This window comes from Dipodomys merriami, unplaced genomic scaffold (genome assembly GCF_024711535.1).
Source record: "Dipodomys merriami isolate MVZ:Mamm:240054 unplaced genomic scaffold, mDipMer1.0.p SCAF_7, whole genome shotgun sequence".
Classification (NCBI taxonomy): Eukaryota; Metazoa; Chordata; class Mammalia; order Rodentia; family Heteromyidae; genus Dipodomys; species Dipodomys merriami.
In genome coordinates, this window is record NW_027206290.1 from 60,632,465 (window position 1) to 60,920,822 (window position 288,358).

Consider the following 288,358-nt stretch of genomic DNA (forward strand, 5'->3'; position numbering starts at 1 on the left):
GAGCTCTACAGGAAGATTTCTTCCTACCTTTTCCCTCTGGATCATAGTTCTTCCCTATCCATTTCAAGATCTGAGTGTTCCTTACTATTCCACTACTGTCACACTGATTCTAGTCCTTCATTGAGACAATAAGTATAGCATACCTATAATGAGCTACATAATATACTGGTACTATATAAATGGTTCCATAATTAAGACAACACCCTGACCATCCTTTGCTCGTGTGAAATTGAAAATCTAAAACAAAGGTATAAGATAAATAAAGGCTTAAAAATAATTTTTAATTGTAAAGAATAGGACGAATAAAAATTGAAGACTACTTTGAGGAAAAATGGAACCAAGGTCCCTGAGTTCTTATTATTCCTCTCTTCATGGCTTCCTGTGGTTTTGTATAAAGTAAACCTTCTCCATTTTGAGACAGAAAAGGTATTCCCATAATGAACCTCATTATGGACACTTCTCCCTGGTCATGGCCACTAGTGTGCATTTGGTGCTGTGTTACTATATTACTTCTGCACTCACCTTGGGCAGAAAGATACAGTCCAGGGCTTATAATGGGCAGGTGAAAGCTTGCCTCCACATTAGTACTAATTGTCGCAGTGGTTCTTGCTCCCTGCCATCTCTAGTTGAGGGCTCTAGCCATGTTTAGAAATAAGCCAGCCTTTCAAAAATTCTTTCAAAACTTCCTCTTATCTCAAAAAAAAAATTAGCTCAAATATACTGAATCTTCTCCTTCTCAGGACTTCTCTGCTGATACACACTTCTTTTTTTTTTATTTTTGGTTGGTGGTGGGACTTGAACTCTGTGCCTGGGAGCTGTCCCTGAGTTCTTCAGCTCAAGGCAAGCACTCTACCACTTGAGCCACAGCGCCACACTCCTCTGCTGATCCATTATGTAAACTCCTACTCATTGTTACCAGCAAATTATCCCTGATTAGTAACAGTTTTAATAGTCATTGATTAAAATCAACCAGGTTCAAAAATCTACCATCTATATCAGGAGTGCAGTTCTCCTCTGACTAATAAAGCTTCTCTACCTACAATAGTTGGCCTTTCCAAGCACATATGGTATCAGTTGGGCAAAAAAAAAAAAAAAAAGCGGGGAAAAAAGAAATAGAGAAGTCAGATCTACATGATCAATATAAGTCAAGGAATCCTATAGCTACCACCCCTAAAGCTCATCCCTGCATGTTATATCCAAGTAAACGAGTGTCCATCAGCCAAACATATCAAAATTCAAGTTGAATCTTTTTTTAACTAGAAACCTCTTGAGAAGGGATTGTATTTCCCAATTTAATGAGAACTTAGAATCCTGTTTCTAATACCTCACATTTTCAGAAGCTGCCTCAATGTCTAATCTCTCCTCTACAATTTTCCTAACTTTCCATTAAACTAGATTCATAGCACTTCTAGGCCTGAATGCCTACATGTTCTACTCTCTGGATTTGTTTTATCTAGATACTGAGACCATAGCTTTTCCTTCCCTAAGTGTGGTACAATTCTCCCAATAGAAACAAAGAGAGGGGATTTTTTCACCTTCTCTGTGCTTACTTTCTAACTACCATACCTTTAATGCAGAAATTCATTCTTTACTCTAAAAAATGGAGAAAATTATTATTACAACTAATAATAGAATTTACTCATTAGGAGAATGTAATATAGCAAAATGTCCTTGGGGAATACACAAACTTTTTATTTAGCTAACTACATCTAAAGTCAATCGATAGGTATGGATTACATATACATACATAGATGTATATATATGCTCCACATAGAATGCGTAACATTTTCCCTGGACTCTGTAATTCATCCTGACAAGAACATAAATCTTTCAATCACTTCTTTACACCCCTCACAAGACCCATAGATACTCATCACTTAACTTACTTAATACTTAAGCACACATTGTCAACATTTGAAAATATCATTTTATCACATTGCCTTTTATGAATCTCCAAAGTTAAGTTAGGAGCAAAGAGAACCCCTCTTGGTCCTAATTAATGTCATAATTTGAAGTATAGTAAAAGAATAGAGTGTGTAATCAAGTGTCTCTGACATGCATCTGACTTTTCTTCTCTGTAGAAAGCCTCATAATTCCTCATACTGGGAATCAGCTCTGAGCCATTACTTGTGAATGCTAATTGTACACAGCATTAATGGAGAATGTAGATGACAACCTGCAACTTTGTTTCATAATCCCTGGTTCACCAGCTGGGACTTTGATGGGCCATTTTACAGCATGGCCTCTGTTACTCCCGTGAAACCTTATAATCCTATAAAATGTTATGCCTTGGGATTGATTGTAAGTGATGTGGAGCCTACCCGTGGCATCTGTGCCTTAATCACCCCCTTTTCATCGCTTCACTGCCCATTTAGGACTCTTTTGCAAGCTTCCCTCCACATGAACAGGGGTGTGGAATTTAATCAGCCACACCTGGTGAAGACAGCCTCATTTCCAATTCCAGTTCAACAACTTACCAAAGGTGGTATTGGGAAACTCTCTCAACTTCCCTGTCCTATTATTTAGTCAACAAGGAAATGAATATTTCCGTGGTCTCACTTCCTCTATTTGCGGATGAAACCCACTGGAAGGCCTACTCCAGATGCTCAAACCAACTTCCTTCACACACTAATGACAATTGGAGTCAGAAGTCCATAAAGATCACTTCATCTACTGAGTTCTACCAAGAGAACCTTGGTGCCAGGAACATAATCTTAGTTCCAAACCTTAGAGAAATTGTTAAGAAGTTCCTAGGCCAAAACTTGGAATCAGTGACCTAGACTTGGCCCTGCCCAATAAACTCCTTTATGTGTCTCTATTTCCATGCTGATTTTGATATCAGTGAGCAAGTTGGTTTAACCCAACTTCCTAGTGAATGAAGAAGCAAGCAGCATGAAGTACAAACTATACAATTGTTGCATCAATAAAGAACAAGATCTATTTTTTGTTAGCACCAGCTTCTACAGAAAATATAACATGAGCTCACTCAAGTCACTGTAGTCAGAGATTTACTCTGCTCACCTCTGCTACTGTCCAGCAGGACTGGACTTCATGGCTTTGGTAGGAGTTTTCTCAAGGTCAGGCAGCCCAACATATGCAGTAGGTCTAATGACACACGATTGATGGAGATAGTTCTCCACTGTTACCAGAGTATTCCTGACTCAAAGTAGTCCATCTCATTTTTATGTAATGCTTTTCATTGGGGCAAATGTATAAATATAAGTCAGTTGACTAGGATGAGAAGGAAAAGAATGTCTCAGTTTCCCTTACTCATGTAGCTAGATACGCTAATGCTATTTTGGCCTTAGAATATATTAACTATGCATGGCATGGTATGGCATGGTGCACTTAGTGAAAATTTTGGTATACATCTCAGCCACCCTACTCTTAAAAGTGTCAGTGCCCACCTTTAATCACATCTGCCTTGCTAGGAAAGACAGGTAGGAAGCTATCAGTAGTTTGTTTGATTTTCCCAGAGATCCAAGGAAGGTGGTATTTGGGAATCACTGAATAATTGCACTGTCTTGGGGACAGATGTGTGAGTTTGAATCCTGACTCTACAACTTACTAGCTGGGTGACTTTGCTTTGCTCAAGCTACTGAGTTCCCTATAGCCTCTGTTTTCTCATTTGCAAAATATAGTATTTACAAGAAACAATAGTATTTATCTCACAGAGTTTTTGTGAAGATTCAGTGGGGAATTATTGCAAAGCACTGAGATGAAGCTATGAAAGTCTGTTAAAAGAGAAAAATAACACATCAAATTCCTTCCTTCCTTGGGGGCATTGGTTCTTGCTGCTCTGTGAGAACATGATACTGACTCACATGGACAGAAGGTAACCCACTTACTGAGGTTAAACTTTATCTGAGGATTCCTTTTTTTCTCTCTGAACTTTTTAGATGTGTCTTTACTACAACCGTTTACTTTCCTAGTCTCCTCTAGTACAGTAAAGCCTCATGAGACCTAGATCTGCCCAACTGTAGACCAGCCCCGGAGTTGTGATTAAGAGTGTGAGAGAATGAAAGAGGAAGAGAGTGAAGAAATGTGAAGGGGGGGGGGATGTACGTAATTCCTTTGAAACACACAGAAGGGTCATTAAGGAAGAAGTTCCTACTTTTAGACAAAGAAACTTCCATATACCACCAAAGTTCACAGTGTAGATTGGAGCCTTGGGGGTTATGGAGTTGAGACATTGTGTCTGGGAAGAGATGCATGTGTCAAGTATCCTCAATTAAACATTGTGCAATCAGAGCTGTGCTCGTAAACAAGAGGTGGCCTCTCCCCACGTATCTAAACCTACTGAGATTCCACTCCAGATAATTGCCTTGTTTGAATTCTCTTATTTTATGACAGCAAATAGCTCATACCTGTTTTATCTAGTGAAAAGCTCAGTTATCTACTTTTATTTTTATAAATGGACAATCCTCCTCCCAAACCAGGGTTCCCATCTCTCATTCATTGTGGGAGTATGAGAGGACATTCTTCAAAAGTTTTTAAGTGGAAAGAATACTTGAGGACTCTATCATAGTTGAGGAAGAGATTCATATCCTGTATTGATGGCATGTAAGAGATGAGCAATATGATTCCAGTCTAGTTTCTTTGTATCTCATTGGGATTCAAATTTCCATTTATGTTAATCATTCTTAAATCATCACCTAGCTGTGCCCCCATTTCTTAAAAGATGATCTGTTCTAACTTGGAACTCAAAGTAATCCTGAGTGTGATTTGAATTACAAAATCAACCTCCTTTCTCAGAAAGTACATTGTGGATTCCTGTTCATGCACATTCCTCTTCATGCACATTTCAGATCAGTGAAGAGCTGATGATAAACAGTCCTTCAAACATATAAAATCAATGAGGTTACACCCATATTAATAATGTTGGTTCCACAATAATGTTTTAGAAGCAAGAGTGCAATTCACCCTAATAAAGGGCCAGATGGCTTATATAGACCAATCCTTCTCTAGAGTTTGTGGTTGATTTGAATTAATTAATTAATTTAATTTAATAGGGGATTTCTAGGCCTTAGTACAGTCTCTTCTGGACCTACCCTCCTGACTTCCTCCACCTATAGTGCCCAACATGTCGATCTTTCTTTATCTTTAGAAATAATAATATGGAGACTGTCAGTCATTCAGACAGCAAAGTTTGGCTTCCAGAAACACACCGATTGGTTCTTTTGAGGAATTTATAAGTCCAGTACAGTGGATATTTTCTGTTCACTAGCCTCTTGTATGGAAGACTGTCTCACACACTAGTGTTACCAGTCTCTCTTTTGCTATTATCCACTGTGGATCCAAGGCTCTCTTTCCAAGAAGTCAACAAGGGATGCTACTCAGTCTAAAAGTTACCTGTGGTCACAGGGAACAGACTTTGGTCATACAGCCCTTTCTGCTCTGCATGCATTTCCAGCATGTGTGTGCTTTACCCATCAGACGCAACTGTCCTTGTTTGGACTCTTTGCCATACACAGCTGCCAAGTGACCCCCATTTTATTTCAGATATCTAGACCCATGCTTCTCATATATTAATATGTTCACAAACCACCTGTCCCCAGGAATGCTCTAAAATGCAGATTCTAATGCAGTAAGTTTGAGACGGTGAGGACACCATAAATTTGTAACAGGCTCCAGGGGTTACAATACTGATGATAATCAGAACCATACCTTGATGGCAGTAACCAGCACTACTATATTCTTCTCTAAAAATCCCACCCAAATCCATTCATTGAAAATGTGCCAATGGCTCATGGCTGTAATCCTAGCTACTTAGGAGGCTGAGACCTGAGGATCACAGTTAGAAGCCAGCCTGGGCAGAAAAGTCCCCATGAGACTGTTATCTGCAATTAACCACTCAAAATGTGGAAGTGGCTCTGTGGCTCAAGTGGTAGAGCCCCTAGACCCCAAGTTCAAGCCCCACAACTGACAAAAGAAAAGGAAAGAAGAAAAGAAAAGAAAAAGTCTCATTGGACATTTGACATTACAATTAGAGTGGAGCTTAGTGTTTTTCCCAGTACATTTGCCACTTTACCAGACAAATAAAGAGAGTTGGTATCCTGGTGTGGAAGTCTGATGCTGGACATAATTTGAATTGGTTCAGGGAATGTCTTCCTCAAATCATCTGAAATCATGACCATTCTGTATGTTGACACCAAATTTTTATGGAGTAGCAACTCTAGATGAAGCCAGGCTCAGACACATCTGTGTTGCTACAGCAAATGCAAAATGTGATGGAAGAGCTCCTGGGTATTAGGACCCAAGAGCTTTCTTCCTCCTCAAGATAAATTATTTGGAACTATGCTGTTGGTTTTCTATGTGTCAGGACCACAGAGCTGGAAAGTACACACAGTCACTTCTACTTGAGGCTTAGCAGACGATAAATTCTGGTTTAAGACCAGTTCCCTGTAGAGATCTCACCTGCAGGAAAGCCTTCAGGTGGTAGAAGTGGTTAAAACCAACTCCTTGCTTTATTATCCAGAGCAACTGATGGGGAGAATGCGCGTGAGGCTCCCCCCTCCTCCAACTACTCTTCTCCCTTGTTGTTCTTAAGGATCACTTTATTTATAGCTGGGAAAAAAAATAATTACCTACAGCTGTGTTCCTCAATTGCAGTGCACTTAAGGCAGTACTTCCTCTCACACCAGGTTGTTCCTTGCTGAGTTTTGCCCTGAAAGAAATCACCAGCCCCTTCTCTTCAGCCTAAGACCTCCTGGCATTTTCCAGTCCTAGCAGGACTCAAGTTATAAACCAATGGCCTTAGACATAGGCCCTCTATGACTTGTCTGAGAGCACTGCATTGATTTCTTGTTTCCATTGCAATATGAGCTGAATAGATTTAATAGACAAATAGCCCCCTTCTAAGTCCTTCCAGACAGTTATGAGAGATCCTTGGGAAGGATTAGTTTAGCAGAATTCTCAGCAGCTTAGAGCACCAAACAGACTCAAATTATAACTAGTCTGTAGGTTTCTCTACCTCTCTTACTTTCCTTATCTATACAGTGTGGATGAGAATAGTTACAAACCCAAGCTTTTTTAATGTATGCAAAGAATTCATTTACATGTTTTTGCAGAGGAGGTAGTAATTATTATTAGGTGGGTGGTGATGAGGGAAGGAAACCAGATCCACAGAATTACAAGGTTTATAGTCCCTTGAGGTCACTTAGGCCAAGGATTACAAATGTCAGGGAGCCTGCAAGTGAATCATTGGGGAACCCAGATTGCTGCCCTCCACCCTCCCCCTCTCTAAGATAACTGGATTCTGCAGGTCAAGGGTAGCAGAGCCATTGATTGGCATCTGTAACCAGTTCCCCAGGGGATGGTCTTTGGGCCCAGTTGCTCAATAACTCCTTTCCTGACATAAGAATTGCTCTTCTCTCCACTTTTTTTTTTCTGTGAAATGTGAGGAAACTCTATTGAGCAACTCCTAGAATGAGCAAGGGAAGAAATGAATCCTTTCTCATGAACTATAATGAATCAGGGGCTTAAAAAAATCATGTCACTTTATCCTTACAATAACTTCTGCTATTCTAGGTGTTCCTGATTTTTGTTTGTTTTTGTTTGTTTTAAGATGTTGAGTCTGAGGCTAAAGATAACTTAGGTGCCTCAGGTGTTACATTACAGCAAGAAACTGAAGAGGGAGGATTTGAACCCTAGTCTGTAAGGCTGAGCTAAGTGATGTTCAAATATATCTAGGAATTCCTACCTCACATCATATTTCATCATGGGTAGATTACACATTTGTTCTTAGATAGAACTGTCCCCAGCCTCTAAGAATTCCCTGGCACTAGTCTCCTAGAGCTTCTTTAGCACTGGAAAGAACTTACTATATTTTTGGTGAAAGAGCTATTTACTTTATCACAAAGTGGCACAATGGCTAAATGTACTGCCATCAGGATAGGGCTCCTGAATCCCAATCCTCAGTTTTCTATTGATTACTTGTATCACTCTGAGCAAATTTCTAGCTTCTCTCTGTGTTTCTGTTTTCTTAAAACTGTAAGTACCTTCATCAGCATGCTTTGAGAAGAGAAAAAATGTTGGTGAGCGTACAGAGTGACACAGCAATTTTAGCTTTGAAAATATGAATCCATTGAGCCTTTTAAAATCCATTGCAACTGTAGGTCTTGACAATTAGGCCAAATTTTGCCCTCTTTTGATATCAATGCAGTAGTCAGGAATATCTTCTTTAAAGTCCCTGCAGATGATTAGAAGTGAGGTATAAAAAGAATATCAAAGGCAGATGCTTGCATAACAAGCAGGGGTTAAACCAATCAAGATGCTACAGAGTAACTTTTTTTTTTTTTGCCACGGAAACTCTGCTTCTCTTATTTTAATGTGGAGACATGTTGTTATTGAATGTGCTAAGTCTGCCCATGCATGTCCCAGCCAGTATTCTAAAACTCTTGGACTGCCAAAGATGGGGAGATAAAAAAATTACCAAATCATCAAAGAATGGAGAGTTAGTATAACTGGCTAAAACCACTGTGCAACAAAATAATGTAAATGGCAAGATTAAGATCACAAGTATTAAGTATATCTTCTGTCATAGCTTGGTTGAGAAAAACAAAAATGAATGTCTCAATTATCTTTTACTTACTATATTCTTGTTATTGGCAATGTGATGTTTTTTTGCCTTTCCCATCAAAAAACAGAGTCTATTTCCTTCACCCATGAGTAAGGGTTTGGTTATATGACTTCTTCTGGCCAATGGGATGCACCAGAAATAATGCAATGCCAGAACCAGAACTGAGCTCCAGAGACCCTACACTCTTTGTGAAACTTTGCCATGACTTTGGGAGTGAGCCCAGGGCACTGTTGCAGGATGAAACACATGGCCCAGTCTCCTCCAGAACTCCAGACAAGTGAGTTAAGGCATCCAAGAACAGCCAACCCCTTTCCAGTTTACCAGGCAATTACACATTTGTGAATCAACCCAGACATATCACCCAAGTCTAACTCATAACCACAGAAACACAGAGCTGGACCATAGACTCATGAGAAATAATGAAGATTGGTTGTTTTGTTACTATGAATTTTGAAGTGGTTTGTTTCATAGCAGTAACTGACTGATATGCCTTCTGTAGATTTGAAAGACATAGAACAGCGACAAATCAATGATACAAATCTCAGATACTTGGGAAGCAGCAACAGAAGAATCCTGGTTTAAGATTAGCTCAGGCAAAAAGTTAGTGACACATTATCTCAAAAACAAAACCAAGCTGGGCACCAGTGGCTCATGCCTGTAGTCCTAGCTACTCAGGAGGAGGTTGAGATCTGAGGATCACAGTTCAAAGCCAGCCTGGGCAGGAAAGTCCGTGAAACTCTTATCTCCAATAAACAGAAAACCGGAAGTGACACTACAGCTCAAGTGGTAGAGAGCTAGCCTTGAGCTGAAGTGCTGAGGGACAGTGCCCAGGCCCAGAGTTCAAGCCCCACAACTGACAAAAACAAAAACAAAAACAAAAAACCTGGGAGTGGTAGCACATGCCGGCCTACTAGCACAGCTACTAATGAAATATCAAGACGAGCATCACAGTTCAAGGCCAGCCCAGGCAAAAGCATGAGACCCTGAAAAAATAAATCAGAAAGGACCAAGTATGTGATACATGTGGTAGACTGCTTCTCCAAATAGTTCGAGGCCCTGAGTTTAGTTTCTAATACTAAGCCACTCCCCCCAAAGAAGCAATGAGACTGCTTTAACTATTAAAAAGTTTGTTATGAGAAACTGTTCAAATTCACTCATTTTTAAGTCAAAAATGGAAATTTCGCATAGACTAATGTAATATTATTGTATTGCTGAGTATTTCTCCAAAGCTAGACTTCTGCATTTTCTACAATTATCTCCTATAATGTTTCTCTCTCTTGGGAAACAGTTACTTGGATCCACATTTTGCATATGAGCCATACATATGAATCCAGAGCTGTTAAAGTAAGAAATGAAGGCAAAGGCAGTACATAGTTCATGGTTATATGGCCAATGGCCTGAGGGCTAAAACTCTGAGCTGTGACTGGCTTGATACTGATGACAGGAAGATGACAATGACTAGCACTGACTCATACAAGCCTTACCTGGCTAATAGTCATATGTAACCCATGAGGGAGATAAGGGTTATGTTTGGAGAGCCCAAGGCAGACCTCAGCTCAGAAAGTTAACCAAACTAAATAGAGAATGGACTGGATGTGAGCCAGACAAGACTAGATAAACTACCATCAAGTATACATTGACATTTGTTGGAAGCTGGGGAAGAAATGCATGCCATAGACAGAAACCAATTAAAGCCTTTGCATCTTTTATTCTGACTTTACATCTCTTAACCTATTACCCTGATTCATTTATTTTATTTATCCTAAAATATCCTGGTTTTACAAAGCATCTTTCTTTCCAAGAGGATGTATATAGCCTGCTCTTGACAATGTATCCATTATGACACATCACCATTTTGGGAAACTAGCTTAACCTTTTCCTGGAGACATGGCCTATGACTTGCTGTCATCACTGGAGAAGCCCCACAATTCCCTGCAAAAGCTGGCCACTGAGGATTGGGATTTCCACCATCATCAGTATCACACCTATGGAGGAAAACCATCATCTCCAGAATGCTTTATATTAATTCTGTTAAATCATGCGAGCTTAAATTAGGAGACACAAATTTAGGACCAACCTAGAACAGACAGCTTGAGGAAATGATAGATACCACATGGTATAAATGAAAGGACTAGTAGAAAAGCTGAGTGTGGTGATATATTTGTGAATAGCAGCTGTCAAGAGGCAGAGATGGGAGAAGCATGATTTGAAGCCAGCCTGGGAAAAATGTTAGTGAGACCCTATCTCAGAAACCAGTCTGGGGGTGTTGGTGACTCATATCTGTAAGCCCAACTATGCAGAAGGCAGAGATAGAATCATAGTCAAAGGCTAGCCCCAGGCAAAAAGTGAGAGACCATACCTGAAAAATAACTAAAGCAAAAATGGGTAGAGATATGAGTCAAATGATAGACCCCCTTGATTAGCAAGAGTGAGACCCTGAATTCAAATCCAAGTACTGCCAATGCAAGAAAGGGTGAAAGAGATTCCTGGCCCCTCTCTATCTGGAGGTCCTGATGCTATGTACAAGACAATTGTTGCCATTGACAGTAAATTTATTTTTGTTTTATAAAAGTATATAAGACTTCAAGATCTTCAGGGGGAATCTCCCTTTAATATACTACAAGAAATGGTTGGTGGGGTGGGATGGGCTTAATTGAAACCCTGGATGTATATGAATGTATCCTTTCCCTAGAGCAGTTATTCCAAGTAGCTCTAACATAATATCATCAGCTCATGAGAAATGTAAAAATCAAAGTCATTGAAAGTAATGTAGACATGTGGATTTAAGAAGCTGCTTGGGAAGTTCTTATTTAAGGCAGATGGAGAGAAAGCACCCTTCAGAATCAGAAAAGGAAAGGAAGATTTAAACAGGACCCGAGAAGCCCTCTGGGAGCTTTGCACACAGGGCTGTCATCTGACATACCCAGGCAACCTCTTATTCCTCCTTCCCAACTAAGTCACCGGACTCTTGAGTGTGATCCCACCTCCTTTCCAGCCCTCAAGACATTGACACTGTGTCCCCATATTTGCAGAGCAGTGTCAGCATTAAATCTATTTAGAGGCATGTCTCCAAAGTTGTCACCATTCTCATCTAATTAGTCAAAGTCATCCATCTGCCTAGTATTCTAGTATTCACTCGACTTTTCATATTGATTTTTATGCAGATATGGTGATGGGAGCAGGGTGGGGTAATGTCAATCAGAATGCAATGTACTTCATTCAAGCCAGGGTCGGATAAATCCTAACACACAGTCTGCATAATCTCCAGAATGATTATGTTGAATGCAGTTTTTATACTTGGGTTCCTCTTGATGCTTAACAATAACTGCAATTGAAGTCATGGGAGATGTCTGGTACGCACACACACACACACACACACACACACACACACACACACACACACACACACACACACACACACACACAGATATTGAGCTAGCCTCCCACTATAATCTAAACTGTGTAAGGATTTGCCCAGAAAGACAATTATTTAAAGCATAGTTCAATTAATTTCTCTTTCTCTCTTCTTTTATTCCTCCTCATTTTTTGCTTAGCCATGCAATCTTATTCCATTTTCATCTCCTATTTTATATTGTTTCCTGTCTTCTTTTTAAAGTCACCGAGTTATCATTGAAGAGCAAATTCCACTGTAGCAGTGACCTCAAGAACGATAAGGCAAAAGATTAAAACCTAGTGGTAGCTTGAAATACTAAAGATGATTTGAAAGAAGGGGGCGAATTGTCTAATAAGAATTCAGTAATAACAGGAGAGACATTATTCTTATTGCTTCCTTCTAGGCAGAACTATCTGGTCTTTCATGAAGTTCATTGCCACTCCAAGAGGGGAATAAAATAAAAATGGAATAGAGGCCAATCCTAACTTTGGTATGGATAGCCCTAGAAATGCTTGTGTGGGATAGAAATTAGACTTGGGTTCAGGTAATTTCCTCTGTATCAGATAGCTACTGGTGCACACAGTGTATACTTGCATGGAATGGTGTAAAACAACAATTGTCTGTTGTTGTTTTGGACCCATTCCATGGTTCTGCTGAAGTGGGGTAGGATCACTCAAGTGACTGACCAGCGGATCTCTAGTCCATGGACCTTCTTTTATGTGTACCAGAGATGCTAGCTTTGAGAGAACCTTGTCAAATAATGCGATAGAGTCGTTGCTGTCCTACCCAGGTCCGCTAGGATCCTTTCTTCTTTCTCTTATCCTATGCTATCATTGAATTGTGCTTTGTAGTTATGGGGTACTCATGTTCAATTCCAGAACTTCCTTGGCAGTATGGACTGCCAGAAGGTGTTGAGCATGGTACCACCCTGTATGACCTCTAGCAAGAGGAAGAAAATCCCAGCTCCCTTCCTTCAGTGGAGATAGATTCCGATGGATGATTAATGCTCTGAAAACCCAAGCAGGGTGTGCATGAGCCTGGAATTTGCCCCTAAGTGGACTTTTGTTCTTCCTCTACCCCACTCTTCATTCCCCACACTCCTCAGGGAGCACATATTTAGTAAAATTTTGGATCACGGACCTGCATCTCAGTTTCTGCTTCTGGAGATTACAACCTAAGAAAGATAGCTAATCCAGGTGTTTTTAAGCAGCAGAGAGCCACTCTGTTCATCTGTAATACATGTTCACATGAAACTGAGCGTGATGGTACCTTCCTGTAATACCAAGACTTGGGTGCCTAGGGATTGTGAGTTTGATGCCAGCCTGGACAACATGGTAGGCCAGATAGAATGACCCTTGTCTAACATGGAAAAAAAAGTTCACATTAAAAAAAAAGATTCCTAGCCAAGAAAGGTTCTTTAAAAAATCATTTATCTTAACCAAGTTTTGTAGATGAAAACACAAACCTACAAAGAGGAGAGGCACCTGGTTAGAAATCACACAGCCCAGGAACTATGAACAACTTCTGGACACCTACTTGACTCTCTTTCAGATCTGCCACTAAAAGGGGAACACATGCCTGCTCTCCTGAGAGTTCACAGCTGGAAAGAAAAGAAAATGCTCCTAAAATCTTAGAAACTTAGCTTTGGTGCTGCTTCTGACTCTTGCTGATCTCTTCTCTCATTTCTCTCTCTCTCTCTCTCTCTCTCTCTCTCTCTCTCTCTCTCTCTCTCTCTCTCTCTCTCTCTCTCTGTCTCTCTCTCTCTTTATCTCTGTCTCTGTATCTGTCTCTCTGTCTCTCTCTCTTTCTGTCTCTCTGTCTCTCTCTCTCTACTCTCTCCCTCTCTCTGCTTCTCTGTCTCTCTCTCTTCATCAGTCTCTCACTTCCTCTTTATTTTATCCTCCTTTACTATTTCTTCTTTTGCCTTCTCTCCCCATATTTCCCCTTCTCAATTCCCTTCCTCCCCTTCCCCTGCCTTCCCTCCCTGTTCTCCTTTGACCTCCTTACCTTTCACCAAAACTTCTCTACTACCTTACTTCTCTTTTCCTCCCTCCTCCACCCCCTTCCCCTAGTTTTTTTTATCTCTGTCATCTTCACGATTATACTAATCTTCCCTACAGTCTATTTCCCCTCAGTCTTTCTCCTTATACTCATCTCTGTTTATTTTCACAAGTGAAGACATGTGTGCTGATGATTTGGCGTGTGTGCTGATGATTTGGCAACACACACAAATTCGGACTGACAGTCATGAGCTAGCTGTTCCAAGGCATTTCCATCAGCAAGAATGCCATCCTGAGATTCATGTCCTTAGAAACGGGAAATGCAGGAGCAGTGGCCCTTTTCCACCAGAAGAATTTTATTGGCATTGCAGTTCACAGATCTGCTGGGCTTGATTTATCAAAGGGGAGATCAATGTGAAAATACTGTCAAGATTCTGGAACTAGGAAGATATTTAGATCAGTCCACTCACGTACATCATATTTATGAAAGGAAAAGGAAGTGGTGAGATTATAAATTAGAATGGCCTAGAAGTAAAACTCTATCCTTTCCAAATTCAATCTGTTATAAACCTCCCTTCCAAAAGGCTGAACTCAACTGTAAATACTTTGCATTTGTCCAGTATAATTTCCGACTTTCAAACAGCCTTTTGCAAAAAACAGGAGCTTGCGGGGGGGGGGGGGGCGGCTTACAAGGCTTCTCTAGCTCTGCCCACTCTTATTTTTTTTTTACCCTATCCTTGGGACCCATTTTTAACCAGCTGAGAGCTAGAGTAAGTTGGAGAAAGTTATACATCTCTCTATTTCCATAGATAAACTGAGGCCACATATATGTGTTGTATTTAGAAGTTTTAAAAATTAGCATACACAAAAAATTAGCATATGCAGGTTGTGGGGGGTGTGCTTACTGTGACATTTGCATATATTACAGTGTACTCCATCCACCTCATCCCCTCTAACACTCTCTCTTATGGGGACCTTCTTTTGGTTTCATTGTTCTTTTTTTTAACATGTGTATACAGCACTTCCACCAAGTTTTCCTTCTCTCCTTCTCACTGATACATGGCCCAACAGAGCTTGTTTTATTCTCCTCATCCTATTTTTTTCAGTGCATATTAATTATGACAAAGGTCTTTACCATGGCACTTTACACGTACACACACACACACAAGTCATATCCAAGGAATGCAAGAAATAAACTCAGGGTCAGCACTGGCCTTAGGGTTGAGAATCTCAAGAGAGAGTTCCAGCTGTTTTCAAAGCTTCCCTTGTGATCTCAGCTTGGTTACTTTACCTTTTAAGACTTGGAATTGCTGATGATTAAAAAAAAATTCATGATTAAGCCAGGTACCAGTGGCTCATACCTATAATCCTAGCCACTCATGAGCTTGAGATCTGAAGATCTCAATAGAACTGTAGCTCAAATGATAGAGGGAGGAAAAACAAACAGGTCAGGGATAGCACTCAAGCCCTCTGTTTCTAAGTTCAAGCCCAGGACTGGAATCAAAAATAATAATTAAAAAAATCCATGAGTGTCCAAACTTGATATCTACCACTCTCTTTGCCTGGGATTCTGCTGAATCTACCACAAAGAGGTGAGGCCTACTTTCTGACCTGTACTGTGGGATTAGCCTTATTACTTGTTTTGGTTATCACTTCTGCTCTGGTGCGGAAGTGATAGTGTACTTTACCTGAGACTTGGTCTCAGGGGCCTTATACATACAAAACCTGCCCCTTTTTGGAACTTTGCCCTGTTACCCTATAGCCTTTCAAAGGTGGGATACCACCTACATTGGAGATGAGCCAAGTGTCTGAGCCATTCTACACCAGCTGGCTCTCTACGGTATAGCAATGACCCACTAATGAAAAGATTCGGCCCAGAGAGACTATCAAATCTGTTCCATTATATGACACCCATCTTAAGTTTGTCACTCAACAGTATCACAAACTAAATAAATCATTGTTGCGTCAAGCCACTGCCTTGGAGTGGTTTGTTACATAGACAAATTAAACTGACATTCATGGTTTCTTTATACAACAAAGAAATATTTTTAAAGAACCATTCCATACCAAGTCCAGAGAAAGATTAAAACCTGGAGCTGGGCTGTCTCCTGGAAGAGCCCTTAGCTACATGAGATGCTATTGAGATGCAAACTAAATTACTGAAATTAAATAAAGAGCTCGGTTCTAAAATCATACAAGTCACAGTCAAGTGCCCACACATGGCCAAGGGCCACTGCACAGGAAGGACAGGTAGAGAGCATTTCTATTATCAAAGAAAGATGCTGATCTGGAGCCATTAGGCGATCTAATGCCAGAGCTGAGATGATAGAGACCTTGAACTCAGCACCAATGATGCTATGGTGCTGATGCTTCATCCTTTAAAAGTTTCAAGTCTGCTGGACACTAGTAGCTCACATCTGCAATCCTAGCTACTTAAGAGGCTGAGCTGTAAAGATCTCAGTTCAAAGTCAGGGTGGGTAGGAAAGGGCATGAGATTCTTAGGTCTAATTTACCAGCAAAAAGCTGGAAATAGAGGGGTGGCTCAAGTGGTAAAACAATAGCCTTGAGCCAAATCACTCAGAGACAACTTCCCAGGTGCTGAGTTTAAGACCCAGGACAAGCCCAAAGAAAGGCTTCAAATCTATATTTTTAAGTCTTTTGCTTTACCTAAATTAACTAAATCACCAAGGAATCTCTGGATCAACTGTAAACACATTCAGTATTTCACTGTGAGAGTGAGGCTCTTAACTAGGTAAGAAAAGTCCCTAGGCTGATGCCAAGCTTTGTCTCCTTCGGGGCATTGCCCTACTTTTTATTTTAAGCATTTTTCCATGTTGATAAGGTTGATATCTAACTTTATCTGCAGTCAACTCTTAAAAAGAAGTGATAGATTTTTTAAAAAATGTGTGTCTGTACATAGGAGGTTTCCTCCCAATTCTCCTTCCTATACCATTTTCCCCACCCCCTCTCTCTCCAATGCCCAGAGCTTCCTCTAACTTCAAAGAACTAGAAATGACTCAGAGGAAAAGGGGTTATCTGACCTAATTAAGTGCATAGATTAAGATTTTTCTCTCTTAGCTGATGAAAAATTCCCTTTTCTTTATGAGACTCGTTCTGATCTCTTGTATAGGAAACCCAGACAATTGTCTTCTACTATTACAGTGGGGAAAAAAACAATCATTGTATCTACCTAGAGTCTAGGGCAGGTGAGCAGAGGGAGCCCATGGGATAACAGAGGCAGGAGAGAACACAAAGAATGGTGACTGGGGAGTTGCAGTGCCCAACACATAAGTCTAAGGACTCATGTTCCTATGCCTCAGGGTTTGCCTTTGAAAAATGGAATGGCAAAGGTTTGTTACCGATTAGGAACAATCATCAAATGCGGTAGCATACTAAAGAAGCCCTGAAAGTTGCATCTGTTATGGAACAAGAGTCCACAGTGGATATCTGAGCACAGCACCAAGGTTGTGAAGGACTGATTTTTGGCATCCATCCTTGGCTCCAGTGTGCTTTGTGGCTAACAGGACACACCTAAAGCCTCTACTAACCTTGGGTTAGTAGAGCCACTTTACCCGCAGGAACAGCAAGTCGAAGGTGTTCTCCTGCACATCCAGTTAGTCATAGAGCAGGAGCCAGAAAGCCCAGCTGCCTTGCCTCAGGCAGACAAGTCTTGAGCTGCAAAACACACTGCAGAGCCCCAGGAAGGATCAGGCTGAGGTTGGACTTTGTCATTGCTCACTTGCTTGGCCTCTCTCCTCTTTTTCCATAAAGCTCTCCCAGGTGTTCCCCATCTAGCAAATCTATCAGAACTGTCACTGGGAGAATGTTAGTGCTCTCCTGGCTTCCCCCCTCTTGGTTTTGATGCTGTGTTAGGCTGCAAGTTGTTAAAGGCTCTTTTTTTTTCTTTCTTTGTCTTCTTTCCAACTCATATTAGGCACAATGGAGCTTGACAAATACTTGTGCATTGATTGAGGAAGTTCTTAGATGTGTGTTATGTAGTTCCCTTCACTTTCCTGATGTCCCTAGGTTACTATAATTCTTTAGGTAGCTTGAGATACTCACCCGATGATACATTGATCACAAAAATGGCTCCATATTTTTTTTTAACTTGGAATGTGTCCTTTCAGACTCTCTCATAAAGAGGCAGGATCTATTCTGCTGCACCTTGTCCCTGGACTCAACTTGTGATGTTTTTATTAATAGAAGCATCAAGAGTGATGCTGCAATAATTCCAGGCACAAGAGCTCAGAATACATATGTACTTCTAATCTTTGTCTTCCAAAGTTGCCCAGCCACCATTTGACCAGGTGTGAGCTACTTTACTGGGGGATGAGACAGCACCTTGTCCAGTCACCCAGCTTAGATCATCTTAGGCCTCTTGGAAAGTCTTCCAGACAACCACCAGTGCCAGTGTATACCTAGTTTGATATAGGAGAAATAAATGTTTATTGTTTCGAGCCGCTATATTTTGGGCTGTTAGGTACAATAGGTAGCAAACACTCATCCTGAATGGTGGATTGGGAAATTGGTGGCCTTAAACTACATCTTAGTTCAGTGATATCAAGTTCAGTGATATCATTGTCATAGGTCCAGACAGAGAAAAACCATATTTTTTTAACACACGAAGCATCTATATCTTACATCTGTGTCTCCATTTAGATACACAGATATACTTCTATAGACATTTCTACCTATTAAATGTCTCTTATGTACGTTAGAACTACTTACAGGCTTGAAATGACTCTTCAATGGAACACTACATACATTAAAAAATTAAGGAACATCATTCTTCTTCATATTTTGAGCTTATTCTTTTAAATTCTAGGTGGTCTGTCTAGAGAGGGACACAAAGAGACTTCCAGATGCTGCAGACATTCTGATTCTTGATCTGTATGCTGGTTGCCTTGTGTTTAGCTTTTGTAAAAAAAAAAAAAAAAATTAAGTTGCGGCTGGGAAGGTGGCTCAGTGTTAGAACACTTGTCTTGCATGCATGAGGCCCTGGGTTCGATTCCCCAGCACCACATAAGCAGAAAAAAAAGCCAGAAGTGGCGCTGTGGCTCAGGTGGTAGAGTGCTAGCCTTGAGCTGAAGAGCTAAGGGACAGTACCCAGGCCCAGAGTTCAGGCCCCAAGCCCGGAACACCCCCCCCCAAATCTTAAGCTATACACATGAAATATTTATTGGTCTATTAGTGTTATATTTTAATTAAAAAGTAATAAAATGGAAAAAAGGTGAAGTAGGGCTTTTATATAGTATAGACCTATTACAATGATATATGGTGAACTGAGGAGCTTGATGAATTCAAATCCCTGCTCCAAAATCCTGAGATAAAAGGGAGAGTTTGCCATTTGCCAGTTAGTCTGAAGCTCCTCTAATCCCCATCATCCTATACTTGTCTCATTGTGCTCATTACCTGTTTTCCATAGGCACTGGAGATTGGCAATTCTTTAAGAATGCCTTATGAAGATATAGTAGCTTCCATTCTGATTAGTGGCAGATGTTCATTCTTCTAAATTTCAGGTTCTTTTATTTATTTATTTATTTATTCATTCATTCATTCATTCCTTCATTTGCTGGTCATGGAGCTTGAACTCTGGGCCTGGGCAATGTCCCTGTTCTCTTCAGCTCAAGGCTAGCACTCTACCACTTGAGCCACAGCACTACTTCCAGCTTTTTCTGTTTATGTGGTATTGAGGAATCTAACTCAGGGCTTCATGCATGCTAGACAAGAACTCTACCACTAAGCCACGTTCCTAGCCCTCTTTCATTTTTTTTCAAGCTATTCTGCCCTTAACAACAGGCTCCCTCTTCCAGAGGGGAACAGCTGCCTACTAAGAGGCATTACTTTCTAGCCTCTTTTGCATATATGGGTGTGACCAAAGACCAGCTTTTATCAGTGGTATGAGAGGAAAGGTACCAGGCAGTGAGGATCCTTTTGTCTTCTAGGTCTTGGGCTAAGAAATAAGCAATTGGGGTTGACACCAAGGCCTAAAATGTATTATTGGCTGGGTAGAGCCTGAAGTCACAAATCTACATGTGATAGAAAAAAAATGATCTGTTCATGGAAACATCCACATTTGACTCTAGTGAAAAGCAATCATATTCTACTTGGAAAAGGCACTGAAATATATTTGGGTTTCCTCCTAGAGTTACACTGATTAATATGCTATTTTACCCTACGGTTATTCATGCATTCATGCATTCAATAAATATTTATGAAACTTTCTCATATACAAGGCACCATGCCAGCTTTCTGCCTTCAAAGAGCTTATACACTAACTTAAACATAAGGAGAGGTCACTAATGTTTGTTTGCCTTACTGTACAGCAGACCTTGTATAAGTTACTTTACATGCAGTGGGAACAGTCAAACATTACACAGATTCTACAATATAGATTTTAAACTCCATAATCATAAATGAACACCTGAAGTTCACAAAATCTAGGAAACAAATTTTGTATTATTTTTTAGTTAAACACCTGTGTTTTCACCAGGACATTGTATTACTTCCTTGAAAGGAGGTAAGGTGAACCCACAAGGGCTGCTAGATAAGGTATTGGATATTAAATGATATAAGAGAAAGACATATCAATGTTGATAACGTTTAGATGTGACTATTTTATACCATTTTAATGCTTTGGCTAGACAATATTGTCCATAGAATCATTTGTTTCTGTTTGTTCTGATTAGGCTCCATACTTGACTTAAGAGTGATAATTCTCAAAACAGAAAGGACTAGAAAGATCTGTATTTTCCAACCAAGTTCAACATGGCAGAAAGAATCGAGTGTTAAGAAACTAGCATATCCTTGCTTTATTGGATGACTGCTATATGTTACTTTTCAAAAACTCATTTTCTCCTTTTATAAAATGGTCAGGGTAGATCATCTTTTTCTGCCTAATCTCCCAACTTATGAGGACTGGATGATAGTTTATTTAAAATGCATAAATCAGTCTCATTAATTATTCCCATGTATTCATTCAGTGCACAAATAATAATGCAATGTATCCTCTTTACCTGCTGATATGCCCAAATTTTCTCCATATCTTAATTAATTTCAGGCACACTCTTCTCTAGAAGATTCACAGCATCCTAACTCTGCTGTGAAACCCAAGGCTTTGCATTGCTTTAAAAGTAAATACGGGGGGGGGGTAAATCACATGCAGCTAATAGCACACAAAATCTTCAGATCTGACATCTTTCTCTGCGATTGGATGGGAATCTTAGGGAAATGGACGACCCATAGACTTCAAGGCGTCTTGTCTTAGTTAAAAGAGATACAAATTGCTTCCCCAGTGCATCTTCTCAGGGGAGCTTCCAGGATAAAATGCTGAGATTGCAAGTATCTATCTTCAAGCAGAAACCTGATGGAGATGCCATTATTTTTCATGTCATTTTAATGGGCTTGCTTTACAAAGAGAGGCATGTTTGTGCTAGGTTCCTTGGTATTTTACAGTGGGCTCTGTAATAACCGTGTATGATTACAGAATAAGTGGAATGCTACTTAAGTATTTATTGAGTCCCCTTCCATGTAGTTGCTTATTTTTCTCTCTGTTGCCTTTTTAGTGGCTCAGAAATATGTTTTTCATTCACTCAAAAGTCAACCCATTTTTAAAGAGCACCTGCCAAGCGGGGGCCTCCGAGGGGTACACTGGAGAAATTGGTAGTTCATGTATGGACATAGTCACTGCCCCTGCCTTGTAAGAGGCTTATGTCTGAGGTTATCTTTTGCCCAAGATGCTTTATCTCTTAAGTTAGCAATGTCTCTCCTAGACAGCGAACTTGAAGACTATCTAAGTATCCATTACAATATCCCTGTTATGGCTACAGAAGATGGCTTATGGCATGAAGTGGATGCTCAGCACAATTATTGAATGAATACTGAATGCTTCAGAATAGTTTGTTTACACGTTATAAAGGAACAGTCTACTTTTTGCTTCACACCAACAGGCTCAGTTTTGTTGTCCAGGGCTTGAAGATGAAGAGTAAAAGGACTGAAGTATTCTCCCAGAAACTCTTATTTCAGGGAGATATTTATTCATTCATTCATTCATTCATTCAATCAGTAAGTATATTATTGTTGCCTGCTATGTGCCAAGATTACTTTGGGTCTAATACAGACAACTAATACAGACTAACAGAGCTCATCTACAGTTTAACAATTATTATTTTGTTAATAATAATTAATGATTTAATGTCAAATTCATGAGCAGTGCAGTATTTGATAGTGATAAGAAATACTAGAAAAATAATTAAACAGAGCATATTACCATTGAAACACAACAAACCAAGGAGGATACTTGTTCATTCACTCATTACATATTTATTGTTGCCTGCTATATGTCAAGATTATTTTGGGTCTACTACAGACAAATAGTACAGACTCATCTACATTTTAATAAGGAGTATAGACTATAACAGATTTATTTATAGACAGTGCAGTACTTGACAGTGGTAAGAAATACTAGAAAAATAATTAAACAAACAGAGCCAATTGCCACTGAAACACAATGAACCACCATAACAATTCATGGAATTAAAAATTACCTTATAATACTCACAAATTTCCATAACTAAAGAATTGGGACAGAGCACAATGGTGATGGCATGGTCTCTGTCACAATACGTAGGGCTTTAGTTGGTTCGTTTTCCTCAAATTCATCCCAAGCAGTCCAGCCAGGTAGCTTCTCTCAATGTCCCAATCTTAGAGGTGCCATGACTTAATACTATTCCAGTGACAACTTTTAATACCTGAATTTGAACATGGGAGAGAATACATCAAACCACAGCATGTGGCAAGGAAGAGTTGCATTAAAGGCATGAGTGGTATGGCTAGCCTTATGTAAATCTGAAGATTATATGGCAGCAACTATGGTTGCTTGTTCTTATAGAATGTAGGTCCATCAGCATGTATCCAAGGGCCATGTTGGAACAAATATTCTTATAACTACTACTATAACAGCCTTGGTTATTGTTCAAGTTATCTGCTGGTATATAGTTATCTGCTTGAAATAGATGTCATTATTTTCTCTAAGTTTCAAGTTGGATGGGCAACTGAGTGATCTGAGATTAGTTTAGCTCATTTGGGCAGAGTTTGCACTCTTCAGTTTAGTTGGTCAGCTAGGATGGTCTTTTGGGGATTCTTTCAGATGTCTCCAGGAGGCCATGTTGGTCTAATTCTCACTACAGTAGGAATTGAAGGGTAGAAGTCGAAATGAGGTAGAAGTGAGTCTTTTCAAGTTCCTGCAGTGTTCCATTTGCTGCCATCTCAGTTGCCAATCACCTGGCCAAGTGCAAAGTCAGTGTTTGCATTTAATTCTATCCAATTATACTGCAACTAATCTGTCTTATAAAGGCAGTAGGGTTGGTTTCATTCAATGGGAGACTGGCTTGAGCTGCAAGAGTAACTTGAGACAATCTAGGAAAGAATAAATACCCTCACAGTGGACTCCCTCTCCACATTTCCTCCTTTAAACAGCTTCCCTTTTAATCAATGTTGACTCCATATTGAAAGAATGCCATATTAAAGTAAAACACTACAAGTTTTCCTTAATGCTTATATGACATGCTTCAGAGCTGATTCTCCTGGGATCTGAGGCCAAAACACAGCCAAGAAATTTCCCCCATTGCACTGCAAGCTTTGGAGCAATGCAGCCTGGATTTGGTGCCAGTTCTGACCTCAGAGACTTTATGTCTAAAAGTTTAATCCTCTCATTTTAAAAAAAAGCCATGAAGAAGGGAAAGCTCTGTCTCCATTTGAGAGAGAGATTGAGGTAATGGGTAAGCATTTATCACAATCCTGAACACTGAGTAAATACTCAGTAAATTGCAGCATTCTCTGCTAGTGTATCTGAGGACAAAGTAACTGTTCCTAAACAGTGCTCGGAATGAACAAGAAGGGCAAAGAGACTCCATTAGCAGTGACAGGTATTAGTGGAGCTTATACAGTAACTGTAGAAAGAGCTAGCTGTATATTTAAGCAATGGCTTGTATTGAAAACACTGTCCTCAGGAGAAAGAAGAATCACATGTGTTTGGCTGATGATAGCTCATGGGAGAAAGCATTGGCTGATGGGAAAAGGGTGCAGCCCCTTCCCCTTTTTAGTGCTATGTTGTCTGAAAAAGACTGTATGGAAACAAACCTCAGCAATTCAGTCTGTTGGCTCTGGGCACGTTTTCCTTAGTGGGAATAACTTCAAAGGACTAAACAGAGAAAATAAATACATTTCTGAAGTTGGATAGTATTTGTCACAACCCAAAACAAACAACATGGCAGTCTTGAATGCAGGGCTACCACATAGAAGCATGTGATACATTATGCCTGAATAAGCCTAACCACTAAAGTCATGAACACAGCTTAACTCTGTGCCCCTGCTTAGACCAAACTTTATACATTATTGATCTAATATGGACATTCTCACCATTGATATTGACCCTTTCTCTTTAAAATCTTGGCAACTTCATTTGGTCTATGCATAATGCAAAGTGGATATGATGTTTTAAATGGTCAAACAATTCAATTTTTCTTCCTGAAAATTAGAGTCAAAGTGAAATTGATATGATTTTCCAATTTCTCTCACAGTATGACCATCCTTGTTTGATTTCTCATCTCAGTGGAGTGAAAACTATTCCATTTCTCTTCAGAAATGTATGGCATGATTTGGTTTTTGCTGCTACTGATAGTAATGTTATACACTAACGTTTTCACTGTCAAAATGTATATCGAGTAATTGTCAGAATTAATAGTGCCTAATTTACACTTCACACACTTGGGAAAGGTATATTTATTTAAAAGTTCTTTATAGGGCTGGGAATGTGGCTTAGTGGTAAAGTGCTTGCCTAGCATGCATGAAGCTCTGGGCTTGATTCCTCAGTACCACATAAACAGAAAAAGCCATAAGTGGCACTGTGGCTTAGGTAGTAGAGTACTAGTCTTGAGCAAAAGAAGCTCAGGGACAGTGTTCAGGCCCTGAGTTCAAGCCCCCCGGACTAGCCAAACACACACACACACACACACACATACACACACACACACACACACACACACACACACACACACACACACACACACACACAAATGAAAAAAGTTATTTATAATCTATAAACTTTTAAGTATTACTGAAGTGATAGTTCTTACAACAGGATAAAGAATGAACGTATAAGCTCAATGCCTTCTCAAGAGTTTTGTTGGAATCTTAAAAGGATTTGGTGCAATTTTAAGCATAGCATAATCAACATAACAATACTATTTTAAAAATAAACCATGAGCCACAAAGCCAACAAAATCTTGACCAGTGAGAATTAAAAGAAAATAAGTTTAGGGAACATTTTAGAAGATATGGGTTAAAAAAACAACAACTGAATAACTGTCTACTGAAATATGTAGTTCTCCCCATAAATATAACTGAAAATTTTAAGTGACTTTTTCAGGCTGTTGTATATACCATAAACATAGGATTGAAGTCACAGATCTAAACTTGTGTTTTAAGATTTTTCACTCCCAAATTTATATGGAACTTTAACTTTCTACAAACTGCTTTCTAATAATCTTCCACAGAGGCCCCAGCAACTGGGTTTCACAGGGGAGAGTATTGTTTGGTTGAAGTGTAGTATCATTTAGGTCTCTATGTTTCAAAGAGAAAATTCCACCCACTCAGGCTTGAATAATATCATAACTTTCTAGTTTAAATGTCTGTTATGTCCAGGGGAGAATGTTGGCTTGATCCAGGTATCTATAGTATTCTGCAGGCTGTAGAACTTTCTTCTTGTAATTCTTTTCCCTTTGTCTCTCACTGTGTGTTGTCCTGATCCTCAGGCTTGGACCTCCTTCCCTTGTGGTAGCAATAAAGATTGTCAATGTCTCTGAAGGATTCCATCTACTTCTCTTTTCATATACGTAAGTGAGACCAAGGGACACAGAAAGTAAGTCTTGGCCTTCATGTGTCACTCTGACTGGTAGACTGATAAGAAAAAAAAAAAAGCTCTAATTCTTTACACCCCTTCTTGAAACCATGCCCTTTACTACATGAACTTGTAATTCTTCTCATCATGACCTGGAGTCTGTTTTCCTCATCTGTTGCATCTGAGCTGGCCTCATGACTTACTCTAGCCAAAAAATATTGGCTTCTGATGAATAAAATCTTTCACTCTTTGGAACTGACAAAGTCCTAGTTATCAACTTAAACGCATGAGAACTTCACATTTTCACTCTCTCATGGAGTTCTGTTTTCACCAATAGAACAAACCTTGGCTATCCTGAGAGGGAATGAGAAATCACCTAGAGCAGAGGTAAACTAGATCAGTGGGGCTCAGGCAAGCCCAGACTGCAGCCAGCCAACCTCAAATACAGGAAAGTTTCCAGGCTGGAGCAGCACAAGCACTTCCTAAATTTCATCTGACCACAAGCACACAGACAAGCTCAGTTGAAATCAGAGGGGCCACACAGCTGAGGTTTAGGGTCATAGGCTATAACAAGTGCTTCTTGCTTAAAGTATCTGAATACCAGAGTGGTGTGTTGCATTGCAAGAGCTGACAGATAGGTCTTCTAAGGCTGCCTGGATTGTATCCTTCCAAGTCATAGGCTCTCTGTTAAACCAATCACTACTGTTGGTCCTAGTCCAGTGAACACACATATTGAGAAGTAAAAAAGAAGTATAGAGAGAAATCTGAATGTAAAGGATTATCTGGAAGGTGCTGAGAGAAATGTGAGAAGGAAAGATGGACACAATCATTGTAGACACACCACCACTTCATAAGAGTTCCCAGGTGGATGATGATGTAACAAGATGAGGGTGACAGAATGCTGGGTTAAATGACTCCAGCTCCAAGGGCAGGTCCGGAATACATTCAGAACAAACATCCTGCCTCCATAAAACTGCAAATTACCAACTGCTCCGAAGTTTCAGAGGACTGTTGTCAAGCCTACCAATGCCACTGTTGGAAGTACTAATGGTTTCTCATACTGCATATAAAAATATTACTAGACCAAATCCCTTTTAAGCTTATATTCTTCAATGAGGAGAACTACCTGTACTAAGTAGGGCACACTTCCCATTAGTATCTACTACAGGCATTCAAGGCCCATAACTCACACATCTTTTTTTTTCCAGCTACTTTTTGTAACAAGGGTTCTTCATGCACTACATATCAATGTAATAAAACTACTAGGTGACTCTATTTGGAAACACTGTCAAGTGCAGCTGTAATACATTTTCTTCAACATTTACATTCTCAACTTTTTCCTTAAATTCAACTAAAAAAGAATGGAAAACATCTCTTAAAAAGAAAATAGCGACTTCTGGGCACCGGTGACTCACACCTGTAATCCTAGCTCCTTAGGAAGCTGAGATCTGAGGATCGTGGTTCAAAGCCAGCCGAGGCAGGAAAGTCTGTGAGACTCTTATCTCCAATAAACCACCAGAAAACCAAAGTGATGCTGTAGTTCAAAGTCACAGAGGGCTAACCTTGTGCTGAAGAGCTCAGGGACATCACCCAAGCCCAGAGTTCAAACCCCATGACCAACAAAAAAAGAAAAAGAAAAAAGAAAAGAAAAGAATATGCCTTCGTATCATGCTAGCTTGACAGATACAAATGTTATTTAAAAAAAATCATCTGTTGCAAAACCAGTAATAGAAGTTGGACTTCAAAAGGCAGACATCTACCATTAAGTGAAGGGAAATGGTATTGCCATCCAATTGGAGGTAGAATTAATCACAGGGTGTGAGACAGCAAACATTTCATAACCTGGTATTTTCTTTCTGTTCTTGCTAGAAAAGTGCTAAGAAATGTGTGTGCTGGGAGAAGTGATCTGCAGTTCTAAGAAAACAATTTAATGGCATTTAAAAAATAGTACTTCTATGTAGTCAGTTTTTATTACTAGACAGCATATCAAAGCTTACAGGTAGCCTCTGGCAACCAATGAAAGAAGGTAACTCCAAGGGAGCTTGGCATGAAAATTGGGCTGATAGATTGGACAAGAATTAACATTTAAAATTCTGTGTGCATTCAAGGACTCATTCATTAAAAATTAAGGAAAATTGGATTAGATTAAACACCATGGAAAAAGAACCTGTGAATAAAGGCTTTGTTCTTGAACATTTTCCTATATGCTGAGTAGAATGTTGAGGTACACTAACAGCTTATAATGGTGCCAGTTCATCACAACTACCTGTATCCACATCCTGAGAAACACACTGTCAGGTGATGCTGTATTTAACTATGTGTTTCACTTTGGCCAAAGGTACAACAGCATATTTGACACAAATAGAGGCTTGGAAAGTGTTTACTTATTTTCTTTCTGTCTTGAGTACTTGTCACTATGCTTACAAGTACAGGCCAGCCTATAGAAATCACATGAAAAAGATTTGAGTCATCACAGACTAATAGGGTTTGCATCCATAAGAATATTGTGTCTGTAGAAATTGCGGCCCAATTCCTCTGTGACTTCAAAATCTATATGAGTTATTTCTGACTTCATAAGAAATCATCCAAACATGAAGGGGGTAAAAATGCATATTTATTGTCTCATGCATTTTATGTAAGTTAGAAATCTGAGTGAGGCTTAGCAGGAGTATCTGTGTTTGAGATCTCTTGTGAGGTTGAAAACCAGATGCTAGCAGAAGGCTTAACTGGAGTAGGAAGATCTGCTTCCAAGATGTCTTACTCTCCAGGTTGATACAACAGAGTGTGGGTCCTTGCAAGCTGTTGGCAGAAGCTTCAGTTATTTGCCACATGGATCGCTTCATAGAGTGACTTGAGATTTTTATCATGGGTGTTCAAAACACATATAGAAGCTATGTTGTCTTTTAGAAATTAGGTGTAAATTCGCACACCATTTGTGTGTATGTGAGAGAGAGAGAGAGAGAGAAAGAGAGAGAGAGAGAGAGGGACAGGTCAGCACATTCAATATGAAGAAAATCACCCTGAAATTTGAATACCTAGGCTCTGCACTCTTTGGAGGCCAGCTTAGGAAGCTGGCTAACAGGACATATTTTAGACTTTCAAGTTCATTATGTTTCCTTCTAGATGGATTTCTTATATTACCTGACTATCCTCAGCCTCATCAGATTTCAGCTCCTAAGGAGTGTAACTTCAATAACCATTCCTTCTGAAGTCCACTGGCAAATATCAAGACAGCTCATCCTCTCTTATATCCCTGTAGGCAGTGACTAGAGGTTGGTCATGTCTTGTCTCATGTTTAGATCTTCTAAACTTCCACTTCCAATGGCGCTTCTGCTTCTCTTGTGTCATTAGTTCCTGGGTACCTCTTCTTCTTCATGTTACTGTGTACCAGCCATTGTCATCTCAATCTCCATGCCTAGATGTTCCCAGATGCCCCGTGGGGTCATAATCTCAGAGCAAAATCCCCTTTTTGAGCTCTGATACCCACTTCTCTGGCTTTCCCTTTGCGTATGTGTATGCTTGTGTGCATGTCATTGTGTGCAGAAGTTGTCTGCACCCTCAGGGAAATAAATCTCTCCATTGTAGTCTACATCTCTCTACTCCTTCCCATGGTGCAGGGACGCTCTGCCTCCAGTGGGAGTTCTCATACTCAATCTTTCTGCTCTTCTCTCTTTGTCTCATTAGTGAATATGGCCAGTAATGATCATTCCTTTCCTTTTTCCTGTTTGATACATGGCACTTCTACCAATCTTCCTTCAACTACTCTACCCTCAAGTGGATTGGATGTATCTATATGTTAGAACTGTTATGGTGGTTCATAAAACTTCCTTGCTTCCTAGTGCAAGTAGATATTTAATAGAGTCATTCTAAAATACTAAGAGTCTTTGTTAGAATCTTTTATAAAATTAATTGTTTAGTGCTAGGTGCTTGTGCCTGCTAGCTACTCAGGAGACTGAGATCTCAGGATCAAAGTCAACCTAGGCAGGAAAATCCATGTGATTCTTATCTCCAGTTAACCAAAGACAAGCTACAAGTAGACCTGTGGATGAATTGGTAGAATACTAGAATTGAGTACAAAAAGCTCAGGGATAGTGTCCAGATCTGAGTTCGAGCCTCAGGACTGGTAAAAATAAGTGTTTAAACTAATTGAGTTTTAAGTTGATATTTTTTAACATAGCAATCGTTGATAGATTTTTCTAAAATTGCATTTATATGCTGGTATTTTAATTTTTTTATTATACCAGCATATAAATTCAATTTTATTTCCTTGTCTTCCTTAATTTTAGATTTTATTTTATAAGACTTTCATTTGAAGGTTCATTTTAAAAGGAAGACTCACCTCTAACACACACCTCTTCCTTTATGTGTACTACTCCCTGTCTGTGGCTTTGCACTTGCCTGCCTAGATCTCCACACCACTTCTCAGAACTGGCCTTGGGCAGATACAGACTGGTGAGAAACTGAGTCAGTTCTTAATATCAAAGCCGAACCGGTACCATCCATCTTCCTGTACTTGAATGAAACAATCATCAGAGACAGCCCTGGGATGTTTCTTTTCAGTCTGTTTTTATAAGCTTGGTAAACCACTCTTTAAGCAGTTGGTCCTACACAGGAAATATCTCACAGAGCACTAAGACTTTTCCAGAATCCACTGCCTAGGTCAAGAGCCGAGACAGGTGAACAGGAAGATTGGAGTTTCCCTTCTACACAGTGTGTGTGAGTGTGTGTGTGTGTGTGTGTGTGTGTGTGTGTGTGTGTGTGTGTGTGTGTGTGTGTGTGTGTGTGTGTGTGTGTGTGTGTGTGTGTACATTTTATCTCCTTGGATTGCATTTTTGGGAAACATTCTTATTTGATTCCATGTTTATCTGTTCAAATTTTCACCTTTAATACCTAACCTTTGTTACTATCTGTTTGATTTAGGGAGGGAATGATGTTTTCACTCAGTGTACTCTCCTGACCTGGGAATTCTGGTTTATGTTTCTGGAAGATCTCCTTGGCTGCTGTGTGAAAGGTAGATCTGAGAAGGCTTCAAAGGTTGTTTCTGGGCTCAGCTGCAAGCAAAAGAGTTACAGAGAAATAGACCATTGAGAGATACATCTCCCATGTTAAAATTGCAGGATTTGTTAATGAAGTAGCCATGGGTAATAATGAAAGACGAATGCAGGATGACTCTTTTTCCCCTCTCTGTTATTCCACTTCTTTCTACATCTTGTTGTTGCTCTTGCTTAATTATTGTTAAGTAGTTATACAAGGATGACTCTGTCTTTAGCAATCAAACTGGAACTTGGGTCTGTTCCTCCAATCAGGAAGATAAACAGGTAGTTTTTCTGTTGGTTTTGTTTGCTATTGGGGGTCACAGGGCAGTAAATAGTAATCAAGATATTCATTATGGAAATAAATATTTGAGGTATTCATTTAGAAATGTGAAACTTGGGCCTGGGTTGTGGGGCCTATATTAAGGAGTCAATAAACATCAGTGTTATTAACAATAACTACTTTAGTCTGTTCAGATTCTGTGGATTAGTACTGAAAAACAAGAGCAACAACAGATTATCTTCACTGATGTCTAGGGATTCTGCTGGGAGTGATGTGGATGTTTGGGACTGGAACAACTGAGCCTAGAAAATCCACTTCCAATCTGGCTTTTTACTCCTGTGTCTTTTCACAGACTCAGCTGGGAATGTTGATCATAACACTCACACATAGCCTCCATCACTGCTGTCTCAGAGTAATCCATCTCTTACATGTTCATACAAAGCTCTGAGAGTGTCCAAGGTCATGGCCTTTGATGACCTAGACTGAGGAGTCATACCAGGCTAGATCATCACATTACTTTCACTGGACCCTATGAACCAGCCAAATTCAAAGGGGGCATACTTCATATTGCACAGAGTAGTGAAGAATTTATGATCTGGCTTCAACCCTCACATCTTACTCATCATCAATCTTCCTTGGGGACACGGGATTTTTGTCTGGTTTGTCATTACCATATCATGGTGTATTAGTTGTGGGTTTATAGAGAAATAGAATGCAGGTCTATATAAAAGGAGATTTATGACAGAGAACTGGCTCACATGATTTGGGAGTTCAAAAAGTCTTACACTATACCATCAACAAATTGAAAACCCAGAAAGTGACTAGTGTATTTCAGCTTGAGCCTGAAGGCCTGAGAATTGGGTAAGGGGAAAGGGCAGTTTGAAGGACAGTAAAAGTTGCATGTTCCAGCTGAGAGAGAATTTTTCTGCCCTCTACCCTTTCATTTTGAAGAGGCCTCAAAGAATTGGACATTATCTAATTCACATTATCCTGTTTCCTTTCAACTGCATTGGACATTATCCAATATCCACTTCATTGGCGAATGTTTCTTCCTCAATATCCTTATTCAGTGATAATCTTTCAGAAGCACCTTCACAGATACTCACATAAATATTTTACCAAATATCAGGGTATGCCTTTCCCCAGTTAAGTGCACACAGGGAATTATCCATGACACTTCACTACTAAAAGCCAGATAGATAAATAGATAGATAGATAGATAGATAGATAGATAGATAGATAGATAGATAGATAACATTTACTGAATGACTGATAGATAATATTTATTGAATGACTGACTGAATAAATGAAAGAATGCATAAGAGATACAAAGCCATGGAAATTCACTTGACAGAATGGGTTAGAGGAACTTTACAGTGGTTAATAATAAGCTTCCAAAAGTACTCCCTTCATTTATGAGTCTGACAGAGAAGAGCATCAAAGTTCTTTCCTATGGAACACTTGAACCCCTCCTAGAACCCATGCTTCTTCAACCTCTGTGTCTTGAAGTATATAAGGTTCTGGTTTCTCTTGTGAGCTCCCTTTCTTACAAACACAAGCTATGCCACTAGTGTGTGTTCTTCTTGCACTGAGAGTACTTCGGTCAATTTGAAAGAATAGGCTGAGGAAACCATACCAATCTAAGAAGGCCCCTGCACTGCTCCATAGAATGATACATGAAATGTAGAATCGGAAAGGATGTAGCCTATGGGCCAAAGCCCAGAGATGTGAGCCCTCCTTCTTTTCAACCACATGGCCTGGTGTGGAACACAGAGGGACTGAGAGTTCCAAATGGGAATCTGGCCTTTTAAATTCTTACAAAGATATATTTATCAAGGAAAGATTTTAACACCTAGTTTCTTTAGCAGCTTATTACCTTGTTGAGGATGCTGGAGCATAGTTCACTGAATAGTGTGTAAGCTTAATTTATAACTTCTGGTATTTGGAGGGCATATGTGGACTGGACCTGTGCCCTGTCACTGCTGGAATTCAGTGTGCAGACAGAGAGTAAGCAGTGGAAGAGACGAAAGTGTGACATCCACAAATCTGAACGTCTGAGACTCAACTCCAATCCACATAAAACCTCGCTGCACTTGCAATTAAAATTTGCTAAAATTAGATTATGTTGCCACCAGGGGAACTGTGTGAATGCCCTAATGAAATCATGATGTATACTTCCAGCCTTCTCCCAGATATGATTAACAAAGATCAAGAATTTAGAATGCTTTCCTACTTAATTAGGAATTTTATGAACTAAGAGCTCTCATTTCTAGAGCTAAGCATAAATATCAATCCCTGAGTTTTAAAGGATGGATAATTTAAGTTTTAAAAATTCAGGAGCCCGGTGTTTATGAAAACTTGCTCTATGTTACATGATTCCAGAACTGGGTTAATCACAAAGCTCCCTCTGTCCACAGGAGGGTCTAAAACAAACCAGGTTTATGTTCGAATGTGTTTTCAGCTGTAAGTTATTGGGATAGGTCCTGCTAGAATTGCAAATTAAATTTAAGGGGAAAATTATCTCTGCCCAGAAACTACATGGTATATAAAAGCTCTTTGATCATTTTAGATCATTTTTATTATGGGAATGTCAAAGCATACAGAAACAAAGATTGTACACTAAAATCCATGCACTTTTCATCCAGTTCAATGATACCTAACATTTCCTTCCATTTGTTTTGTTTGATAGTTATACTAAATTAGACTCAAATAGAATCTTCTTTCCTTTTTAGTTTGTCATTAGTGCATATTAAGTCTACAAAATGATGGGTTTGATTTTGATGTTTGCATACCTGTATATAATGTACTTTGATATTAGTCACCCCACAATTACTTTCTCTTGTATCCTCTCTCTTCCTGCTGGTTCCCTTTACCTATCCAGTTCTCCTACTACTTTTTTTTTTTTTTTTGCCTGTTCTGAAGCTTAAACTCAGGACTGGGGTGCTGCTGTCCCTGAGCTTCTTGTGCTCAAGGCTAGCACTCTACCACTTGAGACACAATGCCAATTCCAGCTTTTTTGAGTAGTTTATTGGAGATAAGAATCTCACAGACTTTCCTGTCCAAGATAGCTTCAAACTGGAATCCTCAGATCTCAGCCTCCAGAGTAGCTAGGATTACAAGGATGAACCACTGGCACCCAGCTCTCTTCCTACTTATTTTATTTTTGTCCGTGTGGAGCCTGAACTCTGGGCCTGGGCACTGTCCCTCATCTCTTCAGCTCAAGGCTAGCACTCTACTGCTTGAGCTATAGCTCCACTTCTGGCTTTTTCTGCTTATGCATTGCTGAGGAATCGAACCCAGGGCCTCCTGCATACAAGGCAAGCGCTCTACCAGTGAGCCCCCTTCTCAGCCCTCCCTTCCTACTTTTACGTCATAAAAATAGTCTAGATAGAATCTTCTTTTATTTACTTGTTTATTTACTTATTTCTATTATATTTAAGTAGTTGTACAAAGAGTTTGTGCTCAACCTATCAGTTTATGAGTACAATGAATCTCATCATCATTCTCCTCCGTCTCTCTCAACCCCTCCCATCCTCTCAATTAACCTGCTTCCATCCTCACGTATGAACATTAAACATTGGGATTACATTCACCCACTCCACTCTCTATTTGTCTGCCCCCACGACCTTTTACCTTACTGTCCCCACAACAACTGTTCTAGCTTCCTGGCATTAATTTTAATTGAAAATTAGTTCTTGACTGAAGATGCTGAGATGGTTTGTTCTTCATTTGGATTTGCTTTCTTATTTATTTCTGCCTCTTTATCTTGCTATAAGTGTGAGATTCATGATTCCTCTTCGTGGCATTCAGATTGAGGGAAACCTGCTCCTCAAATGGACTGCAGATAAACAAAACCATAACTTCCTTTATGGTTCCCACAGCGTGCCTGTTTGGCTCCTCTTCTCTACCCACTGTTGCACAAATGTTCCCATTGTCAATCAGAAAAGAAGATTGGAGGAGGGGATGGAAAAGGTGACATCAACTTAACCTAGCCTTTTGGTGGTTAGCACACAATAACAGAACAGCAGGAAGCAGTTAAAAACTTTTCTCTGACGTGAGACACTAAATGATTCTGAGAGTTGCTCCTAATCGGTTGTGTTATTGACAAGACACTGGCTCTGATAATGACCTATGAAAGATTGCATTCTGGGCAAATAGCAATTTGTTTTTCTAACCAGGGTATCCTAGCAGGAGCCTAGAGCACTGAATGAGCCCCTGTGAATGACAGGTACATGGCCAAGCTCAATAACTAGCCCTTTATGTTTATTTAGGCACTAAAAAGCCATGATCTGGCTAAATAAACATGGCCTCTCCCCTTCTACACCCCTAACGCTTCAATCTGCAGCAATGATAATGTAGCCACAGGCTCTTCACCAATCTAGTCCTTCTCTATTCTCCATCCTTCTCTGAATTTTCTTCTTGCCAAGATATGGGTGCCTCTCACCAAGACAAACTCTCCCTCAATTTCAATCTTTACTGCTGAATGGGAGTAAGAGTAAAAGCAGGAAATGGACCAGCTGCCCAAGTTTAGGGTCTATCTATAGCTAGAGATCAGAAAGCAGCTGAGATTAAGTCATGAAGGTAAGAAATATAGAAAAGGAAGGAGGGATGAGACAAGTCAGGAGGATCTCTGGCTCCCCATGTGAGACTGACTTCACCCAGCCTGATGAAAAGCAAAATCGGAGCGGGAAGAAACCTTACTGTAGTTCAGGTTTGTCTGAGGCTAAGGAGAGCCTGGGTTCTTCCCGATGAAGAACAAATCCCGCACATTCTTCTAGTTGCAACATTGCCTCAGGAAAGCCCTTTGGAGAGGAATTAGAAACATGCTTGCTTCTTGCTTCAACCTTTGAATCTGAATGGCTCCAGCATGTGACCTGAACTCCAGATTCTGTTGATAGGCCTAGAAGCTGAGAACCTTCCACGGAAAAGATGCAAGATGCAAGAATTCTAGCAAATGGTGAGGCAAGACCATTAAAGCTCCTTACCAAATCAGGCTGGAGGCCAGGCCAGGTCTAATAACCATAGCAGCTGGTCACTGTGACATAGTCCTCCCTCTACTCACAGGAAGCTGACTCCTTTCCTTCATCCTTTCGGCTTTGCATCTTAGAAGAAATGGTGTTGCAGTCTCTCTGTCTCTCTTCACACATGTGTGCATGTATGTGTGCATCCACACATATACACACACACATACACACACACACCATCCTCCTTCCATAGTCTGCCTTTAATGCCTGCATTCAAGGTAGGTCACACTTACGTTCTTTCTTTCTTGAATCAAAAGCCATAGTGATTTCCATATACAGATAATTTGGTTTTATTGATACAATTACTCTCTACCTTTGTAATTATGGGGAACATCTTAGATCATTTCCTAAATGTCTTTCTAACTCTGTCTCCATAATGAGACATTAAAGAATGGAAAGAAAATCCACCACAAATGTCTGTGACTTTTCTGCCATGAAAAGTAAATCTGTATATTAGAATTCATTAGAAATGACACAACTACCCCGTTTGGGTTATGCCTTCTTGGGGCCTTTATGGGAAGATGTGGACCTTCTGAATACAGCAGTCAAGGCCTTCACATTCTGCATCTGGAAAGAAGTTTGGCCTGGAGGCCTAAGGCCTATTCAACTGTAGCCCAGATTTCTGTTTGTTGCGGTTAGCTGAGAAATTGTCATGTGGCTCTCATTCTGACTGAATGTTACCACAACCTAAACTATATCCATCATGGATGAGTAGCAGCACTAATTGGTAGACATAGAATATTTAAACAATATCACAATGGTTCTATTTGCACACTCATTTATTTAAAACAAATAAATGTTCAGAGTCTAAAAAATTAAATGGCTTGAGCTGATGCTTGATTTCTGAGAAAATTGTATAACAAACACATCTCAAATGTATGGGAAATAGAATGATTTAGTAATTGTTTTAGCAATTAAGTTTCTGATTAGTTATTAATGGTAACTAAGTAAGATTCCTTAGTAAATGTCATGACTTGAATTCTTGTGTCCTCTTCCAGATTCATATGTGAATCCTAACTTCCAATATGATATGATGGTGTTTGTTCCAGTGAGGGACTTTGGGAGATCCTCATCAATGGGATTAACACCCTAATCAAAGAGCTTGAGAGCCTGCCACTGGTGGCTCAATGCCTATAATCCTAGCTATTCAGGAGACTGAATCTGAGGATCACAATTCAAAGCCAGCCCAGACAGGAAAATTCACGACACTCTTATTGCCAATGAACTACCAGAAAACTAGAAGTGGAGTTGTGGTTCAAAGTAGTAGAGTCCTAGCTTGAGCCAAAGAACTCAGGGACAGAGTTCAGGCCCTGAGTTCAAGCCCCCCAACCAACAGAAAAAAACAAACATGAGAGCTGGCCACCAGTAGCCTGCACTTCTAGCTACTCAGGAGACTGACATCTGAGATTACGGTTCAAAGCCAACCAAGGCAGAAAAGTCCATGAGACTTGTATCTCCAATTAACTACCAGAAAACTGGAAGTGGAGCTGTGGCTTATGGTAGAGTGCTAGCCTGAGCATAAAATCTCAGGGGCAGTGCCAGGTCCAGGTCACAGTTCAAGACCATCAGAAAGGAAAGAAAGGAAAGAAGGAAAGGAAGGAAGGAGGGAGGGAGGGAAGGAAGGAGGGAGGGAGGGAAGGAAGGAGGGAGGGAGGGAAGGAAGGAAGGAAGGAAGGAAGGAAGGAAGGAAGGAAGGAAGGAAGGAAGGAAGTAAGGAAGGAAGGGAGGAAGGAAGGAAGGGAGGAAGGAAGGAAGGAAGGAAAGGAGGGAGAGAGGGAGGGAAAGAAATAAAGAAAGAAAGACAGACAGAAAGAAAGAAGGAAAGAAAGAAAGAAAGAAAGAAAGAAAGAAAGAAAGAAAGAAAGAAAGAAAGAAAGAAAGAAAGAAAGAGAAAGGAAGGAAGGAAGGAAGGAAGGAAGGAAGAAAACCTGAAAGGCACTTATTCTTCCACACTGTGAAGATGTATCCAAAAAGTACCATTTCCAAATCAGAATGAGGCTTTATCAGACAATCTGCCAATGCTTTGGTTTTAAATTTCTCAGCCTCTACAACCATCACAAGGAAATTTCTGTTGTTCTCATAGAACTGTGGTATTTTGTCATTGCAGTTCTAACTGACTAAGATGGTAAGGAATGCAGAGTCTGGGACAGTCCAACAATTCACACTTTCTTTACAGTGGAGAAAAGACAGCAAAGAAGCTGCCAGGGCTTCCAGCCAGGAGCATGGTGATGGGTGGGTTCTTCAGAGAGGAAAGGAATGGAAACAAGACCAAGAGCTTTCCTGTATTTTTCTCAAGACTACAGAGTAAACGGATGATTCAGAAGTATGCCCAGCGCAACAGAGAGCACTAGAACAAAGTATTAAGAAGGTGACATAAGAAACATGCTCTGTTTGCATAGCTTTGGAGAACATGCTCACAAAATACAGAGCAGATAAGCAAGTCCTTAGGGGAATGGGTGAGTGATGTGCCCAGGCCACTGCCAAGTGGACTCACCCTTTAGATCACCTTGCTGAACTTCTCAGGTCAAACACTTTGTGTCAGTTCTATGTCAAAGGGTCCTGAGGAGATCAATAAATGAGGGAAAGTTGGTTGTGGTGGTGGGTACCTGTAATCCCTACTTCTTGGGAGATGGAGGTAGGAGGATCTTAAATTCGAGGCCAGCTTAGTCAACTTACACCTGTATAAAAGAATGAGAGAGAGGGAGGGAGGGAGGAAGGAAGGGGAAAATGGGAAGGGAAGGAAAAGAAAGGAAAGGAAAGAAAACAAGAGAAAAGAAAAGGAAGAAAAGGAAAGGGAAGAAGAAGTTAAAAACAAAAGAGGTTTTGGTTAAAAAGGGATAGGTTAAAAACAAAAAGGTTTTGGTATTTCTTGCTAATCTGGGAGTTCAGACTTTCTCTCTCCCCCAGACAGCACTCTTTCCTACTTCTCTCAGGCCTCAGGGATTTTCTAGCCTGATATACCATAGTATAACCCCTTTCCTTCTGACCCTGTAGAAACCAGCACCCGTCTGTCCCCATCTTCCTGCACCTAGATAAAACTCAGGGACCAGGGGTGATGCCATAAATAATGGAGAAGGAACACAGAGAAGAACTCTTCTTTTTCACCCCACAACCTTTCTTTGCTTTACTAGTCTTGTGTAAAACAGGACAGCAAGTCTAACAAGGCCATTTATAAGAATGGAAGTGAGGCTGTAAATGACAAGCTGCAAATACTACCTCTAATGAGGCATGCACTAACTCCAGGTGATGGTTCCAGTTTGAAGAGCTGGAGCTGGGAATGAGGTGTCGTCTGATGAGAAGCATTGTAGAGACAATGGGGATCTAGGAAGGAATTCTTAGCAGAGTCAGCTAGAGAGAGTTGACACATGGAGATTTGGGGAGTTTAAGCTCCCGATATGACAGATCCCTCCTCTACTTTTGGACAATACTTTCAGCAAAATCTTAATGTTCACTAATGCTTTTGATACAAGTAGATTCTCTGTGGGGCATTTCAAATGGCATTAAGTTTGGAGTCCAAGTTCAAAAGGAGCACAGTGTCTATTAGTAGGCTCCTCTATGACCTAAGTTTAATGCAACAGTAGACTGACTCCATGCATGGCCCTGTAAGTTACTCTTCTCTATGCACTCTGAAAGCAATAGCATAGGGTGGAAATGATGGTTTGAAAGTTGTGACCTTAAGCCTCAAAGAGACCTGATAAATTTCTTCCAGTTGCCTGTGAACCTTTCTTTACCATAGACTGTTCTCAGGCCACCTTGCTGGAGGATTAGAAATAAAGCAATGTTGGCCCAGCAGAAGGGAGTTAACCCTCACATGTGAGTAAGTGCAGTCACGATCTACAAAGCTTGCCTGAACATACTGCAACTTGCAGGTGAGGTTCTATGTGTGCATCTATCCAGGTAGCAGAAGACTGATACAAAGAAATTTTAAGGATGGCACTCAGGGTGTCAGGTCAGAGGCGAAGGGGAAAGAGACAGGGTTGAGGGGCTACAAAACAAGTTGGACAGGGATGGCAGCAAGAACAGTGGACAGGAATGTCAGTCTGCATTTGGACACTGGGAAAGGGTGTATAACAGAAAGTACTTATCTGAAGGAAATGGAGGGCTGGGAATGTGGCTTAGTGGTAGAGTGCTTGCCCAGCATGCAGGAAGCTCTACGTTTGAGTCCTCAGTACCAACCACATACACAAAAAACGCCAGAAGTGGTGCTGTGGCTCAAGTGGTAGAGTGTTAGCCTTAATCAAAAGAAGCTCAGGGACAGTGCCCAGGCTATGAGTTTAAGCCCCACCCCCTACCTGCCCCGACTGGCAAAATAAATAAACAAATAAAGAAGTAAATAAAGAAGTGGAATGAGCATCAAGATAGGACTTTGAACTAGACCAAACATGAGGAGGCACTAAGGCTCGCTTATGATAGCTAGACCTTATGTAGGTGGATGTCAACTAGACAAGAGTTGGGACCAGGATGCTGCTGAGCAGCCTGGGTCTCTTGGGGTGAAGGGAGACTACCAAGCAGGAGTTAGAACAACAAATGGCGGTTAAGATCAAGAAGTTAGGGAGACAGAGGCTGGGTTTTCTGATGCTTCTGTTTTATAGTTGGTCTTCTGTATCTATATCTTCCACATTCCTGGATACAACCGATCTTAAATAAAAAAAAACATTTGAAAAAAGTTTTATCATCTGTGCTGAAAAGAGGTCCATACCCCTTTTCCTGTTCTTATTCCCTAGGTGACATAATATAGCACATATTTACATGGCATTTAAATTATATGAGCTATTATAGGTAATATACAGATTTTTAAAATAGAGGAGGGTGTGCAAAGATTATGAACAAATGCCACCATTTTATATATCCATATATCTTGGTATCAGACAGGTAACCTCGTATGAGTCTGGCTTTCTGGAACTAGTACCCCCATGAATATTGAGGGACAGCTGTATTTCTTACTCACTCGGATGGTGGTTGTGTTTGAGGGAGGGGGTCAGCTCCAGAGTTCAGGAGTCTAGCTTTAGAAGCACTGGACTGATTTCTGAGAGTGTGTTGAAGTTCTAAGTCCACATGAGCATAAAGTTTGTGGAATTAGTTCACCCTGAGGTGGGAGGGGGGGTTCTCAATCTCTCTGGAGTACTGGAATCCCAGTGACACCTCCAATTCCACATAAATCAATATGACTAGCCAACCTCCCTATTTCCTAAAAGACATTCTCTGGGGAGAAATCCTTACAGGTTTTCCTTTTTTTTTTTTTTTTTTTTCCAAAACAATGGATAATCTGGTCCTGAATGGAAGAATCATGAATGTCAGCCACCTTTGGAAATGAGTTCCCAGTACTGGCTCAGACACTGAGATTATGAGGGGCATGTCTGGGGGAGGCAGGGTGAAGTGCCAACAACTCTACATGCTCCCAAGCCAAGAGGCTCTGGCTGGCACACCTGTGTTTACTTGACTAAAAGCAATTAGCTATTCAAATAATCCTGTAACATTCACATCCCTCGTAATAAAGGTCAAACCTGCTTTCAACACACAACAAATGTTTTCAATGCTAAAATTGATTGTAATCTCAAGATATTTGGAGGAGGAGTGATATTTGGCATTGCCTAAGACTATAGGCCACAATAAAAAAGGTTACTTTAACACTAGTCATAGTGTTTAAAAGGATGTACTAGTAGTTTCAGATGGACTTAAAAAAACTAATATTAAATGGTTGTGCAATGAGCTTACAATCCCGTATGTCAGGTTTTGATTACAGTGCATCTTGATCAATGCCATGCTTTCCATCCCTTTCTCCCCAAGGAGGAACTTTTTTTTTGAGGGGAAGGGGCTGTCATGGAGCTTGAACTCAGGGTCTGGGAACCATCCCCGAGGTCTTTCACTCAAGGCTAGCACTCTAGCACTCTACAACTTTTTTTTTTTTTTTTTTTTTTTTTGTCTGCCGCGGGGCTTGAATTCTGGGCCTGGGTGCTGTCCCTCAGCTCTTCAGCTCAAGGCGAGCGCTCTACCACTTGAGCTACAGCACCACTTCCGGTTTTCTGGTGGTTTATTGGAGATAGGAGTCTTACGTTCTCTCCTGCCCGGGCTGGCTTTGAACCGCGATCCTCAGATCTCAGCCTCCTGAGTAGCTAGGATTACAGGCGTGAGCCACCAGCGCCCGGCTAGCACTCTACAACTTTGAGCCACAGTGCCACTTCTGGCTTTTTCTGTGTATGTGGTACTGAGGAATCAAACCCAGGGCTTCATACATGCTAGGCAAGCACTCTACCACTAAGCCACATTCCCAGCCCAGAACAATTTTTTTTAACCTCAAAAATCCATTCTTCTTGAAATGTGTCTTAAACCCTTGCTCTGCACATGCTCCTTCATTTTATACACATTATCCTCCGAGGAATACTAGACAATTCCCTAGCAAAAAAGTCACCCACCATGATGGACTTCATCGATTATCACACATCCTTTTTGTATTTTATTAGCACAACAAAATTGAAGTACTTATTAGAAATATAATCCAAGATTGAGAATTTTTCCACAATATGGTCTTGGTTCACTTTAGGTAGCTACTGAGGGTAGAGATTTAAAAGAACATCAACCAAATTATTGTTTGATTGTTTGCATTGACAACTAGCTCATCATATAAGTTAAAAGCACATGACTAACTTGCATAAATGGAGAAAGTCCATGAGTTTGGTTTGCGTCCTTTTATAGATTTTTTTTTTAACCTCATGCTTATTTGGCACTTAATGTTTACCCAATGCTATTACCATTGCTTGGGGCATATATTTTTATTTTTATAATAGCCCCATGAGGTGTAAAAGTCCCTAAAGATTGCACCAAGAAATGCTTAGGGATAATAAACATTTTTTCAAAGTGTCAGAATATCGAATCAATATGCAAAAAAAAAAAAAAAACGTACCAAGAATAGTGAGAAAGAAATCAGAAAAATAAATAATCCCATTCATAATATCCTCAAAAACAAAAGAAAATGAAACGTAACACCTAAGAAACTCAACTAAGGAGGTTAAAAAAACCCTCTGCAACAAAAATAATGAAATAGTGAAGAAAGGCATCAAAGAAACTAGACGATAGAAAACTCATGTTCATGGATTAGCAGAATTTGTATTGTGGAAATGGCTATACAATCTACAGCTTCAATTCCTATCAAAATTCTAATGTCATTCTTCACAGAAATGGAACGATGAATTCTAAAGTTCATAGAAAAGCATTAAGATTCTGAATAGCCAAAGGCAATCCTATGCAAAAACAGCAATGCTGGAAGTGTCATAATACTGTCCTACAGAATCATCATGCATTTGTTTTTGTTTGTTTTCTTTTCAGACTATACCATAGAACCATAGTTTCAAAAACAACATGGTACTGGCACAGAAACAGACATGTAGACTTGTGGTATATTAGACCCAGAATAAAGTGCACACAGCCTCAGCTGGCAAAGGTGCAAAAAACCTAACATTGAAAAAAAAACAAAAAACCTTTGTCACAAACAGTGCAGAGGGGGTGGGGGGGGGAATAGAAGACTGAAACTTGACCCCTATCTCCCAGTCTGTACAAAAGTCAATTAAAAAGGATCAAACCCTAATGTAAGACCTGAACTCTGAAACTACTATAGAAAAGCATGAGGAAAACACTTGAAAACACAGGCATATGGCAACTTTTTGAATAGGACTGCACTAGCTCAGAAAATAAGAACAAAAATTGACAAATGGGATCACCTCAAATTAAAAAGCTTCTGAACAGCAAGGTGGTAAATGAATGAAGCCCATAAAAATCATTTTTTAAAGAAGCAAAGGGACAAGAAACAAGAATGGGAGGGGTGAATAGGATCAAAGTATATTAGAGGCATATATGGAAATACCACAACAAAACTCCTTCATAGAATTAATACATGTTAATTAAAAAAGGAAGACCAGTGGTTAATTCCTATAATCCTAGATATTCAGGAGGCAGTGATTAGGAAAATTGTTTCAAGACCAATCCAGGCAAAATGTTTCTAAGGCTTCATCTTAACCAATGAAGAAAAAGCTGGGCATGGTAGTATTTGCCTGCCATTCCAGCTACTGAGGAAACATAACTAGGATTGCAGTCCAGGCTGGTTCAAACATAAAACATGAGACTCTATGCAAAATATAGCCAAAAGGAAAAGGGCTCAAAGTGTGGCTTAAGTGGTAAAGTGCTTGCCTAGCAAGGCCCTGAGTTCAAATCCCAGCACCACCAAAAACAAAACAAAAATCACAATTAATAAAAGGCAAGATGTTTCAAGCCAACCCCAGCAAGTTCCTTTCTAAGTGGATTTTTTTTTTTTTTTTTTTTTTTTTTTTTGGTTGCTTGCGGGGCTTGAACTCTGGGGCTGGGCATTGTCCTTCCGCTCTTCAGCTCAAGGTTAGCACTCTACCACTTGAGCCACAGCACCACTTCTGGTTTTCTGGTGGTTTATTGGAGATAAGAGTCTTATAGACTTTCCTGCCTGGGATGGCTTTGAACCACGATACTCAGATCTCAGCCTCCTGAGTAGCTAGGATTACAGGTGTGAGCCACTGGCACCCAGAATATCTTTTAAGAAGTCCCCCTACTCCTTGGCCGATCTCTCCTTTACCCTTCTAGAATCTTCATTCTTTTCCCCATTCTTGGCCCACTTTGATCCTCATTTCTAGAACAGAGTGCACACATCAAAACCTCTTCAATGTCATTAACCTGATTTATGGCTAAAAGCTGGATAACAGTCTCATACATCAAGTACTGTCTTCCTGCTCCTCCGTTCATTATCCTCTTCCAGAGTTGGAACACAGCAGGTGCCTTCATTCTTCAACAGGGGACCTTGTACTCACGCCCCATCAAGCTGCCTTGCTAAACCTCTTCTAGAATGTGTACCCTGCCCCTACCCCCAATTTGCATCAGCCTTCTTCTCATGGATGATTCTGACACATCCCTTCAAGCTTAGTGGGAGAATTCCTTTTTCCACATCCACGCTGGCCTACATGTCCCTTTCCAGTGATCTGCTAGAAACGATAGCATTCTTCTGCTACCCCTTACCTACTGATTTGTTCTCACCATCCCTTGTTCTCTCAACCTCATTTAGCTCAGCAACACTCTGTCATCTGCAGACAGGAGTCAAGGGAGCCTTCTAGATATACAATTTCTCAGGCCCCACCTAAATTTAACCAGATTGGAATTTCTGGGGTTGGGACACAGTCATCTGTGATTCTTTTACATGAGACACGCGTGAGTCTGGACGAAGTTCCCAAGCTTACACTCCACACTGCGTTTGACTGGTCTCTGATTCCCCAGCATTTCTGCCTTCCTGGGATGAAATAAAAGATCAATAAAATATCAATGAATGAATGAATTGTGGGTTAATTCTTTGAATGACTCATTAAACCTAGTCTCAAGGGTAACTAAATTACTCACGAAACACTATAAATATTCCTTAGTCCATTAATGCCAGGAAATATCCTTAGAATGGGAATTTTTCTTTAAGAGTGAGTATCTCTGCTAATTTCTAATTTTGAACTGGTTAAGTCTCAGTATATTGTTCCAACACAATAGAAAAACCTGAAGTAATTTAAAGTTTAGAGGTCATTCAGATAAGCATGAGATGCCTAGTGGTCTCAGAAGTACATTTTTAAGGATTCTACAGAATAGGAGGACTCTCTGCTTCAAGCTTTGAAAACCTGATTATATGACCTCCTTTAAATAGTTACTATCTGTTCTTATTCTACTTTCTGAATACAGTAGTTTAGGAAGTAAACTGCAAATTGTGTAGACCCAGTAAGGACTGCCACATAACAAAATGTAGCAGACTTTTCTTTCATGTTATATACTGCTCACATATTTATCACAGTACTTCGTTATAATTAACGTATATCACTATTTTTTTAAACTTTTCTTCCCAGGTATAATTTCACTCCTATAAAACAGCTGATGAAATAAGTCATCTATTAAATATAAAATCATCTTACTTACCTTGGTGATTTCTTGACTGAGAAACTTTACATCACAGTCAATGTTCATTAGGGAAATAAATGAGCAAATTCTGCTTGTGAGAAATTTCTCTAGTATTCCTTTTGTTACCATAGCATTCTGAAAAGCAGAGAGTAAATGAAGTATAGAGAAAGAGTAGTAGGTAGCTGAAGAAAATGCTGAACTGTATTAATTAGTAATCTAAACTGTGCTTATCTTTTACGGAACTCTCTCAAAGGCATTCCAAACAAATGTGCTCTAACAAAATCAGTTTCTAAAAACACTTGCTTAATTTGGCCCCTAACTTTTATACCGCTTAGTTGCTCAGAAGTGCTTCCCACTTCTTGTTTTCCCTCAAATTTCAAGTTTGAGGTCTTCCTAGGCAAGTCAAGAATCAAAGGGGAAGAATGTGCAATTTCAGTGACTGGTTGATCTGGAATCCCAATGTCAGAGGAAAGTCATTCCCAATTATCTTGGAATAATGGAAACAAACAAGTGGATTATGTTTAAACAACAGAGAAGAGATAACAGCTAAGATTTTCTTGGATTTTGTGATTTAGGTTGCAACTGTGATGGAGCCTAGGAGAATATGGGTGTGTTATTTGTATTTAAGTTCTTGATGTAATAGAATGGGAAATGAATTGACTTTTCTATTTATTTTTTCAAATTCGGAGACCTCTGCCATTCTAATGATGTAGGAAGCTGAAGCCCTCCTGGTCACATTAGAAACCAGATGTTATGAAGAGTAACACCGCCTTAGTACAGGGAGATCCAGCAACAGCAGCTTCAGGATGCCAGCCAACCACACATTCCATAAGAGAAATATAAAGGCACCCATTCACTCCTTCCCAATTAACTTAAACAGTCAAGCTTTGAACAATGCAACTTATTAGCATATTCACTGTTCTCTTATGCTTTTGCCTCAAATTTTTCCTTCCTCAGGGATCACATATCTGAACCTTTAATAAAACAATTGCCCTTGTGAAAAGCACTCTATAAAACTCAGCACCAAAAGTGCCAGGGTGATTTTTCTTGTTTTGTTTTTCAACTATTTGAAGAGTAACAAAAATGCTAAGGAAACAAATCTATGAACCAGCGTTATTTTATTTGCATTTAACATGATTATACACATTCATGTGTCTAACAAGATCTGCACTGTTACATTAAAAATACAGTACAATAACATTCAACATGAGGTACTTCATATTTATATAGTTTCCTTCATAAATAATGCTTTAAGCTGCTAAAGTCAAGCACGCTGAGGCACAAGTGGCTACAGTGTCTTGAACTAGCTGAGCTTAGTTAAACACCTTAAAAAAACACAAAAAAAGGACAGTTCAGTGCAATAATTATGTAGAAATTAGATCATTTACTTAAATACTATTTTAAGATATGCTTAAAGAATGTTACATAGAACTGCTAGCCTAGTTACCCTTAATTTCCAAGCTGAACAACAAGGGTCACCAGGTACATTGGGAAAGCATCTACAGCGAATGCCTTAATAAAGCTGTGTTTATACACTAGAGTTGTTGTCGGCCTTGTAGTGTTCTGTTTTTGTTTTTTAAACTACATAGTTTAAAATTACCCAAGAAAGCAAAGCAAGCACACCAGCTTTCATTCCATTTTGCTGAAAATGCAGGAAGGAGGACAGGATTTAAAAGGAGAAATACCTTATTCTACATACAGTTTTTCAATTTTTTTTCCCACAGTTCTTAGCACAGGCCAATCAAATGTTGGTTATGTTGTTTCTTTCTTTTAAAGTAATAGTAAATAATAAGATTAAACTTCACCCAGTGTACATGACCTCATGGCTGTCACCCAGCAGTTTCATAGCATGTGGAGGGGCAGTTCAGCTCAGGAACAGGGGCACTGAGGGTAAACAGGGGACCAATGATGCCATACTAAGGCTATCCACCCCCCTCAATTATCCCACGGGAAGAAATTAGGATGAAATGTTTCTTCTTCTCTGGCTTAAAAAGAAGTGCCTTCTAATCAGGTCTACCAATATCATGGTAGCTAAGACACATTCAAAGTCTTAGGTAAAGCACAAAATTCTCTGTAGGAATATTTTTAATTGAAAATGTACCCTTATTTTGTCGATGCTTTGCCAAAACTATGATCTGTCATTTCCTAAATAAGAAATACTTGCTAGACAATTGTGGAAAGTTGCCTTGGGAGTTCTTATCTATACTCACCAGAAACAACTTCTAATCACCTATGCAAACAGACGTAGGTAATGGCAAAGAGTGATTAGAACATTTCCCATAATCCAGTGTTCTCCTCCATCAGGGAAGCCTGCTAAAGGCCACAAGCCCTTGTCTAACAGGGAAAGTAGTGGCCCAAATACACAGAGAGTAAGTATGGGCAGTCACTCATGGGGCCTTGCTGGGGCCAGCAGGGGGACCATTCCTGTCCCATTCCTTGCTAGCCAGGCAGGGAGGAGGCAATTCCTGAGTCGGCAAATGCACTCGCATGCCTTCATGCATGCAGGCACACACACCCCAGGACTAACCCCTAGCTCCAAGCAAGCCAGTTCTGGGCTTACAGAGCAGGAGAAGGAGGCGGCCAGGGACCACACTCTGGGTGGCAGGAAAGCCATCTCAGGAGCACACTGAGCAGAAAAACTGCCCAGAAACACATGGATACTGCACTGGAAGTGACCACACTGGAAACACTGCCAGGGTCACAGGCACTAAAATCAACACAAGCCATTACAGAAGGAGAATTTTTTTTTTTAATGAGCTTTTCCCTTCATTGTTTACATTACCCATGGACAAATTAAGAATGCTGGATGTGATGCTGATGTGGTGAATATTAGGTATAATCAAGTGTGTCACTCCAAATCATTTTTCAAAAAACCCTGCAGGCATCTATTGGCACTTTAAGATGGCCAGAGGCCAGATTCTAGCAATCCAGGAACAGCACAGAATCATAATCAACCAATCAGATAGTATATGGTCAAACATCAAATAAAGGATATTTCACATGTATAAAATAAAAAAGACAGCTTACCACATTAACATGTAATGCTATAAAACTAAAACTAATTGTTACTCCATTCCTCTAAAGAATGTTTGGTCCTTTTTTGTTAAGGGTAAAGGGAACAGGAACTCTGTACAATAACGACTTAAAAAAAAAAGTGGGAGTCCAAAGGCAAGAAAAGTTTGTCTTTTTCAAACTGTATATCCTGATGTATCTATCATCAAGTAAACCATCTGCAGTACAAACCTTTTTCAGGGCTCTTTTGTAAATCTGATTTCAGTGTAAATTACTAAGCTTGCAACTTCTTTCTGCTGACAATATTTTTCCCTTACAATTTTTGTTACTTCTAAAAGAAGTCTTTATATTATAGTACATTAACTTCTAGACTTTAAGAATATAAATCTGCTTTGGAGCAGAAGTCATGATCTGAACAAATACCCAATTGCTTATTTTCCTGTTTTACATTAACATTTTGAATTGTGTAATATGTAACAACCGCACGAATTGAGATTTAAAAAAAAATCAGAGCCCAGAGCAACCAATTTTAAAGGAATAGACAAGTAATACCACCATCTTCTTTTTAAATTATGACTGATTACAAAGCAAAACTCCCCAAAATTGTACACTGAGGTTTATTTCTCTTTTTGAAAATGAAGAGGGTCTATTTAAAAGTAATATTACTTTTAGACAGTAATAATATTGTTTTAGACTATATCTACTCATCAAATAAAACCCTTAAAAATTTGAGGTGATTCAAAATTTTCTTCAGAGGGACAAAACTGGATGGCCAGCGAGACACATGGAAGAACACAGCCTTCCAGGTACACACACGCAACTCTAAAAGTCACAAAGCCTTAGTAAGAATGTGGCTCCTCTAAGCACACCGTTAAAAGCAGAATGCTGCAATTTAGCCTGTACATAATTAAAAGGTTGAAAGAAATTAGGAACTGCCTACTGCTTCATCATGACAAATGACCTGCGCTGATCACACATCTGCAGTTGAGCTAAAGCATCAAGCAAGTAGGGCACAGATGCGCACCTCAAGCTCCCACTGCTCGAGCTCGGGTAGTGAAGTTCAAGCATAGAAGATAAGTTCAGGGATCTGTCCTCCCTGTACCCCAGTGCCATTGGTGCTATCTGAGGAGCACTGAAACTGAACAGTCACTTTGCCACACTGAACTTCCGTCATGCCTTCTTGTCCGAAGTAGCTGAGTTCGTTGCCATCCAGTATCACACTGGCTGTGTAGAAGGTGTCGGGCTCGATCTGCACTGGGTACTCAAACCACACAGGGAAGGTATTGCTGGATCCATCTGAGAAGTACTTGCTCAAGTTCTGCCCCAGAACAACGCCCTGCCTCTTGAGTTCTATCTTGGCACTATACTCTGCAGAGCCACAGCTGGAACCATACAGCCCGAAGCCTGCAATGAACACTCTTTTGTCCACTGCAAACTGGATGCTGTCACAGCGGCCCCGGTAGCGCCACTGGTTGCTCCGATAGGCACATGACTGGAAGCGGTGACAGCGCTGGGGGACAAGGCCCTTGCGGGCCTTACTCACAAACTGCAGCTCGGGCTTTTTCGCCGCAGTGTACCAGAGGAAAATGTCATTGGTCTCATTGAGAGTTAATACTCCGGACTGTGCAGCACCATTTGCAAAGTCATCGAGGGCCATGGTGGGTATGCGGATCAAGTAAAGTGCCTTCCCTAGGACCTTGCGTTTGTTTTCAATGCTTAGCGCCAGATCTTGTCGCTGGCATTCAACTTCAGCCCAGTTGAGAGCGGCTTCAAAAACCACAATTTCTTTGGCATTCAGAGTTTCCCTGCGAAGGATACTTTCTAATGTCTGGAAGTCAATGTCGCAGAATCCCTCAGATTTGAGCGCTAACTCAGCCTGTGCATCGATCACCTCCCAGCAGCGCTGTGTCAGGTCTGGCTCCTCAAACAGGCAGCTCTGGGAGAGGAGCACACAGGCGTTCTTGGCACTCAGGCTGGTCTCTAGGAAATTGACGCAGGCTCTGGCCAGGTGAGGGACGATGTATTTTTTGGCAGCATACAGTGTGGCAAGCACTGTGTCAGCAGCCAGGTCGATCTCATCACAATAGATGTATCTGAAAGGAAGCACACAACAGGTCATGGAATGCACACCAAGGGGGGAGGTTTGCAGTGATGGAGCCACTAGTTTCAAGATCATAATCTCGTATGAAAGAAAGATGTGTGTCTTAACAAAGCATCTGAAATATACATGCAGTTTACAGCATACAGTAATGTGTATATAATTAAAGACACTAACTCTGTTTCCATTGTAACCTCTGTCTAACAAGCTGTATTCAGTATCTTTATGTGAAAAAAGATTGCATATCAGATATATGCAGTATTAGAAAACAACAGCAAAAATCTATTATACATGTTCTATTACATTTCATCAAGGAGTCTCGCCTCATGCTTGAATGATAATATCTATAAATATAACTTACTATCACCTTTTCTATACATTCAAATAAAAACCAATGCCACTAATACTATGTCTACAATGAGTTGAGTGTGTCTTGATGTTTTGGGATTTTTCTTGAATATAAAATACAGCTTAATTATTAATTACTTTTCAAGTAGTTCCAAGCTCAATAAATTGTCAATCTATGGCCCTTAGTGCTGTCTCCTAGTTCACTTTACACTGAATCCAACAGACTTTAAACCTGTTTTTCAAATTCTAAATGGCTATCTTTCTCCACCTATGTTTCTCTACCTTCAGATTAAAAAATGAATTATTTCTAGATGTACTAGTATAAACATGACACATAAAAGTTTAAGTGGATATTGCATCTATGAAGTGAGTCCGTCTCAGGCAGTTAGGTGGAGTGGCAGTTTTCCAAAATGATCATAAAGGTAGACATTATCTGTTCTTACATTGCTGTGGATGAGGTGAGAAAGAGTCAGTGAAAACCACATATGTGAACAATATTGGTAACATTTAACATTAATTTTTTCTAGCTAAAGCATTCAGTACTTAAGTTTTCCTTCAGTTATTTCATTTTTTTAGTAAAGCACATATAACTTAAGAAAAGAGCAATAGCTTTTGCAGTATAGTAAAAAAAAAAAACAAAAACCTTTATGGATATGAAGAGGAAACATGTCTAAGGTCACAAACGCAATGCCCTTTTGCTCCCAGGAACCTTTCTCCATTCTACTAGGCTAAGCTAGCTACTACTAGCAAGGCCACTTAACAATACATCTGCACTCAGTTACACAGCACATGTGGAGCAACGAGGAACATGGTCAGGGCTTGGTAGCTCTCAAACTATCAAGGGAGTAGATATTGCCATTTATCATCAAGGCCTTTTCCAGGAATACTGGCTACGCACTCACAATGTGGGAGGGAGGAAGCCTCCTCACACTGTGTCAACTATGGTAACTTACTGCAGTTCTATTCTTACCACTTCATGTGAATGGCTTGTATCATTTTAAAAAGCTGTATTGCCATATGGTCCAGGCAACATATCCATGAGAAAAAAAGATACTTGATAAATGATAAATCAAATGACTGGGTGAGAAGTCACTCTTTGTGGCTTTCGTTTACATTTCCTGATTACGCATATGTCTACAAGGACACATGCAGCACTTTACCTGACTGCAGTGGAGTTAAAATGCTGAACTAGTGCTGCATTCTACTCAACCACAGATCACACTGGCACATACACAATGCTGACTTTGAGGGGGGAGAGGCAGGAATACTGAGAGGTAAATGGGTTTCTGTACAGACATCTTCGTAAAAAGCAGTGGAGTAGTTTTTGTTTATAGGCTTTATATATCCACTTGCCTTTAATTTCCCTGCCTTTCACTGAGAAAGTTCTAATCAGCAGCAATTAGATTTCAAAACTCCAATAGGAATAAAGAATTAAATATGCTTAAGTTCTAGAACTCTTATTTTTCAGGAGGCAGTAAATAATACATAGAAGCATTTTAGCCATTTGTGAAAGTATTGCTCAACTTGATCCACTAAGAAATTGTTTTTAACAGACATTTTATTTATTCCAGTGAACTACAATCTCTAGAGCAGCAGATAACCTTAAACTCAATACTTCAGGGTATCAGAAATACAGATAGAGAAAAATCAGAGAAGTATAATTTTGAATAATGACTAGAGTTTAATCACATGGAGCTATCTCCTGTAGCATCAGCACATGGTAATGAAGATGATTTCATGTAATGTTTAACATATATTACCACACAGAAAAGAGCCACTAGTTGTAAAACTTTATATCCATATATGTATTTTATATTTCTATATTCTCAACTAAAGGATTTTCTGCATCAATGTGAAAAGTAATAAGCTATTCATAGCTTTCAAAAATTACTCCTGCAACATCAAGAGTAAATGCATCTTATCCTTGAAGAGGATCCAATTTTGCATGTTATGTATGTGTGCCCCAGTATAAGACTATTTCCAACAAATAGTAAGTTAAGTTCTGCCTTTGCTGTCAGGAGGTCATTAACTCAGAAAACTTAGCATTCTCCAACCTGGTGATACTTAAATAGGGTATATAATTTCTGTAATTGTGAAGTAAAAATGGAATTCTTTGAAGACTTCTTTATATGCCCTGTTTTCAGAGAGAACATGTTCTATTAATGTCTACTCCTGCAAGTTATTTTTTTTCTAATTGTAAGGCATTAAACGTCAAATTGTTATGCATGCCATTTGCCCTCATATCTTATGCCAAACTGTGATTATAAATGCTTGCATCATTCTACATGCTTTCCACTGAAAGGAACAGCAGTTTTCTCCAAAAAAAACGTTTTCAAGGTAAGCAGCACCCTCTCTCTTCAGATTTCCTTTAGAGTTAGGCAGAACTTACATTTAACTTTGAAGCCAGCCAAGTACAAATACAGCATAAACAAACTCTTTCCAAACATACAAATAATGCTTACTTCAGCATAGCGAGAAAAGCAGCAGGTTCGACATCTGGTATACGAATTTCATCTTTGTCCTCAGCAAGTTCTCCGTAAAACATTGCATGGAATACAGAGCTCCCAACAGCTAAGACATACTGTGGAGACAGGAAAATCTTATTTCATGCACTAAATTGAAAATGTTTTCAACAAATCAATCCAGAAAAACAACTCTAAGCAATCAGCTTTAGTGGACATAGTATCTAAACCTCTTAAAAAAAAAAAAAAAAAAGTAAAGATAACTGGCTACCTTGCCAGGGAAGCATGAACTGTTCATATAAAAAACAAAAACAACAGAAAAAATAAGGTCACTATACTAATTATCTCAAAAACCTGGAGAAATTAATGTCCAGGTCCTGCACTGCAAAATAAATAAAAGCTTACCTCACCAATTTCTATGAGAAGGGTAAACGTAAGACTTTTCTAACCTGTCACAACAACTTCCCATACTTGGAGAGTTAAGAGGGCATGTTTTTGTGTGATACATAAAGCAGTGCAGAGGAAGGAAACAAAGAAAAATTAAGCGTGGCCAAAGCCCTTTGGAGAGGGTACGCTTGCTCTGTAATCGGGTAAAACATGCTCTGCCTGCTATCGGCAAGCTGCCAACACCAACTTCCAGCCTGACTAAGAGGGTCTCTTCTTTGTGAATCTCAGTACTAAACCAGTAATGCAGCTGTTGCTTACTTTGTGTCCTGGTAACCGCTGAGTCCCACCTGGTGGCCCAACCACAAAATGTACATCTGCCATCAAATCATTATTGAACATCACCGCATTTCTATAAACAGAGGTAATTCATTAATTCAAAGCAGCCAACAATCTTAACATCCCCATCCCTTCCTCAAAATACAAAACCTGCAAGAGAGTCACAGGCTAAGCCATAGTTTAATAATTTCATTTCACGGCAAAACAACACATAAAGGTTCTAACTAAAAAACTGTGTTTGTAATCATGGCAAACACATGGGAAGGAAGTAAAGTTAAAAGAAAAAAGTTATGCAAACTTTTACATGGCTAAAAACAAATAAGAGTTTCTATCTTCCATGACCCACAGACACAACCCTGTCTTTATCTGTTAAAGCTTGCAAAAACATTTTTATCTAAGAGGAAAACAGCTGTACTGATTTGGAAAAGATACCAAGCAGTTTTCCATTACCAGTAAAGCATCTGGGAAAAGAGGAAACACTGATCTGTGTTAAAATACTTTGCAGGTTGTACAAAAGCACAAACTTCAACACAGAAAACTTTTTCAAGTCCATGTGCTGGCCCGTCACTTACCTTTCTCTAATGGTAGGATAAAGACCCTGCCAATTTGGGGCGGGGATGAGGTTGTTGTTACTGAGATTCTGCTGGTGGTACTGCTGGACAGTGGTGCTGCTGGAATTGGCTGGTTTTTTGCGAGGGAATATATCAGCAGCCATCTTCTTCTTCTTTTTAGTCTTCAAGGTAATTATTTCATAACAAACTGGGGGCAACTTGCTGTTGCTGCTGCCAGCGCTGCTGCTGCTGCTGCTGCTGCTGCTGCTGCTGCTGTTTGCTTTCTTTGAGCTTTTCTTGGACCTGTTCTTTACCGTCTCTGGAAGCATCAAGAAGAAGGTGAGACATTTCATGTTCTTTTCCTTGTCATCTACCATGAGTACAGTATGTCTCTCTTTACAGCTAGATATCCCAAATTGATTCGAACATCAAGAAAAAGAGGCTAGCCGGAGTTAAGATGTAAATAGGAACCAACAAGCTGGTATTTTGCTTCTTTTCTCAGCCAGGCAAGGTGACCTTTTCACTATGTTGAATAGAAACTGGCTTTAAGTTTTATCCAGTACTGGATCTGTTAAATACATCCCCATCATGATTCCTGTTTCTCTTACTTGCTCATAAAAATAACCGTTTCCTAGATCACCTGAAAATGCTACACTGAGCAAAGATGACAGGCAGAGAGCTGTAGTACTTGTTTTCTGAATTAGGTTAGCAAGATGTACTGGAGCCGAGCGAGCAAGCGAGTGTGTTCAGCCGGCTGAAGTTGTGTGGTGAATGGATCGGAGGAGAGGAGAGTAGGTATTACAGCCCTGCAGATGGAGTCAGACAGCCAGTGCTCCGAGCCAATAGCTGAAGTCACCAATCATGATTGGACCAAGCAAAACAGTGACACCTATTGTAACATGCATAGTTCTGATATTAAAGGAACAGTAGTTGCATTCTCTTGTCTACTGTATATTTAAATAAGATAAACAACACATGAAACATATTTGACAACAGGAAGGGAGGAGTTTATGAACACAGATTTCTCTTTAGCACGTGGATAATTTCATTTCCTCTGTTCAACAAGCAGGATCAATTAATAAAGAATATAAACCAATATATCTACTCTATATTTCTGATTTTTTTAAATCTTTGTCCCAGCAGTGTCTACTTTCAAATATTACAAACAAAATCCTCTCATCCATAAATTTTTAATGTTGGGGATTAACAACAGCCAAATCACACAAGCACATTTATTACAGTTTAAAAGGAAAAGGTTATTTTTTTTCCCGATCTCTTTGAATTCAAGTTAAATTCTAGTGCAAAAGAAGAAAGCTAAAGCTGTGTATTCAATATACCTTCCAATGATTTCTAGCTCCTAAAATGATCTTTGACAGAAGACTCAAGTCACAAAACATTGTTAATTAGGATTAGATTATACCACCATGCTTAGCTGCACTGAAGCATAAGACAAATTCTAGCTGCAAAAAAATAACATTCAAATAAGACAAATTTGATAATCAGTGTTTAAAGGCTATAATTCACTAAAGATATGTCAGATGGGGCTCTGTTCAGGATCTCAAAATCCAACTTAACTGTTAGCACTACATTTAATCCTGTTACAATGTTAACAAATATAACCCAGGACTTCTAACACAGAACCCAACAATAAAGCTATTTGAAATGATAAATGTCTATCTGCTGCTGCCTAGTTAAAATCCAAACAGGTAATCCCTGCTTTAAATCAGAATAAAAATTCTTTTATGGTTTTCATAGATGTAAAATCCTTAATAATTTCTGGGAAAAAATTAGAGCAAAATCTGCTGTCGATTTTACACATGCTTATTAATTTGTAGAAGGACTAATAAAGAGATTTAATCTCATCCCTATCCTTGGACTAACATTCATTTGTTCAAAGCACAGCAACTCCTCATCACTGGCCTCCCCTCCCCTCTGTCCTTCCTGACCATGGCCTGGTTTGTTGTACAATATTCACCTGAATAATCACAGCTGACAAGAGAAGACTCAGCAAATGAGAACTGTAGTTATTATTATAAGTAATATTCCAGTAAAGACACAACAGTCTTCATATTTCTAGGATTCTAAGTCACTAAATTGAGCCAAGGAATACCATCTCTAAAACCATAATTATTATTCAAATCAGTTGCAAAATTATCGCAAAGAATACCATGTAAGAGAAACACAGTCTTTAGCACAATGTTGCATGTTCTCATTTTAGATGGACTCTGAGTGCTGCTATTTATTAAAATTACTAAACATTATTACCAATTGCAGGACTAATAGACACATCCTATATGTTGTGTTTATGTATATATATATATATATATATATATATATATATATATATATATATATAATTCCCCCCCCATGTCAGTTCTGGGGCTTGAACTCAGAACCTGGGCAATGTTCCTGAGCTTTAAGGCTAGCACCACTTGAGTCCCAGCTCCATTTCCAGCTTTTTACTGGTTAACTGGAGGTAAGTGTCATGGATTCTGCCCCAACTGTGTTTGAAATGAGATCACAAGATCTCAGCCTCCTGAGTAGCTAGAATTACAGGTAAGAGCCAGGGGCTCCTAGCTCTCTACACTTTTAAATCACCTTCAAACACTCTAAAATTTATTACCAAATAGAGTTTTCTCACTCATTCCTACATCTCTTGAATTTTATAGCAATTTCAAGACATAATGCATCTGTCCTAATAAGGTAAACAGGTCAAGAAGTTCATCAATCTTTAATGAAAATATCCCAATATATGCCCTGCTAATCATGTGGTAGATTAGGTGCTGGACATACAATGTGGGAGACTAAGAAACAAGCTGAAAAGATTAGCCAATAGTGGGTTTCAATTGCTTTTGTAATTTCCAGAAAGTTAAATCACAGTTATATGTTAATGAAAAAGTTACCAACAGAATTTCCGCTCTTTTTTTTTTTTTTTTCCTTTTTCACCAGTAAGAGGTTTGCCTGCCCTTCTACCTTTAGTAGGATTTTTATATATTCGGCTTGGGGTCTACACGAATGAGGTTTTAAACGAAAGAGACCCTTTAAATCATGTAAAATTGCTCTTGTTTCACAAGATACAAGAAGAGGTAATGAATGTTAAGTCCACAGTTCAACAGTCAGGCAACCCCTGCTCTGCAAGGAAAATCTGTTTGTCCCATTCACTCTGATTTTCCCTCTTAGCAATCACCCCACTTCCTTACTTTATCTTGTGCATATTTTCGTTCTACTGTAAAAGGACAATGTATATGTAAAGGTTACAAAGAGGAAAGACAAGAGCACAATCCAAAACCTAACATCCACACCGCGACAGACGCATATGATAGAAAGAAAAGAATGCTGAAACAATACTTTCTGGAAAGAAATGGGGCAAAAGCTTTCAAAAGATGGGTCAGCTATTAAGAAGCTGCTAAGATACAGAAGAGCCTCTCTGGGTATATCAAAAGTAAGGAAACCATCCAGTCATGGTTAACAGGGTTCTTTGTTCAAAACCAACAATGCTGGCAACTCTTGCTTAACTTGCTCTAACTCTGGACTCCCTGTCTGAACTTGTACATGGCTTACTACGAGTCATGTAAAAAGTAACTACAGTGAGGTTGGGTGAGGTGTAAACAGGGTAAGGCAGATGAAGAAATATCTAGTATTTCCAAAACTGATTCATGAATTCAACAGATGAGAGATGTTTAATCTGATGGTAAGAAGTAATGGCTTAGTGTTCTGGTTTTGCTCATTTTTCTTTTCAATACCAACCAAAGTTCAGCTTGTGATCTGGGAGGTTAAAAGATAGGCAACTAAACAGACTGTCCCAAAAGATAGCCACTGCTGCTGGTCCACATTCTGTATTGTTTTCTAAATTTGGAGATGAAGATGGAGTCAAGCATTGGCAGCATACACGTTGAAAAAAAGCCAAGAGCCAAATGACCTTAAGGTTAGTTACTTTAGTATTTGCAAGCCTCATTTTCCTCATCTGCCAAATGGGGGTAATTATACCAGTTCAGGTTAACTATAAAGGCAAATTATATGCTTATGAAAGCACTTTGATAAAAGTTTGAAAACACTCAAAAAAGGTAAGTTCTTACTATTAGTGGCAATTGTATCCAAGCAGGAAACAATACTGGTAGTGTAAAATGAATCTGCATGTACCTCTGCCCATGTGCATGGCTACAGACATTTTATCTCTGCTTTAGGCTTGCTCTAGCCCCACCTGTGGGCCAAAGAGCAGCCTGGTGATTTGTGAATCATGCTCCCATTTTGCAGCTGCTCTGAAGACTGCATAACTGAATGAAGATTCATGTTGTACATTTTTTTTCTTTTTCAAGGTACTGGGATTTGAACTCAGGGCCTTGTGTTGCAGGGCAGATGCTCCCCTGCTATTCATGTCCCTAGCCTTTCTGCACTGTTTTATTTGGGGAGCAGTCTCTCACTGCCTGCCCAGGAATGCACCAGGACCATGATCTACCCATTTTAGTCCTCCTGTAGTAAGTGGGGTGATAGGCACGCACCACTACACCCAGTTTCTTCCATCAAGACAAAGCCTTGTGATCTGCTGAAGGGCAGGACTTAGAAGCATGATCCTGCTGATCTCAGCAGACCACAAAATTAGGATGACCCATGCACCACCCTGTCCAGCTGGGTTGAGAAAGGATCTTGTGTTTACTTCTGCCCAAGCTAGCCTTGAACTCTAACTTTGCTGTTCTCTATAACTAGAACTTGAACTATAACTATAACGTACAACATTCCCAACTGTATATTTTGATCAAGTCCACATCAATGGCTAAATTTTGCAGTATTATTTCCAAGTTAGCACTCAAGAGCTCCCATTCTAGGCCTGTATCTATTGTGGACTTCAAAGCTCCATGAAGCCACCTATTGGCAGATGCCTCAGACTATCTTTTAGCCTAAAGCCACAAGCAGTTTATCTCATAAATTAACAATATCTATTCAACTGGATTTCTTAATGATGACCCAGAGTTTGAATTTAGCCACAAGTGTGATAAATACCTAATACTAACCATGGGCAAGGTGGTTCCTAAGAGCTGTCTTGAAAACAGCCAAGCTTCACTAAACAACTACCTTAGAGCCACACAAAGCTCCAGTTAGATTTGAATTGTCTTTTAAGTTTTGGGGGGAAAAAATGCTCAAAGTTAGAATAAAATTATTCTCAGAAGGCAACAATGATTATTCTTTTAAAATTCTACATAGCATTAAACGTGTTATTTGATTACAGCTCTTAAAACATACTGTGTTGAGAGGCTCATGGACAGTGCCCATGCTGTGAGAGTCCCAGGACCAGTAAACACACACACACACACACACACACACACACACACACACACACACACACACACACAAACACACACACACACACACACACACACACACACACACACACACACACAGTGTCTCACTCAGTGTGTGGCTTTTTTGGAATACTAAACAACTCATCTAAATCTCAACTTTTAGGTTAATTTTATGTGATTCTGGGAAGGAATATAAAAACTTTATCGTAGATACCACAGATTCTTCTGTGAAGTGTAAGATACATTCGTAAAAACCATTTAATTTGCTACTTTATATAGTTTAAAATGATCTCAGTAAATTTCCTCATGTCTAGTGTTAACTATATTTTCTCATCCAGCTTTAGGTTTTAAGAATTTAAAAAATCGATGTAATATGTGACACAATGTTTTATTTGATGTAGTTTCTTTAATATTATTATGAGTATTCTTCAACTAAAACTATGTGTAAATATATGGTAAGTTCTATTAATTTTAAATTTTACCACAAAAACACATACATTTTTTAGTTTCTCTGAGATGCATCTTAAAATTTATGGTAACTAATGAATATGACTATTAGGCTTTCTCCCAATGATACAGAAAATAACAGCATGTCTTACAACTAATGGCACCTTACAGTTAGTAAAATGAGATACAATTTATATAATTCAACAGAGAAAAAGAATCACTTCTTTAGGCTGGTTAATTATTCTGTTAACCGGGCAAGATGATGCTCAGAATTCTGGCTGAACTACATTAGAATAATTGAGCTTTCATCAAGTAGTCATTTGATAAAGTATATAATCACAATTCTCAATTGAGACTGCTACTATGACAACCGTTAATATGGTAGAAAATCTAGATGGAAATCTCAAAATGAAAACTTCCATTGCCAGAACTGGTACGAATTCCAACATTAATAGAATCCATTTCTTGTATTTTCTCACAGCACATAATTATTCACATACATAAACTGATTAGTAGAAGGCTGAAACTCTGAGTAATATTTGCTAAAGACAGTTAGCATTTACCAAGACAAGATTAACTTACAACAACTTCATGTACATCATAAACCTGGAAGTAAATGAGTTCTTAGAAGATAAGGTATACTTTCAAACAGAATTTATATTAAAATGCTAGCTTAAAAGTGAGAAATGTGCCAGGCACCGGTGGCTCACGCCAGCAATCCTAGCTATTCAGGAGGGTAAGATCTGAGGATCACGGTTCAAAGCCAGCCTGGGCAGGAAGTCCATGAGACTCTTATCTCCAATAAATCACCAGAAAACCACAAGGGGCACTGTGGCTCAAGTGGTAGAGCGCTCGCCTTGATCTGAAGCTGAAGGACAATGCCCAGGCCCAGAGTTTAAGCTCCACAACCAAAAAAGAAAAAAGTGAGAAATGTTATCCTATTATAATGAATCAATCACAGAATATTCTTACTAGGAACTTGAAAACAATTTTTCAAATGAAAAGATCATACTTCATGAGGTCTCTGAAAAACTCTTAATAGGGGGCTTCTCTGATACAAAAGGGGATTTAGACATTAGAAATGGGAACTATGGAACTACACAGCAGTAGCTTTCTCCAGGTCATTTGTTTGCTTTAGATGACAGAGCAAAAACAATGTGTTTTGGTCAAAGAAAGATCCTCCCAAAGATGATGTTTACTTTGGCTTGTGATGCTTTTTTTTTTTTGATGTCAGAAAGATAAGCATCAAGAACATCTCCAAAATCAGATCATTAAATGTGTCATTCACATTTAAACAAAGAACATCTCGCTCTACTTGGGAAAGGCACCCTGTTCCAATGAGCACATGGACTGAGAAGAAAGATTCCAGACAATTCCCAAGCTACCAGATACTCTATATCAGTCCTGATTAATAGTGGGACTCCAAATGTCAAAAACCAAATGTACTCAACATGCACAACTCTTGGAGACAAATCCGTACAATCAATAAAACCAGGCCCTAATACAAGCCACCTACACACATGCTGCTCCGGTGCAGGAGTGGAGAATGTCAAGCCAGAGGACCATATAAGGCCCTTCAAGTCATTTGGTCTGGCCCTGCCAAGGTACTCACAGACAGGACTCGAAATTCAATAAATCTAGGAACATTTTTTCAGGCAAAATTTAATAAATATAGGCCAGCAAATGTGATGCTATAAATATCCAAATGACCCTTGACAGAAAAAAGGTTCCCAGCCCAGCCTCAGAGACTCAAGGGTGCTGAGATGTAAAAGCTCATGCTCTATCCTTTTGAGATATAAAAGCTCATGCTCTATCCTTTGATTGAATGCCTCTCCCACCACAAATACCTGAATAATGTAAATTGTATTTTAAACTGTTCTGAGAAAAGGTCAGGAAAGATGTTCTCTTACTTTAATAAAGCCACTGAAAAGAAGCTACAACCTTGTGTTTCCACCATCACTATGAATGTATACCCACATGATCTCAATTAATTAGTAAGTGATGAAATGCCTCCAACTTTGTAATGTATGTGATTAGGAATGAAATGCAACAAATTTTTGGAGAAATAATACAAAAAATCTAAATAAAACTGAGAAGTCTGCCTTACTGAGAAAGATCTAAGAAATTCTGCTGTGGGAAAACATGAAATTACAAACGGGTACCTCCTTAGCCAGGAGCTAGTGGCTCATGCCTGTAATCCTAGCTACTCAGGAGGCTGAGATCTGAGGGCCAAAGATCAAAGACAGCCCTGGCAGGAAAAGTCCATAAGACTTTTGTCTCTAATTAACCCACCAAAAAGCAGGAGGAAGAGCTGTGGCTCTAAATTGTAGAGTGCTAGCCTTGAACAAAAGAGCTCAGGGGCAGCTCTCAGGCCCTGAGTTCAAGCCCCATGACTGAGAAAAAAGAAAAAGAAAAAAAAAAGAGTACACCTCCACATCCTGTTTCTTTTTAGTAATGTTTTGCTTTGTTTGTGACAGAGTCTCACTATGTGGCTCTGGCTTCTAACTCAAAATCTCCTTTTCTTACAGGTTAACACCCAGTTGCTTCCCTGCTCCTTTAGGTGGATGGATTAGAGATTAAATTTAAGGGCATTGTATTTGCTAGGCAATTGCTCTACCACTTAAGCCATACCTTGCAATCCTTTCTGTTTTAGGCATTTAACAGATATAATTTAGCTTTTTGCGCTGGCAGACCTCACTTGGACTATGATCCTCCAGGCTAAACTGGCTAAGTCTCTTGGAATTAATTACAAATGAACACCTCCTTTTCACACCCTACCCCCAGCTTGCTCTCTTGCTAAGTCTTGCTAAGTTTTTAACTGGTTGACCTCAAACATCCCATCCTGTCTCCAATTCTGATATACCTGGGCTTGTAGGCCTAAGCACCATGCCTGGCTTCACATTCAATTTCTAACTTCTAACCTTTGACGTAAATGTCACCACATGAAATAAAAACCTGTAAATACATTACTAAAATGAGGAATAATATCTCCTAAGAAAAACTTCATGTAGAACCCAAAGCCTGTGACAGAAGGTTATTGTAGAAACCAACTATTGGTAAAAACCCCAAAGTAAAACCTGTTCTAAATCTAATCTAATAATTGGTCTCCACTACTTTTACTAGCTTTAGAGTGTACATTACCTAAGGATGTTATGAAGGACACTGTATAAAGATGATTGTGCTGGAAATGTTGGCACAATCTTAACTATATCAACACCAAGTAACCTTGAGAGACTCACTTCATTTGTGAGGAAATAAGGACCCTCGCAGCCAGCAAGTAGTTCTTTGTTGCTATACTTTCTTATACTATTCTAATAGAAATGGAAGCTAAGGAGTTTCTATGTTTAACTTGATTTGATCTATCAGAACTAAGAAAGGTATTTCAAACAAAATTCATTCATAAGAATACACCCTACAAGTCGTTTTCCTGTTTTATTTGTTCATGATTATGAGCTACTATTGTTATAAGGTAACTCAGTTGAAAGAATCATAGAAGTCACAATTCCAGAGGTCGAATTGGGAGTCTTTACTGGCAAATGCAGGCAGACTCCTGTCACAAAGGCCTGTAGCTCTGTGAATATACTTAACACAGAAAACTGAGCCATGACAGCTGGAGAGGAAAGAATGAGCAGAAAAACAATACCAACAAACCAGATCGACTCCAATGGAGAGCTCAAGTGGGACACCATGTTGACTAGGGGGGGAGCCAGGAGGCAGGAGACACAGGAATATAATGGTCCCTGAGCTGGTCTGTCCTAAAGTGTGTCAGGGTCAGGGGACAGGGTCAAAGGTCAAGAGCCTCCCAAATTCAAGGCACAGGACTGACAGTAACCTATCATCTAAGTCCCCATCTCTACCTCTCAGAATTTAGGCATGCCCATTAACTGGGAGGTAGGATTTCACCTTTCCACCATGAAGACAAGATGGTATGAGTCAAACCCGATTTCCTACCCACCACATGGCCAAGATGGCACTGGCCAGACCTAGCCTCCCCATTTCATTATGTATATAAAGCAGTACATGGACTACTTAAGAGTTACAAAATAAAAAAATCTAATTGCTCATAAAATAATTCTCAAATACGTTTCATTCAGAAAATCAAGGAATGTTCTTGGAATCGTGTTCTTAAATTGGATTTCCCCCAAAGAGTGGCAACGCAACAGTCAGTACCTGAAGTTTAAAAATAACACAAAGAAAAACAACCATTTCCCCAGTTAATGTCTACACAGACTCCGTCAAGATCCATGGTAACAATGACAACTGGAACCAGACCAATACAGAACAATCTCTGAAAACAGATCAAATGTACATCTGAGCCAGGTCTCTCTGCCTAAAGACTTCACTTAGGCAGCTGTACGAAGGCCATGGTCTCAAAAAAGGCAACAAGAAATATTTGTTAAGTGGCATGCAGCCAAATCTTAGCTGCACTCTGTGATGCTCTTCCTCAAGAGGCTATCATATGAATTAAGGGTGAACTTGTATGCATGACAAAGGAGTACAGACTAAGAAGAATTTCCTCCCTTCTCTCAATGAGAAAAGGCCAGGCTTGCAGCAATGCATTTTAGATCTCGATGACCTCCCTGACTTGCTATTAGGTCTTCTAACCTTCATTCCTTACATTACAAATGGCTTGTTTCCTACAAGTCTCAGTGCCTTTTTTTTTTTTTTTCCTACAACCCCATCAAAAGCCTATCGCCTATCCATCCTTCAAGTTCACAGGATACTTCATGCAGGATGATTCCTGGTACTTGACTATGCACAAGTGCTGTACTTTTCACATTCTACCTTGCCTTCTGTTGCCTTATTAAAGTATGCATTCTCTGAGGACTACATATCAAATTTCCTATGAGAACTAATATTGCCCTTACCTACTCACCTGTCTTTAACTGGTGACTTAAAGGCTAAAACCTACACCTCCCATTAGCACTTTTGATTGTATTTGAGGTAAAATGGTTCCTAGACAGGGTCCTTCCATATTTTTGCAAGCTTAAACTAGGTGCAGTAGCAAACAACCTAGACAACTATTAAATGTGACCCGGGGCTCTCTTGAACATGTCTAAACACAAATGGCATATTATCATAATACTTCCTCTTGCATCTAATCCAACTGTTGTAAAGCTCAACTTGAAGCAAGCCCCTACATGTGCACAAAGTAAAGGCTTTGCTACAATAGAAGTCTAAAATTTAATTATATCAAACATTTACAGAAAAGTGAGTGTAGATTACCAGGAAGAAGAACCAGTTACAGGACAAAACTCCTTTATCAGCCAACCTCAATTCATAGTTTAGTATATTTACATGTAGCACCAGTAGAAATTTCTAGTGATTTAATGAACTGGAAAGGATGATAAATTCTCAGTAATTCACATGAAAGGAGGAAAGCAACTATATGGATAATCAAAAAGAAAAAGGATAATTAAAAAGACTTTTTATGTGGCCTTGAAATTCATCTGTACTTAATATTGAATGGATGAATTTCCACTACATTAGACACACCCAATCTTCAAACAAAGTAATAAAACAGGCTTGTGTGCACAGGGAAGTTAAAAATGACTTTCCTCCCCCACAAACAAAGTCTGCTGCCAGGATGGGCGATGTCTCACTTCAGATTAAGGAGCAATGTAAGCAGAAGTAGACACAGACTCTTATATCTGTGTCTTGCTCTACTCAGAAGAACCAGTGTTAAGCAATTAGGTATTTGACCTCTTTCAACGAAGGAAGGAAGGAAGGAAGGAAGGAAGGAAGGAAGGAAGGAAGGAAGGAAGGAAGGAAGGAAGGAAGGAAGGAAGGAAGGAAGGAAGGAAGGAAGGAAGGAAGGAAGGAAGGAAGGAAGGAGGGAAGGAGGGAAGGAAGGAGGGAGGGAGGGAGGGAGGGAGGGAGGGAGGGAGGGAGGGAGGGAGGGAAAACATCAATCTATATACTCCCCTTACAATACCAGAATAAGCATAGAGATGGCAATGTCAATAGTGGAATGCCCATGGCAGTGTAAGTCTCTTGTTGGGTCTCTAAATTTGGTGAGAAGAAACTTTAGCCACTAGTGATGACTTTTCAAAACATTAGTACTGCTGAAAAGCAAGAATGGAAAACGTATTCTTTATGTGTCTGGTTTAAAATTATTAAGTGTTTTAAGAGCTGTGCATTGGCCTAGATAAAGAAGTATTTGAAGTAGACAACAGAATCTTTCCACATCTCATCAACATCTGGCAGCAGTGATGCGTAACTAAAAGCATTTACAGAAGGGACATTTACCTAAAACAGAAGAGACAGGGTTTTTGCCAGGAGCTCCAAAATGAAAAGACAGTCTGTAGCCTAACTTTGTGCCTGTTTTTACTCTTGATGCCAAACCAATGGACCCTCAGCAGCTGCAGGGAAGACATGCCACATTGCCTGAAGAATTGATGTATGTAAGAGAAATGTGCCAACCTATGTCACAAAAATTAATATTAGCAGTAAAGCAGCGAACACTCTGCCGGTTCTATGATGCCATTTGACATCTTGGCATTGCCCTATTTCAGAAATTTCACAGAATATGAAGTGCAAGATCTTATTAATTGATACTATCCTTGGCAAGCTTAAGAAACAAATTCAAATGAGCTTTGGGTAGACAACTGACCCTTGAAAATGCACAGAAAAGAAAAGGCAAACATATCTCTGAACATTTGCTTTCTGAGAAATAGCAGTATTTGCCATCCCCCCCACTCCCCCCTCCCCGTGGAAAGCATGGTTGCCAATGTTTAGGAGAATTGTTTTGCTTTTTTGTTTAAATTATAGAGATATATTAGACAGAATCAGCTTCTCTCACAACCATTATTGTAATGACTTTGTACTCTATATATCCGTATGGTATAGTATCTGCTAGTATATAATATCAAACCTTCCTATAGATAAAATACAGGAAAATGATTTGGTGGATGAAAACAGGTTCAGAGTTTGTGGTACCACAAAGGAAATACCACCAATAGCTTTTTACTTTAAAATAGTCATTTACTAATAAGGAGCCAACTCTTTCTCAGGTTTAGTCTTCAAAAAAATAAAGTCAGACACAATTTTAGTAGGATTCTGGTCTTCAAACTACTTTATACTTTCCTCTCACTAACTATATGCTATTATAAAAAGACTATAAAATGAAGATATTAAGATACAGGTTGCCAGGATTTTGAATATGTTTTCTTATAACCCAATCCAAACATTGTTGATACTGACATCCCTGACTGATTCCTGACTTGCGAGGGTGGGAAATACCTGGTCCATGAGCTGTGTAAGACCTGTGAAATCAACTGCTGTATAACCAGACAGCTATGTATGCATCTAGTCACCTGCCTCTGCCCATTTGCCTTAGTGTGCCTCTATTGATAATGTATGGCCTTCCAATGATGTCACAAGAATCCAAATGGCCCTTGTCGGGGAAAAAGAAAAAAAAAAGTTACACTACTCTCATTCAGAGGATATGCCTGAAGCAGTCTGCTCTCTCAGGATTGACATTTTGTGCAATTTGGAGGAAGACTTTCAAGAATTATTATGGGAAAACTGTTAGGAAGCAATCTAAATTTTCAAGTAAATAGGGGTGATATAATGGAAACACAATAGTAGGTAAGGAATTATCTTTAGAAAACCTAATTCAACTAAACTATACAACATATATTGTATATTTACTGAAATCATCTGCACAGGGCAAGTCTGCTATGAGACAGCACGTGTGTCCTCTCTCCCCCCAGCTGGCCACATGAAGATGACATACAGCCCACTCTCTCACAGATGTGCTCCAGCTTCAAGCACTTACCATATCCCAAAGCCCCAGGAGAAGGTAAACAAAGGCACCCTGTCTATAAGGCAAAAGCTATCTATGCCAGAAATAAGAACAGTACCCAGCAGCTTTTTTGGAGCCTGAACCTATATCCTGAGCAGGAGATATGTAGCTTCTCACCATTTTCAATGCTGATAATAAGATTTTTTTGTGGGGTGTGGGGGGCGGGGATTGTCCCCTATAGAACTTAATGAATTTCTAGCTTTTATAAGAATGTGGGGTCTTTTGAGGAACCTCCATACTACTTTCCAAAGTGGCTGAACAAGTTAACACTCCTACCAACAATGCAGTAAGAGTCCCTTCTGGCCACAACCCCTCCAGCATCTGTTGTTATTAGAGTTTTTGATTATAGCCATTCTAACTGGGGTGAGGTGAAATCTCAATGTTGTTTTGATTTGCATTTCTTTTATGGCTAGAGAGGTTGAGCATTTCTTCATGTGTCTATTGGCCATTCTTATTTCCTCTTCAGAGAAGTTTCTCTGTACGTCTTTAGCCCACTTATTTATTGGGCAGTTGTTTCTTTGAGGATTTGTTTTTGGGGGATTTAATTTTTTGAGTTCCAGGTATATTTTAGACATGAGGCCCTTGTTTGTTGTATGGCTAGTGAAGATCTTCTCCCAATCTGTGGGCTTTCTATTGATCTTGCTACTATGTCCTTTGCCCTGCAGAAGCTCTGCAGCTTCATGCAATCCCATTTGTCCCATCTTTCTTTGATTTGTTGTATTTCTGGGTCTCTACTAAGAAAATTTCTGCCTGTGCTAAGGAGACCTAGGGTTTCTCCTATTCCATCCTGTAATGTTTTCAGAGTGTCTGCTTTGACTCTGAGGTCTTTGATCCATTTGGAGTTGATTCTGGTGCAGGGTGATATATAAGGATCTAGCTTTAGTTTTCTACAGGTGATTAACCAATTTTGCCAGCATTATTTACTGATGATGTTAAGCAAAATGAACCTCAAGATAGGACACAAGTGGTTTTTTTTTTTCCTTGCTATTGTTTCTAACATATTTATAAGGTACCACGTGATTTTTTTTGTTGCTTTGTATGTCCCTCACCCACAGTATAATCCCTGTTTTCACTGTATTTGATGTTGGTATAATTTGGGGAGGGGAGGGAAAAAAAAACAAATTGTTTAAATAGGGATACAGGTTGACCCATTGCAACAATGAGATATATAAGAAGCTATGTTGAAAAACCAACTTTACAATGGGGGGGGGGAGTACAGTTGAGGAAGTGGGAGGGAAGGGGGAAAACAAAGGAGGAGACAACAATGCTGGATAAGAAATGTACTCCATTACTTTGCTCATGTAACTGTAACCCCTCTGTACAGTATTTTCACAATAAAAAACTTACTTTAAAAAAAGAAAATATTAATCATGTAATGTTTGAAATGAGATATTTGGCTTTTTTGGTAAAAACTTTGTTCGCATGTATGTATCTAATGATATGTTACCTAATGAGAACAGTATTTATTCAACAAAATAAATATATTACTCTTCACTCCAAAAAAAAAGAAGGTGGGCCATTCATTCCTCAAAAGCATACTCAACTTTTCCTTACCCAAGGTATAAAAAGGGTAGTGGTCTATATTACAAACCTTTTCTATTCACTGGGAGTTGAGAGCCAAATTAGACCCTCACTACTGAGTAGGTACATTTGCTGGTGTTAGGTAGACAAGACCACTACTTCCAAACAACACAGAAATATAGATGTGTAGAAGAAATAAGGTGACAATTAAAATGAAAGAACAAACAAAAATTTCCACAGAGGCAGAGATTTCAAGTGTAGTTGAACAAAGTGTACAACTATAAAAACAAGGTGTGTTTTCCAACTGGGATATTCATTAGTGGCCGAAACTACAGGAAATGCTGTGATTCATCATCAGAGAGGGAGGTTAATGCTTTCCATTCAGTTTTGGCCAACAGTACTGGCTATTTAGGACTTAGTATAAAAAATAAACTTGCAACAATGTTATTTTCAAAAGAGTAAGTCTTCATAATAACAAAATACAGATCAAAAACAAGTAAATGTATTTAGAACAAGAGTGCTGATGAACTTTTATTTCTACGTATAGTAATCAGAGCTAAAAGGTCTATACTTTCTAATTAAACATGAGGCTTATGTTCATTAACTATCTGGGGAAATTATGTAGAGAACATAGATGTAAGAAACTTAGATGTATCTTGAAGAAAAACAGAATGCAAGAAAATTTTCACATTTTTGTGTTTCAGTACCAGCTACTTGTTTCATTCATTTCTAGAGATCCATGTTTTTTACTTACTGTCTAATCTTTAGTGCTTAATCTTTAAAATGATCATCTGTTGGCTTGTAAATGCAATCAGTAATTTGCACAGCAATTTCACCCGTACAAAGCATACAAATATGCCTTGTTTTATTAAAAAGAAGAAAAGAAAAAGACTGAGTTTTTGAGATACTCTTAGATTTGAGGAACACCAAAAGAGGCTATAAACACTAAGTGAGACTCTAAAATGACTGACTTCTATAACTCTGGGAAACTAAAGGTGAAGAACTGAGATCCTTTGACTTTGTGGATTTCACATCCCATTCAGCTATGAACCTTTTGCAGGGTTTCAAAATCATTTCACAGAACCTTGGAAGTGAAAAGGTTAGCGAGGATATGAAAGATGTCGTGAACACTAAGAAAGCATTAAAAAGAGAAAATAATTATCTATATTCCAAGAAGAAATAACACAGATTGGCTAAAGAAAAAATATATGCTTAACACTGCTTCATAGATATTCACAAGAAAACTCAAGCATGTTCTAAAAATCTCCCAGGGGATGCCACTGTCTTCCTTCATTAAGAACTGATATCCAAAGAGGGAAGGGAAGATTCTAGAATCACATTGTTTGGATAGAAGTTGGTATAGCTAATTTTACATACACACATACACACACACACACACACACACACACACACACACACACCTTGCTTTCTGAGACATTCACTGGGAAGAAAAAAGGAAACTATATTCATTCAAAAAGTATTTATTCAACTCCTTTTACATACATCTGCAACAAAAAGAAATGTAACAATAACAGTAGAAACATGTCATTATGGATCTTATAGTATAGCAAAGGTCAAGGAGAGAAGCAGTTTACTACAACCAAAATCAATATATCTTCTTAGTGATTTAGAAGGTAACACATGCTATGGAGAAAGGAAAGGCAAGAGAGGGCAAGCATAATGTGAAGGCAGACCTCACTGACATGGTGATATTTGAGTGATGACTTAAAGGAGGTGAGGGAGATGGTTATGAACATATCTGAAGGATGGTAGATAAAATATTACTGCAGGTAAAAGGAAACCCCAGAACAAAGACTTAAAATGGGAAGGTGCCTCCTATTTTGTTCAGGGTTATCCAAGACACCTAGAGTGGAGAAAAGCCCGGGGAGAGAGGTGGGAATTCAGGGCCCATAGGATCCAGATTGTGGAGGACTTTGTGAATCATTTGAAAGAATCAGATCTTCACCTGAGCAGCACAACTATTGCATGGTTTTCAGCATAATCTAATATTGTTAAAAACCTCTGTGGGACTGGGAGAAGGGGGTAGTTTAGAGGTAGAGAGTGCTTGGCTAGCATGGTCAAGGTCCTGACTAAAAAAGAAAAAAAGAAAAAGAAGAAACAAACAAAACAATATCAAGATGCTTCTAGGTGGTAGGTTGATAAAGAGAAGCCAGGTGAGGCCACTGCAGGAGTCCAGGCAGTAGTTGTCCAATACTGGCAGTACAGGTGGGTAGAACAGTTAAATTCTGGGCTTATTTTTGAAGGAGGAATTCTAGACACAGGTTTAGAGCTCCATCTGACCTGACATCCTGAATGCAGAGTGGGAAAGAGAGGACAGGACCATTCCAACATTTTCAGTATAAATAACTTGCAAACTGGGGCAGGCTGCATGTGGAGCACATTTGCACAGATGAGAAATTTAGTTTCGGTCCTGTTAAGATGATCTTTGACATATTTAGATGACTTACTCAAAAACAAAAAACAAAGCAAAATACTGGGAACTGTCTGAGATGGAGATTGGTATCTGTGAGTTTTATATAGACACATGATACTTCATTAAATTCTTGTGTCTATCTCTGACAAAAGGATGGCAGGACCTAAGCCTTGGCCTATTCCACATGGACAGATTGGTGAGCATAGAAAACCAACACACAACTGAAAACACAACGGAGGAAAAGACAATATCAAAATACTGATGTAGGGGCTGGGAAGGTGGCTCAGTGGTAGAGTGCTTGCCTTGCATGCATGAGGCCCTGGGTTCAATTCCTCAGCACCACATACACAGAAAAAGCTGGAAGTGGGTGCTATGGCTCAAGTGGTAGAGTGCTAGCCTTGAGCTGAAGAGCTCAGAACAGTGCCCAGGCCCAGAGTTCAAGCTCTACAACCAGCAAAAAAAAAAAAAAAAATACTGATGTAAGTAGAAAGGCAGGTGTGAGGTGACCCTAAAACCCAAAGAAAGAGGGTTACAGATTATACCAGATAATGTCAACTGGGAAGGATGAGAAATGACTGTTGAATTTAGCACTGGTAATATTTTCTTTCAAAAGAGCACTGATGGACTATCTCCTACTCCACCTTACCCATAATTATAACTGAATTATGTCATATTTAGTAAGACATGATTAAGCACTGAATATGATGCTATGTGTCAATCTTCCCATGAACTGAGGTTTTTTTGTTTGTTTGTTTGGTTTTGGTCAGTCGTGGGGCTTGAACTCTGGGCTTGGGCACTATCCCTGAGCTCCTCAGCTCAAGGCCAGTGCTCTACCACTTGAGCCACAGTGCCACTTCCAGTTTTCTAGTGGTTTATTGGAGATAAGAGTCTCACGGACTTTCTTGCTCGGGCTGGCTTTGAACTGCAATACTCAGATCTCAGTCTCAGGCATGAGACACCGGTGCCCGGCTTCTGAGTTTATTTTTATAAAAATTTTTTCACAAGAAAGGGCTTGATTCAACTTGATCTTAGGGACTTAAATTAGTAGTAGATCATTTAAGAACTATCAGTAATAAACTGCAAAGACCAATAAGCATTTGGTTTATATCCTATATAACTCTTAAGAAAATTCAAAATATTCCTGAATAAACTGGTAATAAAAGGACAGATTCCTTTTATCCTGATGAGGCGCCATGATAAACCAAAAAACTACTGCTATTTTCCTATTATGATAAAGAACACAAGTTTGCATAACACTATTACTACTTGATAATGTTCCAGAAGCATTTTATAACATAGAACTCTAAATCTAGTACAAATTGCCACAAAGGTATAATTATTAGAAAGAAGTACATACACATGTCATTATCTGCAAATGATTATGTAACTAGGCAAAGAAAATAAGCTGTAATACTTTTAATAACAGCCAGTTATAAATTTACAAAAACCATCAACAGTGTTAGATGAGCCACAGACAAATTGATGAACATATCACAAAAGCAATGAAAACTTCCAAGAACCTTTATGGGAAATGTTAGGACTTAGATGAAGAAAACAAAATTCTGCTGAGCTAGATCAAACATATAAACAACCTTTCAAGTCCCTGAATAGAAACAATGACTACTTTTACACATGATAGTAGTCCTTATGGGGGAAGAGAGGATAGAATGTGGAGGTTTAACTTTTAGGATTCATTTTTAGAGTCTTCTGGATTAAGAGGGCATATTTAGCATACATGCCCAATTATACACTTTACTTAAACTCTAGTAAAGTGGAATATGAGAGATCTTTCTAAAACACAGAGCTCCAAGGACCAAAAGAACTGTAGTGCAAACTACAGCAAACACATGGAAGTGGAGGGTAGATAAGAATGACAACTGTCTTAGCCAACCTAAGGGAGCCACACTGTATTTGAGGCTACTCACGGAGAATGAAAAGGCACCAGGACAAAACAAGGTTGGTAAAGGCTGAGAGGCTCTAAAATCCCTGGATGGCCTTCCCACTTTCTTCCACACACCAGAACCAGGCAAGACTGGATCTTTGTTTTTAGAATAAATAAAGTAAGGGAAGTCTTAGTGACTATGTAAAGTGGATCCCTTCCCTAAGGGAAGAAAACTGAACCATCTCTTTCCCACCAGTCCAATAAGAAAGGCCCTAAGATGGCCCTACTGAAATATGCAGGAGAAACACTAAACTGTCAAAAGGGGCTGTCACTAGGAATGCACATGGAGGTCCAAGGAAGAAAGAAGGGCTGGAAGGGTGCTCACTTTACATTGTCTGTTAGATTTTTTTAAACTGCATACATAAATTTTCAAATACACCTTTCATCGAAAAAAGAAAAAAAAGGAAAATAACAATACTTCTGAAAGAAAAATGTAAATAGCTCTACCAGATTTGTGTGTACTCAAAATCTAGAATGAAGAAAGACTTCAAAAGCAAGTTCCCAACAATCAAGATATTAAAATATTGTAAGGGAAAGTCTACAAACTACTGAATAAAGAATGGACTATTTAGCCTATAATATGGCAGAACTGGCTAATTTAGGGTAGGTGTGATATAAGAACAATTCATATCTTAACTACATTTATAGAATTTTTTAAAAGTCTAATATATTTCAGGATTTTCTTTTTTTGCTTCATTTAATTCACCTGTGGTCTTTCTAAGTATAAATGTTTAGCTTTGTAAAAATAACATTTGTCCTTTTGGAGAAAAAAAGCACAAGATTAATTAAAAGAACAATAATCAGCTGTGGAAAAGCAAAACAAAATAATAACCAAAAATCCTCTATTTCTATGATAAAGTTATAGTCGTTTTTACATAAAATAGATATTTCAAGTCACTCAGAAAATAATGTAAAAGCGGAGTGCACAAGATAGTAAGACAACACCCAAAAGAAAAAAAGAAAAAGACGAGCAAATTATTAATTTACTAGTTACAAAAACTACTAATTCAAATAAAAAAAATTTAATAGAAAACTAAGAAGGAGTAAGCACTGGAGGGCTAATATGGTGTTGTAGACTAGGGAGAAAGTAAGAGAGACGTTCCAGCAGGAACAACTTGAAAGCCAGCCTCAAGTCATGAATTCACTTCTGCCCCCAAAACTCTGTGCTATAAATCTAGCCTAACAAATCACAGATACTAGACATACAAGACACTATGGTGAAAACAAACTTGGCAGGGGGGAGGAGGAGGGAAGGGATGGTAGGGGGAAAACAAAGGAGAGGATAACAATGCTAGATAGGAAATGTACTCATTACCTTACCCATGTAACTGTAACCCCTCTGTACAGTATCTTTACAATAAAAAAAGAAAAGAAAAAGAAAGCACAGATACTTTCAGGCCAGGACATTTACCAGCTTGAATATTTATTAATTAAGCCCATGTCTTTGCCAGTCCTTGTTAGCCTTCTATCTCACTAGAACTTTATAATGCAAAGACATTACCCATATCTCTAGAAAGATTAAAGCATTAAAGAATTAAGGTCACTTAGACACAAGATTTGGCCAGTATAGGCTTTGAAACAAGAGAATCCAAGATCACTTGCTCAACCAGTAAAAATGATTTATTTTTTTACAAAAAACAGTATTAATAGGAAACTAGCTAAATAAAAGTGTGCATATCTATCATTAAAAATCTACTTTCAAAAGACAAAAAATCATGCTACAAATTTAGTAAAAGGAGTAATTTGAAACTGTATGCAAAATTAATACTGCAACTTTATTTCAAAGTATGTCTTTGAAATAGATTCATGGCTGAAATGGAAAGGCCTTTTGTTCAAACCTCAGTACCACCAAACGAAAACAAAACATAAAACAAAAACCAAACACAATGTTTTTCTATGAAGATTTCTTTTTAACCAAGCAGAAGTGTATTATCCCATTAGCAGTTATTCATTTCTGGATGATACGACTGTGATTTTAATTTATATGTTTTTCAGTATTTCCCAAGCTGTCTAAAACAAGGACAAATGCATTTCACTCTACACTGTTTATAAAGAAAATCTCATACACAACAGTTGCTTATTTTTTTTAAAGTACCCTTCAGGAATTACATATTAATTCATTTTAAAGAATCTGCTGCTACAAAACTGGATTGAAAGAAGCACTACACTGAGAAGACTCCAAGGCAATTTTTCAATGTGTGATGGAAAAGGGGAAGAGGATAAGATTACTATCTCAGTAGCAGAGCACAAATACTTGGAACTATAAGCTATGAGGATACATCTACCAGTGCTCCCTTCCCATAATGAAGTGTGAAAAATTAGCCTTATGGAAATTTGTTTGAAAGCTGGTGAACAGGAATTGGACTTAGCACAAGAGGTAAGGAAGAAAAGAGGTAAGTGAGAGAAAACCAACTCCTAATGCACTCCCAGAATAACTGGAGTTCTGAAAACATCTTGAAATTAACTGAATTTTGATTATTTGCACAGAAAAGCTTGAAGGCATTAACAAAATGCCAGAATCATGTAAGTAAGGTATTTGTGTACCATATTTATTCAGAAGCTTTTGAAAATAAATTTCAAATTTTGATTCTGGATTTGTGTTTTGGGAGAGGGAAGAAGTGAATAAATGCTTAGAAAGTGTTTTTCTTTTGTTATTTCAAAGGATAACATTACAAATGGTTTAACTTTTGTGTAAAGAATCTGCGCAGTACACCTTCTAGGAATAAAGCTTAAAAAGTTGATTTTGGAGGGAGGGGAACAAATTATCAAAAGTTTTTTGCAGTGCTGTGGATATTTGACTTTAATTGCTTAGATATAAAATGTCTTAGAACTTTAGAAAAAAAAAAAAGATGTGTACAATTCTTAGGCTTCGGTGAGTGACAGGAAACATTTTAGAAGAAAACTGTTTCCACTTCATTTTGGAACTTTGTCAAACAAGTCTCCTGAGTACAAAGGGAGTACAAGGGAATAGTCCAGGAAGGAAAACGTCCTTGCAAGCAGTATCATGCCCAAACAACAGCCTCATGAAAGAGTTCTGCAATTATCTTAGAAGAAAACCCTGAATTGGATGAGGTCACCCTTACCTGTGCCTAGGCCAAGAACTGAACAAGGTTGAATGCAAATCTTCAGAAAAGGAAGAGAGTCTCATTTGGAAACCTGACGGTAAGAGGGCCCGCCCACTTCCCCCGGGAGGACACGTTGCTATGGAAACCTCTTAACCCTTCAGATTCAGTACCTGACGTCAGAAGATTATCCCCGTGTCTGGGGTGAAACTAACAAAGTGAAGCTGGGAAGGTTAAGGGAGGAGTTAATGGAGGGTTCAAAGGAGAAATCGTTTGGCTTGCATCAAGGAGTTAAAGAAGGCAGGCTAGTAACAGAAATTCAAAACACCACGTCCTGGGAGCCAGTCAAACTTTTTAGCTAAAGTTTAAACTATCAGAGACCCCAGCCTCCCTCCCTGTGGTGAAACAAACCACCCTTTGTAAGCTCTTGTCTCAGAGAAAAGCACTAGTTTCATCCCATTACTGGCAACAGAAAGCTTTTATTTTGTGAAACTAAAGTCCTGACTTTAGCTTTACATATTAAATCAGCCGTCTCCAAACTGTGCAGCACCATGGAAGTACTTGAGGACCTTAATATATTATATATATATATATATATATAATGTTATATTATATAGAGATATAGATATGGTGTCTTCATGGGTCTGGGCTGTGATTTGGCCAAAGTAAGTGTTAAGACTGAACTTCAGCCGTGAGGCGAGGTGGCGCGGGATATGTTTAAAAGAAGACGCACTATTACCTCTCTGGACCTTTGTAAAACTAAGAATGAGCTTGGTTTGCTCCCAAGCAAAACTAAGACAATAGGCGGCTGGGTACACAGACACAGCCAGCACGTCCTGACAGCACCTTCTCGGAGCTTAATTAGAAAGAAAGATCGCGCCAACCGGAGCCTTTTCTCCCCCCCAGGGAACAAACATCGTTCTCACCCCAAACAACCAAAACTCCCACATCGACTGTAGGAGAACAGGAGCCGCGAACGCCGCGACTCCCAACTTGGGAAGAAACGAGCCAGCAGCGCCAGAAGGAAACCGACCCGCGCAATCGCCCGTCACCCATTCATCGGGGTCCGGAGTCCGGGGTCGGGGGGGGGGTGGTAACCGGGGTCCCCGGGGCTTCCGTCCCGAGAGCCGACACCCGCTCCTTTTCCCGCCCCAACCCCACACGCCGTCCGCGGCGCCCCAACAAAGTTACTTGGGGGAACTTTGCTCAGGTTCCCCACGCGGCGCCCCCACGGGGCTCGGGGCGAGGGGGCGCGGCCGCCGCGGCTGGCGAGGCGCCCGGGCTCCCGGGCCGCGCCCCCCGGTCCCGGGACCACCGCCACCTCCCGGGTCGCGGCTCCCGCGGGCGTTCGTGCGGCCGATCGCGACCGGAGCCCCGGCGGGCTGCCCTCGTCCGCCCCGGAGGTTCCGCAGGCTTGGGGCCGGCCGGGCTCCCCCGCCTCGGCCCCCCGGGGCGCCCCACCTGGAGCCCTTTCACCACTCCCGCCCGCACGGCCAGCGCCGCTCCGGCCCAGGCAGGGTGGTCCCGGGAGCCCCCGCCTTCCTGACCCCGAGGCCGGCCACCTACCCACCCGACGGGTGCCCGGCCCGGTCCCACAGCGCGCGGCCACTCCGGCCAGCGGCCGGGCGCGCGCGCCCTTGCCCAATAGGTCCGGCGCCGCGCACGCGCGGACGAGCCCTCCCTGCTCGCCCGCGACACCCGCACTCACCGCCCGCGCTCCTCGTCGCTTCGGGCGCCGCCGTCGGCTAGCCGCCTCGGCCCGGTGCCCGTTCCTCAGGCCGCGGCCGGGGGGCACTCAAGAAACCAGCGCCCGGCGGGCTTGGCGGGCACCCGCACGCAGGGCACGCTCGCTCCCCGGGACCGAGCGCGCGCACCCGAGCGGTGGGAGAGGCGGGGCGGCGCGCACGGAGGCGGCCTTGGAGACAGAGCATGCGCAGTGTGTGCCCCTTGCCTCTGGGCCAATCCCCCAACCCTCCTTGAGCAGTGGGCGGGATCCCGCGCTGGAGGCAGGGAGCTGGATGGAGCTGGGCCAGCGCCCCGCCTTCGCTGAGAGGCACCTTTGCCCAAGGTCCCACACCTGTAGTTTTCTTCCCTGGTTCCTATGTCCATGAATGTGTTAAACTTTCATGGAGTACATTGACAGGGATACAGAGTATTCTCTGGGAACAGGGGGCCCATTACATTTGGATTTGGGACTTCTCTGGGCACATTTATATCTGCCCTGTGTTCCAATAGGTTCATAGGTTAATACATTACCTAGTGCATAAAGATCATGCAGTACCTAAAACTGTAAACACTAGTAAGGCAAGGAATAATAGGTAATATACTTACTTCTAAGTCCGCCCATTTCAGATCTCTGTCCAGTACTGTGGGGAAGGAGAACATACATGCTTATTGGGGAGATCGTGAAAACTTTACAAAGGCTGAAGTGGCACAGCATCAAAGAAAATGTCAGCCTCTGAAAGGAGCAAGTCTAACCTGATTATTATTCACAACAAAGGGTTAAAACGGTGGCTGCAAAGACAGTTAAAGCTCATCTGGAAGTAAACTTTAACACTTAGCCCAAGATTTGAGCATTAGTTCATGAATAACTTAAGAGCATTGAAAATGTGGTGGTCAGAGATATCAATAGTGGCTTAATTACAGAAAATATAAAGACTTTAGACTTGAACGTGATAGTACATAGTCTAGGTGAGAAGCAATAGAATCTGAAATTCAAGTGTGGTTATCAGGAATGGATAATAGTACAAAGTTTCTGGAGATAATAAAGCACAAGATGACTTCTAGCTCTTTCAGAGAACTTTTTATTGTGAGAGGCACCTACCTCATTAGATTGATTATTATCCTTGTAAATATTTATCAGTACATTAATGAAACTTACAAAGTATATATCCCTGGTTACTATACTTCTTTTAACATAACTTTGGCCCTGGAAGATCATATTTCGGCTTAATTGAACAACTACCAATTTGAAAGATATGTATAGGCAAAGACTCCTGGACTGTATTAAATGAACTCCTTTTGTAGAATGCAAATGCTCCATAATAAACTTTCTGTTAGTGTTATCATCACTCAATGTCTCTGACCTTTAACATGCCCATCTATAACATGGGATCATAATATTTACCTGTATATGGTTCACTTTATGGTCAACTTTGGCTACAAATGGCACCCAGATAACCAAAAATTATTAATTCTACAGGTTTTAATGAAGATGTATTTAAATAGGTAGCATTGTGAGCATATAGCACATTACCTTCCATAGTGTCAGTGGAAGGGAAAGCCTAATATAAAAAAGACGTCCCCTAAGCAAGATAAGAAGGAACTCTGTCAGTCATAGATTGCAGATCTTCCTTAGTTTTCAGGGCCCAGATGATGGATTTGTGAAGGCTTCACAATCATAATGGATAGTGATGTATATTTTTAACATATACATGTATAACATATGTCTGTTAGGTTTTTAAAAAGAGGTCGCTGAGTAAGAACAGCATCACACACGTGGTATTCAGGTAAGGGGTAGGTTTATTCAGTAAACCTGCTGGGACCAGGCAAGCTTGGCACTCCACGCGGCTGGCAAAAGAGGGAGTCTGGCCCTGGGTTAGGCCTTATATAGGGTAGGGGGCGGGGAAAGGTGTGTCCAGGTAAAGGGAAGTGGGATCAGGTGGGAGAAAGGTGTGGCCACATCAGATTAAGATGTGACCTCAGTGGATGCAGATGTGATCTCTTCCAGGTGTCCCAGTTGCCTAGGTAACGCAGGTACTGGGCCAGGTCTGTTCGCTGTCCAGGAATGGACCTTACAATGTCTATGTTAAAATTATATTTGATATAATTGTATCACATAAATATATCATATATGCATGTACATATGTGTATGTATATGTGTTTGCATATTGAAAAAATAGCAGATTCAAATTAGAGTCATTCTTACTGAGGTTCCACATCACCAAAGTAAAACCTGAGTTATTTACTGAACTTCCAAAAAATATGGATAGAAATAATAGCTGAATCTTTTTTTTTTTTTTTTGGTCAGCTGTGGGGCTTGAACTCTGGGCCTGGGCACTGTGCCTGAGCTCTTAAGCTCAAGGCAAACGTTCCCGACTTGAGCCACAGCACCAATTCTGGTTTTCTGGTAGTTTATTGGAGATAATAGTCTCATGGGCTTTCCTGCCTTGGCTCACTCTGAACCCAGATCCTCAGATCACAGCCTCCTGAGTAGCTAGGATTACAGGCATGAGCCACTGGTACCTGGCTAATAGCCAAATTTTAAGCCAACAAGATTTGATTATAAAGAGGTAATGTAAAAGAAGTAATCTTTTGTTTTATTTGTTCCTTGTCCCTCCTTTTCTCTGTCTCTCTCTCTCTCTTTGCCTGTTTAGTTCATTGGATGAGCTGGATGCTGCTTAGTTCATGAGCCAATCTGATTTCTGAAATCCAATTGAAATTTTGTTTTTGACATATATATATATATATATATATATATATATACACCCAATATATGTAGTATATATGTATTTATAATTATGTCATGTTGTTTCTGTTTCTCTAGAAAATTCTGGCTAATATACCTTGGAAGATTATGAAAACAATATAACTTAATTATCATCTAAAAGCAATTATTATTTTTAACTTGGTAGGTTATAAAAAAATCAAAGTGAGTAAAGAATCTCATACATAATGTTGTCTGGATAAATAGCAGCTATCATTATCCATGAATGAACACCAAAGACAAAAGCTAAAGGAGTGGAAAAGGTGGATAATAGCACTTGAAAATAATTTTCTCAGTTGTTTGGGTAAACATAAATATATGTAAAAAAGATTTAAGAGGAAAAAATGTGTTTGTAGCTCTGATACACAAAATAGTTGTATACATCATATTTTAATTCCTTGCAAATAAATGTCCTAATGATCCATTATTACAGAGAGCTGTACTTTTAAAACATCATAGAAAGCAGAGATTTAAAATCACATCTGAAAATTATATTCCAATTTGCATAACAGTTCATTTCACTCTGCTTGCTAATAGAAAGGAGAAATCTAGGGAAAACTTCCTTCTGAACTGATCTCCAATGTCACCAGGTAATTACATGATATAGCACTTAACTAATATCAATGTTTTCATTCAGTCTCTTCTGGAGTGTGTAAAATTGATTGAAACCTTCCATTTAACCTACATATATTTCAATTTGGTTGTTGTATACTAGGCAACATCCTCAATCCTCAGGGAATCTGTCAAAAAGCTAAAAGAAAAAACAGAATAGGAATATAAGCATAATATAAGGCAGAATGTGTTATCAGGATGATAAACGACTTGGCCAGTCGTACCACCCTCTGATAGCTCACACTGGACCTCCCTCTCCTAATCATGATTCTACTTTAATTCCCACCTTTGCATAGTTTGGTTTAGTGAAAGCCCAACCAAATGCTTGTACACACCAAAATCCTTTTAAAATATTTCTAATCGGTCAAGTATTTAATAAACTAACATTCTCAATCCACTGGCTCTTTGGTTCTGAGTTTATATAAGATACTGAAAGACAGAGGGAGCAAGACAGAATCCATACAGATCTAAAACGTGTGCTCTTTTTTTGCTTTCTTTGTTGTACTGACTTTTTTGTTTATAGGGGATTTTACTTAAACAATAAGAATTGAAGGATTGACTCCCAGGTCAAGCACAACACTAGGTGCATGCTCACAAGCTTGTCAGCAGGCAGGTCATTCCCACCTTAGCCTAAATGAAAATCCCCTCACCCCAGCAGAGCATTCCACTCTGGGCCTGGCCAAAGACACTGCTCTTGGCCCCCAAGAGACCATAGCCCATTTTTTAAATTTTCTGCTTCCTTGTTAAAACCCATATAAACCCAGCCCCAAATCTAGTCCCACCTCCAATGGCAGGTCTGCGCCCATTGCTGGCAACGAACAGTACCATCCTGTTGACTGTCAAGTCAGCCTATACCTTTTCTGTTCTCCTTCATTTTCCCAACAATAATAATTTTCTTAACTTCATAGAAACTTACAAGAAAAAAAATGAAACCAATATGCAAATAGCCAAAGCAAAGCTTGGATTTATAACGGAGCAATGAGTTAGAAACAATTACCAACTGAACAAAAATGAGCATTGAATTAGTCCTAGAACCAATGCTGTTATGAGTGGTTTCTTTTTGTTTTGAGTAAGAATGAAATATCCTACTTACCAAGTAAACCAGTGCCAGGACTAACAAAACAAATGATTTCAGGAACATACACAGCATTTTAGAAACCTTAATATGGTCAGGATATTTTATTATGAGAATTTGTAAGTACATTTATTTCCTGAGTTTTTCTACAGCCACTGGGAAATAAATTCAAAACCAATTCTATGCTAGAAAAGAAAGAGTTTTAATAAAACTGAAAGGGATGGCCTCAAGCCATGGTTGATAATTATCATCTGATGAATAATAATGGTGATAATAGGAGATGTGAAATAAGTTAAAATGCATCCTGGGCCAGGCTTAAAAAAAAGAAATTACAAATTCTTGGAATGGTGCCTTACAAATTTAACCAATGTGCTGGCTGTAAATGGCTTAAAATTAAATTTAAAGTACAATTAACTCTACACTATTCATATGCAGGTCTCTCCTTTCCATCGCCTCTATTTTTTATTAATACTACCGAAAAAAGAAATTCATCCCAATCAGTGTCACCACAGAATGTTTACTCAGCAGACAATAACAATATACGTGCTTCTACCAGAAGAATATTTGATTCTAAAAAGATAAACATTTAACAAAATGGCTAGCAAACAGGATTATTCTTTATTGGGTCTATCTCCCTTTTCCTTTAGTATAATATCCAGTTAATGGGGTTAAAAAAATAATATTTCAACAGGACTTCATTTACCCTTTTTTTTATACTTTCCTGTGTCTCAGATCCTATGTAAACTTTCTATCATTGAAAACATTCGAAATATTAAATTGATTGCAAATCATAAAAATAAAATTATTATACATTATTGAATATGACAATAAAATATAAAAAACTCTGTTTTATAGTGTTTTTCACTAAAATTAAACTCCCTCTTTCCTTGAATATAAAATACAATCTATTCAGCAAGTAATTATGTCAATATTAAAGTATTTCTAGATCTTATTTCTAGCGTAGTGGAATAGTGTGAGGCAAATACAGTGGGCAAATACAGTCATGATATTCAATGTGCCTACTTAAAAATGGAACTAGTTAACTTGAGAGGATGGATGAAGATGTGTGAGCCCCAAAGCCTGTGAGATGTGAAAGGACTGGGAGTTTAGAAGGCCTTCTTCCAACATATATTCTAAGAATACTGTTTCCAGGAAAGGTCAATCAGTCCAGGTTTAACAAGAATTCAGATTTCTATCCTGGGTATGGGCTAATTCTATCCTAAACTGCCTGGGAGCCTGGAGGTAAACTAAGGTTTATACAAATTTTAAGCGGTTTACTGTTTAGCTCTAGGTGCCAAGACTAGAAAGTCATCTACCACTTGTATACAAAGTATTGTCGCATGTTGATGCTCATGCCTTACCTTTTGCACATACTTCCCAATACAAAACACAATAAAAACCTTGGTGAATGGAACCTTGGGAGATATGAAGCTGTTGGAAGGCTACAGGTCCCCTGGTACCCCAAACCCCAATTTCAGGTCCAGTCTGCATTGCTGCCTTGTCCTCTGTCATGGCAAGTTGTGGCATCTGCAGCTGGTTGTCACAGAGATGGAAAGGGTGACATTGATCAAGATGTATTATACTCATAAATGGACATATTAAATTGAAATCCCTCTATACAATTACTCAAAGATAACAAAAAATATTTTTAAAAAAGAAATATAAGACACAATTCTAAGCTATATGTATAGTTTAAAATTTGTTAGGAATCACACATTTAAAAGTAAAAAAGTAAGACAGTGACTCATGTCTATAATCCAAGCTACTCAAGAGACTGAGATCTAAGGATGGTAGTTCAAAGTTAGCTCAGGCACGAAAGTCCTTAAGACTCTTTTCTAATTACCTATCAAGAAATCCAGGGGCAACAAGAACAGAACTGAGGACCAATGGAATAGAATTGAAGATCCAGAAATGAGCCTACAGACCTATAGCCACCTAATCTTCCATAAGGGAGCCAAAAAAAAAAATAGAATGGAAGAAAGACAACCTCTTCAGTAAATGGTGATGGCAAAATTGGTTAATCACCTGTAGAAAACTAAAGCTAGACCCTTATATATCACCCTGCACCAAAAATCAACTCCAAATGGATCAAAGACCTTGGAGTCAAAGCAGACACCCTGAAAACATTACAGGAAGGAATAGGAGAAACCCTAGGTCTCCTAGGCACAAGCAGAAATTTTCTTAATAAAGACCTACAAACACAACAAATCAAAGAAAGGTTGGACAAATGGGATTGCATGAAACTGCAGAGCTTCTGCATGGCAAAGGACATAGCTAGCAAGATCAATAGAAAGCCCAGGAATTGGGAGATCTTCACTAGCCATACAACAGACAAGGGCTTCATACATAAAATATACTTAGAACGCAAAAAGTTAAATCCCCAAAAAACAAATCCTCAAAGAAACAACCACCCCATTAGTATGGCCAATAGACATATGAAGAAATGCTCAACTTCTCTGGTCATAAAAGAAAATGCAAATCAAAACAACATTGAGATTCCACCTAACTCTAGTTAGAATGGTTATAATAAAGAAATGTTAGAATGGTTATAATCAAGAAATATAATAACAACAGATGCTGGAGGGGATGTGGACAAAAGGGAACCCTACTGCATTGTTGGTGTGGGAGTGTAAACTTGTTCAATCACTCTGGAAAGCAGTATAGAGGTTCCTCAAAAGACTATACATAGAGCTCCCCTATGACCCAGCAATCCCATTCTTGGGCATTTATCCAAATGACCATAAACAAGGTCACACTACAGCTATCAGCACAACTATGTTCACTGCAGCATTATTCACCATAGCTAAGATATGGAACCAACCCAGATGTCCCTCAGTAAATGAATGGATCAAGAAATATGGTGTGGTATATATATACTAGAATTCTATGCTTCCATCAGAAAGAATGTTACTGCCACATTTTTTAAGTAATGAAAGACTTGGAAAAAATCATATTAAGTGAAGTAAGCCAGAACCAAAGAAATATAGGTCCCATGGTTTCCTTTATTTGCAACAATTAGTATATGTCTAGGATAATCTTATCAGATGAGCAGAAAAGCTCAAAAGCTATGTACATATTACCATATAAGATGATGCTAAACAAAATGAACCCCAAGATATGTACACAAGAGGATTTTCTTTGTAGTTGCTGTTTTTAAAATACTATTTTTTTTGTTTTTGTTTTGTATGTTCTTCCCCCCTATGGTATATCCCCTTTTGTCCTTGTATTTGATTTTGGTACCCTGAATCCTGTATATACATTTATCTAATTTGGGGAGGGGAAGGGGAATAACAAAATGCTGAAACAAGGACACAGGATGACCCATTGCAACAAGGATACCCACAGGACAGTATATTGGAAATGAACTTTACAACTTCTGGGAGGGGGGAGGAGTGAAAGAGGTGGGGGAGGGAAAGGATAGTAGGATAAAAACAAAGGAGGGAGATGTAATTTTTTGAGTTCCAAGTATATTTTTGATATGAGATCCTTGTCTGTTGTATGGCTAGTGAAGATTTTCTCCTAATCCATGGGCTTTCTATTGATCTTGCTAGCTATGTTCTTTGCCATGCAGAAGCTCTGCAGTTTCATGCAATCCCATTTGTCCAACCTTTCTTTGATTTGTTGTGTTTGTAGGTCTTTATTAAGAAAATTTCTGCCTGTGCCAAGGAGACCTAGGGTTTCTCCTATTCCTTCCTATAATGTTTTCAGAGTATCTGCTTTGACTCCAAGGTCTTTGATCCATTTGGAGTTGATTCTGGTGCAGGGTGATATATAAGGGTCTAGCTTTAGTTTTCTACAGGTGATTAACAAATTTTGCAGCACCATTTAGAGGCTGTCTTTCTTCCATTCTATTTTCAGCTCCCTTATCAAAGATTAGGTGGCTATAGGTCTGTGGGTTCATTTCTGGATTTTCAATTCTATTCCATTGGTCCTGGGGTCTCTTCTTGTGCCAGTACCAAGCTGTTTTGATTACTATGGCTTTGTAGTAGAGTTTGAAATTTGGTATTGATATTCCTCCAGCACTGTTCTAGCACTGTTCTTTCTGTTAAGGATCATTTTTGCTATTCAGGGTCTTTTTTGTTCCATATGCATACTTGGATTGCCTCTTCTATTTCCTTGAAGAATGAAGTTGGAATATTGATAGGCATCACATTGAATTTGTAGATAGCCTTAGGAAGTATTGCCATTTTCATGATGTTGATCCTTCTACTCTAAGAGTAAGGAAGGATTTTCCACTTTCTAAGTTCTGCTTTGTTTTCCTTGTTCAGGTTTTTAAAGTTTTCATTGTAGAGGTTCTTCACTTAAGTTAATTCCTAGGTATTTTATTTTTTGTGGGGCTATTACAAAAGGAGTTGCTTTCCTGATTTCAGCCGCAGTCTTCTCATTGTTGGCAGAGCGAAATGGACCCCAAGATAGGGACACAAGTGGTTTTTTTCTTTCTTGCTATTGTTTCTAACATATTTATAAGGTACCATGTGATTTTTTTATGTTGCTTTGTATGTTCCTCCCCCATGGTATAACCCCTGTTTTCACGTATTTGATGTGAGTATAATTTGGAGAGGGGAAGGGAAAAAAACAAAATGTTTAAATAGGGATACAGGTTGACCCATTGTAACAATGAAATGTACAAGACACTGTGTTGAAAAATGAACTTTACAATTTAGGGGGGAGGGGGGAGTATAGTTGTAGAGGTGGGAGGGAAGGGATGGTAGGGGAAAAACAAAGGAGGAGCCAACAATGTTTGATAAGAAATGTACTCATTACATTGTTCATGTAACTGTAACCCCTCTGTACAGTATTTTCACAATAAAAAACTTAAAAAAAACAAAGGTGGGAGTAACAATGTTGGACAGGAAATGTACTCAATACCTTATTTACATAACTGTAACCCCTATGTACAGCATCTTTACAATAAAATAATTTTTTTTTAAAAAGCCAGGGGCTAGAAATGTGGCTTCATGGTAGATTGCTTGCTTAGCGTGCATGAAGACCTGGGTTCAATTCCTCAGTATCACATAAACAGAAAAAAGCCCAAAGTGGCACTGTGGCTTAAGTGGTAAAGTGCTAGCCTTGAGTTGAAGCAGTTCAGGTATATTGTCCAGGCCCTTTGTTCAAGCCCCAGGATTGGCAAAAAAAAAAAAAAAAAGCCAAATGTAGAGCTGTGGCTAAAATGCTTTGCCATGATTTAAAATTAAAACACTCAAGGCTATTGCCTAAGCCTGAGTTCAGGTTGGATGTGCACACATGCAAGCGCACACGCACACACACACACACACACACACACACACACACACACACACACACAATGAGTGTCAGTGGCTCAGGCCTGTAATCCTAGGTACTCAGAAAGCTGAGACTGGACGATAGAAATTCAAAGTTATCCAAACTAGAGATGAGGCTCAAAAAGAGTGTTAGCTAAGAAGGCAAGCCAAACAAACAAGCAAGACCCTTAGTTCAAACCCCACTACCAATATTATTTGCTTTGTTTATAGTTTTGAGACAATGTCTCATTTTATAGACTCAGCAAGTCTGGAACCGAAAATTGTCATTTCAAGATGTCATTAATAATTGTTTTTGGCCACTTCTAGGGCATACCTCAGGGCCTGAGTTTCTGCTCAAGGCTATCACTCTACCACTTGAGCCAAAGTGCCACTTGTAGCTTTTTCTGTTTATGTGGAACTGAGGAATTGAACCCAGGGCTTCATGTATGCTAGGCAAGCACTTTACCACAAAGTCACATTCCCAGCCCCCATTAATACTTTTATATTAATATATTATATATTTATGACATATTTTGCCTGTTTCCATACTTCAAAGCCTACTTTTTTTTCATTAAATGCTCAATTAAGGCAAGCCACATTTCAAATGCTTTCTAGCCACACATGGTTAGGGGCTGGTCACTGATCAAGGAGTCAGTCAGTGGTTTTCATTTTTGGCTGCACACTGGATAAAAAACTGGAAGGCTTTTTCCATGCTTGTTTCACAGCCTTGGGATTTTAGTATATTTGTTCTGAGTACCAGTTGGGCATTTAAACTTTTTTTTCTTGCCAGTCCTGTGCCTGGGCTCTGTCCGTGAGCCTCTCTGTGCTCAAGGCTAGTGTTCTACCACTTGAGGCACAGTGCCACTTCTGGCTTTTTCTGTGTATGTGGTACTGAGGAATCAAACCCAGGGCTTCATTCATGCTAGACAAGCACTCTACTGCTAAACCACATTTCCAGCCCCAACAGTTAACCTTTTTTAAAGCTCTAAAGAGACTCTAAGATATAGCAAATTAAAGACTAGTCTCAGTTTTGTAGGTTTTTTAACATATGATCAAATCTTTGATATTATGCAATGAGTAGTAATTATTCTCCTGTTTGCTTTACTTGAAACCCTCAAGATTTGAAATAATACTGAATTAAACTAGCAGTGTACCAAATATCATACATGGTATATGTCATCATCAGTATGTTTCAATGCAACTAATAATTGCTGTTTCTTTCCTGTTCTTTTTGTCTTGCTTGTTTGTCTGGGAGTATAAGGGGAGACACAGAAACAGAGAGACAAAGGATAAACACATGCAGCAATAGTACTAACTGAACACTATGTTGAAAATGAACAAATACAAGATGTGGTTGGTATGGAAGGGAAAAACTGGGAGAGAGCAAGGGAAGGGGTGACATTGTCCAAAAGGAAATGTACTCTTTGTTTGGCTTAGGTAACTGTAATCCCTCTGGGTTTTTTATTTTTAACATGTTCAAATAAACTTTTTTTTAAAAATAATGATTTTCAATAAAGTTTCAGTGCTTTTGCTGATCTGGCCATGAGTTCAAAAGTGATGTGGCTGGGGTGGGGGGTGGGGGAGTATAGTTGTGGAGATGGGAGGGAAGGGATGGTAGGGGAAAAACAAAGGAGGAGGCAATAATGTTCGATAAGAAATGTACTCATTACCTTGCTCATGTAATTCTAACCTCTGTACAGTATTTTCATAATAAAAAACTTATTTTAAAAAAGTGATGTGGCTGCTCGTAGGTTACAAATAAGTCTCAGTACTTGAAGTGGGCTAATGAACTGTCATACTTCAGTGTAAGTTCTGTTAGGGAGGAAAGTCTCTTCTACCCTTTCCGGTTCACTACTGAAATTGAAGTATAATAGATTTTATGGAGAGCTCAAATAGTACAATTCTTTAGAAAGGCTAAGGCAAAGTCCTATAAAAATAAGCACCAGGAAATGGGTACTTAAAAAATGTGGGTGGGGGCAAGGAGAAAGGGGCAGATGAATGAAGGGGAAAGAGGGAAGACTACAGTCAAGAATTCAATTGTATATACTACAAAATCAAGTAAAGTAAGAGACAGTGAGTTGAAGTTAGATGAAAATGTTAAAGGGATGACACAAGATCAAGATGCATTGTATACATACACTGCTTTGTTAAATGGCAGAAAAAAGAGTCTAGGACATACCCTATACAATTAAGAAAAATGAGGGAGGGTTGGATGAGAATGTTGAAAGGATTGAAGAAAGAGTAAATGAAAGATTATTAGACTTTGCCAGAGAATCACACAGACATCCAGATACAGAGAACAAAGAAAGGTTTATTGCCAGGAAAGGGGACAGGCAAGACTCCTGACAAGGGAGAAATGGGAAGAAGCACTGGCTATTGTCTGCAGTGATCTATATAACCTAGGGGCTTTAGGAGGGGCTAGAAGGGGCTAGGAGGCAGAGACCCAGGTGTGGACCTGTGGGCCAGGGGCTTCATCATGGTGGACTAGGATTTATGGCTGCTGTCCAAATAGTAGATAAGAGGTCCTGCAGGTGCCCAGACCTGAAGGTCACTCTAAGGGGCTCTTGTTGTCTTATATGGTGGTAACTTCCCCAGAGAAGTGCCATCCCAAGGTAGAGGGCGTTGGAGGCTGATTATTTACTGCCTTTACCACATGTGCCTAGTGTTGCCTAGGAAGGGAGCATGCTAAGCTGTGGTGAAGAGAAGGAGTGGACTAAGCTATGGGAAGGGAGCTCATTTCACTAACAAGTGACATTGATCAAGATGCACTGCATTCAAAAACAGCATTGTTGAATGGTAACTCTTGTACAACTACTTAAAGATAATAACAATAAAGAAATAAAGAAATGAAACTGATAGATTCATAGGAAAAGTTTATCTATATGTAAGTGGGAATGCGCAAAAGGAATATTTCCCTTAATATCTGTAAGTGCTGGGTTTACATTGTTGTGCAGTGAGAAAATAGAGAGGCCACATTTCGAGAGGTTGAATCTTGGTGATTGAATGGTAGACTCCTGTCTCAAACACCAGCAGCCAGCAGATCCACTTAACACTGTTAAGAAACGGAGCCACGAGGGCCAAAGAGGAAAGAAAGAACAAAAACAACACCAATAGACCAATTCATCTCCAATGGAGAGCTGAAGGGGGATGCCATGGTGACTGGAGAAGAGCCAAGAGACAGGACATGGACATGGAGACACAGGGCATGACATAATGGCGCCTGAGCTGGTCTGAGCCTAAATGGGGTCAGGTCAGGGGGCAGGGTCACAGGAAACTCCAGTCCCAGGCACTGGACTGACAGGTTTAGTAGGCTGTCAGCCAAGTGCCCGCCCCTGCCTCCAGGAATTCAGGCATATCCATCACCTGGGAGGTGTGGGCTTTACCTTCCTCCACCATCAAGACAAGATGTTTAACCTTACCATCCACCATTTGGCCAGGATGGTGTAGGCCAGACCCTATTTCCCCACTTGAGCATGAACCCCTCTAAACAGAGACTTTTACAGAAAGAACAAATGAATCTTTAGAAGAACTGATAGGATATGTCATTATTTATTTAGGTCAAGTGTCAAGTGATCCATGCGTCAGTAGCTTGTACAAGACGTATGTAACGTTATTCTTGGGCCAATGGGAAATAAGTCATCTTGCTAAGGCAAATTGAGGCACACTAAATATAAGAAGAAAAGTCAAAATAAGAATGGCCACCAGACGAGAAACCATGAATTCTATTTGTCCAAAATAAGTTCTCTCGAAATGTCATCCAAGGCATCTGGAATTTATAGTTTAAAATAAAAGAACAGGGAAGTTCCAGGGAACCAATTGTTTCAATTGCATTGGTCAACATGAAAAGAACAGCACATCCTCAGTCTCTTACGTTATACATTCCAGGTTAGAATTGCATTATGCAGGAAATAGCTTTTTTACTGAGGTTATTTATTAGCCTTATGGCGTCAATGAGTTTACAGAAATCTGCTATGCTAGGTCAAAATGACTGAAATGACCTTGGTTTCATGCCTTGTGTTTCTCACAAGGCTAAATATTATATGACCTCATTGTTGTGACATTTTAAGTCCTTTCTCAATTTTTATTGCTTTCCTGAAATCTATTGGTCTGGTTTGGTTCTGTTTCTGGGGATGTCTCTACTAATCTCTCATGGACTACATCCAGCTTCCACATTTAAAGGATGGGTTGTCTGAAGGCTGATTGTTCTGAGATAGCTTTAGATGTGACAACTCAGCTCTATTCCATGTGGTTCCTGTTGGAAGGTAGCCATTGAACTGAGAACAAACCTGGGCTAGCACTGGTGGATAGAGAAGGATCATGGTAAGCAGAAATACACAGACAGACTCTAAAGCCTCTGACTGAATCAAGTTGCTACTGTTCATTTGTTTAAAGTAGTTCACATGAGTAGGCCCGGAGGTACTAGACACAGGTATTAGGGCTTTCAAACTATCTTGCCTAGTGTCCTATTCCATTAGCCCTACCGTGTCCTATTGTATTCATTTCAATTTGTTCTCACTCTTTAGAATTATCTTAATGATTGTAATGTTGTGTGTTGGCCTTGTTTTTTGTTTGTTTGTTTCTTTCCTTTTTTGGTTGGTCATGGGGCTTGAACTCTGGGCCTGCGTGCTGTCCCTCAGCTCGTCAGTTCAAGGCTAGTGCTGTACCACTTGAGCCACAGCACCACTTCTGGTTTTCTAGTGGTTTATTGGAGATAAGAGTCTCAAGGACTTTCCTGCCTGGATGGCTTTGAACCACAATCCTCAGATCTCATCGCCCTGAGTAGCTAGGATTACAGGTGTGAGCCATTGGTGCCTGGCTCTCCCTTGTTTTTGTTAACTGGATTTCTTCTCCGAATTTTTATTAGACACCTTAAAATACATACATATATATATGTATATACATATATATATATATATATATATATATATATAGGTTTTAGACATTTTGACATGTGTAAAACCTTTTTAAAAACATGATTCCATGAATGAATAGTAACATTGATGTATACTTGGTCAAAATTCTATGCTAATTTCCAGAAGATTAAATAAATAAATGTTAATGTCCTACTTGATCATTGTCCATTCAAATGTGCAATTGATATGCTTATTTTATGTATCCTCCTTATAACTGACAGTTCAATTCCTCCTGCAAAAGCTTTTTTTGGTTGAATTTTTTTAAGGGCATTGAAGCATTATAAACAGTAGATACTTAAACCCAGAAATTACAGAAAATGGCATTGTATTTGACCAATTGGCAAGCTGACTAACCTGTGGTTGAAGAAAGAAAACAATGTATTTTTTTCTCTAAGATTACTTGTTTTGAGTGTATGGAGTTTCAGAATTCTATAGAATTTGTTTTCCTTTCCCTTTAAACAGGCATTGTAAAGTATTTGTTCCTAGATTATAACTTTATATGGGTAAATTACAGTTCTTAGAGCTTTGAATTACCATGCAGCAATTTGTGACCACATGCAGAAATGACAAAAAATAGACTAAGAAACCACCTAGTTAGGTTCTGCTGTTTGCCCTTTGGAAAGGTTATTGCTGTATAAATCCTCACAAGGAAGAAAAGACTAAACTTTCTTGAGTGTAGCTAGGAGGTTCTAAGTCTCCCAAGGTTAGTCACATGGGTTTGAGGAACACAGGAGCCCAATATGTAGGTTTTCCTTAGAACCAAAATCCTGAACAGAATTCAAGTGAAAATGTTTTATTTGGCAGTGGCCCAAGGAAATGCTGGTGGTGAAGTAGGGAAGTGAAACAATGAAGTAGAAGGAGCCAAGTCACCACTTTGAGCAGCTCCTGGAGCTGTGGCTGTGCTGGGAACTGATGTAGAGCACACATAATAGAGATAAACCCGATGAAGGGCCAGGGTTTCTGGGATCATTACGCACCAACTGTCATTCATCAAGAAAACTGACTAACATGTTATTCTGGCCCCATAGGACTGGAATCATTAGCCACCAATTCCCATTCGTCAAAGACTGCAGGTTGCTCTCAAAAACACACCGATTGCTCAGCATCTTCATTTAGTTAGTGCTCATGAGTGGAATGTGGCTTTGTAGCCAGGGAAAAGGGAAAAGACTCTCAATAGCTGGAGATTAGAAATTTAGTCTTCTTGTACTTTACTTACATGGGCAGGACAGCACCCGGTGTACCAGGAACACAGAAACATAGTCACTCTATGAATTCTCTTCCCAGGCAGACTTTCGTTAAGACCACTTAATAAAAATAAATAAATAAATAAATGAAGATTCTATCTAGATTATGTTTTAAACCATAAAAGTAGAAAGGGAGCTGCATGCCGGTGGCTCAAGACTGTAATCCTAGCTTCTCAGGCAGTAGGAATCTTAGGATTGTGGTTCAAAAAGTCCATGAGAATCTTTTTTTTTTTTGGGTCTGGTCCTAGGGCCTGAACTCTGGGCCTGGGTGTTGTCCCTCAGCTCTTCAGCTCAAGGCTAGTGCTCTACCACTTGAGCCACAGTTCCACTTCTGCCTTTTTTCTTTTTGCTTATGTGGTGCTGAGGAATCGAACCAGAGCCTCAGGCATGCAAGGCAAGCGCTCTACCACTGAGCCACCTTCTCAGCCCTCCATGAGAATCTTATCTCCAATAAACTACTCAGAAAAATCCAGAAGTGGCCCTGTGGCTCAAGTGGTAGTATGCTAATCTTGAGCACAAATAGACTCATGGACAGTGTCTAAGCCCTGAGTTCAAGACCCAGGTCCAACAGCAACTCTCTCTCTCTCTCTCTCTCTCTCTCTCTCTCTCTCTCTCTCTGGAAGTAGGTAGAATCTTTGGAAGTTAAGGCTTAGGTGGGGCATACTTGGATTACTGGGGTATGCCCTTGAAAGAGATAGTAGAATCTTAGCCCTCTCCTCTCTCACTTTTTCTTCCTGGCCATGAAGTAAAATAGGTCTCTTGTATATGTCTGCCAGGATAGGGCTGTTTCACCCCAGGCCGAAAGACATGAAGTCAACCAATCATGCTTTGGCACTTCCAGTATGGTAAGCAAAGCTAACCTTCCCTTGTGGTAAGTTTATTGCCTTAGGTATTTGTTAAAGAGTTGGAAAACGAACACACTATTAAACATCTTAGAAGAATAGGAAGGTATGTCTTATCCAAAATAATTAGATATCCTCAAAGTTTGGCTGTGATATTGTGGAGAAACTCTGGCTTACTCAAACAACATCAGCAGAAGAACTGAAAACTGCAGGACATACATCTCATTTTCCTCTCCTAATCTTTACTCCCAATTTTCACTCTTTTCTACTGATTGCTAAAGGTGATTCTAAGCATGTTAGGAGACATAGAAAGGAAACTCATTATGCTTTTTTTTGAAACTTTACTAAATTGACTAAGAGAGTAGCAGGCTGACCTTTCCAAATGTTTCTAGATGCTGAGCACTGGATTGAAATGCTAATAGAAAGAACCAAATATTACTGATTCACAGCACTATAGCAAAAGGGCAGTTTTCTTTTGATGTAGCCAGTCATGAAGGAGAGAATAGATACTGACACTCAGTGATTAATTTCTGGAAATGTGCTTGAACGAATCAAATTATCTATCATTTGATGCCATTAAATTTGAGTTCCTGCATTATATGTGGACCTTTCGCTTTTCGAACATTCTCAGTATGTGAAATTGAACGTGCCATTTACAAGCTATCATGCAATTTTCTGTTTTCTGAAACAAAAGCAACAATCTGGATACATTAAAGACCATTACATAATTGACGAACTTGTTTTTTAAAAAATACTTGATCCAAAACACAATTACTATCATTTGCCAAAGGGAGCTATTACTAAACATAACTAACTCATTTAAAAATTAAGATAAAACCTGTTTGGGCTTTGTTCCAATAAGAATACTTTCATGTTTATATATGCCTATAGTTTTTAATGTTTCTCTTTTAAATGTCCATTGACTTACTTGATTTAAATCAAGTATATAAATAGATAGAAGAGCTATCAATATCCCCACATTTGGATTCAGGGAGCTAAACCTCAAAGATCGGAATCTAGATCAGCAACAAAAACATTAGCTGACAACAATTTTTAAGGAAACACATTTTCTTCACATCATGTTATCTTAACCTGATGCTTAACTTAAGTTTTAAACATTTGACTGAAATATAGGCAAATTATAACCAATGAATTTTCACAACTTAAGATACCCATGAACCTAGCATCCCGTCAAAACGTAGAACTTTCTAACCTCCCCGTATTCTTTTTAGATGTCACTGAAAAGGAGTGTGGCATGGTGGTGCACACTGGTGACTCTAGCTACACAGGAGGCGCGAGCAGAAGGATAATGAGTTTGAGGACAGCATGAACAGAAGTTATTAACTTTGTCCCCCAAACAAATTATTAACAAAAGGGCTGTGTCATGGTTCCAATGGTATTAACACCTCTTTAGCATTTTCTAGGCCTTGAGTTCAAGCCTCAGTAACACACACACACACACACACACACACACACACACACACACACACAGACCACTGCTCTTTCTCCACAGGATGACCAATATCTCCCTTCTGATAGCATATATTCATTTTACCCATTTCTGAATTATGCACAAAAGGCATTATATGGTATGTACTATGTGTTTTCTTTTGCTCTATATTATTCGTGAGCGCCAAGCAAAGTATTGTACATTGTTGATTCTCATTGTTGAATACTATTCCATGTATAAGTATTTTAAATCATCTGTTTGGTGAAATGGAAACCTATTTGTGTTGTTTCCAGTTTTTCCTGTTTCAAATAGTGATGCTATGAATTTCCTTATAAACATTCAACAAAGATACATATTTCTACTTGAGTTTCTACCTAGAAGTAGAAATAGAGTTGCTGGGTCAGACTCTCTGTTGGTCTGTGTGTGTGTGTGTGTGTGTGTGTGTGTGTGTGTCTGTCTGTCTGTCTCTGTCTCTCTCTCTGTGTATATATATATATATATATATATATATATATATATATATGTATATGTATATCCAGCAGCATTGTGGGAGAGGTCCTGTTGGTATTTATTCTTCATTCAGCTTGCTATTATCTGTCCCTTCCTATCATAGCCTTCACATTATGGATATATTTTGTTTGAGTTTAAATTTTAACAGTAGGAACCCAAGTGATACATCACTATCCCTTTAGGTTGAACAATGATATTTTTAGTGCCAAGATTTTCTGTACCTTGCCCCCTCTTACATAAATGCAGGGCTTGAATACTTGCTTCAAAGTTATGTAGTTATTTTGGATTTTCCACAGACCCTGCAGGAACCTTCTTTAGGAAGTTGTCTGTGTTTACTTCATTAGAGTTTGGTCCCTATAGGGAGTTCTGTTCAAGTGGTTGAACAGAATTATAGATGCTAAACCCTCTAATTGAGAACTTTCTCTACATCAAGAGGACTTTTTCTCAGTGCACCAGACTCCTACCAAACTCCAAGGCCACTAAGGACCTGTCAACCATTCAGCTTGACCTGACCACAGCCATTTTGAATCATAACTGTCATTACTTTCCCTGAGTAAGCCTGAAAGGCTTTCCTTGCAAAGTTTCCCAGCAGACTATGCATAAACAAAACAATTAGAGTGGTCTGTGGAGCTTTACAACCGCACACACCCTAGTGTCAGGAAAGTGCCTGATTTAGACATTAGCTCAAGATACACAAGTTACATTCCAGTGTGGATGAAGTCACTTCTGTCTTGACCACTTTCTAGGCACCTGTCTTTCTGACCCAATTGTGAAGATTCATGTGTTCTTGCTGTCAACCCAGGACTATATTCCTGCCAAAGAAGTATTGCCAAAATGATATTCAGTACAGTCCTGGATATTCCTGCCTCCTTTTTCAGTTTCAGAGTTCTCATACACTGAGATCAGATTGTCCTAGAACAAGCAACAAACATAATATTCTATTCTTATTTGGTGAGAGATAAATTTCATGTGTTACTAAAAAATGTTTCCTTGTTACTTAGGCTTCAAAATATTACCTCTGCTCACAGAAGCAGATAAGCTGATTTCAGCTAGTGACTTATCCACTGTTAACCTCTCTCTCTCTCTCTCTCTCTCTCTCTCTCTCTCTCTCTCTCTCTCTCTCTCTCTCTCTCTCTCTCTCTCTGTTTATCAATGTTGGGTAACTTGGAATAGTATTACTATAAAACATTTTTTTCCAGTAGGAAGGATTATTGGAAATTAGAAAGCACCAAAGTAGCCATAATGTAAAGAAGAGCCAACATTTTTAATTGATGTTACAAAGCTACAAGATGGATAATCCCCCCCCCCAAAATTAGGGAAATTACATACTCTCTATTGAATATGAACCACCTTCAATACTTAGGTACATGATATCCTACAGAGTAGCTGCTATATCTAAGGAAGGACTGTAATAAGAAGGGAAATTTGATCCAGGCACTAGTGGCTCATGCTTGTTATCTTAGCTGCTCCAGAGGCTGAGATTTGAGGATTGCACTTCAAGCCAGCCCTTTCAGAAAAGTCCCTGTGAGACTCCTATCTCCAACTAACCACTCAATAACCAGTAGTGGTTATCGTAGCTCAATTGGTAGAGCACAAAGAGGCTCAGGGACAGCACCCAGGCCCCTCCTCCCAAAGAAAAAGGAGACTCTATACACAAACTTCTTTAGTTCTAACTTTGCTTTGAGTAATGGGGTGGATTGTCATGATAATATCTTCCAAAGAACTAGTTTTAAATTCAATGACTTGAAAAAAAAAATCAGAGTTATCTCCAAAGTCTGAAGGTTGGCAATTTTAGTCTGGCAAAATTGGGCAAATCTCTTGGCTGGATTCTTCTAGATGTTTTGTTCTTAGTTGTCTCTAAAGCCTTGGTTAGATGATTGAGGTGGTGGCCTCTGCTTTACAGATATTTTTCTCCAGTCCTGTGGCAGCATTCTAGCCTCAGTAGGTGCTTCACAAAAGTGAGATAGTCCCATTGCACAGGAGCTTTTTATGTCATTAAAAGGGTTACACTCACAAACAGCTCATTGGCCAAAACCAAATGAGATGGCAAGATCCAGAAGCAGAGCAAGAGACACAGCGAAGTCATGGCTGGAGGTATGAAACAGGAGAAATCAAGGAAGATTGCTATTTTTGGACTTCTTTGTACTAGATGATCTTAGTCAAGTCACTGAAGCTTTCTAAGCTTTGATTCTGTTGTTAGTTACTTGAGGATAATTATAATCCAGAAACTTCTTCCATTTTTTTCTAATGCTTTAAAATGTGATAGGTTGCGGGCAAAGAATGTGGCTTAGTGGTAGAGTGAGCATGGGTTTGATTCCTCAGTGCCACATAAACCGAAAAAACTGGAAGTGACACTGTGACTCAAGTGGTAGAGTGCTAGCCTTGAGAAAAAGAAGCTCAGGGACGGTGTTAAGGCCCTGAGTTCAAGCCCCAGGAATGGCAAAAAAAAAAAAAAAAGTGTTAGGTTGCAAAACCATAAGTGATTCAAAAGTGGTTAGCGTTAGGTCCCCTCAGGAAAAGTGGCCCCTTCTCTTTGTTTTCTCTTCATGTGAAACTGCACATAGATCCCTTCTACTGTATTCTTTCTCCATGCATGACTGTATGTGGCCCTCTCTAGAGGTCTCTGCCCAGCACCTTTAACTCAGGGAATTGGCGCACCTGGGGACAGTGGAAGGTTCCCCCAGGCTCTGTAATCACTTCCTCATCATCCTCTGAGGTTACTTCCTCATCTGTTCCAGTCATACCTCCTTGCCCTTTCCTATATAATCTCTCTCTACCATCTGTTCAAGCTGACACACACTACATCCTTCTTTCAAGTGTGGCCTGGCAGTTTGGTTCTCCCAGATACACTCTTTTCTGCCTGAACCACATGGTGGTCTTCTTTCGCCAACACTTACGTCTAGGAGATATGTATGTGGAATGTTATTATATTATTATTGTTGTTTCTATAGTTACATGGTTGGACTTGAGGGAAATTCTTTTAGCTTTTAGTGCTTCTGGCTTCAGAAATAGCTTCATGGTTTTATTGTAGTAGTGTATTCATTTTAAGGAAGCCCTAGTGAATGAATGAGTGAATGAATGATTAACTTTGCCAAAGATATGGCAAGTCAACTGTGATCCCTTGCATTCAATTAAAATGAACTGAGGACTTTCTCTGTGCACAGCTTTCTCTATCTGTTATCAAGTTATAGAAATGCAAATAAGAACAGCCTGGGGCTGTCCTAGCTACTCAGGAGCCTCAGATCTGAGGATCACAGTTCGAAGCCAGCCTGAGCAGGAAAGTCTGTGAGACTTTCATCTCCAATAAACCACCAAAAAGTTGGAAGTAGAACTATGGCTCAAGTGGTAGGGTATAAGTTTTGAGCAAATAACTCCATAAGCTCAAGCTCCAGGGTCAGAACACTAGTGTGCACACACAAACACACACACACACACACACACACACACACACACACACACTAAAATAAGAACAGAGACACTTAATGTACAGAGAACTATATTCTACCAATTGAAGTGGGTAGAGTATATTGGGTTTTCTTAGAGGAGTGAGAAGACTTAAGAAAAGGCTTTTTGGAACTGGGAAGGATAAGCAGGTGTTGGTCATGTGTTGGGAGGAAGGTCATTCCAGATTGAGTCAACAGGCTATGAATGTAGGAAAAAATATAGAGCAGGTGTGTTTGAATACTGTCCAGTAATGGAATATATAATAGAATCATAACTGTGAGGGAAATTAACTTTTCACAGGACACCAAAGGATTTCAATGAATGGCATGCTCAGATTTTAGAGTTAGGAAAAACACAATGGCAATGATGAACTGGGGCTGGTGATGGCTAATGGCAGGCAGGATGACAAAATGGGACTGTAAGAGTTCAGGTTTGAGAAGTCCTGTTCTTTATCTTAGACTGTGGTTGGAGGGAAGAAGGAAAGATAGATAGGATATATACTCACTAGTGTTAATATTACTTTGTGATTAACGATGCATGAAGAGGGGGCTCCAGCCCACATCAGGATCATGAGCAGAATATCCAATTCTTCAACCATATTCATCAACCAACTGATTAAAATTTACTGAGACTATACTTTGAGCAGACCTAGGAGCTAGTCATAGGCATCTGTATGAAGTCATCGTTTATAAGGATGATGAAGACTCAAGCCCCTGACAACTAACATAAAAGCTGCTGTTGTGAGTCACAGAAACAAAAAAAATGCCTCTGTCAAGGAACATACCATGTGATCCTCGGTAATTGAGCATGGGGTAATTGAACCTGACTACTAAGCTTTCATGTTAGGAAGCTGGGAGATAGCATTCTAAGTCTTTGTTTTGCCTCTACTCATTGCTGTAACAGATTGTTTTCTCAATAGGAATCCAGTTAAATGCCTTTTACTTTCTCTTTATAATCTTTGTAAAATAAATAAGACTCAAAATTTGAGTTTTTATAGAATATCTCCATAAGTGGGCATTTGCCAAATGGTTTGTTTGAAGAGATGGATATATTTCCTAATGGTTCTATATGAGAGAGAGAGAAGGGGGTGGGGAAGAGACTAGGCAGTATGTCTAACTCCAGACAAAGGACAATAGGGGGACTTTCTATAAGATTATAGCTATGGCTGGGTGCTGGTAGCTCATGCCCGTAATCCTAGCTACTCCAGAGCCTGAAATCTGAGGATCTCAGTTCAAAGCCAACATGGAAAGAAAAGTCCGTGAGACTCCAATTAACTACCAGAAAACCCAAAGTGGCACTGTGGCTAAGTGGTAGAGTGTTAGCCTTCAGCTAAAGAGCTCAGGGATAATGCCTAGGCCCAGAGTTCAAACCCCACAACCAAAAAACAAAAAAAGATTTAGCTATGTATCTCTCAATTTTGTGAAACAGTATAGAGCCATTCCTTGTAATAATAGTGAATTATGGATACTGGTTCTAAGTAATGTTATCTTGTCCTTACCTCCATCATGCTATCTATTATTAATAGATTATGAAGACTTTCTGAGAACTCTAGAGGTAATATAGGTCATTCTTTGAACTGCAGATATGGTGTGAGTTGTGCATGGGTTTTGTCATGAGTTGTGGATCTCCAGGAAAGTCTTGATCCAGAGAATACTTATCCTTGGTTGTCCTTGATAGTTACTTCCACATAACTGGCTATTGATTGCCCCTGATTGTTTCCCCTAGATAGAACACTTTTGTTAGGTGTAGTTCCTCATATCAATCACATGGTTTCTGCCTTTATAAGCTTTGTCATAACTGCATTCTAGACTGCAAGTTTTTTTGGGGGGGACATAAGTCAGCTTGCACTTACTGGCTTTCTAATAAAGACTTCTGATCTGACATCTTAAAATGTAGGTTCTTCGTATCTAGCTGATTGGATTCCCATATAACGATAATAAGGGCAGTAGGTTTAAAAAAGTCTTTCTTGAAATCTTGCTACCAATCTGAAGATGGGTTTTGTCGTTTTTATTACCTTATACTGGACTCTAAACTAAGAAGCCAACTCTGAGATAGGACTAGTCATGTCCAAATGAGTGAAAAAAATGAAAGAGTATTATTTCCCAGATGAGACCATCAGGGAAATTGAGAATCATGGTAGACAAGAAATAGAAGTCCAAGGAAATGCCCCTGCCTCTCCTTGGTCCTTCTGGGAGCTAGGGAGAACATACTGCACCTTAGATTTTTATCAACCCAGGGACAAGGCAACTGGGAATTTATACTCTGGGGTGAATCTTTCTTTGGGTATGGTATGTCTTGGGATATATACTCCCAGGCACTTCTATGTTACCCTGAATGGAGAAAATGGCTATAGACATGAGGAGCAGATCTTAGAAGCAGTTGACAGATGCAAATGAGGAGTAGATGGTCCTTAAACTGGGTAAGTAGGGACATAAGGGCATGAGAATGGATTACTAGAGTGAGGGTTGGTACAGTAGGGTTGTGGAAATGGAGGTCTTTTTGGCTTTGAAGAACTGTAGTATTAGGGTAAGAGGGAAATGACTGGTGAGTGGAAATGTTGATGGGGAGAGTGGAATTCCTGAAGTTGCAATGATGGAAACTTTTTCTGATAGGTCTAGGGTAGTAATTTTCAGCAGAAGAATAATGCCTAGCTCCCTGGTATGTTTCAAAAATGTTGAAGAGAATATTTGGTTGTTAAAAGAATAGGAGGTGACAGTGTCATTCAATGCTCCAAATCACAGATGTGCAGAACATTTTCACACAGTAGAAGATGTTCCAAGTAGCATGATAATTACATATTCCACCAGGCATCTATTGAGGTGAAAACCCACTTAAACTAGAGCCTAACTCCATTCGCAGAGTTCCATCACAAACTTACTTTTCTGGAGAAGGAACTATAGTGTAAGTTGAAGGGATATTGTTGTACTTGGCTACTTTCAGTGGCCAAGAATTGCTCTTCTGATCAGAAAATCATAGCACTGATGATAACGGCAACTTTTGCTATTTTGATGGCCATCACAACAAACTGAATACATGTGTTTTTGGAATTCATGGTGATTTATTTTATAAAGCAGGTATAGGAATAAAGTTATTTAGTCCTTATTTCAAAAGGAAGAAAGTAGAGACAGAACAGAGGAGGAAGAGGAAGAAGAAGAAGAAGAGGTGGAGAAGGAGGAGGAGGGAGAGGAAGAGGAGGAGGAGGAGGAGAAGAAGAAGAAGAAGAAGAGGAGGAGGAGAAGGAGGAGGAGCAAAAGGAAGGAGGGGGAGTACGTAGATGGCAAAGTGAACTGGTATTTGTGGGGCTAATAAATGAAACATCCAGTTTCTCAGCTACAACAGAGTTTAATGACATCAAGTTCAATAAGTATTCCTATTGTGAACATGGGAAATTCAGTGGAAATCTATTCAGACACTAAATGGTGCATTCACTCCCAACATTTAGGCATGAGATCATTTGTTTGAGCAGGTAGTTAGAAAGAACTTAGTAGAATGATGTTAAAGAAAAACAAAAGTCATTTCCTGAAATAAAATGTCTAAAGGGAACAATGCATTTATTTGTTATCCCTTTGAAGTATAGTTGATACATTAATCAGAGTTCATAACAAGTTTAACTTTTCTTTTTCATAGTAATATAAAATGTAAGGAACTTCAGGATTGATTTATTTTCTTTAAACAAAGGGTAGACAGGCAATATAAATAAACAAAGAAGGTAAAGCTAGAGCCTGAGAGATTTGCTTAGGTAAAGGAAGTGACTACTTTTAGCCTCAATTTACAAAGACCATGTGAGAATAAAAGATGTAGTCCAATCAAAACTTCTGAAGATTCCAGAGCAATTAGAAATTTGAATACTATCAGTATTAAACTTTTATTAACTATAAAATAAAATACTACTTTGCTCACTAAGCCTTATAAACATCAAGGACACCATTTTGTAACAGAATAAAATGTGAAATTATTGCTAAAATTTGAAATTATTAAAGTTTTTGAGTAAATTTGGTATTGGAGTGTGGGATTTTTTTCTTATTTTAATTAGTTAATTGGTCTTGTGTGTCCAGACTTGTTTTTAATTCTCAATGATCCTCAGGCCTCTGCTTCCCAAATTCTGGGATTACAGGTGTGTATCATCATGCCTGGTCTTACTCCTAATATATTTTAACGTTAATTTTTTCTCACCTCTCTCTATTCTCTCTGTGAAGTTATGTTAATAACCTTAATCAATATCTTAATCAAATTCCTTAATCAATATCTGTTAATCTTTGCTTTGTTCTTGGAATTTCAATATTGGAAGCATCAGCATATGAAAATTTCTAGGTTTCTTATAAGCATGTAAACACATGGTTAATAGATTGGTTAAAAAAAAAATGAAACAGAATGAAAGATTGTTTTGTGTCTGCTGAAGTCTATTTTCTAATCTTGAAAGACTGAAATAATAATACTTTCTGTAAAATAAGTTTAGTCTTTGAGGAGTAGCAAAAATTCCTTTTTCAGGATGAATAGTTCTAAATCAAATGATTTTATATTTTATCCTTCCTAATGTGAAGTGGAAATTTCCAATGGTCTTTTACTTTGCTCTGATGCAATTTAATTCAATAGTTCAGCAATTTAACAAAACATATATAAAAATTAAAAAAAACACCCCATCCCCAAACCCATCAGATTAGCAAAGATTAGAAATAGTAAACACACCAATTTTTGGTATGAATTCTGAGTTCTGGCTTCTTTCTCTTTTATCCCAAAAGGAAAAGGAAATTGTAACTTTTAGAAACTCAGTTCAGAAGATGCATCAAATTAAAACTAACATCCGTATCTTTGATCCCACAACTCCCCTTCTAGGAAGCTCATCAAGGCAATGTTTATAACAGCAAAGTGAAAACAGCAACTGATTTTTTTTTCAAATGGGAAAACAACTGAATGAGTGTCATCATAGCTAATCATGGAGTATTTCACATGTGCTCAGTGTAAAATGATGCATTTTCATATTTGTGGAAGGGAACCAATGTATCACATGTGAAGCAAACTAAGTAGAATTCAACATAATGTTTTTTTTTATTATGGTTCCTTTTTAAAATGTTGGTTATTGTTGTTAAACTACACATAGGAAAAAAACAAAATAAACAAGAGTAAAGTGAGAAAGAGAAAGATGATGCCTGGCCCTGGCACCATTCATAGAATGGCAGGTGACATTATAAAATTATAAAATTAAAAATACCCTTGCGCACACACACACACACACACACATGTGCATGTGCAGTGTGTATTGTTGTATGATGAAAATACAGAGAAGCCACATTTTGAGAGGTCAAATCCAGAGTCTTTATTAAAAAGCTGGTGTCTGCAGATGGGTTCCTGTCCCAAAGATCTGCAGCCCTGCAAATACATTTAACACCTTCAGAAAACTGAGCCATGAGAGCAGGAGAGGAATGAAAAGCATAAAAACAATCCTAACAAACCAGATCAGCCCCAGTAGAGAGCTGAAGTAGGAACTCCATGGTGACAAGAGGAGAGCCAGGAGACAGGAGACCAGCAAAGAGATGTGTGGCATGGCACCACCATGCCTGAGCTGGTCAGAGCCTAAATAGGGTCTGGTCAGGGGACAGCATCACAAGAAACTTGAGAGTTCAAGACCCAAGACTGGCAGGTCCAGTAACCAACCTATTGTCCAAGTCCCCTCCTCTGCCTCTAGGAATTCAGGCATGCCCATCACCTGGGCAGTGGGACTTCCCTGACTCCACCATGAAGACAAGATGGCACCAGTTAAACCCAATACCCTATCATTCACATGTGGCCAAGATGGCACCGGTTAGGTTCAGCATCCTTATTTCAAAACTAAATGATTTAACTAAATGAAGAAATACCTTCTCTCTAAAACTAGTTTTGTTTTGAATGAGTCCATGGGATTAGATTGCTTTGAAGAAAATATAATATTGAATCCATAAACATTGATTGACATATTCCTGCATTGTTACATGTCTATTTTAAGTTCATCAGTGACATTTCATAGCATTTGTTTTGTTGAACTCCTTCACATGTTATGTAAGTCTAGATATATTTCTCAAAGTGATACTGCAAATGGGGATCTTCCTTTCCTCATTAAATTCTTGAAATAGCCAAGTGCCTGTGGCTCATGCCTGTAATCCTAGATACTCAGGAGGCTGAAATCTGAGGATCCTGGTTCAAAGCCAGCCCAGGCAGGAAAATCTGTGAGACTCTTATTTCCAATTAACCACCAAAAAACTGGAAGTGGTGCTGTGGTTCAAGTGGTAGAGCACTCTCTTTGAGCTGAAGAGCTAAGGGATAGCTCCCAGGCCCAGAGTTCAAGCCCTACTACTGACAAAAAAAAATAGGGGCTGGGAATATGCCTTAGTGATAGAGTGCTTGTCTAGCATGCATGAAGCCCTGGGTTCAATTCCTCAGCACTATATATACAGAAAAAGCCAGAAGTGACACTGTGGCTCAAGTAGTAGAGTGCTAACCTTGAGCAAAAAAAGCTCAGGGACAGTGCCCAGGCCCTAAATTCAAGCCCCAGGACTGGGAAATAAATAAATAAATAAATAAATAAATAAATAAATAAATAAATAAATAAATAATTCTTGAAGTAGGAAAACTATTTGCTTTCTGTACTTAATCATATTTTGACCATCTTGAGCATCAGAACTAACAGAAACACTTTCTATCACATCCAATGAAAATCATTAGCACATGTAAAAGTAGCATGACCTTCCCAGTGTGTTTCCTGAAGCCTTAGCTTCCATTTTAATCATACACTGAGTTTCAGTTTTCTCTTCCACTCAAGTAACCCATTCTGTATTCCATCATGAATCTCATCTTTACTGGTCTGCTCCTGTAAGCATTCAAACACACTGGAATCCCACTCATCCTAAAATGAGAAGTAAAGAAAATTTGTATAAGAGCTTATATTTTCCTTTTTATTTCTTTCTTCTTTTGTTTCTTTTACTTCTTTCTCCTCTTCAGAGTAAAATTTGCTAAAAGAATAGCTCTACTTGTTGCCCTTGCTCCTTATGCAGGAAAGAGGTAACATAGCAGGACTGACTTGAAAAGTCTGCCTACAAGCGAACTTGAACTTCAGAAAGCATTTGCATCACAGTGAGTTGTGTTGAAACTGTTTGTACTAACAGTCTTGACTCATGGTGAACATGTACTTTCACTCTGGGAGACTGGAATTCTGGTATACAAGGGTAAGGTGCTGCCCCCATGACTTGTCCCTACAATACCTTTATGATTGAGTCTCCAGTGAGCTTCTCTAGGTAGGTGAGATTTCCTAGTTATTATCAACACCTCCTGTGGGAGAGTATAATTGGAAAACAGGTGCCTGGCCCTCCCCACCAGACTTTGGCCTTTGCACTGTATTCCTGTGCTGATTTTGCTGTATTTGCATTTACTATAGTCAATCAGAGCTGTAATGACAACTATGCAGAGGCCCAGGAGTCCTCCCAGCTGATCTTTGAACCAGGAGTGGTCTTGGAGACAGTCACACTCCTCACTTCCCAATCTTCCAGTAACATTTTTTACCCCAGTGTCTCCATGGAATCCATTCTTGTTAAGGTTTTCAGTTATTGTCAAGTCAATGTCCACTTCCCAGGCCTCATCTTACTCTTCCCTCAGCAACATTTCAGTCAGGACATCACTTTCTTTCGGGTGAATTATCTCCATTCTTTGGTTTCTGGTTCAACATATTAATCTGGTTTCCTCCTTCACTGTCATGTTATTTTCAATCTCCTTTGATGCTCTTCTTCTTGAACTCCTTACCACTGGTGTCTTTTACAAAAACAGTGTTTCAGCCTTTAATTCCATGGTAGTCTGAGCTATTTGGCAGGCAAATATGAGGAGTGTCATAGTTGAAGGCCAGCCTCTGGAAAAGTTATTGGGCCCCATTTCAACTAACAGGTATAATAGCTCACAGCTGTAATACCACCTATGTCTAGGTATAGGGGGTGCACCATGGTCTCACGTCGGACAAGGCGAAGTGTGAAATCCTATCTGAAGAATAACCTACAGCAAAAAAAGATTGGGGATTTGGCTCAAGTGACAGCAAGTTCAAACCCAACACCACCAAAATTTTGCATAAGTTTGTTGGTGTGGTGGAAGTGAATGTCTAATTCTGATGGCTCAAAACAGAAAGGAGAAGTATTGGAGACTGTAGCAAACCTTAGGTACGACCTAGAGGGGAAAATGGGTATAAGCAAACATTTTTAAGTTGGAACAGATGACTATGTCTGGATGGCGAAGGGGTTAATTTGGTGAGAGGAGAAAGAGACTGCAGAGGGAGAGGGTAAACATTACGGATATCTAGTGTGTAAGTAGAGTTCATCTTAGAAGTGGGATGAGCTTTGCTCATCACTTATAGAAAAGAAACTGGGATAGATGGGCCCTTTGCTTCTCAACTGTTGTGGCGAGCACTTGGCAGTGGTTTAGACAGCTTAAGCTGTGGCATTGAAAGAAGTCAGACACAAGCCGGAAGTACAAGGAAAACATGGAGATCTGAGGAGCAAGAAACTTCTAGAGGCAGAAAAGGCCAAAGACCTCGCCGAGGGCTAAATTATGAGGATTGAGCATCATATCAATTTCCTTTGACCCCCCCCCCCCGCTTCCCTTGGCAGAGCTCCTTTCTCAAACTCCATATTACAGGTATCCACTTTGTGCCTGTGAGCCATGTTAATATAATTTACTGCCTCCTAATGTCAGTTTAACATTCATTAAGATTGTAGGTATACAACCCACCCAAAGGCATGTGCGCTATTTTGTAGGTAAAATTTTCATGTTCTCAGAAAGATTGAGCTCTTCTACTTCAACATTTGATGCAGAACTGATTTGATGAGATATAATAAAAAACATGTATTTCATCCCTGCCTGGTGCCAGGATCAAAGTTATTAAAACTCATGAGATTTTCTGAGTGGTGGAATGTTACAAGCATCTTCTGTTAGTACTAGGTTTTATCCCTGATTCCTAACAGTAGGAATTGGGAGAATAATTCATGGTGTGTTGGTCAGGAGCATGGAGGATAGCCTGGGATCTGAAGTGGGAGACAGTCTTGTGATACTGAGCCCTTAATCTGTGGGGTCTTTGTGATATCTCTAAGTTGTCAGCATCTGAATTGACAAGCAGGGCACTGGTGGTTCACACCCATAATCCTAGCAACTCAGAAGGCTGAGATCTGAGAATTATGGGTTAAAGCAATCCTGCATAGGAAATTCTGGGAGACCCTCATCTCTAATTAACAACTGAAGAGCTGTGGCTCAAATAGTCGAATGTTAGCCCTGAGCAGAAAAGCTCAGGGACAGTGCTCAAGCTCTGAGATCAAGACAGTGAAGCACTGGAAAATTGGTGATTCAGTCTGTTTATGCTGCTATAACAAAATCCCCAACAATTGAATAATTCATGAGTAAGAGAACTTTGTTTCTTGCTCTTCTACAGTGGTGGATACTCTAAGACAGATAGAGGGTAATTATAAACAACTCATTGAGAATTTTATGAAGGTGAGAAGAGGGAGAGAGGTTGGAGCTGAAGGGGGCATGTTGCTGCTCTAAAGCAAGTTACGCTGATCTAAGGTGAATTATACTTTGCGAATAGCAGACTTGTAATGTTTTATAGCTTTGGGGAGAATATGACTTAATGTGCGAATAATAAGTGAAAAGATAACTGAAAGTAAGAGTCTGGAGAGTGATGTGAGAGGATAGCATGAGTTGAAGGAGAGTTGAAGGAGAGTCATGTCTCTCATGGCAATGGAAGACGGTACAAAGAAAGTAAGAGCAGATGGGTGTACCATGCAAACCTGGTGTCTTCTCCTTGCTCCTCAAATGCATTTTGAGCAAAGGCTTTGCTCCAAGCACCACCCTAGGTGGTTTAGGTGCACCAGTATAAAGACACCAAGAGCTTTTAGCCTTTTCAGGGTGAGTACAGTGTGACTACAGTTTTCTTTGAGAAGTTGAACATCAGATTTGATGTGAGGAGGTTATCAAGGAGTAGAGAAGACCCTGAGGAAAATGTGAGAATTCCTCACAGATCTTTCAGGTATTGTTGGGCTTTCTTGAGGCCTTTTGGAAATGAACAAAACTATGCCTTAAGAGAAAATCACTGTGTGAAGTTTTAAGTGTTAGTCCTTCCCAGTTTGATCTAAGAAAACCAAGAGGAAATTTTATCTAAAAGCATTTCCCCTTATAATTAACTCCATTTTCCTACTTGAGCATTCCCTTTTAGTTTGAATATTTGTGATATGTTATCTCCTTTTGTGCATTTGAGAAAAGATCATCCTTTATTTTTTTTGCTTTTTCTTCAGTTGGTTGTGGACCTGGGCACTGTCCTTGAACTCTTCAGCTCAAGGCTAGTGCTCTACCACTTTGAACCATGGCTCCACATCTGGTTTTCTGGTAGTTATTGGAGGCTTTCCTGCTTGGGCTGGCTTTGAACCTTGAGCCTCAGATCCCAGCCTTCTGAGTAGCTGGGACAACAGGCATGAGCCACAGGAGCCCAGCAAAGATCATTCATTTTATTAATGTGTTACAATTGATGTGTTACAGTGATTTTCTCTTTTTCCTGTTTGTTGCCAATGTATTCTTTCTACCTTGATTAATTTAACTTTTCCTAGGTTTTGTTGGCTTACTGCCTTTTTCCCCCAGCTGCTTTTCATAGTACCTAGTTTATTTATTTTACTGTATTTTTCTGGCTTTGTAATAAAAAAAAATTACCACTATGCATTTTTTCAGGATAGCTTTGGATTCATGCTGTTGAATTTGAAATAGAATATTCTTAAATATATACATTGTAATTGTACTCTTTATTCTTCTCTTTTTGTCTATCTAGTTATTAAAAACAATTTAAAAAAAGATTTCCAAACTGGTTAAGCTGATCTTTGGGTATTTTATCCTTTTAATATATTTTTTAGTTTTATCCACAGTATGGTGGTGAAAGAATGTAAGTGGTATAATTTCTGCATTATGGAATTAATGTATATCTGGACTTACACCTGTACATGTGATTAAATTTTGTGTTCAGCTTACAGACTGATCTTTGGAAATAAGGAATATTGTTTGTATATGGGATAGCTATTCCCTTGAGTTTCTAATATTTACAAGGTATCATTTAGGTGCAGGAAACATAAGCAGAGCAAGAATGGTCTCATGGCATTTCTGATATAGTTCAAGACAAAGATAAAAGTCCATACCAAATGAAATAGTTTCAGCTTGTTACAGGAGCCATGAAAGGAGGAGGGATGATGTGGTGATGAGCCCTTTGTCCAAATTAGATCTTTTCTTTGTTTTTTGCACTGTTGCGGATCAAAGCCAGACACTTGAATGTACGAGATGCTAGCTAGCCAACCACTCTTCTGCTGAGCTCTTTCCTCTGCAAAATTATCCCTTTCTGTCTCAGTTTTATTTTGGCTGGAACTTATTTTGTTATTCTTCATTTTGTCTTGTTCATTTGCTTATTTATTGTTAGTTGTCTTTGTTTTTTTGAAGATATTTGAAAAGCATTTTCTTATAATTAAAAAATCTCATAAACCCTAACATAATTATTGTGACTGTTTTTTTTTTTTTTTTAAGATTTGTAATTCATGTAAAGGATTTCTGCAGGATTTCTCTATTTTCTTTTTCGAGCCCTCTTCTCTTTTTTTCCTCAAATTTCCTTTCCTCTGTTCACTGTAGTCCTCTGTTCTTATTTATTGTCTGTTTCCCTTAGAGATTTTAGTATTTTCATCATGGCTCCTTGAAATTGTTCATCTAGTGAGTCTAACATTCCTACCATACACACTCTGGTATGAGCGCTTCTCTGTAGCTTTAAACTGTATCTTTTGCTTTGTAACATGCATCATCATCATCATTTTTTATTATTATTACAAGCCAGACATGAATTTCACATAAAGGAGCCTTCAGCAAACAGGCCTTTAATGGTCAGGTGATGTGTGTGGGAAGGAAAGGGTTCTACAGCTTAGTGATTACTTTTCAATCCTTTAGTGACCTGTGCTCTGCACTGGCAACCTCACAACTTCTCGGTGGTTTTCTTCACCTGGGGTTGAGGTTAGAATTTTCCTTACCTGGGGTTGAGGTTAGAATTTTCCTTAGGTAAATTTGACTGTGAAAAGACCCTAATATTTAGTCTCTATTTTTTAAAAAAAGATACTTTAGTTTGTTTTTTGGCACTACTAGGACTTGACAATGATGTCTCATGTCTGCTAGGTGAGTGATCTAACACCTGGGTCATACCTGCAGCCCTTTTTCCTATAGTTGGCTTCTTTTATTTCATTCATGCATAGTTTATTTAGCTTATACATTAGTTCATACATTTAGTTCATTCTTACGCTTTGGCTCAATCTGGCCCATGGTCTCCTACCTTTGCCTTGAAAGTAGATGAGATTGGAGGCACACACCATCATACCCAGCTTCAATGGAGTTTTATTAGAGACCTTGTTTAAAACCGACTGTGGTGGCGTATGGTCAGATGGTTACTTTCCTCTTCTCACTGCTGGATGTGGAATGAATTCTTTTCTCTACTCTTCACTAAGGGAACCTGACCAAACTTCTGGAGATAAAACTCCCAAAAGCATGGGAGAGGGCAGGACTTGTGCTTCAGTTGTAAATTCTTAGATGAATCCATATTGAGACTCTAGTATCTTCAATGATAGTTTAGGTTCTCTTTCTCTAATACTTGTTTCTTGTAGAGGTGTTACTTTGAACCATCACCAGCTTTCACTTTCAGTCTCTCCAATTTTTAGCACAGCGGTTGGTCCCAAGTCCATGTTTCTTTAGATGTATCTAAGAATAGTTTTTAACATGTATTGTTTTTACGTATTGTTACAACAGCTTCTTACATCTCAGACTGAAAATTGGACTCTAAATCTGTTAAAATAGTGAATTTCATTACATATATGTATAGAATATATATATATATATACATACTTGTATGGAATTATCATGTATATATGTGCATATGTGTGTACCTAAATCCTTTCCAATTTCCAATTATTGTTGAGTCACTCTTGATTCATATATATATATATATATATATATATATATATATATGCATCATGTATATGCATATATATGTATCATGTTAGTGCTCTTGGGCCTAGGGTGTCAAGACCCTAGCTCTTTTACCATTTTTGCCATTTCCTCTTTGTATTTAACAAGCTCAGACCACTCTAGTAAAGATAAAAAAAATAACAACAACAGCAACAAAAACAAAACAGAAGTAGGCAAGGAAAGATCACTCCAGAGGAGCCTTCCAATGAACCTAATATTGCAACACCAGGAGGCAGTATAGGAAGGTAATCTGCTAGTTGACCCTGAAAGTGAGCTGAACAGCCTGCTGCTTCCATAGCCAGAGGGACCTAGAGCAATGTGTTCATGTACAGTGCTTGCACCAATCACAGGCCTTATACTGGGTCTCTGGGGTATTGTGTTCTTCCTCTGGCCTGGGTGTAATGATGGACAGAATTTGCTGAGGCTTATGAGGGCAGTAAGAGTTGCAATTTGATACCAAGCTGTTGCATCCTTGGTGTTGTTCGAAACTGTCATACTGACCTAGTGGCAGTCTCTCCAGCTGTCTGGCAGATTGTCCCCTACTTAAGTCAGCCAGAGTACCAGGGAAATTTCTCTGACAACTGCCAATTAGAGAGTCAATTCACCAACAGCTTAGTTTGTATAAAAGAAAAATAAACATGAAAAGGAACATTTATAGTAATTATCATTAACATTAACAGTACTTTAGTAGTATTTAACAGTGCTCTACTCTTAGGCAAACACCCTGGGGGGCAAATTGTAACATTTCAACCATCTCAGGTAGATTGTATTTCCCAGACTTGCTCAGTGTTTGTTGGAGGAGACTTTGTTGTTGAATTGTTGTCCTTGGAAAGTCAAGTGGTTGCTTGCTTCCAAACCAGATCTATAAAAACCTTGCCACTAAATGAACACTCATGGTAATTATTGTATCACTAACAACTTCCAAGATGTAGTCACTTTCAACTAACATTTTATTTATGTCAACAGTCAGTTGATTGGCCAGTGCTTAGATAATCTTGCCCTGGGCTACATCATGTGGCTGCAGTAAGCTATAAGTTACCTTGGAAGAACCCTAGATGATCTCTTACATATTCAGGCTTTGGTGTTCACTGTGAGCTAGAGTTCTGAGGTCCTGCTCTGTGGCCTCTCTCTCCATGAGATGCTCCACACCCCATGGTGTACTTGCAAGTGACCCCTTTCACCCACAGAATTGCTTAGGCACTCCATGTAACCTGGTGGTTGGGTGCCAACAGGGAAACCGTAGATGCTGTCAGATCTTTTACAACTTACCACCAGTGGTGCTTGCACCACATTTCTATTGGCCAGGGCTAGTCATAAATCCAATCCAGATTCAAAAATGGGGAGTAGATTCTTCATGGTCAAGGTCACACTTAAGCCACAGTACCACTTCCAGCTTTTTCTGTTTTTATGGTACTAAGGAATCAAACCCAGGGCTTCATGCATGCTAGGCAAGCACTCTACCACGAAGTCACATGCCCAGCTGTTAAGAGTAAATTAGACTCTGCCAGGAAACCATATGGACATCCAGGGATGGAGAACAAAGGAAAGGTTTATTGCCAGTAAGGGGACTGGCAAATCTCTTCTCACCAGGTGAGAGGAAGTGAGAAGTGCCAGCTATTGTCTCAGGTAACCTTTTATAACCTCTGGGATTTGGGGGATCTTGCTGCCTTATATGGTTATAGTTGCCCCAAAGGAGTGCCCCCTCAGGTGACCCATATGACCTGTGAGGTTTAGAGGATCTTGCTGCCTTATATGGTTATAGTTATCCCAAAGGAGACCTCTCTCAGGGAAATGGGGTTGTGGCTAATCATTTACTGCCTTTACTACATGGGCTTAGTGTTGCCTAGGGAAAGAGCATGCTAAGCTAGGAGGAAGGAGCCTTCTGGGCTAGCACAGTCTTATATGCATGCCACGTAAATGCTGTATCATTCAGCTGTGTCCCTTGTTCTACAGGCTAGTTTTAATACAATTCAGCTTGAGGTTTTTAAATCTAGGCAGGTAATAAAAAATGGATTATAAACCTATAAAAGGAACATTTTGTGAACATAATTTCTTTTTATTGTTGCTGTTGTTGTTGGTTGTGGGGCTTGAATTCTGGGCCTGGGTGCTTTCCCTCAGCTCTTCTGCTCAAGGCTAGCACTCTACCACTTGAGCCACAGTGTCACTTCTGGTTTTCTGAGTGGTTTATTGGAGATAAGAGTGTCACGGACTTTCTTGCCCGGGGTGGCTTTGAACCACCAACCTCAGTTCTCAGCCTCCTGAGTAGCTAGGATTATAGGTATGAGCCACTGGCTCCCAGCTTGTGAACAGAATTTCTAAGAATGGATATATATTGAGCATAATTTCTAAGGATGTATACATATACATATATATGTATATATATACATATATATGTATATAGTATATATATACATATATATGTATATATATATATACAAAAGTATATCTATGGATATATACACTTTTGTATATATATATGTATATACATATATATGTATATATGTATATATATACTTTTGTATATATGGATATATATATACTTTTGTATATATGGATAGATATATACATTTTTGTATATATATATAGATTTTTTTCCCATTTCATTCCCAGATCAGTAATGATCGATTAACTTTCCTTATTGAGCTATATAGTATGAAGTTGGAAGGATTTATATAACATAGGCAGTAAGAATGGTTTTTCTCTTTACCCTCAGTATAGCCTGTTGTGAATACCATTTTATGTGTGGGTGAAGGTCTTCCTTCCAATCTCTCCTCCCCCACAACCAGGCTGTGAAAACCAAGTTTCAAGTTCTCTTAAGACTTGTCAAGTGTCCTTTGCCTAAAGTCAACCTTGATACATTTCTGCTTGAATGGATTTCTGCTTTCAATTGGTATTCAGCCTGTTAGAAGTCCACACCTTTTATCTGTTTATTTTTGCAATTTAAAGTATGTGATACATATTTTGACTGCTATATTGAACTGTTTTAGTAAGAGAGTCAATCTGATTTTGTAATTTTTAATATTTCCAAAAAAAGAAATTGGCATTTGTTTTTAAAGTTATTTAAATTTGTGACAAATTCACATTTCTCAAAACAGTTATAGATTTACTCAACTCCTTCTGCTTTTTGTGAGTTTCCTATTCACATTCTCTGTTTTCTTGTAAAACAACTAAACAGAAGTTGCCAAGTGTCTTGCAAGGAAGTTCCTGATCATGTGTCCATTCATTGTGATCTCTTGTGGCTAGTTTACATCAAAAATTACCAGTAAAGTCAAGACTGGCCATGCACCACCTTTTCTTACACACAGCAATCTGTCCATCAAAGCCCATTCTTGTCATTAAGCTCTGCCTGTCAGAGTTCACAGAAATTTGTTTTATTCTATTGGATTTTCTTCTATTTCCTAGGCAGTTTGCTATGAATTCATGTTTCCTTCTATTTAACATTCTCCACATTAAATTTACGTTTTAGTTCATGATTTTCCAGAAACAGACCCAACAGTTTCAAAAGCAAATATTTATTTAGTAAATGATTGCAAAAAAACTGGACTATCCATCAAACCAAACTCCACTTGCATTATAAATATGGATAGCTGTGCAGATCATGGATATCATAATAAGTATTGCATTCTATTCTTTACTAAGATGCTTAGTCCATTACGGCAGATAGAACCAAATACCATAAACCATGTGGCTAAAGATGATCAAGCTTATGACTTGTCGAGAGGACAAATGAACTCCCATGGCATATTTTAAAAGGTCTGTAGTCACAACATGAGGGCTTCACACTCTTAGTTTTATGTCCTTCAAACCTCACCTCTTGATCCCATCACCTTGGAAAGGGGGGTCAAGATTTCAACATGAAATTTGGGAGCTTCAAAGATTCAAACCAAAGCAGATGTCAATGGTAGTATGATAAATGATTATCACTCTATTTTTATCATCAGTATCTCAATAGTAGCAGTAATGACCACATATTATTTCTTTTTTTTTTTGGGTCCAGTCATGGGCCTGAACTCTGGGCCTGGGTACTGTCCCTCAACTCTTCAGCTCAAGGCTAGCACTCTACCACTTGAGCCACAGCACCACTTCCGGCTTTTTTCTTTTTGCTTATGTGGTGCTGAGGAATCGAACCCAGGGCCTCATGCATGCAAGGCAAGTACTCTACCACTGAGCCACCTTCCCAGCCCCCACATATTATTTCTGAATCTATTCATTACATGTAACTCACCATAAAAAAAAATCCAGTCAAGTAGCATGCTTGTTTTCATTTTACACAATGAGAAATGAAAGCAGAGGGCTGGGAATGTGGCTTAACGGTAGAGTGCTTGCCTATCATACATGAAGCCCTGGATTTGATTCCTCAGTACCACATACACAGAAAAGGCCAGAAATGGTGCTATGGCTCAAGGGGTAGAGTGCTAGCCTTAAGCAAAAGAAGCTCAGAGACAGTGCCCAGGCCCTGAGTTCAATCCACAGGACTGATAGAAAAAGAAAAAGAAAAAAGAACAAAGATAAAGAAAAGCAGAGAAAGATTACTGTCACACGAGTCATGCATAGCAGAATAAAATGTGAACACAAGAACTCTGAATAAGTCCATGTCCTGAATGCTATCTTAGATATTCCCTCATAAGTTTATTCTAGGAATGAACATCCATTGTAAAACCAAAAAAAATCCAAAGGCAATAAAAACATTGTGAGGTAAGAAATGTTAATTTTTCATTTTACAGATGGAAAATGTCACTCTAGTCACCTTGGAAGGCTACTCAACGACTTGTAACCAAACAAAGGGAAGGGAGGTAAAAAATGGAGGGGAGGGGAAGGAATGAAAAGAAGTAAAGGAAGGAGTTGGGAAGGAAAGGAACAGAGAGGTGAAGAAGGATGTGAAAAACAAGTTTTTCTCCATCCAAAGCATGTCTTCCTCAATTCTAATATTCCAACAAACCTGTGAGTCTTATTTTTTAAGATTATATTGTGAAATTAAAAACCAATTTGTTGTTAGTCACAGTTAGTTCTAATTGCTCATAAATCTTTTTCTTTTTCTCTCTCTCTCTTTCTTTCTTTCTTGTTTGTTTTCTTTCTTTCTTCCTTTCTTTTTTTGACAGTCCTGAGCTTGAACTTAGGGCCTGGGCACTGTCCCTGAGCTTCTTTTGCTCAAGGCTAGCATTCTACCACTTGAGCCATAGCACTACTTATGATTTTTTCTGTGTATGTGGTACAGAGGAATGGAACCCAGGGCTTCATGCATGCTCGGCAAGCACTCTACCATTAAGCTACATTCCCAGCCCCTGTTCGTAAGTCTTTAGATTAACATATGGAATGTTTGTGGTTTTGTGTAGGGTCTCCTGCTTTAGGATCCCACATTACAGCAACTGGCAGTGACTTTTTATTTTCTATTTCTGAACTGGACCCAGAGGGTGACTATAAACTCTCCCATAGCTTTTTAGGAGTCTTTCTCTCTGAGGTTTTATCGTTATTTAAACTAGACTCAAAATAATATCCAGGTCATTTTTATGCTAATTAAAGAACCGGAGCCTAAATCATTAAGATAAAATGAGGATACATTATGCAATTTTACAAGGAAGTAATTTTCTCTTTTTTATTTTAAGCATTGAAATAAAAAGATGGGTGAAAGAAAAAAAATCATTGAAGAAAATTAAATTAGTGCTCGAGGAAGGGCAAGCTCCTGACAACCAGTTTAATTATAATAATTTATAAAAGCTTATTATAGGACAATTTTCAAATATCACTCACTGGATCACAACAAATCTGACCTGGAATGTCTTAAGTAAGCTGCTTTGTTAGCAATCAGCCTGAAATCTTTGAGTACTGCCAGGAGAGCATCTGTAATCTGTTATTAGTAGGGGAAAAATATAAATTATTTTGAGTCATGGAGTATGTGTTTGTCATTGAGTATTCCATGATTAGATATTTGAGAGAGAATTGGACAAATGGCACAGTTAGGGGGAAGTCAAACCTTCTAATTTAAGAGATAGATTTTTCTAATTTGAGATAGATTTTTCATTTTATACCCAGGCTAATAATTAAAGCCTAGTGTATATCTTTAGTTTTGTTTTTCTGTTTTGCTTTCTGACTTTTGCTTGTGGTAATTGTCCTTGGCCTAGGTTAACTTTTTCTTATTCACGAAGAGACATGAATTATTCATAAAGAACTTTTTCTTGGCTTCACACATTTTTAAAAATTATCTTTAAGAAATTGTACAGAGGAGTTGCCATTTAACAAAGCAGTTTATGAATACAATGCATCTTGATCAATGTCACCCCTTTCCACATTCTCCCCCATCCGTCCCAATCCACCCCTTCCCTCACTTTTCTTAATTATGTAGGATATACACAGAATTCTTGACTGTACTCTCTACCTCGTCTCTTCATTTGTCTACTCTTCTCCCTTTGTCCCTACCCCACCTCTTTCTGGTAACCTATTCCTGATGTTTATCTTGTTGAACTTTGTCTTTTTAAGGAATTATACTATTTGAGCTCTTCCTTAAAGCTACCGTAATTCAGTTGACTTATTTGTCTATACTTGCATACCACTCAACATAATTACTTTTAAGTTTCTAAGCTAATTCTAGCTTCCACATATATGGGGAAAAACCATACATCCTTTTGTCTCTATGGGTCTGACTTATTTCACATAACATCTTTTGTTCCAGGTTTTTCTTTCCAATTCTTACAAAGAGCTCTCTCCTTAAAATAGTTTTACCAATTCCTACAGCACACTTTTAAGCATTTTTACAATGTGGGCTCAGTTTGTATGGGTTATTAATGGATTAGAACCTTGTTCGTTTGAGGGTTTTGTGTTGCTATAACAGAATACTGGCAGATGGATACTTCATAAAGAAAAGTGCCTTGTTTAGCTCATAGCTTTGGAATGTGAGGTGAAAGTCCATGACCTGATAATTCTATCTGTTTAACCTCTGATTGAAGGGTACCTGCCCAAGTCACATAGTAAGAATGCAATGGGAATTGGCTGCATGCAGAAGAGGATAGCATGGGATTAAAAAAATACCCTGCTCTCATGGGAGCTCACTCAGTCTTCAAGACCAGCATGAATCACTTCCAAGAGTAGAGCCCCAGGACTAAAATATTTTCCAATAGTGCCCATCTGCTAAGAGATTCCTCTCCTCTATACCATTGAGGACCAGGCCTCCAATACATGAGTCTTTGGGTAATACTCTCAAAGCATATACAAATCATAATAAATTGCCACCTTAAAAATAAATTATTTATATAAGGAAGTTACTTCAAATTGTTAGAGCAATTGTACTTAAAGTGTGTTCTCTAAACTGGAAGCATTTGTGTTACATGGATGTTGGTTCAAAATGCAGATTTTCTCCCACATCTGTTTATTCTTAACTGGCAGCAGGCAAGGTTCAAGAACATGCTTTAAATAGGTTCTCTTGTTCTGTGTAATGTATGTTTTAGGTAGCAGATGTTACAGCTAGGTCAGTAAACTTTTTCTGTGAAGCTGCCAAATCATGCATAGTTAAGATGGAATAGGCTGTTATAAGTATTCATTACGTCAATAGTCTACCAAAGGTAACCAGGAACATGATTGTTGCTCTGACCCAATAAAACTTTATTTATGAAAATACACTTGGCCAGATTTGGCCAAAGACCCAGAAATTGTCACCTTCTGGGTTAGAGCACGGAGTTTTAGTTGTTTCCTTTCTTTCTGAATTTTTAAAATTTATACAGGTAGTGTGTGTGTGGTGTGTGTGCGTGTGTATGTGTATGTGTATGTGCATGTGCGCGCATGTGCATGTGTGTCACTTTTACAAAGCTGTGAACTTCTTGCATTCTCTCTCAGCTTGCTTGCTCATGCTCTTGGATTTTTCTGGGTGGGTTTGGCTTTGAAATTTGATTCTCCGGATTCAAACCTCCTGAGTAGTTAGGGTTACAGGCACCAGCCACCAGTATTGGCTGCCCCTGGTTTTAATATGATGTCTGAAAGTGTCGAGATGGAAGGAAAGCTAATGTTATTAATCACTTGCTGTGATTAATTGCTTTTTAATGAACATTTGTTAATCATTTGCTATGTACAAAGCATTTCATGTTTACCCCAAACAACTCATAGGTTGCCTTCTCTTACCATATTGGTTATTTTGAAGAGCAACAGCTGTTGACATGTCCAGGGTTTAAAAAAAAATTTTAATACGTCTTTTATTGTGAAAATACTGTACAGAGGGGTTACAGTTACATGAGCAAGGTAATGAGTACATTTCTTATCAAGCATTGTTACCTCCTCCACAACTATTACCCTCCCCCCTCCAACTGTATAGTTCGTTTTTCAACACAGTGTCTTATACATCTCATTGTTGCATGACCAGGTTTTTATACACAGTGTTATGCAAAAGATCTTGGTTTGCTTTATTGCCTTCCATCTTGTGAAATAAGAAACTAGGGCTCAGGCCAAATAATTTGCCTGCCTTGTCAGTGTGTAAACCAAGATTAAATCTAGTTTGCTTAAATGTGGAGACTGTCTGCCACTTGTTCTACCAAAGACAAGGTATATATAACTGTCTCTGGCCATAGGTTGAATTCCTTTTTCAAAAACCATTTAGGCACAAACTTGCCACTGGACACTAGACTGTTGAGAAAATATATGAATGAATTACTCAAGGAAATACATTTCATAACAAACGAACACTCTCCCAATCCTAACAACAGTTCAAGTTCCTTTGGATCCATGTAGCGATTTGTAATTTGGTCATTGGTAGCAAGTTCCCTGTCTGCCTGGCAAACCATCTCCACATTCAGTGTCTTAAAATAATATGAATTTATTGTTACTCTTGTTTTTGGCTCAGGTAATTCACATGTATGTTTGGTTGTGTGTGAACAGTAGTTTTTCCCCTCATGTTTGAAGGAGCAGTATGTCCTAGAAGATTCTAGGAGAGTCTTGGCTAGGACAACTAGATTCTCCACATTAGCCTGGGGTAGTTGCTTTTTGTGGTGGTGGCAGAGTTTTAAGGAGAGAGCAAGTAGAAAGGCTTCTTGAGGCATATCTTCAGAAAGACTGAATCTTCTTCCCTCAAAATATGTCATCTGTTTTCCCATCTCTTGAATTTTCCTATGTCTTTATTATTTGCTCTGGCCAGTAGATTACAGCAGCAGTGAACTCATCTTTTTTTTTTTTTTGTCATTCATGGGCTTGAACTCTGGGCCTGGGTGTTGTGCTGTCCCTCAGCTCTTCAGCTCAAAGCCAGCGCTCTACTACTTGAGCCACGGCGCCACTTCCGGCTTTTTCTGCTTATGTGGTGCTGAAGAATTGAACCCAGGGCTTCATGCATGCAAGGCAAGCACTCTACTACTCAGCTACATTCCTAGCCCCTGAACTCATCTTAAGCATACTTTTCAAGTGTTTTTGAGAATTACCCAATCACCATGCACAGACTGGCTTCCTAGAGGTAAGCTACCAGAAAAAAGACAGAAACAGGGTATCGTATACCAGCCTGCCCTGAACCTTCCACACTACATAAATGAACTCAGAGAGGTCATAAGAAACACTACCCACATGAGCCAAGCATAAACTGTCAATTTAAAAACATGCTAAGCGAATTGTTTAATTTCTTAGTTTCATATTTGTTTTTTGGTTTTTTTTGGGTCCAGTCGTGGGGCCTGAACTCTGGGCCTGGGCACTGTCCCTCAGCTGTTCAGCTCAAGGCTAGTGCTCTACCACTTGGGCCACAGTGCCACTTCTGGCTTTTTTCTTTTTGCTTATGTGGTGCTGAGGAATCAAACTCAGGGCCTCAGGCATGCAAGGCAAGCGCTCTACCACTGAGCCACCTTCCCAGCCCTCGTATTTGTTTTTATGGCACCAATACTAACTGATAAAGTTATTGTACATGTTCCTTGACCCACCATTTATTCTGCATCTCCTTGATATGAAGGATGAGGTGAGTGCAATTAAATTTTGTACTCTAACTTGAACCTTAAGAGGTTGTTTAAATATTACTGTGGTTCCTTCAGCTATCTTTGACTATATTGATTCAACATGCATCTCCAGGAGAGGAATTTGTAGTGGCAAGACATAAGTCTTATCTGTAAGTAATTCATAGACCTATGGCTAAGACAGTTCTGTAAATACATACCTGACAATGCAATATGATACATGTGAACAAAGAGTTATGGAACCCCAAAGTCATCCAGGAGATTTGATTTACTTTTCCTGGAGAAACCAAGGGTGGGTGGCCATCCAGAGTGTTTCCTGGGTAAAGAGGGTGAACTTTAAAGTAGAACAAACAATGTGTCTAAATATGATTTGGTCCTAAAAAAGTTGATGAGTTTAGGCAATAATAAGGCTAGAAGCAAGAATATTTAGAGCTTCTTCAACCCTCTGAGCTCTAGGATTTTCACTTTACCTTTGTGTTTATGTCAGTCTGGTGTGGGGGAAGGAAGTTTAGTTTCATCCTTAAGTTGTTCCTTCTCTACATTAAGTCAAAGGAAGAAGCAATGGCTTTTAGTGACTAGAATCTGGTTGTAACTCAATGTTTACTTTATTCTGTCTCCTTTCCACCCATAGTGACACATCCCCTTGATTAAATCCTTTCTGGCAATAGTCAATGTGAATTTGTTTCTAACCAGGTCTCAACTGATCTACATTTATGTTTGAAATTATTTTTTGTCAGTATCGTCTCAAAATCAGTGTCTCTTCCTTTTTGGCTTACTTATTCTATTGGTACTCTATCATTTGAGCCATGACACGAGCCTGGAGTTTTGCTGATAGACTTTTTCTGCCTGAGGTGGCTTCAATCCATGATTCTCTTGGTTTCAGTCTCCTCAGTAGGATTACATGTGTGAGCCATTGGCTTCTATTTTAAATTGAAATGATGCTGACAACTTATCACGATAAGAAAATTCTGAAGAAGAAAGGATCGGGTGGGGAAAACAGGACACTGAAGAATAAATGGAGGATTGGGTCCTTAGTGCAATTTCAGTCAAGCTCAAGTCCTGGAAAACCTTGACTATTGCAAGAGCAAAGCGAGAGCACTGGCTCAGACACAAAATAAAGGAGTTATCCTTGAGGATTTTTCTTCCTCCATACCCTGTATCTGCCTTTCTCACAGAGTGAGTTCATTGCTGACATTCCCAGTTGTCTATGTAGGAATGTTCTGAATCTGATCTATCTGTTGTAGCAATTCTAGTCTGGATCAATCACATTCCTAGTCATGATAATGGAAAATAGCCTCCCAAACTCTTCTGTTCTCACTCATCTGTCCCTTATCTGCCCAGTATCTAGATTATGTGGATAGAGTCATTCTTTAAACAACATTAGTCATTAGCCTCCACTTCAAACTAACAGATTTCTAGGTAACAAGGATAAAATAGAGAGTTCTTTCTGTACTCATTCCACCTACTTCTCTGGTGTCATCCCACGTCCCTTTCCCACTCAGCTATTGTTCTGCACGCACACTGGTTTTCCTGTTCCCTGAAGCCACCCAGCCACATCCTCCTTTGGGCTTTGTACTGGCTGTTGATTCTGTCTAGAACTCTCTCCTACTGACCACCCCATGGCTGGCTTTATTCCATCTGGTCTCAGTCCAGACATTTTCTATTCAGAGAAGTTTTTTTTTTTTCTCTTTACTTTGCAGTGTGACCTCTGCCTTGTCTTATCATCATCTATCAGATCATTGTTTAATTTCCTTCACTGCATACATCTAAGTGTACTCCATTTACATTTCTACTTTCCTCTTCCCTTTTCCTTTGCTTCTTTGTTCCTCTGTCTTCTTCTCTCTGTATTAGTACATATACTTACAGTGTTCTGTGATCTTCAAGAGGATGGAGACTTAATAGGTGTTCAGTAAGTGGTTTATTAAAAGGTGGTAAAAGAGGCTTTTTCAGGGCTGGGGCAACTATTTCAGTGTGGGAAAGACAGAAACAAAGGCCAGCTCCTAGAGTTCTTATAACCACCAGAATACTTAGGGATGTTTGCTGGATGACAATGCTTTCAGCCACATCAGCACCGCACGCAGAAAAGTAAACGTTAGAGAGGAAATGATGAAAATGATCTTGGACTCTTGCCACATGATATGCAACAAGATACCTATGGAAAATTTGGGGTTCAACCCCAGGAAAGAGAGGAAGGCTGAGGACAGCCTTCATTATCACTATGGCAGATCAGCCTTTACTTACATCTTTATGAATGGGCAATTCATGATAACACACACATTTATAAATATAAATATATTTGTAACAGATGTTAGGATGTATTTCTATCTCATTCACCTAATTGTGAAAGGGCATTATAATCCAAAACAACAGTAAATTGGTGAAGTTCAGATAGTTGTAAAAAAAATCCACGAGATTTTAGAACTTTAGAAGTTTTAGAATTATTCTGGATCATTTAGAGGCCTATTACTTTGAGGAAAGTTCTGGAATGTATTGTTGTTAAATTCTGACTTTTGATAATACATCAGGAAGTTTGTATTTTTCTTTTGTTTGCTTTATGTTTGATTTTTATTTCTTCCAAGAACTTGTAGTTTTAGATCAGGTGGATAAGAATGAGATTAATTCATTAATCCACTCTTCTCTGCTGGTTTTCCTGCCAAATAAACTGCAGCAAGTAAAATATATAAATTGATAGAAAGCTGAATGAAATATGTGTATCTGCCGTGTTTGAACGTTTTTGTAATAGAGAAGAAAGGTGGGAAATAATTTTTTATTATTATTAGCATATATTGATCCGATAGAGGTTTTCAATGTAATATTTCCATAATGTGTTCAGTGTCTCTCCATCCTCTTTAACACCCTCCTTTTGCCTTCCCTAAAACAATTCCAACAGGTTCCATTGTTCTATTTTCATCTATGCCATATAAAGTACTTTATTTTACCACTAGGAGAAAACACTACATTTGTAAAATAACCAACCACATCTACCATGTTATCATACAATGTTTTACTGATTTACTATTTTATAATACAATGTTTTACTTGTTTTATTCTTTCCCATGTATGCTTCTCTCTAATATACTTGACACAAGGAGTTTCTATTTGAGGAATATAAGGAAACTAATAAGGCTATTTCTGTGTGTGCATATACGGGTCAAAAGGATATGAGTGTGTGTGTGTGTGTGTGCGTGTGTGTGTGTGTGTGTGTGTGTGTGTGTGTGTATGTTGTAGCTTGAACTCAGTGCATGAGTGCTCTTTGAGCCATAACAGGAACTCTGTCTCTTGAACCAGAGCTCCACTTCCAGCTTTGGTTGGTTAATTGGAAGATGAGGGTCTCACATGCTTTCCTGGCCAACTGGCATTGAATTGTGAGCCTCAGATCTCATCTTTTGAGTAGCTGAGATTACAGATGTGCATCAGTGTGCAAAAAATGTTTAATTGATTTTTTTAGCCCTGGGGTTTGAATTCAGGGCCTAGGCATTGTCTCTGAGCCTCTTTTGCTCAAGCTAGTGCTCTACCACGTGAGCCCCAGCACCACTTCTGGCCTTTTGTTTATGTGGTACTGAGGAGTTGAACCCAAGGCTTCATGCATGCTAGACGAGGCACTCTACCACTGAGATACCTTCCCAATGTTTAATGTTTAAAGTATGTTTTTTCTGAAGTACACTGAATACTATCCCTTAAATAGATGTTATATGTCCAATTTATATATTATAACTAATAATTTTATAGCCAATTTATTTAGAAAACCCCATTTAGTTCAGCAAATGATTATTGCCTGCTTGCTAGAAATTTGTACCAAGTGTAAAAAGGGGAAGGAATAGCAGTGAAACTAGATCTCAGCCTCTTATATTAATACAGAAATGTCTAAATACCCAGTATATAAGATAGACTATGAACATATATATATATATATATATATATATATATATATATATATATATATACTATGAACATATTTATAAACTTTATAACTACCTCACTCATATTACCTCTGAGAATTCTGGGATAATCAAACAATCCTACAAATATAGCTGGCCTAGGTATTCATGGATTTCAGATGCACATGGTCAACCAAACTCAGACTGAATTTCTTTAAGAACCCAGAAAGTTTTGAAATATTGAATTTGAAATTCCTCACACTGACTCTTCTGGCCTCATTCATGTGCTAAGAGGTTAGAATTATTATTATGTCTGTATAAATATATCCAGTCTTTTATCTTTTCATTATTCTATAAACAATAGAATATAACTACTTTTATATGACTTATACCCTATTGGGTATTATAAATAATTTATGCATGATTTAAAGTATACAGACAGTATATATGAGTCACTTCAGATATACACTATTTCATATAAGGAACTTGAGCATATGTAGATTTGGGTAAACTTGAAGGTCCTGAAGCTAATCCTCTATGGATTCTTAGGAAATAATTAGCCAGAAAAGGGAGAAAGAGATGGAATGAAATTCTAGGTCAGCGCAATGCCCTTATATTTTCTAAACTTGAAGTTTGATGTATTGATCAAAGTCAATTTGAGTTACCAGTAATTCAAGCCAATGTGGATTAATCTACATGCCACTTTCAAGGGTGAGGGAGGAAAGTTTCCTGCTGTCTGTCTTCAAAGAGATGTCTCAGAGTCAGACTCCTTTCACAGGGTGAGTCTACAATTTCAGACTCATATGTTTCCATACAAAAAGAGTTCAGAAAACCATATTACATATGAGAGGAGTTAGACTAAAGAAATTCAACTCCTCACTTCTAGCCACATCCCACTGGCCAGAAATAGCCATTTGATCCTTCTTAGATACAGGACAGACAAAAGGGAAGTCTTACTGTGGCATTGGCAGAATAATGAGGCAGTTTAATAAACACATATAATCATCTTTGCTCTTTCTGGATCTACTATTAGTTAATAACATAAACTCCTTCTATGTCTCATTTTTCGAATGTAAAATATGGGTTGTAATACTACTGATCTCCTAGGGGTGATAAGGATTAATGAGGTACTATTTGTAAAGTGCTTAGAATAAGGCCTACTTGAAGAACACAATTCTGACTTTGTAAATGGAAAAAAAAAACCCTATGATAGATGTCAAAGTAAATTTGGTAGTCATGGTGCCTTCCCCATCCAAATATCCATAGCCTAAACCATCTATAACCCATCTGTATGTTGTGACATAAAATGAATTTTGCAGATGGACTTAAGGTATGGACCTTAATATGAAGAGATTCTCCTAGATTATTTGGGTAGATTCAATCTAAGAACATATGAAAAGATTTGCAGTAGAAGCAGAAGTCAAACTTGTAAACTTGTGAGGGGCTGGATTTTATGACAGAGAATGAAACCAAATTCTGTTAATAGTTCAAGGAATTTTATAGTAGACCTTTGTTCCAGACCTTCCAGATAACAGCTCAGCTAAGCAACACTTTGGATTTACTCTTATGAGATCCTAAACAGAGGACACCAAAAAGTTTGACTGGATTTTCTAACCTTTAGAACTGTGAGATAATGAATGTGTGCTGTTGTAAACTACTAGGCTTGTGGCAGCAAGAGGAAACTAGTAAAAGTTTGGATCAATAAAGTTCTCCCAATAGCAAAAGCAGTTGAGATAATCTGGATTGACGGCAGGATTTTGGTACATCAATAAAATAGGAAGCCATTTCAGATGGAAAGAGTGGGAGAGTGGAATGGGGTAGGAAAGAAGCTAATAAGGTTTCTACACTATTAAGATTCTACATGCAGGGATGGTAAGATCAGAGCCACCACGAGAAGGATTTGACATTTCAGTCTCAGGAATTTGTTCTTAACACAACAAACAAGAAACCATTGCTGGTTTTGGATTCAAGAAATAATGTGAAGAGGGGTGAACTAAAGGAGTCTGTCTAACATTAGAATGTATGTGAAGGAAGGGTCACAACGGCTTCAGAGTTCCCCTATGCAATTGGAAATGAACTCTGATAATAACTTTGGGAATAGACAGATGGTCAAGTCAGGAAAGACTGCCTTAGGTTGAATTCTGTAGAAGTACATCCTGAATTGAGGGTACCACGGCCAATAATTCATCAGGGAATTGCTCCCAGGAATAACCAATAAGGGAATGATGGGAGCAGAAAAGAAGAGAAAGTCCCAGCTTTCATCCATGACTTGATCCCACCTGTGGGCTCTGGAGCATAAGTCACACTTGAGTATAAATCACATTGTTTGAAGGTGAGAGATCTAGGCTTCCATACTTCTCTACCAGCCAAGGACTGACTACATGACACCCTAGAGTAATAGTAACCTCTAAGCATTAGAGGGAAAGGGTGATAGGTCTCAGGACAGCTCTCTGAAGAAGGGCTCAAGTAGAAATCATTGGAAATACAGCAAGTAAAAAATTTAATTTGAAGGAAATGGAAAGACTTGGAAAAAATTATATTAAGTGAAGTAATCCAGGCCAAAGAAACATAGGTCCCATGGTTTCCCTTATTTGCAATAACTAGTATATGTCTGAGACAAGCAGAAAAGGTCAGATAAGATGATGTTAAGCAAAATGAACCCCAAGATAGGGACACAAGTGTTTTTTACTTTCTTGCTATTATTTCTAAAGTATTTATAAGATACCATGTGTTTTTTTTTGTTGCTTTGTATGTCTATCTCCCACAGTATGACCCCTGTTTTCACCGTATTTGATGTTGGTATAATTTGGAGATGGGGAAAAACAAATTGTTTAAATAGAGATACAGATTGACCCATTGCAACACTGAGATGTACAAGATGCTATGTCGATAAAATGAACTTTATAATTTAGGTGTGGGTGGGGGAAGTGTAGTTGTGGAGATGGGAGGGCAGGGATGGCAGGGGAAAAACAAAGGAGGAGGCAACAATGCTCGATAAGAAATGTTCTCATTACCTTGCTCATGTAACTGTAACCTCTCTGTACAACATTTTCACAATAAAAAACATTTAAAAAATAAGAAAAAGAAAAATAAAGCAAGTAAAATAAGTAAGAGGGGGACAGATACGTGGTAAGAGTGAGTAAGGTAAGGCCTGGTGGTCACCAACAGCCTTGATTACAGAGATGTTGCAGCTGGAGTACAGTATCCTGCAGTTGATGGTAGATGGGAGAAGAAGAAAGGTAGAAAGGACGGTTGCCATGCCACCATATATGTCATTCCGCCTTGGCAGAATGGTCTCATTGTGAGCAGGAATAGGAATATCAGGAAAGAAATGAGGTCAAGTGATAAAAGGTGAGGAGGATCATGGGGTTCAAGTTTAAATATACAATGTTGATTTCCCATAAACTTATTATTTAGAATTCAGGAACTCAAGTTCATCTCCAAAGGATGAAAATGCCCTAAACTTATGTAAGTTTTTTGAACTCAAAGTTTGTTCCAATGTTGAGGATGTATTTCCACCTCAGTGCATTGAATTATTTTCATTTCCCCAAAATGACTAATTTTCACTAGAGGGTGGTCAAGTCAAAATGAAACATCATTAAATGCTTTCCTTACTCAGAGGAAACCTATAATTGAATGGCAATGCTTTATTGCTACTAACAATGAAAGTGGAACAAGATATTGATCACATTAGTATATTGTACAAGTTAAACAAGAACTTACAAGAAACTGTTATACAATTTTTCTCCATCTCTCAGGGTTAGTCTAAATGAAAAAAAATAACTTGTGTATTAAAATATACACAGAGAAATCTGTAGCAACAAATAAAATTGTGATAAATGAAAGGAAAGGAATAGGCACGTGAAGAAAACAACAAACAAATATTTCCTAATCTAACATAATTACTTGAATCCTAGCTCTCAAGCAATGCTCTAACTCCAGTTCAATTTAGAATGCTTTCTCGGTATTCATTATATTTAGAATCAATTCTGGATCCTGAGGGAGATGCAGAATGAAAGAATATTGACTCCCTATACTATACCTCCAAGCTTTTTCTCTGGGATAAGACAGTGACTATTTCAATCTTCACAGTGCCACTAAAATGTGCAATTTGTTGTATGTATCTTACACAATGAAATGGCTAGGATACTAAGATAGCTTTTTCATGGCCTTATTCAGAATCTATTGGTTGATAACTTACCATGTGCCAAATATTGCTTAAATAGAATTCTTTTTCAACAAGGAGGTGACAACATCTTTTTTTAAGGAGGTTGTACTATTCCTTCAAAGTTGCTGGACAACAGCATCTATAAAACTTGGGTGCTTTCCAGAAATACAACTCTTAAACTGTATCCCAGTTCTGTGATTAAAAAGCACTGGAAATTGATCTGACAATATGTTTAACCAGCCCTCTTGGTGTTGTAATGCAGGTTCAAGTTAGAAAAGTACTGAATTAAATGAAATGGCCTTTAGGACACTGTTTGTGTCTTAAAGATAATTAGGGACACAGGTGCTGGAGTCAGGTTACCTCTATTCCTCAACTTCTTGGGCTATTTCTTGAACTTACAGATCTGTTACCTTATCTGTACAAGTCAATTTGGAAGTTTCTGAATTTGGACAAGTTTGCTTTGTAACCTAAAATGTGGTCTCTTTTGGGGAATGTTCAGAGTGCTGCTGAAAAGAACGTGTATTCTGATGTTGGTGGGTGAAATATTCGGTAGATGTCTGTTAAATCTAGTTGATCTATGCAGTTGTTTAGATCTGCGGTTTCTCTGTTGAGTTTTTGCCAGGTTGATCTATCTAGTGGGGATAGTGGTGTGTTAAAGTACCCAAAAATTAATGCCTTTGGATCTATGTGAGATTTGAGGGAAAGTAGTGTTTCTTGGATAAATTTGGGTGCTCTGTTGTTTGGTGAATAGATAGTTAGAATTGTAATTTCCTCCTGGAGAGATCCCTAAATTATCATGTAGTGACCTCCTTTATCTCTTCTCACTAATTTTAATTTGAAGTCTATTTTATCTGATATTAGGATTGCAACTCCCGCCTGTTTATTGGGGCCGTTTGCTTGGTAGATTTTATTCCAGCCTTTCACTTTCAGAATATTTTTGTTTTTGTAGGCAAGCTGTGACTCTTGAAGGCAGCAGGTAGAAGGATCTTGCTTTTTAATCCAACTAGACAGTCTATGTTGCTTAATTGGAGAGTTTAGTCCATTAATGTTGAGATTTAGGTCTGAGGTGTGTTTGGTAGTTCCTGCTATGTTATCCACCTTTTGGGGACTGTGACAACTGGGTTCTTCCTATGGTTCTTGGATTCTCAGTTTGGGTGCGGTTTCTTGGCCTTTATTATGGTCTTATTGGTTTTCTATATGTAGGACATCTCTAAGTATCTTTTGTAGGGCTGGTTTGGTGGAGATATATTGTTTCAGTTTTTCTTTGCTATGGAAGGTTTTTTATTTTGCCTTTTGTTATGAAGGAGAGTTTGGTTGGGTACAGTATTCTTGGTTGATAACTGCTCATCTTTAGGGCATGGCATACATCATTCCAGGCTCTTCTTGCTTTAATTGTCTCTGCTGAGAAATCTGAGGTGATTCTAATTGGTTTCCCTTTATAGGTGATTGATCTTTTCTCCTTGACAGCTTTAAGGATCTTTTCTTTGGTTTGAATTGATCCTGTGTGGATTATAATGTGACAGTAGGATGTCCTGTTCTGGTCTGGTCTATTTGAGGTTCTAAAAGCTTCTTGTATCTGAATAGGCCAATCTTTTTGCATGTTTGGGAAGTTCTCTGGGAGGATCCTGTTAAATAAATTTCCTAGCCAATTAACTTCTGTTTTTAGGTACTCCTCTACACCCATTATCCTCAGATTAGGCCTGCTAATGCTGTCTTCCAAATGTTGAATAGATCTATCATATTTCTTGGATTTGTCCTGGATAGTTGTATGTTCTTTCTCTATAAAATCTAGGCTATCTTCAATCCCACAAATTTGATCTTCTGCATGGTCTAACCTACTGTCAAGACTTTATTTTTTGTTTTTTATTTCCTTTCCTTCTAATTGGTCAGCTTTGATAGCTTCAGATTCTTTGTTGGAGCTTTGTTTTAGATCATGTATGAACTTTACTTCCTTAATTTGGTGTTCAGTGTTTATCCTCAAATCCCTTAGTTGATTGGTTATGGTTTCCTTGGACTCCCTTTCCTTCTGATGGTCTCCATACAGCATTCCTTTTGTGGTTTCCCTGGATTCCTTCAGCTGTCTGTTTATGGATTCCATGAATACCTCTATTGATCTTTATCTACTCTCATCCTGCTAACACAATTCTTGTATTACTCTTTGATTAGCTTCCTCAAGCTCATGCAATTTTTGTGTTTCTCTTTGACTGTTCTCAGCCTGCTCATACAATTCCTGTATTAATCCTTGATTAGCTTCCTCACGCTCATGAGATTTTGTATTAATTTTTGGTTAGCCTTATCATGCTTGTGAAGTTCCTGTATTAATCTTTGGTTTGCCTCTTCTCATTCCCTATCACGTTCACACCAAGTCCTTTGAAGGTTCTCAATCTTTTCATTCACCATGTTTTCCAATAGTGTTTGTAGAGCTTTTTGGGGAATCTCCTCTGGATTATTCATTAACTGTTCTGTCACCTGATTATCTTGAGTGGGAATTGAGATACCTGGACTTGCCATTTTTCTTGTGTTTCTCTGGCTTGTTATGCCCATTTGGTATGAAAGTAACACCAAATTTGTGCTAGAACTATATCTTAATGGAAGCATCAACAAGAGTCCTGTAGTTGCACAGTCAAAAATGCTGCAGATACAATCTAGTTCAACAGATACAATCTATTCAGCATCAAAACAACAGTTCTGTAGTTGCACAGTCAAAAATGCTGCAGATACAATCTAGTTCAACAGATACAATCTATTCAGCATCAAACAACTTTTGATTAATGGGCTAAGAACATCAGAGAGGGATTCAGCAGATTAGAAATTAATAGGTATAGGGAGAATTGTGGGGAAAAATAGGATTAGAGGGATGTGGAGAGGTAAAAGGAAAGAGTGAATTTAATCAAGTCCTAATCTCAGATAGGACAGAATGAAAGGAGAGAGATAAGGAAGTAAGAAAAAATGAAAAAACAAAAATTTAAATATAAAAAATGAAACACATAAAAATTATGTAAGTATAAAGAAATGATATTGAGAGATGAAAAGGATAGGATGAGAGGAGTAAGATAAAAACGAAAAATGAAAAAATAAAAATTTTTAAAAATGGATCCTTAAAAAATTATATCAGTATAAAGAAATAACACTACTATTAAAAAAGTTAAGCCTAAGGGGTTGTGAATTGAGTAATAAATTTCTGAATTAAGTATGTACACAATGAGGGATAAGGTCTAAGAATCAACGATGGGTATATATCTGGGGTTGAGCACAACAGCAATTAAGTCATGCAAAAAAGAAAAAAAAGCACTAAAATGTTAAACACACACACCTAAATTAATAATTATGAAAGAAAAAAATAGAAAACAATTAAAAATTTAAAAAATTAGGTAGAAAAAAAAGTTCTTTGATTTTATTTGGGGGGGGGCTAGGGGGAAGATCTTGTATCTCCTCTGTGTCCATAACCAGTGTCTTGGTGGAGTCTCTGGGCTTCTTGTGGTGTTGGATTTCCTGTGGCTTGATTGGTTTCTTAAGTGAGTTTGTTTGAACAGGCAGAAAGAAGCATTGCATTACCCAGGACTTTGTGATCCTCCTCCCAGGCTAGTTCAGTGGGAGGGAGATCTGCTTTTAGTATTTCAAAAGAGGGAGATATTTGTTTCCTCTAGCTTGGAGTTGCTGTGATGAGGCTAGGTTCTAGGTAGGGTTGAGGCCTATTAGCAATTTGTAGATTTTCCCTGAGGGGCTAGCTCCTGAGATACTCACAGAACCCAGCCTGGAGCCATTCTCAGGATTTATGTTTACTGAGGTTCAATTGTTTGTCTTTTATCCCTCCTGCTGCTGAGACTGCAGGCCTATGCTGCAGTAGGGAAGGGCAGCCTCTGGGTCTGTTTACCCAGTGAAGAAGGTCACTCCTCTGAGGATGGAGATACTTCTGCCTGGGAAGGTCAACTTTCCTCTGGATGGAGCTGAGCCTGGCAGTTCAGGTCAGGTCCTATAACCTGTGGAATAGCTACTATTGTTTTCTTCCAAGGTCTGAGTTGGTGCTAGCTGCTCCAGCTGGGCCTTTATCAGTATCAAAGATGGAGATCACCTCCAGTGGTGGGGGAGAGGACTTCCAACAGCTGCTCCATGAGAAGGAGTGAGAATGTCTTGGGTCTACTCATGCCAGATTCTTGTTTCCTGGGCTGTCCCTAGTCTGCGATCAGCAGGATGAAGATTTCTGTTCCTTGTCAGTTCTTACAGGTGGTGTGTATAATCTGCTCGAGTGAGTATAATCTGCTCGAGTGAGTATAATCTGCTCAAACGCTATGTCTGGTGCCTTTGTCCTGGACTCTATCTGATGATATGGAGGCTGCAGCAGCTGCCGCCACCACCACTGCCATGTCTGCCGCTGCTGCTGCCACAGATACCAGCAAGTGCTCTGATCTGTCTCCTTGACCAAGCTGCCTGGATTTTCCCTCTCTGGCAAAATTCTCTGTACTGTGATGGCACACTTGGTGTGATTCTCTAGCCTAGGACTGTTCACTGGAACATTAAAACTGCTTTCTATGTGAGAGCTTTTTAGCCTCCAGCTTCTCCTTCAACATCTTCCTCTGGTCTCCACAAGAACATTCTTATACTTACCCAGTCCCTTCTTAGCACTAGAGGCTATTGGCTAACCTTTCTTTTTTTTTTTTTAATTGTGAAAATACTGTACAGAGGGGTTACAATTACATGGGCAAGATAATGAGTACATTTCTTATCAAGCATTGTAGCCTCCTCCTTTGTTTCCCCTTTTCATCCCTTCTCAACCTCCCCCTGCCCCCCACCCAATCTTCCCCGCTCCCTGCCCCCCTGCCACCAAGGTTGTAAAGTTTGTTTTAGACATAACGACTTCTACATCTCATTGTTGCAATGGGTCCACCTGTATCCCTATTTGAATGATAACAACATCAAATACAGTGAAAGCAGGGGTTATACTGTGGGGGAGGGACATACAAAGCAACAAAGAAATGAGCTTATAAATGTGTTAGAAACAATCGCTTGAAAGAAAAAAAAAACATTTGAATACATATCTTAGGGTTCATTTCCCTAACATCACCTTATCTGACCTTTTCTGCTTGACTCAGACATATACTAGATATTGCAAATAAGGGAAACCATGGGACCTATGTTTATTTGGGCCTGGTAACCTTGCTTTTTGATTACCTTCTGAGCATGGAATAGCATGATAAAGAATTCAGAAAAGGACCAACTCTTTTCTTCTGCTCCAAATTTAAAGGCAGAGTGAAAAACCAAAGTTAAAGGTAACATCAATCAATAAATAAATACATGAATGGAGAAATAAAAAGAAAAAGAAACCTTCCAACAGCAATAATGATACTTCACAGAAGAAATATAGCATGATGGTAATTCCTTTTAAAACTTCTTATTTCTACAACTCTTTTCTGACTGAAGTCAACTGTGTCATAAATGATAGAAATAAGGAACTTTATATGATGCTCTGATGCCACCCATATTTTTACAGAGATGATGGATTGACTCTTTTGAACTTTGCTCAGTAATTATTTGAAACACCACAGCAGGGGATACAGCAATTTCCCACAAGTTGAAAAGTAGAAGAAAGCACACGTTTTCTTGGTTGTACTGTAAGTGCTCTTGTGCATAAGAATGAAAGTAAGTGAATTCTAAAGTAATGGGCAGGTGATCCATGAAAAAAAATAGTCTTAGTTTTGGTCTTGCAAACTCTTCTCTTAAAATTGAGTATATGAATGACAACTTTGATAAAATCCAGTTTATGGTCTCCTAGAATACAAGGGAAATGATGAATCTTAATGCCACAAACAATAAAAAGAGATGAATTGTGAAACAAAACATAGTTGAGGAATAAAACATAGTTATAGATTCTGAATAGCAGTAGACTGGTGCAAGGTAACTTTGGCTAGGACACACCATGCCTGGTCCACTGGTTTCTTGTTCTCCAATCCATTTCACATAACTTTGTTCTCAATTGGGAATCAGGAGACAAACACAAATGGAAGAGAATAATGTGTGTTGAAAACTGCATTCTGACACACAACACCGAATTGCATCTACCCAATCATGTCATAGGCCAGAGTCTAGGGTCAGGGAAGTCCAATTTTGTGGGAATTGCTACAAATTCATATTATGGGATAGTGAAAAGTTTGCAGTTTATTTCCTACATAAAGAGGATCATTGGTTGTAATAGCAGAGGAAAAGTAAATATGTCAGTGCTCTCACATTTCATTTCCAATGGGATAGGAAAACAGGATCTTCTCAAATATGTGCAGCTGGTACTTATGAAATGATGTAGTTTCCTACAGAAATTCCTACAGAGAGGGCCAAACCCATAGATTTCCTCAAGTACATTGTGAGTTGACATAAATACAGTCTTGGCATGAGAATCACTCCCATAGATACAAGAAGGCTTATGATATACTTCTATAGTTCTAGAGCACTATCAAAATTTCTAAAGTACTTAGGATCCCCCACTCACTACCATATCCAAAAATTCAAACAATCCAGTCTATTTTTCAGTATGACTTTTGGAAACAATAGATGTAGTACTTGTGCTAATGTGGCAAATAGTACAATGAACCTAAAGAGATCACTGAAAATAATCCTTGTGTGAACATCTGACTTACCATCCAGTCAAAGTACAACAGGTTACCCATCCAAGTTTTCAAACTTAAATGTGTAAAAAATTTGGCTACTTTTTTATGGAATATTTTTAATGGAACTTTTTTTTTTTTTTTTTTTTGCCAGTTCTGGGGCTTGAACTCAGGGCCTGGGCACTGTCCCCGAGCTTCTTTTGCTCAAGGCTAGCACTCTACCACTTGAGCCACAGTACCACTTTGGGCTTTTTCTGTTTATGTGGTACTGATGTACATAAAGGCTTCATGTATGTTAGGCAAGCACTCTATCACTAAGCAAATTCCTAGCCGCAGCTACTTTTATTTCTTGTAGCTCCCGCTGATTTCTGTGATGAGTCTGTATTCCATGATGAGTCTGTATTCCATATTAAATCATGATTTGATTTCAGTTAATTCAGGTTTTCTTCTTGTTCATCCAGGGCTGGTGATTAAGCTCTGAAGCTTTCACAAATGTTGCAGCTTAGATGGTATGGGGTTACCTGCCACATTCTTGGTCTTTGGTGCAGATTATTGGTGTATAATACTGAGGTTCTGATGTAGAACTCTGTCAGTCTTAGGCAGGACTGACACTTGAGCTTCTGTGCAAAATCACTGATGGGCCTCCAGGAGGAGATAGGTGTCATTATCCAAGGTCTCGGGAGAACGTTCTACAGCTCAGTGCCACTCTGTAGTTACAGCCACATAAGGTGGATCAAGGCCAACTGTCTAGAGATAATCAAATTTTATACTCATCCTAGGGTCTTCCTGAATAATTGGGATTTCACCCAACTCCTCCAAATTTATCCATATTTCCCAACAATCCTCTTTAAAAAAAATTAAGCCTACATTCCTATGATTTTCTTCTTGTAGGCAAGTGCTTTAGGCACTCTTTCCCTCTTGTTTAAGTAAGTTAGTGAACTTAGATTTTTCACATCTTACTTTGTCCTATTTTATTTTATGTGTACACAGCCTCTGTTTCTTCCCATAGCATCTAAACTTTGACGGCTCAAAAGCCTAGAAAAGTTGTTTTTGTCTCCTTTTGTTGTTCCTTCCATTTCTTGAAACAATGAACATAAACAGAGCACTGACAGAATGGGGGTGGGAGAAACACACAGTTATCAACAGGATATAGAAGAAATAAAAATGATTGTTGGTGTGTTGGTATATATTTTACAACCTGCTCTCAAAATCAATCAAACAAACAACAAATTATTTGTAGAGCTTGCTGGTTTCTATAAATACTCCCACTATGAAGTTACCAATATGGTAACTTCAAAAGAGAAGTTCAAAAGAGAAGGCCAACCAGACAATTATGTAGCATTTTCACCAAACATAAAAGAGATACATTATGCCAAGAACATGCATAAGTGTAAACAGCAAACTAATTAAAAAGTAGATGCTGGGAGCTGATGGTTCATGCCTATAATTCTAGCTACTCAGGAGGCTGAGGTCTGAGGATCACTTTTCAAAGCCAGCTAAGGCAGAAGAGTCCCTGTGAGACTCTCATCTCCAATTAGCCACTCAAAAGCTAGAGCAGTTCAAGTGATAGAGTGCTAGCGATGAGCACAAAGAGTCTCAGGGACAGTGCCAAGGCCCTGAGTTCAAGCCCCACAACTGACAAAAATAGTGGTAAGTTGTAAGCACTTATTAAATTTGTCTTTGTGATAGACTCAAATCCAAGATCTCTAGCACAGTAAGCACACACTTAGTAATATGATCTGCCAAATGGCAAATTTATGTAATATAACTTTTAATAATGGTTTTGTTTAACTGGCTTGCAAAGTATCTAGAAAATTAACAATAGGCTTTCAGGATATCCAAACTGTTAATATTTTGAATTCAATTGTTAATATTTTGTAACCATTTTCTTGCCACTAAAGGAAGTGGGCATTGTGCTCAGGGTGTTGAATAGGTCATTTAGTATCATTGGTGTTTTTTGTTATCTCTGAGTCATTCTTTGTATTGTATCATATTCACCTAGAAAGCAGCTATTTACATCAAGCTCACTTACCTTATTTTGTCTTTTAATTTATGTGCAAAATCATTTATGGCTGACCTTGGAAATTTGGGAGTTCTTTATCTCCACAGGTATGGCCCTTGGCTGATGGAGAAAGAAAGTGATAGGTCATTATTTCTCTCCATTGATTCTAATTTAAACAAACAGTAATTTCCCCATAGCTCTGGTCAAATCTATAATGGAAAATAGGATTGAATTTCCTGTCAAACATGCCCATTACATTCTCTGTTATATCCTCACTCCTAGTCTCTGAGAGATTTTCCCATACTAAACTACCTGTACCTAATCTCTGCCTTGGACTCCAATTTCAAGAGGCTTTTGATTAAGACACTGTGCTCACATATTCAGTTTAGCCTTACCTCCCTTAAAGTCATTAGCCAACTGTTGAGCCAGCTCATGCAAGGGAAAAACTACTTTATAATATAGTGTGGACTATCTCATGTAAAGCATTTAATACTACACAGAAATTATAAACCACAATGATTGTGTGAGTATAGGAGACAGAAATAGCATTTTATAGACCTGATAGAGAAAACACAAAGCACATTAGAAAAACAAAGCAAAGCAAAGCAAAGCAAAACAAGCCAAAAAAGCTGGCAAACATTTTGATGAAGCTGCAGTGGTCCCAATGCTGTTTTTTAGGTTTCGAGATGCTGCCCGAAGATGACAAGAAGAAGAAGGTACCAGGAAGTCGGTCAAGAAAGACAAGGCCCAGAAAGCATGTCTGGAGACAACGCCAAGAGAAAGAAGTGGTCCAGCAGCAAAGATTGGGACAAAATCCAACAACCTCGGCCTGTTGGACAAAGCCACTTAGGACAAACTCTGTAAGGAAATTCCCGACTCTAAGCTCCTAACCTCTGCTGGGGTTTCTGAGAGGCTGAAGATTCCTGACTCCCTGGCCAGTGCAGCCCTTCAGGCACTGCTTAGTAAGCTCACTTAATCAAATTAGTTTCAGAGCACAGAGCTCAAGTAATTTACACTAGAAATATTAAAGGTGAAGATGCTGCCACTGTTGGTGAAGATGCATGAACAGGTCCAATCAGTTGTATGTTTGGAGAAATAAAACTTTTATTAAATAAGGAGAAGAAAAGAACAACTGGCAACCAAGTATCTGTGGGGTCAATTATTTACCCTCATGATTGTGTGCCTGACTGTGAGTCACCAATCTCAGCATCACAAAAGAGTAGGCGAGGAATATAAAAATGGAAAGATTATATACTATATGTAATATATTTATTACATATAGTATGTAATATATAATGTAATATATAATAATTTATAATATACTATATATATATAATTAAGACATCCCTAAATGTCATCAGAAACCTAACCCTAATGAAGCCAAAAGTCAGGAAAGTATATATTATATATTATATGTATTGTGTTATATATTATATATTATAAATAATTTTATATTATATATAATCTTTCAATTTTCATAGTACATAAAATTATGATATATTACATATTATATATATATATATATATATATATATATATATATACAAAATTAAGGGTTAACTGGTCTTACTTCTCAAATAAAGTAGGTTTCCAAGTATCTTCATGTAATTTCTCATAATGAAGCAAAGATGAAGCTGGGCTTCTACATTCCCAAAGAAACGGGGCAATAGGGGCTGTTTTTCTTGATGATACATTTCCAGGGAAGGTGCCCAAGTCCTTAAGAAACATAAGAAACATCCAAAGAAATTTATTTACATTTCAAAAGTGTAGAGATAAACTTGCCATTATAAGTTTTAAAATGAGTATTGGAAGTAAATGAAGCTCAGGGACAAGAGAAAACTAAATTGAGTAATGCAGAAGGAAATGTTAATACTGACTTGATCTCTTCCTTTCCTTCCCTATCTACATTTAGTTGAATACATTCATTGAACTAGTAAGCAATGTCGTCTAAAAGAATTTTCTAGTATTTGAGTAACATATCATTGGTGAAATGAATAAATAATACTGGTGGCACATTAGGTGAACATTTATAGTCAGTAAGATCCTAATTATTTTGTGAATGAATTGAATAATATCTTTTCACTATGCTTGATTTTATCAATCAATAAATATTAAATTATAACACTATCATGTACAAGGCACTCAATTGATTTTTCTTTAAAAAAAGGTCTTTATGCACAAAGAGTTATTGACATTATTAGGTAGTTAATGAACTATCTTCATTTCATGAGTCACAGTCAATATTCTACTTCCCACCTTCTTCATTAAAAAGTGGTATTCTCCTTAAGTTGGAGCATTTAATTTTATGGAAGAACTGTAAAAGAATCATTTTGACATATGAATTGGTGCTAAACTTAACAAAGAAATATTGTATATACTTAAAAATCAAATCGCATTGTGAAATATATTTAAAAGTTAAGAACACTGTTACAGCATAATAAAAGACCTGATGTATATAGGATCTTGACTAGAGTTTACTTCCATATACTGTATATAGTCCTAACACAACCTCCAGAAGACAAAGCTCAAATCCATGTCACTCAGAAAATAAGAGCAAGAATGTTGATAAACCTGTACACACAGTTCAAAAGCAGAAGAGCTATTTCAAACTAAACTATGTGTCACAAAGCTAGAGAGTTCGATTTCCTTTCATTTCACTAAATGGAATAGTCCAGTAATAACTGGTGAAGTGCAGGGAATGAGCAAAGTTGAAAAGTTACCAAAATATCAATAACCTTTGCAAGAAACCACAAAATGCAGTAGTTTTGTATAAGATGCAGTCTTCTTCCAAGCCTAGTGGGGAGATCCCAGATATGTTCTTTGAGTACAAAGACAGTCAATGCTAGATACAGGTGTTTTTGTCAGCATTGCATAAGGAAAGGAAAATCTTAAGTACTGCAATAAGCTATAAAATCTAATGGGTTAAAATAAAGTTTAGAACCACAATATTTTTTGCCATGAAGTCTTGATATCCCACCTTGATATCCCCTAAATATGTTAGTTTTCTCTTATAAAAATTTAATACACAAACATTTTATGTCTTTTGCTCAGTCTCTATCAAACTTTCTCTCTTTCTCTCTCTCTTTCTCTCTCACACACACAAACAAACACAAAATTATAAATGTACTTTTCAGTGATGGTTTGAGGATTAAGATACACATTTTTCTTCAGCTGCTTAGACAAATGCAAATCTTTGGAAATCTTTGTTTGAAATTCTACTTTAATTAGGTGTATGCGTTATTACAAATATGTCTAACTGGATGAAACCATAGCATGAATATATATGTTCAGCAAATCTATTACAAAAAACATATCAACATCTTTTTTTCACTCTAAGGCAACAATTTATTTGAAATTACTGTTCCATATATCATTGAAAATGTATCCTGATGTTGACTTGGGTTTTATTTTATTCTGACCAATTGTAAAGAGTACTCATCTTCTATAGCACTCCAGCAGAGGAAAACAGGCTGAACCTGAAAAATGTAGGGGGATTTTTGTCTCATCAGAAAGCAGTGACTACATATATAATAGTCATAGTAGTGATATCAATAATAATGACTACTATGTTTTCTCAGGTGGCGGGTTTTTTTTTGTTTTTGTTTTTGTTTTATTTTCTTCAGGTCTTGGAGCTTAACTCTGTGTCTGTGCCTGGATGCTATTCCTGAGCTTCTTTTACTCAAAGCTAGCACCATATAATTTGAACCACAGTGCTTCTTCTGGCTGTTTTGTGAGTATTTTATTGGAGATAAGAATCTCATCGACTTTTCTATCCTGGCTGGCCTCAAACCTCAGTCCTCATATCTCAGCCTCCTGAATACAGAAGATTACAGGCATGAGTCACTGGCACCCAGTCATGGAAAATCTTTTGAGTCTTATGTATCCATCCTATTGACAATCATTTATTACTTAAATTTAGAAAGGGGCCAATATGATACAAAATAAATGCACTTGAATGAAATTAATAGCCCTAAAAAGGACATCAGATTTTTGCTACTGCTCAAATTAAATATAGCAGTAGCAGCAGCAAAAGAAAAAAAACAAAACAAAACTGTCATATATTTCCTTCCTTTTTTGAAAATATTTTTCCCCTTTGACAAACAGTGGAGAAGTTGGATTTTACCACTTTTCTTTGTGCCCTGTGTTCTTAAGATAACCCCGGGCATCTACTTGATAATGAGGAAAGTTCAACATCAATTAGTCTATTTATTACTATGGTATTTCCTCTTGCTTGTTGGCATTCAACTTATTTTTAAGTACTTATAGAAAGACTAATAATAAAGAAAATGCAATGACAGGAATTTATTCTGTCAAATGCAGAGAATATGTTGGTCGGGAGTAGATTAAGTAGAATGATTTTCAATATGGTTGACATAAAAATTATCTGTATTTTAACAGTAGATAAAATATGTTAATATTTTTAAATATATGGATTTTAAAAGAGTTTATAACAAATGGGAAGTCTGATGATTTTATATGTCATACCAATGTGATAATCTGAAAATTAAAGCCAAGTGCAAAGTTGACATTGTGCTACTTTTCCCCAACACTTTATATGAATGCATTTATTTATAACATGAGTGGGTTTTTTTTTTCCAGCGGTGTGTAGGAAGTGACTCATCAAAGATGTTTTGATTTCTTGACTAAATTCAACTGGGATCTTATCTCTCTGATGCACATTCATCCATATGGGTGCATACCTTGAGTACAGTTTCCTGTTATTCTTTATTCCTGAAAAAAATGAAGCCTGAACATGGAAGAGAGTTAGTGTGTACATAAAATTTATCTCTCATTAGAGCTATAACAGAAACCTCCATTACATTGTCTATTCTGTTTCACCAATATCTGTTTCCACACATCAACTAAAATTTTTTCATGTGTGAAAAATCTCCAATGTGCTGGCAGTGTTTCATGGTCTCATGGACTCATGCATTTTCCTGATGTGGTATTTAAGGGAAAGGATACTTCCTGCTGGATGACACCAGCCTTTGGGCTAATATGGATCTTTAGAGGGCCCTTCATCTAAGTGAGTTATAATTGGGCAAAGCTGACATGTCTTCATTCCAGTTGTTTATAACTGTGGGTCAACAGGTTAAACAAGGGACCACATTGTAGCCTTCATTTTCCTTTGAGACATACACTGATCTTTCCCTTCTGTCAATGTGGGGAACTTCTGCCATTAGTCACATCTCAAAACAAAATTTCATCTGCATCTGAGATACTCAGCTTACACAGATAATCTTGAAATGGAATTTTGTTTAGAAATCAAAACCTCCTTGCTTCCTATCATAGAACTAAAACCGTGAAAGTACAAAGAGCTGTCATTCACAATTATCTCAAAACACAGAATTCCACTAATCTGAAACTCATTCAAGAACCCAGCTTTTCAGAATTCCCTTGTCCTTCTTCCCACTATGGCCCATTCTCCTCTCCGCCTTCTCTGACCCACATGTGGGAAGTACATAGATAGCACTTGACACACATTGAAGGTTGCAAAAATTTTTTACTTCATTGAGCATAAATGTACCACTTAATACATAACCACGGAGTAGGCAGGTTTAAGGTGAGAAAGAAGTGATTCATTGTTGTATGCAAAAATGCAACCAGTGAATTAAAGCAAGTTTCAACCCTTCAACAGGAAATGTACTCATTACCTTACTCATGTAATTCTAACTCCTCTGTACACTAATTTTACAATAAAAAAAACATAAAAAAATCAGCTCATGGGCTAGGAATGTGGCTTAGTGGTAGAGTGCTTGCCTAGCATGAAACCCTGGGATGGATTCCTCAGTACCACACAAACAGAAAAGGCTGGAAGTGGCACTGTGGTTCAAGTGGTAGAGTGCTAGCTTTGAGCAAAAGAAGCTCAGGGACAGTGCCCAGGCCCTGAGTTCAAGCCCCAGGACTGGCAAAAGGAATATCTCATTTTTTTAAAATACAAAAAAAATATGCAGAATGTATCCAAACAGAAGTATCCCTTTGTGTGGAAAATAGACACAGGAAGGGTCAGTAATGTTCCAAAGTAGTAGTATTTTATATTTCCTTTAGCAATGTGTGAGGGAGCCAGTTTGTATGCGTTTTCCTCAGCATTTAATATTGTCCCTTTAAACGAAATGTAGCTTTTCTGATATATCGATAAGTGATAGTTTGTCATAGTCCTAATTTTTCATTTCCCTAATGGCTAGTGACGTTTTTATGTGCTTATTTGCCACTGCTTCCTATTTCTGTCCTCATTTTTGTTTTTCTAAATTTTCTACTTTGCCCTCAACCAATGTGAATATCTATTCCAGCTTCCTCAATGTATGGAAAAAATGGTTTGCCCCGAGTCCCCAGAAGAATAAGTTTCAGTGGCCTGCAACAATCTCTGGCTTATTTATAGCCTTCTATTGGCTGACTTCCCTAACCTGTCTCACCTTCCTACTGATATTTTCCCAAATAGTTGTTTTGAGCGCTGTGTTTTAGAAACCCAAATTTAGGTAACTAGTATTCCTTCCTACCATGGTGAACAACAACCCCTGTACCCACCATCTTTTCTACTAAACAGAACATTCTTTGCTTTGAGGAGAGAGAGCAAATGAGAGCAGAACAAAGCCAAGGGCTATGAACCCAGAGCAGTCTCGACATATCCAAGTCACCATAAGGTGCCAATAGGACTGGAATAAAGCCAGGACAATGGTGCTGGTAATGAGCTCTTTCCCCTTCTCCCAACAGGGAATAATAGTGGAATGAGAGCAACTGGGACAAATCAAATTTTCATGGCCTCATGATTGTGGAAATATAATATTTTGTATTAATGTTACCAGTGTCTAAATAGATCTTGAAAAATCTTACCAATAAATTTGGGCTGTTTCTCCTGGAATTTAAGTTAAAATTATTATTAATAAACAGTCAAACTAATTAGAAAACAGTATCCTCACATTAAATAGACACAAGAATCTATCTATCAATCTATCTATCTATCTGGAGAGAGAGATGGGGGAATATCTATATATCTATATATCTATATATATATCTATATATATATATATATCAGATATGAAGAGGCAACACATATTGCTGGATTAGGTAGTGTGGAGTGGTTACAATGACAGTTTGAGAACTGGGCAGAGATACTATATGTTTCGAACTAGGATACACCTGTCATTTCATTTAGGGCAGATCTTCATTGTGCTGTATTCTCCCCCTATTAATCTCAAAGATGTATCAACGTAAATCTTGACATAAATCCTCCCCAAACCAGAGGATAAAAGAATTAACCCCAACCTGCTGTATCTGTGACTAGAGGCCATGAACCTTTCTGCAGAGCTGAGAAATAGATTTCATTCTTGACCTAAGACATTGCCATCTATCCCAGAATTGATCAAAGTCTGTAAGACTCTGTAACTTTGAGGAGGAGAATGTTCCCTGGAGGCCAAGTTGAGAGGTCTCCAAATCCATTTTACTTCTGATTGAAAGTAGACTTCTAGGATTTAAGTTATGCTGCCAACAGAGAAAAGACAGAAAAAAGAAACACAGTAAACTCATTTTCCTTCTAGATATTTGCAGGAGAAAAAACATTGAAGGAGGAATAATTTGTTCCTATTAAGCTAGTTTTCTATCTTTGGTTTGTGCCTTTGTTATATGTGCTTAATGAATCACTTCAAGTAATACAAAGTATTATTTTACTGAGAAATTGTTGTTGTGAATGGTGCTTAATTATAAATAGCTTAGATTTTTTTTCAAAAAGGGATGAGGAGCTCAAGATTTTTCTTCCCTCCCTCCCTCCCTCCCTTCCTTCCTTCCTTCCTTCCTTCCTTCCTTCCTTCCTTCCTTCCTTCCTTCCATCCTTCCTTTTCTTCTCTCCTTCCCTCCCTCCTTCTCTCTCCCTCCCTCCCTTCTTTCTTTCTTTCTTTCTTTTCTTCCCTCCCTCCCTCCCTCCCTCCCTCCCTCCTTCCCTCCCTCCCTCCCCCTCCCTCCCTCCCTTCCTTCCTTCCTTCCTTCCTTCCTTCCTTCCTTCCTTCCTTCCTTCCTTCCTTCCTTCCTTCCTTCCTTCCTTCCTTCCCTTTTTCACTGTCTTTCTCTCTCGCTCGCTCTCTCTTTCTTTCCTTTTGAGTAATTATGGTTTTTAATTAAAGACTACTTGCCCTCCCCCCATTTGTTTTATATTAGTATGGTTTTACAGGATCTTCTTACCTATATCTCCCACTTAGCTGGGATAATAGGCACATACCACCGTGGCCAATATATTGCTAACTTTTTGCCTAGGCTGGCTTTGAACCTTAATCCTCTCCATGGCTGAATTCCTGGTAACTGGGTTTACAGACAAGAACAGCTGCATCCCATCTGGAGTCATTATAAAAACTCTTCCTTAACCTATGTGGCAGTGGATGCTCACTAGTGAGGGTGGAGGTCCCAGCGTGGCTCCTGTCTGCTGTGGAAAGTCTCTATGTGGTTACTGTTGCAGTGAAACATCACTGTAGTGGAACTTCTTAGGGATTAGCTCAGAGTTAGTTTCGCTGGGTTTGTATCAGACAAAATCGTACTGCTTTTTATTCCCTCGCCTCACGAAATCACAACACTCTCAGTCTGCCACCGTCTACTGACCAAGGCAGTTGTACAAGTCCACTCTGCTTCAAAGGGATGAGACATGGACTCTGGCTGTCAGGGGACAGTGTCAATATCGCCTGGTAGGATGAGCCTGGGGGCTATCTTTAGAAAATGCTGTCTGCCATATATTTCTTTCTCTGAAATGTTCTCAGTTACAGAACTATAACTTCCCTTTCACTGCCAAGCAGACAAAATCACTCCCCATGTTCAAGATGTGGGTCAAAATCCTTGGAAAGAACAATTAGAAATGAGAAAAGATAAACAAAAGATATTATGTAACAAATTTACATTTTTTGCACGCGCACATTGCCTTTGAATCTGAGCTGTGTTTGAATCTCAGTGTGGGTACTTTCCCCTCAAATTTCTTTTTAGGGGAAGGAAAGTTTTAAATCTCAGAATGGTCATGGTGATTGAAAGGAGATAATTTTGAAAATGGACAGTAAAAGTCTTGATAGATTTTCCTTTGCTGCTCCCCTAAATTCCACAAGTGTATTTCTTTTAATTTTAGGCCATCCAAGCTCATACGCATTGGTGCTTAGCAATTCATATCTGATGAATGCACATTGATTTGAATTAAGCAGAATCAAATTGAGTTCTCACTAAAAATAATACCTCAGTTCTGTTCTTGGTTCTGTCAGTGAGTCAGTGTGGAATTTAAAACAGGCAAGCTATGCATTTTGCACAAGTACAGTAAAGCCTCACTTTAGTGTTGTCTCTTCTAACTGTAGACTATCAGTAAACTTCTGGCATATGCTCTCTCTCCAATGGGAGACTATCAGCATTCAGTAAAGCCTGCTGCTGATGCCCTCTGCTCTATTCCGTACCACTGATGACTCTGGTGGTGCTTGTGGTCTTGAGATTCAAGTAGCACACAATCTCAGATTTTTGCATAGCCTCTCTTGCATTGTTGTATTCACATGCCTAACAAGTATCTGTCTGCTGTTATTCTTTGGCTCTGGATGTCATTTCTAGCTTATAGGAAAGTAGAATGATGAGCATTGCATTCAAAGTGGCAAATTCTTTCATCCATTTGCCATTCAGTTGCCAGGCACTATTGTTAGCTTTGGGAATTCAGAGCAAGCAAAAGAAACACCTTGTGTTAGACTGAACTCTCCCATAAGTAAATGTGAGATATGGGTTCAACTGTTTTCGTTTACTCACTGAGGACTTTCAACAACTCCATATGTTGGATGTGAGCACAGAAAAATGATTGATCAAACATCATTTGTAATCCCTCAGTATTATACAAAGAATGGTCTCTTAGGATCCACAGAGCAATAGTTCTACAACCCTTTATAAAATAGGTACCAATATCTGTGGATACTCAAGTCCTTTATATAAAATGGTTTTGTATTTTCATATAAGCTATACACATTCTCTTGTACATGTTAAGTCATCTCTAGATGATTCATAATACAAATAGCACATCATATTACTATAAAATATTATTTAAGGGAAAATCGCAAGGATTAAAAATCATTATTCAGTATGGATGCAATCTTTTTTCTTTTCTCTCTTTTTTTATGGTAGTAGGGCTTGAACCTGAGGTTTTGCTTTTTCTAGGAAGATGCTTTATGCTGAGCAACACTGCTAGCCCTATCCAAGTTGGTTATTTTTCCAGGTGTGTGCTTGGACTGCAATCCACCTATTAATGCTTCCTATGAAGTTAGGATGACCAATATTGGTCAAGAAGGGGTTTTATGAACATTTTCACTGGAGCTAGCCTGAAATCATGATCTTTCTTAGCTTTTCAAGTGTTGGAGAATCCCAATGTGAGTCCTTGGTTCCCTACACAGATGCAGTTATTTTTTTTCTTTTCAGTCTAAGGAAGGTTAAATCCAAGGATGTGTAACCTATGGATATAGAGGCCAGATTTTATAGAGGTACATGATGTATGCATATACATATTGTTTACAGAGTTACTATAAGAGACAATTTCATGAAGGATTAACCTGAAAATACATTGTTAATACAGAAACTAGTTAACTTGAAGTAAACACAGTGATACCTCTTCATCTCATATGATATTTACTGCATTTAGTTTTCTTTAATGCATTATATTTCCCTAGCATTCTAAGCACTGCAGGTATAATTATATGAAAAGATTCTGGCTTTATTTCAGTTTTGCATTGGTAGAAATTGTAGCAATAAAAAAAAATCTCATTCTGTGTATTATGGGAAGAATAATGACATTAATCCTAAACAATGGGTAATAATTGAAAAGTGTTGTCAAGCAGTACAGTGACAGAAAAATCCTCTTGCTAATCTCCTTTGTTTCTTTGAATAATTGCCAGTTATATAAAAGGAAAAGGTCAGTACTATAATCCTTTTTTTTGTTATTAATTGGAAGAGAGACTACTTTAATCTTATTTTGACAGTTCCTTACCTAAACTTCTAACAATTCCTTTACTCTGTGTCATTAGGTTAAGTCACCAATTGTGGTGACTAACCATCCTCTCAGCATCCTCAGATCTTGCTTTCTAGTCCCTGTGCCCTGAGACCCATGGGGTTCCACTCAATACTGGTCTTAAATACACAGTTTGAATGACAGTGCTTTCAATTAAACCTTCTAGGTTTGGTCCTGGTATTAAAAAGGCCACCAGTGGGGTTGATGGCTTCCAATAAATGTATCACTAAGGGAAACTGTAGGGTGTAGAGAATGATAATCCTTTGAACCTATATAATGGAGACAACGGATGAAACAGACTACTATTTTTTTGTTGATGTTTGGCTAAGACTAGAAATGTTGTAAATGATACTCTTAAACAACGGAATCACAGCAAAATATGCACTGAAAAAAGAAAAGAACCTTTAGTTAAATGTGTTAGTGATTGGTAATTCATATACTAAGACACGCAATCCTATTCTTCAAGGTTGATTTCATACTGCATAAAATCACACAAGGAAGAGTCACTTAAGCTCTTGTACTTTCTCCCCTTTCCTTCTAGCAGTTTCTTTGTAGCCTGTGTTGAAAGACCAGGAGGACAGTATCAAAGCCTGAAGCCCTCATTATCCTCTGTGAGCACTTGGGTGTCTTCCTGAGAGCTTTCTCTGGTGATGGGAACAAGACTCACCCCATTCACTGCAAGGTGTATGGTGGACCCCCACCAAAATTAGGGCATCCAAACTACTGTTCACTGTCAGGAAGTCTTTCCTGATGCCTGGCCTCAGTCCTGGGAGAAAACCTACTTTCTCCCCTGAGCCCTTTTCTCTTTGGAGAAGAGAAGTGCGTGTCTCCATAGCTTAGTAGTCCACTCTCCCAGTAAGTTTACAATCTCCCAGGTGTACTCCCAACGAATATTATTCATCAGTTTTATAAATCTGCCAATGTATACTATAAGAAAAGGGAAAAACATTAAAGGTAGAATCTCCTTGTAGAAACTCCAGGTTATTCATTAAAGGGAAAATTCCAGAGATAAAGCTTTGAAGTAAATTAGTAAATTAATTCTTATTATCAACTTTAAGACTGGGGCCTATCAATCACCCCAGGGTCAATGTACTTATAGGAATCAGTGATGGGGGTGGGGGGTGTCACATTTTCCTAATTGCATTGAGTCTATAAATGTTCCACCTTCCGTCAAGAGGGTCTGTTCATGATACTCGTGTCTGTGCATGACACTCACCTTCAAATTTGTGGCAATGAGTCTTAGCACTTACTTCCTGCTTGCATAGGGTTTGTCTTAGTGGTTACTTTATCCTACTCATGGACACAAACTGGTAATGTGTATCATTCTCTGTGTGTGTGTGAATGGACACCTATATCTTCTAGAATGAAAATGGACAGCTTATTCTTAAAATATTTTTTTTACATTTCTGTCTAGGTGGCTGTTTGCCCTAAGTGAAATTACAAGCTTTGAAGTGAGAATGTATCAGTTCTGTTGCTATTGCTTTTTATTCATTTATTTCTTTTTGCTTGTGTCCCAGGGATTGAGAGTATAGGACTATTTCATTTTCTCTGAGCTTCAAGTCAAATCTAATAGAAACAACAACTTGCCTGAAAATGGGAATTTTCCAGGAGGTGTTAATTCAATCAAGGTATTGACTATGCTCCTGAGATGCATCTTTTAATGGAGCTCCAAAGAAGCTTAGTTTTCTCTGCTGGGTTGAAGGCACTTCATGGTCAGCTGAGCCCCCAAGTGGGATGAAAGAGAGCTGGGAGCAGTCCTGAGTGAAAATGACATGTATACACTATTTTTAAGAAGGGTTAAATTGGAGTGCATGACCTGTATTTTTATTGTTTTGGGTAGGAGTGAGTTTGCTGAAGTCCTCTTATCCCCATGTAAGCTAGAAAGTCTTGATCATACTTAAATATCTCAGAGTGAAAATGCACTTACTAAGTAAATGACTTAATGCATATGAAGTGCTTACCAGGCTTTGAAGCATATCTACTAAGGATGATCAGCATGTAAGTATTGCATATTATCTATTATTATCATTACTCCCCTCTCCTTCATAAAGCAGCTTCTCTGTCAATTTGGTGCATAGTGAATGGATGACTTGAAGGTGCAGTACTAGAAAGTTATTGAGAACTGAAGAGAAGAGACAACCACTATAGTCATCTCAGAGAGGTACAGACTCCAAGGTAGCATGCTTCAGATGTTTGAGAACAAAAGTAAAGCTAGGTTAAACAGAGACTAGAAATACATTTAATACCATTATACTAAGCCTTGTGTATGTTTTTTTTCCATTCTTAAATTTTACTTTTATAAACTATAATGGCTATTTTACTTTTAAAAATTCTACTTGAATGGGAAAACATTCTTTAATGTGTTTGAAGACCCTGTTTCTGGGGATGGTGGCTGTCCACAAGTTACTAATGGGAACAGATCCTGATTAGAATATTAAATATTAGATATGTAGGAGACAATTAGATATTTCCTGAAGCCTCAATGTAGTAGATGCCCTTCTGGGAGAGGGAGGACAGGAATCATAAAGGATGACTCAAAGGAGTAGTGGATTCAAGGAAGACTCACCTCTGGGCAATCCTGAAAACAACTGTATGAAGAGAAAGCTAAAGGAAAAGAACCTGAGAATATGGTGTCATGACGTTGTTTACCAGTTTGAAAACTAGAATTTTTCCAGTGAATGTGAGTACTTTCACACTGTAAACTGTATTGAAGACACTGGAATGGTCTCTATTTATTAAGTCCAGGAATGCAGTACATATATATAGATATAGATATAGATATAGATATAGATATAGATAGATAGATAGATATACACATATATTATTTTTATCTTTAAGTTGTTGTACAAAGAGGTTTCAGTTGAATACAATGAATCTTGATTGATGTTATCCTTTACAACATTCTTCTTCATCTATCACAACCCCACCAATCCCAATTTGCAGTATGTTCTTTATCCATGGTGCTCACAGTAATTTTCAAGGTTTCTATTCTCTTCATGTAATAGAAAAGGTAAGTAGGAGGGGAAAAAAGTAAGCAACTTTCTTAAGAACATACCAGTTTGCATATGGAAAAGCTAGAATTGAAACTCATATCTTCTTCACCCAAAATATTCTTCCTCATACCAATCCACCATGTCTGGTGTTAAATAGTGAAGCACATTTCTTATTTGCATCTCCAAAAGTATCTGGATACCAATTTCTAGTGAGTAGCCAACCTAACAAATTTCAAAGAGTCAAATTTCAAGAGTCAAAGAAATGATGAAAAGAACTTTTGCTGTTTCCACTTTTCAGGGTCCCACACATTCACAATGAGAAACAGGGAAAATGGAAAAATTGCCTGTCTAAAAAGGGCACAAGATGTGCAAAAGAAATTTGAGTCATGAGGCTTTTTGAGTGGTAATTTACAGTACGGCGGCTGAAGTAAAAATTGCTTCTTATTCATTTACCCAAGTTGGTGAAAGAAAGTTACTTTCAAAAGCTGAAATGCTGATAATTGCTTATGTGGACTTCCACTGTAAAGAGAGAGTGATGGCTAAAGCCGGGATTGTTCCAATGAAAAGTGGGCAATGATGGAACAATTCAGTCAAGATTTAAGAAGTGGCTGAAGAAGAAAGAGGAAGAGGATGAGGGTGAGGAGAAGAGGGAAATGAAAGCAGACAATTAATTCTGAATAGAAATTAATCCGGTTCTTTCTGGATAGAATGAAAGCAGAATTACTCGACAAATGAACCAGCAGGACATTTAACTATTCAATCAAGATCATGCTGCTTCAAGAGAGGGGCTAATCTTTGGGGTTCAGAATTGTTATTGAAAATGCTCTTTTCCATAGAGTAGGGCTCATAGCTAATTTAGGGAGCTTGTTTGCTAAGGTGCCAGAGATTTTAGTCCTGAAAGGAGCAATAGTGAGAGTCACTGTTATTCACTGAATTGTGTGTGTTCTTTGGTCTTCATCTTGTGTTAAAGTCCTAGCCTCCAAAGGGACATATTTGGAGGTCAAGCTTATAGAGAGATAAGGGTGACTGAGATCACAAGGATAGGATCCTAAATTGTGTCAGAAGAGAGAAAGACACCTGAGCTCTCTGTTTCTGCTCGCACATAGAGGAAGTATCATGAAAGGGGGAAGATGGCTGTCTGCAAGAGATTCAGCAGAAACCAGCTATGCTTTGTAAATACACTAAAAACACTAGCAAGCAAGAAAAAAACAAAAAATCTCTTGTGTCCCGGTCTTGGGGTACATGTTGCTTAACATTATCTCATGTGGTTGTATGTACATAGCCTTTGACCTTCTCTGCTTGTCCTAGACAAGTAGTGGTCACTGCAAACAAGGGAAACCATGGGACCTATGTTTCTTTGGGCCTGGATTACTTCACTCAATATAATTTTTTCCAAGCCTTTCCATTTCCTAACAAAAGAGGCAATGTCATTCTTTCTGATGGAGGCATGGAATTCATATATATATATATATATATATATATATATATATATATATATATATATTAGAATTCCATATATATATATATATATATATATTCCACATTTTTCCCCCATGGTATAACCCCTGTTTTCACTGGATTTGATGCCCGTGTTCTGCATCTTGTATAGACATTTTTGTAATTTGGAAAGGGGAACGGATATTGCAGAATACTTAAATGGGGATGCAGGCTGACCCATTGTGATGACGAGATGTACAGGACACTATATTGAAAACAAATGTTACAATGTCAGCGGGGGGGGGGGGCAGGACGAGTTGAGAGTTGAGGAGGCGGGGAGGGAAGAAATGGTAGGGGGAAAATAAAGGAGGAAGTAACAATGCTCGCTATGAAATGTACTCAGTAACCTACTCATTAACTGTAACACCTCTTTACAACATTTTTACAATAAAAATTACAAAAAAAGAAACCAGCTATGCTGGCACTCTCATCTTGGGTTTCTATCCTCCAGAACCATGAGAAAATAAACATCAGAGAACCAAGAAAATAAATCAGAAAATAAATGTTTAAACCCAACATGAGAATGGCAGCCAGAGAAGATTAATACACTCACGTTACAGCAATGCATAAACATGAGTGTGGCTATTTCCTGTGTCTGTATTTTGTTAATATTCTTCTGTCAGTCTATAGAAATGTTTGCAAGATAGGTGAGCAAGATAGAATTTTAAAATGTGTGATATAAATCATATCTAACAAGTACTTTTCTCCATTTAATATAATTCTATGTCACTTACATTGATCTATAGTTGACTTCACTTTTTCTTCAAACATGAATAGTTAAAACTGCCAAATAAGTTTTAGAGGGACTTTGCAATATCACAGGAAAAGCTTTGGACTTGTAGTTCTAGATGTTTTCCACATTTGTGCAGAAAGGAGTGGTGATCTGAGAAAAGTATAGCTGAAAGAACCCACAAAAATATAGCTGAAATAGAACAGTCCCCAGAGACCTGTCCCTGGGGACAATTCGTTTTTTCAATATCACTTTGAGTATAGATACTGAACTAAACTAACAGGAACACAGCAGATAACTTATACAATTTCTAGAGTACTCATTTCACTAGCCCTAAGCCTTTGCCTTCACACCCTTGTTTTCTTTCACTCAACTCCTCTCTTTAAGGGAAAAAATTCTGTCTTTTACCAAATCTCAGTGTATTTTTTGCATTATATTCAGTACACATTCCAAAATATGTTGGGCTATTTTGAAGCCTATCTGAACCAATTGTTATTTTTCTCATTAAATTTGATCCAATGATAAATAACATAATTATAGCTACTTTGTCCTAAATGTATTTCAAAGTTACATTTCTTTTCTTTATTTAGGCCCAAAGAGTATATATATTTCCCTGGTGCCATTCAACAAATTCATAAGGAGTCCTTCAAACAAAAGAAGAAAGTGGATCAATTTAGCCAGACAATAAAAATTAAGTTACTTCTATTTTGACTAAAGAAAACATCTTCTTTTATGAGAAAAATTTAAAACTGCAAATTACAATTTAAAATGATAGCTGAAGGGCATAATCTATGGGAAGACAATTTTTGTAAGATATATTAAACTTCAACTTTTCCATTATATTTTATGAGATGCAGAATCATAGAATTTTAAAACTTGAAATAAGTAAAGAGAATTGGAGAGCTCTCATGGAAAAGAAAAATGTCTCTTTCTCCCTCCTTTCCTCCTTCCTCTGTCTCTCTGTCTCTGTCTCTGTCTCTGTCTCTCCCTCTCTCGTGTCTATCTCTGCCTGTCACTGTCTCTGTCTCCAACACACACACACACACACACACACACACACACACACACACACACACACACACACACACACACACACACACACACACACACACACACACACACACACACACACACACACACACACACACACACACACACACACACACCCTAAACCTAAGGCCTTCCTCATCCATGTTAACTGTAATGAAGATATTACATGTTTCCATGATACCACAGTGAGATTGCTAGCTGGTTTATCTATCTGGATGAAGTCTTATACTGCAGTTTCCATACCATCTCAGCTTTAGCATATCAACATTTTGTTAGGCTTTGTGTTTGTTTTTTTTTTGTCGGTCCTGGGGTTTGAACTCTGGGCCTGGGCGCTGTCCCTCAGCTCTTCAGCTCAAGGCGAGTGCTCTACCACTTGAGCTACAGCGCCACTTCCGGTTTTCTGGTGGTTTATTGGAGATAGGAGTCTCACGGTCTCTCCTGCCTGGGCTGGCTTTGAACTGCGATCCTCAGATCTCAGCCTCCTGAGTAGCTAGGATTACAGGCGCCCGGCTGGCTTTGTGTTTTTTTTTTATATTTTTCTTTTCTTTCTCTCTCACTTTTCATTTGACACCATATAAATAATAGAGATCTAGAAGAAATAAGATATTTTGGAATCATATTTTCATTCAAAACTGCCATTTACCAACTGTGTGGTCTTAGGCACTTAATTGCTCTCATTTTTAGTTGAACATTGAGAAACAGGCCATCAGCAATGTTGTGGGGGTTAAAGATAAATTATCTGTTGTAGTTCACCTGTTGGATGTTTTCCCCAGAGTCTCCTGCCTGGGCAAGAGATTTGTCTACTAGGTGGCACCACTGGGCGGTAGTGAAACCTTTAGGAGGATGCCAGTAGGAGCCCTGAGATCATTGAAGATATACCCTCCAAGACTGGTAAGATTCTGTCTCTTCCTGAATCTTTTTGCTTGGCTGGCCACGAAGTAAGGGAGTTTGCTCTTTTGTGTGTTCTGGCCAGGATGTACTGCCTCACCCCAAGCCCAAAGCCAATTGATGATGAGCTAGAAACTCTAAAGTGATGAGTCAAAATAAGCTTTTTATGTTTTGCTCTTCCCCTCCCACATTACCCCCTTTCCTTGCTGTACATCCCAGGCTGGCCCTGAACTCAGTTCCCTGGGTTCTGGGATTAGAGACATGTGCTACCATGTCCAGTTAATGTTTTATCTTTATAAATTATTTATCTCAGACATGCTGTTATAGTAATAAAAACTTGGCCAATGCAGTAGTTAAACTAGGTGTTGTATGTAACATGTGGCAAGAAATTATTCATATTACTCAGTTTTTATATGCAATTCAAATAATTTGTTACCTAAATCTAGTTTCTCATGTATAATGTAGATTGAGTTATACCCTCATTTGCTTAATTTAGGTCCCAATTTACATCCATTTTGTCATATGAAAAATACCAATAGAAATATTCACCTTAGTCTTAAATCAGTCGGTGGAAGCCACAAATTTAGTTTAAAGGTGAGACTGTCTATCAATCAAAATAGTCACATGGACGTATTCTGTTTTCAGTGAAAAATTCATCTTCCCTAAAAACTATCCCATCAGTGTACAAAAATTACGTGGATGGATATTGTGAGCAATTATACTGGGAACTATCTGGGTTACGTTCTTCACAAGATATTTGAGTAGTAATGGAGAAGCATTATTCTACAGTTTGGTACTACCAAGAAAACAGAAACATAAAGATATTAATGATTCCCTTTTCATTTTTTAAAAACTATTATTCTTTCTTTCCATTAAAACTTGACAGACTTACAATCATTTTCTTCATGGTGCAATTCTAAATTATAAGACACTACTTCTTTCTATTGTAATAAGGATCCAAGATCATATATTTCTATTAACCTCTAGTTCTTTTTGCTAAAAAATTAAAATTAGTAAAGACTTTCAAGAAAGGAAGGAAAAATGAAGGGGTAAGGAAAGCAGTATCACTTAGCTGACACAGAGTCCACACAGATGTGCTCTCTCATGTCTTATATTGAACAATTTATCTTTTGTTCTAATGAATTCATATGCCCAAATATAACCATTATGAATCTCGCACATTGATCATCACATCTGGGTTAATAGCAGGAATGCACAAGTCAATCTTTGTAAATAAATGAAATTTTGTTGTTTTATTTTTGTTTTGGTTTTCTGAGACCAGTACTCTAACTCAGTAGCTGATGCTTTCATTCATTGACTGGCACTCTACCACCTGAACCATGACTTCATTCCAAAATTCTGTTTTATAAAAATTTTGGCTCAGAGGGATGTTATTACTTTAAAGAACTCTTTGGTTACAACTACAGGAATGAAATGGGCACCCAGTCTCTGATCTGGTAATTTTATCCATACACATGAATTCAACAAAAATATAAGCTATATTCATGTCTGCAGATTTCCATGGAATCATTATTCCATGGATTTAATAGTTCCAAAGTGAACACAACGTGGATATACATTAATAACAGTGGTTCCTAGCATTAGGTGATGACACAGCAATGGAATTGATGATCTGCACCCTTCTCCAATTCTATGGATGAATATCATGAACTCTATACTGAATAAAAGTACACTTAAAAATATCTTGTATTCAGTTTCAATGAGACCAAGAGAAAACACTATGAGATCTCTTGTACTAGAGCATCTACCATCAATAATACTTTACACTTCTAAACAACCAGGGGAGAAAATTTCAAATGTATTAGGGCTCCCCAAAATGAAGTGATATTTATATTAACGAACTTGATTTAACCACTTCATATTATCTATCTATCTATCTATCTATCTATCTATCTATCTATCTATCTATCTATCTAATCTGATTTCTGATACTATCATTGAATGGCACAGGTTGGAGGCTGGGAAGTGCATGGTGAGAGAGTATATCAGCATAGGGAGTTTGTGCCACATCATAGCATGGTGAGAAAATGTACATAAGGCAAACAAATGCCATCAAATTTATTCTGCCTTCTGGAGCCCCCTCCTGTGATAACTGATTCACTACAGAAATAACAGCCTGAGAGTCTTACTCTCAAGATCTGATCACCTCTTAATAAACCCAGCTCTTAATACTGTGTAAATGGTCATTAAGCTTCAACAGGAGTTTGAGAGAGTTTACTTAAAGCATAGCACTACACATATGTCAAAATATGACATTGTAATCCATAATATATATGATTATGACTTACCAATTGAGAATTACGTACTTTAAAAAAATAGTTTCTCCTGTGAGTTTCTTTACTTTTGAACAGGCTAAACTAATCTCTAGTGTTAGATGCCAGTATCTTAGACATTCTTAGAAAGTTCCTAACAAGAAGACACAGTTTCTGGGCTGTTTGATATCCTACTTCTTGACAAGGGTGTTGGTTATATATGCATGCTCCTTAAAAATAATTGTGATTACTAGTTAACTAACAATGAATAATTATGCTGTATGCATATAACTTCTACTTCAATACAATTTTCATTGTCTAGTGTTTCAATGTTCAATTTCAATGTCTAAATGTTTTTCATGATGAACGAGAAGAATTTAAGGAGAAAGAATAACCGGAATGCATCAAGGTCAGGATGATCTATGTAGCTAAAAATAGGTGTGGCACAGATTAAGTCAGAATGGTTCACTTCAGTATCACTTCTTTCGTCTTATACCTCCATTTTTAATTCTTTCCCTTAGAGATAATTTAATCCAGTGGTCAGTATCAGGGAGCCCCAGTAATCAGTGTTTGCTTGAGCATAGTCTTTTTGCTGTCTTCTTGCATGCTGTACGTGACAGACGTGGACAATGTGCATTTTCAGTAAAAGTCTCCTAGGTTTTGAGTAAACAGGCTGCTTTCATAGGTATCTCAGTAACACAAGCTCACCTGGGCTGTTCCCCTTCATGGCAGAATTGGAATGAATGGCTTTGTTCTTTCACAAAGAAAAGAACCTTGTTCTCATGGAGGCATGGATTTCTTCCACAATCAGTCACAGAGCATCTATTATACTTCAGGCCCTGTTTTAAGGCAGGAGCCAGGAAGAAAGCAACATGCAATCCTGTCCTCATGAAACTAATAATCTAGCAGGAAGTCAACGCACTTAACACTTATCTAAAACGATGCAGTATTGTGAGAGGAGTTATTTTGAAAGGCTTTGAAACTGTAGAAAATGGAGAAGCTGGTCCTTAGGAAGGATCAAAGGAGACGAAGTAGAGAGTAACAATGGTGAAAGTCTAAATAATAATGTGCCTTCAAAGAAGAGAGATATGGGAATCTGGCCTGCGGTGACGAAACTATGTCACTGTGAAAGTGTATGCTTTGTGGTTGCTCATTGACCACTGAGGGAGGAGATGGAGAGAAGGAGAGCAAGGTGACCTGGGGCTGAATTATCAAAGTATAGAAGATGCTCCTGGTGACCCCACTGGGTCCTCTGACAGCCTTGGTGTATTTTTCCAACTGCTATGCATGTTGGCTTATCACTTCCTTCTCCAGAAAATTTCCTATAATCTGTAAGAGCCACTTCACCCAGAACTGGCAGAGAAGCAATAGCTGTCACCTCCTGGGGTAACATTACAGCCAATAGCTGACCCATCTATGGATATAAAAGTCCCTTCTTTACTTCAGCATTAGAGAACTCTGTGTTGAGCATAGTCAAGAGCTCCCTGCAGGATCAGGCTGGATTTAGATTTCAATTGAGCCCATACCCTTGCTCAGCTCTTTTCACTTATTCTATCCTGCTTTCCTCTATCCCTTCAGTATACCTCATTAAATCACATAGCAACGTGTCTCAGTGCTACTCCTCAGCAGACTGACTTCATGTTTGATTCTGTAACAACAGGAAGCCATTTAAAAATTTAAATCAATGATGTGACTTGATCAGAATTACATTATTTTGGAATTGACACCATTATATATATTTTTAACATGAGTCTGTGAGTAAGTCTAGTTATTTGTTTGCTTGTTTGTATTTATAAGACAAATTTTCACTGTGTAGCCCAAGCTGGCCTTAAACTTGTAAGTCTCATGCCTCTGCTTCTATTTTAATATAATAACCTATTGCTTTAAAGCACTACATTGACTTAAATTCTTGATGCCCAATTTGTGCGTGTGTGTGTGTGTGTGTGTGTGTGTGTGTGTGTGTGTGAAGATAGAGACAGACAGAGACAATGACAAAGAAACATAGAGATTTATTCTAATTCTGTTAGGAAGATGAGATTACATGAAAAAAAATTCAGTTTTTCCTTCAATGTATATAGTTATAGATTTATCTATCTATCTCTCTATTTCTCTATCTCTCTCTCTATCTATCTATCTATTGATGGGGGGGGGGTCCAGTCGTGGGGCCTGAACTCTGGGCCTGGGCGCTGTCCCTCAGCTCCTCAGCTCAAGGCTAGCGCTCTACCACTTGAGCCACAGTGCCACTTCCGGCTTTTTTCTTTTTGCTTATGTGGTGCTGAGGAATCCAGGGCCTCATGCATGCAAGGCAAGCTCTCTACCACTGAGTCACTTTCCCAGCCCCACTTCAGTGTATTTTTTAAACAAGGCAATTGCACTCCAGAATTTTCCTCTTTTATAAATTGTTTGCCGATAGTGATTTTTATCAGGTTTTATGGCAGTAATTGCTTCTTATCTGTGTGTGCTTGTTTAAAAAAATCTTATCGTATAGTTTGCAACATTATTAAAATTAGAGCATTAGCTGAATGATTTAAGTGATTGTGAGCCAGTAAAGGTGATCATTACTGATAAGTCTGTTAGGAAATATTTAACAGTGTTAGAATCTCTTCTCTTTCCCCCTTACTTCCTTTTCTTTCTTTCATTTTTGCTTCCTTTCATTTCCTTTCTTTCCGGTTTCTTGGCTAGATAACTCAATGTGTTAACTAAATAACCATTCGCTGCCTATCACTTAAAATAATTACCTTTTACATTTTGTTTATAAAAATTTAGTCTTGCTAATTAGTTGACCTTTATGAACAAAGATGCACATTTTTATTCCACAAGTGCTGGGGTGATGTAGGTGTTTGCTGTAAAGTGCTGCTCTACTCACTAGAAATGTAATTGCATTTCTGAATCTGTGACTCTGTTCTTGATCCTTGCCATATGTGGAGGAGAAATTCATCTGTCTATATAATTTATTCTCAGTCACAGAGGAAGGGAATACATCCTTATTGGAGATTTTAAATGCATAAGGGAGCTATTGGAACTTCAAATGAGGAATTACTCTTATTAAAAATAAAGATGATATGCCCTCTCTTTATCTTCACCAAAGAAAATCCGACTTAACCTTCAAAACTGTCAGAACACTTCCTCTATGAAAGGCAGGTTGCGTAAGATAATATTTATTCCTGCTTTTCTAATCCAGAAGCACTTCTTTTTCTGAGTGTCTGTACAGTTCAGTTTAGTGCCTTTTGATTTGCCATCTGCTACCATCTGGATTTGGTTGGAGTGTATTCTTAAAGATTCATGTGTTTGAAACTTTGCTCCTAGATGGAAATACTGAGAGGTGGTGTGGGACCTCTAAGAAATGGAGCCTAGTGGGAAGCATTTAAGTTACTGGGGGTTAATTAGATCTTGGCTCCTCTTGAGGGGCTGTTATAAAGAAGCAAGACTGTCTTTTCCCTGGTTCTTCTGGCTTCCTGTCTAGCCATAGTATCTCTCCCTCTGTCCCATCATGATACTGTTTACCATGAGTTCCTCGCCAGATCCAAGCGGATGTGGCATCATGTCCATAAACTTTCAGAACTCTAAGCAAAATAAACTTTCTTCCTTGAAGTTCTCAGTCTCTGGTATATCATTATAGTAACAGAACATGAATTAATATAATATCTAATATCTTCTTAGATTATAATTACACACATACACACATGCACATAACCACACACATACACTTACAATGTATTTATTAGCTACCATCACATAATAACAAACACAAACTCTTTCATATGCGAGATTCAGCAAAGATTTATGTAGTTTAGAATACCCATTGAGGTGAATGGGATGTCTTTTATGTGGTCTTCTGTGGTCCACCAATTTATATATGTCATGTTCACTGACTTATGGGCAGTACTCACAAAGAGATGGAGTGTGGAAAGCCTCTTGAAGTGTAGGCTTGGAATTTATCCATTATCACTGCTCTATGATATTAGTTAAAGTGAACTACAAAGCATATCAGTTTCAAGGAGTAGGAAACAGGCTCTACCTTTTAATGGAAGGAATTGTAAAACTACAAAGAGAAAACATCATTTGGAGAAAGGAGGAGAATTGGGAACTTCTCATGATTAATATATTTGCACATGGCTGTGGCTCAAGTGGTAGAGTGCTAGCTTTGAGCTGAAGAGCTGAGGGACAGCGCCCAGGCCCAGAGTTCAGGCCCCTTGAGCGGACCCCCCCTCCTAATATATATATATATATATATATATATATATATTTATACATATTCATATGGATATTTCCTCTCTACTAGACTAAAATGTTTCTAAACATAAACGTATTTATAAACTTATTTATTAAGTACTTGCTATTGGCTTGCATTCATCCTGCCAGGTAGATTGAGAATGGCTGTTATTGGCTTCAACTTCACAGCATAACTTCTCCTTTAGTAATTGGTAATAACACCTAGTCTATCTTTTGACATGCTCCCAAGCACCATACAATGTAATTCTAATGGGCTTAAGTTATTCTTGGTAATCTATCCCAAAATAAAACCCAGGCTGGGATGATGTGACTTTTTTTCCTTCAAAATCTTACATCTAGATAAGGAGGGAATATTGTTGAAGCTAGCTTCCTTGTCTTCTTTAAATCTCCCCTCAACTTTGGGAGCTACCAGTATCTTCCCAGTAAATATAATTTATTATCTTTTATCTCAAGATGAAGTATCTAGCTATCATAAAGCTTTTGTAACTGTGTTGAGTAACTGAATGAAAGCGAGAGTCCCAGAATCACTGACCATCTTTATTACTGAAATTAACATTTGCTCTCCTACAGCAAAGGCATCTTTCCTTTGTTGGCAATACAACTTTTTCCCCCAAGAAGTGATTATTCCCCAATTTAGAATCTCAGTTGGAAAGCCACAAAATTGCTCCAAAATCTCTTAAATGAAAGGCCAAGATCTATTGAGTAAGTTCATAAAATCTGTGATACAGGAACCATGATAGTGAAATAAGGCATATATTAAATTTACATCCTATGGAGTGATTTTTAGTCCAAGCACAGAGATAACCTTGTATCCATCTGTAAAAGAAAGATGATACTATATCCATCAGAAGGGCATTTAAAATCTTAAAATGAGTATAATGCATATTGTGTATGGTTTAATTTCCTTTTAGTTTGTGGGGTGTCCTTTATATAATATTTGATTTGGGATTCCTGAATTTTTTTTCAGTCATGATGCTTGAACTAAGAGCTGTTACTGAGCTTTTTCACTCAAGGCTAGTACTCTACCACTTTGAGCCACAGTGCTACTTCTGGTTTTCTGGTGATTAACTAAAAATACCTCCCTAGTAGCTAGAATTATAGGCACCAGCCACCGGTGGCCTCCTGAATCTTTCCTTTTTAAATTTTATTTTATTGTAAAACTGCTGTACAGAGGTGTTACAATGACATAATAAGGCAATGAGTACATTTCTTGTTGAGCATTGTTACCCTTTCCCTTGTTGTTCTCCCACTATCTCTTCCCTCACCTCCATCACTCCTCCCCTTCCTGCCCCCCCACCCCCCCCCCCGGTCTGAAGTTGTAAAGTTAATTTCCAGTATACTGACTTGCAGGTATTTTTGTTGCAATGAGTCATCCTGTGTCCTTGTTTCAGCGTTTTGTTATTCTCCTTTCCCTCCTTGAATTAGACAAATGTATATACAAGGTGCAGGGTACCAAAATCAAGTACAGTGACAACAGGGGCTATACCGTAGGTAGAAGAACATACAAAGAAAACAAAAAAATCACATAGCACATTAAAAACAACAACAAAGAAAGACCTCTTGTGTCCATATCTTGAGGTTCATTTCACTTAGCATCACTGAGCATCAGAAGCACAGAATTCCATTATGTATATATAGATATATATACATATCACATTTTCTTGATCCATTCATCTACCGAGGGATTTGGGCTGGTTCCATATCTTGGCTATGGAAAATAATGCTGAGATGAGCATGGTCGTACTGGTGGGTTTAGTGTGGCCTTGTTTGGGGACATTTGATCACCCTGCACTAGAATCAACTCCAAATGGATCAAAGACCTTGAGGTAAAAGCAGATACCTTGAAAATACTACAAGAAGAAATAGGAAAATACTAGGGCTCCTTGGCACATGTTGAAACTTTCTTAATAAAGATCCAGATTCACAACAAATCAAAGAAAGGCTGGATAAATGGGATTGCATTAAACTGCAGAGCTTCACATAGCAAAGAACATACCTAGTAAAATATATCGAAATCCTACAGACTGGGAGAAGAGATCTTCACCACCATATCTAAACTACACCAACAGCTCAAAAAATTACATTCCCCCAAAACAAACCCCCAAAGAAACAACCACCCCATTAATAAATGGGCTAAAGACCTTAAGAGACACCTCTGTGAAGAAGAAATATGAATGGTCAAGAGACACATGAAGAATTGCCCAACATCTCTGGCTATAAAAGAAATGCAAATCAAAACAACATTGAGATTCCACCTTACACCAGTTAGACTGTCCATAATCAAGCAATCTAACAACAGCAGATGCTGGCTGGGATGCAACCAAAGGGGAATACTACTACATTGTTGGTGGGAGTGCAAACTTGTTCAACTACCTTGGAAACATTGTGGAGAAAACTACACATAGAGCTCCCCTATGATCCAGCAATCCCACTTCTAGAAATCTATCCTGAATCAGTCTTTAGCAGACCCTGGACTGTTAGCATTATCCCCACTGCTGGTCCTCAGCTCCACCCAGATCTGAGCTCTTCCCTGCTAGAGTTCTGGCCACATAGCTCATCACCTACTTACGAATGGCACTTGCCCCAGAGCTTCCCACAGGGATGGGGACAGACACCAAATGATTCCCTCTCTAGGGGGAGATATGGCCCTCCTAAGAAACCTTGTACTACTCTTTCTCCTGTGCCTGCCTGCCTTGGCATGGTCCCTGGGTTAGTTGGGATGGATCCTAACACAGACTAAGTAGTTAAGGTTCTTGTTCAGTAAGAATAATACTGAATCTATATTAGAAGGCTATGGGAAAAGAAAACTTCAGTTTTTTCTTTTCTTTCACAACACAAAACCCTTCTGTGACTTTATAGGCACATCTTCACACATGCCAAAGCCATTGCTATCTGTAGAGAACATCAACTGGGTCCTGTCTGATTCAACGGTGGTATAATTTACCTGGGGTTGTGACAGATCACCCAGGGCTCAATCTCCTGTGATTGTTCCATGTCCCAGACTAGTCACAATTTCAGGCCTCTGAAATGTTTAATGGACTAGGACTTGCTTAACTTCCTACAATGGCTTACATGATTCAGGTGATCATTTCTTGTATACTTATATTACTTTGTAATATTACAAACCATAACAATGAATGAATACTTAATGCAAGGCATGTGGGAAAAGTTCAGAAGGAGCTTGCCTTCCCCTGGCATGGGATGCTTTATAATGTATCATTCTTTACTTCCATTATCTCTCTGAAACCCACCCTGCCCTTATTCCACTCTCAGCACGGTACTTCCTTGTGTGAAGACAAACTTAAAGTTGCTTTTGCTTCATTTTATGTGGGCGTATGTATAGCTATTAGGCTATTGGGATCCTTTGCTAGGACTATCTACACATATACTAATTATTACAAGTGAGGGAAACCATGGAATCTATGTTTCTTTGGGTCTTACTTACTTCACTTAAAGTGATTTTTTTCCCCAGGTCTTTCCATTTTCTTACTAATGGTGTGATGTCATTCTTTCTGATGGGGGCATAGAATTTCATTGTGGATATATGCTACATTTTCTTGATCCATTCATCTACTGAAGGGTATCGGGTTGGTTCCATATATTAGCTATGGTAAATAATGCTGCAGTGAACATAGCTGTGTTGGTAGCTGTAGTATGGCCTTGTTTATAGTCATTTGAGTAAATGCCCAAAAGTGGGATTGCTGGTTCATAAGGGAGCTCTATGTGGAGTCTTTTGAGGAACCTCCATGCTGCTTTCCAGAGTGGTTGTACCAGTTTATATTCCCACCGACAGTGCAGTAGGGTTCCCTTTTGGCCACATCTCTACCAGCATCTCTTGTTATTAGATTTCCTGATTATAGCCATTCTAACTGGAGTGAGGTGGAATCTCAATGTAGTTTTGATTTATATTTTTTTTTATGGCAGAGATGTTGAACATTTTGTCATGCGTCTATTGTCTATTCTTATTTCATCTCCAGAGAAGTCTCTTTTTAATTCTTTTAGCCCACTTATTTAATGGGGTGGTTGTTTCTTTGAGGATTTGTTTTGGGGGGGGATAATTTTTTTAATTAATTTTTTTATTGTGAAAATACTGTAAGAGGGGTTACAGTTAATTGAGCAAGGTAATGAGTACATTTCTTACCCAGCATTGTTGCCTCCTCCTTTGTTTTTCCCCTATCATCCCTTCCCTCTCACTTCCTCAGCTACCCCTCCTCCCACCCTCCCTACCTAAATTGTAAAGTTTTTCCACATAGCATCTTGTATATCTCATTGTTACAATGGGTCAATCTGTATTTCTATTTAAACACTTTGTTTTTTCCCTTGCCCTCCCCAAATTATACCAATATCAAATACAGTGAAAACAGGGGTCATATCATGGGGTACAGACATACAAAGCAACAAAAATATCACATGGTACCTTATAAATACGTTAGAAACAATAACAAGAAAGAAAAAAAACACTTGTATCCTTATCTTGGGGTTCATTTCACTTAACATCATCTTATCTGATCTTTTCTGCTTATTCCAGACGGGGTTTAATTTTTTTGAGCTCTAGGTATATTTTAGATATAAGGCCCTTGTCTGATGTATAGCTAGTAAAGATCTTCTCCCAATCTGTGGGCTTTTGTTAGAATTTAACCTTCCAAATATGCTTGAATTTATTATTTTCTTTTAGTTTTTATGTCTCTTTTCTTTCACTAGATTTAAAATTCTTTGTCTATGGCAGTGACATGTCTCATATAGAAATAAATAGCTCTCTCAGTAAATATATATTAAATGTAATCATTCAATAGTCCTACAAAAGCTCTGCAGTTTAATTTAATTCCATATGACTACATTAACTGATAGTAATCAAAATGATCTCTACGATATGGAAAAAAGAAGTGTTTATTTGTATTTTTAGTATATTGTTTGCAGTTATTTCTTTTGTCTTTTCTTTTTCTCCTCTGGTTTATTCCCCATGGGTCACTGTTTCTAATTTCAGTTCCCTTTGTCTTGTTAAAAATGAACTTTTCAAACTGGGGTGGGGGGGAAAGGGTTGGGTGGGGGGAAAGTGGGAGAAAATGAGGGAAGGATAACACTGTTGGAAAAGAAATGTACTCATTACCTTACTTATGTAACTGTGACTCCTCTGTACATCATCACCTTTACAACAAAGTAAGGTTTAAATAAAATGTAAAGATCCGGTGAATTCAGTAAAAGCTGGATATTACTGGAAATTTCGCATCTTTCTTCTTTGATTTGACCTATTCTCTCCAGCAGTCACTGTATAATCCCCTTGGGCTCCAGGAAGAACAGAATTCACTGATAAGCATCTGGTGACAAAAGGCAAACAGCTCCTCATTAACCAAGGCCTTCTTATCATTTCGAAGAAGGATAGTCAGAAGCTTTGGAGTTCATCCACCATTCATTTCTGCTCCTCCTCTCCATTGGTACAGTGATAACTTTTTCTCCAAGGATAATGAGACAACAGTTAACCAGGCCACAGCTGTGACTTGAGACTTTTAACTATGTCTATCTTCTAGGCTTCATCCCTAATTCTCCCTATTTAATCTGAAGCTAATGTCTGGTAACCCAGAAGAGACTGAAGAAATTCTGAAGAATTTATTGCATGTCTTTTCTTGTCTGCTGTGTAAGAAATCTTTCTCTAACCTTCCCCATATCTCTTCATTTGGCATTTGGAGAGGGTGAATAGACAGGCATAATAAGTGTCTTCTGGACTTTGGGCTTGCAGAGTAAAAGCTTAACCCTGTTTTTAGTCTAAAACCAAGTTCTTAGACCATCAATCACACTGGGTATGGTCCTGCACTACAACTTTTGAATATGTAGTTCTTTCTGCCTAGGTCACAATCCTAAATGTATATATCTGACTCTTCTTTCACCTTTTTTGATTTTTTGTTCATATATACCCTTTCTATTTAAAGCAGTACCCATCCTCAGATAGTTTGATTTTGATTATCCTACTTCACTTTTAAAAAATGTTATTTTCTTCAGAAGATGCTGTACCAAGAGGTTACAGTTACATCAGTAGGTAATGAGTACATTTCTTGTTGGGCATTGTTACTCCTACTTCGTTTTGTTAGAATTTAACCTCTTCCAAATATGCTTGAATTTATTATTTTCTTTTAGTTTTTAGGTCTCTTTTCTTCCACTAGATTTAAAATTCTTTGTCTGTGGCAGTGACATGTCTCATATAGAAATTAATAGCTCTCTCAGTAAATATATATTGAATGTAATCATTCTGTTCTGGTTTGAGTATTTTCTGCTTGATCAAAATTGGAGTTGGATAAATTAATAGTTTCAAATTGGATGACTAGTAGTGACTAGTAGAATATTCAGTCTTCTTTATGTTGCTATAACAGAATAGCAAAATTGGGGAATTTTACCAAGGAGATATGTTTATTTTATACAGCTCTGAGAAGTCCAAGTTGGGGGTACTGTACCTTCTTGTTGTGTGATATCATGCTAGAAAGCAGAAAGGAAAGTGAGCATGTGTATAAGGGAACAAGAGATTTAATTTTCAATCTCCAGCCCTTGGATAGTCTGTATTAGTCTGGGCATGAAGGAGAATTCCTCACAGTCTTATCACCTCTTAAAGACCCATTCTCCTCCCCCACAACATTGCACTGAGGATTAAGTTTCTAACAGATGCTTTCTGGAGCCACATTCCAATCATAGCATTGTCAGAAGATACTTTGTGCTTCTCACACAAAAAAACGAGGATACAAATTTCATAGGGTGCTACAAATTTACATTTCCCATAGGAATTAAAGTACTAAGAGCCAATTTACATTTTGCTTGCTCAATAGTCTAATCCCAAATTGCTCAGGAATTATCTCATAATGAGCTTCTTCAGTGCCATAAAAAGAATACAAGCATAATGTGCATTATATATTAAAGAAAAAAAGTCCCAGAAGGACTCAACTCAGAATGCCAATATGTTTTCTCTGAAGGGTAGGACAGTGGGGATTGAGCCTGTTTCACCTCTCCTAAAGATTTATGTAGGCTTTACAACATTTTACATTTGACTGAACCAAAGTCTCCAACCTTTTCATGTGTCATTCCTAAATATTAAAATTGTATTCCTTAAAACTTTAGTGTACTTCCCTCTTAAAGAAATCATTGACACGCTGAAGACTCTTAAAATACTGTATTATGTACTATTATTTTTCAGTTGTGTTTTTTCAACCACATATAGATTTTTTTCTATATATCTTTGTGTATGTGTATGTGTGTGCACACGCGCTATGCTGTGCTGTTCTTGGGCTTGAACTCAGGGCCTGCATGCTGTACCTGAGCTTTTTGTTCAAGGTTACTGTTGTACTTTTTAAAAAGTTACAGTTACATAAGTAAGGTAATGAGTACATTTCTTGTCAAATGGTATATCCCCTCCCTTGTTTTCTCCCATTTTCCAAGTGTAAAGTTGTAAATTTCATTTCTGTAGTAGGAAGACCCCTACTCAGGCTGGCAAGCCCACCTAGTGGTCCAGAGTGACAGAGCCCACCACAGCAAAGTTGTTAACAAAGAGGCAACTTTATTGAGAAGGTTCCTACACTGACCTGTCAGGGCTGTAGCACAGGCTCGGGAGCTGATATTGCAACTTTGAGCAGCCCATGCTCTGGTTTTTAAAGGCAAAATTCATGAGGTCAACCCCAGTCATGCACAGGTGACCAATGGATTGTAACACATACAAAGGATTGTACAGTTATACCAGACCACATGCAAGTGGCCAATGAGGTTACAGTGAGTCTCAAGATGGCTGTTTAAACCAACCTATCACTTTGGTTTAAAATGGCACACAAATTTAGCGGGCAAAAGGCTAGGTTTACTTTAAACGGGTGGTGTTGCCAGTTGAGCAAGATTTACAGCCTATCTGCTTTATTGGTCAGTCTTTAAATGAACAATCAAGTGTGGGTTAGGTTGTTAGGGGGATGGGGACCAGACAATTTTTTTTTTCATTCCAGGAACTGGGCCATCGGAGCCAAGATGTGATTAAGGTTGTTTTTCTAGTTTGAACATCCTTTAAAGGTTTTTAGTCACCACCCTAAAAGGGCAGTCAAAAATGGAGTCTAAAATCCCTAAAACAAAGACAAAGCCTAGAATGGAATTGTACCAGCCCGGGTCCCCTCTCAGGGCCTACTTCTATTTCTAGCCTAGTGACTAGTGAGTATTGTTGTTACATTGGTTTACCCTTTGTCTTTTGTCTCACCACTTTTCCCATCCCCAAATCAGATAAATGTACGTACAAGAAACAGGGTACCAAAATAAAAAACAGTGACAACAGGGGATAAACGTAGAGAAAAAAAGAAAAAAAAAAAGAAATCACTTAGTATAATAGTTACACACACACACACACACACACACACACACACACACACACACACACACACACACACACATACACAACCTCTTGTTTCCATATCATGGTGTGCATTTAAATTAGCACTATTTCATACTCATATGTACATATGTGATCCTTCGCTAGGACTATCCTAGACATATACTAATTATTACAATAAGGGAACCCATGGAGCCTATGTTTCTTTGGGTCGGGTTTATTTCACTTAACATGATTTTTTCCAAGTCTTTCCATTTCCTTATGAATGGGGCGATGTCATTCTTTCTGATGGAAACATAGAATTCCGTTGTATATATATACAACATTTTTAACATTCTTTAATGAAATAAAAGAAGCAACCCAAAAAATCTTATGGTATAATAGAAGATCCAGAATAGCAAAACAAATCCTTAGCAGGAAAAACTGCTGGCAGAATATCAATACCAAATTTTAAATTCTACTATAAAGTCGTGGTTATAAAAACAATTTGGTACTAGCACATGAACAGGTCTGAGGACCAATGGAATACAATTGAAGACTCAGAAATGATCCCATAGACCTATGGCCAACTAATCTTTGATAAAGGAGTCAAAATCATCAAATGGAAGAAAGACAGCCTCTTCAACAACGGTGCTGGCAGAATTGGCTATACGTATGTAGAAAACTTACGTTAGATCCTCATGTATCACTCTGCACCAGAATTGATTCCAAATGGATCAAAGACCTCGAGGTAAGAGCATATACCCTCAAAATATTACAAGAAAGGATAGGGGATATAAGAGGCTTCTTAGCACAGGTCAAAACTCCTTAAATACAGATTCAGAAACACAACAAACCAAAGAAAGGCTGGATAAATGGGATTGCATTAAACTGAAGAGCTTCTGTGTGGCAAAGGACACAGCAAGATAAATAGAAAGCCCACAGATTGGGAGAAGATCTTTACTAACTATACATCTGACAAAGGCCTCATATCTAAAATATACTTAGAGCTCAAAAAACTAAAGCCCTGTGGCTGGGAAGGTGGTTTAGTGGTAGAGTGCATGCCTGAGGCCTTGGGCTCGATTCCTCAGCACCACAAAAGCAGAAAAAGCCAGAAGTGGTGCTATGGCTCAAGTGATAGAGCACTAGCCTTGAGCTAAAGAAATGAGGGACAGTGCCCAGGCCCAGAGTTCAGGCCCCACAACCAACAAGAAAAAAAAAATTAAATCCCTGAAAAACAAATCCTCAAAGAAACGACTACTTCATTAATGAGTGGGCTAAAGAATTAAAAAGACTTCTCTGAAGAGGAAGTAAGAAGGGCCAAGAGACACACAAAGACATTTTCAACATCTCTGGCCATAAAAGAAATGCAAGTCAAAACTACACTGAGATTTCACCTCACTCAAGTTAGAATGGCAATTATCTAGAAAACTAATAATTACAGATGCTGGTGGAGATGTGGCCAAAAGGAAACCCTACTACATTGTTGTTGGGAATATAAACCACTCTGGAAAGCAGTATGGAGGTCTTCAAAGGAGGAAAGAACTCCCCTATGATCCAGAAATCCCACTCCTGGACATTTATCCAAATGATCACAAACAAGGCCACACTAAAGCTACCAACTATGTTCACTGAAGCATTATTTACCATAGTTAATATATGGAACCAACCCAGAAGCTCCTCAGTAGATGTTCTACTTCTTGAGCCACAGCTCTATTTCTGACTTTTTAGTGGTTAATTGGAGGTAAGAGTCTCTTGGACTTTCCTGTCTGGCTGGCTTTGAACCGTGATCCTTAGATTTCAGCCTCAGATCTAGTAGTTAAGATTACAGATGTGAGCTACCAGTGCCAGGCCTAAAGGATACTTTCATAAGTGATGTGACTGTTCTTTTATATGGAACAAATTGTGATTGTTGTTGGATGGTTATAAAGTCTTGATATCATCACCAGTGCCCAAGTGGCCCATTGCTGACAAGAGTGATGGTTATTTCCAGGAAGGCAAAATCCTCACTTATTTACCAGCTCAATATAGATTCCAAGCTTAATATGTTCCTGGCTCTTCAGGCAATCACCATTTGCCCCCAAATAACTTTGTAGAACATAAGTGATCATTGACAGTTGGAGGCCATGCCCCATAAATATTAAAAGTTCTGAGCCAAGGGCAAATTTCAGTGTAGAGCCTGGTACTTCTTATTTATTGGTAGCATCTTTCACACTGTCAACGGTAGACATTTCATTCTAATCAAGATTTTAGACAAGTAAGGTAGTTTCCTTTTTCGTTTTGTGGATATAGCATTTTGCAAATGTGAACAGCTCTCATTCTATATCCTAAAAGAACATAGTGAAGATGACCTTGAAACTATTGCTGAGGTTGCCATTTACTTAGGCAGACGAAAAAAACAACCCCCACACACATACCTTCAGAAAATAACTAGTATTTCCAATATGAAATGATACTGACTGGGTAGGGTTAATGATGGATGGAGACAGTTAACTATTACTGTTTATATGGAAACTTTTTTAAGAGAAAGAGGTGTACCTATCTGAAATAGACCATGCAGGCAATATAAACTGATACAGATTTTTTAAAAAATGCTTTGTTTAAACAGAAGCAACAAACTGTGAGCATCCATTATGCTGAGCTACATTTAGAAACAATCAGCTTGAAAAAAAAGTTCATTCATTGTATATGACCTCAAAGCCTTTGCTTCTGAAAGCAGGTGTGTAGAGAGCTTTCCCTCTGTGAGATGCAGAAATGCAATTTGCTTCTTGAGGGCAATTTTTTCTTCCAATTCAGATGCTTGTTTTGATTTTTATATTGTCAATTAAATGCCAACTTCAGTTTTTTTCTCAGCTGCAAGGAACTGTTTTGTCATTAATGGGAAAGAACCCACAGCTGCCCAAGTGGTAAACTAACCATTTATTTTTTGTTTTCCACATTATCTAACAAAAAATAAAGTTCAATATCATAAGAAGAAGAGAAATGCCTTTGGAGGCATGAGAAAAATCAATTTGTTTCAGCACTAAATCATTTCTATTAACAAAAGACATGTTGGTGTTTGTTCTGTACATCATAAATCACAATCACACCTATGGAAAAAATGAAATGATAATTTGAATTCCCAAGTTCTTTTTAGTCAAATTATGTTCTTCTCAAAGATATAGGAAGATACTTGTGCTTCTAGAAAGATCTTGAGGGCATATGTCACATATTACCATTCTGTTTGTCTTCTCTAAATTGCTAATTTTACATAAAGCGAAGTATATATGTTAAATTTTTCTTGGCCAACAATTTCCTTCTTCTGTTTTATTTTTTTAAGGAATAAAGGAAAAAATGTCAAAATTATGTTAGTCTTCAGCTGTTCCCTTAGTCTACGTGAGAGTGGTGGTACTTACTACAAATGTAATTTATTAGGATTGATTGTCTACAGACAAAAAAGAAATAAAGCCTAGACAAGACATTTCTTTATATTTTGTTGGTCAGAACTTTGTTCAATAGTAGAAGAATATTTTATTTTATTTATTCCTTTTTCTTTCCAAAGGTTTTTTTTTTTCCAGGAGGAAGCAGTTATTTCTGATAATTCAATTTCATTTTCTTCTTCTTTGGCCCTCAGTCACATCTGTTATGGTCACATGAGATAATAAGAATAAAATAATTCCTAGCACAGAAATTGATTGATATTTTATATACCCTATTCTTCCCTTCTTAATGAATTCTGTCTCATTGTTGTCGCTTTTTTTTCAGATTTTACCCAACTTCAATTTCAGTTCAAAAGCCACATTTTTGGCAACTTCTTTTGACCATCCAGCTCTTCTTTCATGCAGACAGACTTGCTTCTCCTTTACTCTTTTTTATGTAGACTTTAAAAATGCTTTTGCATGCCTCTGATTTCTCCTCCATAGGCTCTGATCTATTCCAGTGTGTGTTTTTAGTATATGGCATACCCTTGGAAGGCAGGACACATGTCTCATGCATTTCTGCATTCTTCATTCCATGAAGTACAGTACATGGTGGGAAGCATGCCTTTCATTTATGTGAAGAATGAATATATTTATGGTAGTCACAATGTATTTTAATTTAAATCAGTATTGAGGATAAAGGCAGGGTAGATATAGACATTTAAAATTAAAACCATATTATTTAGTATAATTTCAATAATCTTTATCTCTCATGTTAAAAAAAGGAAAGGCATGGAAATCTTGTGACAGAGATCTGATGATGGAGAAAGTAAGCATACTTTACACACAAAGGAAAAAGGAAAAAGGAAACTCCCCCATACTGTAAATATCAACCATGTTTCCTACCCATAGTAACAGGAAAAAGACTGGGGCTGAGTGTCTTTTAGTAAGGCAGTCACTTCCTAGTAAATATGAAAATGAATTGTAAGCTTTTTTAGAATAGTTTGTAATGAATAATGAATGCCCTTCAAAGAACAGATTTTGTTCCATGATAAACTAAAATGTGAAAAAGGAAATGAGAGAGGTACTCCTTTACCGCTGCTTCTTATATTAGGAGAAAGGAGATTGGAATGTCAGGAATTGTTTGAAAAATCAGCACACGTTTTTCTATTAACATAGAAACATCTGACACACACTGGCCCCAGTGTGTCAAGCACTCTTGGATAGCCTATTGATAGAATGCATCTTTGTAACATCCTCACAGCAGTAGAAAAGCACTCTGGGTAAGCATAGTTGGACCATTTTCAAAACTGTCATCCCTAGTAGAATTATAGCCACAAAAAGACTGTTATTAATTTTAGTCAGTGACCCTGAGCTTAGAATGATCCCAAACTGATGCCCTCAGCCAGAGGTGGACCAATGTTCAAAGAGCAATTAGGGGCAAATAACAAGATTGGATTCTGACATGTGAGGTGAAAGGTCAGTAGAAAAGAATTGAAATGCTGATTGGCTGATGTTAGATAATTTAGGTCTACTTAAAGAATGATTTCTGCTTTGGTAATAGAGAGCAATTCAACAAGGCCTGCTGTGGGCAACATTATCACATTCAATTCTTAAATGTGAGAGTGTGTAAGTCACCTGAGCATCTTGTTAAAAATGTACATTGTTTGGGCTGTTTTGAGTTTCCACATTTCTATGGTTATGCTGATGTTATTGGTTCTCAGAACACAATTTGTGGGAGTTAAGAATAATATTGATGATGATAATTTCATTGGATTGACAGAAATCCAGAGATACATTGATACAGAGATACATAGAGAATATGTATTTTTTCTGAAATTTGCTATTTTTCTTAATGGTATAGGAGGTGTAAGGAAATATGGGATTAAAAGATTTTGGTGGGGTGCCGGTGACTCACACCTGTAATCCTAGCTACTCAGGAGGCTGAGATCTGAGGATCACAGTTCAAAGCCAGCACAGGCAGGAAAGTCCGTGAGACTCTTATTTCCAACAAACCACTAGAAAACCAGAAGTGGCGCTGTGGCTCAAGTGGTAGAACACTCACCTTGAGCTGAACCTCTGAGGGATAGTGCCCAGGCCCAGAGTTCAAGCCCCACAACCACCAAAAAAAAAAAGATTTTGTTGATAATTGAGATATATTTCCATGTTCTGTTAGATTGCTGAGAATGATTCAAAGCAAAGGAAGAAAATGTATGATGCAGGGGAACAATTAATTATTTGTGTGGGCAAGGGCTAGTGAGGTCCAATATTCATGAAGAGCAAAGGGAAAGAAACCTAGAAGAGGCAGAGCATATAGGCTTTGATTGCTTTTATTTTCTCAGTAAAGAAAGAAGTCACCTCCTGAGAATAATGGAAACAATGAGGAAGAGGAGTAGAAAGAGAAAGTAGAGGAGAAGGGGAAAATGCACATAGAAATACAGACTTTCTGGGCATCATCTAGATTGCATTTGAGGTCAGTGGTCATAGAAGTAATGTAAGGCCATCTGCTGCTTTTCTTCCTCAGCAATTGGCTATTTGAGAGGGTAAAGAGAATTTAAATAAGACATGGAATATTATTGGCTGATTAAAAAGGAGGAGAGAGATGTAATGGAATTAAGACTACATGAATTACATTAATCTCTTCTTCCCAATTTTCCTTTTTGGTTTGTATGTAAAACATCTTGTCTCTTGCCAAAGCATATGTACTTATCACTGTCTCCTTGACTTTGAGCCTAGCCATGTGAGTTGCTTTGGCCAATAGAGTTAGAACTGTTGTAATATAACCAAAGACTTAAACATGCCTGCCCGTTTTGACTGATTCTGTTGAGCTTCTTCCCTGCACTGTGAATAACGCCTAGAGCTAGCTTCCTATGCCTACAATGAAAGCTGGTGGAATAAACTTAAAACACCTCAGGAGCTTGATACAGAACTGTCTAGTTCTCCTATAGTTGCCTGCTTCAGAAATAGATGCCTTATCAACCAAGAACTTTTTTGAGTCATTTGGTAGGCAATGTTATTTCATGAAAATTCTGATTAATACTTAAGAATATGATTGGTCTATGATAATAAGAGAATATGATCTAAATGATGAGTGGAATATACACCAGGAAGGAAACAAATTAAAGCTGAGAGAAGGAGACAGGTAGTGACACGGCGGCAGAGGTGAGGTCCTGGAAGCCACAGCACAGGAGTCAGGCTATTACAAATGAGCTGGGGAGATGGGAGGTAGTGGTCAAGGAATGGAATAATGAAAACTGACCTTGAAATTTTGAGGTAAGTGGGCGATAAAAGGTAGGTCACGGTAATATGTGACTGAGGAAAGGAAGAGGATATAGGAAAGATTAGATAACGACGAGGAAGAAGATTCAAAGAGTGAAAGTGATGCACAATTTTTTTCACAGGGGCACCAAAGTGACCAAGGATGATGAATAGAATATTTTTGTAGCTCAAGGACATGGCGATTGGTAATGCTTGCAATGAATGAAGGAAACTTCTGGCAGAGCTGTGTATGGCAGCAAAAGGAGTAGTGGCTGATGTGGTCTAATGGCTACAGATTACAAGACAGAATTGGTTAAGGACAAAAAAATTATTTGGAGAAGATATTTTTGAATAAATTTAACTAAGGATGTGGAAGACCTCTTCAATAAAATGAAATGAAATGAAAACTGTACAAAGCTAAAAAAGGAAATTGAAGAAGACAGTAGAAGACAGAAAGATCTCCCATGTTCATGGATTAACCAAATACTGTGAAAATGGCTTTACTACCAACAGATTCAATACCAATGTCATTCATCACAGAAATAGAAAGGTCAATTCTAAAATTCATATAGAAGCACAAAAGACTGCAAATGCCTAAAGCAAAGATGAATAAAAACCAACACTGGCCAGACTTCAAATTATACTAATAAGCTATATTAACAAAAACAACATGTTATTGTCAAAGAAAGTGACACAGACTACAAAACCAACACATAATGTACAGAGTTGGAGCCATCTAATTTTTGACAAAGGCACAGATAAACATAAGCTAGAGAAAAGATATCTTCATCAAAAAATGGTGTCAGAAAACTAGCTATTCACATGTAAAAAAACAACTGAAACTAGGTGCTGGAAAAGTGACTCAGTGGTAGAGTGCTTGCTTAGCATGGATGAAGTCCTGGGTTCCATTCCTCAGTACCACATAAACAGACAAGGCCAGAAATGGTGTTATGACTCGAAATGGTAGAGTGCTACCCTTGAGCAAAAGAAGCTGAGCGACAGTGCCTAGGCTCTGAGTTTAAGCTGCAGGACTGGAAAAATAAAACAAACAGACAAAAACTGAAACTAGATTTCCACCTCTTAACTGTAAAAATAAAAATCAATCCAATGGGATTGGAATTGTGGCTCAGTTGGTAAAACAATGGCCAATGAGTGAAAGTAGCATGTACTGTTTGTGTCCCAATCTAGGACAAAAAAAAATCAATTCAAAATGAAGCAAAAGCTTTAACGTCCTAAAACTCTAAATGTACTACAGGAAAAATCACATAGGGAAAACACTTGAAGATATAGGTATAGACAATGACTTTCTGAGGGAATAAGAACCAGAACGGTGAATGGGACTGCATCAAATTAAATAGCTTCTATACCACTGGCCACTGGTGGCTCATGCATTAAATTCTAGCTACTCAGGAAGCTGAGATCTGAGAATCATAGTTCAAAGCCAGCCAGGGCAGTGAAGTCTATGAATCTCTTATCTCCAATTAACTACCAAAAAGTCAGAAGTGAAGCTGTGGCACTGGTTTGAGCAAAAAAAAAAAAAAAAAAAAAAAAAAAAGCTCAGGGACAACACCTAGGCTCTTCAAGCTCCAGGACCAACACACACACACACACACACACACACACACACCACACACACACACACACACACACACACACACACACACACACACACACACACACACACACACACACACACACACACACACACACACACACACACACACACACACACACACCACAAATGCTCCTGCACAGCTAAAGAAACAATTACCAGAATGAAGTGACAGCTTTTGGATTGGAAAAAAAATAAATCTTTGCTAGCTATTCATCATTCAATGGATTAATATCCAGAATACAATAAGAGCTAAAAAATGTAAATATCATATGAACAAATAATTGAATTAAAAATTGAAATAAAAATAATTGAATTAAAGAACTACAAGTGGACAAAAATGCATAAAGAAATATTCAATATACTTAGCTATAAAAGAAATGCAAATCAAAGGACATTATGATTCCACTTCACTCCAGTCAGAATGGCTTTCATCAAGCAAACAACAAATTGGCTAGCAAGGACGTAGGGAAAAGGGAACCATCACGGATTCTTTGTAAGAATATAAATAAATGGAACCACTCTGGAATTTGACATGAAGGCTCCTTGAGAAACTAAAAGTAGAAGTACCACATTATCTTCAGCATGTATTCTCAAAGGAATATAAGTCAGCATACAGTAGAGATAGCTGCATTGCACTATTTACAATAGCCAAATTACAGTGCTCGTCCATAGTTGTATGGATAAAGGCTAGGTGCTATGTATAAACTACAAAGCACTACTTAACCTAAAGCAGAGTAAGTCATTTATAGGAAAACAGATGAAACCGGAAATCAGCTGTAAAATTAAACAAGCCAGACTCAGAAAGACAAATACTGCATGTTCTCTAATAATTGGAAGCTGAATTTAAAGAAGAAAAATGGAGAGGCATATGAATGGGGAACTGTCTGAGGAAGTAACTCATGGGAGGTGGGGGGGGGAATGGAGAAGCCAAAGGGGGAGCAGAATGTGAGTGAAGTACATTATATGCATTATGGAAAAGTCATAACAGCCATCTAAAAATGATGAGAAGGATCACAAACAGGAGAGAGAGAGGGAGCATCAGAAAGTGAATTAGATGGGGTGAGTATGATCAAAAATATATTATACACACATCCAGAAATATCGCAGTCAATCCTCCACACTCTGCAATTAATATGAGCTAATAAAATGAGAGAGAAACTAAGCAATAGGAGTAAGAATTCTTTCAGATTCTTTCATAACTGGAATGTAGACTTAAAAACTAAAATTACTGTTAGTCCCGAGTTAGCTGCGGGGAGGAGGATCTTTGGGATTCAGCCGTATTCCTATTAGAGCCAAGTGGTAAAGGGCTCATTTCTGAAAGAAGTTGAAAGTGTTGGGGGTTCTAAAGATCACAGAGGGTGGTCTTGAGCGGTCAGGAAAGGGTCAGATTTATCTGAAGGAAAGCAGGGTTAAAGAGGAGAGCCTTGGACTTCCAGGATAACCGCCTGAGGATCATATTAGAGGGAAAGCTGGGCATGATGGGGTTGTTTCTCATCTCTCTGGAAGGTTTTAATGGAGAATGAAGAGTGGCTTGCTGAGTATAAAGGAGAATCTGAGGGGTCTCCTTACATCCTGAAGTATATGATGTTGCGGTGGAAGTAGGTAACTTTAGAAGACCTCATTCATGGCTTTCTTGCAACACATCTGAAAGTAGTTGCAAGATGTATAGGTAAAATAGTTCAATTCTGTGTTCTCTTTTTCCCCCTCTCATGAAAATCTCCTCTGAAAAAGGAAATATCCTAAGATCAAGCTTAGGGAAATCACTTGATATTATTATTATTCCATTATTGCTTCTGATAAATTGTCAGTTTTTGCTAACTTAGATGTCAGGCACTATGCTTACTGCTTTGTTTAAATCATCTCTTTAAAGCCTCACAACAACCAAGGAACAATTATTCTTTTTTTTAAGTAGTGGCAATTAAAGCTTTGCAGACAGAAATCACCTATCAGGGGCCATTTATACAGCATGTGGTTGGATGAGCATTTACATCTGAGATGTTAGGCACTAAGTCCTGAATGATTTATTATCTCATCTGTCGGTAACTCTGAACAAGTTGGTGTGTTAGTAGTTGGTGGTAAAGGGCTCTGGGTTGACCTAGCATTCTATTTATTGTTTTGTATGTTGTATTTGTCATTATAGTGACTCAACTTATGATGGTTTCAACCACAACCATTTTTCTTCTCCTTTTGGCCAAAGGCCCACCTCATCCTGACACTGCATCTGATAAAATGCTTTGCACACAACAGATGCTTAATGTATTGCATGCTTGAGTTAAGAGTTACCCAGACATCTAAGTTTTCATCCTTAAGCATAGATTAAAATCCCCTGGGGAGGTAAAAAGAAGTCTTGCCACTCAAGCCAAAGATTGGACTTCAGTTAGATTCATTAAGGACCAGAGGACCAGGCATCTGAATTTTCAAATCTTTCTTGTTGATTCCTCTGAGCGATCAAACACTTAGCTCCCTGCTTTAAAGAGTCAGGTTCTAATATTTGCAGGTCCTGTTTGAAATGTAATTGCCTTTCTATGGTATGGATGTGGGAGAAGGGAAGTAACAAGCGCTATGGCAATATTTATATCAAAAGGCTTGGGATGTTAACTGTGGTCCCTTTCCATACCCAGAGACAAGGTTATCAGTGTAAACAGTTGTATTGGCATTTGAACTCAGGGCCTTGCACTAGCTAGGTTCACCCCATAATCAGCTTTTAATTCCATTCCATTTTGCCGCTCTCGTCTAATCTTGGCATTTTTCATCTAGTATCTGAATTTGGCTTTCAACTTGACTTGGATCCAGTTCTGCCATTGCTGAAATGATCTTCCTTGGCTGCTTTACTAGGCATGACCATCACTCAAGAGAATTGCATTTGAAAACAGAATCAAATCTTCATAATTTACATTACCCAAAGATGTATTTGTTCTAATAAAAGTGACTGAACCATTTAGGTTGAACTTGTGAAGCATTCTTGGCTTAGGGTTCTGATTCCTTCTAAGACACCTGGCAGTTAGTGACACTCACCAAGCAGCAGTAGCTGATAGGCAGCCACATGGAGCCTGGGACACAAAGGAAATAGAAGCCAACCTTTGCCATTCGTATCCCCTGTGCTTGTTCAAAGGATGTTGGAAATTTACCACCTGCATATATTTATCACCTGTCAGAGAGATCTTAAGCATGGATGATAGAAAAACACTCAACGAAGTATCAAGGAGTCTGTGGCTTTTCTGTCTTGGGCATTCTTAATTTTCTTTGGTTTAATGGTAGATTGATTGTAAGAACTTGCTCTAATGGTCCAGAGCCTCATCACAGGTTGAGACAGTATAGCTTCTTCCATTCAGCAATGAATTCTCTTTGTCCACCCCTGGAATCAGATTGGCTTTGTGATCAACTGTGACCCATAACATTCAATGGCTACGACACTACTCCACTTATCAACTTTCCCTTAGGAAGATGGGTGCACATTGGCTCTCTTCTCTTAGATACCTGTGTGGCCTGTTGGAGTATGAAAAACCTCAAGCATAGAGTCCAGTTGCTCCAACCTAGACTACAGTAGTAAACCAGCTAGCCTGCTAATCCAAACAGGGAAAGAAGTCCAGTTATAAAGTAGAGAGCCCATGTGACTTGATAGGATATATAGACCCAACTATCACCAGAAAAGGTGCTTAAGTAGACCATAAACCCATGAGCAAAATTTCTTATGATTTTAAGCCATTAGGCTTTAGAGTAGGTTGTCATACAGCAAGTGGTTTACAGATAATGGCCTCAATTACTTTGTCTCCAAGAGAAGGGTTAGCAATTTTATATAGAAGGCAGTGTGTTGTAACCCAAGCTGTGCACAGTAATTGCCTGTGGATGTCAATTGAGCTGTTCTGTTTCTGCTGCACACTAAAACATGGTGGTAGGCTTCTCAATATCACAAGTGACTTTGATGCATGGCTAGGGTGAAAGGAATACTTTGAAGATTTTCCTCTGACATGAGATTGTAGATTGTATGATTCTCCCACAGGGGGCTCCCCTTTTAGAGTTATAAGCCACCAGAAAGGTATATAATAATTACATTCCCCAAAGAAGTCAGAATTGTGTTAGGTTACCCTTGTAATGAACAGACTTTAGTCTGCCTAGTGAAACTCTGAAAAGACAGTATGTTTTAGTCTCTGTACCTTTACTGGCTTTTTCTCTTGAACATCGCTGCATTGGCTAGAAATCAACTTCTTGTAAAAAAAATAGAAATTTAGTGCATAAAGGAATTTGTGACATAGGAATAAGGAATCCTCTCAATAGATGAGACAGCTTCACCTGACCTTTGCCAGGTGTGGAGAGGGAAAGAAGCATCTTCTGGAATCAGACACCTTGCTTGTTCCCATATACTTCTCTTACAAGAATTTCCTAGTTCCATGGTACATATCTTTTATCTTCTTTTCTTCCTTTTGTAGACTGCCTACCTCAGAGTGTTCATTAGCCTACATAAGTCCACCAAAAAGGGGTTCATCAGTGCTAGAACCTGTCTGCCATTTAGGTTGAATAGAGCTTAATATGTCTGTCCTAATTACAAACTGCCAGGAGCAGGGCTATGACAGTTGCAGCTCAAATTAGAGGTCTAAACCAGGTCACACCAGCTGAGAAGGAAAGTTCACATATATATATATATTTTGCCTACACTTTTTAGAGATCCCTAGAATCAAATTCTAAAAGAGAAAGGGTGGAATCAGAAGAAACGATTCATAGATCTAATGAGTAATTCTTCTATTATATTTATCTTGTCTCAACAGATGAACACAAAAATGAATCAACTAACTTTTTGAAATATTTGAAATTCAACTATACAAAATCATGATTGTATTTTTTTCAGATGTCTGAGAGATGATTACCAAAATTATATATGTATACATACATACATATATAATATTTTAAGATGTACAAAGTGACAATAACTTTACTTGTGAATATATTAATTGACCAACTAACAACTAACAGAGTTACTCTATTTATTTATTTATTTATTATTGTGAAAATACTGTACAGAGGGGTTACAATTACATGGGCAAGATAATGAGTACATTTCTTATTAAGCATTGTTGCCTCCTCCTTTGTTTCCCCTTCCCATTCCTTTCCACCTCCCCCTCTCCCCCACCCCTGCCCAAGTTGCAAAGTTCACTTTTCGACATTATGACTTGTACATCTCATTGTTGCAATGGGTCCACCTGTATCCCTACTTAAATGATTTGTTTTTTCCCTTTCCCTCCACAAATTATACCAGCATCAAATACAGTGAAAGCAGGGGTTATACCGTGAGGGGGGACATACAAAGCAACAAAGAAATAATCTTATAAATATGTTAGAAACAATTGCATGACAGCAAAAACATTTGAATGCTTTCACCTAACATCAACTTATCTGACCTTTTCTGCTTGTCTCAGACATACACTAGTTATTGCAAGTAAGGGAAACCAAGGGACCTATTTTTGGGGGGGCCTGGCTTACTTCACTTAATATAATTTTTTCCAAATCTTTCCATTTCCTAATAAATGGGGCAATGTCATTCTTACTCTTCAGTGAGAATATTTAAGATCTACCTCACATTCAGATTTCAACTGTACAATCCAGTGTTGTTAACCATAGTCACCATGTTATACATTAGACTCCAACAATTTATATAAGAGATTATAAGAGATTGCTATGAACAACTATATAACCAATGATTTTGATAACCTAGCAGAAAAGGATAAATTACTAGAAATATATAACCTACCAAAACCAAATTGTGAAGAAAAAGAAAATCTGAATGGAACAATAATGAAGAAGATTTAATTGTAATAAAAAGCTTCACATAAGTGAAAATCCTGATATCAGAATAGGTCCACTGGTAAATCCTACCAAATACTTGAAGATTTATCACCAATATTTCTCAAGAAATTCCAAGACATTGAAGATTAGGGATCACTTCTAAACTTTCTTTTACAAGTTCTGTAGTATACTGATACCAAAGCCAGGAAAAGAACAATACAAGAAAAGAAAATTGTAGTCCATTATTTCTGATGAACCATAGTGCAAAAATCCTTCAAAAATACTGGCAAACCAAATTCAACAGCACAGTAAAAGGATCATACACCACAACCAAGTGAGATTTTTCCCTTAGGATATAAGAATTGTATTCAAATGAATAAAAGTTACACAGTATAGTAATGGAAAGAAATGAAAGAATAAAATCTTGATAAATACAGACAAATATTTGGCAAAACTCAACATATTTTCATTGTGAAAACTCTGAACAAATGGGTATATTAGGAATGTATCTCAACATAATATGTCATTTGTTGAGAATTTCATTTTCTAATTTCAAGATATATTACAGAGTTATAGTAATAAAACTGATACTGGCATAAAAGTAGAGACATACACCAATGAAACAAAAACAGGAATCCATGAATAACCCCATTTATATATAGTCAGCTAATATGTGACAGCCCATACAAGAACACACTCTGAAAATCAGATAATCTCTTCAATAAGCATGTTGGGAAAACTGAGTATCTACAAACAGAGGAATGAAACTGAAACACTGTCTTTGATCACCCATAAATATAAACTCAAAATTGAATAAAGACTTGAATGTAAGACCAAAACTGTAACACTTCTAGAAGAAAACATGTGGAACAAAAGCTCCCTGACAATGATCAAGCAATAAAAGCAAAAATAAGCTAGTGTGACTAGATCAAACTATACATATTCACAGGAAAGGAAACCATAAACAAGTAGAAAAGCAATCTAAAAAATAGGAGGAAACATTTGTAAACTATTTATCTAATAAGACTTTCACATCCAAAATAAGTAACAAACTCATAGAAATCAATAGAAAAGGAGTAAATATTAGATTAAAAATTCTAATGGTCAAAGACCTCGGAGTCAAAGCAGACACTCTGAAAACATTACAGGATGGCATCGGAGAAACACTAGGTCTCCTTGGCACAAGCCGAAATTTTCTTAGTAGAGACCAAGAAACACAACAAATCAAAGAAATCTTGGACAAATGTGATTGCATGAAATTGCAGAGTTTCTGCATGGCAAAGGACATAGCTAGCAAGAGCAATAGAAAGCCAGGAATTGGGAGAAGATCTTCACTAGCCATAGGACGGACAAAGGCCTCATAACTAAAATATACCTAGAACTCAAAAAATTAAATTCCCCAACAACAAATCCTCAAAGAAACGACTGCCCAATAAATAAGTGGGCTAAAGACTTAAAGAGAAACTTCTCTGAAGAGGAAAGAAGGATGGCCAATAGACACATGAAGAAATGCTCAACCTCTCTAGCCATAAAAGAAATGCAAATCAAAACAACATTGAGATACCACCTCACCCCAGTTAGAATGGCTCTAAGAACTCTAATAACAACAGATGCTGGAGGGGATGTGGCCAGAAGGGAACCCTACTGCATTGTTGATGGGAGTGTAAACTTGTTCAACCACTTTGGAAGGAATTATGGAGGTTCCTCAAAAGACTCCACATAGAACTCCCCTATGACCCAGCAATCCCACTTTTAGGCATTTACCCAAATGATCACAAACAAGACCATACTAAAGCTACCAGCACAACTATGTTTATTGCAGTATTATTTACCATAGCTAAGATATGCCCCTCAGTAGATGAATGGATCAAGAAAATGTGGTATATATACACAATGGAATTCTATGCCTCCATCAGAAAGAATGACATTGCCCCCTTTATTAGGAAATGGAAAGACTTGGAAAAAATTGTATTAAGTGAAGTAAGCCAGGCCCAAAGAAACATAGGTCCCATGGTTACCCTTATTTGCAATAACTAGTATATGTCTGAGACAAGCAGAAAAGATCAGATAAGTTGATGTTAGGTGAAATGAACCCCAAGATAAGGATTCAAATGTTTTTGCTTTCATGTGATTATTTCTAACATATTTATAAGATTATTTCTTTGTTGTTTTGTATGTCCCTCCCCCACGGTATAACCCCTGCTTTCACTGTATTTGATGTTGGTATAATTTGTGGAGGGAAAGGAAAAAACAAATCGTTTAAATAGGGATACAGGTGGACCCATCGCAACAATGAGATGTACAAGTCGTAATGTCAAAAAACGAACTTTACAACTTTGGTGGGAAGTGGGGGGAGGATCAGGTGGGGAGACGGGGGTATGGGAAGGGATTGGAAGGGGAAATAAAGAGGAGGCAAAAATGCTTGATAAGTACTCATTATCTTGCCCATGTGATTGTAACCCCTCTGTACAGTATTCTCACAATAAAAAGTAAATAATAAATAAATAAAAATGAACTTTACAACTTTGGCAGGGGGTGGGGAGGTGGAGGGCTGGGGGGATGGGAGATGGGAAGGGATGGGAAGCAGAAGGAGGAGGCAACAATGCTTGATAAGAAATGTACTCATTACCTTGCCCATGTAATACCTTGCTCTGTACAGTATTTTCACAATTAAAAAAAATCTAATAGACCTAGTCAGACATTTTTTTTCCAAGTAAGACATACACATCATCAACAAGTCCATGGAAAGGTGCTTAGCATAGTATCAGGTAAATGTCAATCAAAGTCACAAGGAAATATTAATTCATACTTGGTAAAATTTTCTATTACCACAACAATGGGAGAAATGTTATTTGTTTTGTTTCTTTTCTTCTTCCTTTTTTTTGTATGAGACCAGGTTTTTAACTTGGTTTTGATGTTTTTGAGCATTAGCAGGCACTCTACCACCTGAGACACATCTTCAACCCCAAAAGGGTTCATTATTATTATTATTTTATTTTTTGGAGAGAAGTGTTGGTAAAAGAGTGAATGAAAGAGAGGTCTTATTTACTCTTGGTAGAACTGTTGCAGGCTGGAGTTTCCTAAAAATATTAAAGATAGATTTACTATGTAACCCAGTAATCCAATTTCAAAGTACAGTATGAAGGAAATGAAATCAATATCTTGAAGTATTTTTTGTACTCCTGTATTGATTATGACATCATTCATGATTATTAAGACATAGAGATAACTTAAGTGCATTTAAAGAGGAGACAATTCTACATGTTGTGAACAACATGAAGGATCTTAAGGCTAGGTGAAATAAGCCAAGAGAACCTAGCAAAAGCAGCTTAGTCTTTCTTATTGTATATGCAATCTAAAAAAAAATAACTAACAGAAACAGAGTCAAATGGTGTTTGCCAGGTACTGGGGGAATAAAGGAAATGCAGAAATTTTGATCAGTTCCAATCACTGTTAAATATTATCGCACATATATGTTTCTGTTATTGTTGTTTGCATTATGTAAAGAAGAAAATGTTATTTATAGTGAGTATGCAGTAGTGCTTCTCAATTGTCAGAACACAATCTTAACAGCTGCTGTGCATGTTTTAGGTGAAGACTTTAATATATGTTTTCATCCTCCAGAGAATGTAGGGAGTCATTAAAGAAATGACCAAGAAGTAAACACCAGCCCTTCAGGAATCATTTTATCATCAATCTGGCTAACCTGTTTCATGGTTTTATACCCAGGGGCAAAGCATATGTGCTCAAAGAAAAGAAAAGACTTGACTGATTAATTTGGAAGGCAGAAAAGTAATTGCTACATATATTTGCAATGTGTTTCAAGGAATGCAGCTCTATAGCATCGCTTCATAGAAGACTTATGTTAAAAAATATGAAGGAAAGTATGGTTTATTTTTATTCCACAACTTAACAATGTTTTAGGAAATCCCTCTGGACATGTAGACATGTCCTCTGACATTGTGGAGTTTTGCAGCTCACTAGAGAGTATCTATCACTTTGTACATCACAAAGGATGGTAGGGGCAATGGTATTTGAATAGTACTCTGATTGATGCGTGCAACTGATCTACACAAACAAGAGTTGATGCAGGAGCTGGGAATGTGGCTTAGTGGTAGAGTGCTTGCCCAGTATGCAGGAAGCTCTGGGTTTGATTCCTCAGTACCACATACACAGAAAAAGCCAGAAGTGGTACTGTGGCTCAAGTGGTAGAGTGCTAGCCTTGAGCAAAAGAAGCTCAGGGACAGTGCCCAGGTCCTGAGTTCAAGCCCCACAACTGGCCCAAAAAATATAGTATGGCATGGAAGAAAGTGCAGGAAGCTAAGCTACTGGCGTCCAATGGCCCAGGGTTATGCATAAGGCTGAGAGTCAGGAAGCATTCATGACAACATGAAGCAGGACCTCACACTCAATATTCAGATTTTTCTTTCACTAGGAGAGCAATGGGAAACAATGAGTGCAATGAATGAGCAAATGAATAGCAAGAATCTATTTTTTTTAAAACATTACTTAATTTATTTTTGACACAGTGTCACTAGAGAGCCTAGGCTGGCCTTAAATTTGTCATCTTCCTGAATTAGTTTCCTGAATGCTGGGATGATTGATGTAAACCAGGGCACTTGGCCTAGATTTACCTTTTTATATGATTGTTCTGAATGGTCTAAGAAGCAATAGACCTAGAATGATGAGACGATGTGATAGATATGAAAAGTAATTCTAAGGCTGAATCCATAAGACTTGCTTATTTATGGATTGGCTGAACAGATGTGATAGATAGGCTGTGAAGGTGATCCTGATTTTTTTCGGCACCCTATGCTATAGAACTTTGGTGTATCCTCTTTTTCTCTCCACTTGATTGTGTGCCTGGCAGAAGCAAAATTACCAGTGTGGAGATTTCACGAGCATCATTAGAAAAATCTTGCTCCTTCTTGTGTTTTTGTTGTCTCTATGAGCATATGTCCCTGCTGGCCCATGGAACATGATGGACACATGAAACAGACCCAAGATGCTCAGATCTTCCAGTGGAATCTGGTTTAGGTCAATGGACAGGCAGGCACATCGCCAAATAAACAAGCCCAGCCAAAAGATGTAGAGCTACCCAGCAGACCTCCAACTTGCCCTGAGACATAGCAACAAATGCTATTGCATTATGCTAGTCAAGTTTTAGGGTTGTTTGTTATGTAACATTTCCGTGGCAAAAATAAACGGATGCAGGAGCAAGGGAGAAAAAAGGATTTGAAACACAGTCATCTGTTGTGGAATGAATATTTGTTTCTTCCTGAATTTATTTTTCAAAATTCAAACTCCTAATGGGATAGGGTTAGGAGGAGGTAGGGGCTTTAGGAGATAATTAGCTCAGGAGCATGATCTCTTCATGAATAGGATTAATAATTTAGAAAAAACACGAGAGGTTTTTCTTTTACTCATTCACTTGAGAATATAGAAGGCATCATCTTCATGCTTTTAAGTAGAACCTCACCAGATGTTCGGATCTTGGATTACTGGGCCTTCAGAACTATAAAGGATAGGTATTAATTGTTTAAGCTACATAGCTTGTTATATTCTGTCCTAAGGAACCCAATCTTATTAAGGCTTCAAGTCTATGACCACAAATTTAACCTACTACGGTGCACAATTCTAAGAAATTGGAGAATAGGAAAGACTGGAGAAAAACTGGACTATCAAATCTAACAAACTATAAGTAATTAATCTTAAAGTTGATTAGTCCATAGTAGTGAGAAACAAGATTCCAAGTGCACAGTTTACATTTTTGCATGATGTTCATACTTTGGCATAGCCTTATTCATAAAATGTTTTTGGTGTGTGTTCAATCAATTATACTTTTCAAAAGAAAACTCACAAAATTCTATAGCATGGCAAGGCATGAGGAAAAAAATAACAAAGCCAGCAAACCCTGTTGAATTGAGGCCCCTGTTGCCTTGCTGGTTTTTGGTCCCTATTTTCTCACTGTAGCACCAGAAAATCACAGAGTAGATGCAACTGATGGCAGGAAGGAACAGTTCCTGACAACAACACTATCAGTTCAAAGCTGCATATCTTCAAAGGGAACACAAAGAGAAATGGAAAAAAAAAGAGTCCATTCCTGGGGTTTGACTGTGGTCGTGTGGCAGTTTGTGTTTATGGATGTGTTTTAGGCTTCCCACATTTAATTGCTACTAAGTGAGCATTTACATAAGTGTTTCCCATAGAGACAGGCACACACTAACAAAATTGTCTCCTCAGTTTTTTTTATTTGAACTGTAATTGCTTATATTTTTGAATATTCTCAAGTAGGGTTAAAGTGATAGCAGCAGAAGAACCACTAGAGAGATTATGAAACTATAGATCCCTTGAGATTCTGATATTGTAGGTTGGAGATGGAACCTTGAGACTGTATTGTTAGTAAATTCCCAGGAAATGCTTTTGGCCTGTGTTGTGAAGTTTCTCTACTCACAACTCCAAATAGAGAGATTTATAAAGTTATCCTCATAGGCATATTGTTTTCACAACTTTTATTTTTGTCTTTGTCTAAAAGTGACCTTAAATACATGGTCCTGCTTTATAATTGCCTCCCCAAACACATAATTACAGATCAATTCTGCCTTGCTGAGAAAAAAAAATGCAGTTATTCCTAACAGTTGCTTTGCAAACAAGGTGCATTGGTGAAAATGAACTAATGTTTTCCTTCTTTCTGCAAACATTGTGTCTTTGGGTATTGCTGACCAAATTGAAGGGCCAAAATATTCAGTCTTAAATTGGAGGATTTGGAAAGTTTTGTTTCAATCCTTCTAAACCAATAGAGTTCTGCTTGTCAGAAGGCAGCTTAACTCTGTATCATGAATGTAAGGCCACTGATAGAGGGACTCGAGCTTAGTTCTGGATAAAGTCGCATCGTCCATTTGATGAGAAGCAGCATGAAGAGAGGCAGAGCAGTGTGGTTGTCATGTGGCTACAGATTTCCTTTGTTGCATATTACTGGAACTATTACAATCCCTATGTTCCATGGAACTCACAGGCTGAGAACAGGTGGGTATAAGAAAGTATTTCCTGCTTTGGTTTTCTTAATACCTAGTGTAATTACAGCTCTTGTTGTAAGATAAGGATATATAACATGTGGAAAATATAGATAAGCTTAATAATGCAAAAAACTATGAGTCCATTCCTCAAGAGAAACCACTGTTGGTTTAATTTATTTATTACAAATTTAGTTCTATAGTATAGTTTTAGTTCTGAGTTTTTTAAACAAAATTGGGAGACTTCTTTATAAAATTGAATCATTTCTTACATTTTTTTGCCTATTATGAAAGAATCCCTAATAACTTTTTATCTCCAGAATTTTAATCTTTTCCTGTATGATAATTTATATGTTAAAATCACTATCTGTATTTGTCTCTCACTACTTCCCTATCTCTTTGGCTTTTTCTTTAAAATATTTAGGAACTTGTAGTAAACTGAATACTTTTTCTAAGACCAGACACAAGAGGTAAAGCTCAAATATAGAGAATATTGAAGTGCTAGAAATGCTTGCTCTGGGGAAGAGGTTGTATATATTCCTAATTTCTTAAAGCTTAGTTTCAAATTGGCCAATTATAAGGGAAAGGGACAGCAAAGATCTGGGGCCCCAATAGGTGAGAAAGTAGAGAAAATGTTCAGGAAAAGGGAGGTTGTACCATGTAGGAGACTTTGACAGTATCTGGCAAACTCAGCCTTTGCACACACACGCACACACACACACACACACACACACACACACACACACACACACACATACACACATATACACACACACACAAAGTGAAATTCAATGTGCACATACATGGGCATTGGTTTAAGTTGGAATATATAAAGTAACACCTTTGATTCAGATTGATCTGTGACTCTGTAGTCTTAATTTAGCAGAACAAATGTATATATATTTAATTGAGTGGTGTTCTTTTTTTTTATTTTTTATATATCCTAAATATATCTTCTCTGTCTCTCCCTCTCTTTCTTCCTCCTCTCCCTCCATTGAGTGGTGTTCTTATACAGACATATTTAGATCATGTTCCTAAGAGTTCAAGAAACACTGTAGAAAAGCTCTGAACATTTTTGCATGGCCTAAGCATATAGTGTCACATCTGGTTGGTACAATGGATGTATGTTTTTAGACATATATGATTATGTAGACCCAGGGTAGCCTGGAACTTAAGGTCTCCCATGTGTTGGGATTACAGGTGTACACTGTTCCATCCAGTTCCACTGGACAATTTTAAGAATGGGTTTAGACAGAATTTAAAACCTATTAAAGAACAGAGATTTCAAATTCAGTGTAGAGAGAAAGGTAGATAGGAAGAGCAGTTAAAAACACATGAAGGACAAAAGCTAGAAGGGGGAATTGGGATGTTTATGAAGATAATGTCTAAATTGTCTCTAGGTTAGATCAAAGATACGAATCCTCAGTTTAAAAATTAAAATGAAGGGGCTGGGAAGGTGGCTCAGTGGTAAAGCGCTTGCCTTGCATGCTTGAGGCCCTGGGTTCGATTCCTCAGCACCCATAAGCAAAAAAAAAAAGCCGGAAGTGGCGCTGTGGCTCAAGTGGTAGAGCGCTAGCCTTGAGCTGAAGAGCTGAGGGGCAACACCCATGCTCAGAGTTCAGGCCCACCACCGGACCCCCAAAAAAAGATTAAAATGAAACTTGAGGGGCCAGGAAGGTGTCTCAGGGGTAGAGTGCTTGCCGTGTGTGCAAGAGACACTGGGTTTGATTCCATAGCCCCACATAAATAGAAAGAGTCAGAAGTTGTGCTGTGGCTCAAACGGTAGAGCACTAGACTTGAACTAAAGAGCTGAAGGATAGTGCACAGGCTCAGAGTTCAAGCCCCACGACTGATAAAAAAAGAAAAACAAAAAAACGAAACTTGAATAAAATAAGAGAGCCAGGTACTTGTGTTTCAAATGCCTGTGATGCAACCTTTGCTTGGGAGGCAGAGATTTGGAAATCAATTCAGACAGAAAAGGCTCAGAGACTCCTTCTCCAAAATAATCAGCAAAAACACTAAACTGGAGGCTTGGATCACATGGTAGATTACTAGCTGTAAGCAAAACAAGCTGAGTGCAAATCACAATAACTGGCACACAAAAAAAGAAAAAAGAGACAATAGCCCAATAGCTATATACATATGGCCATATAAAATGATACTAATTCAATTGAACTCCACAAGAAGGAAACAAGAGGGTTTGTTTTCGTGTACTGCTTGCAGTTATTTCTTTATTCTTTCGATTTTTTTCTCCTCTGATTTATTCCCTGTGGTCCCTGTTTCAGATATAGACACACTTTGTCTTGTATATAAGTTTATCTGATTTGAGGAAGGGAAGAGGAATCACAGAAATGGTGGGACAAAGGGTGAACCAATGCAATGGCGATATTTACTGGACACTAGGTTGGAAATAAACTTTACAACTTCTAGGGGGAACTTGGGGGGAGGGAAAGTGGGAGAAAATGAGGGAGGGGATACCACTGTTCTAAAAGAAATGTACTCACTACCTTACTTATGAAATTGTAACCCTTCTGTATATCACCTTTACAATAAAAAAAAAAAGCTAGCTGACCTTACAATCAATTGTAGAAAAAGAAGCCAAAACCCGACAAAAGAATAGATATTAGATTGACAGCTGATTTCTCTCTGCACACTGATGCCAGGAGATGTGGAGTGAGTCAGATCTATATAGTACTCAAGAAAACACCTGTCAACCCATCAGGGAATGCCTTGAGGAAGGTCAAGACGGTTTTAACCCCAAACAAAGAGCATTTTATAAGCAACAGATCCTCACTACAGTGATGGTAGAAATACACTCAGGTAGAAAGAAAATGACTCTAGAAGCTACACACCTGAGTTGAAAGCAAAGCCAAATATAATTAGATGAACAGCTCAGTACATATGAGTTAACAAGTATAAAAGTCATAATATCTAATTTGGGAAGTTTAAAGACTAAAGATAGATCTGAATTCTAGACAAAAAAATTAACTTGAGTGGAGCTAATTGTTTTAAAATTCATTTCTTATAGGAAAAGAAGGTTAAGATGCCCATTGACTTTAAGTATCTCTTGTAATGAATGTCACTTTTCAAAGGGATTAAAAGGAGAGTTACTGAGGACAGTACTTACAAACTGGTAACTATGAGGTAAAAAAATCAATCTCAATTTAAATAGCATTGAGAAACAAAAAAACAAACATATGGGCACAAAATATATTGAGAAAAATAAAATCAAAGAGATTTGTGCCTATAGTTACTGAAAGACTAAACTTCCCACTACAATTGGAAGGTTTTTGTCCCTGAATATAATTAAATGATTTTTTTAAAGAAATGTCATAGGCCAGGTGCCTGTGGCTCACACCTGTAATCCTAGCTACTCAGGAGACTGAGATTTGAGGGTCATGGTTGGAATGGTTGAAAGCCAGTCCAGGCAGGAAAGGCCATGAGACCCTTATCTCCAATTGACCACCATAAAACTGGAAGTGGCACTGTGGCTCAAGTGGTAGAGTGCAAGCCTTGAGCAAATAACTCAAGGACAGCACCCAAGCCCTGAGTTCAAACCCTATGACTGACAAAAGAAAAACAAAAAAGAAAAGAAAGAAACCAGTCATTATTTTCTACCAACCTTCTTTCCATTTTGCCGAAATGTCTGCAGATATATAGCTTAAATCCACTCAATGGTTTTCTAATGCCTTCAGTGGCTGAGCAGTGGGAGTTGCAGATCAGTTTTCTGGGTTAGGCTGGGTGTCCAGTCTCCAGTAGTGAACTGCTGGATAGACATAGATGTCACCTGTACAAACTTGAACCAATCCATGACCTCAGGCTGAGTAGCAAGGAACTCAGAACCTGGCACATATTCCATTGTCTTCTGAATGCTTCTTTTGTCACAATCATTTCAGCTGTGGCCTGCTCTTCTTTTAGAATAACGTCAGGATCTCAGTATAAGTAGAACTCAGGCACGGATGTGTGCGTGGGAGATGATACCACACACCACAGGTGTGCAGAACTTCCCCAGCCAGCATCCACCTCAGATATGCAAATGTGAACTCCCTGTTCTGCACAGGATGACATTGTCCACGTGCTTTTGTGAGCTACTGGGAGTTAGCCATGTGATCAAGTCTCCATCAGAAAACTCTGGAAAGCCAGCTCATTGGATATGGTGAAAGTTCATAGAAATGTAAACATTTAAGACAAAAGTCAACAGGGCATGGTAGCTCACATTTATCATCCTAAACACTTAGGAAGAAGAGATTGAGAGGACTGTGGTTTGAGGCCAGTTCATTCAAAATGTTAAGTGAGACCTAGTTTCACAAAACAACTGTGGCATGATGGTTCAATTCTATAGTAACTACTACACAGACATAGATAGGAGGATCATAGTCCAAGACAGGCTAGACAATAATTGCAAAACTCTGTCTAAAAGATAAACATAAAAAGTGTTGAAAGCAGAACCACTCACTGTGCCAGAACTGTTGCCTAGCAAATACAAAGCCCTGAGTTTAAAATTTCAGTCCTACCAATTAAATGGATGATAGTTAGGTAGCTAATTAGATAGAATCAACTTATCAGAATGTATTGCAAGAGTCAGACAGATTATATTTTGGCAAAAGCTTTTATTTACCAGGAAGATATTTTATACATTTATACACAACTTGCAAACTAAGCCTGAGATAATTTTTTAACATATAAAAGTATATAGATAAGCCAAAAACAATCTAGTAGTATATTAGAAAATATCCACACACTGCTCTAAGACATTGATAAAGTAGTCAAGTGAAAAGTCTATAGAAATTTAAATGACAGAATTATAAGTTTAATATATAATTGGAAATATTTAAAATGTTGTTCCTATAATAAATATAAAATTTATGAAAATTAAAGATATTAGGTCATGAAAACCTCCACTCTCAACAACTTAGTCTTTCAGACCACATGAACTAACTTCAATACAATTGTCCAAAGACAAATTTTATACAAATGAACGGTGGCAAGGTTTATTTAAGCAAAGAATGAGAAGAGCTCCAGAGGGCTTCACACAGCAGTATGAACAATGAGTTCTTACACCCAATAGGGAAACAAAGTAGAGAAGTCACCTGCCTGGCTGGAACCAGACATCTGCTTTATTTGGGCATGGTAAGATGAGTTATGTATCTATTTGTAAATGATCTAGTCTAATCAAATGGCTGCCTATGATTGCTTAAAGCCTGACTATTTGTAATTGGCTGAGACCAGACTGCTAGAAAAAGATAACCCATAACTTAGGTTTGGCTTCATTTATACACAGCTTAGGTTGTATAGGTACTGAAAACATGGAAACAAAATGAGACAAATGGCTTCTTGCTTATTTTTCTTGCTTATTTTTCTAGCTTATGTTAGGAATTAATAACAAAACATTAGCTAAAAGAAAGGAATATAAAGCTGGGTGCTGGTGCTTCATGCCTATAATCCTAGCTACTCAGGAGGCTTAGATCTGAGGATTGAGGTTCAAAGCTAGAACAGGCAGGAAAGGCCATGAGACTCTTTTTGTTACTTTTTTTTTTTTTTTGCTTAGGTGGTGCTGAGGAATCGAACCCAGGGCCTCATGCATGTAAGGCAAGTGCTCTACCACTGAGCCACCTTCCCAGCCCCATGAGACTCTTTTATCTCCAATTAACCACCAGAAAACCAGAAGTGGTGCTGTGGCTCAGCTGGTAGAGCTGAAGAGCCTAGAGCTGAATAGCTGAGGGTCAGCACCCAGGCTCAGAGTTCAAGCCTCATGACAAACCAAAAACAAAAACAAAAAAAACAAAACCAGGAATATAAAGTGAGAGGTGAAGATTAAGTTACCTAAGATCCTGTACTTCCACTGAAGGGACTGGCCTCCTTCAACACTGTATGGACAATGTCTCAGGTTTAGCATGTAATAGGTGAAGCAGAAGCTTAGACAATGGTGCTTCCAGGGTGGGCAGATGCTCCAGGCCCCATGAGTTGCTGACAAGAGAAGGCTGGGGCCAAGATTGTGCCACATCTAATTTGTATTGTATGGGAACTTATTATAAGAGAGGTGATGTTTCCTTAAAAGTGACTAGTTTTAAGAACCCTCTGACCATGATGTGGGCCACTATCCTGGACACTGGTTAGTCTTCTGTGCATTTTCCCAGCATGCAACGGGGGTAGATTTACTATGCATAGAATTTTCTAAGCAGGATTTGTGTTTGCACACTAGGTCTGTTGCCCTTGACACAGTTTCATAGAACAAAAGACACAGATGGAGGGAATACAATTGGCCAAGCCTCATTGAAAAAAAAAAATAAGTTGGCATTTCTATTCAAGGTTGACATGCTCTGCACCTGTCCTCAGGATATTCTTCTTCTGAAAACCTGAAGGACTCTGGACTGTGCTGTTATATTCCAGTGAGTTGGTGCCATGTGAGAGGATCCTGTGCACCAAGGAGTAGCCTCAGAGGCAATCAGACCTGGGAAAAGCTTCTCACCGTCCCTTCCCTTGATCTTCAAAGAACTGACTTTCTGGTGTGAAAGTCACAAAATGTCACTCTGTGTAAATAACTAGACTATGCTTTTTGGGTTGGTATTAAGGTTTCTGACATTTCTGAGCTATTGAAAGAAAAAAAAATCAAAGATGTATGTGCCACTGTCATCTTATTTCCTTTGTAGAAAATGCTAATTCAGGCCCTTGGGTGGAGGGAAATACCTTAGTGATTAGCAGGATATTTTGAATTTTAGTCATTTGCTTTGTTGTTGTTGATTACTAAGCCAATGTGTAGGGAGAGTTTTATTCTCCCTTGCTCCTTTTATTAAAATTCAAATTTCATCTTCCCCCCCCCCGTCGCAAAATGTACAGAGATTAATCTTGTGAGATGAGAGATTTAGCATAATGAAACTGAGATTAGTATAGTACTTTTGACAATTTTAAAAGAATCTCTTAAAAAAAAGTTCTTCAGGAGCATAAATTTCAAGCATGTGCTTTTTAGCCAACAGGAAAAGATATGCATATGTACAGCACACATATTTAATGAGGTATCATAATGTATGATGTTCTGCCTTAGAAAACCAGTAAATCTTCATTTCCACTGCACAGGTAAATTAGAAGTTTATTTTGTTAAAACTGGTATCTTTTAAATTTATGTTTGTTTATTTGGCATAATGTTGTCATAAAATAGATCCTTATCTTGATCTGAAATGTACATTTCTTTTTCAGTACTTGCCTTTGAGCAATGCACCATATGGAGAAGTAGAAAAACACAGCTTTGCTGATTATTTACATTCTTATAGATGGAAATCCCTTCAGGGATTCCATAAAAGTCACACAAAACATTGGGCCCCCTAAAGTCAGCAGTACATGTTCACCTATCAGATAAACATCATTTGGGGCACATCAATCTTACTTTCTTTAAATATTATTGTGTAGTCAGGTGTGGGCATTCATACCTATAACCCCAGCTACTCAAGAAGTGGAGATGAAGAAGATTGTGGTCAAAGCCAGTGTGGTCAAAAAGTTATTAAGAATTCATGTCAACCAATATCGAAGTGTGGTGGTATATGTTGTTCATCCTAGCTATGAAGATAGAATAATAGGGAGATCTTAGTTTAGGCCAGCCTGAGCATAAAGATGAGATTCTGGCCTCAAAAATAACTAAAGCAAAAAAGACTGAGGGGTAGGGGGCAGATTTTATAGTTACCCAGACCTATCAATGGTCCTTGCTGTATTACAGCAAGCAATAATCTTGCAGTGTGTTAAATTGCTGAGAATATAGAGATGTTTGTTACTGCAGCTTAATTTAGACTAACCTAATACAATATCTAGTCTACAGGAGGGAAAAACACTTCTACTAATAAAGACTTATATTTAATGACCCATTTTACTGACATTGTGTTACCAGAGTTCAAGTAACAAAGATTGCGGCTGACAATGAATCTATTTTTCCCTCCAGTCATTCAGCCTGAAAATCTTGGGATTATGAGTGATTCTTCAGTGTAATGATCTGTTGAACATCTTTGGATGTCAGACGTGGGGATCTGATAAGCTGAGAAAAGGGACCTGTGGTTCTTATGCCTGAGAACAGATATGTGGGACAAGAAATGTCATTGGGTGTCTCTTCCCACTATTTTTTAATGAAAGATTGGACTAGGATATCTTAAAGTTAATTTTTAGCTCCAGTGTTTTAGGGTTTTTTGTTATGGCTCTCAAATGAGGATTGATTTGGTTGTGCATTCCATTTTTTAATAGCCCATGTTGTGAGTTCATGTTCTAGGCTTTTGCTCCTTATATACCCAATACATATGTAGCTTTTCATCTTAAACCACTTACATGCACTCAAAAGTCTTTAAATATCTTCTACTCTATAGACCAACTGTTAACGCAGTTCAATTTCTAGAGCAGAATTTTTTAAAAAATTAAAAATTTATCTTTAATTACTTCTACAAAGAGGTTTCAACATGTCAGTTTGTGAATATAATATATCTTGATGAATGTCACTCCTTCATCGTTTTCCTCCATCTCTTCCAACCTCACCCATTCTTTCTAGTTGCTGACTTTAATACTAGTTCAGAAACCATGGCTTGGGACAGAAATAATAAATACCTGTCATGTTTCCTAGCATGTGTTCAAGTGAGCCATCTGTATCAGTAACCAATGATAGTATCTTTACTTTTTGATAATACTTCACAGTCATTTTCAAAATTAAGTAATAGGAATTTACTGCTTGTGAATCGGAGATTTCAACTTTTATATTACAATGCTTGGTTATTCTTGATCAAATGAATAGAATCAAACTTTAGGGTTTCAAGTCCTTTATAATCAAGCTCCATGGTCTCTTTTCAAATAACACAGTTTTGCAGTAGGTTTCATTTTCCATAGGGAGTTAGTTATGGAATTTATCTTCTCACTTGTATGCTTCTTTCCTTCAGTTAGAATCACTTCTATCTTTTTGAAGTGATTCATCTTCCTCCCTCACATCCTCAGATTTTTACAGCACTCATTTTCTTTTTACTACATGTCAATACTCCTGATGCTTCCCACTTCTGTAAAACAATTTATTGAGGCTCATCCCTTCTGAACCCCATCATGAGTACAGCCCTATCTCTAGAGTTTGTTGACAGATATATTTATATGCATTTTGCATATAGTTAATAATGATGTAGGTAACATTTTCCAAATAAAGGAGCATTTTATTAATTATAGTGACATCCAGTTATTGAAAATGTCAGAGAACCTCTCCATAAGCTGCATTTTTATGTCTGCTGACAGTATTTGTGCCCATAGGAAATACACTTTGAAAGAAGTCTATTACGTACCACTAATTCAAGACCCTGGTGAGAACACACTTTATTAAGAAGCTCCTGATGTTTTTCTTTTCTTTTTTTTGATGTTTGTCTTTTCTGATGGCCTATATTTCTTTAGGATAAGAACTATCTCCTCCTATTTTTTCTATTTCTTAGTATCTTCCCCATCTTCCTGATACCATTTCCATCTATAACTTCTGAATAAACAGGAAGAGATAGAGGGGGAAAAAACCCTTACTCTGACAAGAGCTGTTGCCAGAACACTGCCTTCCAAATACTTTCCACAAATAAGAGAGATACATAAAGAGAAAGGTAAGCCATAATATTATATTTATTATCTCAGTGCTTCTCGATTGTGGTCTGTGGGCTGCTGCTGATCTGTCGATAGATGACGAATAAAGAATTGATGTCTACCTTCACAATGAATTTTCTGCATTTAACTAATTCTAGCTTTAAATTGTAAAGTGTGGCTTCCTGTCCAAGAAAAATGAATAACTGCTGCTATTCCCCAGGAACAGATAATACGTTGTGTTCAGAATCAAGTTTCCATAGACAAATGCTGGCATTCAGACGTTACCAGCTGTATTTAGGGTATAGGAGGCAGAAAGCACATTGTACGGATATAATTTTATTGCTAGTGAGGCCATGTGGGGATTTGGTGTGCCTACATTTTCATTTAAATTACATTCACAAGTAATGCCATTATGAATGAAGTTATATCATTAAAAGTGTCAGATATTTTAGACTTCATTTCTATATGCCCTATTATATGAAGACCTGCAACTTGAAATCTCTCCAGATTAATCTAAGAGGAAAATACAGGCTCTCATTTTGAATACATCCCAGAAGGGATTAAGTGACCTGATTTCAAGAAAAAAGTAGAGCAGGCTATGCACTGACTAATTTGCCTCTTGGTAAAATAAAAGTGACAAACAACAATTTTATTCATAATAGAAGTTTCCCCCAAAGCAGACTTTTCTGCTAACTCTGGAATATTTTATTTGTAAAATATTTTGAATGTATCTCATGTCATGGGCCTCTGTTTGTGAATTCAGGTTTTCTCCTTGTAGAAACATAAAATTCAGCATGTATTTTAATGTAACATTAAAGATTTGTAGAAGTCATAGGAAACATATCACAAAAAGCACAAGATTTTATTGGAAAATAAGTACTCAGAATCTCAACTTTGAGGAAAAACAAAAAAATACTTATCTAGTTAATATTATTGGCAGATTTGTATTTAATATTCATTCCAGGTGTTTTATTGAACATACTTTGATTCAGTGATCCAACGAATTAATGGCAGATTTTTTCCTACTAACATAAAATTTTCAGTACAGTTTGCTTAGAAAATTTATTGACTGAAAAATAATAGATGCTCAGTGTTGTCTCTTCTTTATAGCTCTCTGATGTGGGATATCTTCAATGTACCAGTGCAAAAATATTGGGATGCCCGATGGTTTAGTTCTAGTATAGCAAGTCAAGTCTGATACTAAGATGTTAAGGTTTAAGGGGAGATCCTTGTAATTATCTGATCTGCAAAACACTACCTCTTCCCTCAGATTTTCTTTCAGATAGACATTTATAACATTAAGTGGCTGCTTGAAACTTGCCATCATGCTTTAAAAAGTCAGAAGAAAAGGAGAAGGGGAATGAGAACACAAGATAAAACAACAGACTGAAATAGGGCCTCTGGCTCATATCTTAGTCTGAAACATTATTTTTAAATGTGTTAAGAAATTGTCTAGCCCTGGTTATTGAGGGCGGGCTAATAGGGTCTGACAGCCTGACACAAATCTGCATTGATCACTATGTAAAGTTTTCAAGCATTTTCTGAATTTTTCCTAATTATGCTATTGCATATTTTAAAAGTGATCATGATTTAAGGATTGGATTGCAGCTATACCTAATCACAATACCAGTCAGCATCTTTCTTATATTTTAAGATCAAGCAGGAATCTCTAATATGACATTTGATATCACATTGGAATTAGATGCCACAGTGAAAAGGCAGAGAAGCTGAGAGGCTAGGGAATGAAATCCAAGTGCTTCACAGGTTCACTTACTGTGTCTTGTCACTGGCACTGAAATGCTTTGAAATTGATCCCTAGGAGAAGACAAATTCTGAGTGTGACAATGAGGTTTCAGTAATAGGGAGAGACAGAAACCATGGCTGCAGTCCATGGAATGTGAAATCTCACTCAGCCAACATTGCTTAGACATTTCATAAGAGTAATATGCTATTGGACTCAGAATGTTGTCACACATGTAGAACTGCTGGGGAAGCACATCTCTCCATGCTTTTTCATGCTGTATAGGTCAACAGAATTAAATAACTTATATTTAAAGTTGAAAAAACACAGAAAAAATATATTTCTAACTTAATGCTGCTGCTTTCCAAGTATATTTCTTTACCTGGGGTTTTGACCACACCCTGCCCCAAATCTTGTATTTGTCTCTCCTAAGTAAAAGCCTCACTCCAATTTCTTTGTTTTATTGTTATTGGGGATAATTGTTCAAATGGAAGAATTTTTTTCTTAACTGACATGGATATCTTTTATTTTATTTTTCATCTTTCTTGCCTGCTTTTGGAGAATGATTCCTTGAAATCACTAGTAAAACTGAGTTCATTTTGAAATATGGATAGTGGATCTAAATAATGCCAACTTGTCCTCATGGCCATGTTGGCAATTTAACACACGATGGGGAAATTTCACCCAGTTCCAAGAACTTTAGAGGTGATATAGAACTTTCTTTGATCTGCAGCTGTGTTATGGTTTGTTAAGCACTATAAAGGTGATATTCTTTGAATTGCAGGTTTGACATTAGTTGTTTAGCTCCAGGAAAGTTTTGCTTCAGAGAATACTTGACCTTAGTTTTCCTTGATTGTTCCCCCTAGATAGCGTGCTTCAGTAAAACACGCTTTGCTAGTCCCCATACCATGTGGCATCTACCGTGTTTTTTTGCCTTTATACACTTTATAATAACTTCATTCAGGGCTGCAGGTTCATTGGGACACTAGTCTGCTTGCAGTCACCAGCTTTCTTTCTTTTCTTTCTTTCTTTCTTTCTTTCTTTCTTTCTTTCTTTCTTTCTTTCTTTCTTTCTTTCTTTCTTTCTTTCTTTCTTTCCTTCCTCTCTCTGTCTCTCTGTCGTCTCTGTCTCTGTCTCTGTCTCTCTCTCTCTCTCTCTCTCTCTCTCTCTCTCCCTCCTTTTTTTGGTTGGTAATGGGGCCTGAACTCTGGGCCTGGGTACTGTTCCTCAGCTCTTCAGTTCAACGCTAGTGCTCTACCACTTGAGCCACAGCACCACTTCCATCTTTTTCTGCTTATGTAGTGCTGAGGAATCAAACCCAAGGCCTCATGCACACAAGGCAAGCGCTCTACCACTGAGCCACCTTCCCAGACCAGTCGCTGGTTTTCTAATAAAGATTCTAGACCTCTCAAAATGAGGCTTCTCCCTATTGGTGGATCGAGTTCCCATATAACAATTTCATCTTTCATTTTAGAGATCTTGAACCAAATATGTATTTTATTTTCTATTCCTTGACATAAATTTTACATGGAGACACCCAAGATCTTCAGCTAGATGTGAGAGTACAAGAACTAAAGCAGCCACTTCTGGGTTCCCAGTTTCTAAGGCTAAAAACGTGTGCAAGTTCTATGAGAAAGTGTTTGCTTCTCTCTCTGGAATGAGATCTTTATAAAAATCTCCTATGCACAATGGAACTTACACGTATGCATTGGGGTTGAGCATCAAATCTGGACAGGTTTATGAGTAGATAATGTTTTCTTTGTCTGATGTACAAAACTTCCCTTCTTGTGGCTCCTTCTCACATTACCCCCACATAATGCAGCCTTTTTCCTACATTCCTCATGAAAATCAGCAAATATTGATCCTAAAAAATCTATTTCTATTTTCCTACTCTAGGGATGATGTAAAGACTTATTCAGAAGTATTTCTTGTAGGAGCAAAACTGGCTTAAAAGCCATGAAGAAGGAAAAGAAGAGAGTATGTCATTCGAGGTGTTCATTACGGACAGGGGGAGATGGCTGTGTGGATGTCTCATGCTTTGTTCTCTTTTGAGTCAGTTAGCTCTTCTATCTTTGAGCTACTGCCCTTCTGGGAGAAATTGTTACCAGCACTAGATAAAAGAAATAACATTCTATTCTGTATACAAAATAGCATACATTTCTACAATTACTGCTCCCATCAGCCCATTGAAATAGTGTTTTTCACTGAACATCCAATGTAGGCTAAACTCTCTGTAGAGCCTTTTACATATATTGTTTGCTTAAACCGGATTAAAGCTTTTCCCCGCCTCGTACTGAGGCATGAACTCAGGCCCTGGATATTAACCCTTAGCATTTAAACTCAGGTCTGTCATCTACAACTTGAGCCACAGCTCTACTTCTAGATTTTTGATCTCAAGGACAGTTTTACCTAGGCTGTACTTTTTTTTAAAATAGTAATTCATTTATAAAGCTTTAGTGAAAGCCAGGCACTGGTGGCTCATGCTTGTAAGTATAGCTACTCAGGAGGCTGAGTTTTGAGGATCAAGGTTCAAAGCCAGCCCGGGAAGAAAAGTCTGTGAGACTCTTATCTCCAATAAACCACTAGAAAACCGGAAGTGGCGCTGTAGCTCAAGCAGTAGAGCACTCACCTTGAGCTGAAGAGCTGAGGGACAGCTCCCAGGCCCAGAGTTCAAGCCCCAAAACTAACAAAAAATTTAAAAGTACTGTTATTTATTGAGTCTTTCCTGGAAGAAAATAAGTTCCTCTTTATTGTCTTAACACTCAAATCACTCTATGGAATACTTATTACTAATAACCAGGCTTTTCAGGTGAGGAAACTCGCTCAAAGCAGTTAGCCTTCAGAGCAGCTACAAATACAACTCTGGGTCTATTTAGTTTTTTTTTTTTTTTTAGGATTAAAGGATAGCCAATGGCTATATATGTGGACAATGGTTAATCTGATAAGGAAACCAGGTTGGCCTAACTAATGGCAATGCTATTTTGGTTACACTGAGTGAACCTGAGAGTATGTGGCTGAGATAAATGCTTCTTTTTTTCATTTCTTTTTGATTTTTCTAATTTCTCAGTCCTTTTCTGTCAGTGAATGATTACTTTAAAAAATAAAAAAATGAAATTTCAAAGGAAAGAAGGAAGAAACATGGAAAAAAGTAGTTCTGCAATCAAAATAAGAAAATCATTAGAATATAACGAACAAAACATTAGGAATTTAGATAAAGAATGATCAATAATAACAATCTATGAAGGATGAAGTGGAAGCCATGGCAACAAATATGATAGAATTTTCAGACTTCCAATGTTTCTATGATGTATATCTCATGATTCTCATTTCATACAAATAACAAAGAAACAAAGATTTCAGTATTCAACTACAATCAGACTTCTAGTAGGATTAGAGTTTGATCTTTCCTCAGACGATCTCATATAATTTCTTCCAAATTTTCTCTCTAGATCCAGGTACCAAACCTCTTTGATAGAAAGGAAGGCAATGCCAGGAAAGAATAATGCTGGTCTAGACACTGGCTAGCTCAAATTCAGTAATGTATTTTTCCTCTCGGCCTACGTGGGGAGGAAGTCAGGCCCTGGAGACAGTTGACAGCTCAGAAATTTTCAGCTGCCAAAAGAACAGAAGGGAGAGCTCAAAATCCACTGTCTTTGCCAGCCAGGACCACTTCAAACAGAGCTAACCAGATCATCTTAATGCTGTTAGTTCATGGGAAAGCTGCCAAAATGGAAATAGAAAATTTTGGTGATATGATATAACAAACAATAACATAATATTCTATTTCAGAAGAGACATGGGATATTGTTTTATTTTTAAGTTTACCAGGGATATCTGGCCTTTAACTTCTGATAAATGTTCCTTTGTAGATTGAATTTCTAACAGGTTCTTGTATCGATTGCTTTTATTTACTCTGGACTAACGAGTGTCTCCTCTTTAAAAGCTTGGGATAATAACTACATCTTAGGAAAGAATAAAAACCGACCAAAACTTTAAAAAATAAAGAAAAACACATCAGAAAACATAAATAAAAGCAAGCACAAAAAGCAGCATCAATAGAGAATAAAAAAACATGAAAGGATTTCATTAAGATAAGGGGAATCTGATGAATATTAGTGGCTCATACCTGTAATCCTTGCTACCTAGAAGACTGAGATCAGAAGGATCACAATTCAAAGGTAGCTCAGGCACACAAGACAACTTCTCAACCAACAACTGAGTGTAGTATCATATGTCTCAGCTATGTAGGAGGCTAAGATCAGGAAAATCATGGTCCCAAGCTAGCCTGGGTAGAAAAGTCTATAAGACTTCTATCTCAGTGGAAGAAACTGGGTATAGTGGCATGCTATTGTCATCCCAAGTATGATGGTCAACATAAAACAAATGCTAAATGTAAATCAGTCTAGGTATGCACTGGAGAAAAAAGCAAGACCGTAAATTAAAATAACCAGTGTGAAAAAGGACTAGTGCCATGGATACTAAGTTGGAGGCCTGTACAGCAAGTATAATGTCCTGAGTTCAAATCCTAGTATGAACAAAAAGAAAAAATTAGATAAGTGGAATCTGTTAAAACTATTGATAATATTGATTAAAAGAATAGCTTCCAATGAAAATAGTGTTCTAATGATAGATTAAAAATAAAGTAAAAATACAAGTAATACATTTAAAAATTGAATGATTTTAATATACTAATCAGTTTTTCTCAGACAAGTAGACAAAATAGTAAATATGAATAAAGGGAATGTAAATTAATTTATGGATGGAATTGAATTAATGGATATTGATCATTTACTCTAAAGCTAAATATATGTATATATATATGCATATATGTTCTTCATAAACATATACCAAATTATTTACAAGAAAATATTTGAAAAAGATCTTAGTACATTTCAAAAAGTAAAAAAGTAAAGGATGAATTCTTGAACAGAATGTAAGTAAAAATTTAAAAATGGGCACAAAAATGATCATTAAAAACCTATGCAATTTTATAAATCAAGGAAAATGAAAGTTAAAAACTCTATAACTCTTTAGAAAATATATCTATTGAACTTAATATTGCATATTCAAAGATACTCAAGGAAAATTCAATTTATTTCATTCATTGCATATTAAAATGAAGCCAAATGCAGAAGTTATTCAATTTAAAAATTATTTTTAAAATCCTAAGGAAAGTAGAATTAAAAATAGTAAGGATAGAATCAGAAACTTTAAAATGAGTTAAAATGCAAAAAAAATAGAGAATAGGAATACATAATAGGTTGTCCTGGAAAAAAAAATTGACATTTTGTGTAGAAAAATTTAATCAAGACTGATAATGAGAAATAATTTTATTGAAAAGGTAGTAAGAATACTTTCAAATCATAACAGAGCAATACAGTTTTGTTAATAAATTATAATAATCAGAAAGTTTGGATAATAAATTTGAGAATCTCAATGGGAAATATGACTGGTTAATTTAAATGACCAAAATGCTCTCAAAAGAAGTAAAAACCCTGAATAGATCAATGCATAAAATAAGCTGGAAGCAATAATATTGTGTACATGTTGAAAAATCTCAGCATAAAAATAGAGGGAATAATCTCCCATATACTCCTTCATCCTTGAGTCTAAAACCTTATTTTTCAAATTAGACAAAAAAACTATTGATAATGCAAATTGACTAAGTAGTGTTAAATCCAGGAATGGAAAAAAATTCCATATCAAAACACTGATTAATGTAATCTTACCTGTGTAAGGTAAGATTAAAAAGTGTAAAAGTGTAAAAAGGACAAAGCCATGAGTATATTTTGACATTTACAACCTTCTTTGATAAGTTTAATTTTTTTTAAAGCAATCATTTAGGCTAGGTTTCGAAGACTACTTCATTTAAAACAAATTTGAAATATTCCTATCAAACCAGAAACATTGGCAATCATCCCTCCTATAAGAAGCATGGATTGCCACTACAGAATCAGGGAACAGAAAAATGATACTGTTTCCTCTTGTTTCTGCCATGATTTACCTCTGTAAAAGACCTTTTGTTTCAAATATTTTTTATTATATTTAAGAGGAGTTGCTATTCATCAAAGCTGTTTACAAATACAGTGCATCCTGATCAATGTCAACCCTTTCAATGTTCTCACCCACCCCTCCCAACTTGCCCCTTCCTTAAGTTTTGTGTTTATCTTTGTTTGCCTTTTACAAAGCAGTTTATGTGTGTAATGTATCTTGATCTGTGTCATCACCTCATACCTTCGCCCTTTCTATGTGTTCTCAATTCTCACTTCTGTGATTCTGTGATATATACAATGAATTCTTGCTTGCACCCTCCCTCCTTCCCCCTTCTTTCTTCTATCCCTCTCTCCTTGGTCCTACTTTACCTTCTTTCAGGTACCCCTTTCCTGGTACTTATTTTGTTAGACTTTGATTTAATCTTTTTAAAGATTTATACTATTTGTGCTTCCTGTAGAGTCTATTACACTACAATTAATTCATTTGTGACCCCTTATTTACCACCCAGTGTGTTTACTTTATATGCACATTCTAGCTACATGAAGGAAACCATCCATGCAACCTATATTTCTCTGGGTCTAGCTCATTTTGTTTAATATAATTTTTTCCAAGTCTTTCCATTTCCTTACAAGTGGTACAATATCATTTTTCTGAAGGATGAGTAGAATTCTTTTGTGTATAGATACCACATTTTCTTGATACATTTGTCCATTGAGGGGTAGCTGGTCGGATTCCATGTCTTGGCTAAGGTAAATAATGCTGCTGTGAACATGGTGCTGGTAGCTGTAATGTGGCCTTGTTTGTGGTGTATTGCTTAAGTGCCCAAGAAGAAAATAGCTTGGTCATAGAGAAGCTCTAGGTTTAGGTTTTTGAAGAACTTCCATGCTGCTTTCCAGACTGGTGGAATAAGCTTACATTCCCACCAACAGAGTTCTCTTTTGTCCACAACAAATCAAAGAAATGCAATTCCGTCAAACTTAAAAGTTTCTGCATGGAAAACACATAGTTACAAACTAAATAGAATGCCCACAGAATGGGTGAAATTTTTTACCTAATATCCAAAAGATACTTAGAACTCAAAAATTAACCCCAGAATAAACCCTTAATGAAACAGCAATGAATAAATAAATGGGCTCAAGACTTAGAGAGAGATTTCTCAGATGAAGTAAGTGTCCAATAAACACATGAAGAGATGTTCAACATCTGGAGCCATAAAGGAAATACAATTCAAAACAACATTGAGATTTTACCTCACTCAAGTTAGAATGGCCAATAACAAGAATATCAAGAAAACTAGCCATCACAAATGTTGGCCTGGATATGTAAAAAGTCTTTCTAATCAGTACAATCAAGACAGCAAACATGAATTGTTGGTAAACCATTGATGAAACAGGCATCCAATTTTTATGAGTTGTAGATCATTTGTTTGCTCATTTCAAAGATCTGAGAATATTACTGAATAAAGAATTAAATTTATCAAAGAACTAGTAACTTTCTTGGGTACAAAATCAATTGGTTAAAATCCATTTCTTTAAAAGGTTGGACAAATGGGATTGCATAAAGTTGCAGAGCTTCTGCAGGGCAAATGACATAGCTAGCAAGATCAATAGAAAGCCCACGGATTAGGAGAAGATCTTTACTAGCCATACAACGGACAAGGGTCTCATATCTAAAATATACTTGGAACTCAAAAAATTAAACCCCCCAACAACAAATCCTCAAAGAAACAACTGCCCAATAAATAAGTGGGCGAAAGACTTAAAGAGAAACTTCTCTGAAGAAGAAAGAAGGATGGCCAATAGACACATGAAGAAATGTTCAACATCCCTAGCCATAAAAGAAATGCAAATCAAAACAACATTGAGATATCACTTCACTCCAGTTAGAATGGCAAAAATCAAGAACTCTAACAACAACAGATGCTGGAGGGGATGTGGACAGAAAGGAACCTTACTTCATTGTTGGTGGGAATGTAAACTTGTTCAACCACTTTGGAAAGCAGTATGGAGGTTCCTCAAAAGACTTCACATAGAACTCCCCTATGACCCAGCAAATCCCACTTTTGGGCATTTACCCAAATATTTACAAACAAGACCACACTAAAGCTACCAGCACAACTATGTTTATTGCAGCATTATTTACTATAGCTAAGATATGGAACCAACCCAGATGACCTTCAGTAGATGAATGGATCAAGAAAATGTGGTATATATACACAATGGAATTCTATGCCTCCATCAGAAAGAATGACATTGCCCCATTTGTTAGGAAATGGAAAAACTTGGAAAAAATATTAAGTGAAGTAAGCCAGGCCCAAAGAAACATAGGTCCCATGGTTTCCCTTATTTGTAATATCTAGTATATGTATGAGTCAAGCGGAAAAGGTCAGATAATGTGATGTCAGGAAAATGAACCCTTAGATGTGTATTTTAATGTTTTTTTCTTTCATGCATGTGTTTCTAACGCATTTATAAGATTATCTCTTTGTTGCTTTGTATATCCCTCCCCCACAGTATAACCCCTGCTTTCACTATATTTGATGTCAGTATAACTTGTGGAGGAGATGGGGAAAAACCAGTTGTTTAAGGATACAGGTGGACCTGTTGCAACAATGAGAAATACAAGTTGTCATGTCGAAAATGAGCTTTACAACGTCGGTGCAGGGGGGGGGGAAGGGGGGGAAGGAGAAGGATTGGGATTGGGGGGGAGGGGGGAGGCTGGGAAGGGATGTGAAGGGTAAACAAAGGAGGAGGCTGCAATGCTTGGTAAGAAATGTACGCATTATCCTGCCCACATAATTGTAACTCCTCTGCACAGTATGTTCACAAATAAAATAAAATTAAATTTAAAAATCCATTTCTTTAATCTCAGAAAAAAATAGGGCATTAAATGAAAAAAATTCATCCAAAATATTATTTAAATGGAAACTACCTAGACATAGATGTTAAGCGAAATGAACCCTAAGATAGGGACACAAATATCTTTTTGCTTGCTATTGTTTCTAACATATTCATAATGTACTATATGATTTTTTGTTGCTTTGTATGTCCCTCCGCTCCCCCCCATGGTATAACCCCTGTTTTTATTGTATTTGATGTTGGTGCCCTGCATCTTGTATATACACTTCTCTAATTCCGGGAGGGGAAGGCAAAAAACAAGATGCTTAAATAAGGGTTCAGGTTGACCTATTGTAACAATGAGATGTACAAAACACTATGTTGAAAACAAACTTTATAACTTTGGCGGGGGATAGTTGTGGAGGTGGGAGGGAAGGGATGGTAGGGGGAAAACAAAGGAGGAGGAAACAATGCTCAATACGAAATGTACTCATTACCTTGCTCATGTAACTGTAACCCCTCTGTACAACATTTTTACAATAAAAAACATACACAAAAAAGAAATATACTCTATTTTTCAAATAAAAAGTAGGAAACCTAAGACTTGAATAAATGGAGATAAATCCAAGATTTAATAATCATAATGTTTTCAATCCTCAAAATATTCTTAGGCAATAATATCATTTCAAAATAATATCAAATCAGATTAGAATATGATTCACACACTGTGAGACCAAAAGAGGAAAGTGTATTACCCAAACACGTTTTCATATATATATATATATATATATATATATATATATATATATATATATATGGCATATACTGAAAGAAACTCCAAGGATATGGAAACAAAGGAGTTCACATTCACATTCACATTCATGGGAAGGTGGGGGAAGGCACAGAATCAGAGGAAAAAGTTTGAAAATTGCAGCAATGGAGCAAACTGGACATTGATGAAAGTGAACTATGCAACTGGTGGGTGGAGATGGCAGGGAGGGAATGGAACAGAATGAGGGAACAGATGACACTAAGTGAAAGGAAATGTACTTATTGCCTGATATACGTGAAGATAACATCACCGCATATCACCTCTAAAGCAACAATCAAGTAAATTAGAAAAAAAAAGCAGGAAAAAATCCTAAAATTGACTTAAAAGGAAGTAAAAGTATTAGAAATATATTTGGGAACAACTGAGTTTATTTATACAAATAGTCAAAATGAAGTTAAAAATTAAAAAAGGTGTTGTGTAGCCCTCAGGGTTTACAGACCAAATTAGTGATGTAAGAAAGAAATATCTAGAATAGGCTTTAAAGTATTGAAGGAATCAGGACTTTTTGATAGAGATTTAGATTGGCTCATTAAATTGGTAACCTGAATAGGAAATCAAAGTTCCTGTTTAAAATTAAATGGTATCTTGTTCCTCTTACATCCATTTTCTCACTATATATAAGTCAATATAGGTCATCAGAATAATAATTATAATTAGTATCATAATTAATATTTAATGCTTTTGTTGTATCAGGAATAACAAAAGTAAATGACATATATTTCATCATTTAATTAATTTAGGAACCTGGCATTTTTACTATGACTTAGAGGAAAAGTTACTGAGGTCTAGAAAGTCACAGTAAATTGTTTATATAACACATACTGATCGTGAGATCAGGACTTAAACTGAAACCTGTTATCACGGCCTGAGTCCTAAGATTTAAACTGAAATTTCAGATCTATACAGTGGACTTATTAATAATAATACCACTTTTCTTTAGGTAGTAAACATTTTATTTTCTTTTTTATACTAAAACATTCAAAACAAGTATGGAGTAAACTTTGCTTTTGTAAGTGTGTGTGTGTGTGTGTGTGTGTGTGTGTGTGTGTGTGTGTGTGTGTGTGTGTGTGTGTGTGTGTGTGTGTGTGTGTGTGTGTGTGTGTGTGTGTGTGTGTGTGTGTGTGCTGGTCCTGGGGCTTGGACTCAGGATCTGAGTTCTATTCTTATGCTTTTGTGCTCAAGGCTAGCACTCTACCACTTGAGCCATGGCTGCACTTGGCCTTCTGGTAATTAATTTTCTGGTAGTTAATTACTGTCTGCTCTGGCTTTGAACTATGATTCTCAGACCTCAGCCTCCTGAATAGCTAGGATTACAGGAGTCAGCCACCAACCCCTGGAACAAAAGGGCTTATAAATGGTGAATTCTTAAATGGTGAAACCTAGTAACATTTCTGTAGTGTAGTTCAGAATATCCTCCTAAACTGTAAAACTTGGTTCATTGGCTCTCTAGCATAAGGAGTTAATGCCTATTAGTTTTAAGTGATTACTCTGATTATCTTTATATGGCTTGTATTGAGAGGTACCATCATTGCTATAGTTCACTATAATTGATACTGTATTTTTTAAGATTTCAATGCAATTCTTTCTCTTCTTTTTCCTTCCTTCCTTCCTTCCTCCCTTCCTTTCTTTCTTTCCCTCCCTTCCTTTCTTTCTTTCTTTCCTTCCCTCACTCCCTCCCTCCCTTCCTTCGTTCCTTCCTTCGTTCCTTCCTTCGTTCCTTCCTTCCTTCCTTCCTTCCTTCCTTCCTTCCTTCCTTCCTTGCTTCCCTCTTTTGGGGGGGGGGGGGTCTGGTCGTGGAGCCTGAACTCTGGGACTGGGCACTGTCTCTCAGCTCTTCAGCTCAAGGCCAGTACTCTACCACTTGAGCCACAGTGCCACTTCTGGCTTTTTTCTTTTTTGCTTATGTGGTGCTGAGGAATTGAACCCAGGGCCTTAGGCATGCAAAGCAAGCACTCTACCACTTAGCCACCTTCCCAGCCCTTCCTTCCTTTCCTCTTTCTTTCCCGTTTCTTCCTTCTTTCCTTCTTTCTTTCTTTCCTTCTTTCCTTCTTTCCTTCCTTCCTTCTTTCCTTCCTTTCTTTTCCTTCTCTTTCTCTCTCTCTTTCTTTCCTTCTTCCTTCCTTCCTTCCTTCCTTCCTTCCTTCTTTCTTTCCTTCCTTCCTTCCTTTTTCATTCCCATTTTGCTGGTTATTTTGGTTATAGAGTCTTGAGGACTTTGTCTAGGATATCTTCAAACCTCTGTCTTCTGGATTTCAGCCTCCTGAGTAATTAGGACTATTAGTTTGATCCACTGGGTACCCTGCTTCTAACATCATAATTGGAATTCTCCTCTTTGGCAAATAATTTATATGAACTATATCAATCCTTTTAATATTGTTCCATGTTCACAGAGGATGAACTGAAGCTCAGACTTGATATAGGTCTTACTTACTCATGGTAGCATAGGCCATAAGGAATAGACCATGTAATGCCAGATTTGTCCAACTGTAGACTCTATATCCATTCTCCAATGATGTGTTCCATAGACATTTCCATTTGGGTCAGATGGAAATCTCAGGGTGTATAATGAGTATTTTACTACTTGGTTGGGTGCTGTTTAATTTGGATACATGTATAATTACTTTGTTCAATTAAAGAAAATTAATGGCTGGGTACCAGTGGCTCACCTCTGTATATACTAGCTACCCAGGATAAAGAAAGAGAAAATGTCAGTCTCATGCCAGACTGGGCAAAATGTTTACATGACACTATCACAACCAAAGGTTAGATTTAGTAGTATGTGTTTGCCATCCTAGGTATATCATTCCTACAGTGAGAAGTATAATGTGAAGAAAGCCATCCAAGCTAGCCTGGGAAAAAGGCAATATTGACTTCAAAAATAATCAGAGAATAAAGGACATGGATCTTCTCTAAAGTGGTAGAGACAGTCTTCAAGTCATACAACCCAGATACTATTTTTAGCACTTTACCTAGGACATTCATTCTGGCTCTATTTAAGACCATCACATTCCAGGGACAGAGATAGTTGTTAAAGTAGTCAAGCCAAGCCCTAGACTGAGATGCAGGAGAGCCAAGACATGTGCCCAGTTTTCTGAGTTAAACTCAGATTTGAATCTTCAGTTCAGCTTTTTGCAATTGGACATGACATCAAGGAGATGTATGCCATTCGTGCCTGCATTTTATCATAAATTTGTGTGCATAAAAACAAAAAAATCCCACAAAAATATGTATTTTATTTTCATAGATGTTCCCTGAAGGAAGCTACAAATCACTGACAAAGGTCGTATGTAAGGATAACTTTCTCCTGTGGCTAGGAGTTTGCTGTACTATTAGAAGTATATTAAGGGAAGCCATGTCCCCTTTCTTTCTTGTGCTGCTCTCTTCTATGTCAAAAAATATGAGAGTAGGCCCGGGGTCTTGTGAAGTGGCACTCGACTTATCCCTAGTTGACTCTATGTGTGTGTATGAGTGTGGGTGTGTGTCCATGTGACTCAGCCTTCCACCTCACCAGAGCAGCCCCCAACAAACCCACACACACTTTTGAGGTAAACACATGTTTGAACACAGTTCCTCTAGCTAGAGTTAGGGAAACGAAACAGAATTTTTGTTGTTGGTATAGCCAACCCCTTGGCAGAAAACTCCCATGTGCACCTGTTCAAAAGATCATGGTTGACTTTTAGTCTTCCAGCATTTGGCTGAAAATGAGTGCAGAATGATTCTTCATTTATTTTAACTGTTCAGTGAGCACTGAATTAAGTTTAATAGCCATGGTAAACATGCACTTGCACATATACCTTCCAATATGCAATTAAAAATGTCTTGTTGCATTCTAGCTAATAATAAACACATCATTTCAGCTTTTTTCTTCTTTCACACTATGAAACTATTTCAGGCCACTGAATTATGGCTTAATCATTAAATTTGGAACATTTTTTCAAGGAATATTAGAATACTTCATTTGTAAGTTGTTGCTGTTTGTGGTCAGAAGGAGAGTAACCAATCTGGTTTGGTGGTATATACTTGAAAGGTGGCAGAGACAGGAGAATTATGAGTTTGAGTTATTTAGACTCTATCTCAGAAAAAATACAAAAGGGGCTGGGGTATAGTTAAAATGCTATGCAATAGTAGATTAGACAAGTACATGAGTTGTGTCTGTGATGGTTTTTGAGAAATTCTGAAAAAAAGATATTTTTCCTACTCGTGTGATGCTCCCAGAATCACTGCTGATTGTTACCTGTGAGATTTCTGAGCCTTATGCTAAAGCTGGAACAAAGCTGAGGCTGATAATGACTTTGGTCAACTTTTGCCAACACTCTCAGTGAAGAAGAGTTTCACCCAGCCCTTACAACCATGGTTGGCAAAGATCTTCCCATTCATGCAAGATCTTGCCCAATCATGCAAATATATGCTGAAAAAATGATTTAAAATCCAGACCTCCAAATGCTGTGGCAAGAAGGTAGAGGGTTGAATTGGCTAGTATTTTGACAGAGAAGACAGAAGGGAAATAAAATTAAACTACTCTGTCAATATTCCATCCATTACTAGAGAAGACTTGATAAAAATATAGGTCCCCAGGTTTAGAGTTTTATCATGTGGAAGACTAACACATTGGTCTCGTTTAAATTTTAAATGTCTCTAAGCTTATCAGTGGAAAATTAATTTTCAGTAACTTGTGTAATGGATTCCACATGTAAGAGAGATAACACAGAGTTAGTTGATCTGAAAGTAAAGAATCTTCAGGCTCACAAACCTGAGTTATGTCTCACATGCCATGAAACAGATTTTTCTTTGGTGGTAATGGGGATCAAACTGAGGGCTTTATACTGGCTAAATAGTAGGTGCTTTATCACATAAGCTACTTCTCCATTTTTTTGTATTAATGATTTTTCAGATAGGATCTTTGCCCAGGACTGGCCTTAGACCACACATCTCCTACTCATAGAATTCTGTGTAGCTGGGGATATGGACATGTGCCACATTGAAACTGAGTTTGAGAGCCAATGTATTCAATTGAAATATGTAATTAAGTATACTTTTGTGGCCAGTAGGCAGCATCCAAGCCCATACGATGTATGAACTTTCACTTGTTCTATGGTGGGAATTGGTTTATACTCTCACTATATGGTTTATTTATATATTTGGTCTTCACCAAAAATATATAGCTAAGATGGTTCTAGTACGCAACTCAAGAAATAACATATCCATAGATGAGCAGCATGATTTTCTGCTATCCCTTCTAGATGGTAGAATGTAACTATAATTGGATTTTCTGCTACCCCTTCTAGACGGTAGAATGCAACTATAATTGGTTACTGAATCAGTTTCTTCTCTCTCCACTGTTAGATTTGCCGGTAGAGCAGGAGGAACCACACTCCAAGAGATATAAATGTTGACACAGAAAAGTAGAAATCGCAGTGCAGAATTAAGCTTCTAGAATTTCAAAACTCTCCCGCTCACTTTTCAGTACCTTAGTGAGCATCATTTAGAGTTGTAAAATGAATGTAACTGAAGGTCACATAGTGGCGATTTCATAATCTCTCTAGAGTAATGTTAGCCTATAAAATTAATTTATTTAGTGATTTGCCCTTGTTTCCGGCACAGGAATGATCATTCACTTGTGATGAAAGTATGTGAGTCTGAGTGTCTTACTAATTAAAAAGGTATCCAAATCTGGAAAAGCATAATAGAGCAAGGCTGCTTTCCATTTCCCCCCTCCTTGCAATCTGCTGAGGGTAAAGGTTAGAACAGATAATCCAAATATCTGCAATTAGATATAGTGGAGATTGCTGAAGCCCAGGGCAGCAGACAATAAAATAATAGTAGCTAAATATGTGTAATTTGGACTAATTCAGGGAAAGATGCCAAAAATAAATACAGAATGCCAAATTTAAAACAGGCTTCAAGGCCTTCTGAAAATAAATTGGAGAATCCCAGGGGAATGAGTAAGAAATGGAATGGAGTGGAAAGGAAGAATAGGACAGACCCCAGAAATGTGCTATTTGACATTGTCACAGCCACCAGGCAAAGACTTAAAAGACAAACAATTGAACATATTGTCTTTATTGTATCTATATATGGCTGCATCCTTGCTTCAGAGAGCTGGCCTGGAGCCAAAAACATCATGGATTCATGAAAGGAACTGGCCAACAACATGGTAGCTGTTCACTGAAACTACTATACAGTATGATGCACACTGTGTATGGAGAGGAGAGAGGTAGTTAAAGCTGATGGATGGTTCCTTGGGTAGACATTGTAGAACGTTAGTAGAAAGCTTTGTAAACTCAATTCACTATGCATGCCCTTAATTAGCCACTGTACAGTCCTAACCCATAACCTCAACTAAACACATTCCAGTAAATTCAATGTTAGAACAGAACTGTCCATTTCAAATTCTAGAAATAAAAACTCTTTCAACATGCAAATGAGGCGGAGATTTATTCCATATGAGTTGGAAAATAATTGAGAACAGGTCTGTACCACACACTGTCCTGGGCTAGAAGACACAGTTTGAAGCAGACAGAGGCATTAGTGACACTTATTTCCGGAAAGGGTGATCCAAACATCCTATGCAAAAGGCAGGTCAAGGCTTCTCATGGAATATTTACCACATGGCACAGACGGTCTCTTCAAATGAATTTCTTTAGATATGCTCAAAGAGATTACAGAGAAAAGAAGATCACATAGTAAGTTAGAGAACAAGAGGTAATGGCTAGAAAAGAGGTTGACTACATTCAAGATCAAAAAATAAAATTAATATTGACAGGCAAGAACAGAGTGGAACCAAGAGACTGGTCTTTCACAAGGCAGGGATGATGCTGGGTCACACTCTGGACCATGAAAGAAAGAGCCTTAGTGGGGTTTCCATAGGTTCTTTTGGAGAAGTGAGAATCTCTCAAGAGAATGGGTTAGGCAGTGTGGTGCTGTATTACCCAGGACCAACGTATTGAATGCACCTATGTGTTCACATGTGAAAATTCACTCAATAACTCATTTCCTTACAATTTACACATTAACATTTTTATTAGTACATATCAATCATACAAAATAAGGGGTCTCATTATGACATGATGATAGATACAAAAAATTATGCCCCTCATTACCTGAAAATTAACAAGTACAACTGTCTACTTGTCATCATTAGTTGATTTCCTGCAACTTAAAATACTTTTTCTGAAAGTTTATGTCTACAACTTCCTATTTGGTAAGCTTAGATGACTGGGAATTTTACACAATATGCTCTAAGAGTAAACAATTGCCTTTCTTTTTCCTTCCTATTTTTTATTATCCCTTGCCTCCCTTCACAGCACACATATGAACATAAAAGTTGTATTATGATATTTTAAATTTTTATTGTTTGCCAATAATTTTATTTCTCTGTTGTCATTATGTACATAACCCCAATATTTTAGCAATTTTTTTGCCAGTCCTGGGCTCGGATTTAGGGCCTGGGCACTGTTCCTGAGCTTCTTTTGCTCAAGACTAGCACTCTACCACTTGATCTATAGTGCCATTCCTGGCTTTTTCTGTTTGTGTGGTACTGAGGAATCAAATCCAAGGCTTCATGAATTCTAGGTAAGCAGTCTACCACTAAGCCACATTCCAACCCTTAATAAATATTACAGTGAGGTAAAAGATGAAAATGAAAAGGTGCATAATTGTTCGAAGTACATGACCTTCATATATGAAAATATTTGTTGAGCCTCTACTTTGGGTCAACTATGATCTTTCTATAGATGTAGATCAAAATAGGAGAAAATTCATGGCACTAGAGAATATAGATGAAGTCAAATAGAAGAGACTGACACATCACAGTATTAAGAAGGAAAGCTTTCTGAACAATAAAAAATAAAGGAAATATTTATAATCAGTGAAAGATTAAAACTAGAAACTTGCTGAAAGGATAAGATTCACTTTTCAGAGAGTATGACACCAAGAGGATATTTAGGAGAAGTTTCATCTGTAATAGAACTTTAAGTTCAATGTTTCCTATTGTTTTGGAAGATGGAGTTGCCATACAACATATAGAGGACACGTGTGACAGCCAGGAAACTATTGCCACATCCTTCAACCTTATCACATCTGTGTGAATGAACCCCAGCAGAATCTGCCTTCCTTGTCTAATAGTTTTCTTTTCTCCCTACATTTATTGGCTAGAAATGTAATAAATTAACTTCTCTTTACCTAGAGCAATCCTCAGTCAATGATAAGTCAGTTATATGGAAGGTATGTTTATGTGTATAAATGCTTTATTCCCTTGCTCCTTAATAGACAACTCTGAGATCTGTTATGAAACAGAATTTATACTCATAATGGTAACTAAATTGAAAAAACAACACCCTGTACTTTTTTCACTTTAATTTCTTACTTCCTTTCTCCCTATTTTGTGTTTCACTTTTTGAACTGATCTTCTTATATTCATATGTCATTTTGCTTCAGAAAGAGGAAGGCAAAATAAGCAAAACACAAACCAATATTTTACCAATTAGCACATGACCCATGACTGAAGACACAGTAATTGAGAGAAGTTGAGACAGACTATAACAGTGAGGATTTATTGGGAGAAAATAATTGGAAAGCAAACCTTCCTCTCTCCCCCGTGGGGGAGTTATGGGGAAAGTTAACTGAGGAGCTTGTGGAATCATAGTTGGAGACCCTGACATATGCCAATGAGTTTAAACTGTATTTGGGAGCACAAAGATTATGGCTGACTTCCAATTGTAGGAGAAAGGGAAACTAACTGTGACAAGGGGCATGCTGCAACAGGCATAAGAGAATGGTTATTCTAGGCCCAATCATGTGTCCTCAGGAGGTATTATAAGGTAGTTGGAATTGCAAAGGGACCATGACTTTCCCTTTTCTTGCATACATAACTTGGCAATGCATTTCTACACCTCCTGTCAAGGGATAAAGTCTGTTTCCTCAACCCTTACATCTGGATGAGCATTGTGACTTTCTTCAACCAATAAAATGATAGATATGATAATCTCCCAGTTTCAAGTCCATGTGTCAAGGGGCTTCACACACTTTGTCATTTTTTCCCCACTATCTCACTGACAGCTAGACTGATGGAAGATTTGAGACCACGTGGCTCAATTGCTCTAGAAACTCTCTAGAAATGTAAGACCTGACTTGCATGATCAGAATTATGAAGTGAATAAGTGTTTCTAAAAGCTACTAGTTTTCTATAAGTTACTATTAATTAATAGAGTGCAGTTTTAGTATTGACTATATCTGATTTGTTTCCATTTGGAAAATGTAACTGTTTTAACCTGTTAAGACTGACCTGAAGTAGGGGAGGGAAGGGATAGTAGTAGAAAAACAAAGGCAGGGGAACAATGCTCTACATGAAAAGTACTCATTCCTTTACTCACATAACTGTAACCCCTCTGATAGCATCTTTACAATAAAATTAAATAAAAAAAAGACTGACCTGAAAAGTATGTGATCTGCCTAAGATAGCATACAGCTTTGGGAAAATTAGGTATCTCAGAGCTAGAGTCTTAACCTCTACCAGTTATGCAAACTATTATGCATTTGGGGTTGAGAATCCTGACTAATCTCTCTTTCTGGTAAGATAATAAACTACCTGTGATGACTGATCTTAATGATCCACTTGCCTTGATTGAAAAGCACCTAGATGATTAATAAAGCACACCCCTGGATAAGGGAATATCCATCCATTCAATAGACTGGAACTTCAGATAGAACAAAGCCTGCATTTCAGGCATATTCCCCACACACACACCTTTCTTCCTCCATTTATTCTCTCCTCTTCCTCCCTCTTTTCTTAGCTGCCATGAGTTGAACAGTTCTGCTCCACCAGCCATTCTACCATGATGAACTAAAATTTGAGGTTCAAATACATCTTTCCAGCCTTTGTGTTATTCTCTCAGGCATTTGTCACAGCTATGGAAAACTTCACATTAATTCTATTCTGAATATGCCAAATGACTTTAATAATTAAAAACTGGTGGAAAACTTCCCCTTGCATAGCTAGTCAAAGCAATTCACTTTGTTTTTTATATAAAACTATTGCCTTTTGTAGAAACATTTTCTTAATAATCTGAAAAAAATTAAAGTCCTGTTTAAAAATATAAAATACAGGGGCTTAGAAGGTGGCTCAGTAGTGGAGTGCTTGCCTTGCATACATGAGGCCCTTGGTTTGATTTCTCAGCACCACATAAGCAGAAAAAGCTGGAGGTGGTGCTGTGGCTCAAGTAACAGAGCACTAGCACTAGCTGAAGAGCTGAGGAACAGCGCCCAGGCCCAAAGTTCAGGCACCACAACTGACAAAAAAAAAAAAAAAAAAAAAAAGAAAAGAAAAGAAAAAAGAGAAAAAAAGGAAAGAAAATACCTCTCCCCCAAAGATTATATTATAATGAATGCAAAAATGTTTTAAAATATTATAAAAACAAGAGAAGTGCCATGTAGGGTATATATAAGGATTATGAGAGATGCCCCAAGAACTTGGGGCAGCCCTTATTGAATCTGAACTGGAACAGAGTATGTATGAAATGAAAAATAGTCTCAGCCACACTCAAGCAAGTAAAATGGAAATGACTTTGTTTAAAGAAAATATGCCAATAGAGTATAAGGAAGTTGGGCATGGAAAAGAAAGTGGTTCATTCAAATAAGAATATAAAAAGGAAAATAAAATAAGGATATGAATAATGAAAACTAAGTAAGTTAGCACTACTTTCAAAAAAATCCCAACTTATTTTAATCTGTTGTCATAGCTCATTCACATGACTTTTCTATCATACTTTTACTCTTTTATATCCCGTCTAGGTCTTTTAGTCTCAATTTTCCCTCTCCTTTCTTGTTTCTATATACTTTTATTGTTGTTCTTTTTCTTTATCAGAACCATCTTTCATTTATTTTATTGATGTTTTCAGAGACATTTCTCCTGGTTTTTTCACCATTTAAACCTGGTTTTTAATTTCCTCTACTATTATTTAATTTTGCTGTTCATCTGTTGGTTTTTAAGATGAAAAATTATTCTTTCAATCCACTTTCTTGTTCAATAATTAAAGTTATAGATTTTCCTCTGAATATTGCTTTTGATGTTGTTTTGAACTCTTCATTTTCATTGGCTATAAGCCAGGTTTTAATTTCTTTTTCAATTTCCTTTTTGATTAAAGTTTATCCAGAAGCATATTTCTTAATTGTCAAGTGATGAAGATCTTTCCATCACCACTTATGAATTTCTAATTTTATTAATTTAAAAAAACTGTCCCACTGACATATATGTAGATATTTTTCCTTCTTTCCTCCATGGACAAATAAAATGATGATTTTTAAAGAGAAATCTTTCAAGTGTTGTGCCCAGGTCGCAGGACCCCCACCAAGAAGACCACCAAGAGTCAGACTCTACAGCTGTTTTAAGGTTTTATTTAAACGGGCTGCAGCTCAGGCCTCATCCTACACTCTGACACAGTGGAGCGTAGGAGGAGAGCCCCAAGTTAAAGATTTGCAGGGCTTATAAAGGCACACAACCAAACCAGGTGTTTGGATTACCACCACGTGTTGCTCTGCTAGAAACAAGCAACAAGTGGTCACTGCCTCAAGACTTTAACCTTCATTCCCCCCCTTAACTTATGGTCCTGAGACACAGTCTTGTGGCTCCAGCCCCAAACTAAACTCCAACAGCTCTCGATCTTGAACGGGTTCTTCTAGTCCCTCTCTGACCTTAGCCAGAACCAACAATACCAATAACAATCAGTCCATTTTTCTTTTCTTGATGCGTACGGGGAGTGGCTGGGTAGGATGGTTGGAGACTTCCCATGTTTCCCTACGGTCGTCCAGGGCAAAGGGGTCAGCCTGTCTGGCATGAGAACAGTGGATCCAAGCAGCAATGCCATCCACCTTAAGGGCAGTAGGTGTAGCCAGTAGTACCATGTAAGGTCCCTTCCACCGTGGTTCCAGAGATCTCTTGTGCCTTCAAACAAGCACCCAGTCCCCTGGTTTAAATGAATGGGGGCTAGGAATAGAAGCAGAACCATAATGCTTTAAGCTGTGGTCACATACTCTTATGCACCAGCTATAAATACTCAAGCTTACACAGAAATTCAGTATGACTCAAATCAGCAGGCAAGTCAGTCTGAAGGCTAGGGATAATGAGTGGAGGGTGTCCATCTTAGTCTAAACAGAGCAAAAAGAAGGAGTGATACCCAGTCTGTGCCAGTCTCCAAAGCCAATTTAGTTAAGGTCTCTTTTAGAGTCCGATTCATTCTTTCTACCTGCCCTGAACTCTGGGCTCTATAAGCACAGTGCAATTTCCAATTGGTCCCCAGTGCCACAGCTATTCCCTGACTTACTTTTGAGATGAATGAGACGAAGGCCTGTCCATTTTTTGACCCGATGGTGGATGGGAAGCCATACCTGGGTAGGATTTCTTCCAGGATCTTCTTAGCCACGACGTTCATGGTCTCATGCTTTGTTGGGTAGGCTCAACCCATCCGGAAAAGGTGTGTACAAAACCTAGCAAAAATTTTCCAGTTTTAATTTCTGTGAAGTCTACTTCCCAATACATACCTGGCCTATCTCCATGGAGGCGAGCTCCTTTTGTAACTGGTTGATTGGGGGCATTGGTGAGCTGACAAGCTTTACAATTTTTAACAATGTCCTCAATGAGTTGATTTCCTTGCCTAATTTTTACTTCTGAGTGTCCCCTCACCAGTTTTCCACCAGTCTTTATTTCCTTCTCTGTCCGGGGGTTTATAGGCCATGGGAATTTTCTTTATCCACTCCAAGTCTTCTTGGGTGTACCGAGGCTCAGGAGGCAAAGCTTGTGGCCCTGGGTCTACTAGAGTCAGTACTTCTGGTCTGGGCTGAGGGCCGCCTCCTTAGCTGCCTGATTGGCCAAGTTATTTCCTTTGGTTATAGAATCAGTTACCTTTTGATGGCCAGGGCAGTGCATAATGGCAATATTTGCTGGTTCCCATAAGGCCCAGATGAGGCTTAAAATTTCTTGTTTGTTTTTAGTAGCCTTTCCCTCAGCTGTCAGCAGCCCCCTCTCTTGGTAAATGGCTCCATGGATACGCACCATGGCAAAGCATACTGACTGTCTCTTCCCTTTTCCCATTTGTAGGGCTTTTGTTAGTGCCACTAGTTCTGCTCTTTGTGCAGATGTTCCCTGGGGGAGTGCTTCTGCCCACACTATCTCAGTGTCTATGTTGACTTCTGCTCCTGCGTACCTTTTTCCATCTCAAATGATACTGCTGCCATCTGTGAACCACTTATGCTTGGCATGCAATAGTAGCAAGTCCAATAAGTCTGGCCTCTTTTCCTTGGCCTGGTCTCTCTTTTCATGCTCAATTTCATGTTCTCTGTCCTTTCTTTCCTGTCTTTGCTCCTCTGTCTCTTTCTTATTGTAAACCTTTTCCACCGCAGCTACTAGATCTCTAATAGACTTTTCACCAAGTCTGTCTAGAGCCTGTAACTTTTGCTTTATGTCTGGTGAGGCAAACATAATCATCTGAGCCGACTCCTGGGTCTCAAGATCATACGGGGTATATTGACTAAAAGCTTCCATGAGCAGCTCAAGATATGCTGCCAGACTTCCCTGTCTAACATCATAAACTTTGGCCATATTAGTAGGTTGGTGAGCTGCCGCCTTGACACCTGCCAACAGAGCCTGGCGATAGACGAGGAGTCGCTCCCTACCTTCAACCGGATTGTAGTCCCATGTTGGTCAAATCTCAGGAAAATAGGCAGCGATCAGGGCAGGATCCGTGATGGACGCTCCTGTGGGGCCAGGGATATGTTTCCGGGCCACCTCTCGGATACAGTCTCTCTCTTTGGTGGTAAAAAGGACCTGTAAAAGCTGACTACAATCATCCCAAGTGGGCTGATGAGTAAAGAGAATAGTTTCAAGCAAACGAATTAAATCCTGGGGTTTCTCAGAAAAGGGGGCATTTTGGGTACGCCAATTGTATAGATCACTGGGAGAAAATGGCCAGTATTGGAGTTGCTGTTGACCATCCGCATCCACAGGACCTATGGCGCATAAGGGATAAACAGCTGCATTAGAAGGGGGGTTGATCCCATGGCGTTGTCGAGTGACTGGTGCCTCAGAAACTTTAAGGCCAGGTGCCAAGAGTTCTGTAGCTCCCTCCTCCTCTTGATCATTCTCAGGTTCTGCAAAAAGGAACCTGGGAAGGGGAGTATGGGGGATGAAACATTTCTTCTTCCAAGTTATCTCCCTGAAAAACCTGGGGGTAGAATTTCTTTTCCTCTTTCTTAGTTTCTTTTTGTAAGTCTAGGGGGCTAGATGGAGTGGTGCCCGTGGTTACCAGTCCTGTCAGTCATGCAGTACAAAAAACAATAAACAGTACAAACAAAACACACGCAGGCCTGACAGTTATGAAAATAAAGCTTATGAAGTGGAGATCTCCCGAATTGGTCTGGTGACTCCTGTCACGGTGGGGTTCCACACCCATGTCCCACAGCAGAAGGAGCAGACCCATAGTGGGCAAGTTGGGCCTCGGTTAGGAGGCCCTCTTGGTCAGTTCCGGCCCAACACCAAACCCAACCCCTGCCCCACAATTCACACGGCGGGGTTCCAAGGAACCCCCCTCACAAGAGGATCTGGAACGTCTACCAGTTCCTCCAGGGTTGTCCTGCAAGCTCGTCTGCTTTGACACCCTTTACACAATATGAATCAGAGTGGGCATCCTCACAAAGGAAAATGAAAGTAAAACAGACAAACAACAGGACAAGACAAATTAACAAAGACAGCGCTGTTTTACCTTTGGAGTCTGAGGTCTTGGAGGTCTTTGGGGGGATCCCGGATGAGCCCCCACTAATATGTTGTGCCCAGGTCACAGGACCTCCACCAAGAAGACCACCAAGAGTCAGCCTCCACAGCTGTTTTAAGGTTTTATTTAAACGGGCTGCAGCTTGGGCCTCGTCCTCTGACACAGTGGAGCCTAGGAGGAGAGCCCCAAGCTAAACATTTACAAGGCTTATAAAGGCACACAACCAACCAGGTGTTTGGATTACCACCACATGTTGCTCTGCTAGAAACAAGCAACAAGTGGTCATTGTCTCAAGACTTTAACCCTTCACAAGGAAACAAAGGTTCCAAGAATATTTGGGAAAAAAATCATCCAAAAGATATTATATATGCCAACTCATTTATTAATTTTTAGTCTCTCTTTTTTTTGAGCTATGCCTTTTAGTTCTGAGAAAAGTATATTAGTGGCTCTGTCATAATTATTTTTAGCATCTTCCCTTCCTTCCTTCCTTGCTTCTTGCTTCCTCCATCCTTTACTCCCTCCCTCCCTCCCTCTCTCCCTCCCTCCCTCCCTCCCTCCCTTCCTTCCTTCCTTCTTTTCTTCCTTCCTTCTTTCTGTGCCAGTTTTGGAGGTTATGGATGCATTGTCTGAGCCTTTTTACTTATGGCAGGTTCTCTGCCACTTGATCCACAGAGCCACTCCAAGGTTTTTGATGATTCATTGGAGATGAGACTCACAGACTTTCCTGCCCAGCCTTGCTTTGAACCACAATTCTCAGGTCTCAGCTTTCTGAGTAGCTAGGAATGAAGGTGTCAACCACAGGTGCCCAGCTAGTATTCTTTATTTTGTAAGAAGACCCTGGCTTTAAATTTGGAGCTTCTGTGGTGATTAACACATAATAATTGTGATTGCTCCAACCATACTTGTGACCTGAATCAGTGCATGACATTCAGCTTATCCTTAAATTTTTTACTTTGCCCTTAAATTACATTTGCTTGATGGTACTTTTGCAATTTGCATTTATTTTGTGCCAATTTTCATACTAGCTTTTTATTTATTCCACTTATACTTGTGTTTTTTCTAAATTATTGAAAATATTCCACATTATGGCATCTAGCTAGGTTTTGTTTTATAGAGAAATATGTTATTTCTTGAATTTTTATAGCAGAATCATTTTCTTTTACATTTTATACAATGACTGCTATAGCTGATGTATTAGTTTGATTTTAGAGTTACTATTAAGTATATTATTGTATCCCCCCTTTTCCTGTTATACTTTTCCCTAGCTACTCTTTTCTCTCTTGGTAATTTGAGAAATTATATTATATTCTCCCTTGTCATTCAAGTTCATTCTCATTCTCTTCATCTAAATTATCAGATACTAGCATCTATTCTTTCTTAAAGAAGAGATTATCTAAAGTGGCTCTGTGGCTCAAGTAGGAGAGCACTAGCATTGAGCAAAAGAAACTCAAAGATAGCGCCCATATCCTGAGTTCAAGCCCCAGGACTGGCACAAACAAACAAAACATGTATTGCCAGGCCCTGGTGGCTCAGGCCTGTAATCATAGCTATTCCAGAGGCTGAGTAGTTCAAAACCAGACCAGGCAGGAAAGGACATAAAACTCATCTCCAATTAACTACCAGAAAACCACAAGTGTCACTGTGTCTCAAAGTGATAGTGCTAGCTAGCCTTGAACAAAAGAGCTCAGGGACAGCACCCACACCCTGAGTTCAAGCCCCATGACCAACATAGGGGTGAGGGTGGAAAGATTAGCTCTTAAAAAAAATCAAGAAGTATTTTTACTATTGTCCTGGTCACTATATTCCCCAAACTTGAAAGATAATTTTCAGTATTTATTACCTTTATAATGGAACACTACTTTAAGTTTTTCTTTATTTCCTTAATTTTATCATTATTTTCTGACATCATATGTTGTTGTGTATAAACCATTATTACTCAATTTTAAGACTTGTTTATACATATCTATACAGATTAATAATTGTGTATGAATTTTAAATCTATGTGTCATATATAATACCTAAGTATTTTGCCCTTTGGGGTTTTTTGGATTTTTGCATTTGTTCTTAGAAGATGTCCTTAGTACTTTCTTTACCTGGGCTCTTCATCAGGCTATTTCTCCCTATTTCTTTCCTCTCTTCAAACAGCTTTTGTTTCTTTTAATAGGTTAATAATACAATAATATCTTCAGTGGGTACAAGTCCATAGTGCTTCAGCACTATTTTCTTCTACCATTGTAGAATAAGATATTATTTTACATTGTAGTTGTCTGACTTTAAGAACATTAGATGATCTCTTGCTTTAGAGAGCAGGAATTGTCCACACAACATTTATGGATATATCATATTTTACTTTATTTAGACTGAATCTTAATGAACATCTAAAATTTGCTGTTATAGGTCTGTGTCAGCTGTAAAAATTATTCCTCTAGTTTATTGGGCTTTCTTCTATACATGCAATAAACCAAATCCCCAAAAGGCCAAAAGCAGGATGAAGTAAGCTGAGTGTTTCTTCTTCAGCCTAGAGGATCAGAGGGATGGAGAAGTAGGTAGCACCTGCATGCTGTAGTCTAGGGGAGTGGAGAATATTTTTCACTTTCCCTTCTCTGTAGGGTCCTGCTAGGACACTCTTACCATCATGCCAGAATTCCAATGAACAAATAAAGGATATAAAGAATCTGCAGAAACTCATTACCCATAAAGAAGATCAGGTGGAAATATCTGAATTTTGAGTGAATGAAGTGGAATATTGGAATGACAAAAGGGAGAATTTGGATTAAAAAATAAAACAAAAGCATGCTTTGAGTATTATGAATTCATTCAAGGAGAAAATAGGGCTTTTGAGATTTGTTTATTAGGAAATATTTGTTGAGCATCCAGTATATGCTTTTAAATGTTAAAATAGTGCTTGATTAGATTTTATGTGAAACAGATCTTTATTGTTTTACCAGTTGATTCACTGCACAGTATTCATTTCCTTTCTGAAATATAGTTTTCTTTTAGGGAATCATCCCCTTTCCAGTTTTATGCAGTTATACAATAATGGTAAATATTGTACTCTGTCCTCCTACAAAAGAACTTAAAGTAAACTCTGAAGGATTTTTTTCTAGATCAGTATTTTACATCAAGGGCTACCCAAAGAAATGACTTAGGGAGTTTTGGAATTGCCAAATACTGACCTGCTCTTTCTAAAGAGTTATACTATTTGCATGCTCCATAGATTCTATACTTTAGTTAATTCATTTATAACTGCTTGGGTACCACCCAGTATGCTTACTTTGAGATTTATGGGCACATTCTAGTTCCCACTCATGAGGGAACTTCTCTGGATCCTCTTCAGGTTTTTATATTTTCTTACAAAGGGTACAATGTCATTTTTTCTGATGAATTAGTAGAATTCCATTGTGTATATATAAGACATTTTCTTGATTCATTCATTCACTGAGGGGCATCTGGGATAATTTCATATCTTGGCTATCATAAATGATGCTGCAATAAACATTGTTGTGGTGGTGGCTTTAGTGTATCCTTGTTTGTGCTCTAATGCCCAGGAGTAGAATTGCTGAGTCATAGAGTAGCTCTATATCAAAGCCTAAACAAAATGAGTATCAGGAAATGGATATTTGCAAGTGGTGGAGGGAAAGAGTAGAAGGGTAGAAGAATGAATGGGAGAAATGAGTAGAATTCAGTTAAGAATGAATTGTATACACCATAGAACTGAGAAAAATAAGGAAAGGGGTAGGTCAAAGAGGGGTGAAGATCGTCAAGGATGACACAGATCAAGATTCATTGTGTACATAAATTGCCTTGTTAATTTTCAAAATATTCAATATGTAACCTAAAAATTAAGAAGTTATAGAAAGGGTGAGGTTGAGAATGTTACAAATGGTGAAATTGATGAACAGGCACTGTATTCATAAACTGCTCTGTTGAATGGAAACTCCTTTGTACAACTACTTAAAGAAAATAAAAAATATTTCTTAAAAATAAATTAGGTAAAATAAAATTTTACAAAGCAAATGCCAAATTTTGAAAATATCAAATGCCTTGGTCTTACTTCTAGATATACTTATTTAATTAGTCATAAAGTGGTTTACATGAGCCTGGTGCTGCTGAGTCATGCTTGTAATCCTATCTACTCAGGAGGCTGAGATCTAAAGATCATAGTTCAAAGCAGCATAAGTAGGAAAATCCATGAGACTCTGAACTCTAATTGACCACTGGAAAACAAGAAGTGGAGCTGTGTTTTAAAGTAGTAGAATGATATCCTTGAGCAAAAGAACTCAGGGACAGCGCTCAGACCTTCAGTACAAGTCCTTCAGTACAAGGGTCTTTATACTGTATTTTATAAATCATTCCATAGGTAAATCTAATGAACACCCAAAATCAGCTAGCTGTACACTAGCTGTTCACTCTTACTGACTCAGGACAGTCAAGCAATGGGGCTGTGACCTCAGCTTATCTTGAATTCAAGAGCTGTTAACCAAATAGTCTTAACAGATGGAAGATTCATTCCTCAGCAGTAAACAGGATCATAGAGAATTCTCCATTCTCTATTCTCTCTGTAGCTATCATATTAATCATTTGAGCCAGTCCATACTTTGTCAATGAATACCATTTGGGGGGGGTAAGCTAGACAGTTATTTTGCATGGCTTATAGACCATGAATCTCTCTTAAGAAAATATATAAGCTTGTTGTCCTTCTACCTATCTGCTGAATAGTATCAGTATGTTGGGTTGATCAAGGTCTCAGAACCTAGTGTCATGCTCATTAAGAAAACTGGGAAAAGAGAAGGAATCTCCAATGGCCACTTCAGGTGGTGACTCAATATTCAACCATGTGTCTTTCTTCTTCCTTCACCATACCTAAAACAATGGACACCACGTTCCTTTTAGGAAAAATGGAAAGATGACTCAAAGGGTACTGCAAACATGGATGGTGAAAGCCAAAAAGCATTAAAACCAAGCAGAAAAACCTAGGATTCATTCATCTACTGAGGGGCATATGGGTTGGTTCCATATCTTAGCTTTATGTGAATAAATGGTGCCATAAACATAGGTGTGCTGGTAGCTTTAGTATGGCCTTGTTTGTGATTGGATGGGTAAATGCCTAAAAGTAGGATTGCTGTCATAGGGGAGCTCTCTGTGTAGTCTTGAGGAACCTCTCTACTGCTTTCCAAAGTGGTTGAACAAGTTTACATTCCCACCAAGATAGGGACACAAGAGATTTTATCTTTCTTGTTGTTCTTTGTAATATACTTATAATGTATTATGTGATTTTTTTTGTTTCTTTATATGTTCTTCCCCCATGTATAATACAGTGGTATTTGATTCCGGTGTCCTGCATCTTGTATATACATTTACTAATTTGGGGAGAGGAAAGGAAATAACAAAATGCTGAAATAAGGATACAGGATGACCCAATTAGTAATGAGATGTACAAGATACTATGTTGAAAACGAACTTTACAATTTTGCCAGGAGGGGGGAAAGGGAGGGAGGAGTTGGGGAGGAGGGGAGGAAAGGGATGATAGAGGAAAAACAAAGGAGGGGGTAACAATGTTCGATAGGAAATGGACTCATTTCCTTGCTCCTGTACTGTAACCCCTCTGTACAGTATGTTTACTAATATATATATATATATATATATATATATATATATGTATATGATGAAATGAAAAAGCTAAGAAACATAGAAAACATTCTATAATACCCAAAGAGGAGAATGCAAGCTTCTGCTCCCAGCAGAAACTGAACTGTTTTCTCAGTTATCCAAGGTAAGTATAGAATGAAAATGGTATAAGATACTAGTAGCTGTTATATGTTATTTATTGCCTCTCAGACATACTCACTTGGTATTTTAGGGCAGGTTTCCAAGAAATAATTGATGTACTGAAGGCAGACTCCCAGGACCAAACTGTAGGGGAATGAGGAGGGCAGAGGAAGGTGGTGAACAAGGGATTGATCCCAACTGGAGACCATACTCAGCTTGATCACAGAGGAGAGCTCTGGAGCAAGAATGAAACCCAAATATAGTATCCTGCAATCTCAGGGAAGCTATAAGTTTTTATCAGTCACTACTTGTAGTGGCCAGGGGGTGATACAACAGCATCTTGGACATCCAAATAAATATGGTCATACAGTAACTCAGAATTTCCACCTATGAAATTCAACAAGCAGTAGTTCCACAGTGTATACAGTTTTTTTTTAACACTGGAGTATTTTCTAGGCTAACTTCAAGCACTAATGACTTCTTAGACATCCCCCCCTACCATCCCTAAAACTTTGTTTATGACAGCAATAAAGTTTTAGAATGGAGCAAATACTACACTGAACATTTTAGTATAGCCATATTTAATGAACAATGGAAAGTAAGAGGTCTGACTTTGGGGTCAGTTGTTGCCCTTTCTGGCATACACTATCATCATTTGAGAACATCTAGGATTATTGTCAATGATTTCTGAATTACTTTAGGGCTCTAAAAATGTATCAGTTACTGATCTGATTTCTCATTTCATATGGGGAGGAGGAAGAGATAATCTTTTCTTGTTGTTTACCAGGAACAAGTTTTCGTCTTGCAGCTCTAATACAAAAGCAAGAGAAAGCGATGTAATAGCTCGGAGGGAACGGCAGCTTGGCTTTGTTTGGATTTAGGGTCTCTGATACGACATATTGGATGTGTCAATGGAATGTGATTTATTTTGCTTCATAACATTTGGGAACAGATATTTGGTATTTCATCCAAGGAAAGCAATTTGCGAAAACCTTTTAGAAGGTGGCTGGAGCATCAGTAATCGGTGCCATTTCTTTATGCCAACATTTCCTTAAAGCTGCACAATCTTTCATTTTAATCATCCCTCTTAGCAGGCTTCTTCCAGGGCTCTGGAGCAGGGCACCCACGCCTCAGAAATGAGGTTCTATTTTTAAAGTCCACACAGCCAACAAACTCCCTATTCATCGTGTGAAATCTGCTCAGATGGTTGCTCTTCTGAGTTCTCCCTGTCCCCCAACCCCCTCTCCTCTCCCCATCTGCACAGCCCTCCCCCAAGGGTATTTTTAGTTCTTAGCAGCTACATCCTTCAGAGTTACTAGGTGGATGCTATACTTTGATCCCAAGTAAACATTTTAGAAATTCAAGTTTTCATTCCTAATATTTTCAAAGAAAGAATTAAGCAGGCTGCTGCTTAATACAGGGCAGTAGTAGAAAAGAAGCAGTCTCGACACTGGAAACTTCATCTGCCTGGGCATTCCTTTCTTACAAGGGGATGAATATTTATTCAGAAGGACTTTGTTCCTCATTTGAACCAGGATCAGTTTGCTCTATTGTCCAAGAAGCATCTCCTTCCAAGATAGTGTTAGGAATTATATGGTGGGATGGGGGTGCAGTGAGATGTGGAAGACTCACCTGTGCTACTGAACATATTGTTTTCTAAGTGTTCTGAATCATAATGGTTAAATATAGACAGCTCCTTAGGACACTCTGGTAGGACATAGCACTTGGAGATAAGACCCCAACATGGTGTTGATTAAGTTACAATCATTAACATATTTTTAAAGCACCTACAGGAATTCCAAGAAATAACATATAATAAGAGTACAATTTAGAAATTATGAGTCCCACCATTTAATCACCAACCCTCCACAACAGAGCTAATTTTGTTTAGTGTATTTTTTAGTTGCCTTGATTTATAGGTTGTTGTCTTTATAAATGTTTCTCAATTGGTTACAGATACACACAGGAAAAGAAAATTTCTAAGAAATAGGGAAATGGTGTAAAAAGTCTCCTTCCAACATTTCTTTTCTAATCTTCCTAAATGTGTGTGTCTATGTATATTCATGATATATAATATATAGCATAATATACAGTATATAAAGAATATATATTTATATGATATATGATACATATATGTTATCATCTATGGTATATGTGATATGTATCATCCATGATATATATATATATATGATACAATATATGTCATATAAATGCCATATAGGGCATATGGCAGTTATAATACATATAATATATTGCACACATTGATGTATTTGCACACATGTAAAATCATTGGTTTTGTCACCAGTGATTTTTGCCAGTTTTTTCATTTTTATTTTCTCATTAAATATTTGATCTTGGAGGGCATCCATGTCAAACTGCTCAGGCCTATCTCCTTATTCATAAATGGCTATGTCATGTGCCATTATCTGCATAAACCAGAATTCATTTAACCAAATAAAACCTGATTACTGATTTCTAAGTACTAAGAGGTACTGAGGGAGAAAGAGGAGCTCCTGATCATTACAGAACTGGGAGCTAATTATTTTTTGGTGGTTAGTTTTGGTTTGTTCCTTCATTTGCTAAAATTTTCCTTTTAATTCAGCCAAAGATGACCTCTTCCTTTTCTCTTGTTCTTTCCTCCCTAAACTTACAGCAAATCCAGATGACTTCAAGTATTATTGGTTAAAAACAAACAAACAAAACTGCAAATGCCTTCCAAAGGTAAGTTCTCCATAAATAAATAAATCTCCTACTGAAATGCCATGATTGTTTACCTATGGTGTGCTTATTTCCTTGGTTTGTGTATCCTAGGGTCTGTTTTTGATGTGTACAAAATTTTTTCCATTTGTTCTTCTAGTTCAGAGTCTGTAGTTTATTTTCTGTAGTCTGGACAATGCTCCATGCACCACAGGAGAGATATGCGTGGCAGAGCACTTGATATTTGTCAAACAATGAACAGCATGAGGAACTGGGCACCCTGCAGACACTCAATAAGTGCTAGAAGTTTGATGTCAGAGGCCTTGACAATGCTAGAACTTTAGGTGCTGACCATCTTGCCTGTCATTGTCTGGAGATAAGAGTCTGGGGACAATTCAATGAGAGAGCATAGCTGGCTCCAAAGTGACATTTCCGAAGCACCCTTATCTTTTAGCAACAGTTCCCTAATTTGGGAAATTACAGAGGGAAACAAGGCTGCCCCTTCAACCCTTTTTTTCTTCCATGCATCATAGGTCTCCAGTCTTGTGTGCACCAGTGGTTGGATTGACACATTTGGAGAAAAGCATCCCCCAAAAGCTGGCAGATGGCTGGCACACCTGCTTTCCTGAATCTCAGTTCAAACCACAATACGGTGATTCCCTTGTTCAAAATTCCTATATAAGATTTTGCACCTTTCCTCAGAATATACAGAAACAGGAAACTATGAACCTAGAGTAGTACAATTTTAAAATACTGTATTCATATTGGCTGATTGCATTATTGAGCCTCTGGAGTGTTCTTCAGATATGATTGGGTTCTTAGAAATAGAACCCAAAGCAGGGAGTTTTATATAGATGATGTGTGGAGAGATGTTTCTCTGGAGAAAACTGAGTAGGGAGGGATCAAGCAGTACGGAATAGAGGAGAAAGCCTAGAAAGGATATAGCTTCTGCCTGATTATGCTAGGAAGTTCAGGAACATGGAGTGTACCACATAAAAACACATAATTGCTGTTTGTTGGTTTGAATTTTCCTTTACCTTCATTTTGGTTTGCCATCTTCTTACACTGGGAGAAGGGGAGGATCACCTGGCATTTTCAGAGAAGCTCTTCAGAGAGAAATTCTCCTGAGAAAGGAAAAGGTACACACTGTTGGCCCCAACACTCAAAGCAACTGGAACATGGGTACATGAGCCTTGTCACTTGTGACCCTTAGCCCCATAACAACCTATGATGTAAATTAAATATTTTTACTGTGACTTATACATATATGTACATATATACACAGCTAAATAAAGTATTCCTAAGTAATACCCATTTGTGCACCTGGAATTCAATTTCGGTTCCTTCTATTTTCTTTTACTTTATCAGAATGCATTAAAACAAGATGGTAGCCTCAACTGTGTTTGAGAAACTCAGATTTATATCTGAATACTATTTAAATGTTAATTGTATTTAAATGATTGTTTTTAGTTAAGAGTATTTTAATCCTTAATAGGTGTTTAGTAACACCTCCAATGTCTGGATTGGTTTGATAATTGTTCAATCAAACGAGGTTCTTTTTGTTTACAGGTATGCCAAAGCAACAAGCATCTATCAGGACTGCCAAGAAACCAGCTCCATACTACAACAGCCTGCTGGAGATATTTGCTTGTAAACACCTTTGGAGTCCTTACTAACAGGATGTATGAAAACCGTATTATGAAAATAGCATTAAGATGTGACACAAAACAGAAAGTCTTTATCCTTGAACAGTCCTGAATCAAATATAATCCCATAAACAAAGGAGAACAATGCTATGAAGAAGATGTGGCTTTTCTTCTTTTTTCTTTTCTTTTCTTTTTTACTTTTGTAAATGAGAAAGAGTTTTGTGGGATTTTGAATTTTTTTGCATGTTGACTGAGCCTGAATGTAAAGGCCCCAAGTCACAAATCTGCCTTCAAAATATAGGAGTTGAGGAATAAATATGGGTTACAAACACAAGGTAATTTTCTGGGAACTGGGGGCATATGCTTGCATTCCCTATGGGCAACCCAGAGTAGAAAGTCATGCTTGGCATGATTTAAAACTACTTAATTTGGGGAATATTTGTTTCATGACCTAACATACTACTTATCCTGGAAAACATTCCATGTGTGCTGGATTGGATGTATAATCAGCTATTGGTGAGCAATCTGTATATGTCTTTTAAGTTCAATTTGTCTATAATGTTCAAGTCCATTGGATTTTTTCTTGACTCTCTAATCATTTTATCCATCATTAAAAGCAAAGTATTAAAATCTACCATTATTATGTTGCTGTCTATTTCTTCTTTCATTTCTGTCAACATTGGCTTCATAATTCTGCATGTTCTGATATGAGGGGGCATATGACTTTATAATGGTTATATTTTTCTGATACAAATAATATGGTTATTTCTGATCTCTTTAAATTATCATTTTCATGGAAATATTTTCCAACTTTTGACTTTGAGCCTATGTGTACTCTCATATCAAAAATACGTCTCTAAAGGGTAGTTAAAAGTTTGATCTGGCTGTGAAGGTGGCTGAATGGTAGAGTGCTTGCCTTGCATGCATGAGGCCTTGGATTCGATTCCTCAGCACCACATAAGCAGAACAGTCCAGAAAGTGGTGCTGTGGTAGAGTGGTAGAGTGCTTGCCTTGAGCTGAAGAGTTGAGGGACAGCGCCCAGGCCCAGAGTTCAGGCCCCATAACCAAAAAAAAAAAAAAAAAAAAAGTATGATCTCATTATTTCTATCCATGTACTTACTCTATTTTCTCTATTTACTTATTTGTTTATTTGTGCCAGTACTAGGGCTTGAAATTATGACTTGAAAGCTATCCATGTGTTTTCTTTATTTTTGCTTTTTGTTTTCTCAAGGCTATCACTCTATCATCTGAGCCACTTCCAGCTTTTTGATTGAGGGAAGCCTGCCTGGGCTGGCTTTGAACTGTAATCCTTAGATCTGTCTCCTGAGTAGCTAGGATTGCAGCGGTGAGCCACTTGTGGTGCCTAGCTCTGTTTACTTTTAATTTAAAAATTTAGTTCACTTACATTTAAAGCAATTACTGAAAGGTAATGACTGTCCTTTTGTTAATTCTTTTCTTATATACTGCTTTGTTTCTCTTTTCCTCTCCTGTTTCGTCTCCAATTTTTCATTTTTATTATGATAGTCTTGATTTCTCTCTCATTTTCCTTTGTGTATCTTCTATAGTTATCTAATTTGTAGTTACCCTGAGGCTTGAATAAAATTTCTTGCAATTGCAACACTATATTTAACCTGATAATTTAACTTCAAAAATATTAAAAACTTGACTCTTTTACATCTTCTATTCTCACTTTGTTATTGATGTTAACAAATTACATCTTTTTATGTTTTTTATTTATTAATGTGATTTGGTAGTTATATCTATTTTTATTTTCTCTTTCAAATAATCTTCCAGCATAAAAATGACTTGCATACCCATTAGTAAAACAATATAATATACTATATTTTTGTATGTTTAGCATTACCAATCTTTGTATTTTCATACAATTTATGTTATTTCTAGTATTTTTTTGTTTCAACTTGCAGTAATCACTGGAAAATTATTTTTGTAATAAGAGCTAATAATAATAAACTTCCCTTACATTTTTATTTATTTAGAATGATTTTTAATTGTTCTTCAAAAATGAAAATAACTTGGGTACTTGTGTCTTATGCTTTTAATCCTAGCTACTCAGGAGATTTGAGGATCACAGTTCAAAGGCAGCCCAGGTAGGAAAGTCCATGAGATTCTTATCACCAATTAGCCATCAAAAAGATGGAAATGGAGGTGTGGCTCAAGTGCTACAGTGCTAACCTTGAGTGAAAAAGCTAAGGGACAGCACTCAGGCCCTGAGTTCAAGTCTCAGTACTGACACAAATAAAAGAAAAACAAAAAATAAAGAAGATACCTGAAGTTTCTAATATCATTTGGGAGAATATATTTTTCCTAGGGTTGTGTCATTTGCTTGTTTCTTTTTCAGTAGGATGCAGTTTCTTGTTCCCCTGTTGTCTGATTGTAGTAATGTACCTTTTTTTGTTGTTGTTGTTGTTGCTGTTCTTATCAGCCTTCAAGTGTCAAATATTCCAGTTTCACCAGTACTTAGTCAGGAGAGGTAACAAGCAGTCCATGAGGCAGCTCTAGTTCCTACAAAGTTGGAACATTGGCCACACATTTTATTTCTCTTTTTTCTACATGCAAGAGAAGCCATAAATTAGATATTATTTCCTAATTGTTTGAGTAGTATCAGATTCTTTTTTGCAATGTTGGAAATTTTCTAGTCTGCAGAAAGAAAGGAAAGAAAGAAAGAAAGAAAGAAAGAAAGAAAGAAAGAAAGAAAGAAAGAAAGAAAGAAAGAAAGAAAGAAAGAAGGAAAGAAAGAAAGAAAGAAAGAAAGAAAGGAAGAAAGGAAGAAAGGAAGAAAGGAAGAAAGGAAGAAAGGAAGAAAGAAAGAAAGAAAGAAGGAAGGAAGGAAGGAAGGAAAGAAGAGAGGGAAGGAGGGAGGGTGGAAGGATGGAAGGAAGGAAGGAAGGAAGGAAGGAAGGAAGGAAGGAAGAGAGGAAAGAAGAAAAAGGTTTAGACTCTCATGTCTATACAGTGGCCCCTGGGCATCTGAAGTGCACCATTTGCTAGTTGGAGCTTTTGATAAGTGAGACAGAAACCTAGGTCAGGTAGCTTTCCAAAGCCAGAATGCCAGATTTAGGTTCCATTCCCCTCTTTCCTTCCTCTATCAGTTTGGCTGAAGAACTGTTATGAATGACATGAAGTAATTTCTCTTGCCATTTTGACATCTTTTCTTACCTTTGAGCATGCTTAGGATATTGTCCCTTTTTAAGTCTCGAGTTCTAAAGGCTCCAATATATTTTGGAGAATATATAACTGTTACCTTAGTAATACTGTGAGGAAATATATCTTGGGTTTCTTACTCTGGTGCTGGCTCTAAAGACATGATTAAAAACTAGTGTTGTGAAAGAGGACAAGGAGGGAAAATGCCTGCGAAGTATAACAAGAGAAAAGTAGCAGGTATTAAGGACATCTTGTGTGCTGCTGATAATAAATCAACCCAGAGTAATAGACAGATTATGCTCTATGCTAAGGCAATGATTTTCCAACTTCTGTGTACATTAGGAACATATGGTTGGCTTGTGAAAGCACATATTGCTGAGGAAAAACCCATTTTCAGAACCAGGAGGTTGTAGTGTTTGCATTCTAACAGGTTTCTGATCGATGCTGATATAGTTGGTTCTGAGATTTTTCTAGAAGTAGAGAAGGGATAATGTTCTGAAGAAGAGGGGACAGACATTAGATGCAGAGAATATGGACATTTCCCCCTCTCTTGCTTTTGCATCTTCAGGAACATTGGGGGACAAAACCATCAATTAACATAAAAGCTGTGCTTTGTTGTACTGTTCAGAAATTTGAGATCTTGGGACCACAAAGAATAATTTTTTCAAATATCCTTTTGTGTTGAATCTATAATTATACCCATTTTTCTCAGATCTCTTTTCATGTCAGATATACATATGAAGTCATTGGTGCATTTTATATCAGCTGAGTTTATAGTTGTCTATATGAAATTCCTCTCTTTGCTCAGAATTCTCACCTCTCTTCTACAGCTTGTTCAGGTGCCTGTAAGGTCTTAATTTTCTCCTCAGGTAGCAATTTGAAGTATGTATGGTGATTTTTTTTTGACTTGAGAAGAACTCTGGGGACACAGACTTCATCAGCTTGTCAACACAATTCTAGCACTGGTCACATTTTAATTTTTGCTATAATTCTCAGAACAGGAAAACCATACTTCTGATAAGCTTCCTAAAGTGCTAGAAGTTACAAAAGCATAGCAATGGCCCAGAGGTTTTGACAGACTCTGAATATTGCCTACTTGATCCACTATAGAAGATTATGTTAGCTACAAAAAGTAAACATTAAAAGAAGAGAATAAACATGCTAAACCTGTGATGTGTAAAGAAAAATGTCAGAATTTTCACACTTTGAAACATATCTCATCAGGGAAAATGGTGGGGGCTTTTTTAAGAAGAAAAATCAGTAATTCTTGGTTAAAAAAATAATCTTTCTCCAGAAGCTTCATGTATTCTGCCATTTGTCTTTTCTTGTCAGATCTGCTTGAGTTGAAGTTTCTAATGTGTTGAAGTCAGTTTCAAGTGCTCTCCAGTATTTGAGAGTAGAGACTGTTTTGAACCTCCAACCACGTGAACTGAGATGGAAATATAGACTTTTCCCCTTCCTGTATTTTATTTTACTTTATTTGTATTTATTTTTATTTTTTTCTTTGTTTTCCCCCTACATCCCTTCCCTCCCACCTCCACAACTATACTTCCCTTTCCACCCCCCGCCTAAATTGTAAAGTTTGTTTTTCTTTTTTTCTTTTTAATTTTTTATTGGGAAAATACCATTTTATATTTTTTCTGTATTTTAGTTTTTGATGGAAAGGAAGAAGCTCAGTTCCAGCTGGTAAAAAGGAAATTTCCTTTCCAGCAATATTCTTCATCACATAGTCCAACTGTGTCTGAATTCTTCCTATTTTGTCTGTCCTCACTGATACTGGCTCAAAGCCCTAATTACTGAGATCCATATTGGGAAAGCAAGCATTGGAAAAATAAAGGCAAAGTAAAATATTTTTGCATTAAAATAAAAAGCAACTAATTTATGTGGATAAGGAGGTTAGGAGTGAATAAAAACTACTTTTTTTCCTATAGAACATCTCAGTACTGTATCAATATTCTAAGATATCTATCTTATGCTTTTCTTTTTCTTTGGGAAAAGATAAAATGAATATTAATTATTATGTAAAACATTAATCATAACATGAACATATATTAAACTGTAATACTGCTGAATCTGTGAGGAAAAGTTAAAGTTGGTCATTGAAAGATGAGGTTCTTGCTGAGGGGAGGAGACAAGATATAGCTTTGTAGGGGATTTGGAATCTGAAGGCTTGAAGTGTGTCTTAAATAGGATGAGAGAAAGAATAAGTGGTAGTATTTCAGGAGGGTAAAAGGAAAGGCAGAAGTGAAATTAGAAGTTTGAGAAGGAAGCAATAGGCCAGAATATATGATGATACACACATGCATTCATAATACGCTAGATGGGCATCTAGTGCTAGCAAGATCACCACTTTCAGTTTCCTTACCTAATTCTGAAAGAAGAAAGAAGTTAGAATTCTCAATACACATCTGAATGGCTTTAGAGCTTGCAAGTCATACTTAGTCCGTAATTTCACGTAATCTTTGAAAGTGGCCAGTATTTAATACCTCATTCCTTTCTTACAGATAAGGAAAATGAGGTTGACAGACAAAAATGACTGATTCAGAGTCATGCAGCTGGCAACATGTGGATAGATAGGATAACTTCTTGAGGATGTGACTTGCTTATCCATGTTCACTTTCCCTGTATATATCACGGTGTAAGTAGCATGGAATAAGATCACTCATCTTCAAATGCCATCCCTCCCTCACTCAGCCTGGTAGACTGAGGCAAGAAATGCTTCCTTCTGTGTCATGCCCCCCCATCTATAAAGTAGAAGTGAGAAAAGTACTCACCAACCAAAACTCTCAGGATTCTGTTGCTCATTGTCCTGGTTCAGAGCAATTGCAGCAAATTGGGCTAGCTCGTTTGCTTCTGGCGTTTGTGTTATCGGTAGATAATTTTTCCTTCATTACAAGATTTTGATTATAAAAACAAAATATATGTTCTAGGTAAACTTGCAAGAAATGAAAAATAGGCAGAAAACCAAGCATTTAAAAATACCCTTAACAGGGCTGGAAGTTGGCTCAGTGGTAGAGTGCTTGCCTTGCATGCCTGAGGCCCTGGGTTTGATTCCTCAGCACCACATAAGCAGAAAAAGCCAGAAGTGTTGCTGTATGTGGTAGAGCACTAGCCTTGAGCTGAAGAGTGGAGGGACAGTGCCCATGTCCAGAGTTCAGGCCCCACAACTGACAAAAAAATTTATATACATATCTTTGATATATATATATATATATATACATAAATTGGTTACCATATATATATATATATATATATAATGTGTGTACAAGTGTATGTGTGTGTGTGTGTGTGTATGCATGTGTGTGTGTGTGTGTGTGTGTGTGTGTGTGTGTGTGTGTGTGTGGTAAATAAGTGAACCATGTTTCACTATATGCTGGTAATTAGTTACATTCTAACAATGTACAAAGGCATGACCTGAAGGATGATGTTGGAAATTCCAGGTCTCTACAAATTTTCTTTTCCCAGTTCCCACATTGTTAGCAAGAGAATCATCACAGGTTGATGCATAAAATGCTACTTTTTAACACTCTTTTACACTGTACATCTAAGTTGAAACAAAAATTATTTTTAAAAAATCCTTGAATGCCAGATTCTTTTAAGGATGGCCATAAAGAATCCTGTGACACTCTAAACTGTTCATTCAACCTCATATGCATTAGTCTATCCATGCTGCTATAACAAAATAATGGAGGCAAGGCAATTTGTAAGAAACAAACGCATGAAATCATTGTATCACTATTCTGGAGGCTGAGAACTCCATGATCAAAGCACTGGAATCTGGTACGTGCCTTTTTATTTTGTCCTCACATAGTAGAAGGTAGAAAGGTAAGAGAAACTCCTAGAGGTCCTTTTGAAGTGCATTAACCTAGCTATTCATGATGGTTGAGTTTTCATGACCTAATCACTTCTTTTTTATGTTTTTATTATAAAAATACTGTACAGAAGGGTTACAGTTATATGAGTAAAGCAATGAGTGCATTTGCTATCAAGCATTGTTACCTCCTCTTTTGTTTTTCCCCTACCATCCCTTCCCTCCCACCTCCCCAACTCCTCCCCCCCAAAGTTGTAAAGTTTGTTTCCAGCATAGTGTCTTGTACATATCATTGTTACAATGGGTCAACCTGTATCCTTAGTTCAGCATTTTGTTATTTCCCTTCCCCTCCCCAAATTAGAAAAGTATATATACAAGATGCAGAGCACCCACATCAAACACAGTTGAAAACAGGGGTTATACTGTGGTGGAAGAACATACAAGAGAAACAAAAAAATCACTTAATGCATTTTAAATACATTAAAAACAATAGCAAAAAAAGGGGAAAAACACTTGTGTCCCTATCTTGGGGTTCGTTTCACTTATCATCTTATATGGTCATATGTACATAGCTTTTGACCTTTTCTGCTTGTCCTACTTAACTAATCACCTCTTATGAGTCTCAGTTCTCAAATGTTGCATTGCTTATTAAGTTTGTAACAATTACCTTTTCTCCTTTTTTAATGATAAGGATCAAACGTAGAGGCTCATGCTTGCTACATTTGTGCTCTACCACTGAGATACATGAATTTCATGGGGACAATAGCAGTGTAATTTCAATTAGCATCATTTGTATGATCTTATGTACATAGCCATTGAGCTATAATGATTCTCTGCCAGAACTATCCTAAGCATATACTAATTATTACAAATGAGGAAAACAGAGAGCCTACATTTCTTTGGCTCTGGAATACTTCACTTAACACGATTTTTTCCAAGTCTTTCCATTTCCTTATGAAAGGTGCGATGTCATTCTTTCTGACAGAAGCATACAATTCCATTGTGTATATATGCCACATTTTCTTGATCCATTCATCTATTGAGGGGCATCTGGGTTGGTTCCATATCTTAGCTATGGTAAATAATGCTGCTATGAACATAATTGTGCTGGTAGTCTTAGTGTGGCCTAGTTTGTGACTATTTGGATAAATGCCCAGGAGTAGGATTGCTGGATCATAGGGAGTTTAATGTTCAGTCTTTTGAGAAACCTCCATGAAATGAACTCCAAAACATGGAAACAACAGGTTGCGGGGAGCCGGGGCGAACGCCATTACAAGGCGCCGCCCACTTCCTTGCAGCTTTGAGGTAAACAACTCCATATTAGGCAGTGCTTGCGGTGGGTCCTGGGCTTTGCGCATGCGCGAGCCACGTAGAGTCCCCATCCAATCCCGTGGCACCTGGTGACGGTGAAAGGCAGACGACCAATGATAAGACGACACGTGTTCCTATTCCCTATATAAGCGGCCATGATTTTTGTGCGCGCTCTCTCGCGCTCAAGCTCTCCTACAAGCAAGAAGGCTCTCCAATAAAGCGTGATCTGAGAAGACTCCTGGTGTGGTGGTCGTTCTTCCTCGCTGGCCGAGAAGGCGTTCGCCGCAAGTGGTGCCGAAACCCGGGACCCACGCGAGAGGCCGAACAGGAGCCAGAACTCAACACGCAGAGAGGGGACGTCGGTAAGTATCCCCCGGTATGCTGTTTACTGTAGATTACTGGTTGCTTGCATTGCTTCTTCCCTTGTGGTTTGTCTTTCTGGTGGTTCTGCGTTGTGGGGATGACCAGAAAGAGGGGGTCTCAAGGAGACCCCTATACCCTTCTTTGAAAGCAAACCGGTTCTCAGCCCTACATGTGGAAGGGCAGGACCAGGAACGCAGTGATCCTGTGAGTGACTCAGAGAAAGAAATGTTAGAGGAGGAGGGAGAGCAGCTCGATCCAGCTGATAATGAAGACTTAGAAGAGGCTGCAGCTGAGTATGAGGCAGACAGATATGGTGGGTGGCGTCCCCAAACAATAAGAGTACTGCAGCAGCCAGGAAGGTAGAAAGGAGCTGGCCCTCACCCATCGGACCCCCGCTGTACCCGCCGGCGGGGTGGAGTCACTTTATAAAAGGGAGCACCTGGTTGCGGCTGGCGGCCGCCTTTCCAGTTTTTGAAAATCCAATTACTAATGAAAGAAATTTTGAGCCGGTTTCCTACTCCCAGCTTAAGGATTTAGTTGAGGCAGTCTGGACTTATGGAGTGACGGCTAATTATACCACTGCCCTGCTCCGAAGACTGACCGTCAATGCTATGACGCCCACGGACTGGTTTGAGGTAGCCCGTACCTGTCTTAATCATGGGCAGTTCCTCGATTTCTGGTCTATTGTTCAAGACAAGGCTCAAGCCCAATACAGACAAAATGTCCGTGACGGGCACCCGGACTGGACCGTAGATATGCTTCTCGGGCAGGGACCCTATGCTGTAGATCAAACAGGATATCCCTTTGAGGTGTATCAACAGGTGAATACTCTTTTTTACAAATCCTGGCGGGCCCTCCCAAACAAGGGAGAGACGGCTGGCAATCTAACAAAAATCATTCAGGCCCCTAATGAGCCATTTTCTGATTTTGTTGCCCGTATGCTAGAGACAGCCGAGCGGGTGTTAGGAAATCTGGAAACAGCCATGCCATTTGTACAACAAATCATTTTTGAACAAAGCACCAAGGAATGTCAGAGAGCAATTACCCCAGTAAGAACTCAAAGCCTAGAAGCTTGGTTAAGGGCCTGCAGAGAAGTGGGTGGCCCCCTGACCAATGCGGGGCTGGCGGCTGCTGTCTTGTCGGCTGCCAGGGCCGCAAAAGATAATAAAGGAAAAGGATGTTTTCGGTGTGGTCAGTTGGGACATTTTAAACGGCAGTGCCCACAAAATGGTGGTCCGGTGCGAAACACGCCCAGGCCGCCAAGGACTCCAGGAGTGTGTCCTCGTTGTAAAAAGGGGAAACATTGGGCTAACGAATGCCGGTCAGTTAGAGACATCAATGGACATCTAATCCCCCAAATTATTCCAAACACTGATTCAAAACAAGAGCCAAAAAACGGGGAAAAGGGCCCTCGTCCCCAGGGCCTGAAAATTTACGGGGCATTTCAGACTCCGGCTCCCGGACAGCACCCGCAACAACCCCCCAGCCAAAAAGAGCAACCTCAGGCTCCGCAGGGTTGGACCTCTGTGCCACCTCCGGACTGGTATTAACACAGCAGATGGGAGTCCAGATTGTGGAGACGGACATGACAGGACCCTTAGATGAAGGCACTGTAGGAATAGTTTTAGGACGCTCCTCCTCCACAATGAGAGGATTAATAATTTTCCCGGGAGTGATTGACCCTGACTATACGGGGACTATCAAGGTCCTCTGCCATGTCCCCCATGGAGTGGTGTCCATTTCTCCCGGGGATAGAATCGCACAGCTCCTGCTTTTGCCTTCTCTTCACGGCAACTTCCCTGCTAAGGAGATAAAGAGAGGAGATAAAGGGCTAGGCTCCACTGGAGTCGACCTTATGCTAACTCTCCAAGTGGAAGGGAGAAGATTTGAGGGACTGGTGGATACAGGGGCAGATAGAAGCATCATCCAAAGAGGGGAGTGGCCAAAGCAATGGCCAACTCAAAAATCCTCCCAGACCTTGCAAGGGCTGGGCTATGCTGATGCCCCACAGTTAAGTGCAAAAGAATTGACTTGGAGAACAGATGAAGGCCAGGTTGGAAAAATGCAGCCATTTGTGGTAGACGTCCCTGTCAATCTTTGGGGAAGAGATGTGCAGCAACAGCTGAAGTTAACTTTAACCAATGATTACTCTGAGGCCAGTCAGAATATAATGAAACAGCAAGGATTTGTTCCGGCCTTGGGGCTTGGTTGATGTCTCCAAGGACGCAAGGAGCCGATAGAGCCACTTCCTAAGCAGGACAGAAAGGGTTTGGGTTTTTTCTTAGGGGCCTCTGAAAACAAAGCTTCCACTAAAGGTGTGGTACCCATACCTTGGTTAACACAAAAGGCGGTATGGGTTCCTCAGTGGCCCCTCTCTCGAGAAAAATTGGAAGCGGCTCAAACTCTTGTCCAGGAACAGCTACAGCTGGGGCATGTTGAACCTTCAGTGTCATCTTGGAATACCCCAATTTTTGTGATTAAAAAGGCCTCTGGAAAATGGAGGTTATTACATGACCTTAGAGCAGTAAATGCCCAGATGCAAATTATGGGGCCCATTCAAAGGGGACTTCCATTACTTTCTGCGTTACCATGAGAGTGGCCCATTTTAGCTTTAGATATTAAGGATTGCTTTTTTTCCATACCTCTTTGTGACAAAGATAGGGAGTGCTTTGCCTTTACTTTGCCCTCTGTTAATCATGAAACCCCGGATGCTCGCTATCAGTGGAAAGTTCTCCCCCAAGGGATGGCTAATAGCCCAACAATTCGTCAATTGTTCGTAGGGGCTGCATTGACCCCTGTTAGGAAAAAATTTCCAAAAGTACGGATTGTCCATTATATGGATGATATCTTGTTGGCTGCTCCCTCGATAGAGATTCTCCATAGAGTGTTTGGGCGGGTGTCAAAAACCTTAGCTGACAAAGGATTGATTATTGCCCCTGAAAAGGTTCAACAGTCTAGTGTTGTTCAATTTCTGGGAACCGTTGTTTCTCCCACTGAGATTAAGCCACAAAAACTTTCCATTCAAATTGGTCATCTTAAAACACTTAATGATTTTCAGCAATTGGCCGGAGATATTAATTGGATAAGGGGATTTCTTAATATCCCTCGGTCAGAGTTGTTACCTTTGTTTGCCATTTTGGAGGGCGACCCTGAAGTCACCTCCTCTAGATCCCTGACACCTTTAGCACTAAATTCCCTACAAAAGGTTGAAGCAGCTTTGTCTAGGGCTCAACTTTTACGGGTTGATTTAAAATTACCTATTGATTTGTGCATATTAAAAACAAAAAATTATCCCACGGGGGTTCTGTGGCAAAATGGCCCCTTGTGGTGGCTTCATGGTAACTCGGTGGGAGCAAGAACAGTTCAATATTTTTCTGAATTAGTGGCTAAGCAAGCACTTTTGGGTATAAAGTATTGTTTGATGCACTTTGCAAAGATTCCAGATAAATTAATCATTCCATATACCCGTGAACAAGTTGAGATTTTGGCTGCTGCAGTGGATATGTGGGCAATTCTTGTTTGCTCGTTTCCCAATGCAATTGATAATCATTATCCTAAGCATCCCCTGCTTGCCATTGTTAGTAAAAACTTAGTGTATTTTCCTGTCGCTACTTCAAAGGAGCCCCTAGTTAGTGCCCTGACCATCTTTACGGATGGATCAAAATCTGGACAAGGTGCCTTTTTTGTTCAAGGACACAAACAGCCGGTGGTCTTTAATTTTCGGCCGAATGTCCCACAGGCTGTTGAAAGTTTAATTGTGCTTGAAGTTTTTAAAAGATTTGATCAACCTTTCAACTTATTTTCTGATTCATTATATGTTGTAAATGCCGTCACTTCCCTTGAAGTTGCTGCTTCAGTTAAGCAGGCCAGTACAATTTCTAATGTTTTGTTACAGATCCAATCCCTTATTTTAAACAGAAAACACCCTTTTTATATTGGACATATTCGCGCCCACTCTATGTTGCCGGGCCCGATGGCAAGGTGTAATGCCCTGGCGGACCAGGCAGCTCGGGCTGTGGCCCTGGTTGCTGCTGATCCTGTAGAATTGGCAAAAGACTTTCATAGATTGTATCATGTACCCGCAAATACCCTTAGAAAAAGATATAATTTACCGAGGCATGTGGCAAGAGATATTGTTAAAGCCTGTAAGTTTTGTGTTACCTTTCTTCATCCTCCCCATGTGGGGGTAAACCCCAGGGGGTTGAGACCAAACGCCCTATGGCAAATGGATGTTACTCATCTGACAGAATTTGGTAAATTGAAATATTTACATGTGTCTGTGGACACCTTTTCTGGTGTCATTCATGCCACACCTTTGGCAGGAGAAAAGGTGTCTCACGTCAAAATACACTGCTTAGAAGCTTGGGCAGCTTGGGGAAAGCCCCTTATACTTAAGATGGATAATGGCCCTGCTTATACTTCCCATGGTTTTCGCGCCTTTTGCGCACAAATGCAGGTTGCCCACACCACCGGGTTGCCCTACAATCCTCAAGGACAAGGTATAGTGGAAAGAGCTAATAGAAGCATAAAAGAAATGCTTCAAAAACAAAAAGGGGGAATTGCTGAGTCAGCGTCCCCCAGGGAAAGACTTTCTCTTGAGCTTTTTACCCTTAATTTTTTAATTCTAAATGACAATGATCAGTCTGCCGCAGATCGGCATATGACAAGAGACTCCATGGATACTAAAGACATGGTTATGTGGAAGGATGTTATTAATAATAAATGGTATGGACCGGATCCGGTAATAACGAGATCCAGGGGAGCTGTTTGTGTTTTTCCACAGAGTCAAGAAGTACCTCACTGGGTGCCAATGAGACTGACCAGGCCGGTGGAGACTGCAGAAGAACCCCCTCTTGAAAAAGAAGACCCGCAAAATGAAGATGCCATCCACTCGTCTCCTGATGCAGCTGATCCTCCTGCTGTTAGCAACAGTGCTAATAGCAACCCCTGTGATAGCTAAACCAATGATGCTGTGGGCTGTTACCAGGGCGTGGCCAGTTCCTATGCCCCTGCATGCAGACTCCCTTTTTCTCCCCAGCTTGTTTTCCGTAGATTGTGGGATGGGAGCTCCATGTATTTCGCCTGGGGATCAGTCAACAGCGCGACTCAACCATACTAGTATATCTCTTAAGGGGACCTTTTGTTTTTCCCTTAAGGGGAATCATTCCTGCCTGCAATTAAGGCGTCGAAATATGACCTATGTGGAGAGCCAAAACCGCTTTTTTATAAATGACCCTAAGGTTTTGTTTCAGGCATTATCACGCTTAAGTCATCCAAGTAACGTATCCTGGGTCCCAGGTAATTACACCCTCACACTTACAGAGGCCATGGTACCTATACTCGGGTTCACCCTGTAACCCTGGGACAATTTACTGACTGGATTGCCTCTGCGGTGTCCTTTTTCAAAGAGTGGGTGGGAGTTGGAATGTTTTTAGCCTGCTGCCTGGGAGGATGCGTGATCTGCCTATGGTTGGTCTGTCGCCTTCGAGCCCAAACCAGAAGGGACAAGGTTGTTATCTCGCAAGCATCCTTGGAGAGTGGATCCTCACCCCAGATCTGGCTGTCGGCCCTGAGAGGCAATTAAGCCTTACCATTCTGCAAAGCCTTAGCACCCCGAGGGATCAGGGGATCCCATTGCACTGGGACAGGTATGCAACTTGCAATTTGGGACAGGGTGCGAGGCAAGTGCACTGTACTTGAGGAGGACCATCTCCTCAAGAAGAGCATGCTGGGTTGCAAGTGGGTTGATGCCCAAGATCCCACCTCTGCAAAAAAGGCATCAGACGGGCCTGGTCATCACTGGGGAAGGCGCCCCTCAGGCGAAGACCAGTGCAAGGTCCTCTCATTAATGTTTTAGACAGAGGCCCAACCTCTACTCTTACCTGTTGCCAAAAACAAAAAGGGGGAACTGCGGGGAGCCGGGGCGAACGCCATTACAAGGCGCCGCCCACTTCCTTGCAGCTTTGAGGTAAACAACTCCATATTAGGCAGTGCTTGCGGTGGGTCCTGGGCTTTGCGCATGCGCGAGCCACGTAGAGTCCCCAGCCAATCCCGTGGCACCTGGTGACGGTGAAAGGCAGACGACCAATGATAAGACGACACGTATTCCTATTCCCTATATAAGCGGCCATGTTTTTTGTGCATGCTCTCTCGCGCTCAAGCTCTCCTACAAGCAAGAAGGCTCTCCAATAAAGCGTGATCTGAGAAGACTCCTGGTGTGGTGGTCGTTCTTCCTCTCTGGCCGAGAAGGCGTTCGCTGCAACAGGTCTTTTCATTGTTTTTCTTGTTGTTGCCAATGTACTCTAGTTCTTTCTTCTTATTTTATTTCTTATTTTTTTGGTCAGTCATGGGGCTTGAACTCTGAGCCTGGGTACTGTCCCTCAGCTCTTCAGCTCAAGGCGAGTGCTCTATCACTTGCGCTACAGGACCACTTCCAGTTTTTTGGTGGTTTATTGGAGATAAGAGTCTCACAGTCTTTCCTGCCCGGGCTGGCTTTGAACCACAATCCTCAGATCTCAGCCTCCTGAGTAGCTAGGATTACAGGCATGCGCCACCAGCACCAGTCATTTTTCTTTTTCCATTGGTTTATCCCTGGAAACCACTGTCTTTGATTCTGGTACCCTCCATCTTGTACTACATTTACCTGATTTGGGGAAGGGAAGGGGAAGAACAAAATGCTGAAAGGACAAATGATGACCCATTGCAACAACGATACTAACAAGACTCTATGTCAGAAATGAACATTATAACTTGGGTAGGGGGAGTGGAGAAAGGAAGGGATAGTGGGAGGGCAACAAAAGAGTGGGTAACAATGTTCGACAAGAAGTATACTCATTACCTTACTCAAGTAACTGTAACCCCTCTGTACAGCATCCATACAATAAAATAAAAAAATTAGAAAAGAATCAGTGTCATGATTATTGTTCAAATTAACTGAATCTGGAGTACCATATACTCATGACTTTAAAATGAGACCTGTTAAGTAATGAAAACTGTTAGGTAGCATTCATATTAAAAGCTTGCCTGGGACCCTTTTGATAAATTCATGAGTAGTGGTAGGCCAGTGTTTTACATAAGGAAGCAGCTATTATTTCTGGTTATCATTCATCATCAATCCAAGACTGTATCGATTATAAGATTCACCACTATTTTATAGGCCATTAAGACAATTCTGCCAAATAGTCTTAAGAGGGCATCATCTTTAAGAGTATTACAATTTTAGAGACACTAAAATGAGTATTTTATAACCAAAGAAATATGGGATGTGTTTTATAGGTTGTGAGAAAATCAGTTAGTGACAATATTTAATCATTTGAAGCATTTCTAGGTCTTTTCTATGCTGCACACTATATGAACAGTGTTCATTTGAAAATTATCCTATTTAGATGGATCTGTGCATGTTGAGGAAAATGAAGGACCTTTACCATTATCCAGTTCACAAATTAGAGTTATTAAAGTGATATCCTAGCCAAAGAGTTAAACTTGTCCAATGGAATTTCACAGAAAGGGAACTTAAATGCATTATATTACCTCTCTATATATTAATACAGTGCATAGACCATAAGCATCACTGAGTGTATCTAGATGAATAATATACTGAGAGTAATGTCTGTCTTATCCTTGTTGCTTGGGAAAAAAGAAAATAAATTTAGCTTCTGCTCTGTACTTTACATCTCTGAAGCACAGAGAAGAGCTGGGAGTGGGAGGAAAATTAACATCAACCTCAGAGGACAGATGAAGAAAAATATCATCTTAGCACTTCACTGGAAAATTTAAGCTGATCTGAGAATTAAGTTGGTGTTTCTGAGAGTGGAGTTCTATGCATTGAGAAGCTGTGGGTAAGCTCTAAAAGCATACACAATTACTAACATCTGTAGCCAGGCCCTTTACAATATAACTTAATACTTTATAATAGTACTTGAATCACCTTGGTCCATGATTTGTTTGACCAATAGAATGTGTCAGAACTTAGCAGTGATCTAATACTGAACCTCATTTTTTTAATTTATTTTTTATCTTTAAGTAGTTGTACAAATGACTTGTCATTCAACAAATTAGCTTGTGAATACAATAAATCTTAATCAGTGTCATACCTTTCATGTTCTCTATTTTCCCAACCCAATCTACTTCAATTTTCATAATGTTGTAGAATATGCATTTTTGGGGGGGGAGGGGGGTCCGGTCGTGGGTCCTGAACTCTGGGCCTGAGCGCTGTCCCTCAGCTCTTCAGCTCAAAGTTAGCACTCTATCACTTGAGCCACAGCGCCACTTCTGTTTTTTTTTCTTTTTTGCTTATGTGGTGCTGAGGAATCGAACCCATGGCCTCATGCATGCAAGCCAAGCGCTCTACCACTGAGCCACCTTCCCAGCCCTATGCATTGAATTTTATGACTGTATTTCCCTTCTTCTTTTCATTTGTCTACCCACCCCACCCCCCTTGAATTCAACTCCTTATCAAATACCCCATTCCTGGTTGTTGCTAATGTATGGAGTCAACCCAGATGCCCCTGAATAGATGAATGAATCAAGAAAATACAGTATATATACCCAATGGAATTTTACAAAAAGTATATTACATCATTTGTAAAAAAATGGAAGGACCTGGAAAAGAAATTCAAAGGATATATATTTTCTTTTATATATGGAAGCTAGAGTATAATAATAATAATAATAATAATAATAATAATAATAATAATAATAATAATAATAATGCAGTTCCTCAGAAAGTCTAGCTCACTGCCCAACAAAATAAACTTTTTTTGGGGGGGTGATCTATCTTGACTCAGGGCCTCAGCACTGTCCCTCAGAGCTTTTTGCTCAAGGCTAACACTCTACTACTTTGAGCCACAGCTCCACTTCCTTTTTTCTGGTAGGCAATTGTAGATAACATGTCTCATGGATTTTTCTGTCCAGGCTGGCTTTGAACCATGATTCTCAGATCTCAGCCTTCTAAGTAACTAGGATTACAGGCATGAGCCAGCAATACAACAGCTGAATCTTGTTTTTAAGAGGCCATGTATACCACAATTTATTTCTTTTTTTAACCTATTTTTATTGTGAAAATACTGTACAGAGGGGTTACCATTACATGGGCAAGATAATGAGTACATTTCTTATCAAGCATTGTAGTCTCCTCCTTTGTTTCCCCTTCCCATCACTACACAATTTATTTCATAGCCATCCCTGACACTGTCATCTGAATAACCTTTTGTAGTCGGTTGAAAGACAAGAGAACATATACCATGTGGCATATACATTTTTTTCAACTGAAGACTCAGAATGAGGTAGTTAGTGGTCACTTGGGATCAAGAAACTCTCTTATATGATCATCAGATGACCTCAGACATATGAAAGAGTCCAGTCAAGACAAGCACGATCATTGCGATTTGACAACCCATTGACTAGAGTAGTAAATAAGTGCTGTTTTTTTTTTTAAAGATAATTACATGACAGAATTTCAAGTTCTTCTATTTTTTTTTTTGTTTATGTGGTACCAAGGAATTGAACCCAGGGCCTCATGCATGCTAGGCAAGCAATCTACTGCTAAGCCAAATTCTTAGCCCACCACAGAATTTCTTATTCCACAGCAAATAAGATATGGCTGAGAAAATATAAACCTGACCAAAAAATATAGTATCCTTGCATTTGGAGACAGTAACAAAGAGAACTTGTGAAGGTCTGTGACCTAACTTTACAGGTTATTCTCCATTGACAAGTTCTGACTGATCTAAACAGCATGACTGGAGGATCTTCTCAAAACTCCATCTTTGAGAAGCAACAAGGAACTGCCTGAAGCAATACAAAGATTCCTGGGCACCTGAAAACTTTTTTACAGTTCTACTATTGGGCTAATAGAAATGTTTCAGTCATATCTTCTGAGAAAGAGAAACACTAGGAAATTATGCTCCCAGGAGTTACTTGTGACCATTGACTACATGACTGCATGTGAAAGTTTAGCTTCTTTGTTTTGAGAGGGAAGAACTCTAGGTGTCATTTATACTTAGATATTCCCATATGTCAACCAGGGGTTTGGAGGACTTCGTTGGAAATGTTGTATGTAACGGCTTCTGCTTCCTCTTCCTGTTCACTTTTTTTTAATTTTTTTTGGGTGCGGTCGTGGGGCCTGAACTCTGGGCCTGGGCGCTGTCCCTCAGCTCTTCAGCTCAAGGCTAGTGCTCTACCACCTGAGCCACAGCACCACTTCCAGCTTTTTTCTTTTTGCTCATGTGGTACAAAGGAATCAAACCCAGGGCCTCATGCATGCAAGGCAAGTGTTCTACCACTGAGCCACCTTCCCAGCCCTCACCTTTGTTTGAATTTTTGGTTTGTTTCTTTGTTTTTCTCTGTTTCTCCTGGAGCTTATTTCTACCAGCTTACTTTTATCTCAGGCTCTGCCTTGGAAGAGCAGATTGTCACCTAATAACAAGTTCATCTAACCTTGCATGTGGGTTCATCCACTGGCACCAAATTATTCCAGTAATCCATAGACAGTGCAGTTGTAGTGCAGTTGTACTGATCTTGTAAGATGTTTATTACCTGGGGACAAAAGCAGATCAACAGAGATTAGCAGAAAACAGTTTCTGCTAATTTTCTAAGCTCACTGAAGGACTATATATTTAAGTACATAGCATTTACTTTTTTCTTTTTTACTTTTTCAAATCCTAAATAATACTATCTTAACCTGTGTTAGACTTTACTTATTTTTTATATCAAGAATGCTGGGAGTACTAGAAACCAATTTCATGATATGAAGATAGAAAATAATAGCAACAATGTTAAAACTAAAAGGTTATTAAGTTCACACAGCCGTGGGTCACAATATTCAGAGGAATAATGATGAACATGGAAATTGGGCTAGAGAAAAGAAAAATTACATTATTTTTCAAGAGCAGACAAGATCTGCCACATAGGAAAATGAGTTGATGCTGACTTCTGCTAGACTGGTCTTGATGAACTATTCTTATATAAATATACCCAGAAAACTCTTAACAACAATATTTTATAAATAAAAACTGAGATGATAATGGAAGGCAAAGGAAAGATTTAATTAGATCCTCTGTGCCTCCCCAACGTCTCCCTTAGTATTTTGAATGTTAAGATATGAAAGGGATACAGCAGAGTGGAGGTCAAGATTTTATTTTAGGTTGAAATTAATAGCTCTGTAAATGCTAATTCAAACTGAGATAAGAATTTTTTTTGCATGAAACTACTGTTGTGAACAGCTCATATCTTGTACTTATTGTTATCTTAGACATAGTGCTTGGGGCTAGGCCTTATTTGATGCTTGTTTTCTTTTGAGCTGATGTAAGTTCCTCTGGTGAGGTATGAGGTAGAACTTCTTGGTATGTGGTAAACAGTCTACTTACCTCATGCCAACCAAGAAAAAGAGGGTGAGAGAAAATGTACCCTTTACAGACACATCCCCAATGACCAGATTCCTCCTCTAGCCCCCATCTCCTAACTTCTCTACCACCTCTCCCCCTTCATAGCCTGTGAAGCTATGAATCTATCAATGGATTAATCCATTCATAAAGTCAGAGGCCCATGGTCCAAATACTTCTCAAATGTCCATCTCTGAACACTACTATATTGGGAACAAAATTTTCAAAATAAGCCATTTCTGGGGGACATTTGTTATCCAAATCCTATCACTTATCAAATATTTGTAGTATTAGTATTCTCTAAGGAGGTAGGTGAGAAACTCAGGAGAACTTGGCTTCACTCCATAAAGTGCAGTTTTCAGATACAGAGTAACATTACTGCATATTCATCATAATAAGTTCTGTTTAGTTACAAACAGATTCCTCAGGATTTTACTTCCTAAGTAAGCTTATAATTTAGTAAATTACAAGGAATAGATATAGATGGTGGACTCTGGGATACTTTGAGAAACCAAGGATAGAAGGGATAAAATTAAGGAAAACCAAAAAGTTAATCTTCTGTACTCACTTTGATTGGTAGCAATGGTCCAGGATTTTATGACAAGTTGTTTCCAGAAATGGTATCTGCTACCTCACTTGAAAGAGTTTCTTGGTGAACAAACAGTGTATGTTATGGACTGGGTAGAGTGTATGGGTTGGAGAGAGAATTTATTTAGATAGATTTGTTGGTTTTGAGTGAGGAAAGAGGGAACATTCTAAGTGAAACCAGCAGCCAGCATGAAAAAGGAGCTTGTAAATGTGACCAAAGTCGTGTGAGCAAAGTCGTGGCTCTGCCCCTTAGTGGACAAAAAAATATGGTATATATACACAATGGAATTCTACATATTCATCAGAAAGAATGGTATTTTACCATTCATAAGAAAATGGAAAAGACTTGGAAAAATTGATATTATATGAACTAAGCCAGACCCAAAGAAACATAGGTTGCATTGTTTCCCTGGTTTGTGGTAACAAGAATGCATATATAAATCTATAAGTAAGCACATTGGATGGTTAAAAAATACACTGGGATATAATAAATTATACAAGTCTCTAGGCATTCACAGAGTGAGACCAAAGGAGAATATTCTTAGGGGAGGATCACAAAGGCACAATAGCTATGTGCATCTGACCATATAAAATAATATTTATCAAAATGAACTTCAGGGAAACAAGAGGTTTCATTTCTTTGTTGCCATTTTGTTTTCTTTCTGTCTGTCTTGTTTGTTCATTTATCTGTCTTTAGGAAGGTAAGGGGGGTGTACAGGAATGGGCAAAGAGTGAACAAATGCAACTGTGGAACTCACTGAACAATATGTTGGATGTGAACTATACAACTTTAAGGTGCAGTCAGGAGGGAAAAAACTTGGAGAGAGCAGGAAAGAAGAGGAAATATAAACTGGGTGCCAGTTGCTTAAACCTGAAAACCTATTTAGGAGGCTGAGATCTGAGGATCATGGTTCAAAGGCAGCCCAGTCAGGAAAGTCTGTGAGACTCTTATCTCTAATTAACCACCAGAAAACCAGAAGTGGCACTGTGGCTCAAGTGGTAGAGTGCTAGCCTTGAGCTGAAGAGTTCTTGTCACTCATGGGGCCAGAACTCTGGGCCTGGGCGCTGTCCTTGAGCTCTTTAGCTCAAGGCTAGTTTTTTTTTGTTTGTTTTTTGTTTTTGTTTTTTGTCAGTCATGGGGCCTGAAATCTGGGCCTGGGAGCTGTCCCTGAGCTCTTCAGCTCAAGGCTAGTGCTCTACCACGTCTGGCTTTTTCTGCTTATGTGGTGCTGAGGGATCAAATCCAGGGCCTCCTGCATGCAAGGCAAGCACCCTACCACTGAGCCACCCTCTCCCAAAATGTAAATCTTTACCTGATTTATGTGACTATAACCCTCTGTATACAACTTTTACAATAACAATAAATAAATACATAAATACTTTAAAAATTGTTTTTATAAGGACATATAGAGAAGATAAAAGATGGGATGGGAAGGTAGCTCAGTGGTAGATTGCTTGCCTTGCATGCATGAGGCATGCATGAGGCCTGGGTTCGATTCCCCAGCACCACATAAGCAGAAAAAGCCGGAAGTGGCGCTGTGATTCACGTGGTAGAGCGCTAGCATTGAAGAGCTGAGGGACAGTGCCCAGGCCTAGAATTCAGGCCCCACAACCCCCCCCCTCACACACACACACACACACACACACACACACACACACACACACACACACACACACAACACACAGAAGAAATGACCACATGAAGATAATGGTAGAGATTGATGTGAGGTGGACTCATACTAGGATTGCCAAAAAGTCACAAAATGCTGGAAGAAATAAGAATTCTCCCCCAGTGCCTCCAAAAAACAAAGGTATCTATATTCAATTTTTTATTTTTGGCTATCTGGCTTCCAGAATTCTTGAGACTGAATATCTGCCTTTGAAGCACACCTGGTAATTTGTTACCGCAGCCACAGGAAACTAATACAGTGAGTACAAGGAATTGAGAACATTTTGTTACCTTCCAAAAAAATTAGGAGCTGGCACACAGACAAATCTTTCAAGTAGGCAATATTTGTCTTTGGCATATTTCCATCTCCCTAGGTGCAGTGGTAAGGATGCAGATGAGATTTCGGTTTAACTCTTTCCAGCACCTATCCTGTGTTGCTGAGAACTCTCTTCCTCTTCCACCCCAAAAGCAGTCTCTCATCCCTCGCTCCTGCAAGTAGAAGGGAAGTTTTGAAAGAAGTCAGTAATAATTCATGTTATGCCTGCAGCTCTGTCTTAGGCTGATCCTTAGAAGAAGACCAAAGGTGGGAATTTTTGCCAAAGTGATTTATAGATGGAACAATCTCAGGGATAAGGAGGAGAAGTGGGACTGGGCAGCAGAAGTTCAGTAACAGATGCAGATTTCCATGAGGTCCAATCCCAGCCTGATCCCACCCATAACAAGTGACTTCAAAGATTTATTTAATTGACTTCCTTTTTTTAAGAGAAATTTTAGATATGCAGACATACTGAGCAACAAAGGCCAAGAGTTCTCATATACTCTCTATGCTCACACATATACACAGTCCCCATTAATACCTTGTACACAGTAACAATTTTACACAAGATATGAAGTTACTCTTGACATATCATTAACATCCAAAGTCCATAGTTAGTATTATGGTTCACCTTATGTATACAGCCAATGGCTTTTAGCAAATGCATAATGGCAGGAGTGTTGTTTACCATTGGCCTAAAAAATCCGTGCTTGCTGGGTGCCAATGGCTCAAGCTACTCAGAAGATTGATATTTGAGGATCAGCCAAGGAGAGAAAAGTCTGTGAGATTCCCATCTCCAACTTAGCACCAAAAAGCTAGAAGTGGAGCTATGTCTCAAGTGGTAAAGAGCTAGTCCTCGTACTTTCGCTATTCAATAGTTGAATCATCAGATAACCTAAAGAGCATGAGCAGAAAAATAATTTTAACAATATTTCCAAAACATTATTCATTTATTCAGGGAGCAAATGTTAATTGAGCACTTATTATTAATCAGTCACTGTGGTACATGCTTGTATTTCAATAATTAGTAAGCTCAGACATATTAAGATGCTCTCAATGACCCTACTGCTTGGTGGAAGAGATAAGCTCTCAGGAAATAACCATATTAAGTGCTAACGCATATGCTGAAACAAGAACTATGAAGGAGAAAGAACCAGTTTGAGATGAAGCCTTAGAAGCTGCAGTTAAGGAAGACTTTCCCCTCAGGAATCAACACAGTTTGCTGGAAGTTACTAAGTGTGGATAGTGAGAACATTACTCTGTGATATATGGGATAAATTAGAAAGGAACAGAGAAAATAGAGGAAAGCCAGCAAAACTCCCCAGCATCAGATAACTCTTGCCAGACTATAGGGATAAAAATGGTCATTAAAGAAGAGATGGAGGGATCCAAGATTGTTTAAGAGATAAAAATCTACAGAGATCCAAGAATAAAAGAGTTCTGGGATTTGTTGGTGGTCTGGTTGATTTTTTTGTTTATTTTTGTTCCAGTATTGGGACTTGAATTGAGAGCCTCATGGGCTTGTGGCTTTTTCACGAAAGGCAATGTCACACCTGAGCCACATCCTCACTTCCAGCTTTTTGCTGGTTAAATTGAGGTAAGTGTCTTTCAAGTTTGTCTGCATGGGGTGGTTCCAAATCACAATCTTCATATCTCAGCCTCTTGTGTAGAATTATAGATGTCAGCCACCTGTACCCAGATCCAACAGTTGTTTCAGAGATAAATGTGCAGAAGCTGGTGGGAGATTAGCTACTTGGATGACCTAATTGATGTTTGTTATTCAGAATAATTCCCAGTCTTCTGGGATGTTTAATGAAAAGGAAGAGATACTTTGTGCCCAAGACAGAACACTGATGGAGATCTAGGTTCTGGTAGCAGATCCAGGGAGTTAACATGGACTGTGGATTTAGTCTTGGTCATTTTAACTTTACAGAGCAAGATCTTGGCAAATTCTTAGAGAGAAATTAAATTTGGTGTTGACTCAGGGTTTAGATACTATCTGAAACTACAGGCCTGGATAGAAATGCATAAGGAGATAATATCAGAAATGCAGATTCACAGTGATTTTTGGAAAAAGATGAACCTGCAAATAAAATAGAAAGGGAGAGAGAAGAGGATAGGATACTCAGAGGATAGACTGGGAAACCCTGATGTCATGGAATCCAAAGGGTTTGAACTGTCATCAAAGAAGGGAGTGTTTGAATTCAATGCCAATGAAAAGTCAAATAAAACAAGCCTTGAAATACGTCCCTTGACTTGGAAGTTGATTGGATGATGGTTGGGAATTTAGACTGAATCTCACTGGTTCAAATAGAGAAAATTCTTTTACAGAGCTTTAGCATAGAAGGGTTTCGGTACAATATACTTTAATAGTAAATAATTCCAATGACCCGCAGGTGCCACACCTTAATTAAGCATTGCAAGGGATTTATTATACAAAGTGGTATCTTTGTTCTTGGGGGGAAAAAAACCCATAATTGAGTTCTGGAAGCAAGCCAAATATACTTGATAAGGATATGGAAAAAATCATCAAGAAATAAAAGATAGCATTTAGTGATTTTTTTTTTTTTTACATTTTAAGCATTTCATTTTATGCAATATAAATAAAGCCCTGGGGGGTCAGATAATTATATTGCATATTTGTCCTCTCAAAAGGATAGATATATCTATGTAAATTATTTTTACAAATCTGGGTAAGAAAAAAATTTTAAAAGCCTCCTTCCATAGCAATAGAAACATTTTGTAAGGTAACTTTCACATATAAAATTATGCCACCTATTGAACAGATAGGGAAACAAAGTCTCAGAGAATGAAATCTACAAGATGAAAGAAAGATGTAAGTGCATTTCTGTTGTTTTAAAATTTTATGCTTTTTGCCAGGTGCTGGTGACTCTCTCCTATAAGTCTAGCAACTCAGAAGGCTGAGATCTGAGGTTTGGGGTTCATAGCCAGCCCAGGCAGAAAATCCTGTGAGACTCTTGTCTCCACTAAAACTGTCAAAAAATGCCATTAATGGAGCTGCAGCTCAAGTGGTAGGGTGTGAGCCTTGAGTAAAAGAAACTCAGGGAAAGATCCCAAGCCTAGGGTTCAAGCCCCAGGACTAGACTGGCACACACAGTAAAATTTATAATCTCCCTCCTTCTACCACCATACCTGATAGATATATTAATAAATGTAAGATTTTCTCTTAATCTAATTACATATTTACATGCTCTTAAGCGGGAAGAACATTTTGAGGAATGTGGAATGTATTTCATCTGGCACTTGGTTTAGAACTGGGTCTTGAAAGACCAATAGCTTAAATATTAAGGTTTAATAATGTATAGCCCTTGGATGAAATCAGCCTGTTGCCTGCACCATCCGTGACCTAAGAATGTCTTTGTCCATTCTGGAGTGTAAAATGTAAAAATGTCCATTAACTTTTAAGCAAGAGTACTGGCTTGGTTTTACCTTTTGGGCTACAAATATTACTATCTGGCCTTCTACAGAGAAAGACTTCTGACCCCAATTCACAGAACTATACAAGGCTCAAGCTAGAGGTCAGGACAATTCTACCAGCTGACACTAAAGTCTGCAGAAAGAAACCGCATGGGTATCATCTGGCAACAACCTGATGAAACGTATGAAAACCTGTCTGTTCGTATTCAGGCCCCAGCATACCTGTATTACCAGGCCAAGAAGTTTGGTCAATAGTTAGCTACATAAATATATGCATAATTATCTCCTCAATTAGATTTTGAGGCTTTCTGGGGCAGCAATCATTTCTTTCTTACCTGTGTATCCCAATAGATTCTCACATGTAGCTGATCGCACCGTTATCAATGCTGGTTGATGGACAATCTCACGCCATGTGGGCAAGCTAGTTAATCATCACCAGTGCCCTTCACAATTCAATTGTCATACAAGAATAGTCCTAGCCTTCCTTGGGACAGGCCACCCTGGGGGACAACAAAATGTGTCCTTCAGAAGTAGCAAATGGCAGGAGAATGAAGGAGAGAAAAAAAAAATCCTCTGCAAACCACGTCTTGTGCTTCATGCACACCTAATCACAATATTGACAAGAGAAAAAGGTTGGCTAATGTGAGCCTGAGAGTGTGCTCTTCTAGGTCAGTCATGCTATTTTAAACAAAACATCCATGCTCACTTTGGGAATAAGGATGTTCCGCCTGCAATAAATTTTGTTTCGCAGCCCAAAGCTGAGCCCAGGGACCCTGAGCAGCATAATCAAAGCTGTGATGGATGAGATGTCAGAGACACTGAAACACAGCGTGTGTGATGCATCCAGTCACCGAGGGCCCAAGAGTTTGTCATAATGTCACAGCACCTGCTGCTGACTGATACCTGGGATGCAGGAGTGTGTCAGGGAAGAGGGATGTTGCTGATGAACGGGGCCAGGCCCTTCCCCCAGCATCCCTCAGATGCAGGGAGGAAGGCGGCAGGCACCTGCCATCAGGGAAAGCAGCATGAGGCCTGGGGAAGATGGCACCTTCCCGATGCCAGGAGAGGAAGAACAGGTGCTCCTCTAAGGAAGGTTGCTTCTGATCCGGGGGCCCTGGCGGCCTGCCATGCTGCAGAGCTGTGCTCATACTGGTATCTTTGGCAGCCACGTCGGCTGCAGTGCCACCACCAAGAAGCATTCTGTCCTCTAAGCAGCTCTGCTTGGGGAGAGAGTAGAGGGCCCAGGAGGCAGAGATACGTGGATGCTCAAAGTTGCTTTCCAGGAGAGGAGATTGCATGTTTTCTTTATGCAAAATGATTTGGAAGATCCTAGTGCTTTCCCTTCATCCTGCAGCGAAAGAATTGACTTGCCAGCTAATTTGATTGTTCTCCATCTTGGCAATCACAAAAGCATGGATTTTTCCATGTTCTCACTCTCTGCCAATTGTGCCTCCTCTGAGGCTCTCTGGGAGGGTAACTCAGACTAAAGATAAAAGAAGAAGAAAAAGACAATTGACTCTCTGAAGCAAAATCCTGTCAATCAAGGTAATATGGCTCGCTTTGGAAGGTTACTTATTCAACAGGGCTACATGCAAAATGGTGGAGGCATTTACCTTTCCTTCTGCCCATGCTCACAAGCCCAGAGTGCTTCCCCACAGAGGGAGTTTGTTAGAGTAGCCAGCAAAAGGAGAGCAATGGCCCCAAATGTCCAGAATGCACCTGCTTGGATGGCCTTCCCCCTTTCACTTCCTTCCAAAAGTAGGTTGAAGCCTCAAGTATAGTACAGCATCAGCTATAGAATTGTCCATCTAGATCAGAACCTCACAGCAATTTCTCATGTCTGAGGTTTGAGAAGCTAAACACAGGAAAGCCAAAATGAATTCTTCCTACTTCATTGCACTGGGGAATTTGGAAGCAAGTAAGATCGATGCATTTCTCATGTTCCTTTTAGAGATCTGAAACAGCTGGGTGATTGTTCTTGAAAAGCATCACTGTCTTTCTGGGCCCTCAGGTGCCTGAGGGGAGGCACGGCAGAATGCCTTGCAATGATACGCAAACACGCATAAATCTGAGCCTTAATAAGTAGGGACCAGACCATCAGCTGGGTGTTCTCAAGGGGCAGTACTCATTAAAACATATTCTATTTTTCTTCTTATTTTGTAATTTTGTTAAAGTATAATTTACATACAATAATGCACATGATTTTAGGTACAACCATTAATGAGTTCTGACCCCTACATAGACCATGGAAGTTACCTCCCATCTAGATACAGAACTTATCCCACACTTCCTCTACAAATCCCTCCAGCCCCTTACATTCCATCTTCCGCTTGCCAAAGGAAACCACTGATCACTTTAATTGTAGATAAATTTCTATTTTCCAGAGATGGATATATGTGAAACCATATATTCTGTATTCTTTTTAGGAAAGGTTGGCACATGGAGTAGTATATATCAAGGGCAGGTATCAATAACTGGTTCGATTTTATTTTTGAGTAATTTTCCATTGTGTGGCTATAAACAGCCAGTTAATGTGTTCATCTATTAACAGACATTTGAGTGGTTCCTAGCTTGTAGCTGTTACTAATTAAAGGTGTAATAAATATTCTTATATATGTAGCATATTGGATAGATCTTTACATGTTTTTTGTTGTTCTTGGGTAAATGCCTAGGAGTAAATTAGCCAGGGTAGGTAAATGAAATTAATATTATTAGAGACCACTAAAACCATTACTATGTGTGTGTGTGTTTGTGTGTGTGTTTGCACATGCATACTTACACATGCCAGAGCCTGGGTGCTGTCCCTGGGCTTTTATGCTCACAGCTAGCATTCTACAACATGAGATAGTTTCCTTCTAGCATTTTGGTGGTTAATTGGAGATAAGAATCTCAAGGAGTTTCTTGCCCAGGCTGCCTTTGAATTGCAATCCTCAGATCTCTGCCTCCTGAATAGCTAGGATCACAGGCATGAGCCACCAATACCGGGCCACCAAAACCATTTGAAAAAGGGATTGCATCATTTTCTCATTTGCTGCAGCTGTATTTGAAAATTCCAGTTAATCTTTTCTAGTCCTTGGTCTTTATTGCTTTAGCCACTGCAGTGGGTAAGAGTAACAACTCATTACAGTCAAACTTTTTCAAAGCTTCTCTTTTCCAGTGTACCTGGGCCTGCATTTTACCAGAACCTTTGCTGGGCTATAAAAGTCAGGAGTTGCAATAGGAAGAAGGTCTATATTTAGAGTCAGTCTGCTTATTTCCATTTTAAAAGAAAACCTCCAAACAGCAGTTTGAGTTCAAAATTCCTCCCCAGAAGTCTAGTTTCCTTACAGCTGTTTATAAATATTTACCTTCACATTTTTAATGATGACAATGAATGCATAACAAATACCAGCACTTTAAATTATAAATATGCATTGTAAAGGTCACCAGTTGTGTCTATATCAGACACAGAATTCTGGCTTAGCTTAAACACCTAGGAAAGGTTTTCTGAGCTTCTCCAGCTAGGATTTTTCCTTTGCTGGTATAAGGCATATCATTTTGTCTTTGTAATGAACCATAATATCCTTTTTCCTATCCTGGAGTAACAATATATCTATCTCCTGGGTATGCATCTGAAACATGAAACCTTCTGGCACTCAGGCAGTACATAACAAATGCAAAATGTTTTTAAATACTATTTTTCAGAGATTTCTCTCTCTCTTATTCTCCTTCTCTTCATCCAACCTAACCACAGAGTTGGTTTGATCTCTTAAGGCCCCTTAGAAAAATGTGCTTCGGAGGGTCTGCAGGCAGCTTGTAAGTGACATGATTCCAGCTTTGAAAGCAGCTCTCTCAGGATGGTTATATCCTGGGAGAATGGAGCTGGGAAGGAGTCAAATGGCCTTTGACATTTCTGGCAAAGTTGGGGAAAGCTACTGAAATTGTGAGCAAAATGCATATTGCTTTTTTCTGTGAATCTTAACTTGGCTTAAGCTCTCCAAGGGCTGGAATTTCAGACCCTTTTTGGACCCAAGGCAAAGAAATGGAAGGCCAATGGAGGGTATGGAACCGACACCACAACTTGTTAATTAATTGTCTCTGAGTGACTTAATTGCCCAAAGTCTCAGTTTCTATGTCTTTAGAATAAACACAATACACTGACAAGAATAAACAAAGCAATATTCATTGCCTGGGAAATGGTATACAGCAATTGCCAATCAAATGTCAGTTCCCGTCTTTTTTCCTTCCCTTCTACTGATCTAGCTCCTTAATTATATAAATCTTTCTTTGCTGTCTATTTTCTTCTTCTAGTCAGTACAAAGCATGCTATTTCTTTTATGTGTTTATTATTATTTTTTCGGTCCTGGGGCTTGAACTCAGTTTGGGCGCTGTCCCTGCACTTTTTTTTTTAAGAACATCAACATTTATTTAACATGATAAAAAAGAAATGAGATATGAACATTTGCATGGAAGCAATCATTCTGTGTGTCCCTGCACTCTTTAGCTCAAGGCAAGTGCTCTACCTCTTGAGCCACAGCGCCACTTCCGGTTGTTCTAGTAGTTTACTGGAGATAAGAGTCTCACAGACTTTCCTACCTGGACTGAGTAGCCAGGATTACAGGTGAGAGCCATGGCACCTAGTATGTTTTGTTTTGCTTTTATCATTGTTGTTGGTAGTGGTCCTGGTGGTGGTGTGGGCTTGAATTAAGGGGCCCTGCGTACTTTTTCTGAGTTTTATTTTTGTGTGTGTAAACTCAAAGCTTGCACTCTACTATTTTGAGCCACAGCTCTACTCCCAGTTTTCTGGTGGTTAATTGGAGATAAGGCACTCATAAGTTTTTCTGCCTCGGCTTGCTTCAAACCATAATCCTCAGATCTTAGCCTCTTAATTAGCTAGGATTACAGGTGTGAGCCACCAGCATCAGCAAGCTTTTTTCTTTTAAACACTCTTCAAAATATGAATTAAAATATAATTTAGCAAGCTTTTTAAGCTCTTCTTGGATTATTTCTTCAACATATACTCTCTCTATGAGGGACAAGAGACTATAGAACAGAAAATATAAGGAGAAAACTTATTTTCCTTTTATTTCAGATTTTTTTCTTTCTCTCTTTCTCTTTTTTTTTTTTTTTTTTTTTATTTTTGTGCTAGTGCTGGGACTCAAACTCAGGTCCGTACACTCTCATTTGTTATTCTTGCTCAGAGCTTAAGCCATATCTCCAGTCTGCCTTTTTGGTGGTTAATTGGAAATGGATTCCCTCAGGCTTTTCTGTCCTCTCTGGCTTTCGAACTACAATCTTCTAGTTTTCAGGCTCCTGAGTAGCTAAGATTGCATGCATGAGCAACCTGCACTGGGCTCCTCAACATTCTTTTTATCTAACAATAGAATTCAATCAATAGCTAAATCCAGGGCATCTCTTTGTATTTCTAGATCTCCCCAAACCTTTAAAATCTCTACAATTACAGCAGCTCAAAGATTTAAGAAAAAACAAACTTTAGATATCAGAGTCCCCTCATCTTTTAACTCAGGTGTGAACAAACTGGTGTCCTGTTTCTGTAAATAAGGTTTTATGGGAACACAGAAATGCTCATTTATTCAAAAGTTGTCTGCAGCTGCCCCTGAACCACAGTGCAGAATTTAGGGGTGAAAAGAGGATATGCCTCCCAGAACCTGAAATTCTTCCTAGGTGGCTTTCTACAGAAGAAGGCTCACTTCTGATTTCAGCTCACACCTGGTCTCCCTTCAATATTTTGCACCTGTGGGAGGTGACAGGAGGAGGTAGGAGAGGGCAAATAAATGGCCATCTTGGCCTTGAGATGTAGCGGGGAGGCAGGCAGAGGCTCTCACCAGTTGTTTGTCAAGTGTGAATCCAGGGTTGATTATCTCCTTGCAATTGACCAATTGACCTCTTTGGTTTCCTTGGGACTTTCTTAGAGCCTCACAAAGTATCCCACAGCAGAGGACGAGAGTGTAGGTCTTGCTATTTCTGTACTCTAGGCTGGATGGGTTGAGTATACAACTTAAGAGTTCCTTTTCCTCTTCCTACCCCATGAGAAACAGAACCAAGAGAAGAAACAAATGAGTTAATTTAGCTAAGGTGAAATCAGGTCTGTCTTTGTGATTCGGGTTCTGTGAGCAGAATTGGGGATGAAGGGAAGAGGGAGGTAAAGAAGAGAGAGGGAAAGAGAGGAGAGGGAGAAGGAGAGAAAGAGAGAGAAAAGTAGAAGGAGAAAGTGAAAGAGAAAGAGAGAGAAAGAGAAAGAGAGAGAGGACGGGACAAAGTCAAAAGGATGCTCAGGCTAGGACTTTCATTGCCTTAGACTCTTCTAAGTCTGGATTTAGTAGCATTGGTTGCTATGGAGGCACTGTATTGTGGTGGAGTCTGCTCTCAGGGTAAGCATGGACTTACAAAGTAAGGCCCATAGCTAAAGTTAAGGAAGTGGCCAAGTCAAGACTGAACTCATGAAGCGCTCTGGAGCTGAAATGTACCACAAAGTAATTTCTGCCTTGGGGTAAAGGATAGCCAATGTGTACCTCACCCCTAATGACAGTGACTGAAATCACTGGGTACAGACCAGTTCTCGCTATATGAGAATAACTTACTTTCCTCACTTCCTCGCTGTAAGTAAAGTGACTTCAACTGACAAGGTCAATTCAAAGTATCATTCTGAGCCATTAGTAGTAAGAACAACAGTGAGTGAAGGGATATGTTGGCCCATTAAGGAAAATTTGGATATGTTATCACTAGCTTCCATCATATATGCTAAGGTCTGACCATCTAAAAGGAATGCATAGGTCATTCAACATAGAGCGCAGTGCTGTTTCCCTTCTTAGTACTAAGATTTGGACAAGCATCCAAATGAATGTTTAATTAACAGGGGATTTGAGAATCTTACCTCCGATTAATCACCAAAAAGCCAGATGTGGGGCTGTTCCTCAAGCTTAGAGCCCTAGCCTTGAGCAAAAAGGAAAAAAAAAAAAAAAAAAGCTCAGGAAACCAGGCACTGGTGGCTCACATCAGTAATCCTAGCTACTCAGGAGGCTGAGATCTGAGGATTACAGTTCAAAGCCAGCCCAGGCAGAAAAGTCCCCATGAGACTTTTATCTCCAATTAACCCACTCAAAAACTGAAAGTGGCACTGTGGCTCAAGTGGTGGAGCTCTTGCCTTGAACAAAGAAGCCCAGGGACAGGGCTCTGGCCCTGAGTTCAAGCCTCACAACTGACAGAAAAAAGTTCTATACTTGTAAAGTTATAGTGATACACTCAAAATGGAAACTAAGTGTAGTTGTGCTCATATATTTTATTGATACTAATATGCATGATTCTGAACATTTTATTATAGATGAAACTAGAATGCCTCTTTTGGACAAGAGTTAAGACCTAGCACTATTGCCCATGACTCAGTCAACAATTAATTTACTTTATGGATAGGACTGGTACTATCTGTTGTTTTTAGTCTACAGCCATCAATAACTTGGCATTGAAATGAAGTAGTTTGAAAGATATATATATATATATATATATATATATATATATTATATACATATAAACAGAACTTTGCATGCATATATTTGATATTAATGAAGCATATATTTCATGTTGGAGGAATAAACAATATTATTTCCATACAAAGATGTACTAAGCACTGTATATGAATCAAAATACAAGATGCTCACAAACCTAGTGGTTAACATTTTTTATTGAAGCATAAGCAAAAACATTACCTAGGCCCTGCCAACTATTGAAACTAATGGCCACATCTCTTAGGCTCAAGGAAGATGCCATAAAGCAAGGAGAAACTGATGTGACCAATTTAAGTATTGCTCAAGACAAACATAAAAGCTTCATGTCACAGTTCAAAGTAGCATGTTAAATGTTTTTCCTGGCATACGGGCATTTTATAATGGCTAGGACCTCCTAACATTTCCTGAAATATGAAATATGGTAACAGCATACTTATTCTTAGGAGAAATTATTTTGGAAAATAACTTGATAGGGCTTGAAATTTGGACAATGAAGCCATTACAGAAACACACCTGATAATAACAAAATTAGATTTAGCTGGCTTTGCTGCAGCAAAAAGAGAATGGAACTCAGAAGAAACCTGGGGAAATCTCAGTAAGGGGAGATGGAGGAGGGCAGCTGATTGACTGGATCTTTGGAAGAACCTAAGGTGAACTTAAGAAGCAGGGATTCTAGACTCAAGAGTGCCAAAAATGAGAATACATTTTATCTAGGAAGCAGGAAGATGAAAGTGAACAAAGCATTACGTGAGTCAACAGAGGGATTGCTCAGTTTTCACTGTTATGGTTGTAAAAGGCCCTTGTGTCCCTCTTATTGCATTTGTAATCATGATGTGATCTTCTTGTCTAAGCATTATTTTCATTCAAGGGGGATGTTTATGGTCAAGCTTCCAGTGGTTCATTGGAGTAAAGTATGTATGAAATTCACTGGGATTTGGATTTGAAAGGCTGGGTTAAAAGACCTAATATCTTTTGGGTGTGGGAACTTGTTCAGTTTGTCTAACCTTTTCTGAACTTTAGATTCCTTAACTATGAAACTATAAAAAGAGATCTACTAACACATACTTGAAATGATGGGTCAGAAGATACATGGAATTAGAGACCCAAATGACAATAACAAGTAATCAGATATGTGGTGGTTCCATTTAGCCTGTCTCCCAGAAAGGGCTCAAACCACTAGAGATCCCGTGGCCTTCAGTGAAAGTGGACAAGAAAGCCAGCAATTGGGGAGGACACATAAGTCTATAATGCTAGAAAGATGACAACTAAGAAAATTGCAAAGCAGAATCGTTATAAGACTTTCACACAGCTGGGATTCAGGAGCCTGCCTGATGCATCCAAGATCAAGTTTTCCCAAAAGGAAATCTTGAGCCAAACATTCCTGGCAAGTGATTTATCATAGAAGGGTCCTCTGGAGAGGTCAGTAAGGGGTTGTGGGAAGCAGTCAAAAGAGAAGCTGCAGCAGCCAAGAAAAGGTGTGAATTCAAGTGAAACTCCAACCTCAGCTGAATCCTATACAGTCTCTATGGCATAAATTATGTCAGAGTTTGTAGGGTCTCAAGGCCAAGTAGTTGGGCCTTTGCGTTTCTGAACCAGTCTGATATTAGCTATGAGCTTCAGCAATGTCAGGAGTGAACCATTAGTAGTAAAGCAGGATCAAGGAGGGGACATGTGGACATCTGGATGGGCCACCAACAGTGTCTACCTGGGCTAGGGGAATGACTTCAAGCAGGTTTATCCAGGCTTATTCATAGAAGTCTTCTCTGAGCCTCCCCCCATACCTTTGTGACACCCTACTATTACTGTACTCACCTAGAGGAGCACCTATGCTTCTAGAAGCTGTCACTTCTCCGTGGATGGCACTAATTGAAAGGCTAGCATTTCAAATGAAATATGTCAGAGATAATATATAAAAGATGTCGTTCTGTCTGGCGTGTCGCTGGAGTGTGACATGACTACAGGAGCCCTGTTAGGAGTAATGAGGCAAGATGAGTTTGAGCTGATTCATTCCGCAGAGCACTGTTCAAAGACTGAACTAATATTATTACTGACCATAAATGTTGTTAGGGAGATGTGCAGAGGATGTTAACGCCACTAAGCATTACAATCAAATCTCAATAATGACCAGTGAAGCAGGCTAATAAATTGTAGATTATATGTGCCATACATATTCATTCCATCAGAAACCTCAGCTTCCTAGGTGCAAGAATTGCAAGGGCTTCTGGGCTAAGCACTCTACTGAAAGCCACACTGAGGAAAATAATAATAAGAGTATCCAGCAATTCTGATAGAACTATTGGAGTCTTTTGTGTTTAAACATTTTACTTTTTCCCCATTTCCTTTCCACAGTTAAAAATGAAAAAGGAGAGAAAATTGCAGATTTGCTACTAGGTCAGGACACCAGAATGATAATGCAACAGAATCCCATTGAATTTGATGGACAGGAAACTAGACTGCTTTCCTCTATCATTTCTCATACATAGAGGATCACCAGGCTTCCCAGTCTCCTTCCTCTGGCTCCAGGGCTTGCCAAGTACATTTTTTCAAAAAGGACTTGTTACTAATAGATAGGGTGCCATGTGTGTGCACTTGTTCAAAAATAACTCTGCTCTCACCAAAATCCCATCCAGAAAAATCCAAGCAAAGCCCTTCAGGAGAAATACTTTCATAGTTTCAATGATGTTCATGTTCTGAGGATCTCCCTGGAGCCATAGTTTCTTTAGAACTGGGGGATGATTTTTGAGGATTTTATGTTTCTTTAGAAATGCCCATTTTCATGGGTCTGTCTCCTCACCTCAGGGCTTAAAAGATGGCAGGTGACAGCATCTCCCAGATGATGTTTATTCTTTATTGGCTTTCCTTTGCCCATTAAACTGCTGCCCCCTGGAGGCAGACAGAGGAATGTATACATACTTTACCAACCATCCAATCCCAACCTGCTCCCAGGTAAAGTAAACATACTAGAAAGGAAATAATACAAAAAAAAAAAAAAAAAAAAAAAAAAAAAGAATGTCCTTTGGCCAGTATTAGAGCCTTCACATATTACTGATGTTACCATTACCCTAGCTGTGATCAGAAATATTTCTGTAGGTGAGAAAAGCAAGTTCAGAAAGAGGACCTGATTGTCATAAGCCACTGTAAGTGGGCAGTGTCTTGGGAAATTTGAAACTTCTAGAGACAAGATCACGGAGTTCAGCCAGGAGACATTGCTTCTAGCTCTCTCCTTCAGGCACTGGGAATACGGATTTAGAAGAGAATAGGTTTAGAAACCCCATTTGCTCCATCACAGCAGTTCTACTTAGGTTATAGCTTGTTAAAGCAAAAGGAACTTCTGTTTGACAAATCTAGAAACCAAATGATTGAAAAAAATCTGCTAGAAATTTCTACAACGTGCAATCTTCTCATGTTCATGTTTGATCTTCTCCAATGCAGAAATGCCTACATGCCTAAAAGTCTGGGTTTAATGTCCCAAGAGCTGTCACTTGGGGCGCGGCCAGTGACTCTCATTCTTTATCTTCTGTAAGTGTCACTGGTATGTTGGGGTCCAGGGCTCATGGGACTCATTGATATGGAGAACATTTCTATCCAATTCTTCCAAGATTTCTGGGGTATATTAGTAAAGCATAAAGAAAAGGAGGGAAATAAATTTGACTAGAATTTAATTTGATGCAAGCTTCCATTTTTTCCTGCTTCTTCCTCATCAAAATCACTGATTAAAGACACAATTTTTAATATTAGACTAAATCACTCCTGTTTTGACATTTTAGAGCTTTCTGGAAATTTTATTTCTAACTCTTAAATACTAGATGAACATCTGCATGGACATTAAAGCAACTTACCTACCTTTCCTTCCCTCCCTGGCTCCCTCTCTCCTTCTTTCCCTTTCCCTCCTTTCTTGAAAAGGATATTATCAGAGTCTTTATATTGTAACTGAATTCTAACTAGATGTTGGCAGAGTAGATGGGCTGACCATCGAGAGAAGTTTGGGGAAGATGTTTAGGGTGTATTAATAGCTCTAGCTCAATCCTTTTGTTGACTTAGAGACCAATCCATAATTGGAAGGTACTCCCAACCCCTCCAAAAAAGAGAAGAAGGAAAGTAGAGATGTAATTTCTCTTATAAAACTAAGACATTGATACTCAGAAAAAAAAGTCTGGCCGTGCAATTTAAATTGGCTGTTTTACTTTTTGTGCATTTTCCACTAAAGCTTACTTTGGTTAGGCAAGAAAATTGAGACTTACACTTTATAAGTATTCAAATGTTTTTTTTTTTCTTTTGTGCGATTGTTTCTAACATATTTATAAGATTATTTCTTTGTTGCTTTGTATGTCTCTCCCCCATGGTATTACCCCTGCTTTCACTGTATTTGATGTTGGTATAATTTGTGGAGGGGAAGGGCAAAAACAAATCGTTGAAATACGGATACAGGTGGACCCATTGCAACAATGAGATGTACAAGCCATTATGTCGAAAAATGAACTTTACCACTTTGGTGGGGGGGCGGGGAGGTGTGGAGATGGGAAGGGATGGGAAAGGGAAACAAAGGAGGAGGCAACAATGCTTGATAAGAAATGTACTCATTATCTTGCCCATGTAATTGTAACCCCTCTGTATGGTATTTTCACAATAAAAAAAAAGAATTTTACACATTCATTTTACAAATAGTAATTTAAAATATATAGACACATTTTGAAGTAACACTAATCCCAAAATAAGTCATTTTCATATCTCTAGTAGAAAGAAAACTGGTAGGCCTTACTAACTAAATAAATTGGGGAGAAAAAAAGAGAAAAAATAGTCAAAGGGGTTTTGAACTCTCATAACCCATAAACCTGTGAGTATTTATAACTTTGAAGGGGTGTCAGAAGGAAAAGAAAGCAGGAAAGTGAGTTTATAAAACAATTAACAAAGTAGTTTAATTGCTATGGACCTAAGGATGAGCATAAATATATAAGTTTGAAATTATCAAAGAGAAAAAGAGATAGATAGATAGATAGATAGATAGAGATACAAATATATACCAGCAAAATGACTTTCCCAAGGTCTATGGACGGCCCTGGAAATTAATATACTGATTAATTATGTCTTATTGCCATTCAACTGTCATTAATTTGCTTATTTTTTTATTCCAGAATAATGTACCCTGGGGGGCAGGAAGCAGTAAGAAAAGACATAATCATTATCATTATAGATTTTATAATTTAATTGTAAAATCAAGTTGATTGATCAGATTTATTGATCTATTATCTATTATTTGCCAAAATCAAACCATACACATTGCATAAATAATTTGTAAAAGGCATACATTTACAGATCCTACAAAACAAGATATAGAGCAAGATATGAAAATATCACCAAGGAGTTTGCAGTGCAACTCATCAGGATAAGTAAATATTAGCTTTGAAATTTGTGGGCTAGCTTCATAAAAATGTTAAACAGAATTTAGAGAAAATTACAATTTTATTAACATTTGGGGAATAAAACTTAGATTAGTGAGTTAAACTGAATTGCCCCAGCATAGAAGTGAAGAATAAAAGGATGTCTGGTTGGTAGCCTTAATCTCTCTGTGTGTGTCTCTCTCTGTCTCTGTCTCTGTCATGTTTCTCTCTCTTGTTCTCATTCTCTTTAGAAGTATAGGTAACCTTCAGAAAATGTTCAAATATTAAACTAATGAAGAAATTTAAAACAAAAAGACTTTTTTCTTTTTGTGGGACCTGAACTCGGGGCCTGGGCACTGTCCCTCAGCTCTTCAGCTCAAGGCTAGTATTCTACCACTTGAGCCACAGCCTCACTTCTGGCTTTTTCTGCTTATGTGGTACTGAGGAATCAAATCCAGGCCCTCATGCATGTGAGGCAAGCAATCTACCACTGAGCTACGTTCCCAGACCCCACAAAAAGACTTTTTTAAGGCTATTTTAAGAATGATTTGTTGTAAAAATGCATTTACTGTAAAGAAGCTAAAGGTTTATTAGGAGAGGACTAAAATACAAGCTAAGTTTTCTTAGTGCCACTTCACAAGGTTGAGTATTTATGTAATCTATAGTAAGAGTGAAAGAATCATATGTCTTGGTGAAAAATATTTGAGTTTCAAAGTCATTCAATATGAGCTTAAATCCTTTCCTTTAATTTACTATCTGAAGAGCTTGCCCTATAATCCTGAAATACAAAATCCCAATTCCATAATACTACATGTTGAAATCCTAAAAGATAAAAGTCCTTAAACTACATAAAAATGTTCAAAATCTAAACCCCCAAAAGACCAAATCCCAGAAAAGTGCTTTAAAATTCTTTAAGACAGATTATTTACATTTTTAAAGGAACAGAACAGTTTGTGGGCTATTTGGACACAATAAAGTATGAAATAATAACAAATACTACAAACATCAGCCCTTAAGTATGCTTTAAACAGTCATGTGAGGATAACAGTTATGAGAAGATGAAGCATGTCCATAAATTTTTAAGTCTAAAAGCAAAATGTATGCAGATCCATTAGTATGGTTAGTAACTGTGGGCACCAATTTTATCACTGCAACCTTGACAAAATGATCAAAAACCATGATAGGTCACCACAGAGAATAACAATTCAAAAGAGCTGACATCACAAGGAATTTTGTCTTTTGCTAATGTATATGTCCAAAAGAAAAATTTCTTCATTTACTGAGGAACTTTTAACACTTACACACACCCACACAATGCATACACACAATGTAAAGGCTGTGATTGTGCATTTTGGGGTAGGTCAAATTTGTAAACTGAATGTATCAAAATTCCCTAAAAGTCTTTACACAACTCATTGCAAAAACTGAAAATGATTCCATATGGGAAATGTTTCAAAGATGAAGTACATAGCCTAATGAATTATAAAAATCAATTCTGACAAGTTAAAACATTAAGCAAAATAACCAAAAACAAACTGAAACAATATAACATATGAAAAATGGTACAGCAGGGATAGTTTATGAGCCATCACATGGAGATAGTTCTTAAAATCTGGCTGTCTTTCATGATAGTTAACTATAGTTCAAAGTCTCACATCCCAAAGAATATTTTGTTTTGGGTTTCTATAGGTAATACTCTCCTCAGATAATAGAAAGACCTCATTTTCTTTCCATAGACACTGATATAAGCATTTGCTATTGAATTCCCCCATCATCTGGGCCATGTTTGTGTATAGTTTACATTTCACATGCTTTTGTACAGACACAAACTGGGTAGAAGTAATACTGATGATCAATCATCATCACCCATGTTTAAGTGTCTTCTTTTCCTACCTGGAACATTATTACGTGAAAACCAGCTATTCACTTCACTGGCTCTTTCAGGCAGATGTGGTTTTAATTAATTAAAAGTTTCTGCAATTATATTAGCAGGAAGCAATGCCTATGCAGGCAAGGAATACTTTCTTAAGATGAAAGTTGGTGTCCTAGTTGTATTGTGTGAAGAAAAACCCACAAATCTGAATTTTTCTGCCAAAAGCTTTGGGCTGATAGGAAAACCAGACTTTATCAGTAACACCTTGGAATTCACTTTCAGAAGCCTTGATGGAAATATAATCCAAAATCTATCATGATGGTTTGAGGATTCATTTTCAATCTACTTGCTTCTTCAAAGTTCACTTAGTAAACTTCAAATTTGTGTTTATGAAGTGCTTCAGATTTTTCTAGACATTCATAAATGAGCTGATAAGCTTTAGAATATTCATCTATTAGCCAAAGTGAAGCATGAGCTATGTTTTCACTGTTAGATGTAGTGGTACATGTTAGAAGTCTCCATCTTCTTTGAGGATCCAATTCCTAACCAAGGATATCTCACTATTTAGTAGGTTTTGTCACTCCAAGAGATCCTCTATACTAGTAATCTTTTATTCAAAAAGTTCTGAGCTCCTTGAATTCTTCTATTCTCTAAAGAATTGTGTTTTTCTAAAGGCCAGACTGGTGCTATGTGCAGAGGAGGCAGCACACCATTGGACAGTTTGGATACTGTGCTATATACAATTTTTAAACTAATCTCTAGCCCAGAATTTGGCTTTCTTCCTCTTTTATGGAGACATTTTTTCCCATTGGGAATTGTGGCTTCCAGGATTTTGACTTTCAACTTTCAGTATTTCAACAATCAGAATTTTGATCTTTAGGGATTGTGGTATTTAGGGACTTTAGACTTCAGGGATTTTGATCTGTTGGGATTTCAACATTCTGGGTTATGATGTTTGCGGCTATGTCTTTCAGGGTTTTGATAAACAAGTACTTGAAAAGCTTCAAATTGTTATTCACCCTCTACATTCTTACTACTCATCTTTATAGGACACAGTGAAGATTAACTATGAAACACTCATTAATAATCAGTTATATATGTATATCTTTTTTGGAAAGTGAATTGTTTTGTTTTTGTTTTTTGGGGGACGGAATTCAATCATGAGACCCAGAAGCCAGTTTTTTTGTTTTTTGGTTTATTTTTTTGTCGGTCATGGGGGTTGAGCTGTCCCTCAGCTCAAGGCTAGCACTCTACCACTTGAGCCACAGCACCACTTCTGGCTTTTATGTGCTTATGTGGTGCTGAGGAATCGAACCCAGGACCTCATGGACACAAGACAAGCACTCTGCCACTAAGCCACCTTCCCAGCCTAAGTGAATTGTTTTATAGAAAGGAACATGAAAAGTTTTGATGTTGTGTTTCCTTTTTGCTTTGCCCTTCTCTATTAACCACTCTACATGAGTGGTTGGTTGAATAACTGGGGACTATAAACCAAGTTGACCTATAAAACTGACCTTCACTATCTATCCTTGTCAACTTGGTGGCCATATAATCTCTTTAAATCTATATATGTATATATATATATATATATGCATACATATGTGTGTGATATAAATATATAAAATACATATATACATATTCACACGCACTTGCAAACACACACACACACACACACAATTTATATGAGATGGGATTGTGTAGTTGTGGGCAACTCTGAAGCCCATACATGTACCATCAGAAAGGACAATTGGGAAATCTTCGGCACAGGAGGAAGCTGTAGACCATACACAGTATTTTTTTTTCATTGGGGAAGCATCAGTTTTGTTGGTAAGACTTTTCAGCTGAATTAGTGAGACCCATTCACTCTACTGAGGATAACTCCGCTTTATCTAAATTTAACTAGCAATAGATTTTTGTCACACATATTAGAGTGTGGATCACTGAGGTATAGCATAGACAAGCTGATACATAACAATGACCCTCAGATATTCACCAAACATAAGCTTTAGAAGTAAAATGGCCCTACATGTGCTTGGTTGCCATTTTTTCAATCCCAAGTTCCAACGCAATTATTAAAAGATTTATAAAGATAAAATGTCTTAGTCATGCTCAGAGTTACAGAGTGATCCACAGGTAAGGACCATTCATGTCTGTGACTCATTTCATAAACATTAAAGTCCATGTAGAATCTGGTTCCCTTGGACATGCAGCTTACTCCAGAAGAATGAAGGATGATGCCACAGGTCATCGCGAAGAACGTGGAAAGTGAATAGGCCTTGAATGTAAAACTTGGTTTCCTGTTCACTGTGGTAAATATTTTATTGTTACATTTATTGTTACATTGTAAATATTTTATTGTACATTTATCATTTTCTCTATGTATCTATTCACTCTATGTTACTTGTAATTTATTCTACTTGAAAGTTTCTTGTTACTCAGCTTTCATACATTTATGATTAGAGACATTCCTGAGTTCATAGCCCTGTTGGAATAAATCTGCTTCTATCATCTCTTCTTTCTTCCATTTGAGCAGATTATTTTTCTCCCTGTTCCTGCCTCCCAGAGATAACAAGGCCTAATGAATGCTACTTTTCCGATGTTATATTTCTCAAGTTTTGGACTCACACAGCATTAGAAATACAAGATGTTGGAAGAACTCGATAATCCATATTAATTCAGTCTCAACAGTTATTTCTAGGATGGTCTAGGTTCAACGTCATGCATACAAGACTGGCTTAACCCAGGCTTTGAAGCATACTTCTCATTAATGACATATACAGAAAGCATCTCAAAATAGAAAATGTTGAACTTTTACTTTTTATCATTTCTTCTCTGTTGTGACCTTTTTTTCTTCTCACTGAGAGGCATCTACATTGCCTTGGGCATAAGCAAATCATTAGAGAGAAAAATGAAAAGAAGAAACAGTCAATGTTCAGCTTTCTGACTTCCAAAACAGACTTTTGAGAATCAAAAGGATAGCTCGAGAGAAATAGGGCCATGTTTGGACCATATTCATAGAATTAGGAAGAGAACAGAGGAGTTAGGTCAACATGGTAGCTCTGCTCCAACGACATAGAAAGGAAGGGAAAATATTTTAAAAGACATGTCTGGAATTAGTAAATAAGAATCATTTCTATCATCAAGGAACAGCACAGAAAATCAAAATGGAGAACAGAAAGTCAGGCTTTGTTGCACTTGAAATGTGGAGTGCACACAAGTTCTAAGGTTTTGGTTATTCCAAGTGGAGAGAACTGAATGTTTTGCAGAGGACGTAGGTACACATCCCACCTGTGATGTGAGGTGAAATTCCTCCATGAATCCTTTCTTGTGGATAAAATTCTGACTGGGTGCACAGTTAAGAAGAATCTTAGACACATAAACACATCTTCTCCAGTAGAAGAAGAGAGAATGGCAGGGGCAATGACCTGAGCCTATAATCTTCTTCCCAACATGGCTGCTGGTAAGAGAACCCAGAACCAAAGTAACTTCATTCACCTGGAGAGTCAGCTGTGCAACCAGAAAGAAACAGACAAGGAAAATTAAGTTGTTGGAAAGCAAATGAAAAGAAAAAAGAGAATGTAAAAGTTTACAGAGCAAATACTAAACAAGGAAAAGGAGTAGTTAAAGAAAGAACATTGTCAACTCAAAGCAAAATTGAAATGACAGACACGCAATCTACTGGGCACAAAAATGTAAATGTTTAAGCTTGCTATTAAAAATCAAAGTTTTTAGGAATTTCATTTGAATCAAAACTGTATAGTAGAAAAATGCAAGCCAAGAGATAGTATGACACTCATGAACTTGTAGGTACTCAAAAATATAACCATAAAGCTAAGCTAAGCAAAATTACAAAGGATTACTGAATTATAAGGAACAGCTAACAAATATGGAAACACTGAAAATTATAGTAAAACAATAAAAATGGATAATGTAAGACAGACTGAAACAAGAATGGACTAAATTATTTAAACGACATTTAAAATATTGAGCAGGGTACCAGTGGCTCATGCCTTTAATCCTAGCTACGCAGGAAGCTGAGGTCTGAGGATAAAAGAAAGCCAGCCTGGACAGAGAGGTCTAAAAGACTCAATCTCCAATTCACTAGCAAAAAGCTGGTAGTGGAGGTGTGTGGCACAAGGAGCAGAATACCAGGCTTAAGCAACAAAAGCTACGCAAGAGAACAAGGCCCTGAGTTTGAGCTCCAATCTAGGCACAAAATAAAATTCATTATACATACCTGTTTATTCAGCGATTGGTAATATTATTGGTGATATGATTCCTTGTTCTATTTTTAAAATATGAATATCCACAGCTAAGAAGTAAACAAGTACTGGCATATTAAAATGTTTCAATGAACACTATAACCGCAGAATTTATCATTATAGTATGCTGTAATGTGCAGAGGGGAAATAAAGATTTTAAATTCTGAAAAGAAAAACAAAAAACCCACGAGAAGCCGAGCTTAAAAAAAAAAAACAAAATGAAAACCATGGTGTGAATTTGGAAGGTATGCTGTTAAATGAGAAGTTGACAGTGGCTGGAGTGAGAATCCTAACCCAGAGGAACCACAGGGACACCATGGTAATGGACGGTAAGAGTCATGCCCTGCTAGAATCTACGACTGAGAGGTTCTTGGAAACCAACCGACCATCCATACTAACTCTTGTGTGCCTCGGGGTAGCAAAGTCACAACAGTGGTTCAGTTCTTACTGTGGATTTGGATCCACCGCTAATGATGGTCAGTAGTCGGAGACCTGTGGAATTTAGTTTGTCCCTTTCTGAACTGCGTGATGGAAGCCATCGCCACCGATGACTGGACTCAGTGACACTCAGAAGCATATCCAATCAGCCCTTGCATCTCAATACACAATTCGGGCACAAGCTCCTCTGTAACAAAGGAAGCTGGAGACTGAGATTTGCATGAAGAATCAGAGAAAGATACTCTTTTTCATGTTTCCTTCCTTCGGATTCTATATTTCCACAAGCTCCTGTAGCCATCTTTTTTCTGCAATGTATATAAGTGTGTATAACTACCAGATTCCTACACTCCTTTTCAATGCCTTCTGTGGTGGAACTCTTGGGCCTCTACCTCAGATACTGTACCTAGCAGTCTCTTCTGCCTTTTACTGCTCTTTTCCTTTCTACCCATCCAATAGAGTAAGACATGTGATTTTCTTGTCTGTCATTCCTTGCCTTCCTGCTTGTGGTTGAGTATTTAGGCTCTTCAGCCACTATACTCTGCGCAGCCTTCATGAAACTTCAACCTTCTATTCTATTGTGTAAGCCTGATATTTAGTCCTTGAACGCAGTCAGTTCACTGACTTTCATCCTGGAGTCCTGAATCCATGGATTTAACCAATCATGGGCTGAAAAACTTCTTTTTTTTTCTTTTTTCTTTTTTTTTTTTGGTGGAGGGAGGGATTACTCATGTTTGAACTCAGGGCCTTATGCTTTGTAGGCAGGCACTCTACCAGTTCAGTCATGCGCTCAGTCTTTTGTACTTTAGCTATTTTTTGAGATAGGATCTTTTATGCTTAGGCCAGCCTGGACTGAGAAACTCCTACTTATTCTTCCCAGGTAGTGGGATTACAGGCGCATGCCACTGCGCCCACCCAACTTTTTATTGTTAGTGATGGGGGTCTTTCTAATTTTTTTTCCTAGGCTAGCTTTGAATCATAGTCTTCCAGATTTCTGTCTCCAGAGTAGCTAGGCATGATCCTTTGTATCTGGCTTTTTTTTTTTGCTTGTCCTAGGGCTTGAAGGGCCTGGGCTCTGTCCCTGAGCCTATCTGTACTCAGGGCTAGCACTCTACTACTTAAGCCACAGTGCCACTTCTGGCCTTTTCTGTTTATGTGGTACTGAGGAATCAAACCTAGGGCTTCATATATGCTAGGCAAGCACTCTACCCCCTAAGCCACATTCCCAGCCCTAAAACTAATTTAACCTGTACTGAATATGATAGATCTTTATTTTGTGGATAGTCTCTAAACAAGGCAGAATAAAACTACTGACATAGAATTTACATTATATTAGGCATAAACAATGATCTAGAGATGATTTGAAGCACAAAGGCAGATTGAGTAGGTTATATGCTAACACTGGGTCATCTTATATAAAATACTTGAGCATTTTCTGATACTCAACATCCTTTGAATTTGGTCATCTGAAAGGACTTTTAAGAAGTCCTGGATGTAATCCCCTCTGGAGAGTGAGGGATGATTGCATATAAATATAGACTCTAAAATGTTCTATGAAGAAAAGTTATCTTTTCTTATTTCCATGAGACAGTTGCATAGCAACATGCTTTAGTTTGAGAAGGAGCTGCCTTTGAGCAGATTCCACAGGATGAGGAGTAAACTTTGGTTGCCAGGTAAAAGTAAGGGAGGAAGCTTTACAAGTAAAGA

The 288,358-nt window shown here is 38.5% G+C and overlaps 1 protein-coding gene, 3 long non-coding RNA genes and 1 pseudogene across 7 annotated transcripts; 2 read left to right on the forward strand and 3 right to left on the reverse strand.

The window, feature by feature from the left end:
- Window positions 1-47,270: 47,270 nt before the first annotated feature.
- Window positions 47,271-79,682, reverse strand: Btbd3 (BTB domain containing 3). Of its 2 annotated transcripts, XM_070006740.1 has the most exons (5): window positions 79,572-79,682; window positions 55,375-55,672; window positions 54,785-54,875; window positions 54,080-54,198; window positions 47,271-51,264 (listed from the first exon to the last, which is right to left on the reverse strand). In XM_070006740.1, exons 2-5 carry the CDS (start codon window positions 55,515-55,517, stop codon window positions 50,232-50,234), a joined length of 1,386 nt encoding a protein of 461 aa, XP_069862841.1. In that variant the 5' UTR covers window positions 55,518-55,672; window positions 79,572-79,682; the 3' UTR covers window positions 47,271-50,231. The 2 variants fall into 2 exon arrangements, with proteins under 2 accessions (XP_069862841.1, XP_069862839.1); XM_070006738.1 differs by lacking the exon at window positions 79,572-79,682 and having other exon boundaries at window positions 55,375-56,269.
- A 34,452-nt stretch (window positions 79,683-114,134) lies between these two features.
- Window positions 114,135-199,115, reverse strand: LOC138817249 (uncharacterized). 2 transcript variants are annotated; one of them, XR_011368788.1, is made up of 4 exons: window positions 198,940-199,115; window positions 142,852-142,997; window positions 141,312-141,401; window positions 114,135-114,468 (listed from the first exon to the last, which is right to left on the reverse strand). It is a non-coding gene; the product is annotated as an uncharacterized lncRNA (long non-coding RNA). The 2 variants fall into 2 exon arrangements; XR_011368789.1 differs by lacking the exon at window positions 198,940-199,115 and adding an exon at window positions 148,545-148,742.
- LOC138817258 (small ribosomal subunit protein eS25 pseudogene) lies at window positions 141,968-142,346 on the forward strand (annotated as a pseudogene).
- LOC138817248 (uncharacterized) lies at window positions 195,307-241,756 on the forward strand. Of its 2 annotated transcripts, none has more exons than XR_011368787.1 (4): window positions 195,307-195,330; window positions 204,752-204,907; window positions 239,473-239,540; window positions 241,086-241,756. It is a non-coding gene; the product is annotated as an uncharacterized lncRNA (long non-coding RNA). The 2 variants fall into 2 exon arrangements; XR_011368786.1 differs by lacking the exon at window positions 195,307-195,330 and adding an exon at window positions 202,291-202,391.
- LOC138817247 (uncharacterized) lies at window positions 227,777-230,240 on the reverse strand. Its single transcript, XR_011368785.1, has 3 exons — window positions 229,957-230,240; window positions 228,609-228,771; window positions 227,777-228,271 (listed from the first exon to the last, which is right to left on the reverse strand). It is a non-coding gene; the product is annotated as an uncharacterized lncRNA (long non-coding RNA).
- Window positions 241,757-288,358: the final 46,602 nt, after the last annotated feature.

What these genes read in the sequence shown, in the direction of transcription:
- Btbd3 (XM_070006738.1), bottom strand. Translation starts at nt 55,730, where the DNA reads ATGGTAGATGACAAGGAAAAGAACATGAAATGTCTCACCTTCTTCTTG. An exon ending in TATCCTACCATTAGAGAAAG is followed by an intron (nt 54,876 to 55,374) that starts GTAAGTGACGGG and finishes CTCTGTTTATAG; the next exon opens with AAATGCGGTGATGTTCAATA. An exon ending in GCTTTTCTCGCTATGCTGAA is followed by an intron (nt 51,265 to 54,079) that starts GTAAGCATTATT and finishes GCTTCCTTTCAG; the next exon opens with ATACATCTATTGTGATGAGA.